Genomic DNA, 257714 nt, shown 5'->3' with positions numbered 1-257714 from the left:
AGGAAACTGACATATAGCTGGTGGATCCTAATTTGTCAATTTCAGATGGAAATTAAAACACAGAAATTTGATTGCGCAGCATCTGTTTTTCAGGCACAAAATGAGCACCTAAATATATAATATGGCAGGCATGGAGCATGCAATCATTACGGACCAGAAGTGCACTGCCCGCCATATTGGTAAAGGCAGAAAAAGAGGCGTCTAGGACCCACAACTGAAACATGCATTAGGCCCTTTGCATGTGCAAGTAGGGGACCAAACGAATGTTTGAAGCTCCCTTTGCAAAATTAAGCTGCCCTAAACGCAGCCGGCTCTGCGCTAATCAGTGGTCCTTAAAGGGCCACCAAAAGGTAAGTTTTTTAAATAAACTTATCCAAACGTGGAGCCGTGAGGTGCAGGTGTACTCCTTCTGACTTCACTGCAGTACCGAAGGCCGTTGCACTGCCCCGCTTGGCCCCCTCCCGATTGCCCCATCCCTCTCCCAATCGCTGCCCTCTTTCACAGGATCTACCTGAGGGATGATGCGGGTGGCATAGCGGCCCCAAATTGAAATCATCTTCACCGGCCAGCAGGTGGCTGCAGCTTGCTAATCTCATGTAAATGAGGCCCGGCATAACCCAATTTCTAGGCCAGGAAAGTAAATGTATTGAGGCTGTAGTAAATGATCTAGCATGTTTTATGCTTGAATGGGGACATAGAGCTAATTAAAGCATAAGGTGTGGGCTAAGTGCTTGAACTAGCTTGAGCTCTTCAATTCCAGCATTAAACCTGCTGGACCATTCACTATATAAATATTAGCACGTGGTTCAGATTGAGATATTGTCACAAAAGCAGAGCATCAAATAATAAAAGATGTGTGTTATAATTTTATAAGGCTTTACATAGAGTAAATGTGATTTAAAAATTGACTTCTGCTAGGCCATTTTAATCCATCAGTAACTTACGGTGTCTGATTGCTTCTGTAAATAAATCTTATCTTTACTTGTAAATAAATTTGACTGTTAGTTTTAGCTTGAAGTGAAATGTATTTACAATAATTTGGAGTGGACAGGATAGTATGGTGGGCATCCCATGTGGTCTCAACTGAAATATACTGTAGTTAAGGAGTAATTGTTAGTTCTACAATGGGTGGGCGACCCATTCTGCTCGATTATTGCCCAGATAGTGAAGGTGAAAATTACCCTCATAGTGCTTAACCCCTTCCCTCCTGAAGGTGCTGACACCTAATGGATACAGCTCTATATCACCAGCAGCCCTCTTGCTCAAATTGCCATTCCTCACTTGTAAATCTAGATAGTAAGTGAAGACAGGTTATTTAACAGTGGGGAGCAATGCAGCAAAGCCCGATCTCATCTTCATTTAACAGCCATACACTTGCACTTTTCAGCAGGTATTACCACACCATGATCTGAAACAGAACACCTGGCTTATTTTGTTCTCTCTTGCTAACCATGAAATGCTGAGACCAATTCCAATGGACCCATTGCTGACCTGGCTCAGATTAGCTAGCTCACCTGGATATGGATTTTCTTGATTTTACAGACTCAGTACCAGCCAAGTCAGGCAAATATTCATTGAGAATCAGGGAAGCCCAGAATATACTTTTAACACAGAGGTTTTGAAAGCCTGGAGTCAGTTTTATTATTTCATTCAAAATAATCGAATTACCAAAATGTAATATTTTCAGGAATAAGGTTTGCCTGGCAATAAAGATGAATTTGGCTAAAGATGCTATATTACAAACATACCCAACACATCTAACCAGTTTGTCCATATGTTTAGCATCTGGTCTGTCCTATTTATAAGGTACCATCTTACATTGTTTCATTGTCTGTTAATTTTTGTATGTTCCTGCAAAGTTTGTGCCTAACAAGGCGAGATATTTCTATGCTACAAATGATCGGCTATATTGTATGTTAGATGGAGGGAAAGCTCAATCTGAACTGCCCCAATGACCTGCCTTAACCCCAACATACTGGGAGCCTGAGGTTGTAGTACCTTTAATGAATTAAAAAACGTATTTTTGAGTCTTAGCCTCTATTATTCTCTCCTCTGCAGCCCACACCAACCTCAGACTAAAAGGTCAATTTTCTCCGAGTTCTCTGTCAATCCCTCTTTGTATTAAGCATTTGGACGATTTGCAAGAATAGCCTTTGGTATCCTGTCTGCAGCGTTAATTTCTCTTACCACCTCTTGGTGCTACCTCAAAATATTCCTTCTGAAGCAAGGGTGGATATCGACCTACATATTGGTCACACAACACAATGATATATAAATGCACTCGAACACCGGAATCATAGAATCATAAAATGGTTACATCACAGAAGGAGGTCATTTGATCCGCCAAGCCTGTGCCGGCTCTCTGCAAGAGCAATTCAGCTGGTCCCACTCCCCCGCCATTTCCCCATAGCCCTGCAAATTTTTTCCGGTCAAGTACTTGTTCAATTCCCTTTTAAAAGCCACAATTGAGTCTGCCTCCACCAGCTCCCCAGGCAGTGCATTCCAGATCATATCCACTCGCTGTGTTAAAAAGTTTTTCCTCATGTCGCACTTGGTTCTTTTGCCAATCACCTTAAATCTATGTCCTCTGGTTCTTGACCCTTCCGCAATGGGAACAGTTTCTCTCTATCTACTTTGTCTAAACCCTTCATGATTTTGAATATATCTATCAAATCTCCTCTCAAACTTCTCTGCTCTAAGGAGAACAACCCCAGCTTCTCAAGTCTATCCACATAACTGAAGTCCTTCAGCCCTGGAACCATTCTAGTAAATCTTTTTTGCATCCTCTCTAAGGCCTTGACATCCTTCCTAAAGTGCGGTGCCCAGAATTGGACACAATACTCCAGTTGTGGCCGAACCAGTGTTTTATAAAGGTTCATCATAACTTCCTTGCTTTTGTACTCTATGCACTTATTTATAAAGCCTAGGATCCTGTATGCTTTTTTAACCGCTTTCTCAACCTCTCCTATCACCTTCAACGATTTGTGCACATATACCCCCGGGTCTGTCAGTTCCTGCACCCCCTTTAAAATTGTACCCTTTAGTTTATAATTCCTCTCCTCGTTCTTCCGAACAAAATGTATCACTTCACACTTCTCTGCGTTAAATTTAATTTGCCACGTGTCCGCCCATTCCACCAGCCTGTCTATGTCCTATTGATGTCTATCACTATCCTCCTCACTGTTCACTACACATCCAAACTTTGTGTCATTTGCAAATTTTGAAATTGTGCCTTGTACACCCAAGTCCAAGTCACTAATATATATCAAGAAAAGCAGTGGTCCCAGTACCGACCCCTGGGGAACACCAGTGTGTGCCTCCCTCCAGTCCAAAAAACAACCATTCACCACTACTCTCTGTTTCCTGTCACTGAGCCAATTTCATATCCATGCTGCCACTGCCCCTATTTGTCTATGAGCTTCAACTTTGATGACAAGCCTATTATGTGGCACTTTATCAAACGCCTTTTGAAAGTCCATGTACACCACATTAACTGCATTGCCCTCATCAACCCTCTCTGTTACCTCATCAAAAAACTCAATCAAGTTAGTTAAACACGATTTGCCTTTAACAAATCAGTGCTGGCTTTCCTTAATTGATCCTTACTTGTATAAGTGACTGTTAATTTTGTCCCTGATTATTGTTTCTAAAAGTTTCCCCACCACTGAGGTTAAGCTGACAGGCCAGTTGTTGGTTGGTTTATCCTTACGCTTTTTTTGAACAATGGTTTCACATTTGTAATTCTCCAGTCCTCTGGCACCACCCCCTTATCTAAGGATGATTGGAAGGATAATTTTTTTGGCATACCAAAGTTGGTTTAAGAACATTAGATTTACCTCCAGTTACACAAGTTCAAATGCCATGTACAGTCAGTATTGTCTGAGTTCGCCAGTCTATTGTGCGTTGACAAGAAAAGGAGGATACTCCCTTACTGCATGTATCCTGGGTGACCCATAAAAGGACAACATTCATGGTACCTGTGGACATGTCCATGGTCTGTCCGGTCCTGCCTGTCCAACTAGTTTGACCTACATGCATATGGGAAGGAAGAAAATATGGGGAAAAGTGTGCAGTGGAAATCACAATGGAGAGGGAGGAAGAAGCTGCTGAAATACTGTTAAAAGTCTTCCACAGCTGGTAAAGAAAATAAAACTACTGTTCAAGCCAGCACGGCGATTGTCTACGAGATTATAGAGTCTACCCGAGGGATTCATTTTACCATCTGTCTGTAGTAAGCTCCCAAGTGACACTGGTCACTTCAGCGAAGTCTGTCTTCTGTTTTGCTCCTGAGGTTACAATGGTATTCATGATTGAAGAGTTCTCCAACCATGTGCTGATGCAAGTTTTACAGATTTCACCCAGAGGGAAGAGGGAACTTCTGAAAAAAGACTTGCATTTATATTTACATTTATATCACATCTCTCAGCAATATTTCACTTTCTTTCTGCACGTTCAGTAATTTCTCAAATTCCTTTAGCAATTACTATGAGATGATGAAACATTATATGCAGGAATAAGTTAAATTGAGTCTACCATCTGAAAACATGTTTATACATGTTGTGCTGCTAACATACATATTTACTGGAAGGCTCACAGAGTCTAGAGCATATTATTTTGATGACATAATTATTAAATGACTAATTTGTTGCTACACTTAAAATTCTGACGGTATTTATTTTGACTGCAATTACATCATGATGTTGTCTCACAACAAATCTGGTCTGATAAGGTTATTGAAAAGTTTTACAAATTAGTTTTGCTTTTCCTGTTTTCTCCACATTTCTTTTCTACGAGCAGTGACTCATGCTGGAATATGGTTCCATGGGTGCTAGCAGTAACATGCCCAAGGGGCCATTCTTTAGATAAAAGAGGAAAATTAATGAAAAAGAGTTAGTGAAAAAATTAAGTGGACGAAGAAACTGGAAATTCCACTTCTGTGAACTAAAACCACTCAAAGTACCTAAGTTATAATTATTGGTTGTCATGGGACTGAAAAGAGTTTTTTTTTTAGAAAAGTCTATAATTGTATTCCATGCAATATTTACATTTGCAACAAATGATTAAGTACTTCTGTAAGGTTATATTTATCATCTTTAAAATATACATCATTCATCAGCTTAATTACCTGCTCTATTCTTATGAATGTAACAATTTACTTATAGATATCAAAAATATGCTTCTAAGAGCAAGATTTGTAAGTGGATAAAAATTTAAATTATAGCAAGATTAGGTCAATTGTTGGGCATAACTTTCCAACTCATGGCCCTGTGAATATTTAGTTTTTGAACTCGGTGCTCATCAAAACAAGCAGCTCTTAAAATTATGCCGCTCAGCTCCAGCCTCTCTGTCATGACATTGTGACACAGCAGGTACTAACAGGCTGTAAAGAAACTTTCTTTTGGAAAAATACGCAAAATACTGTTACAAACTATTTAAAGGAACACTTCAGGATAAAGTTCCATTGTGGTGTTATCCTACAGCTGCTTGAAAGTGTGGATGTAGGGGGAGAACTTTCATTTTTTTCCCCTCCAATTCTCTTCCCTCCTCTTCTGAAGACACTGACTCATGTTATAGTGCTGTTCACAGATACTGACCATTCTCTAATACTTCACTCAAGTGGCCATTTTTCATGTGTGAAACATCGGGCAGGATTTTAACTGTGAAAAACGGATGGGGAGGGGGGGGCATTGAAAATTGCAACAATTTCAGACCTGCCCCCAACCCATCTCAAACCTCTCCATTTCCAGTTTTCGCCAGGGCAGGATGAAGGGCTGACAACCAACCCGCTCTCAGGAGGCCGGTTGATCACTAAAACCTTTCAAGGAGACCGAGGGGCCTCCATTTTGAAAGGTTTTGCGATTTCAACCCCTGGGTGCCGGAATTCCCAGGCCTTCAACTTCATGCCGTGTGAGAGGAGGCGAGAAGGCCCGAAACTGCAGGTAAGTGCCTTTCTGGCACAGCTTGTGGGCCCGGACGAGCGGGAGTTACTCCCCCAGACCCATCTGCCTACCTGCAGCGACCCCCCCCCCCACAATCGCGGACCCTCACTTACGATTGTAGACCTACCTGCTCCCCCTCAGTGACTCACCCTCCGGTGACTGACACCCGATCGACCCCGCAATGACCCGAGATCCCGCCCCCCCATGACTGACCCCTTGGTGACTGACCTCCAGTGATTGACCTCCAATGACTCACCTCCCCTCCGATGACTGAACCCCCATGCCCCCCAGTGCCCCCGTGCCCACTAATTCCCCTGTGCCCACCCATGTCCCAATGCACCCAATGCCTCCGAGCCCATCCCATGCCCATGCCCACCCAACCCCCCTCCCCCATCTGTACAATCTAAGACTTACCTGAAGACGTCCTCTTCCTTGCTCTCCTCCTGTCCGACCAGCCTGTCATTCAGGCCGGCCAGTCAGACAGGAAACCGACAAAAAAAAATAAAAGACATCCTTATGTCAAAATCGTAAGGACGTCCGGGAAACCCATACTTCCGGGTTTCCCTTTCCCGATTCTAACCCCCGCCCCCCCCCGCCCCCCCCGCCCCCTTCCCGGCTCCAGGTCAAAATCCTGGCCATAGGAACAGGAGTAGGCCATTTAGCCTTTTGAGCCTGTGCAACCATTCAATTAGATCAGGGCTGATCTTCACCTCAACTCCATTTACTCGTCTTTGGTGCAGATGCCTTGGTACCCTTACCTAACAAAAATCTATTGATCTTAGTCTTAAAAATTCCAATTGTCCTAGCATCCGCAGCCTTTTGGGGGAGTGAGATTTCAGATTTACACTGTGTGAAAAAGTGCTTCTTGATTTTATTCCTAAATGGCCGAGCTCTAATTTTAAGATTATGCCCTCTTGTTCTGGATTCCCACACCAGAGGAAATAGTTTCTCTGTATCCACCCTATCCGATCCCTTTATTATTTTAAACGCCTCAATTAGATCACCCCTCAACCTCCTGAACTCAAGGGAATACAAGCCAAATTTATGCAACCTGTCCTCATAGTTTAACCCTTTAAGTCCTGGTGTCATTCTGGTGAAACTGTGCTATACCCCTTCCAAGGTCAATATATCTTTCCTGAGGTTCGGTGTCCAGAACTGAATGCAGTACTCCAGATGGGGTCTGACCAAGGCTCTGTACAACTGAAGCATCACTTCCTCACTTCTGAATTCCTACCCCCTTGAGATTAGACAATGAGTGTTGACAGGTTAGTTGACTACTGAGGGACACCATAACCAACTCTGATATCTTTCTTCACCCGCTATGTCCACAAACGTATTTCACAATAGCACTGATTAGATATCAGTTAGGAGTGGGAACAGTAGCTGATTTTTCCGCTGTCTAGCCTAGAGGCACTGAGGGCAATTATGGCATCTGTATTGCCTCTGGCTGAGATCCGCTGACTCAACACAGATGTGGGATTGAAGCTAGGACTGTTCTGTTCTATAGGGTTCAATTCTATGCTGAGCAGTGCAATTACAATTCAATTGTTGGGGGAGACAGAGCAGTATTTTCAATATAAAGTACCTGGTTCTGCATTTTTTAGCTCAGATGTATCCTGACTGGCATCCAGAAGCAACCTTGATGCCTATCTAAAGATTTCCAGTGGAGTCACTCACTAATTTTCTTATGACACTTATTATTGAACATATCAAAATCAGCTCTTTCATGAAAGCATTTTAATAAAATAAGCAGTTTAATTTCTCCCTAAGATGTGGTTGCTATCCAATGCTACCATGGGGGCTGAGGTGGTTTGGTTGTAGATAGGCATGTAAGCTGCTTCTGGATGCTGGTTGGGATGTATTTCACATTATGGTGGTATGATATTAAATATAGATATAGTGCTTTTAGTTTTCATATATTATAGTATTTATGCATTATCAAGTTCCTTTCAATAAAAACTTAAGTTGGAAAAATTTTTATTTACAAATACTAATAATAATAGGTTAACAATACACGTTCATTGGGGAAGATCTGGTGGCAAACCGTAACTTAAAAAGAAACTACTCACGTGCAAGTTTGCACATGCACGGTTGCTTCTGTGTTGTTTCAATGCTATGAAATCCACACTGTAGACAGGACGCATGCAAAGCACCAGGCGCCTGGAGCAGCATTATAGAATCACTTGAAGTAATACAAATGTAGCAGAAAACTTTCTTGAACTCTCTTCCTCCAAAAAGCTGTTTAAGGCTAGGTCAATTGAAAATTTCAAAACTGAAATTGATAGATTTTTGTTAGGCAAGGGTATTAAGGGATATGGAACCAAGGCGGGTAAATGGAGTTAAGATACAGATCAGTCATGATCTAACTGACAGGCTTGAGGGGCTGAATGGTCTACTCCTGTTCCTATGTTCCTACTCAGCTGGTGTCATTCACCAGGGAGTGCTGCATTGCCAGCAAGCACCTTTATTGCAAGGATTGATCTTGGCTGTCATACCCCTGTGATAGAATAGCTTGCCAGCACTTACTGTCAAGGCTCAAACTTGAATAATGACACTTGGGTGAGGTATCAGAGGAGCTGTAGAACTGTACCCCAGGAAGGATTCAAGAGAGGAAGGGAAGAAAAATAGTCAGACAAAAAAAAAGAAATATGGCTGCACTTTTCAACATTAGTATGTGCTGTTCTAACCAATAACTTATGGAATCAAGATAAACAGTGTTTTATATTTATGTTAACAGCTCCCTTGGAAAAGTGACACAGAAGTCATCAACCATTTGATGATAAGTTGGAGACTTATCCAACTCTGCTGAGGTCTTGCTGCATAAGCACCAGAAAGACCTCAACAGAGCAAGACCTCAGCGAAGTGAAAGGTTCAACAGAGTGAGAAGTCAATTGCTTTGGGAGTTGAGAATAAGGGAGTTTGGTGCAGAGGGAGTTCCATTCACTTTTAGTTTTTTATCTGCTTATACCCTTGCAGTCTTCTGCGCTCTTTGTGTTTTTGCCTCTTTTTTTCTCGCACACAGGTAACTTGAACATTTCAAAATATCATGGTCACCTCCAGAGCTGAGCTTAGAGATGAGCGCCTCCAGTGTGAAATGAGTAGCATGTACACGTTTAAGGTAAGTTTGGGAAGAGACATAAGACATGAGTTTCCTTCACATGCTCTAAATGTGTAGAGATTCTGAGCGCTAAATTGGGCCATGTAGGCCCGTTGTTTCAGCGCTACATGGCCTCTCTGACATCCAAGATGGCGTCTTGGATGCGCACACGCGTTTCCAGCATGACGTGGGCCGGGCACCATCTTGGTATAGGAGTTAGCGCAGGCGCAGATAACGAACGCTGGAATCTTGTAAAGTAGGGAGAAAACGGCTTCAATCAGTGTGCAACGTTAATTTAAAGTGATAGACACCATTTTGGGATTTAACACTCAACTCAACGCACAGTCTTAACCCCAACCATCTGAACGTGTCTTAGAATGCCTTGAGGACCCCCTACTAGCGCTCTTTAAAGGGACCATGCAGGATTTACAGGTTAGTGGCTGGATTATTGCTTCTGGCTGCCCAGACACTTGTAACTTTTTTTGGAGGTCTTCTACACTTGAATACTAGGACTCAGGGACCTAGCTTAACATTTAGAGCCAGGACGTGCAGGAGTGAAGTTAGGAAATGCTTCTATATGCAAAGGATGGGAGACGTTTGGAACACTCTTCTGCAAATGGCAGTTGATGCTAGCTCACTTGTGAATGTTAAATCTGAGATTGATAGATTTCTGTGAACCAAGGGTATTACGGGAGATGGGGTTAAGGCGGGTATACGGAGCGAGGTCACAGGTCCACCATGATCTCATTGAATGGCGGAACAGGCTCGAGGGGCTAAATGCCACTGCCACTTGCTGCCTCTTGATATGCGCCACCTTCTCCTGCAAGAAAGCGGGACATGTGCCTGGGTGATGTGCTTGTCATGGTTGAATGCCTGCTAGTGTGTGTGGCCTGTGAGTTGTGGATGGACGGCTTGCAACAGTGGTAATGTGTAAGGGTGAGAGGAAGCATCTGATTGGAAGAGTTGAGTACTGGTGGAAAGAGTTTGTTGGTATATGGGTGATGGGGGGTGTGGTGCGTGGAGCTGTGGATGTGACTAGTGGTGCAGTTGGTATGAGACACCACTTGACAGTTGACCTCGCTCACCTTGACCTCTCATGTCAAAGCATTGAACTTCTTCCTGCACTGCATCCATGTTCATGATGCTGTGTGCCTGGCATTGACTTTGTCCCCCGCTGCCTTCCACTGCCTTTTGGATATATGTCTAGAGGGCATCTTGCCGCCCCCCACCCCCACCTCGGATATAGGATGTCCCTCCTTCTGTCCACCTCTTGCACCAAGGTCTCTAGAGCATGAGCAGAGAACCTTGGTGCATGCTCTCTCACAGGCTTGGTACCAACTCAGATCGGCAGATTGGTGAGGTCTGGCATTCAGATTGGAGGATGTGGGATTTAGTAGTGTGTAACCTTTATTCAATGTTTTAACATAACTCATCAGTGTGTAAACATAGGGATGGGATCTGCATCAGACTCCGTGCAGACAGTAGACTGTTATTTTCAGCAAATAACAGGTACCAGCTACCTTTAAGAGATTTCTAAGAAACATCCTCCCTATAAGAGATTGAGCTCCCCTTGGTGGTGGAAAGTGCAAATTGCATTGATTCCACATATAAGGCCTGGAATGGAACGCTGGTTGCAGGTGAGCTGAAATTTGCATCCTGCCTGTGCAGGGTCCATTGGGCGCGGGATAATAGCACATCATGCTACCTATGCCCAAAAATGGCCCCTATCCAATTTTTTCCCTGAGTCTTTTAAGCAGGAGATCCACAACTTGAAACAAGAAGTCGAGGACCTAAAATACCTAATGGATTTTGACGACTTCCCCAATCAGACAACTGGTAAGTCTGTTTCTCCACTCGATTTCACTTTTTGTAGTCTGGATTGTACTTTTGCCTCGGAGAACGGGTTTGCAGCTCTGACACAGGAGGAGATAGATTCCCACATGGAAGACAGTAGCAACATAGCCACGCCCGATAGCACAGCCCACATTACCACCAAAAGAAAATGCAGCAAGCAAAGCAGGATGGAAAGGTACAGGCAAAGAAAGAGAGATGGGTAAAACCAAAGGCTATAGTCATCGGAGACTCCATTGTCAGGCACACCAACTCCACGTTGCGTAGAGGTAAGGCTTTGTCCTGTGCAGTTTTCTGTTTTTTAGGAGCCAAAGTTAATGTTCTTCATGACAAAGTGAATGACCTCATGAAAGGTGAGAAAGATGGAACCATAGTGGCATTGCATATGGGAACAAATGATGTGATGGATGAAAAGACCTTTCTCTTGCAGGACAACTACAGGAAGTTGGTTCATGCACGAAAAGACAAGGGAGCAAAGATGGTCATCATCGGCATTCTTCCAGTGCTACAGGGTTCTGCAGAAAGGAATAGCAGAATCATTGTACCCAACCTGTGCTCGAGGAACTATGTAAGAGGGAAAGACTCACTTCTATAGACAACTGGGGAATTTTTCAGCGGCAAGGTAAGCTTTTTAGGAGGGACGGCCACCATCTTAATTTTCTGGGCGCACAGATGTTGGCCGAGAATTTTGTGGTTACCTTTGGGAAACATTTAAACTAGTTGAGCCAAGGGCTCAATAGATAAACCAATAGATAAACCAGCCAGTAGCGTTACTGGGGTAGGTAGCACTGATAGACTATCTAGATATTCTAGAGGTCAGGCACAGAAAAGGAATGGTTCCCAGAGTCAGCTAAATGATAGACCATGAAATGCTTCTATGCTAATGCAAGAGATCTGAGAAATAAACAACTGGAACTACAGTCTTATGCAGCATTAGAAAACCCAGATGCTATAAGTGTTACTGAGGCACGGCTAGATTTAAATGATCGTGCCGAATGCCATACCGCCGGGTATAACTGTTTTAGAAAAGATAGAATAGGTCAGAAGGGAGGAGGTGTAGCCTTATTTGTCAGAGACAATCTGCGTGCTGTGGCAAGAGATATTAGCACATCAGCAGTAGCTGAAACTGTGTAGTGCAGTGTTTTGGTTTGAATTGTTTCTACAGTTATATAAAAAGAAAAAGGGTGGCTAAGGCAAACGTAGGTCCCTTAGAGGATGAGACCGGGAAATTAATGGTGGGAAACATGGAGATGGCAAAAATGCTGAACAAATATTTTGTTTCAGTCTTTACGGTAGAGGACACTAAGAATATCCCAACACTGGACAAACAGGGGGCTCTGGGGGGGGAGGAGCTAAATACAATTAAAATCACTAAGGAATTGGTTCTCAGTAAATTAATGGGACTCAATGCGGATAAATCCCCTGGACCTGATGGCTTGCATCCTAGGGTCTTGAGGGAAGTGGCAGTAGGGATTGTGGTTGCTTTGGTAATAATTTTCCAAAATTCTCTGGACTCGGCAAAGGTCCCAGCAGATTGGAAAACTGCTAATGTAACACCCTTATTTAGAAAGGGTAGTAGGCAGAAGGCTGAAAATTATAGACCAGTTAGCCTAACATCTGTAGTGGGTAAAATTTTGGAGTCTATTATTAAGGAGACAGTAGCGGAACATTTGGATAAACATAATTTAATAGGACAAAGTCAGCATGGCTTTACGAAGGGGAAGTCATGTCTGACAAGTTTGCTTGAGTTCTTTGAGGACATAACGTACAGGGTGGATAGGGGGGAACCAGTGGACGTAGTGTATTTGGACTTCCAGAGGGCATTCGACAAGGTGCCACATAAAAGATTATTGCTCAAGATAAAGAATCACTGGATTGAGGATAATATTCTGGCATGGGTGGAGGATTGGTTATCTAACAGGAAGCAGAGAGTTGGGATAAATGGGTCATTCTCGGACTGGCAACCAGTAGCCAGTGGTGTTCCGCAGGGATTGGTGCTGGGTCCCCAACTCTTTACAATCTATATTAACGATTTGGAGGAGGGGACCGAGTGTAACATATCAAAGTTTGCAGATAATACAAAGATGGGAGGGAAAGTAGAGAGTGAGGAGGACATAAAAAACCTACAAGGGGATATAGACAGGCTGGGTGAGTGGGCGGAGATTTGGCAGATGCAATACAATATTGGAAAATGTGAGGTTATGCACTTTGGCACGAAAAATCAGAGAGCAAGTTATTATCTTAAAGGCGAGAAACTAGAAAGTACTGCAGTACAAAAGGATCTGGGGGTCCTAGTGCAAGAAAATCAAAAAGTTAGTATGCAGGTGCAGCAGGTGATCAAGAAGGCCAACGGAATGTTGGCATTTATTGCTAGGGGGACAGAATATAAAAACAGGGAGGTATTGCTGTAGTTATATAAGGTATTGGTGAGACTGCACTTGGAATACTGCATACAGTTTTGGTCTCCATACTTAAGAAAAGACATACTTGCTCTCGAGGCAGTACAAAGAAGGTTCACTCGGTTAATCCCGGGGATGAGGGGGCGGACATATGAGGAGAGGTTGAGTAGATTGGGACTCTATTCATTGGAGTTCAGAAGAATGAGAGGCGATCTTATTGAAACATATAAGATTGTGAAGGGGCTTGATCGGGTGGATGCGGTAAGGATGTTCTCAAGGATGGGTGAAACTAGAACTAGGGGGCATAATCTTAGAATAAGGGGCTGCTCTTTCAAAACTGAGATGAGGAGAAACTTCTTCACTCAGAGGGTGGTGGGTCTGTGGAATTTGCTGCCCCAGGAAGCTGTGGAAGCTACATCATTAAATAAATTTAAAACAGAAATAGACAGTTTCCTAGAAGTAAGGGGAATTAGGGGTTACGGGGAGCGGGCAGGAAATTGGACATGAATTTAGATTTGAGGTTAGGATCAGATCAGCCATGATCTTATTGAATGGCAGAGCAGGCTCGAGGGGCCGATTGGCCTACTCCTGCTCCTATTTCTTGTGTTCTTATGTTCTTATGAATTGTACCGGTTTTGCAGTGTGATGTTTACATTGAACTTTAAATTCTATGAAATAAAGTATATTTTGGAATTTTAAAAAAATGTTTGGATTCAATTAGTCCAAGCCAATGGCCTCAAGTTTATGATTGGCACTTGTTATAGACCTCCAGGACAGGCATCCCCAGCTGATGAGCAACTTTGTTCACAAATTGCTAAAGCTTCTAACCTGGGCCCAATTTGCATTACGGGAGCTTTCAACTTTCCTTGTATTAAATGGTCCGATGGTGAATCATCTAGTGTAGTGGGGAGATTAGCTGACACTTTTGTGGACACCATCAATGATTGTTTCCTTACACAGCATGTTGGTGATGCAACTAGGGATAAACAAATTCTAGAGCTTGTTTTTAGCAGTGACCCCTGTGCTTTATCAAACCTCCATGTGAGGGAACACCTGACCAGCTCTGATCATAACATCATTAGGTTTAATCTTATTGGCCAATCCAAGGCCACAGCCAATCTAATGCTGGTCCCAGATTTTTAAGAGGCAAATTCGATTGAAACATGAGGTATTGTACACATTTAAGGCATTTAACTCACAGGCGAACAGGGAAAAGTATTGCATGCAATTAAGGGAGACAAAAACAGCCAAGAGATCACTGGAAAAAAAGATGGTACATAATTGTGGTAGTAATAGCAAAAGCTTTTTCAGCTATGTCAGAAGACAGAAGACTTTTAAGGACCATATAGGGCCACTAAAGGCAGATTTAAACAGATTCTCAGGTTATGGCAGAGTTGCTAAATTACTATTTTGCAACAGTCTATACTCCTGTAGATGATGCTTATGTTCCAGATGAGGGGTGCTCAGTATTGAATAGTATTATTAATATTAGAATAGATAATTATGTCATGTTGGATAGATTAGGAAAGCTCAAAATTGACAGAGCTCTAGGTCCAGATAATATGCATTAAAGGATGATTGAAGAGATGGGACAGGTACTCTGTGAGCCCTTTGTCCGTATCTTCAATAGTTCAATAGAGTCAGGGATAGTTCCCTTTCGACTGGGAGCTAGCTCATGTAGTTCATATTTTCAAAAAAGGGGACACATCAGAGCCGGGAAACTACAGGCCTCTCCGCCTGGCCATCAATTATTGGGAAGATGCTAGAAGGAATCGTAAGGGATGCCCTTTATGTTCACTGGGAAAGGGAAGGGGCCATTATAAATTCATAACATGGCTTCTGAAAAAATAGGTTGTACCTAACAAATTTGATAGACTTCTTTGAGGAAGTGATTAGGGTAGAGGATGAGGGAAATCTGGTAGACATTGTCTACCTGGACTTTCAGAAAGCTTTTGATAAGGTACCTCGCACTAGGCTACTTCACAAGATAGAATCTTGTGGTATCATTAGAAATTTGAAATGCTGGGTTAGGAATTGGTTCCAATCTCTCAGACAAAAGGTTTTAACTAACGGATGTGGTTCACCTTGGAGACATGTTACTAGTTGTGTCCCCCAGGGGTTGGTCCTAGGCCCGCTACTCTTCATGGTTGTTATTAATGACCTGGTCAGTGGTGTTGGGTGTATAGTAAGTAAGTTTGCAGATGACACCAAAATCTGTGCAAGGGTTAAGATGATAGTGGAGTGCAATCAAATTCAAAAAGATTTAGATGTGCTCGGGGAATGGGCCACACAATGGCAAATGGCGTTTAATTCAGATAAATGTAGTGCATGTTGGTAGGGCCAATACAGAATATATATATCATTTGCAGGGAACAATATTGAAAGAGGTTGAGAGAGAAAAAGATCTTGGGGTGTTATTGTGCACAGGTCACTAAAGGTTTATGACCAATGTAGAAAAACTGTAGCTAAAGCTAATAGGGTATTTGGTTGTATTAATAGAACCATTAATATAAATCAAAGGACACCATTTGACATTATACAGGTCGCTGGTCAGACCGCATCTAGAGTACTGTGCCCAGTTTTGGTCCTCCCATATGATGGTGATATAGTGGCCTTGGAAAAGGTCCAGAGGAGAGCTACAAGGATGATTCCTAGCTTAAAGAACGTCAGCGATTCAGATAGACTCAAGGTCCTTGGTCTATTTACTTTAGAGTATTATAGACTTGGAGGTGACCTGATAGAGGTCTGTAAAATAATTAAAGGGTTGAATAGTGTCCCTATTGTTAGATTATTCCAATTAAACAGTTGGGGAGGACCAGAGGACACGAGTTTAAACCATGTAAGAGAAGGAATAGACTGGATGTTAGGTGGTGGTTCTTTTCTGAGAGAATTGTGAGCCTCTGGAATGCATTGCTGGAAGTTGTGATGGGTGCTGACTCTCTGCCTACCTTCAAGAGGGAGCTGGACTGGTTCCTGACTGGGGCAGAGATCGCATCATACCAGAAGGTAAATGTCTTTACAGATAACACTTGGTCCATGTGATCACCTGGAATGGTTTAAATCTCCTGAGGGGGTCAGAGAGGAATTTTCCAGAGTACCTTTTCCCTTATTAGCCCTGTTTTTTTTCTCTGTATTTTTGTCTTTCTCAAGAGATTATATGGCTGAAGGGGTGGGTGGGAGGTGGGGTTGGGAAGAAGTGTTGGCCATGATGCTCCAGCCATCATGGTGTGGTGCAGGCTTGATGGACCAGCTGGTCTTTTCCTGCCCGTCAACTTCTTACGTTTGTAAGTTAAACAAGTAGGAACAGGAGCCAGGTTATAGAAGACAGAATAGGAGGGATGATAAGCAAAGCGGTTACAAATTTTTATATACAGCACATTGCTGTAAGTTGAATGCCTGGATATCATTGAGGAGACTAAAAAATCCACTGGTCTTATTTGTATGTTTTTCATTTGTTACAAAAATCTAAAAGATGGAATCAAACATCCTGTAGGCGTGGATATACAATACAGGACAAATTCGACTTTTCAAGGGATCATAGAATCATAGAATCCTGCAGCACAGATGGAGGCCATTTGGTCTGTCGTGCCTGTGCTGGCTCTTTGAAAGAGCTGTCCAATTTAGTCCCATACCCTAACCTTTTCCCCATAATCCTGCAAAATAGCCCTCTTCAAATACATGTCCAATTGCCTTTAGAAAGTTCCTATGGCATCTGCTTCCACCACCCTTTCAGGTATTGTGTTCCAGATCTTAAAAACCCTCTGTATGAAAAAAATTCCCCTCATGCTGTTGAATAAATATTTTTAGCAAGTGTCAGTTTGGCTCAGTTGGTAACACTGCTGTCTTTTTGGTCAGAACTTTGTGGGTCGAGCCTTACTCCAGAATTTGAGCACATAATTTAGGCTGACGCTCCACTGCAGTACTGAGGGAATGCTGCAATGTCTGAGGTGCAGCTTTGGATGGAGCTTTAAATAGAGGTTCTGTTTACCTGTTTAGATAGCATTAAATATCCAATAACAGTATTTGAAGAAAAGCAAGGAGTACTCCCAGTGCTCTGGCTGACATTATTCCCTTAACAAATAGCATCAAAAACAAATTGACTGGTCATATGTCTTGATGCTTTTTGCGGGACTTTACTGGTGAAGAATGGCTGCCATATTTATTCATATAGTGACTGAATGCCAAAATGTGTTTTTTTGTGTGAAGTGCAAGATGATGACAATACTGACAAGACTGTATATAAATATAAGTATTTCTTTAAAAAGTGGATTTAAGTGAAATTCTGCTTTGGTTTTTCCCTTGCTGCTAGAATTCCAAAGGTGCACTGGGATGAATTGGGAAGAATTGACCTGCTGTGATGTAACACAAACCTTGCTACATCACAGAAGGTCAATTCCTCCTTTTGGGCAATTATTTTTGAGTGGACTTTAAAAAAAATAATAAATATGGTGTGCCGAGCTACACTGTTCCCAGGTTTAAGCTTTTATTTATAAATTTGCAAATCTCAGCCAGACTGTCAGTGTAGCACTGAGGTACTACAATTGCTGTGGCTCAGTGGTCGTACTCTTGCCTCTGAGTTAGGAGGTTGTGGGTTCAAGCCCCATTCCAGAGTCTTGAGCACAAAATCTAGCGAACACTCCCAGTGTAGTAGTGAGGGAATGTTGGAGGTGCTATCTTTCAGATGGGATGTTAAACCAAGGCCCCATCTGCCCTCTCAGGTGGACGTAAAAGATCCTATGGCACTATTTTGAAGAGCAGGGGAGTCCTCCTTGGTGTCCTGGTCAATATTTATCCCTCAACCAACATCACTAAGAAATTATGTCACATTGCTGTTCATAGGGTCTTGCTGTGCACAAACTGGCTGCCGCATTTCCTACATTACAACAGTGACTACACTTCAAAAGTACTTCACTGGCTATATAGTGCTTTGAGATGTCTTGAGGTTGTGAAAGGGGCTATATATAATTGCAAGGCTTTCTTTCTTTCAGTGTTCCTGAGTTGGGGAGGGAACAACATCAGCTCCTGATTGTCATCTAAAAACTTCTGTTATAAAGTGTGTGCGCATGCATGTGTGGACATCTGGTTTGGTGCAGTTGTAAAGCCCGCTGATTTGAATATAAATTGCCAGCCTCACTTTCCAGGTTCAAACATCAAGAATGCACATTTGCTGGTGCCTGTAGAAGTCCACAATAGTAAAAGTCAATCCCCAAAATGAGAACGATTCCGTTTCCCAGGCTTAATAACCCTCACTTGTCAATCTCAAAAATACACCAAAAAGAAAATATAGTTTAGTTCAGTTTTATATTTCATAGCGACTGGATTACTGCAGGAGCAACCAGAGAATTGTAAGAATGCCTAAAAAGTTAGACCTTTGATTACTCAATCAGTTGTCTGAAGTCTCACAAATTCATTTTACGTGGCATTTCCGTTAAAGATCAGTCCTTAATGTTTAAACAAGCAACCCCACAGCAGAATACAGATTTAGAAACAGGAATAAAAACAGAAAATGTCAGAAATAAACAGAAAGTAGGTAGCAACTAACCTGCTGCGTATTGTCTGCATTTTCTATTTTTATTTCAAATTTTCAGTAAAATTTGTTTCATGTTTGTAACTCTACAATTAGAAATAGAGATCCATTTGGAGAGGTCTATTCTTAGTGGAATGTTATAAGACTGTTGATCTGATCAACATTGGCTGCTGGAGTGAACAAAATGCTCTCGTGAAGTGAGTGAAATCCCTTTTCATTGATCAAGAAGACAAGGCTAGATGGAGATGAAAGTCTGAAAGCAGTAATCATCTGCATGACGGAAAGAACAGAAAACCAGCATGTTCAATGTTTTCAGATAAGGTTGTAAAATTTGATACAAAAAGAGGGGGTACACCTGAAGTTTTACAATAATTACATTCTGAAAATTCTGAGGGATAGAGTGATTACACTAGTGACTACAAGTTGGTATTGGTGAAATCAAATGCATGATTTGAGCCATGCAGATTAGAGGGTTTAATGTCCAATCTCTCATCTGCCCTTTGTAGTTGATCTAAGCTGTGGTAATATTGGGGTTGCTATAATTGTCCTTATTGCCCAGGCCTAGAGAGGTGAAAATTATCAGCCTGTACGTTTGCCCGTGATCACATGATGTGGATGTTGGGCGAGGACTGGATTAGGCTCTACTGCCACACCTCCAATGGTCAAATAGTGTTGGCTCACACATGAAGAATGGTCATAGATTGAGGTATCGGAGGGCTGCCAGTCTCTGTGGTACTGCACTCAAGCATGAGTTAGCATGGTGGGGAGGGGGGTGCGGTAGCACGTGGGGGAGTAAAGAAGCAACAAATGAAAAAAATGCACCACTTCTGGCATAAATCAAAACTGGGGTGAAACCATTACCTGAGGTAGGTCTAGTTAGCAAGGGTTCAACTCAGCATCAGTAATTTGTTTCTGTTCTACCAGACATCAGAGGTCAGGTTTTGTCAATTTCATGGCTGTTCTGACCTCCAACGTGCAGCATTAACCAGAGTATTATTCTCAACTTCAATAAATAAATGAGGAATGGGAGAGCAGAAAAAGCTGTCGGTGGGGATTAGGGATTTTTTTTTACTATCAGTGCTTCATATTCGGATTGGACTTTTCCTGTAGATTACACTTTTTTCTGTATTCTTCCTGTATTTGCTTTTGGGCTTTGGCTTTCCCTCCATATTTTCCAAAAAAACACATGAGCACAAATGCACCAAGAATAAAGTCTAGAAATAAAATTGAGGGCAATTTTAACCTAACCTGCCCATAGGGAAACTGACAGGGTTGTGTGAAATGCTGGTTTTACATCCCATCCGATTTTAATCCCCATTGAAGTCAATATGCAGTAATATTGGGCGGGGTGTAAAACTGGTGTTCCACCCGATCCTGTGGATTTCCCGCCTGGCGAGTTTGGTTAAAATTACCCCCAATTAAACTGTTTCAATACCTTTAAGTTTTCATGAGCTTGCAATTTTTAATAATGGTTATATTATTGATATTTAGAACCTTTTGTTTACTCCAAATTGCTTCACTCTTCCTAGTTCTTTACTTCTATTCTTTTCCAGATACAGTATGTTCTCCTCTGGTGTTTGTGTGTCTTCCTCTTCTGATGTTACTTCTTTCATTGTTCTCTGCTGTTTTTTTATTCTTCCTCTTTTGGTGATTCTCTCTCTCATTCCACTTTCCCTTCAGTGTTTGTACCCTTCTTGTTTCATGCACTTTATTTGCTTGACGTCTGTCAACTAATGTGTCAGCCTTTTTTTATTTGTTGTGGGTGACACTGGCAATGCACTTTTTATTGCCCATTCTCATTGCACTGAGCGTATTAAGAGTCAACCACATTGTTTGGGACTGGAGTCACATTTAGGCCAGACCAAGTCCTTTTCCTGAAGGATATTTGTGACCCAGTTGGGTTTTTATTGACAGCTTTCATGGTCATTTTTTCTGGTTCTAGCCTAAAAATTCAACCCAGTTTTTTAACTTGGTATGGTGGGATTTGAACTTACAACAGCTGGGTTGCTAGTCCAGTACCATAGCCACTAGACTACATACTGTATCTAGACTTCCTTGTTTTTCTTGCTCTTCCTGTCATAGACAAGATCAGGTGACCAACACTACTGAGTCCGGGAGTCGGAGCTATCCCTGTCACTATGAGATTAAACTGTTCTATTCCTATTTTTAGGATTACACTTACATAGAATTACATAGAATGTACAGCGCAGGAACAGGCCATTTGGCCCAACAGGTCCATGCTGGTGTTTATGCTGCACATGAGCCTCCTCCCATCCTTCTTCATCTAACCCTATCAACGTATCCTTCTATTCCTCTCTCCTTCTTGCGTTTATTTAGCTTCCCCTTAAATGCATCTATGCTAGTTGCCTCAACTCCTAGTGATGGAGAATTCCACATTCTAACCACTCTCTGGGTAAAGAAGTTTCTCCTGAATTCCCTATTGGATTTATTAGTGACCATCTTATGTTTTTTGGCCTCTAGTTCTGGTCTCCCCTGCAAGTGGAAACATCTTCTCTACGTCTACCCTATCAAACCCTTTCATAATCTTAAATACCTTAATCAGGTCACCCCTCAGTCTTCTCTTTTTTAGAGAAAGCCTGTTCAATCTTTTCTGATAGGTATAACCTCTCAGTTCTGGTATCATCCCAATGAATCTTTTTTGATCCTTCTTCAGTGCCTTCTTAACCTGCGTTGCTACTTTTAGTGATTTGTATATCTGTACCCCAGATCCCTCTGCTCCTCGGCCCCATTTAGATTCTTATTTTCCAAGGAGTACGTGGCCTTCTTATTCTTCCTACCAACATCACACTTAACTATATTGAAATTCAGTTGCCAATTGGGCAGGAGAAACTTCTTTACAGAGTTGTGTAGATGTGGAATTAATTTCTAGGGTCAGTGGTTGAGGCAGAAACTATGTCAACAATCAAGATTACATTCAATAGATGAATGAAGGAAAAGGAGTTGAAGAGATCTGAGAAAAGGGTGAGGTAATGTGATTGAACTATTTGCTTGTGAGGAGGGTAAATGCATATACAGCTGGTAGAATTGAAATATTAATAGCAAGATTAACAATGCTGAAATGAATTAATCTGCATATTTATTTTAATAAATGAGGAATATCTAAAGATTTAAAGATAAATTGTTTTTAAAACTTTGTTTTTTCTCTGAAACTTTCTGATCCACAGATTGGTCAATGATGAGTAATGCACAGTACTACATCATTAAAACCGCATTACCTAATCCGTTTTTTGGTAACACTATTTTTTCTCGTGTTGAATACTAACAAGAATCAGCATTAAAATATATAGAAGATAAAATGCTGTAGTTTCCGCACAGTCAGAGATGGACAGGGGGAAAAAATTGAGAACGTGTGACTTACACTTAAGATTCCCCTTTCAAAAAATGGGTGTTGTTTTTTTCCCTCTGATCTGCAGTGCAATTATGTCACGATTGACAGGCTGCCGGCGTGTGAATAATCTCAATTTTGCCAACTTTCAACCAGCTGGTAAATCAAATGGATCTTAAATTAAATTCTGCATTCTATTCTCACCTGGAGTTTTTTTTTGAGAGATAGGGAAGGAGTGCTGATTTGAACAATAACACCATTGAGCTGAGGTAAAGGGGGTGGGGTGGGGTAGTGGGAAGTGGAGGTGGTGCATTCTTGGTTGCTGCCTTTTGGTGAGGCGGAGACTCAAAGCTGGCGGGTGAACAGTTGCCCCTTTAAGGGGGTGATCATCTTTCACATTGTGTATGGGGTGGCCCAGCATGCAGTGCAGCCCAGCTCGGAGCCAGTCGCTCCAGCCCGACCTGTGATGGAAACATCGAACGTGAGCCCGGGGTGGAGGAGCGGCGCGCGCCGGGGCTAGAGGGTGTCCGAGCTCGGGAGCTGCAGCGGGGAGGCGAGGCGAGGCAAGGCAGAGCAGAGCAAGGCAGGGAGGGAGGAGGGGGATCCAGAGCTTTACGTTCTCCACTCCCCGCGACTCGCTGCAAACCTCGCAACAATGACTGCCAACAACACTGCCGGCTGCCGCTTTGCAGATTACTTCGTCATCTCTGGGCTGGACATCGAGACCGGTTTGGAGCCGGACGAGCTCTCGGGTGAGTGTCTTCTTTTTTTAAAATTCACAATGTAACCAAGTCGCTTCTGTGATTGGAGCCGAGGAAAGCGCAAACTTCAAACCTCCCAGCTCCTGGCGCATTGTACTAAAAAATACACTACCAGAAGCACCAGAAAAGTATTTCGGAATCTCAGTGAATAGATTTTACACATATAGTTAAGAAATAAAGCTTTGAATGATTCGGTAGCTCTTTCGGTCCAGGTAAAGCCAATTTTGTTGCCATCTACTGTTGCAGGAAGTGATGAGGCAGAGCTGCCTTTTGACAGTTCACAGTCCCTGGAAATGGAGTTTGCTTTGTGCACTCTTTATTTTACAGCAGATTATGAAATGTGCAGCATCACCTTATTTTGAGCCCTGTCATAGTTGGGCAAGTTTTCATTAGTGGAAATATATATTCGTGAGCAATTTAATTTATAGAAGTACTGTTATTTCAAAAGATGCAATTATATTCATGCCTATAGTCCTATAACTAGTGATACAACTGTAAACAAAGGCGCTGTGTTTAAGTAATGTACAGCATCATATTTATAGGTTGCGCTAATTCACATAACGTGTTTGCTTGTGACGTTACATTGATACGAAAACCATTTTTGTGTGGTTATCAGTTTCCTCTTGTGATCATATTAAATAGGTCATGTACTAACATTTTTAAGTGATCCACAGGGCTTCTGGTGACGGTATTTTAAGCTATGACCTAATTGTAAAAATTGTACAGTTTTGAACAAAGTCCTGCTCTTTATTGAAGTCTAGCTATTGGACGTATAATTGAGCCTGTCTTGCTCTCGCTGTACTACATTTCTGATACATAAACAAGTTACAGCAAATAGTTGCAGTCTCTAATTTCATGATTAATATTTTGCATGTGGAGTTAAACGTATTAAATAAACATCCTTCGATTTCAATACTAATTCAGAGTTGCAATTATTATGTGGTACACCGTGTTGTATTCTTTACTAGACGTTAAAGTTTAACAAGTACAGCAAATTTTCTTGACTATTAAGTTTTGCAAATATATATTTCAAAGAATGTCTTAAAATTAACGTACTGTTGCATTAATCCTACCTCCTGTGCATGAACCCTTCCAGCACTAAATTTCTCCTTTTTTATACTGCTTTGTCTTCAATCGCTGTTAGCTAAATTAAAATGCTCTTTAAATTTCTAGCACTACTTGTTTATAAATGAATATTACAACAATATGGAGGTATGCTATTTTCTGAATAAACTCAAACTTTTGTGAAAAAATGCTACTGTGGGCCTCAAAGGGTTAAGTGCTGCAATCTTATTAGAAAGTGTCTTTGTGTTGTACACTGTATTGTATGTGTGTGTTAATATGGTAATGCATTCAATTTTTTGGTATGTTTTGAAGATGTACATTTTATAAATCCAGTGAAGTAGTAGCACAGTTCTTTCTGTGCTCATGCATAGTGTTTAGTATGATAAAGTTCCATGAGGTATTAGTTATTGCATAATGAATGCAGTAATAGTTTTATTTTTGTGTTGGATTACACTGGCTTAAGCAATCTAGACAGTCTTGTAAACAATAGAGAGATCCTTAGAAAGGTTGGGGGGGGGGGGTGCTTGAATCGCCTGCATTCAAATTGTCCTTGGGGTCCTTCCACATCAGCTCCTCTCAAGCGAGGCTCTAAAAGGATGATGTCATCGTAACTGAAACTCTCTACAGGAAGACAGCAACTGCTGCATGTTTCTCTGGGGATGCAAAAGGGCCAATCCTGGCACAGGCTTTGGTATTTAGCTAATGCGGTTGTGGATGAACCGAGCATATTGCTGGAATACTAGTGCCCAAAGAATATGAATATTTTCTTAGTTAATGCATACATCTGTTCTTAATTTAAACTGGTTTGAATTAAATGCTTTAAAACGTGCACCAGTGTATTCCCTTTCCTGTGCAGCTCTATTGCCAGTTTATCTTGGTATGTATGAATGGTGAATGTAAATAAAATATGTACAGAATAACCAGGCCCCTATTTTCACCTGATTCAAAAAATTCTGCTAAGAAAATAATGGATAGACAGACGTTTTTACAAGCTTAGGTTCCCTTTGTCAGAATATTAATGAGTTTCCAAGGGGCATTCTTTTATAAGTTGTTTCCAGAGATTATAATTGCTATTCTAGTCATTTGCAAACAAATATCAACCACAGTTCTACAGTTACTTTTAATGTGGTGCATTTTGTGTTTAGAACAAATGTAAAGAGTTGCAGAACTCCTCCCATAACATTGGCAAATCTCCTATTTTAATGTATAGCAGCATAGGGTAGAAGCTGGCATATTATTCCAGGTTTCAGCTGTGGCTTAGTGACAGCACTCTTGCCTCTTAGTCAGAAGGTTGTGGGTTCAAATTGCATTCTAGGGATTTGAGCACACAATCTGCACTGACACAGGTAGATGTAAAAGATCCCATGGCACTATTTTGAAGGGCAGAGTAGTTCTCCCTGGTGTCCTGGCCAGATATTTACCTTAAACCAACACCACTATATTGCTGTCACATTGCTGTTTTTGCGACCTTGTTGTGCTGCATTTCCACCTATAAAGCACTTTTGTCTTTTCTGTGGCATTTTTTAATGTCCACTGTGTATCTGACATCAATCACCAAATTTAAGAATCTCTAAGCCAAGTTACTGATAAATCTAGAATTTTTGTTTGCTTAATATAGAGTGCGCACACTCTCCTCATAAGAATACACCTTGCTTATCTGTCCAGATAGTTTGGGTGCAAGTTGGCAGAGCCTTAGGGACCCACAAGTGTGCACAGATGCAAGGCACGAGTTTAATCAGGTGAAATCGTGCAGCTTATGGCACATACAACTGGTAAGCTAAGACCATCCTACTAGATATCGGTTCCATCTCCAAGACCGCCTACTTCCACCTCCGTAACATTGCCCGTCTCCGCCCCTGTCTCGGCTCATCTGCTGCTGGGGAACTCTCGTCCACATCTTTGTTACCTCTAGACTTGACTATTCAATTACTCTCCTGGCTGGCCATCTTCCACCCTCCATAAACTTGAGCTCATCCAAAACTGCTGCCCATATCCTAACTCGCACCAAGTCCTGTTCACCCATCACCCCTTGCTCGCTGACCATCATTGGCTCCCGGTCTGGGAACATCTGAATTTTAAAATTCTCATCCTTGTTTTCAAATTCCTACAACCCTCTGAGATCTCTGTGCTCCTCTAATTCTTGCCTGTTGTGCATCCCTGATTTTAATCGCTCCGCCATTGGCGGCTGTGCCTTCAGCTGCCTAGGCCCTAAGCTCTGGAATTCCCTCTCTAAATTTGTCTGCCTCTCCACCTCTCTCTCCTTTAAGACGCTCCTTAAAACCTACCTCTTTGACCAAGCTTTTGGTGTCAAATTTTGTTTGAGAATCGCTCCTGTGAAGTGCCTTGGGGCGTTTTGCTACGTTAAAAGTGCTATATAAATACAAGTTGTTGTTGTTGTTAGCTTGCAGGGTTATTTGGAGGTGAGTGGAAAGGTTGGACCCCTCTTTTTTTGAGGGCTCTCAGTTTCTTCACACACTTCATCGCTCTCTCCTCTCTGCGATCAGTTTCATGACTCTTTTCTGAACTGCCTCTTGGTCTGAATGTTTCTCTTGTGTCTTGGTGACCAAAACTGGATGTGGTTACAAATCTTACAATTCACTACTTGCCAACAATTTGGAACATGAGTTCCTTTGTGCTTATTTGCACTCCAGCACAGACTACTACCACCCAGTATGCATGTTACTTTGTTTTATAACTGCTGTGTATCATGATTGGTGGTAGTGCTAAAAATGTCAGGAATGAGACAACGGTGGACTCCTCTTTTCAGGGATCGGGCCATGTTTTATTGCCACTTGTTTTATATCTCCAAATTAAGAGTAACACAGCAGTGTTGATTTTTTTTTAACCTTTTTTTAATGTTCGTTAAGCTAGAAGGAAAGCTTTTTTTTTTAAGTGTTAAATAATATGCATGATATATTGGTAGTTAACTTCTGTCTAATTGGACTCTGCTATTTAATGAACCATGACCTCTTTGGAAATGTTTCCATCTTCGTTTACTTGACTGAATTTGGATCTGAGAAATTTAATAGTTAAGCATTAAGCTGTGTAAATGCATAAAATATTACTTAAATGGAAAGAAAATAATATGCGTGGAAAATGAAAGAGATCAGGGTGTCCTGATTTGACAATAAATTGAAGCTATCGCAACAATGCTCGGCAGCAGTGAGTAAAGTAAATGAGATATGAAAACACTCAGCAGGTAAGGCAACTCTTTTTCTCTCTCCACAGATCAATGTTGGGACGTATTAAAAGGTCAATGTTGAACCAAAATAGTGAGGTAATCCTGCCACTTTATAAATCATTGGTGCAGCTGCACTTAGAATACTGTGTAAAGTTCTGGTCTCCACAGTACAAAAAGGATATTGCAGTTATTGAAAGGATACATGAGAGCAACAAGAATGATTGAGGGGTTAGAGGGATTGGATTATGAGGAGCGATAATGTAAATTGGGCATGTTCTCACTGGAAAAGGGAAGGTTGAGAGGTGATATGATTGTTGTTTTTAGGATTCTAGAGGGACTAGATAATGTAGATCATGACAAGCTGTTTCACCTTATCCAGAATAATAGAACCAGAGGACATGGCCTGCGCTTGAAGGGGGAGATGGTGGAAGCAGTTAATATTGATTCATTCAAATGCAAATTAAATAGATTTCTTTGAGCAAATAGCATTTTGGGATACAGGATACAGTATAAGGGTAATTTGAGACATGACGTATGGTACGTGTAACATGCTTGGAAGGAAAAAGGTGACTTTGGAGTAAAATAAATGAGATATGAAAACACTCAGCAGGTAAGGCAACTCTTTCTCTTTCCACAGATGCTAATGTTTCAGGTCAATGTTGGGCTGTATTAAAAGGTCAATGTTGAGCCAAAATAATGAGGTAATCCTGCCACTTTCCCAAGATTCCCCAAGCTCTCCATCACTGGGGTTTTCTTCGTGTCATCTCTGGGTCTGTTGTTGACTAATTGATGGAGATTGATTGCTATGATTAGTCAACAACTAGGATTCAGGGTTTTTGGGAAAGGGGAAGAGAACCAAAAGAATGAGGTGGTCTTGAGGATTTTATCCCTGGTATGTTTTGTTTTGCTCATCAAGACAAGGTCGATTAATGTTGAGAAATGGAATCCTTTCCATATTTGGGCATTGGGCATCAAGCAGAATAAAACTATAGGCACTTTTATGTTGTTGTGCCAGTTTTGGGAGAGTGGATCTATGCTGGCCTTCCAGTGCTGCTATTGCACCATTTTACTGTTTTCACCTGCTACCGTATGTTGTTCAGAAGCAGAGCCGGCAAATCTAGTAGCAGTTCAAAAATAAATGGTGGATATTGCTGATGAACCATAGAAACATAGAAAATAGGAGCAAGAGTAGGCCATTCGGGCCTGCTCCGCCATTCAAAATGATCATGGCTGATCATCTGTCTCAGTACCCTGTTCCCGCTTTTTCCCCATATTCCTTTAGCATTAAGAAATATATCTATCTCCTTCTTGAATACATCTAATGACTGCCTTCTGTGGTGGAGAACTCCACAGGTTCACCACCCTCTGAGTGAAGAAATTTCTCCTCATGTCTGTTCTAAATGGCATACCCCGTATCCTGAGACTGTGACCTCTGGTTTTGGACTCCCCAGCCATCGGGTACATCCTCCCTGCATCTAGTCTGTCTAGTCCTGTTAGAATTTTATATGTTTCGATGAGATCACCTCTTATTCTTCCAAACTCTAGTGAATATTTTTTTTTTATTTGTTCACGGGATGTGGGCGTCGCTGGCAAGGCCGGCATTTATTGCCCATCCCGAGTTGCCCTCGAGAAGGTGGTGGTGAGCCGCCTTCTTGAACCGCTGCAGTCCGTGTGGTGACGGTTCTCCCACAGTGCTGTTAGGAAGGGAGTTCCAGGATTTTGACCCAGCGACAATGAAGGAACGGCGATATATTTCCAAGTCGGGATGGTGTGTGACTTGGAGGGGAACGTGCAGGTGGTGTTGTTCCCATGCGCCTGCTGCCCTTGTCCTTCTAGGTGGTAGAGGTCGCGGGTTTGGGAGGTGCTGTCGAAGAAGCCTTGGCGAGTTGCTGCAGTGCATCCTGTGGATGGTACACACTGCAGCCACAGTGCGCCGGTGGTGAAGGGAGTGAATGTTTAGGGTGGTGGATGGGGTGCCAATCAAGCGGGCTGCTTTATCTTGGATGGTGTCGAGCTTCTTGAGTGTTGTTGGAGCTGCACTCATCCAGGCAAGTGGAGAGTATTCCATCACACTCCTGACTTGTGCCTTGTAGATGGTGGAAAGGCTTTGGGGAGTCAGGAGGTGAGTCACTCGCCGCAGAATACCCAGCCTCTGACCTGCTCTCGTAGCCACAGTATTTATATGGCTGGTCCAGTTAAGTTTCTGGTCAATGGTGACCCCCAGGATGTTGATGGTGGGGGATTCGGCGATGGTAATGCCGTTGAATGTCAAGGGGAGGTGGTTAGACTCTCTCTTGTTGGAGATGGTCATTGCCTGGCACTTATCTGGCGCGAATGTTACTTGCCACTTATCAGCCCAAGCCTGGATGTTGTCCAGGTCTTGCTGCATGCAGGCTCGGACTGCTTCATTATCTGAGGGGTTGCGAATGGAACTGAACACTGTGCAGTCATCAGCGAACATCCCCATTTCTGACCTTATTATGGAGGGAAGGTCATTGATGAAGCAGCTGAAGATGGTTGGGCCTAGGACACTGCCCTGAGGAACTCCTGCAGCAATGCCCTGGGGCTGAGATGATTGGCCTCCAACAACCACTACCATCTTCCTTTGTGCTAGGTATGACTCCAGCCACTGGAGAGTTTTCCCCCTGATTCCCATTGACTTCAATTTTACTAGGGCTCCTTGGTGCCACACTCGGTCAAATGCTGCCTTGATGTCAAGGGCAGTCACTCTCACCTCACCTCTGGAATTCAGCTCTTTTGTCCATGTTTGGACCAAGGCTGTAATGAGGTCTGGAGCCGAGTGGTCCTGGCGGAACCCAAACTGAGCATCGGTGAGCAGGTTATTGGTGAGTAAGTGCCGCTTGATAGCACTGTCGACGACACCTTCCATCACTTTGCAGATGATTGAGAGTAGACTGATGGGGCGGTAATTGGCCGGATTGGATTTGTCCTGCTTTTTGTGGACAGGACATACCTGGGCAATTTTCCACATTGTCGGGTGGATGCCAGTGTTGTAGCTGTACTGGAACAGCTTGGCTAGAGGCGCAGCTAGTTCTGGAGCACAAGTTTTCAGCACTACAGCTGGGATGTTGTCGGGGCCCATAGCCTTTGCTGTATCCAGTGCACTCAGCCGTTTCTTGATATCCTGTGGAGTGAATCGAATTGGCCGAAGACTGGCTTCCGTGATGGTGGGGTTATCGGGAGGAGGCTGAGATGGATTATCCACTCGGCACTTCTGGCTGAAGATGGTTGCAAAAGCTTCAGCCTTGTCTTTTGCACTCACGTGCTGGACTCCGCCATCATTGAGAATGGGGATGTTTGCAGAGCCTCCTCCTCCCGTTAGTTGTTTAATTGTCCACCACCATTCACGACTGCAGAGCTTTGATCTGATCCGTTGGTTGTGGAATCGCTTAGCTCTGTCTATAGCATGTTGCTTCCGCTGTTTAGCATGCATGTAGTCCTGAGTTGTAGCTTCACCAGGTTGGCACCTCATTTTTAGGTACGCCTGGTGCTGCTCCTGGCATGCTCTTCTACACTCCTCATTGAACCAGGGTTGATCCCCTGGCTTGTTGGTAATGGTAGAGTGAGGAATATGCCGGGCCATGAGGTTACAGATTGTGCTGGAATACAATTCTGCTGCTGCTGATGGCCCACAGTGCCTCATGGATGCCCAGTTTTGAGCTGCTAGATCTGTTCTGAATCTATCCCATTTAGCACGGTGGTAGTGCCACACAACACGTTGGATGGTGTCCTCAGTGCGAAGACGGGATTTCATCTCCACGAGGACTGTGCGGTGGTCACTCCTACCAATACTGTCATGGACAGATGCATTTGCGACAGGTAGATTGGTGAGGACGAGGTCACGTAAGTTTTTCCCTCGTGTTGGTTCGCTCACCACCTGCCGCAGGCCCAGTCTCGCAGCTATGTCCTTCAGGACTCGGCCAGCTCGGTCAGTGGTGGTGCTACCGAGCCACTCTTGGTGATGGACATTGAAGTCCTCCACCCAGAGTACATTTTGTGCCCTTGCTGCCCTCAGTGCTTCCTCCAAGTGGTGTTCAACATGGAGGAGGACTGATTCATCAGCTGAGGGAGGACGGTAGGTGGTAATCAGCAGGAGGTTTCCTTGCCCATGTTTGACCTGATGCCATGAGATTTCATGGGGTCCAGAGTCAATGTTGAGGACTCCCAGGGCCACGCCCTCCTGACTGTATATCACTGTACCGCCACCTCTGGTGGGTCTGTCCTGCCGGTGGGACAGGACATACCCAGGGATGGTGATGGAAGAGTCTGGGACGTTGGCTGAAAGATATGATTCTGTGAGTATGGCTATGTCAGGCTGTTGCTTGACTAGTCTGTGGGACAGCTCTCCCAATTTTGGCACAAGTCCCCAGATGTTAGTAAGGAGGACCTTGCAGGGTCGACTGGGCTTGGTGTTTTGCCGTTGTCGTGTCTGGTGCCTTGTGGTCCGATGCCGGGTGGTCCGTCCGGTTTTATTCTTATTATGACTTTTCGTAGCGAGATTTTACAACTGAGTGGCTTGCTAGGCCATTTCAGAGGGCAATTAAGAATCAACCACATTGCTGTGGGTCTGGAGTCACATATAGGCCAGACCGGGTAAGGGCGGCAGGCTTCCTTCCCTAAAGGACATTAGTGAACCAGGGGTTTTTACGACAATCCGGTAGTTTCATGGCCATCATTACTGATACTAGTATTTTAATTCCACATTTTTTATTTAATTAATTGAATTTAAACTCGCCAGCTGCCGTGGCGGGATTTGAACTCATGACTCTGGATTTTAGTCCAGGCCTCTGGATTACTAGCCCAGTAACATAACCACTATGCTACCGTACCCACATAGGCCTAGTCAACCCAATCTCTCCTCATACATCAGTCCTGCCATCCCAGGAATCAGTCTGGTAAACCTTTGTTGCACTCCCTCCATGGCAAGGACATCCTTCCTCCAAATAAGGAGACGAAAACTGCACACAATACTCCAGATATGGTCTCACCAAGGCCCTGTATAACTGCAGTAAGACATCCCTGCTCCTATACTCAAATCCTCTTGCAATGAAGGCCAACATACCATTCGCCTTCCTAACTGCTTGCTACACCTGAATGCTCGCTTTCAAAAATCAGTTGGCCCTTTTTTATTTGCAAGCACTTTTTAAAACATCCTTCTCCACAACCAGAAAAGTACCAATAGTGCATTTTTCATTTTCAGCTGTCTACACAGCATCTCACATTGGAATTGCCAACTAGTGCTAAATTAGGGATAGTTTATAAACTATCAGTCTGGATCAGTGTCAAATCCAGGTTCTTGATGGAAAAAGAGATGTCCTTGAGACATTTTAATTGTGTGTTTAAAATTTTATTTTTGAATATTTTGGTAGTATGTTAATGCTTAGTAGATTGGATAGATTATCTTTATTTGATCTTGCATTAGGCAAGGAATGTGTTGCAGTTGATGTATCATGAGTTTTATTTTCGTGAATGACAAATTGGCAGATTTTGTTTTTCATCTATTCTACACTTAAATTTTGCTTCAACCACACAATTTGTGTACTTATGTAAAAAAATATCTATTTTGAGATTATCAGTTAGTTGCACTGTCACACATTCAAAAGTTCTGCCTTGGTTAGAAATCAGATCTGTTTGTTTCGACTAAGTATTCGGAATTGTTAACCAACACCAAAATTTCCATCGAGTTATCATTTCAGTTTATGGTCAGTGACTGGGCACTCCGTACTCCCGGTGCAATCAGTTTTCTACCAGAATACTTGTTCCTGCATGGCACTGCAATAAACTAGATAAAGATTCAGTTTAGTCAGTCCTGCCCCATCCTTTGTACAACTGATCAGAATAAGCCAATCTCCCTTTCACAGTAATGTTTTGTGATTGTTTGTTTTATTTATTTTCTTTGTTCTTCTTTACATGGTCAGAGCAGAGTTGAATAGATGACTGGGAAAACTTTTTTTAAAATTGAAGAATCTGTGAAGGGCCACAGCCCACAGTACAGGACACCTCCAACATTAGAAGAGTAGATGCATTAATCAAGAAGTAGTAGTTAGATGACCAAGCCTGTAGATTGTATGAGGAATGTAAGAAGGTCCATAGTTTTGAGGTCCTGGGAAAGATTATAGGAGATGGTGCCATTTCAATAGCTAAAGATGTAGGGAGGCGGAAGAACATTGAGTGCATTTAGAGCTTGAGGTGAAAGTTGAGAAACTATGACCATAGTAGTATTGATTTAAAGTAGATCAAAATTGGGAGCTAGAAGTGAGAAGGACAGTGTATTGTACAATATAATTTTGCTTGTCTCCTCTCCAGGAATTCAAGAGAGATGCTAAAAAGACACCAGAGTGTGTTGAATTGGCACAATTTTCAGTGGCAAAATCAAACTGATGAGCAAAACTTGGCTTATGTTTCTGCCAGACTTATGTCGTAGCCACTGACCTTGATCTGTTTTCTATCACAAAGTAATTTCATGACTCAACTGCAAACTAGTTGTTAAAATCTATGAACAGGACAAAGAGAGAAGGTCTCTCCACAGTCATAAATTACTTCTATCTAGCACATGTGTGTTGTACTCAATGGTCCACAATAACCAGCTTATACAGAACTGCTGTCAATACAAAGCTAGATGGCACAGATTTATCTGCCAGATAATTCCTTTGTCCACATTTGTAAAAAATGAATCATTCTTACAGTTTTCCCCCACCTCTTCTATATATTTTGATGAATTATTAGGAGAGGAATATCACTGCTGGGGAATGGAACTGCTACAAGCAGCATAAAGTCCTCACCCATCAAATACTCTGTACCGCAGAATTGTGAATCTTCTACTTCCCACACCAGCAATCTTTTGACCTTTGAAATTCCCAGTTCGTGTTGTAGGCAGTTTTGTTCGTATTTGGTGAGACTTGCCACTTGGGTTTAAAAATGGATTTATTTTAGTGGGCAAAAATAAGTGAAGCTCTGTTTTAAATGGATTTATGACCTTAATCATAAATCATATTAGCATTTCCCCAGTGATGGCTCTACTTGTGCAGTGGGCCTTCACGCACCTCTGTGGAACTGGGTTGAGACTGCCCAAACTCTTGATGGTGAAAGGCAGTTTGCTAAAGCACTGATACTGTGGCTCAAGAAACATCTTTAACATTGCATATCTTTCACTTGGTCGGTTCTGTTGCTTTGAGGTAATGCTGGATTAGGATAAAATTGATGAGGTTGCTGTTGTCATTGTCAGTACTGCTCAAGTTGAAGAAGGTATGGTAGAAAATGTATAGTTCTGAAGTTTTGGTAACTATTTATAAATTGGTTACTCCACTGAAAACAACTTTGTACCTTGTACGTGGTTATTTATCTTTGTTTTTGGGTTTCCAACGAAGAATCAATTATTCTGTAAAAGTTTAATTTGTACTTTTTTTTTGGTGATTTGACAAATGTATGGATGGCTGAAGTTGGTTTTATTTTCAAGTATCACTGCATTGTCTCCAGGTGACTCTCAAAACAAAGTTTTTTTTTTTGGATTAATATTGGTCCTACTTATGTTTCTAAGTTTTCTTGTGTTTAATTTTCTTTTTTGGAAAACTCCTTTCTCTTGACAAGTTATTCCTTATCTTTGTTTGCTGCTCGTAAGCTGACTCACACCTTTTTAACTTGATGCTGTGTCACACAATTTGCTTTAAGATCCGCTGACCTTCAGAGAATTCTCCTTTTATCCAGTACAAGAACCAGATAGTTGTGACTCAGTAACTTAGATAAGGCAAGGTTACTGGTTCACCAGTTGAAATGTTGTACAACAAATTGTTGTATTTTTGTTTCCCCTTGCATGTGTCAAATCTTTTCTCTTAAACAGGTCTTGCCAGGCCATAAAATAACATGGCTGAGATAGAGAACTTAGTGAAGTTGGGAGGAAATTTGAATCTATATTGGGGTCGATTATGGACCATAAAAGAATCTTGGGATGGGGCCGATTAGGGACCATAATGGAGATCTACTCATGGAGGTCGAGGGGATGGGCGAGGTACGAAATAAGTACTTTGCATCTGTCTTTACCAAGGAAGATGTTGTTCCAGAGTCTCAGTAAAGGAAGATATAGTTGAGATACTGGATGGGCTAAAAATTGATAAAGAAGAGGTACTAGAAAGGCAAGCTGTACTTAAAGTAGATAAGTCACCCGGTCCAGATGGGATGTATCCTAGGTTGCTGAGGGAAGTAAGGGTGGAATTTGTGGAGGTACTAACCATAATCTTCCAAACATCCGTAGATACAGGGGTGGTGCCAGAGGGCTGGAGAATTGCAAATGTTACACCCTTGTTCAAAAAAGGGTGTAAGGATAAATCCAGCAACTACAGGCCAGTCAGTTTAACCTCACTGGTGGGGAAACTTTTAGAAACGATAATCCAGGACAGAATTAACAGTCACTTGGACAAGTATGGATTGATTAGGGAAAGCCAGCACAGATTTGTTATAGGCAAATGGTGTTTAACTACCTGATAGAGTTTTTTTGATGAGGTAACGGAGAGTGTAGATGAGGGCAATGCAGTTGATGTTGTGTATATGGACTTTCAAAAGGCGTTTGATAAAGTGCCGCGTGGTAGGCTTATCATCAAGATTGCGGCCCATCGAATAAATGGGGCAGTAGTGACATGGATACAGAATTGGTTAAGTGACAGGAAACAGAGAGGAGTGGTCAACGGTGATTTCTCAGACTGGAGAAAGGTATACAGTGGTTTTCCCCAGGGGTCAGTACTGGGACCACTGCTTTTCTTGATATATATTAATGACTTGGAGTTGGGTGTACAGGGCACAGTTTCAAAATTTGCAGATGACACAAAACTTGGAAGGGTAGTAAACAGTGAGGAGGGTAGAGATGGACTTCGAGAGGATAGAGACAGGCTGGTGGCATGGGCAGACATGTGGCAGATGAAATTTAACGCATATAAATGTGAAGTGATATATTTTGGTAGGAAGAACAAGGAGAGGCAATATAAACTAGAGGGCACAACTCTTAAAAGGGGTACATGAACAGAGAGATCTGAGGGTATATGTGCACAAATCATTGAAGGTGGCAGGGCAGGTTGAGAAAGTGGTTAAAAAAGCATAAGGGATCCTGGGCTTTATAAATAGCGGCATAGAGTGCAAAAATACGAAGTCATGACGAACCTTTATCAAACACTGGTTCGGCCACAACTGGAGTATTGTCTCCCGTTCTGGGCACCGCACTTTAGGAAGAGAGGGTGCAGAAGTGATTTACTAGAATGATTCCAGGGATGAGGGACTTCAGTTATGTGGATAGACTGGAGAAGGCTGAGGTTGTTCTCCTCGGAACAGAGACGGTTGCGAGGAGATTTGATAGAGGTATTCAAAATCATGAAGGGTCTAGACCGTAGATAGAGAGAAACTGTTCCCATTGGCAGAAGGGTCAAGAACCAGAGGACATAGATTTAAGGTGACTGGCAAAAGAACCAAAGGTGACATGAGGAAAAACTTATTTACACAGTGAGTGGTTAGGATCTGGCATGCACTGCCCGAGGGGGTGGTGGAGGCAGATTCAATCATGGCCTTCAAAAAGGAACTGGATAAGTTCTTGAAAGGAAAACATTTGCAGGGCTATGGGGAAAGGCTGGGGGAGTGGGACTAGCTGGATTGCTCTAGCATAGAGCCGGCGTGGACTCGTTGGGCCGATTGGCCTCCTTCAGTGCTGTAACCTTTCTATGATTCTATATGTTCCTCCACTCATGTTCTTCTTGTGTACTCTTCCACTGCACAACTGTTGACTATTTCTTTAATGTATGCAAAGTTGGTATATAATTTCTCCCATCTGAGAGCATTATCATTACTAGCCTGCAAAGTGTGTAGACCACCAGATAGTTTAATTAGTGGACATAATTCAACAATGTGGGATATGATTTGTATTTATTCGCATTTGTTGTCGTCACAAAAGCCCAATAGGTCTTCATTGAGGCACATTGTCCCTGTCCAGTTTGAAAGCAGTAAAGAAGCACCCAACTATGATGTGGCAGTTGAATTCTGGTTGATGGTCTGTAGCATGGAGATGAGATGGTGATTTATAGGCATATCTGCTTTGCCCTCTTCATGCCAGAGTTGGTGAGGAAAAGTCAAAGGAATTCGGAAGGATTGACCATATTGGGTGGCTCGAAGAGAGCCACGCTGTTGATGGATAGAATAAATTAGAGTGAATTGGCAACATGAATTTGTCATGAAGTCTATTCACCAATTTTGCTGTTGCCTTTGAACGATATTATGAGGTGTTGTTATTAAAACTACTGCAATAGATTAAAGTCTGATTTATGGTTAGTGGTAGTGTTATTTTCTGTCTGACTTGAGATCCCACACTTAGTTTTAATGTATTCTGTTATCAATCCTGCAAACATCTCTACATGTTATATCATTTCATGAGACTTCTGGCCTGACCATGCATTGGTGAAACTCACCGAATCAAGGTAAAGTGAACTATAGGTACAGGCGACCTTGAACTTGTAAATCTCAGCTGGCTGAAAGTGAAACACGCCTGGTGCTCGAACTACCAGCCCACTCACCAGTTCTGGTTTTCATTCCTTCCTTTTTTTTGGATGGTGCATTAGTGTTGGAATGTTGGTTTTGGTTCAGAGTAAAAAATATGCGATTGCTTTGTAAGTTTGACATGATCTTAATTTTACAGTGCTAAATTCTGTGACCTGGAATAACATTGGATTTTTAAAAATTTACTTGGCCTAAGAGATTGTTGCAGCTGCCCAAATCAGTTGTTTTACATATTTTAACTTTTACTCGTTCATATTTATCGGTGTGAAATGGTTTTGAACACAAATAGAATTGAATAAAAACGTGTGTTAGTGAAATATTGATCTCTGGGAGCTTGATGGAGAATTTATTCATGAGTAAGTGAGCAGTAGTGACCAGGAATGTACCAGTTTTGATCTGTGGTCTGTTCAGTTAATTGATCTCTGCCTCAGTGGTTGTAGGCTGCTAGAATTAGTCTCAGAATCTAGGTTAGGGGGAGGAAGGAAATCAGATAGGTTTCTTAGTCTTAATTGGCAGGCAGTGATCTGCTGGAAGTGCTCGGCTGTGACCTAGATGAGGTACTAGAGTTTGACCGTCACCTGTGGGACGATTCTTCAACAAGGAATCAATAGTTTCTACAGGAGCCTGCGAAAATTGGAGAGAGGTTTTATTTTTAAAAAAGGGGAAAAATAAACTTTTGATTTCTTCATTGGGTTCCCCATTTGCCACCACCTCATAACAATACGTACATGTTTTGGGAATTTTTTTTTATTAATCAGTATTGTTCCTGGAAATTTATTTTCTCAACATGAGAGAATGAACCATAAAATGTGTGGGTATTTTCACGAGGTGGTGCTAATCACACAGGGCCTTTTCAGTAGAGGGAGTATTTACTTGTTCAGTTTCTACTTTTTTTTTCCCCCCCCCATGCTTGTCATTTTCTACCAAAAAATATATCAGAGAACAATACAAGGACGAATGGCAGAGGATGAAAGTGAGAATTTTAAACAATTAAAGAGAATGAAATATAACACATTTGGTCTGTGTTCTGCCTCTTCTCCACTTTGTTTAAGAGGGTTACACCTCTCCTCGTGGAAAAATGCTTAATTTAAAAATAACATTTAGTGGAAAACAGAGACCATTGTTAGTGAAGCACATAGATATGGGGAAGGAAGTGAGAAAGTAGGCTGCAATGCTGGAGAGTCTTTAAGAGCAAGTACAGGCGTGTTCACACTTCCTCCATACATTATAAATAGAGCACTGTTTTAAAAAAAACACTGGAACTCTATTGTACTATGCAGCATAATTCAAGTGTTGTGCTTAGAGTGCTATTTAAATAGGATGAGTTTTAAAAAATGTTCCTTAGCTAAATTTTATTTTATTCGTTCATGGGATGTAGGCATCGCTGGCAAGGCCAGCATTTATTGCCCATCCCTAATTGCCCTTGAGAAGGTGGTGGTGAGCCGCTTTCTTGAACCGCTGCAGTCCATGTGGTGAAGGTTCGCCCACAGTGCTGTTAGTTAGGGAGTTCCAGGATTTTGACTCAACGACGATGAAGGAACGGCGATATATTTTCAAGTCAGGATGGTGTGTGACTTGGAGGGGAACGTGCAGGTGGTGGTGTTCCCATGTGCTTGCTGCTCTTGTCCTTCTGGAAGGTAGAGGTCGTGGGTTTGGGAGGTGCTGTCAAAGAAGCCGTGGCGAGTTGCTGCAGTGCATCCTGTGGATGGTACACACTGCAGCCAGGGTGCGCCGGTGGTGAAGGGAGTGAATGTTTAGGGTGGTCGAAGGGGTGCCAATCAAGCGGGCTGCTTTGTCCTGGATGGTGTCGAGCTTCTTGAGTGTTGTTGGAGCTGTACTCATCCAGGCATGTGGAGAATATTCCATCACACTCCTGACTTGTGCCTTGTAGATGGTGGAAAGGCTTTGGGGAGTCAGGAGGTGAGTCACTCGCCACAGAATACCCAGCCTCTGACCTGCTCTTGTAGCCACAGTATTTATGTGGCTGGTCCAGTTAAGCTTCTGGTCAATGGTGATCCCCAGGCTGTTGATGGTGGGGGATTCGGCAAAGATAATGCCGTTGAATTTCAAAGGAAGGTGGCTATCTTCACACAAAATGGCTATTGAACCTGGGACCTTCATGGTTTGTATGGCTCATAACACTCACCACTTTTATCAGCTGAACCATTGGGAGATGATCTTGTTATTTTTATTGAAAGCGGGAACTGTCCAAGAAAATGATTCACTATTAGACTTTTCAAAATAATTATTTTTTTGTAAGAGTTATTTTAAGAATACTAAGATTCTGCTGATGGTTCGGGAATCCCTGGATAAATGCAGCGCATGGTGTGCTATTGAGCCATTCAGACCAATAAAGGTGCCGTTTTGTCCCCTTGCTTGTCCTGAGTTTATTTAAGCTGGATGTTGATGTTGGTGCTGCATTGACCTCAGTGTCCTGTTTGGGGGGAGCGGTGGAAGGAGGAAAGGAGAGGTCGGCAAGGGTTGATTGATCACTACCTGGTAACATCCTCACGTGTATGGGCGTCATGTGAGGACGCTATTGGACTCAGTTCCCCTGCCCTCCACAGTCAGTGTGTCTTAAACATATGAAGAGGTACGTGAGGGCTGCTGGTGCCTTTGGGACTGTATATTCCATCATGAGTCAATAGCTTCAGGATGGCACAAGATAAAATTGAGGAGGGGAACAAAAAAGCCAAGGCTACTTTTTCTAGACTACGTCTGTTATTTCTAGATTATTGCATGCGCGAGCTGTCCTGCAAATGGAAATCAGTGTTTTAGTGAAGAAAACCAAGTGTGCCGACATTAGACCTGCATTCTGCTAGAAAAGAATTTTCAGAGCTGGGGGAAGGCACAAATTAGCTAAGGATTTTTTGAAATAACAAATGAGCCAGAACTGTGAAACTGTTGGGTGGTGAGCTGTTTTGATAATGCCTTGCTGATCTTGAAATTGCAGCTGCAGCCTCCTGTTTATCTAGGCTTCAGTGCTGAGTGGTTGTGTCATTCCAGTTCAAAATGTAGTAATTTTGTACTGAGCAGCTGCTAATGGTGTCAGTGTGCTTCCTGTGCTCCAGACTTCGTCATGTGATGTTGATGCTACTGTTTTTTTTATTGTGCCAAGGAGACAACTCTGAGGGCCTCACAGCTTGTTCTTGGCCTAATGGGATATGTAGGAATTTTTTAAAAATTGGGCTGAAAAGAATGATTGACAATTCAATAAAATACTTAGTTAATATCTGGACATTAATCTTCAAGTCTTTTATTCTTTTTAATATTTTCAGTTTTAAAATTGGTACCACTGCCATTTCTATTAATGTCTACAATGAATGCATAGATTTTTGCACTGAAATACAGAAGTTTGAGGTAACTAGAGGACTTGGCTGGAATTGGTATTAGACTATTCTGTTGTACTGTAGGATATGGGCTTGCTCCCAGTCTTAGCCAGAGGCAATGTTGTTTGTTAAATTGGATGGGGAGAGGGGGGGATGGTGGAGAGAGAGGAGGGTAAGGAAAAGCATCGTAGGAGGTGTCATCCAGTGTGGCTGTTGTGCTCTTAAAAGCCAGTTACAAAGTGGCATCATTGGCAGAGATCTGGGAACAACTTATTTCCCACTCTTGGTGAGGATGCTGATTGGCACAGAGACTAAAAAGAAACCGTAATGGAGTGAATTGTTTTCTTCTTCTCCCTCTCTCTCATTTTTAATGCTTTACTACTAATAAACTAATTTGGCAGGGGGATGGACACCAGGATGCAGCATTGGAAAGGAGAAACAAGGAGAGACAGATAGCACTGGACTAAGAAATAGTAAGGTATTAGGTGGGATCAGACTAAGAGTGAATACAAGAAGGTCTAAGATAGGTCTTGGTCGGTCTTGAAGCATGGTAAATAAGGTGGGTAAGCTGCAGGCCCAAATAGCCATGATGATGTGGCGATAACAGAGACCTGGCTCAAAAAAGGGCAGAATTTGGGTACTAAATATTCCTGGATGCAAGGTGTCAAGGAAAGATAGGGTAGGAAAGAAAGGTGTGGGGGGGGGGGGGGGCGGTGGCAGTATTGATTAAAGAGAATATTGCAGTGTTGGAGAGAGAGCATGTCCTGGAGGGGCCAAGAACAGAATTTATTTGGTTAGAGTTAAGAAACAATATAGGTGCCATTACATTATTGGGTGAATACTGTAGGCCACCAACTAGTGGGAAGGAGACTGATGAACAAAGGGCAGAGAAGGGGAAGAATTTCTTAAGTGTGTCAGGAGAACTTTCTTGATCAGGATTTTTCCAGCCCAACGAGGAAGGAGGTGTTACTTGATCTGGTTCTGGGGAATGAGGTGGGTCAAGTGGAGCAAGTGTCAGTGGGGGGAACATTCAGGGAACAGTGATCATAGTATCATAAGGTTTAGATTAGCTGTGGAAAAGTACAAGGAGCAATCTAGAGTAAAAATACTTAATTGGAGGAGGACCAATTTCTGTGGGTTGAGAACGGATCTGGCCCGGGTAAACTGGAATCAAAGATTGGCAGGCAAAACTGTAATCGAGCAATGGCCGGCCTTTAAAGAGGAAATGGTTCGGGCACAGTTTAGGTACATTCTCACGAGGGGAAAAGGTAGGATAACCAAAGCCAGAGCGCTCTGGATGACGAAAGAGAGATGGAGCAAGATGAAACAGAAAAAGGGGGTGTATGACAGATGACTGGTTGATAATACAAGTTAGAACCAGGCTGAGTATAGAAAGCTCAGAGGAGAAGTTAAAAAGGAAGTAAGAGGGACAAAGAGAGAGTATGAGAATAGACTAGTAACTAACATAAAAGGGAACCTAAAAGTCTTCTATAGGCGTATAAATGGTAAACGGGTGGAAAGAGGAGGCGGAGGGCCGATTAGGGACCAAAATGGAGACCTACTCATGGAGGCAGAGGGCATGGCTGAGGTACTAAATGAGTACTTTGCATTTGTCTTTACCAAGGAAGAAGATGCTGCCAAAGTCACAGTAAAAGAGCAGGTAGTTGAGATACTGGATGGGGTAAAAATTGATAGAGGAGGTGCTAGAAAGGCTGGCTTTACTTAGAGTAGATAAGTCACCTGGTCCGAATGGGATGCATCCAAGGTTGCTGAGGGAAGTAAGGGTGGAAATTGCAGAGGTACTGGCCATAATCTGCCAATCATCCTTTGATATGGGAGTGGTGCCAGAGGACCGGAGAATTGCAAATGTTTTGCCCTTTTTCACAAAAGGGTGTAAGGATAAACCCAGCAACTGCAGGCCAGTCAGTTTAACCTCAGTTGTGGGGAAGCTTTTAGAAATAATAATCCGGGACAAAATTAGCAGTCACTTGGACAAGTGTGGATTAAAAAAGGAGAGCCAGCATGGATTTGTTAAAGGCAAATTGTATTTAACTAACCTGATAGAGTTTTTTGATGAGGTAACAGAGCAGGTCGATGAGTGCAATGCAGTTGATGTGTATATGGACTTCCAAAAGGCATTTTGATGAAGTGCCGTATAATAGGCTTGCCAGCAAGGTTGACGCCCATGGCAGCATGGATGCTGAATTGGCGAAGTGACAAGAAACAGAGAGTAGTGGTGAACGGTTGTTTTTTGGACTGGAGGAAGGTATACAATGGTGTTCCCCAGGAGTTGGTACAAGGACCATTGCTTTTCTTGATATATATTAATGACTTGGAGTTGGGTGTACAAGGCACAATTTCAAAATTTGCAGATGACACAAAACTTGGAAGTATAGTGAATGGTGAGGAGGATAGTGATAGACTTCAAGAGGATATAGACAGGCCAGTGGCATGGGCAGACATGTGGCAGATGGAATTTAACACGCAGAAGTGTGAAGTGATACGTTTTGGTGGGAAGAATGAGGAGAGGCAATATAAACTGAAGGGTTTGGAACTTATTTCTAAAGTGGGTGCTGTTGCAGAGAGCTGGCTCGGACTGAACGGGCCAAATAGCCGCCTCCTGTGCTGTAACCATTCTATGATTCTATACCCCGCCCTCCCTTATCTAAAAAGTAGTAAAATTGTTGGGGTGTTGGCCAATGGATAGCAATTAGGCATGAAATCCTTCATTGATTTTAAAAAAACTTCATTTCCCCTCCCCCCTCTTTTTTTCTGCTCTCTGTTGTCATTTGTATATAGCAATTCAGTGGAATTTATGAAAGATTGTTGTTCCGAACAGTGTATGGCTGAGATTAATTCACCTAAAGATCCTTCACCGATTCTTTTACTCACCACATAGGATGCTTTTGTTGGGTTACTTAGTGGAGGGTAGGTGATGCCAATTCTCTCTTGACTCTCCTCTATCCTCCCCACACAAAATGATTGACTGACTCTGTTACGTTTCCAGATAATGTTCTGATACCTCACCAAAGTGGCCATTCACATGTGTGAGTCTACAGTGTGTGTGTGTTAGCAGCTTATTCAGCTCTTAAGGGCTGAGTCTGATCCTGCGGTGTTTTCTGGCAAGAATCACTAGTGATCACGAGTGTTAATATTGACTGAATTTTCCTCCTCTATCTCTAGCCTAGAGGTGCTGAGACCAATTATCGTACTGCTATTGATGTGTGGCTGTGATCAGCACAGACAATGAATCAGGACTGTCGTCTCAAACTGTAACCTCATGTGAAATTTGGATCTCCATTTCCCATTCCGAGCAGATAAAGGCCCCGATATTTATGGGGAGGCCAGGGGTGGGGGGTGGAGGTTTACCGGCCAGAAAACCCAGAAGTACAGGTTTCCCGGAGATCCTGATTAACATTTTTTGAATCCATTTCCCAGCTGCAGGCTATCGGGCGGGTAGGCCTGTAGAATAGAATGGAGGGGAGGAGAGGTGGGGGGGTCGGAGAATTCGCAGGGGGTGGGGGGTCGGAGAGATCGTGTGGCGGGGGGCGGTGGGTAGTTGGAGAGTTCATGGCGGGGGAGGGGTGGAGGCGGAGAGTTCTTTTTGAGTGGGGGGGGGTTTGGCTGATTGGGGGGAGGGAAGCATTCCTGTTCCCCCCGGTCCACAAACAGTGCTGGAAAGGCAATTCCCTGTTGGATCCAACCGTTCTCGCCCCCCTTCAGCTGCCGGGTTCCCCCGAGGCCTGGGAAACCCGGCCAGTGTTAAATCTGGAACAGAGAAAATGTTAGGCACGCAGCCTCATTAAAATATTTAGATGAGGGACTTGCCTCCAGAAAGCAGGTAAGTCGCCTGCCCCCCCCCCCCGCCCAACCCACTTCCGTTAAAACCGTAAGTCGGTGGATTGGAGTTGGGTTTCCTATTTTTTTACTTTTTAACCCCCCACCCGCCTCACCTGCCCATCCTGGGGGGTTACAATTGTGGAAATGAAGTTAGCAACTTGACAGCTGCTTACACTGGGGACTTAAGTAGCAAGTGCAAATTTGCACCCACAGCATAACAGACTGAAGGTAGCACAGTAGCTATTGACAAAAGGCGTGCTTTCATCAGATAATTGTTTTTATAAAAGTCTAATGAAGGTTGGAACGGCCTTCAGAATAGTAGATTTAAAAAAAAAATTTGAATACCACAGTGGCTCATTTTTATTTAATTACAGGAAGCCTAGGTGGATAAGAATGAAATTTTAGTTCTGAATTCTGTTATTTAAAAACTTTTTTTCAGCCACAAGTAATTTAACTCTGTCAGAAATAGATGACAGTCTAGCAGAGAGGCGGACCACTCGAGTAAAAATACCAGTGTTCATTTTTAGATCTTCTTCTTCTGATGAGTGTATTTTAATGATAAGCTATTAGTCCATATGGTGATGCTGTGGGTAATCTAATTTAAGATGCTGTTGCTGTTGGAAGCAGCCTTGGTTGTTGCAGAGATGGCGAGATTGCAGAAAAAGTCCAGCTCAATGGTCAGAACCCTTTTCTCTGAGCAGCAAATTTTTTCTGTCCACACAAGACTCCTCCTTAGTAATCTTTTTCACTACAGTACAGTAGCAGCATTTCTGTAGCAATGGGAGGACCTTAATTTTTGTTAGCTTTTTTTCCCCCAAGATCACTATGGTGTTTTATGGTTACATTTATTTAATTTTTTAAAAAATGGCACTGCAAAATGACACAACTCATCTGCAAAACTGTTATTTATGACATGGAGCAGTTAAGTTGAAAATAGTTCCACAATTGTACGTACAATTAAGAATACACACTTCTTAATACAGTTTATTGATTTTGTGTCAAAACTGTTCTTAATTAAGAGTAATACAAAAAAGATAGATTTAATTTGTTGTTCTGGTAAATTGAAGAATTGGAATGTTGATTTACTCTGATGTTTTAGCTCTGTAAATCAATAATGAATCCTTGTAAAATGTCCTTCAGTGGATGGCCCAGTGTCTGTTGTGCCCACCGACTTGGTGGGCCTAGGGGCTATTTAGTAGCCTCTGACATTCACATTTTGACTTTCACTCATTTCAAGGCTGAGAAGAAGAGAAATTCAGTGTGGGCTTCACCTTGGGTTGTATTTCAGTACTTCCTCTGGCTGGCTGCAAGAGCGCCACTGATGGAGACTATTGAAGTGTCTACAGTTGTTCACCCCTGGAGTGTAGGGTGTGCATCTTTGGAGGCCAAAAACAGATTGGAGATTTTTAAAAAGTATGTACAGAAAAAGAAAGTAAGAAAAGTTCACTGTTAATTTGTGATGATTCAAATTTATAAAGTGCTTGTTTTAAAATTACTTGTGTTAGACTTGTTTTCTCATTTTAAAATGTTCCTTGTATTTTCAAGAGTTTATGTTCATACATGTGTGTAACATATACATATGAATGTAAACTCTTGAAATGTACATTTGTTATTATATACATGTGTTTGTTTACATGGTGCCTGTGGGAGCAGTACATAGATACATTCAAGGTTTTTTGATATGGCTGTGCTTGCATGAAAGCAATGTGTGTTTGCAGGTTGAAGGGGTCGATTTTCCAGTGAAGTACCGGGTGCGTTGGGGGCAGGAGGGCTCCGAAAATTGCGGAAATCCCAAGCGGGTTCGGAACCTGGCTCCAACCTGCAGACTTCCGGGTTCCCCTCTGATGTGCCTGGGTGCGCGCGCACCTCCCGAATGTGGAAGTCCCACGAGCAATTAAAGCTGGTGGGGTGATAGTTGAGAGACTTATGTAGATACTTGAAGTACTTAATTTTGTCCACATTAAGGCAGGGGTCTGACTTTTAAATGTCCTCAGCGTGTTTCCCGTGCTGTGGGAAACTCTCCATGTTTCAGCCAGCAGCCAGTTGGCCATTCAAATACTTGTTTGATAGATTGGGAGATAAGGTGAGTTCTTGAAGCAGGGCACTCAGTCCTTTCACACAAACTTTTGGCTGCGAGATCTTTGTGTTTTCACTGAAAGTTCTTCGTTTCCACTCACAATTCTTATGTTCACACATATTTAACAACTTTTTGTACCCCCTCAAACACACACCATCAGGATGGTGGGGAGGGCGGGGGGCACCATGGCTGCATTCACCACTACATCTGAGGATGAGCAACATCACCAGCCTCACCAGGCATGGCGTGCACTTTCGCCACTTGGAGCTCCACAACACAGTGCTGCGCCGCAGAGGGCAACAACAGAGAGACCGACGTCACGTGAGGCGCTACCCTCGCCACAGGGTCTACAGACTGAGGCTCAGCTTCTTGGACCTCTCTGAGGAGCAGTGCATATGGAGGCTCAGAGTCAGTCGCTAGGTATTCGCAGACATTTGTAGCCTCCTTCATGCCGAGCTGCTCCCGGCTGGGCTAAGCCGCATCTCATTACCCGTCGCTGTCAAAGTCACCACTGCCCTCAACTTCTTCGCCTCCAGATCATTCCAGGGTGTCACCGGGGACGTCACCGGGGTCTCTCAGTCGTCTGCACACAAGTGCATAAGGCAGGTCACCAACGACCTGTTTTGCTGAGCCTCGCAGTACGTCAGCTTCCCCATGGATGACCTCAGCCAGACGGAGAGGGCAGTGGGATTCCAATCTGTGGCTGGCTTCCCATGAGTGCAGGGTGTAATCGATTGCACCCAGATAGCAATGCGAGCACCTCCACACGAGCCAGGACTGTTCATCAACAGGAAGGGGTATCACTCCATCAACCCTCAGCTCATTTGTGACCACCGCAAAAGATTCCTTCACGTGTGCGCGAGATTCCCTGGCAGCTGCCACGATTCCTTCAACCGACGGAAATCCAATATCCCACCCCTCTTCCATGCACCAAACGCCCTTAAGGGCTGGCTCTTCCGGGACAAGGGATACCCCTGCATACGTGGCTCATGACACCTCTGAGGAACCCCATCACCGAGCACCAGTGTCGATATAATGACAGCCACATCGCCACCAGTTCCACAATTGAGCATGCTGTAGGGCTGCTCAAGATGTGATTTAGGTGCCTTGATCATTCTGGGGGAGCGCTTCAATATGCACCAGACAGAGTGGGACGCTTTATAGCCGTGTGTTGTACCCTGCACAACATGGCACAACAGAGAGGGGTGCCACTTGAGGATGCCACATCCACATCTGCCACCCACATTGAGGAGCAGGGAGCAGGGAGCACGGACCAGAGAAGCACTGATATATGAATGGTTCAGCCAATATCAGAACGTGTGAAGCGTCCAGTCATCACACCACCTGGCAGGAGCAGCGCCCACACCAGGCCGCCCATCCCTCCCTAACAAAACAGTCTTGCAACTACACATACACCCACTATAAAGTGACCCAATGGGTGGCATCAAGTCTCTCCTTTTTTATTCGTTCATGGGATGTGGGCGTCGTTGGCAAGGCCAGCATTTATTGCCCATCACTAATTGCCCTTGAGAAGGTGGTGGTGAGCCGCCTTTTTGAACCGCTGCAGTCTGTGTGGTGAAGGTTCTCCCACAGTGCTGATAGGTAGGGAGTTCCAGGATTTTGATCCAGTGACGACGAAGGAACGGCGATATATTTCCAATTCGGGATGGTGTGTGACTTGGAGGGGAACGTGCAGGTGGTGTTGTTCCCATATGCCTGCTGCCCTTGTCCTTCTAGGTGGTAGAGGTCATGGGTTTGGGAGGTGCTGTCGAAGAAGCCTTGGTGAGTTGCTGCAGTGCATCCTGTAGATGGTACACACTGTAGTCACGTGCGCTGGTGGTGAAGGGAGTGAATGTTTAGGGTGGTAGATGGGGTACCAATCAAGCGGGCTGCTTTGTCCTGGATGGTGTCGAGCTTCTTGAGTGTTGTTGGAGCTGCACTCATCCAGGCAAGTGGAGAGTATTCCATCACACTCCTGACTTGTGCCTTGTAGATGGTGGAAAGGCTTTGGGGAGTCAGGAGGTGAGTCACTCGCTGCAGAATACCCATCCTCTGACCTGGTCTTGTAGCCACAGTATTTATGTGGCTGGTCCAGTTAGGTTTCTGATTAATGGTGACCTCCAGGATGTTGATGGTGGGGGATTTGGTGATGGTAGTGCCGTTGAATGTCAAGGGGAGGTGGTTAGACCCTCTCTTGTTGGAAATGGTCATTGCCTGGCACTTGTCTGGCACGAATGTTACTTGCCACTTATCGGCCCAAGCCCGGACGTTGTCCAGGTCTTGGTGCATGCGGGCACGGACTGCTTCATTATCTGAGGGGTTGCGAATGGAACTGAACACTGTGCAGTCATCAGCGAACATCCCCATTTCTGACCTTATGATGGAGGGAAGGTCATTGATGAAGCAGCTGAAGATGGTTGGGCTTAGGACACTGCCCTGAGGAACTCCTGCATCAATGTCCTGGGGCTGAGATGATTGGCCTCCAACAATCACTACCATCTTCCTTTGTGCTAGGTATGACTCGAGCCACTGGAGAGTTTTCCCCCTGATTCCCATTGACTTCAATTTTACTAGGGCTCCTTGGTGCCACACTCTGTCAAATGCTATCTTGATGTCAAGGGCAGTCATTCTCACCTCACCTCTGAAATTCAGCTCTTTTTGTAGCGAGATTGTACAACTGAATGGCTTGCTAGGCCATTTCAGAGGGCAATTAAGAATCAACCACATTGCTGTGGGTCTGGAGTCACATATAGGCCAGACTGGGTAAGGATGGCTGGTTTCCTTCCCTAAAGGACATTAGTGAACCAGATGGATTTTTACGACAATCCGGTAGTTTCATGGCCACCATTACTGATACTAGCTTTTTTTTAATTCCAGATTTTATTTAATTGAATTTAAATTCCCCAATTGCCATGGTGGGATTTGAATTTATGACTCCAGATTGTTAGTCCAGACCTCTGGATTACTAGTCCAGTAACATAACCACTATGCTACCATACCTGGGCATGGTGAATCTCATGAAAGAGCCCTATCACAAAATCCAGTCAAGGAGGACAAGACGTGGCAGTAATGGTGACAATCATAACATTTAATGTCACTTTAACAAAAAGCAAATATAAATGAAAAACGTGACAGACTGCCAAACACCATTGTGCGTATCCTTCATGCTCACAAAACCTTCGCCTTTCCCTTCCAACTACTTCTCCGTGGTGCATCCCCTGCAGCTGTAGCAGAGGTAGTGGCAGGTTGTTCATGTTCATGTCCTGACTGCTTAGATGCTTTGGGCCTACGCCCTCTGGGTTTTGGAGCCCATGAGAGCCCCTCCAAAAGACTGCTCCACCTGCACCTGTGCAGGGGCAGGCTCGGCCACCTGGAGAAGAGGCAGCATTGCGGGTACTGATTGAGAGGGGGGCAACGGGTGAGACTTGGAAGCACTTTGAGTGGCGTCCCCACTTCCATGTCCCCTTTCACCATCATCCCTCCCCTGGGCCAGGGCCAAATCACTCCTACCAACTTGCTGGACAACAGTTTGGAGGACATGTGTGATGCCTTGTAAGGTCAGTGCTAGTGTACCTGTCTGCCTGTTTAAGGTGGCAGATTGTTGTTCACCCTGAGTCCGAACGGCCGTTGTCAGGGCCTGAATGGACTCATTTGTGAGCCATGCTTGAAGCTCAATGGAGGCTAGCCTTCTCTCCATTGCAGACATTCCCGCACTTGCCTGTGACACCATCTCAGACACTGGCTCACATCCCTGTGACAGTATCTCAGAGATTCCCTCCCGTACCTAGCCACTATTCCATTCATGCAGGAGTTGTACTCCTCCATCCTCTGTACTATTGTGGAGCGTGTGCATGGCACCTGCTCCAGTACCTCGCAAATGTGCTGCTGTCCCTTGATCATTCTCCTTTTAAAGATGGCCCCCGGCGTTCAGCATCTGCGTCCAAGTGAGCATAGCCGGGAGAGGAGTGCTCCTACCGATGTGGACACTCCACAGCTGCCCTACCACCAGTATCTGGACGTGCTCACTTGTGTGTCGTGACTCACCAGGTGCCAACCCAACTAATTGAGTACTAGGACCCACTGAGGTGTGAGTATCTGCGCTGGTGGATGGCTCGCTCATATGTGACGGTACGCCCTCAGAGGCCGTTAGGTCCTCTGAGGAATCGCCCACTGAGGTCACTTTGGTCGCTGAAGGCCCTGCAAGAGAACAGAAGGCAATATTAAGCATCATCACAGATGTCTCATGTTGCAATGAGCACAATGAGGTGTTGAAGATGGCAAGGCATGTTAACATCAATTCATGTTGTGTGCGATGAATGTTAAAGTTGTGTCACCAGACGTTTGTGGGGTGCCAGTCTTGCCGTCCTCGACTGACAGGCACTCAAGGGTGGGGCTGAGCTCCACCGCCATCTGCTCCGTGTCTGTGAGGACCATTATTTGTTGTGGCCCCCTTCCAGTCCTCACCCTCTCCCGTGCATTTTGCACTCTCTTCTTCTAGATGGGGAGAGAGTACAGACGTGTGAGTGAGTGATGGTGAAGTGGCCAACCAATGAATGCATTGCTTTGGGTGAGGCTGACCATGACAGATGATGAGTATGAGACAGAGCCATCACATTGGATGAGGATTGAGGTGAGTGGTAGTGGTGGAGTAACTAATGGGGAGGTGAGGATGTGCTGAGGAAATGCAGGTAAGTTGAGGATGAGCCTTAAGTGGGTGTGAGGAGTGATGTGATAGGGTAGTGTTGGCAGTGCAGAATGAGTTGGAGGGGGTGGGGGCGGTGACGTGGAAGATGGAGTGTAGGAGAATGAGTGAATGTACTCACTTTGGCTGACCTAGTGAGGTCATTGAAGCACTTCCTGCAATGGATCCAGGTGTGGGATATGTTGCTGCTGCTGGTGACCTCCTCTGCCACCTTGAGCCAGGCCTTCTTGGCAGAAGCAGGCCACTTTCTCCTGTCCGCCGGGTAAAACACATCCCTCCTCCTCCTCACCCCATCCAGTAGCACCTGGAGTGAAGCATCGTTAAACCTTGGAGCAGCCTTGCCCCTGTGCTGCTCCACTGTGGTGTGTGGGTGTTTGCTCCAGGAAAAGCCATTGGAGCAATGGCCCTTTTAAATAGAGCTCCTCCAGCTGTCAGCCTGTGATGCGGGTGCGCAGTCCGCCCGCTGCGCAGCTTTCAGACGGCAAAGCTGGAAGCCACGTTAAGTGGCACCAATTGAATTGCGATTGGTGGGAGACGCTGCCCCCGCTGCCATCCCTCCTCCATTCTAATATCGGGGCCAAAGTGATTTGTTGTTGATTTCTGGGACTCATTTGGGTTGGTTAGTTGAACAAAGTGGTCCTACCTACTAATGTCCTCTTGGCTGTATTGGAGGTTACTCTGTGCCTTGGACACACCTCTTCCTTTCTGTTCAAGCAGTTGTTTCTTCATTTCTTTCCCCCAGATAGAATGAACAAGATAACCTTAAACTCTATGTACACAATTGAACTGACAATATTCTGTATCTGGATATTGCAGCTGCTTTAATGTACATTTTTGTCACAGTTGCTTTATGTATTTTGTAGTTTTGGCAGGTCTCCTGAGGATGTGTGTTTTTTTGGCTCTCCACCCCCAAGCTCTGGGTTCTTTTTTCCCCTGAGTGTTCTGATGATTCAGGGCACTGTGTCAGTTGCGTATCACTCGCTGGATTAACTCAACATCACACAACATGGTGTAGTCAGTAATGAAAACAGAAAATGCAGGAAATATACAATATGTCTGCTAGCATCGCTGAAGAGAACATTTCTTGTGTGTGTGGACTCTTTGTGAAAACTGAATGATTAGTGAGCCCCCTTTTAATAGGACAGAACAATAGGTAGAAGGGAGTGGACGGGGGCAGAGGAAGGGAGAGTGATAATGGCCCCGATATTACCAGGGAGGCGGGAATGGCAGCAGGCGGGGGGGGGGTGGGCGCGACTGGGCACATGGGTAACCCGCCCAGTAAAATCCGTCCGTTCCCTACGCGATTGCGGGTAAATTGAAGCCACTTACTGTGGCTTCCAGGTTTCCTGTCATCAACCTGCGCCGAGGACGGACTGCGCACCCGCATCACAGGCTGTCAGCTAGAGGAGCCCTATTTAAAGGGGCAGTCCTCCAATGCTGCTCCTGGAGCAAACAACCAAAATTATAGAATGGAGCAGCCCAGGGGAAAGGCTGCTCCCAGATTTACTGATGCCTCACTCCAGGTCCTACTGGATGGGGTGAGGAGGTGGAGGGATATTTTCTACCTGGCAGACAGGAGGAAGTGGCCTGCCTCTGCCACCATGAAGGCCTGGCTCGAGGTGGCAGGGGAGGTCACCAGTAGCAGCAACGTCTCCCGCACCGGGATACAGTGCAGGAAGCGCTTCAATGACCTAACTAGGTCAGCCAAAGTGAGTACACTTACTCATTCTCCTACACTCCGTCTTCCACATCACTGCCCCCAACCCCCAACTCATTCTGCACTGCCAACACTACTCTATCACATCACTCCTCACACCCAATCAAACCTCAATTTACCTGCACTTACTCACCTCCCCAGTACTCATCCCACCACTACCACTCAACCCAATCCTCATACAATGTCATGGCTCTGTCTCATACTCGCCCTCTGATGTATCTCTTTCATGGTCAGCCTCACCCAAACCAATGCATTCAGCGGTTGGCCACGTCACTATCACTCACTCGCGCCTCTCTACTTTCTTCCCTTATTGGAGAAGAGAGCCCAGAATGCACGGGAGAGGGCGAGGACCGGAGCGGGGGCCACAACATCGGGTCGTCCTCACAGACGCGGAGCAGGAGGCTTTGGAACTGAGCCGCACCCTCAAGTGCCTGTCCATCGGGGACGCCGAGACTGCCACCCGACAAATAGCTGGTGAAAGAACTTTAACATTCAGCATACATAATAGCAATTGATGTTAACATGCCTTGCCATCTTCAGCACCTAAACATCTGACATCATGCTTAATATTGCCTTCTGTTCTCTTACAGGGCATTCAGCGACCGCTGTGACGGCGATTCCTCACAGGACCTGCTGGTCTCTGAGGGGGCACCGTCGCATCTGAGCAAGCCATCCACCAGCGCAGATACACACACCTCAGTAGGTCCCCGTCCTCACTTAGTTGGGGTCGTACATGGTGAGTCATCACACATGTGAGCATGAGCAGACACTGGTGGCAGGGGCAGCTGTGGAGAGTCAAAACTTTGTCTGAAGTGACAGAGTGCCCTGCTGCAATAAATGAGGTTTCCCCCCCCCCCCCCCCCCCCACCTGTCAAATAATCCTTTGCATCTCCCACTGGCTGCTGGCTGAAACACATCTGCTACAACACGGAGTGTTTCCCACAGCACGGGAAACACGCTGAGGATCCTTCAAAATTGCACCCCTGCCAAAATCTCCACTCAATGAGGTCTCTCAAGTACCTCAACTATCTACCTAGCTATCTAAAGCAGCATCCCGCCGGCTTTAATTGCCAGTGGGAGTCCTGCATTCGGGAGCTGCGCACGCACCCGAACGCGTCACTGGGGAACCTGGAAGTCAGCGGGTTGGAGCCGGGCTCCGAACCTGCTCCGGGATTCCACCATTTTAGGAGCCCTCCCCCGACCCCAATGCACCCGCTCGGCCATCCGAAAATCGGCCCCAATGGGTTGAATAGGTATTATTGAAAAGCTGGTGGAAGAGTTATGAAAACTATCTAAGGCAGTGAAAAGACATTAAAAGAACAAAAGGACATGGGATTGGCTAATGAGAGAAACTGGAAATCTGACATAAAACAGAAAATAATGGAAACATATAGCAGGTTATCAGTGCCTGCTGGTGCAGACTCCCTGTCTGAGCTATTCTGATGAACGGTCCACACCTGTTGTATTAACTTCGTTCTCCAAAAGACCTGCTGTGCATCCCTCATCTCTAAGAAAATGGAAGAGATAGTTAAGGTCTGAAGTGATTAAAGTTAATCCTCATCGCAGAGGACTGCAGAGTACTTAAGAGAAAGATGCTGCACCTGAAGCTTGCGTTGACCGTGGTTGGAACCGTGTAGGAGGCCTCAGGTGGCGATGTCTGAGTGGGATGGGAAGGGGGAATTGAAATGGCAAGCCACAGGGAGGTCAACATCACAATTGCAAACAGAATGGAAGTGTTTTGCATAGCAGTTAACCAATCTGAATTTGATTTATTTGATGTAGAGAAGACCATATTACGAATATTGTATATTATATTATATTGGAGGCAGTATGTGTAAATCATTGTTTCAATTGAAGGAATGTTTGAAGAAGTGAGTCAGTAGGGGTTGCACCTGCTATAATTGCATAGGAACATGTTGGAGAAAAATAACTGGAAGTCAAGTTGGTGGAAGAATGAAAAAGTGTATCTTGGAGGGAATGCTCCCTCTGGCAAGTGGAGAGGGGAGGTGAAGATGGGCTTGGTCGGATCACATAGGTGGTGGAAAATTATCTGGGATATGTGGAGGCAGAAGGTTAGGATGTAGGTTTACCTTGGTATGAAAGGAGGTGTGGGAAATGGGGTGGATAAGGCCGTGCCTTGGCTGAGGAAAACGAGGACATTTTAAAAGCTCCTGTGTCAAAAGTGGAGTTATCAGAGTAGATTATGACTGGGAAACTGGGAGAAAAGGATGGAATCTTTACAAGAGGCAGGATGAAAAGAAGCTGGGTAGGTATGGAAGCTTGGGGGCTTGTAATGTATATCTGTTGAATTCCCATTGCCAGAGATTTGGGGGGGAAGAGAGAGAGAGAGAGAGAGAGAGAAGTCTATGAAGGAATGGAAGGGTCAGAGATTGACTCTGTGAAGGTGAAAGATGGATGGAAATTGGAAGCATATAGTCAATAAAATTCTGAAGATTAAAGTGAAAACAGGAAGCAGCTGTAAACGAGTCATACATGTAATGCAGGGAAAGGTCTAGATGGATTGGAGCAAAGGGTGTTTCACATATTTTATTAAGAAACAGCCATAGCTGAGACCCATGCAGGTTCCCACAGTGACACCTTTTTGCTGGAAGAATTGAGTACAGGTCAGACAAGTTGTTCAGGGTGAGAACATATTCAGCCAAGCAGAGGAGATGATGGATGGGACTGGTTGGGTTGCAGTTCAAGGAAGAAGTGAAGGGCTCGTAGACCATCTTGATGAGGAATGGAAAGTGTAAAAGAACCAAACATCCATGGTTAAAGGAGGATTATAGGGACCAGAGGACCTGAAATTGTCAAAGTGTCAGAGGATGTCAGAAGAATAGTGGATCACGTGAGTACTGACTGAAAAAGGGCAGAAAGAATAGTCAAGAGAAGAGGAAATTAGTTCAGTGGGACAGGAGCAAGCTGAAATAATTGGTCTGTTGGGGCAGTCCCATTTGTATATCTTGGGGAGCATGTAAAAACAGTGTGGCGACCTACAAGTTTGAAGGCGGTGGAAGGGGGAAGATCTCTGGAAAACATGAGATCCATGGCGTCCTGGGAAATAATAGTTTGGGCGTTTAGTAGTCGGTACAGTCAGTAATCAGATACTGTAACTGATCACAAACATTTCTGTATTGTAAGATGATCATTAGAGCAGGATATTTAAATCATTCCTGTTCGTCTTTTGATTAAATTTTTTGTTCCCAAATCACAGAAGTTAAGTTACAATAACTTGCATGTCTCAAATATTAAAATACATGACCAAGTTTTGATGAAGTGTGAATCTGCTTTAAAATTCTCTTCCTTGTTTTCAAATCCCTCCATGGCCTCACCCCTCCCTATCTCTGTAACCTCCTACAGCTCTTTGAGATCTCTGCGCTCCCCCAAATCTGGCCTCTTGCACAACGCCGATTTTAACCGCTCCACCATTGGTGTCCGTGCCTTCAGCTGCCTAGGCCCTAAGCTCTGGAATTCCCTCCCTAAAACTCTCCGCCTTTCCACCTCTCTTTGCTCCTTTTAAGATGCTTCTTAAAATCTACCTCTTTGACTAAGCTTTTGATCACCTGTCCTGATATCTCCTTATGTAGCTCGGTATCAAATTTTGTCTGATTACGCTCCTGTGAAGTCATAGAATCATATCATAGAATCATAGAAGTTACAACATGGAAACAGGCCCTTCGGCCCAACATGTCCATGTCGCCCAGTTTATACCACTAAGCTAGTCCCAATTTCCTGCACTTGGCCCATATCCCTCTATACCCATCTTACCCATGTAACTGTCCAAATGCTTTTTAAAAGACAAAATTGTACCCGCCTCTACTACTGCCTCTGGCAGCTCGTTCCAGACACTCACCACCCTTTGAGTGAAAAAATTGCCCCTCTGGCCCCTTTTGTATCTCTCCCCTCTCACCTTAAATCTATGCCCCCTCGTTATAGACTCCCCTACCTTTGGGAAAAGATTTTGACTATCTACCTTATCTATGCCCCTCATTATTTTATAGACTTCTATAAGGTCACCCCTTAACCTCCTACTCTCCAGGGAAAAAAGTCCCAGTCTGTCTAACCTCTCCCTATAAGTCAAACCATCAAGTCCCGGTAGCATCCTAGTAAATCTTTTCTGCACTCTTTCTAGTTTAATAATATCCTTTCTATAATAGGGTGACCAGAACTGTACACAGTACTCCAAGTGTGGCCTCACCAATGCCCTGTACAACTTCAACAAGACATCCCAACTCCTGCATTCAATGTTCTGACCAATGAAACCAAGCATGCCGAATGCCTTCTTCACCACCCTATCCACCTGTGACTCCACTTTCAAGGAGCTATGAACCTGGACTCCTAGATCTCTTTGTTCTGTAACTCTCCCCAACGCCCTACCATTAACGGAGTAGGTCCTGGCCCGATTCGATCTACCAAAATGCATCACTTCACATTTATCTAAATTAAACTCCATCTGCCATTCGTCGGCCCACTGGCCCAATTTATCAAGATCCCGTTGCAATCCTAGATAACCTTCTTCACTGTCCACAATGCCACCAATCTTGGTGTCATCTGCAAACTTACTAACCATGCCTCCTAAATTCTCATCCAAATCATTAATATAAATAACAAATAACAGCGGACCCAGCTCCTGTGATGTGCTATGGGATGTTTTATTACGTTAAAGGCGCTATATAAATGTATGTTGTTGTTACTTATTTTTGTTGAGAAAAGAAGTTTTTTTTTCTGAATTGTTTGTGTTTATCTGTCAGTGGGGAAAATGCAGCACTTCTCTTGCGTATGCTAAACCGTTGCACATTCTGAGCCAGGCGTATAAGTGTCAGATGTGAGCAAAGAGCAGCTGTGTCCCAACAGCAAGAGTCATGCCTGTGTTTGAAATCTGAACCCAGATGGTGTATTCAGCCATCATTTGAAGGAATGTATCTCGTTCTTTGGGTCCCTTTGTCTTTCGTCGCTGTGTGTGTTGATTGTTGGACATGAAAATTTATGTGCGAGTCTAGGGCTGGGAGTGGTGTTGAAATACAATTCAGTCAGGGTTCCTGCTACAGATTACCATTCAGTAATCTCTGCTCGAAAGTACCTGTGCATGGACATCTTTTGGGAAAGAGATTGGGTTCTACTTTGATGTCCCAACAGTGAAGTAACTTGCCACAATTTAAAGTTCATGGATGAAGACTGGCCATTTGGATAAGGGCCAGAAGGGTGTCTAGCACATGTGGAGCTACCTCAGGAAGAGCTGGTGCTTTTAGGAAGGAGACCAATGGAGCAGGTGAAATAACAGCAAACTGTATTCTGTTGATTAGAGGCAGTATTTTTAATCTCCAGCAACCACAATAGGATTTATTAATTTATGCAAATAATGGCATCATAATGTAATTTATTCTACCTTTATACTTGCCAAATTGAATTGTTTACATGAAACTATGCTGGATTTTTTAAAATTGAGAAACCTCGGTAAAGCATCAAAATCTTCAGATACTACCAAGGTTTGCTGAATGTTATTGAGGGGTGAGTCGGGCCACTCGCATCACACCTGTATGGTTACAGACGAGAATGCAATAGGTACATATGCTGAACTCTGGCTTCGAGTTTTCCACTTTGCAAAATGGGATGCAGTCCATATTGTGTATGCTTCTGCCCTCTCGAATTTCCTCCTCATTTCTACTGAACTGTTGACTGGTGCTGAGATACAGTTCCATGGGTGCCAGTCACCATCCTGTACCTCACCTAAGTTGCCATTTTTTGGTAATGTAGTCGATCAAACCTAAATCTGATCTTATATTTACTGATCTTTGGGAGTCTTGTTGTTCTTATTGACTGAGATGTTCATCCTGCTTCTAACTCATTCTAAAGGACCATTAGGCAGTGCTCTTCACTCGAGTTTCAATTGTCCTATTAATAAATGGAACCCTTATTGGCTTTGTGCTGTCTGGCAGGATTTCCTGTGCACTGGTCTGAGAGTTCACTCTGTGAAAGCAGATCCTGTGAGGCAGAGCCTTTGCTGATTCAACACTGCAGGATATGTGCAGTACTTGTATCAATTGTGTATTGATTCAAAAATAATGCAAGATCAGAAATGTTCTAAATTCTTTGTTGTGTTCTGTGGCTGGAGATAGATATATTCCACTTGTTTTGCACTAAGTTCACCGTGTGTGTGAGAGAATGTTTGTTTCCTGTGACATTGCTCAACGTAAGTTGAAGGATATATAGTCTGTGCCTTACCTGTCCATCTTGTGCTCTAGTTCTTCTCCCTCATTGCGTTTACTGTCAGCTTATCTCAGTGTTAGCATTCTCCCCTCAGAGTCAAAGTTGGGGTTCAAGCACCACAGCAGGACTTGTGTTCATGATCTAGGTTGACGCTTAAGTGTTGTATGGAGGGAGTGCAGCATTGTCGGAGGGTTTATCTTTCAGATGAGATGTTAAACCAAAAAGATCTCATGGCACTTTGCGAAGAAGAGTAGGGAATTCTCTTGGTGTCTTGGCCAACATTCATCCTTCAGCCAACATCCCAAAACAGATCCACTGGTCATGCATACAAACATACGAATTAAGAGCAGGAGTAGGCCATTTGGCCCCTTGAGCCTGCTCCGCTATTTGATAAGATCATGGCTGATCTGATTGTGACCTCAACCCTACTTTCCTGTCTGTCTACCTACCTACCTTTGACTCCCTTATTAATCAGGAATCTATCTAACTCAGCCTTAAAAATATTCAATGACCCTGCCTCCACTGTCCTCTGGGGAAGGGAGTTCCACAGACTCGCAACCCTCTGAGAAAAAATTTCTCCTCATCTCCGCCTTAAATGGGAGACCCCTTATCTTTAAACTGTGTCCCCTAGTTCTAGTCTCTCCCATAAGGGGAAACAGCCTCTCAGCATCTACCCCTTCTAGTCCCCTCAGGATCTTTACATGTTTCAATAAGATCACCTCTCATTCTTCTAAACTCCAGTGTATACAGGCCCATTTTGTCCAGCCTTTCCTCATAAGATAACCCCCTCATCCCAGGAATCAGTCGAGTGAACCTTCTCTGAACTGCCTCCAAAGCAATTTTGTCCTTTCTTAAATAAGGAGACCAAAACTGCACACAGTATTCTAGATGTGGTCTCACCAGTGCCCTGTACAACTGCAGCAAAACATCTTTACTTTTATATTCCATTCCCCTTGCAATAAATTACAACATTCCATTTGCCTTCCTAATCACTTGCTGTACCTGCAAACTAACTTTTTCTGATTCATGTACTAGGACACCCAGATCCCTCTGTACCTCAGAGTTCTGCAATCTCTCTCCATTTAAATAATATACTGCTTTTCGATTCCTCCTGCCAAAGTGGATAAGTTCACATTTTCCCACATTATACTCCATCTGCCAAATTTTTGCCCACTCACTTAACCTATCTATATTCCTTTGCAGACTCCTTATGACCTCTTTGCTTCATGTGGGATCTTGCTGTGTGCAGATTGGCTGTTGTGTAAGCCTACAAAATGGTGACTACAGTTCAAAAGTAATTCATTGATTGTAAAGCACTTTGGAACATCCTGAGAATGTGAAAGGTGCTATGTGAATGCAAATTCTTCCTTTCATCTTTCTCTGTCTTGTTTATGTTTTCTGTCATTTTTATCTTGTTCTTTTTCTGCATTTCTCTCACGCTTTGCCCTTTGTGTCCTACTGTTTTGTGCTTTGGCTTGGATGGAAATTGTTTTTGGGTTACATGAAGGTGGGCAGGGAGGGGATTGGGCATGGAGACCATATTTTTGTGCTGTTGGTGGAGGGTTTGGGGGAGGATCGGGTTCAGAAGTTATACTCTCGTGCTGCAGGTAATGGTGGTGGGAAACAGATTCGTGGATGGGGATGCTTATTTTTCAGGTTGTAGGTGGATTAAGCCTGGAGGCTGAATTTTTGGGTGGCCGATGCAGAGCACTAGTGCTCAAGGACAGAAGGCGATCATGCCTAGGGAAGAAAAACAAAGGGAGTGGTATTGTGGAGCGTAGAGCCACTTATCTTGTTGATCCAAGTCTCAGGAGCTGGGAGGACTGAAAGGCGCATACGATATAAGTTTTATAGGAAAATTAAATCTTGCCAGCTTACACCTAACATCCAGGCATGACCGAAGTAGTCTGACATGGGCCCTTTGTGAGCACAAGATGCACATGTTATTTGCAAAGCTTTCTGTATATTACTACTATATCTCCCATGGCATGGGAGTAGTAAGTCAGAGGATTTGTTATTTTATAGCAATAGCAATGTTTATGCTACTTGGGGGACAACATCAGGGCCACTGATTTATAGTGACTGAATAATTTAAGTTCCATTTCTATAAAATAGCATTCTGGGATCTTTTTTACTGGTCCTTTGTCCATTGAATTCCACAACTGTCCATTATTCTGTGAAAAATACAAATGAAGCTTATTTTATTATAAATGTTGCTTTATATAAGTATTTTAATTTTTATCCCTTACTATTTTTATAATTGAGCATACACAGCAAGATGGTCTGTAAGATACACTAACTTAGAAGTATATATTAGATATTTAGTAGTACTGAGGAGGAGGAATGGAGTTAAGCTGCACTTTATTGGCAGTGCTATGCTTTGGTATCATTGGAGAGTAGTCCTCGGGTTTGGCGGTATTGCAGTGGGACACATTTGCAGTAAGTGCTTTACGGAGCTTGGCGTCACTGTGGATGGGGAGCCTGAGGTTTAGCACAAGTTGAGGTTGAATGTGAGGTTTGGTTCACTGATATTCTTGCTGTTTGTCAGTAGTGAGGGGAGTATCAAGGTATCGTCCTGACAGCACCGGATTGGGGGCGGGGTGGGGGTACGGGGGTGGAATTTCTTGTCTGGCAGCACCAGTTTGTGACTTCCTAAGGTCTCTTTGTAAACGTTGAATTTGGGGTTTGGTTCTTGTATGTGTATATATGCATGTGTGTCTTTCTATCGCATTTTATTTATCTGTCAAAACCCTTTGTCTGTGCCTGACAGCTGTTGCAATTCAATTCTTTATAATTTCTAAAAATGAACTAAACATAATTGATAACTGGAGGCTACTTTCTTCAAAATTCAACTGGTCTTTTTGAAAAATGGACTTAATTGCAATAAGGAACGGCAGAGTCTCTCCGCTTAATGCACTTTCTGAAGTTTGCAGTACACAAAGAAAAAAACCTACAACCAATGTGTAATCAGTAGTGTCTTTTTTCACACACCTGGGCTTTTTTTTTAAAAACACTCAATATAAACTTTACCAAAATAAAGTTGTTGCAATTTGTCCTCTAATTTTTCTTCAGATGATTTTTGAAAAACAACTGAGCAGAAACCAAAGAAAGATATTCCATCGGTACAGCTGTCTAGAGGACTGATGTATTCTGGGAAATTAGATTCACGTCACATGCTCAGACTGCACCACCCAAATTCATCTCACAGCATCGTAGCTCTGGGCAAACATATTGGGGTAAATTTTAACCCCACGAACGGGTGGGTGGAAGGTAAAAATCGTAAAAAAGTAAAACCCGACCCCCAACTCACCTCCAACCCGCTCACCTCCGGTTTTAACAGAGGCGGGTTGAGGTGCGGGCGACCAATCCGCTCTCGGGAGGCGGGCCGTTCGGTGAAATCCTTCAAGGAGGCTGCGGGCCTCCATGTTGACAGGTTTTTTTTTGTTTTTAACGCCTAGGGGCTGGGATTCCCGGGCCTTCTGCTTCACACCATGTAAGAGGAGGTGAGAAGGCCTGGAACAACAGGTAAGTGCCTTTATTGCACTACATATCGGCCAGGAGAGGCAGGCGTGTTTCCTCCAGGCCCAACAAGCCTAAATGTCGCAATCCTACACATGCGGTTGGCCAACCCACCCCCTCCTCCCCATGATCTCTGACCCTCCCCCTCCCCCCTGCCCCCAATCTAAGATTTACTTGTTGGCATCTGCTCCCTGGCTACTCTCCCATCCAACTGATGGCCAATTTGTCAATTTGGCTGGCCTGCGGGTGGGAATCCTACAAGAAAAAAAAATGGAAGGCGTCCTTGTGTCAAAATCGTAAGGATGTCCGGGAAACCCTTACTTTCAGATTTCCTGTCAGGAATTTCCCGGCTCCCTGTTAAAATTTACCCCATTTGAGTCCAAATCCAGATTTTTGGGAGAGACTGAGGCCTTCAAGTAAAAATGTTAATGAAGGTGTTAAAAGATACCCAAGACAATCAATAGATACATTTAATCATGAAATGTGTACTTTTTATTTAATTTTTTACTGTGACAACAGAGGGTGCAGGACATCTGCTTCACTGTACTCTTTTCTTTGCGGCTCTACTCTTAGGTTATAGGGCAACACCAAAGGCTTTCTGTTCCTATTCTTCTGACACCTCCCCCCTACCCTTGCCAGCGTCCTGTTTTGTTGCTTCTTCTCTATGATGCTGCCATTCTTTAGCCTCTGCTGGTTGGCCTCTTGCTACTTTTGTGCTGAAACTACTGTCCTCTATTCGATCATCTACACCTTCCCTGTGAACAGTCAGCAGCAGCAGTTTTCCCGACCTTGCGTCAATCTCACCACCCCATCCCTTCCTGAAGCACATTTTAACGTCCCAACTTGAATCACTCATTATGTGCTCAGCTTTGTCCATTTCCTTTTTCTTTCCCCATTCTCCAAACCAATCTTTTTGAACCTCCATCCCCATTACCCATTGGCATCAGCTCAAACCTTATATGCACAGTAAATCCTTTCCCTACAGCTGCTGACTGATTTTCACCAGGTAGTTTTGTTTTTAAAGAGTGATAATAATGTATTTGCTGAATGTACAAGTGGGCAAATAGATTCTAATTACTGATGGTGCTTTGATAACTGAAATGTCTGTGCAACCAGCAAAGATAAGTCAGTGGTCCCAAGGATAGGACACAGTGGCACAGTGTAGGGATGCAATTTTTATGGTTATGGGAGGCTTTGGGCCTATTTAAAGGGAGCAATTCGGTGGCAGTTTATTGTTAGAAGGCAGCACATGACTGGAGGCAGGAAGCGGATACAGGAAGCCACAACCCTGGGAGAAGCAGGCAGTGGAAAGGCCTGGGAGTAGGGTGCAGGTTCATAAAATGTTTAGAGAGGGCAGCAAAGCTGAGGCAGCAGGCAGGCTAAATGAACTCTGGTATGAATAGGGTGAAGGGGGTTTTGTGAAATGAATAAAGAGAAATTGATAAGTAAACTGTGGTAGGAACTCAGCAAAAGCAGTCTTGCAAAGAGCCTGGCCGTGGGAGAAATGACTGAGATAAAGGAGGGAAGTTGACAATGCTGGGGAATTCCCAGCACTGGCTTGGACTTCCCAGAAATGGACTGAAATCTGTGGGGCAAAGAGGGCTTCTCTGGCCCAGATTTCTTGGGGAACAGGCCTCCTTCCCACCATCACAGAAGCCAGTCTTCAGCCAATCGATTCACTCCACGTGATATCAAGAAACGGCTGAGTGCACTGGATACAACAAAGGCTATGAGCCCTGACAACGTCCTGGCTGTAGTGCTGAAGACTTGTGCTCCAGAACTAGCTGCGCCTCTAGCCAAACTGTTCCAGTACAGCTACAACACTGGCATCTACCCGACAATGTGGAAAATTGCTCAGGTATGCTCTGTCCACAAAAAGCAGGACAAATCCAATCCAGCCAATTACCACCCCATCAGTCTACTCTCAATCATCAGCAAAGTGATGGAAGGTGTCGTCGACAGTGCTATCAAGCGGCACTTACCCACCAATAACCTGCTCACCAATGCTCAGATTGGGTTCCGCCAGGACCACTCGGCTCCAGACCTCATTACAGCCTTGGTCCAAACATGGACAAAAGAGCTGAATTCCAGAGGTGAGGTGAGAGTGACAGCCCTTGAGCAACATTTGACCGAGTGTGGCACCAAGGAGCCCTCGTAAAATTGAAATCAGTGGGAATCAGGGGGAAAACTCTCCAGTGGCTGGAGTCATACTGGGCGCAAAGGAAGATGGCAGTGGTTGTTGGAGGCCAATCATCTCAACCCCAGGACATTGCTGCAGGAGTTCCTCAGGGCAGTGTCCTAGGCCCAACCATCTTCAGCTGCTTCATCAATGACCTTCCCTCCATCATAAGGTCAGAAATGGGGATGTTCGTTGACGATTGCACAGTGTTCAGTTCCATTCGCAACCCCTCAGATAATGAAGCAGTCCCTCCCCGCGTGCAGCAAGACCTGGACAACATCCAGGCTTGGGCTGATAAGTGGCAAGTAACATTTGTGCCAGACAAGTGCCAGGCAATTACCACCTCCAACAAGAGAGAGAGAGAGAGTCTAACCACCTCCCCTTGACATTTAACAGCATTACCATCACTGAATCCCCCACCATCATCATCCTGGGGGTCACCATTGACCAGAAACTTAACTGGACCAGCCATATAAATACTGTGCCTACAAGAGCAGGTCAGAGGCTGGGTATTCTGTGGCGGGTGACTGACCTCCTGACTCTCCAAAGCCTTTCCACCATCTACAAGGCACAAGTCAGGAGTGTGATGGAATACTCTCCACTTGCCTGGATGAGTGCAGCTCCAACAACACTCAAGAAGCTCGACACCATCCAGGACAAAGCACCCCATCCACCACCCTAAACATTCTCTCCCTTCACCACTGGCGCACAGTAGCTGCAGTGTGTACCATCCACAGGATGCACTGCAGCAACTCGCCAAGGCTTCTTCGACAGCACCTCCCAAACCCGCGACCTCCATCATCTGGAAGGACGAGGGCAGCAGGCACATGGGAACAACACCACCTGCACGTTCCCCTCCAAGTCGCACACCATCCTGACTTGGAAATACATCGCCGTTCCTTCATCGTCGCTGGGTTAGGGAACTCCCTACCTAACAACAGCACTGTGGGAGAACCTTCACCACACGGACTGGGGTGGTTCAAGAAGGCAGCTCACCACCACCTTCTCAAGGGCAATTAGGGATGGACACTAAATTCTGGCTTTGCCAGCAACACCCACATCCCATGAACAAATTAAAAAAAAAAAGGGCTGAAGCCAAGGAAGATCGTTCAGTGGCTGCAGGGCAAGAGGTAATGGCCTGGTAGCATGGCAGAGCAATGCAGTGGGTGTGGGGAAAGATGGAGGCAAGAAGTGGGTGCAGGAGCAGAATACTGTAAGCGTGAGAGGGAGAGATGCCATAAGTGGGTCAGAGAGATGGATGATATGCAAAAAATAAAATTTTTACACTATAAAAATATAGAGGAGGCAGTAAATCTAGAAGATGGATGGCATAGGTTGAAAGTTCAAGTTTTACATTTTTTAACTTCAATTTTTAAATAAAAATGTAAGCTGGAAAATAAAGCCTACCTGCAATATCACTAGAAGAATGGTTGTGGGAGATGTCAAGTACAAGAATAACAGTGCCAGCTATGGCTGGAGGAGTGCAAAGTTAGTATAATGCTAAGTATGGATAGTTTAGCTTATGATACAGGAAGTGGCTGTAACAACAAGCTGTGTATATATGCAAGACTTTTAATATATTATTTATAGATCACTTTTGGCATTGCTCATAGGTAATACATCTGTTCCCCAAACGTGTGCGTGAGTGCCTCTCTCCTCTTTCTTGTGAGATAGGCTGTGGTTAGCAGAGTTTTGGATGAGCTGAAATTTATGGAGGGTAGAGGATGGGAGGCCAACCGGGAGAGCATTGGAATAGTTGAAACTGGAAGTGACAAAGGCATGAAAGAGGGTTTCAGCAGCAAGTGGACTGAATTGGGGTGGAGGCAATATTACGGAGGTGGAAATATACAGTCTTTATGATAGAGGGAATATGGGATTGGAAACCAAGTATGGGATCGAGTAGGTCACAGCAATTGTGCACAGTCTGATCAGCCTGAGACAGTTGATGGGGAGTTGTGAGGGTACGAAGTTTATGGTAAGAGCCTTTAAATGTTATAAATCAACTCTGTAAATTTTTAGCTTGTTCAAAGGTGTAAGGTACTCTGGATATCTTTTAGATAAGCTGTGATACTGCATTGAAGGTTTACTCTTTGCGGTATCAAATTGGAAGTGGCGTGAGACTGCTTCCTTGAAGGATTCTTGTACTGCATCTCCTCAGATTCAAGTCAGGACCTGACTTAAGTTGTATTGCTACTTTGCCATATTGCAAAACACAAACTACTTTGTTGCAATGTAACTTCATCCTATGTTTAGCCCAAGAGCTTCTGTGCATTTCTCTGTGTTTAGAACAAAAGTTTTATTAATGAGAATATTCAATTGGGTGTGGGAAATATATCATCAGGTTTCACCAAATTTCTGTGATTACCACAGTATAACAACAAACAGGATTAGAATATCAAATTAAAGTAAGTGACACAATAACTCAAACGTAACTCCAAATTGTAAGTACATTTAAAAAAAAAAGTCAAACACTTCCAAGATTTCAGTGCAATGTCGGGTAAACCTGCAAATATGCAGAATTTCTCGGCTGTGCATTTCAGGTACTCTTGACTACACTTTGCCTTTGTTCCTTTCTGAGTGCAGTTGGTTCTGCTATCTAATGGTTGAATACAGTTAAGATGGTGCACTCTCAGTGATGCAATTTCTGCCTTCTTCCAGATCAGAGTGCAGTTGTGAGCCTATCAATGTGCTGCCTGGGTTAGACCAGGAGCTTATATCCAATTGCAATTCTCTCAGCCTATCTAAAGTCAAATTGGCTGCCCTGGCAGTGGCAGCTCCTCTGGTTTTGATTAAGCAATAAAAACAAAAGTAGATATTTTGGCTGAATGTTAGCAGTAGGATTGTTATCATAGTAGGTACAGCACAGGAGGAGGCCACTTAGCCCATCGTGCCCGTGCCGGCTCTTTGAAACAGCCATCTAACTAATGCCACTCCCCTGCTCTTTCCCCATAGCCCTGCAAATTTTCTCCCTTCAAGTGTCCACTCAATTCCCTCCTGAAAGCTACTATTCAATCTGCTTCCACCACCCTCCCAGGCAGTGCATTCCAGATCATTACAACTCACTGCGTAAAAAAACTGTTTCCTCGTGTCACCTCTGGCTCATTTGCCGATCACCTTAAATCTGTGTCCTCTGGTTACCGACCCTTCTGCCACTGGAAACAGTTTCTCCTTATCTACTGTATCAAAACCGTTAATGATCTTGAACATTATCTGGTCATTAATCACACCGCCGTTTGTGGGAGCCTGCTGTGCACAGACTGGCCACCGCGGCACCCAACACTGCAACAGTGACTACACCCCAAAAGCACCTAATCCTTTGAGAAGTGCCCCGGGACATCCTGAGGCCGTGAAAGGTGCTGTACAGTCTAAGTTCTTCCTTATATTATAACATATTGGCTTAAGGATGATATTGTTTGCGTCTTGGTACCAATACCCTGGCTAGGAGTCTGGATAACTTTTTGGGCTTAAAGGGAGTGCTGAAGGAATTTGAAACAAATGAACTAAGGGGAAAATAAGTTTGGGTAGATTTATAAAAGTGGTTCAGTTGACAAGTGTGCTGCCTGATGTCGAACCTGAGCTATTGCAACTAGGAAGGCCGTAGGCTTGAATTCCCGATCTGCTTTGAGTTGCCTGACCTCGGCTAGACAGAAAGAAAGACTTCCATTTATATATCACCTTTCAGGACCTCAGGACGGCTGAAAGCGCTCTATAGCCGATGAAGTACTTTTTTTTTTGAAGTGCAGTCACCGTTGCAAGGTAGGAAACGTTGAAACCAATCTGCATACAGCAAGATCCCACAAACAGCAATGAGATAAATGACCAGACGATCTGTTTTTAGTGATGTTGGTTGAGGGACAAACATCTGCCAGGACAACGGAGAGAATTCCCCCTCTCTTCCTCGAAACAGTACCATGGGATCCTCTTCGCCCACCCAAGAGGGCAGTAGGGGCCCCGGTCCAATGTCCCATCCAAAAGATTGCACTCCTGACAGTGCAGGGCTCCCCCAGCACCACACTGGAGTGTCAGCCCAGATTATGTACTCAAGTCTCAGTGCAGCAGTAGAGGTATTGTAATTGACCTCAGCTTTCCGATATGGGGCCTGGGGGAGGGGGAGGATAAAGCATGACAGCAAAGCAGACAGGCATCCCAACTCAGGTCTCGTCAGTGACTCTGCTGGAAAGTAGAAGTACTTGGATGTCAACTGAGGATAGGGCCATGCCTCAGTTGTGATGCTGTCCCCCTCCCCCTCCCCCACCCCCCACAAGCGAATAGTTTGGTGGCACTCTCGGTGGGGTGGGGGGGGGGGGGGAGGGGTGATTTTAATTTTGGATGATGGTACAAAAAAGGGCGATAATGAATTAGCCGCCCGTCATACGCCCCGCCTGAGTTTCCTTTTACGTTGAAGTCAACGGGAGGGAAAAAATCGGGCGTGACGTATGATGGACAGCCTTTGCCTGTTGAATACCGTCGCCCGAAGTTAAAATCACCCCCGCTGTCTTGAGCCCACATGTGAAATAGAACCGGCATCGGCAGGAGAGGAGAGAGAACTGAAAATAAAAAGACAGAGGAAAGAACAACGAGCTAAAAATAATTGCAATACAAATATGCCCATCTTTGCACCCACACAGATAACAGGCAGTTGATATTCATCACAGTAAGCTCATGCCAGACAAGTGACAGCTGTCCGATGATGCTGGGGGAAAAAAGAAGGAAACATTTTGAAAGGGGTAGATAGCAGTCACTTGCAGTCTTACTCTTAAATCCATCTTATTTAAAGGATTTCGTTCCAGGTTCTGAGGGACAACCTGATGCAACGACTGAATTATATTCTAGAATCATATAGCCCAGAAGGAGGCCATTCAGCCCATTGTGCCTGTTCCGGCTCTTTGAAAGTATCCAATTAGCCCTGCAAATTTTTCCTTTTCAGGTGTATATCTATTTCCCTTTTGAAAGTTACTATTGAATCCGCTTCCACCACCCTTTCAGGCAGTGCATTCCAGATCATTACAACTCGCTGAGTAAATAAATTTCTCCTCCTCCTCTGTCCCCCGGCTTTTTTTGGCAATTATCTTAAATCTGTGTCTTCTGGTTACGGACCCTCCTGCCAGTGGGAACAGTTTCTCCTCATCAACTCCATTGAAACTCCTCTTAATCTCGAACACCTGCACTAAATCTTCCCTCAACCTTCCTTCTCTGCTCTAGAAAAGAGAAGACTGAGGGGTGACCTGATAGAGGTCGTCAAGACCATGAAAGGGTTTGACAGGGTAGATGTAGAGAAGATGCTTCCACTTGCGGGGGGAAACCAGAACTAGGGGCCATAAATCTAAAAGGGAATTCAGAAGAAACTTCCTTAACCAGAGAGTGGTTAGAATGTGGAACTCGCTACCACAAGGAGTAGTTGAGGCGACTAGCATAGATGCATTTAAGGGGAAGCTAGATAAACACATGAGGGAGAAAGGAATAGAAGGGTATGCTCATAGGATTAATGAAGTAGGGAGGAGGCTCATGTGGAGCATAAACACAGGCATGGACCTGTTGGGCCGAATTGCCTGTTTCTGTACTGTACATACTGTGTAGGAGAACAACCTCCGCTTCTCTCATCTCTCCACATAACTGAATTCCCTCATCCCTGGTACCATTCTGGTAAATCTCCTCTGCACCCATTCTAAGGCCTTCACATTGTTCCTAAAATTGGACACATGCAATAATATTGAAGTGTTGTTATGTGTTCAGAGTAACAGCGGCCGTATTTACAAAATCCTCTGTTACTCTGATGACTGGAATTGTTTAGAAGCTTAATCGTGTCTTGGTTTTGAAACAGCCTTGTCAAATGAGAAAGAAATACCATTACCTCTGCCTTTCTAATTATGATAAATCAACACTTTGTGGAGATACAGGTGCTGAGGGTTTGCTAATCAACTGGTGTGGAAGAGGTGGTAGAGGATCATTGCTGAGGCTGTTATCAAGACAGGTAGCAAGTCTCGTAGTGCTATTACTGAGAACTGAACCAAATGCAAAACCATGTTATATACATTGTTAAGGTCTTACAGGGGTCTTAGAGATACAGTCTTGTGTGTTGTGTTCTGGAGAGTGAAGAGAAGAAGAAAAAGGGACAGAGACAGGAGGAAAGAAAGAATTCCTAAATGCACCAAAAGTGAAGCACTGGAGAGAGGCCTTCCTGGTCTCTGAGCACCGCAGCTATGTCATGAGGTGGTTCTGTGAAGAGATTTAATTGGTAGCTGATCTTTTCTCCTGCTGGAATGAAAGTGCTGCCTTTAAGGAGAAGCCGAATCTGACAGAAACCGTGAGAATTACTGAAGCAAAATTTTGACAGCACAACCCTTGTTAAAGAAAACATAGGATCATTCAACAAGCTCATGTCTGTGCAGATTGGAATCAGGCCTGAATAGATGAGCTGTGTAGGCCCACAGTAGAGTAACGTCATCAGCACTCTCGTGCTCCTTCTCCACTCCCCACACACAAGAACCAACGCAAGAGTACCAGCAGCATAATTCACAGTGGATTTACCCGAGTCAGATTCAGATCCATTGTTTCCCCTTCCCAACCCCAATTTCTCCGTTCCTCTTAGTTAGACATTGAATCATGCTGGTTAAAGCAGGAAAATCCCAGGTTCAGTCACCACTCTGATGAGTTATCTGATCTCATCTGGGGCGGAGGTTGGGAGACAACTGGCCATGTATATAAACTGTAGCCAAGATTTCCATTCTGCATTGCTAGCCAGTGCTCATGTGGATTTAGGGTGCAGAAAGGACCAGGCTTGGCTGTGATTAGGGTTGCCAACTGTGGTTGGACGTATTCCTGGAGGTTTCATCACACGACTTCCCACCTTTAACTGCCCCACACAGTTCAACAGCCTTTTTTCCCGAGCTCCAATATTTTTATAAGTAATAAACAAAAGTGTTCCAAGAAAATGAAAAAAAACTTTTTTAACACACCCATGATTTTTCCCCTGGGTGTTGCTCACAACAGTGTCCAGGAGATTAATTTTGAATTCCTGGAGATGTTGGCAACCCTAAGCCGTGTTGCCCCTTCGCAGCAACTTGGGTAAAGTACAGGAGGGGGTAACCTTTGGAACTGTACCCCCAGTAAAAAAAAAGTCTTCAGAAAAGGATAAGGGGAGAAAATTGGTGGGAAAATTGAGGGGTGGGGGGAAATGACTGCACTTGATAGAGCAAAGGATTGTTGTCCTTCGTCATTCACTGCACACTGATGACCGAGATCTTTTCAAGTTATAAAATACAGATATTCCAATAACATGGCCTGCAAGGAGTGCTGTATCGTGCATGCATTATCTAGTACATTACCAACTGTTAATTATCTACCCGTTCTGGGTCAGCAATTTTGAAGTGCACATTCTCAAGGCCTGACAATTAGGCTTCATGGGAAAGTGGCCTTTTGGCACCTTTCTGTGGTTTTAGATACTATCACGTCAGCATCCAGAGTATGCTTTTACATAAATGGACACAATAATACAAAATGTGAATGATTTCTCTCCTTCATAACACCTGTGCTTCATTTCGCATCAGCAGTGAAGTGTTGAAACTTCCAGTTTGTTAACTATTAAGCTACAAAGTCATTTCCCCCCACATTTTCTATTGACAATGTGCCCCCGATTAAAATTCAAACCTGTCACCAGGATGAAACAGTCGGCTGTCTGCCAGCCGATCGCTCTGTCCCAATTGCAATAATTAAGCACTAATGGATGCATGTCTTTGCTGTCCTACTAAGTTGAGGTTGCAATTGCTGATGGAAGGAAAAGACCAAAAGTTCAAACTGTCTTTCAAACATATCCTTCCCATTGGCAAAGAAAGGCTATTAAGATGACACCGTACACATTTTCAGTGTTTCATTCCCTGTACACTCTACCACTCGAGGGGCACTGCCTTCATGAAATATGTTGGCAAGCGAAGGTTTTTTCTTTGCTGGGAAGGAGTTTTTCATCACGGTGATGCCTTTTGCAATTGGAGCATTCTATTTTAACAAGATTCTCATGGCAAACTCTTTATTTCATGAAGGCGGTGCCTTTTTGAAGAAGAAAAACTTTTAGATAGAAGCCGGTGACAATGGGTCACTGTTGTTTTGTAGGCAAATGTGACCGTCAATTTGCCCACAGCAAGGATCTGCCAACAGCAAATAAATGAATGACCACTTGGATAGCTTTTGGTGCTTTGGTTGAGGGAAGAATGTCGGCCAGGACACCAGGAGAACTGCCTGCACTTCCTTGAATAGCACCATGCGTCTTTTTTAGATCCACCCGAGCAGGTAGATGGGGCCTTGGTTTAACGTCTCATCTGAAAGGGCAGAACTTCCAACAATGCAGCGCTCCACTGAAGTGTCAGCCTAGATTATGTACTCAAGTCTGAGAACCCACAACCTTTCTGGCCAACCCTTAATCATTCTTTTGCCAAAAGCACCATATTAAGGTCAACTAGCTTTTAATTGGCCACAGATGTCTACTGAAGTTAGAATTCAGCTGGTGGACACAGCCTTTGTTACTCCTTCATTTGAGATTCACAAAAACTAGCTTGAAGAGGTTAGATTGCTTTTTAAGTATTCTGAGAATCAAATGCATGTGAGTTGTAATGGAACTTTGGTGCCTTTTGATGTACATTGGAGTTATGGTTTTCTGAAATGTGCAGGACCCTTTTGATGAGTGAAAATTTCAGGTATGTAATATAATACTTGCTTTTGATCTTAGACTATTAGAGTATTGAAAGCTCAGACTGATTTGTATATTCGAATCTTTTGGGTGATTAGAATTCTGTGGCAACGGACTCCATCGTAATGTTTATTTTGATGGATCACAGACACAGTGACAATCTAATCCAGTTTGAAGTTTCAATATTCGCTTCAATTCTTGGTCCTCTGCCCCCATTTGTGCTCTTCCAGCTTCCTTCGATTCTTAAGGCTCTTTTATACTGGAGTGGTTTTAGTTTGGATTCCAGGAGATTTGCATTTATGAGCTGACTCCTGGCTAAATTTGGCTGCCTTTTCCCAGTGGCAAATTGTAGGTCCAGTTTTCTGTGAGTCTGCTGCTGGTGTGAGGAAGCTGGTTTTAGCAGTGTAAAAGCTGAGAGCCAGCTCATAGATGCTGGTTTCCCCGGATCAGAGTTTAAACAGTGCCAATTTAAACATGGCTTTTAATGCACAAGTGTCCAAGGATTTGAAAATATGTAATAGGATCGGAGACTCAAGTGATCAGGAGCAGGAACTCGTGTCTTTTTATTTTGTCCCTCCCTAACCGAGGGATGCTGAGCCCACTTGTAGTGCCTGTACCTGATTTAGATTAGCTAATTCAGCACAGACCAGAGATTAAACCTAGGACCATCTACTGTGTATTTTTGGACTATCAGTAAAGGCCATCCCTTCAATTCCTCAAGAAGCTTGCTGATCCTTAATCACTATCTTTTTGTGTTTGTCTTCCAACCACTTGTAAATGCATTTGAAATGTTATTGATCTGTATTGATACAAAGTTCTTTTAGTAGAATGCAAGTTACCGTAATGGTTAATATAATAGTCTGCCTGTTACAGGATAGTTTGAACACTATTGGAAGGAGTGTCCTCGATGGACTGAATGGTCAGGTTTTAAGTTATTTTTTTAAAAGAAAAATTCAAATAAAAATGAATGCCTGGCTTTGTACTGTTACAAACAATCTGACATGCATACTGCTGTTGGCCAACAGATTCTTTTTGAACGTTTTCTCCAGAGCAGTTAGCTTCATTATCTAGCTCAACAGTACAACCAACTCTTGTACTTTCAGGCGTATAAAATATTCATAGTACCATAATAGGTATAGCACAGGAGGGGGCCATTTGACCCATTAGTCCCATTCCCCTGCTCTTTCCCCATAGCCCTGTAAAATTTTTTCCCTTCAAGTATTTATCTAATTCCCTTTTGAAAGTTACTATTGAATCTGCTTCCTCCACCCTTTCAGGCAGTGCATTCCAGATCATTACAACTCGCTGTGTTTTTAAAAAAAAATTGTTTCCTCATGTCGCCTCTGGCTCTTTTGCCAATCTCCTGAAACCTGTGTCCTCTGGTTACCAACCCATCTGCCACTGGAAACAGTTTCTCCTTACTTACTCTATAAACACTGTTCATGATTTTGAACACCTCTGTCAAATCTCCCCTTAACCTTTTCTGTTCTAAGGAGTTTGAAATCCTGTAGTGATGCCCATTTGTTTCATTGGCAATAGAGATTCAGGTAACCAGAATATTTATGTTCTGTCAAAAATGTTGGGAGATAAAAATAGAAACTTGCAATCACTTTCCAAGACTTTATCCTTCATTTGCTTATAAAAATAAAGTTTTTTTGGGTGGGGGGATTTGGGTTAAATTGGATCTCGGTGTGCAGCTGTAATCTTAGCATGGTTTATTGGGGCCAGCATTGCGTAATGTCCAGATAATACTGGCATTCAGCAGTTCCAGCTCACAGATGATATGTTAATTTCTCCAGTGCTGCACTGATGCTGGCTAACAGTTGTGGTGGGATGGACTTGGCAGTGATGCCCCTTGTGGTTGCTTAGTGTGCTGGGGTCATCGGTTGAGCCCTGCATTCTATGTATTCAAATGTGAATAATACTCTACTTGACCTCCGGCTCTCCCCTCCTTATGGAAAAAGGAGTTATTATGATGTTTTATCATTCTACACATTTTGGGCTTTGTGTCTTTTTGCCTAGGGGTTGTCTGTCTGCAGAAATGAACTCCACTGGGGATAGATGATATGATTACATTTCCATCACAAAAGAATGTTGTAATGATATTTTAGCTTCAACTGGAGAATAAACCTTCTGACTGAGCATGTGCAAGTACCAGTACTTAATGCTGGGAATTGTTGTGTTTTTAAAAAAACTTCCTTTTTACTTGTCAGCCTTTCTCCTCTCCCCACCCCGAGGGCATTGAGTCCTTTTGTAGTTTGGCTCCATGGGTACCTACAGTACCTTGCTCAAGTGGTCGCACTTCATGTGTGAGTCCTGGCAGTGAGTGTTGGCAGGCCATTTGACTACATGATCATCCTGTCTTCACTTGGTGTCAACACAACCTCTCTCCCAGCAGAGTCAATCAAATGTGGCAACCATGCCTAATTTCTTTTTTCTCTGCTCAAGCCCGAGGCATCAAAGCCAATTTCAGCACCCACACTAGCTGAGATTAGCTTAATTAGTACAGACCAGGGATCGAATATGGGACCATCCTGCTCTGTATAACTAACTCAGCCATTGGAGGAGCTTAAAATACCATTTTTCGATTCAAGCTACTCCAATCTAAAGTCTGGCCTCTAGTTCTTGATTTATTTTACTTTTATTTTTCCTGTTCTTTTATGTTTTGTATAACTTCAGTGTACTTTCCCTGTTTGAGCGGATGGGCTCTGAATCTGATCTTTCAAATGTTGCTTTGAGTATCAGTCAACTTTATTTCTAATCAACTTTTTTTTAAGGATGTCACCAGTATGGTGGATGGAGGAGTGTCTATGGATGTGTATATATGGACTTCCAGAGGCATTTGATAAGGTTTCGCATAAGAGATTATTGGCAAAAATGAAAGCATACGGAATTGAAGGTAACCTTGTGATATTGGTTGGGATACATAGAGTAGGGATAAAGGAAACGTGCTCTGACTGGTGGGATGTGATATGTGTGTTCTCCAGGGATCTGCACTGGGGCTTTTTCACAATATAAATTAATGACTTGGATGAGGGAATAGAGAGTTGTATATCCAAGTTTGCTAACTGAGCACGGACTGAGGATCATACCTGGATGTTCCTGGCCGGTAAGGCTGAGTTATTCACTGGATAAATACTGCTCATCGATTTTTATTTATAAATTTACATGGTAAATGGGTTCTGAAGAGCAAACAGATGAACTCTTACAACTCATTTGTGATGAGTTAGCTTGGCTACAAGAGCATTTTAGTGATCCAAGTTTTGTGTTGCACTTTATCTGTCACAAATTGGTCTTGATCTGAATTTTTTTTCTTTATTTGATCAGCATTGAATTAGATTTTCAGTGCTGTGCACATTGGGTTTTTGGAGTATTCTCAAAGTCAACTCAAATGCTGCTTCAACCTCTTATTTGCAGAAATTAGCTTATCCTGTTCAGAGATTGTTAATTGTTTGTGAATGCAGTTTATTTTTCTGTAATAAGACTTCAAATCTTCATACATGTTATGATTATTGAATAGCCCAATGGGCATGTTTGATAAAATGAATATCCGTGGAGCAATTCAAAGAATTATTTTTTTGTATGGGGAAGTAAGGGAGACCTTCTACTTCCAAGAACATTTTGTTATGCTGTTTGAATATTTGGAAAGACTGACAAGACCCAGGTTTGTTACTATGTAAAGGATGTTCATTAATGCCAGTATTTAGGATGTGCTGACTTGTGTCAAATAAAACTTGCATGTAACTGGGAATGACAGTCCCTTTCCCTTGTTTGCTTCCCATGTCTTTTTGGCTTCTTGCCTCCTTTGCTGAGGAGTTTCACTGCTTCTCCCTGCTTCTTGACTCCTTATTATGCTTACAATAAGAAAGGTCTGGTTATCTGGTTGTTGCTTTCAGGTAGTAAGCATTGGAGGGCAAGTCAATCTACAGCACACACACCTTCCCTAAGAGCTGCTTTGGAGAAAGATCTCTGTTAGCTACTTTGTGCTGGGTAGGATTTTTTTTTGGAATTTAGCTTTCAAAAAAGCCATCACAAAATTATAGTTGAAATTTTCTTGTTTTCATTATTGAGAGACTGAGACTGGAAGACCTTTCCTGCAAACTCACAAGACCCAGATAATTTCTTCCCCCGCCCCCCCACCCCCCACCCAAACACACCTGGACCACTTCCTAAGAAGGTCAGAATGGGGTCGCTAACTCCTCCTTCCCAGTAGTAAACAAAAGGGTAACAAATTAATCTTGCAAGGTCTTTCAATATTGGACAGTACCGTTGCATTACCTGACCCAGGCCAACTCCAGAAACTGTAATTGAACTATCCCAACCCATTCCAGCGCATTGCCGAATGTATGGATAGCCATAACTACCCCAAATGTGCCTGTAAATACTGAGTGACAAAATTGTCAATGATTTTATAAAATATGTGTAGGTATTTTTTTAAATTAGAAAATTCTGATTTTGTTAGCTGCTTCATGCCTGTTGATTGTTGCACCCTACACTGCTCAAAGAAAATTAAAACTTGCTCCTATCTACATGCAAGCTGCCTTGTAGTGTGATACAGGGTTACTAGACATCATGGGGGTGATTTTAAACCCCAAAAACGGGTGGGTTGGGGGCGGGTGGGAGTTGAAAATAGTTGTTTTTTTGGGTCCCAACCGCAACATTTTTGGAATCGACGTTCCCAGTGGGAAGCCTATACTTTTACGCACCAACGTTAAACCCGGAAATAAAGCCGGGTTGCGGTCGCGACCCAAAAAACTATTTTCAACTCCCACTCGCCCCCAACCCACACGTTTCTGGGATTTAAAATCACCCATATTTGTGCAAATGCTAGCAAGACTTTTTTTGTAAACTGCTTTGGTAATTGTACTCAAACTAAACTGGGTAAAAACAAATAGTAAAGATAGCTGGTAGAATGGTTATTCTCAGAAAAGCATGGCCTATTTGTCATTGTCAAAAAGCAAATATCCAATTATGAATGGTGTAGCCTTTTTTGTCAGGCTACAGGGGAGAAATCTCTTGCTCCTGGTTTCAAAATAATTGAAATATAGGCCAAAATCCTCCTGTGTATAAGACTGGAGATCTGTGACCAGCCGTCTCTTCTACAACCAAAGAATGGCAAGTATTTATGACAAGAACATGAAGTCCTGTAACTTCACCTCAACATTCTGTGACAGGCTGTGAGATACTGCTCTCCTTGGCTCTACCAAGTGCAGAAATCCAGATAAATAGACTAATTTCCTATTTGTGTAAGTGCTGAAGTTGGTTTCTTCTCCACAGGAAATTGCTTACTGGAGGAGTTGCTAAAGTAGAAATGGCAATTGATTTATATATTTTTTTCCCTGGAAATGAAAATGCTTTACATAAGAACATAAGAAATAGGAGCAGCAGTAGGCCATATGGCCCCTCGAGCCTGCTCTGCCATTCATTAAGACCATGGCTGATCTTCGACCTCAACTCCACTTTCTCGCCCTATCCCCATATCCCTTGATTTCCGTAGTGTCCAAAAATCTATCAGTCTCAGTCTTGAATATACTCAACGACTGAGCATCCACAGCCCGCTGGGGTAGAGAATTCCAAAGAGTCACAACTCTAAGTGAAGAAATTTTTCCTCATCGCGGTCCTAAGTGGCCAACCCCTTATCTTGAGACTATGATCCCTAGTTCTAGACTCTCCAGCCAGGGGAAGCAGCCTCTCAGCATCTATCCTGTCAAGCCTTCTAAGAATTTTATGCGTTTCGATGAGATCACCTCTCTTCTAAACTCCAGAGAATATCGGCCCATTCTACTTAATCCCTCCTCACAGGACAATCCTCTCATCCCAGGAATCAATCTAGTGAACCTTCGTTGCACCCCCTCAAAGGCGAGTATATCTTTCCTTAGGTAGGGAGACTAAAATTGTACATTGTACTCCAGGTGTGGTCTCACCAGAGCTCTACATAATTGCAGCAAGACCTCCTTACTCATATACTCTAACCCCTATGCAAAAAAGGCTAATGTACCATTTGCCTTCCTAATTGCTTGCTGTACCTGCATTTTAACTTTCTGCGATTCGTGTACAAGGACACCCAAATCTCTCTGAATACCAACATTTCTTAGTCTCTCACCTTTTTAAAAAATATTCTGCTTTTCTATTCTTCCTTCCAAAGTGGATAATTTCACATTTCCCCACATTGTACTCCATCTGCCACTTTCTTGTCCACTCACTTAACCTGTCTAAATCCCTTTGCAACCTCTTTGCTTCTTCCTCACTGCTTACTTTCCCACCTAGCTTTGTATCGTCAGCCAACTTGGATACATTACACTCGGCCCCTCATCAAATCATTGTTATATTTTGTAAACAGCTGAGTCCCTAGCACTGATCCCTGCCGCACCCCACTAGTTACAACCTGCCAACCTGAAAATGACCCATTTATTTCTACTCTCTGCTTTCTGTCCGTTACCCAATCCTCAATCCATGCTAATCTATTACTCCCAATTCCATGAGCCCTAATGTGTAACAACCTCTGGTGTGGCACCTTACTGAATGCCGATTGATAATCCAAAAATACTTCATCCATTGGTTCCCCTTTATCTATTCTGCTAGTTACACCCTCAAAAAAAACCCTAATGGATTTGTCAAACATGATTTCCCTTTCATAAAACTGTGATTCTGCCTAATCATATTATGATTTTCTAAGTGTCCTGTTACCACTTCCTTAATAATGGATTCTAACATTTTCCCTCCTATTGATGTCAGGAACTGGCCGATAGTTCCCTGTTTTCTCCCTCCTTTTCTAGAATAGTGGGGTTACATTTGCTACCTTCCACTCCATGGGTGCTGTTCTAGAATCTAGGGAATTCTGGAAGATCAAAACCAATGCATCCACTATCTCTGCAGCCACCTCTTTTAGAAGCCGAAGATGTAAGCCATCAGGTCCGGGGAATTTGTCGGCTTTTAGTCCCATTAATTTCTCCAGTATTATTTCTTTACTAATCTTAATTACCTTAAGTTCCTTACTCTCATTTGACCCTTGGTTCCCAATTATTTCTGGTATTTTTTGTGTCTTCCACCTTGAAGACAGATACAAAATATTTGTTTAACGTCTCTGCCATTTCCTTATTTCCCATTAGAATTTCTCCTGTTTCTGAATCTAAGGAACCCACGTTTACTTTCGCTAATCTCTTCCTTTTTACATTCTTGTAGAAGCTCTTACAATCTGTTTTTATATTTCTTGCTAGTTTACTCATGTTCAATTTTCTCCCTCTTTATCAATTTCTTGGTCATCCTGTGCTGACTTTTAAAACCCTCCCAATCCTCAGGCTAACTACTCTTTTTGGCAACATTGTAAGACTCCTTTTTAATCAAATGCTATCCTTAACTTCTCTAGTTAGCCACGGTTGGATCACTTTTCCCGTGGGGTTTTTATTCCTCTAGGGAATGTATATTTGTTGAGAATTATGAATTATTTATTTAGATGTTCATTCCTTATCTACCGTCATATCTTTTAATCTAATTTCCCAATCTACTTCAGCCAACTCGCCCCTCATACCTACGTAATTGGTCTTGTTTAAATTTAAGACCCTAGCTTTGGACTTAACTACATCACTCTCAAATTCTATCATACTGTGATCACTCTACCCCAGAGGATCCATTTTTGTAAGATTATTAATTAACCCTGTCTCATTACACAATACTAGATCTAAAATAGCTTGTTCCCTCGTTGGTTCCTCGACATATTGTTCTAGAAAACTGCCTCTGATGCATTCCATAAACTTGTCCTCCAAACTATTGCCAATTTGGTTTGCTGAGTCTCTATGAAGATTAAAGTCCCCCACGATTATTGCATTATCCTTGTTACATGCTCCTCTAATTTCCTGATTTACACTCTATCTAGCACTATAACTACTGTTACGGGGTCTGTAACCTACTCCCACCAGTGTTTTCTGCCCCTTTGTTATTTCTTAGCTCCACCCATGCTGATTCTACATCCTGATTTTCTGAGCTAAGATCCTTTCTCACTACTGTCTTTATCTCATCCTTTTTATTATCAGGGCAACCCCCCTTTTCCATTTTGACTATCTTTTCTAAAAGTCAAGTACCCTGGAATATTTAGCTCTGAACCTTGGTGACCCTGCAACCATGTCTCAGTAATGGCTACTAGATCAAACCCATTAATCTCTATTTGTGCCTTTAATTCATCTCTCTTGTTACGAATGCTTCATGCATTCAGATACAAGTGCCTTTAATTTTAACTTTTTTTACTATTTTTCTCTGATATGACCTTTGTTACTGATGAAGTATTACTGTTAAACTCTGTCCCTTCCTGATACACTCTGCTTGTTTTTACCTAACTCGCTACTCTGCTCTACAGCCTTGATTTTTCTCTTTAGACCTATAAATTTACCCTTACCTGAACCCTCCCCCTGCTAATTAGTTTAAAGCCCTACCTACCGTCCTAGTTATTCGATTCGCCAGGATGCTGGTCCCAGCCCGGATTAAGTGGAGCCCGTTCTAACGGAACAGCTCCCTCTTTCCCCAGTACTGGTGCCAGAGCCCTGTGAATTGAGACCTCAATTAAAATATGAATCAAAATTGGAGTTCTTGCACCCATGTCCTGCATAACAGCCAGGCTTTCCACTCCTGATAATTATCTCTTGATCCCTGCTGGAAAATACGCTTGTGTGGATGACAGTGAAGATAGAATTAGTCCCTGCACAGTTGAATATCCTATAGACAAACACGTTCTAGGTTTGGACATGAAGACTGGCTGCTAGGGTGAGGGTTGTTAATACCTGGGTCACTGCCTTAAGGAGAGAAGGGAGAAAATAAATATGGCTTGCAAACTGTTGTTCATGTACTTCGTTTCCAACAATAATTGGAACCTCTTACATTTTTCGTTATGGTTTTGGGTCAGGATTTGGGTCTTTATTTTGCGGTCGACTCTCTTTGTCTTTCTGAGTTGTAAGTCAATCAGTGGCAAATGTCTTGTATTCGATGTATGCCAGGAAAGCAAATAATACTCAAGCAAAATTCTTAAATCAAGCGGGGCAACAACGGTCAATAAATCTGATGAATGCACTTAATGGACTTTTATTAAATTTCTGTTTGAAGTTCTGATTGTAAATGATTCTTGGGGAATTTTGGGTTCCTCAATATACTGCTCTCAATTTAGCCCTGCACAACATCATCTTTTATGGGTTTTGTGCCTTGTTCTTTCAGGTTTGGGAATTTCTTGTATTTAAAGAAGTTGTGAAGATAGCCGACTGCAATGCACTGGAAATTAGAAATGCAAACATATGAAGATCTCATTTATTTGCCTTCATAACAACAGTGATTGCACTGAAAATAAAGTAATTTGTTTGAAATGCTCCTCAGCCATGTGATGAGGTGCTATGTAAACACAGGTCTCTTCCTCTGTCTGCCGTTTGTTTGTAATGCTGCTTAGTTTTCTTTTTCTATCCTCCCAAGTTCTGCATCCTGAATTCCAGCCTGAATGATCTACGTGGTCTAAGCCACTGCTGCTGTGTGACCAGCTTGTGGGGAACATTTAAAGTACAAAACAAGGTGTAGATTATCCTTTCTCATTGGTTGCATACCTCCTCTCTGTTCAGTACTGTGAATGAGCAGCAGGTTAAGGTCATCAACTTGCTGTTTGGTAGAAGGAAATGTAAACTTCAGTTGAGGCAGGAAATAGAACCAGAATCTGGCAGCTCGAGGTATAGTTCACTAACCTATTTCTTTTTGTAAACAATTTTACAACACCAAGTTATAGTCCAGCAATTTTATTTTAAATTCACAAGCTTTCGGAGGCTACCCCCTTCCTCAGGTGAACGATGTGGAAATGTTCCTATTTCTTTTTGGCAAGCTGGAACGGGACTTACTTTATGAACTGTCTTTCTTGTCAGGATTTTTCTTGTGGATTGAACTTTTAAGAGGACATTTCCATGTTAGTGGCCATCTCTTTTGCTGAGAGAAACTGGCAACCCAAATAGGTATCTCTTTCTTTGTCAATTTATTTTCACTTCTTCTTCTGAAGACATTGACACCTTGCTGGGGTATAGTGTGATGGTGACCATTGTCCTCTGTTGCTTTGTCCAAATGGCATTCTTCCTGTATGAACCTTAATGGTGAGTGTCAGCAGGCTGTTCGGTCACGACGGGGAGCGTGAGAGACAGTGGTATTACCGCCTAACTCGGTCATGCTCTCACTTACATCCACATATGACCACCTCCAATAGGGGTCGTTCTCTTCGTTTGAATGGCCTGCCAACATTCACTGTCTAGACTCGTGCGTGAAAAATGTCCACTTGGGCAGGAGAAGCGTGGGTTGCTATTGCTTCAGGAACGATACCCCAGCATGAGTTAATATCTTTGGAAGAGATAAGGAGTAAAATTGTTTCAGAAAATCAGTGTGTGGAGAACTGTCTGCAGGGTAATGTGATATGGTTTGACTGAAAACAGGAGCAATCTGACATTCAATCTACTACTTGACTGTGGGGTGAACATCACAGTGTAGCCTAATCTTGCACCGAAACAGATGTCCACTTGCATATTTTACAGGTCAGAATAGGGAGTGGAGGGAGAAGCATGGCCACTCATGGGGAGGGAAGTGACAGTAGGAGGGGCTGATGATGGATGAAAGACCACCTCAGCGTTTGGGGGGCGGGGAATCAGGAATGGAGAGAGCCAACAGGACTAAGCATTGGGTGAGAGGCCTGATTTTTATAGGTGTTAATCTGTTCTCCATAGTATTATCACACTTCGAGACTGAGCTGGGAGGACTCAATTAGAGGTAATTATAATAAATAAATAAGATTAAGTGTGACCAGAAGTAACATGACAGAAATGGACAGTGTTACAGATAATAAATGTTACCCTTATAGGAGGTGCGTGTTAAGGCAAGACTATAGGCTGGATTTTGCTGTCAAAATAATGGTGAGGCTAATGGCGCTCGCCGTTATTTATGTGAAAATGCTGCAGCAACTTCAGTCGAGGGGCAGATGCGTGGTTAAATGCGGATATCCAAAGTTTGCTGTCTGAGATGTGCCATTCCGTCGTTAGCTTCGTGAAAATGGTATTTCGCTGCCTGATTCACCATTGAAATGTATTGAATGGCGTGAAGTTGCTGTATTTGCGCGGTAGATACGAACTAAACTCGGCACAGAAAGTTAAGCCTTGTCCATTTCAGTCTAAGTATCCTTTTAATGATGTGATAAATGTTAATGACTGACAGTCAACCCCTGTGGCACTGAAAATTAACTCTTACAAGTGTGGAGTCTCATTCCTTCAGGTTTTAATTGTTGGAGATTTTAAAAATGTAAAATTTTATTTTTTTTATCTTTTCCTTTCTGTTTCTTTTTTCCGTCTCTCTTAATCCAATCTTTCTTTCCCTCTATTTCTCTTTCTGTACCTGATTTGACATTGAATTCACCCACTCTAATTTCCACTTCTCAGTCCTTGTACTGTTAATTTCATAATCCTTCAATCTGTTTAAGGAGATACACAGTTACTTGCCCTGTTCACTCAGATCCCAGATGCCCTGTTTCCCACACTGTGACGTTATCAGCTCACACTTTCAGCAACTTACCACGCCAAAAGATTTAAAAACCTAACCGTGCAAGGCCATGTCTAACTAATGGCAGATGCCATTAGATACCCAGCCAGAGCAAATTATGGCCCTATATAAAAATGTCTTTAATTTGTTGGTACGGCAGTTTAATGTTGTTTTCTGTGTTGTTTTGGTGGGCTAGGCAGGACAAGATGGTCCATGTTGACTGTTTCCTCTGCAAAGACTAAAAGCTTATAGAGTGATGATCTCCAATTGATTGTCAGGAAGTAACTAGGGTCAGCATTCTATTTTTGAAAAATACAGTTTAAAAAATGTTACAGCTTTTAAATGAGGACAGTTTTGCTGTAGATTGTAAGTGTATTTTCAGAATATTGACATGCTTACACCAAGTTGACTGAAACCACAAATTAAAAGAATCCAGACTGTAAATGGACTGATGCATGCACAGCTGTGCGTGAATATTAGAATGTTGTGGCGACAGCACCTAATTTTCACAGTCCCGTCTTGGAAAAGGCAGCTGTAGCACCAGCAAGAAGTAATGGGCCAAATGCAATTCTTTTTGCGTATTTCCACGGTGAGAAGGCACATCTTATTTCACACTCCTCCGCATATATGAATAGTGATAGTTTTAAGTGGTAGATTTTCTCTGCCTCAGAAAGGAACAGATAATTTCTTTTGCACGTATCTTAAAAGGGCCAACTGAGCACATTGCCTTTCTTTCTTTTAATCAGTAATGCTGATGTACAAATAATTTAGAGATTGATCACTGGCAAATATTCTACAGTTTGGTCAATTTGCCAATGTAGGCTTAGCCCAGAGAGGTGGAAAATTGGTGTATTGCTCAACCCTGAGCTCAGCTTCTTCCCCCACATCTGATCTGTCACCAAGACTGGTTTCTTTCAAATCTGCAATATTGCCCAATTTCACATTTCTTTGACCAAGCTATAAGTCCCTAATCTCTACCTTCTAAGTTTAGTATCCATTTTCCTGACTCCTATTTGTGAAGTGCCTTAGGCTGTTTCTGCGTTAAAGGCACCTTTCAATGCAAGTTGTCATCGTCATCATTGTGCTGCTGAATTGATTAAAGGCTGTGACCTTCAGATCTCTTCATAAGTGTGCCCTGTCCCTCCCTTTTTTTGATGTCTTTCAGCCCTACATCCCTGTACGCACCCTCTAGTTTTCCTAAACTGCCCATGTCTCTTGTTTTCTATTCTACCATCGTCTGCTGCTGCTTCAGCCACCTTGCCATTCCCTTTGGGAAGTCCCTCCATCAGTATCTCCATCTTGCCACCTCCCTCCTTACCTTCAAAAAAAAACCTCCATAAGACCTCCCTCTTTGACTCTGCTTTTGCCCCTTCCTGACTCTTTTGCCAGACTCAGTTTCCAATGCCCTGTAAAACACTAAGGGAGAAAAATTCGATGAGGCCTATTATTGGGCGTAGGTAGCGTGATCCCCTATTAACGTACACCCAATGGCCCCTGCGCAGGCAGGAGGAGACTTTTTTGAGGCCTGAGGATATATCTGCAAGCTGCGTTGGAAATCAGCTTTGACACGAAGATTCAATGCAATTCGTACTTTCCACCAGCAGGGGGAGCCCCAATCTCTTAAAGGGAGGATGTCTCTTAAAATCTCTTAAAGACAGCTGGTACCTGTTAGTTGCTAAAAATAACAGTCTGCTTTCTGCACGGAGTCTGATCTGAGATCAGACATCGCACACGTAAAACATAGATGCGGGTCCCATTCCTATGTTTACACACTGATGAGTTATGTTAAAATATTGAATAAAGTTTGCGCACTACTAAATCCCACATCCTCCAATCTGCATGCAAGACCTCACCAATCTGCCGATCTAAGTTGGTACCAAGCCTGCGAGAGTGCGTGCACCAAGGTTCTCTACTGATGCACTAGAGGCCTTGGTGCAAGAGGTGGACAGAAGGAGGGACATCCTATATCCTTGGGGGGGTGGGTGGTGGTGGCGGCGGCAAGAGGCCCTCCAGACGTATGGCCAAAAGGCAGTGGGAGGCAGGGGGGGACAAAGTCAATGCCAGGCGCACAGCACCATGATCGTGGATGCAGTGCAGGAAGAAGTTCAATGCTTTGACATGAGAGGTCAAGGTGAGTGAGGTCAACTGTCAAGTGGCTTCTCCTACCAACTGCACCACTAGCCGCATCCACTGCTCCACGCACTACACCCCCCATCACCCACATACCAACAAACTCTTTCCATCGATACTCAATTCTTCCAATCAGATGCTTCCTCTCACCCTTACAAGTTACCAGTGTTGCAAGCTGCCCACCCACAACTCATGGGTCACACACACTGGCAGCTATTCATCCATGACAGGCACATCACCCAAACACACGTCCCGCTTTCTTGCAGGAGAAGGTGGCGCATAACAGGAGGCAACAAGTGACAGTGGCGTTGAGCCTGTCGTGCCTGTTCCGCCATTCAATGAGATCATGGTGGACCTGTGACGTAACTCCATATACCCGCCTTAGCCCCATATCCCTTAATACCCTTGGTTCACAGAAACCTATCAATCTCCGATTTAGAATTCACAGTTGAGCTCGCATCAACTGCCGTTTGCAGAAGAGCGTTCCAAACTTCTCCCATCCTTTGTGTGTAGAAGCATTTCCTAACTTCTCTCCTGCAAGTCCTGGCTCCAAACGTTAGGTTATGTCCCCACGTCCTAGTATTCAAGTCTAGGAGACCTCCAAAAACAGTTACAAATGTCTCAGTAGCCAGAAACAATAATCCAGCCACTAACCTGTAAATCCTGCATGGTCCCTTGAAATAGCACTGGCGGAGGGTCCTCCAGGCACTCTAAGACATGTTCAGATGGTCGAGGTTAAGACTGTTAGTTGAGTTGAGCGTTAGACACCATTTTGGCACTTATCACTTTAAATCAGTGTTGCACACTGATTGTTATCCATTTTCCCCTTCACATACTTCCAGCGTTTGGTATTTGTGCATGCGCTAACTCCTGTACCAAGATGGCGTCCGGCGCACGTCACGCTGGAAATGTGTCTGCACAGCCAAGACGCCATCTTGGATGTTCAAGAGGCTGCGTAGTGCCGAAACAACGGGCGCTACGCGGCCCAATTTAGCGCCCTAATTCTGTACGTAATGAATGCAATAGAAATGTAAGTTGTTGTTGCCTGCCTATCTTCTGTGCGCAACAATTTGGGAGGGTTTTGTTTTTGGGACCAGCCAGCTGGATTGCTTAGTCTTCCAGTGCTGTACTTTCCTATGGTCCTTTTGTAAGGGTCTTATAGGATATGAATTTGGATAATCTTAACCCAGCTCCTGGTAAGTGTGGGGCCATAGCACAAAACAACTTTTAATTTGGCATTAACTGGCAATGTTACTTAATAGTTACAAGGATGGCTGATGTGGGAAATTGGGAAATGTTACATTGGTGTAGTTGGAGATTTTTTCTGTGGTCGAGGTTAGAAACAACTTCACTCTGCGTCTAGCTGTATCTGTGCTATACCTGGGAGAAGTTAATGCTAACATCGAGTGAAGGAAATGGGAAAGAATTCAGAGTTGGAATTTCCTTTTCCTTGATCAGCATCATTTTGTTTTTGTTTTGAAAGTTAGTGTTGGAATTTTGATTGTTTGGAAAAATACAAGTTTTTTTGTTAATTGAGCCAAAGACCTAAAGAATGGTAATTTAAAAAAAAAAAATTTTCTTTCCCAACATCTGCTAGCAGTTCAAATGAGTGTAAACCTAAAATGAACAGCAAACAGTGGACAAATTTGTTGGTGTACTACACTTAAATATTGTAGTGATAAAGTCTTATTTTCTGATTGCTTTTGCTTGACTCAGTTTGTATGCATTTAGAAATATTAATTTGCTTGATCAAAATTTCCCAGTGACAACATTGCCACCTTGAATGTGCTTGAAAATGTTTATGCCCCAGCCTGTTATCGTGCTAAGTATGGTGTTTTGCACATTTATTTGAGCTAGGTGTACTTTGTGATCTTGTACATGTGGCCTCCCTTATTTTAGTGTAAAATAAAATACTTGAAATAAGCTTCAGGTAACCAGTAGTTTTCTCTTTTCGGCAGTGGCAGATCGGGCACCTGTTATATGCCCTGACCGATTTTCCTTTTCATTGATTTTGCTACCACCATGGCATATCTTTTTATCCAGACCAATATGATAGTTTATTTTGCAGGCTGTTCGTGATTTTTGGTGGATACTCTTCTGAATACAACAATATGTAACTTGCGAGTGAGGGGAAAGGCGCGATGCAATAATCATAGATGGACTTTGGATGGAGCCGCCTTGATGGCTTGAGAGACTTTTTCTCACACTGGACTTGGTTTATATTGTTATGCATTGTTTGGCATTGGGTTTTGAGACTTGAATGCATAATCTAGGCTGACACTTCACCGCAGTACTAAGGGAGTGCTGCACTGAGAGGCGCCGTCTTTCAGATGAGACTTAAACCGAGGCCTCTCCTGCCCTCTCGGGTGAACGTAAAAGATCCCACGGCAGTATTTTGAAGAAGAGCAGGGGTGTTCTCCCTGGTGTCCTGGCCAACATTTATCCTTCAACCAACACCTATAACAGATTATCTGGTTATTATCTCATTGCTGTCAGTGGGACCTTGCTGTGTGTAAGTCGGCTGCTGCGTTTCCTACATTGCAACAGTGACTACACTTCAAAAGTATTTCATTGTCTGCAAAGCACTTTGGGACATCCTGAGGCTGTGAAAGGTGCTATAATAACTGCAAGTCTTTCTTTTTCTTTGCTTTTTAATTTTGTTTTCACAATAATAGCCATTAATCAGTGCTATGTGCCAATCATTTTTTTTTATTCGTTTATGGGATGTGGGTGTTGCTGGCAAGGCCAGCATTTATTGCCCATCCCTAATTGCCCTTGAGAAAGTGGTGGTGAGCTGCCGCCTTGAACCGCTGCAGTCCATGTGGTGAAGGTTCTTCCACAGTGCTGTTAGGAAGGGAGTTCCAGGATTTTGACCCAGTGACTATGGGGAACGGCGACATATTTCCAAGTCGGGATGGTGTGTGACTTGGAGGGGAACGTGCAGGTGGTGGTATTCCCATGTGCCTGCTGCCCTTGTCCTTCTAGTTGGTGGAGGTCGCGGGTTTGGGAGGTGCTGTCGAAGAAGCCTTGGCGAGTTGCTGCAGTGCATCCTGTGGATGGTACACACTGCAGCCACTGTGCGCCGGTGGTGGCAGGAGTAAATGTTTACGGTGGTGGATGGGGAGCCAATGAAGCAGGCTGCTTTGTCCTAGATGCTGTCGAGCTTCTTAAGTGTTGTTGGAGCTGCACTCATCCAGGCAAGTGGAGAGTATTCCATCACACTCCTGACTTGTACCTTGTAGATGGTGAAAAGGCTTTGGGGAGTCAGGAGGTGAGTCACTTGCTGCAGAATAGAACATAAGAACATAAGAATACCCAGCCTCTGACCTGCTCTTGTAGCCACAATATTTATGTGGCTGGTCCAGTTAGGTTTCTGGTTAATGGTGACCCCCAGGATGTTGATGGTGGGGGATTTGGCGATGGTAGGGCCGTTAAATGTCAAGGGGAGGTGGTTAGATTCTCTCTTGTTGGAGATGGTCATTGTCTAGCACGAATGTTACTTGCCACTTATCAGCTCAAGCCTTGCTGCATGTGGGCATGGACTGCTTCATTATTTGAGGGGTTGTGAATGGAACTGAACACTGTGCAATCATCAGCAAACAAGCCATTTCTGACCTTATGATGGAGGGAAGGTCATTGATGAAGCAGCTGAAGATGGTTGGGCCTCGGACCCTGCCCTGAGGAACTCCTGCAGCAATGTCCTGTGGTCGAGATGATTGGCCTCCAACAACCACTACTATCTTTGTTTGTGCTAGGTATGACTCCAGCCACTGGAGAATTTTCCCCCTGATCCCCATTGACTTCAATTTTACTCGGGCTCCTTGATGCCACACTCGGTCAAATGCTGCCTTGATGTCAAGGGCAGACACTCTCACCTCACCTCTGGAATTCAGCTCTTTTGTCCATGTTTGGACCAAGGCTGTAATGAGGTCTGGAGCCGAGTGGCAGAACCCAAACTGAGCATCGGTGAGCAGGTTATTGGTGAGTAAGTGCCGCTTGATAGCACTAAATACGTAATTAATGCACTTCTATGGACTGGTTCACATAGTCCATTGAGTGAAATGATATTTGACCAAAATTGTTCATAAATGTGTTCTTTTCAAATTAGCTCTGGAACCCAAATGTTATTCTTGTGACTGCATTGATTTTTAAAATAATGATCCTATGGCACTGCTCAACAGATTCAGCTGTATGTTGAAAGCAGCAGTAAATTATTTTCCCAAAGAGCTGTTCAATCCACTGTATAATTGATGGGATTCTATCAGCATTGTAGAACAATAATGAATTCAGTGATGCACGTGATTACACAATAATACATTTCAGGAATTAGCAACATGATTTATAATGAATCATGGTTGCTGTATTCTGTTCACAAATGATGTGCACCGATCCTATTACATTTGTTAATGACATCATTTTTTTCTATTGTGTAATAAGGGTGTAAGATGGATATTCTAATACTGAAAGCAACTGATATCTGGAGTGACTATTTTGTCACGAACCAGTCTTGTAAGTAGGAACAATTTAAAGTTAAGAAAAGTGAAGGAGATCAGTAGCATGGTTAGTATGACTGAATGTGAATAGCTTCGATCACAATTTTTAATCAACATTTAAAACATTAAAAAAAATGTAACTGTATACTCTCTTTAAATAAGGTAATTCTCAAGTTGTAAGCAAACCACCTTCTATTTGTTATGAAGGTTGAAACTTCGCTGGCAACTATATTATTGCCATAATTCTTCCATGACAGAATGGTGTTCAGGTAGTTAAAATGGTCTTCACAAACAGGCAAAACTGAATACATTTTATTGTGGTGAAGTGGTTCAGTTCTCCATGATATGCATTTATTTTGAGGTAGTCAACGTGGGTACATTGATTTATTTTTGTTAATGTGTGCACCATCAAGTAATGCTTGACATTAATGTTACTGATTCACTTGCACAATCAGATATCTGTTATTATTTTCAAAACAATGTTGTGTGATTGCTTCAGGTTTACCTTTCTAACAACTTGTGCATGCCCATTCATCACAAGTAATTAGTTTGAGCCTCACCAGTTGTGTGGTATTGGACAAGTAAAAATGAGCTAAGTGAAGGATGTGAAAGTAACATTAAGAGTTTAGTCACGGTCTGTTCACTTGGCTCTGACATTTTGGTTTAGTTTTCAGGACACTTTTCAAAACCATGAGGTGAGTAGCAGAATATTGATTAATCAAAAATTGCAGAACCTATTAAACATTCACAATGATTTATTTTTATGGCAGTGTTTTTTGTGTGTATTTTCTGTGACTCCTTTTTTCTCTCCCTTCACCCTTACACAGTTGTGCATAAATGGGATTATAAACAGCATATTTTAAAACTGTTAAAATATTTACATGATCTTTATTTCTCCTATATCAAGCATTAATTAATATCATTTAGACAACTTGGTTAAGGTCATTGAGCCCTTTTCATTCTAACCTCTTCATTTAGCTTCATTTATCTCTTCAATAACTTCAGTTTTTTTTGTAACAAAATTAAATCTCAGTTACCAAGTAATTAGCTCTTACATTTTAAGCAATGGACATCTGGAGTAAAATATCTAAATTGCTTCATTTTTCAATCAGTTTGCTTTTTACTGAATGCCCCCACAAAAACGTGTGTAAAATATCATTACGATTAGTTGGCTCTGTGCTTTGGCGTACTAATCTACTGTGCTTTGGAATAGTAAATACGGTTTGTGCCTGGTATTCCCTGTATGTGATCTTTTCTTTTCTCTTGTCAATTTTCTATCCTCCTCGCCTAAAGGTTTTGAATCGTTGCTGGAGTATGCTGGCACAAACACCAGTTTTACTCCAGTACTTTGCTCAAGTGGCCATTCTTCAATTGTGAGTCTAAACAGTGAGCAGTTAGGCTGAGGTCATGAGATCTGTCTTGTGGTGGTAATCATTTTGTCAACTTTTTTGCTAGTTTTATTTTAACCATTGACGTTCCTTGATCTGAGCAGTAATATATACAGAGGATTATCTGTGCCTCTGACTGTGCAGCCGTAGTCATTCCATCAATACGCTGTAACTTATCACCACAACAACTTCAGCAAATGCTTATCTGATTCTCGCCAAACATAACTCCATTATCATTGGACTTTTTTTTGAAAATGGGGATGCTGAGAACTGTTGGTGTGTGGAATGCATTAACCCACTACTTCAATAACTATCAATAGTTTCACAAAATAATTTCCTTACAGCAGGCTGCAATTGGTCAAAAAAAGGGATGCTCTAAACTCATTCATGTTCTTCTAGTCAATAGTATGTGGAGCATTAAATTTGTCACCATCAATAAGAACGTATTCAACAGTATATTGTATTCTGTTCCCTCCAGCATTTTAGTGACCAGAATGTAATGTGAGAAAGCATGCAATAATAAAGGGTTGCTTTTCCAAAATACATACCGTCTGCCCTGTCTTCTATGCACCCATTTTTTAAACTCCTAAAGTACTAAGTTCAGCAAAAAAATTTCCCTGCTGCCCAAAATTTAATTGAGCAGAACTCCAGTATACCTATTTAACCTAACAACTTCCATTATTCAGTGGTTCCACTATCATAGAACAGTAATCATCACAGTGTGTGGAGTATTTGGTCATCTCTGCCTGTCTTTATAACCTTCAGCCTTGTTTATAGCAAGCACGTAACCTCCAATTTTCAGCAGTATGTCTCTTCTAGTGTTCTTCTTTCTTAGATTTGAATTGCTTTTGTAAACTGTTTATAAACCTTTCCACTTTAACAAATAATGGATTGTCCCTCTAGATTGGAGAATTGCAGATGTAACTCCATTATTTAAGAAAGGTGAGAGAAAGAAACCAGGAAATGATAAACCTGTTAGTCTAACATCTGTTGTGGGGAAGTTATTGGAATCTATAATTAAGGACAGTGTGATTGAGCACTTAGAGAAATTTGAGCTGATTAGAGAGAGCCAACATGGGTTTGTGAAGGGTAGATAATGTCTAACAAACCTAAATGTTTTGAGGAAGTAACTAAAGTAGTTGACAGGGGAATGTCTATGGATGTAGTTTATATGGACTTCCAGAATGCATTTCATAAGGTCCAACATAAGAGAGTGTTAGCTAAAATTAAAGCTCATGGAACTGAAGGCAAGTTATTGACCTGGTTAGGAGATTGGTTAGGCAGTAGAAGACAGAGAATAGGGATAATGGGTATGTACTCGAATTGGAAGGAAGTGACTACTGGTGTCACACAAGGATCTGTGCTGGGGCCTTAACCATTCACTATATTTATTAATGACTTAGATAACATAATAGACAGTCATATATCCAAGTTTGCCGCTGCCTCCAATCTTTGTGTTATAGTAAGTAGTGTAGATGGGAGCATAAAATTACAAAGAGATATTGATGAATTGTGAGTGGACAAAACTGTGGCAGATGGATTTCAACACAGGTAAGTGTAAGGTCATCCATTTTGGACCAAAAAAGGATAGATCCAAGTATTTTTTTTTAAATGGTGAAAAGCTAGGAATAGTGGAGATCCAGAGAGATTTAGGGGTCCATGTACTCAGATCACTAAAATGTAGTGGTCAGGTTCAAAAAATTCTTAAAGAAGCTAATAGAATGTTAGACTTTATATCTATTGGGCTAGAATATAAAGGGAGGAAGTTTTGCTACAGCTATACAAAGCCCTGGTTAGACTACATCTGGAGTACTGTGTACTGTTCTGGGCACTGCACCTTAGAAAGGATACATTGGCCTGGGAAGGAGTGCAGTGCAGATTCACCAGAATGTTACCAGGGCTCTGTGGGTTAAATTATGAGGAGAGATTAAATAAACTAGGCTTGTATTCCCCGGAATATAGAAGGTTAAGAGGTGATTTGATTAAGGTTTTTAGAATTTTGAAAGGAATTGATAGGGTAGATAGAAACTTTTTCCACTCGTGTGGGAGTCTAGGATCATTTATGTTTGAGAGGATAACTACCTTTTTTGGAAAATCATAAAATATTTATGATGAAGGGTTTTGACAAAGTAAATAAGGAGAAACTATTTCCAGTGGCAGAAGGGTTGGTCACCAGAGGACACAGATTTAAGGTATTTGGCAAAAGAACCAGAGGCGAGATGAGGAGAATTTTTTTATGCAGCGAGTTATGATTTGGAATGCATTGCTGGAAAGGGCAATGGAAACAGATTCAATAATAACTTTCAAAAGGGAATTGGATAAATACTTGTAGGGGAAAAATTTGTAGGGCTACGGGGAAAGGGCAGGGGAGTGGGACTAATTGGATAGCTCTTTCAAAGAGCCGGCATAGGCACGATGGGCCGAATGGCCTCATTCTGTGCTGTATTATTCTATGATTTCTAACCCTACATGTGCACTATGAGTGATATTTTTGCTTCTTTTCTTTTAAGGCCAATATTATCAATGTTTTGAGGTTTTGAAAAATAAATGCTTGTTTTGCATTATTTTTAGGAGTGAATGCAGAGATCTGATTTGTGGATCTTTGGCTCTAGTTTTCCTGTTTACAGAAATGAGTTTATACTGTGCTCTAAATGAATGGTCCAACTCAGAACCACAGTGACCCATCTATTACCTCAGCAAGCAACTTTGAAGTGTTGCTAAATCTTGTAGTTGAAGGCTGTAGCTACAGATACACTGTGTTCCTTAAAGTATTGACCTGCTTTAGTTTTCTGAAAATATAAATATTTCTTGAACATAGCACCACATCAAAATATTTTGGGTAAAGCTCTTGATTGGATAAGGTAAATAATTTGGATTACTGCATATTAAGTGGTCTTATACTAAATTACGTACTATAAATCCAGCACGGAACCTGATGTACATTAGGATGGAATAAGTATGGACAAGGCATGCTGGGAGTTTGCCAGTTTGGTTAATGGAAAAGAGGTGTTTGTATCAGTGACATCCCACTCTGTTATATGTGTTTATATCTTTACAGAAATGCGACTCCACTTTCCAGTGGAATTGTTGAAGTAATGACTCATGCAAGGATATGGCTCCACAGGTTCTGGCAGCCCTCTTGTACTTTGCTAACCAGTCAATCTCGGCAGACTGTTTAGTCATGGGGTCACGACATCCATTTTATTGGAAAAACGTTCTTTACTCCAAATCATTAACATTTACATTTTTAGAATTCTCTTAGGTTCCTTCTTTCTGTTTTGTGTTGTCAACCTGTTCCAAATCCCCACTGTTGTGCCTCAACTTCTATTCTGACTTAAGATTTAAATATTTGTTATGACCGTAACTGGACCATCCTTCATAACTCGTAGTTCTATAAACTGGAGTAAGGTGAGTTTATAGATATTAACATGTTTTATATGTGCATTAAAATAAAAACTGCAAATGCACTGAAAACATTCTGATGAATGGTTATAGACCCAAAATGTCAATAACCTGCCGGTTTTACAGTTACTGATTGACCTGCTCTATATTTTTAACACTTTCTGTTTTTATTGGAGATTTCTAGCATTTGCAGTATTTCCTTTTAGTTATATACGCACATTATCGATTGTTGCTTTTATCGAATAAACTAAGCATCCACAATATGCAAAAGTCCATAAAGGAACTCTTGTGTTAAACAGATTTTCCCATAACCAAATATCTTGCTAAATCTTCTGTTTATTATTAAAATGGATCTTGAATTTTAACCTCAATGTTTTTCACATGGTTGTTTTGCATAGTAGCTTTGGTTGCCTAGCTACCTTTTGAGGTAGGCCAAACTGCAGTTGCTTTACAATTGAAGATCAGCTTAGATTTGGGTCAATTTGATTTGACAGTTGACATGTGCTAAATATAAGACTAAGACTGCCTATGGGCTAAATGACATAATGATTTCTCAACTCAACAACTGGGCTGAAGTGTAACTCATTGGTCAACTCAGTTGTGGTATATGTTCAAAAATGATTAAGATAGCCGTTCATAATTTTAATTTTTATGTAAATCACTTTAATCATGCAGATTGAAAATGAAATATTCTTTTTCGATATAATTGTGGTGGCTTATCACATCCCCATTAAAATGGTACTGGATTTTTTTTCTGATCTGATTAAGTGTGGCCTGTTGGATGTCCTGTTCCACTTTAATTGCAGCATCATTATTTTTGTTAAAATCACTTATTCAAAGTTGCTTTTAAAAATCTCCTAAAATACCTATCGATTTACGATTTTGTAAACCTGCAATGTCCTTCATAATATTCCTTTTTAGAATCCCTCCATCTCTTCATCCTTTGAAACTCTCCTTAAAACGCCCTTCACTAACTAAGCTTTTTTGTCACCCCTCCTAATATCTCCTGTGGTTGATTTTTGTCTGATTATGCCTCTGTGAAGCACCATGGGATGCTTCATTTTATTGTTTTTCTACTTGCATTTATAGAGTGCCTTTATTGTGGCACCGCTCCTTCAGCACTGCAATGAAGCCTTGACCATGAGTGCCAGCGGGTTATTCAACTGCTGTGGGGAGGCCTCATAGTTGTTTTTGATACTGTCTTTGCGTGTTATCTGCATGTATCTTTCCAGCAGAGGTTGCCGGTTCACCATTAGGATTGGCAGTCTGACCAATTGTCCCCTCTCTAGCCCAGAGACACTGAGGCCAATCGTAATGCCTGTACTGTTGCCCAGTCTGAGATCATTGAACTCTGTTCAGAATAGTGTCTGAAACTGCAGCTGCATGTACTCAGAGCCACTGGGGAAACTCTTCTGTTTTTAATTGCAACATTAGTTATCGGTGATTCCACGAAGGTCAGTTGAAACCATAAGGAAAAAATTAGATCATCAGCGAAAGAGGGGAACAAGTTTTGTTCCTACAAATGACATGTATCACCAATAAATAATGCGTGCATTACAGAGAAAGTATTGTCAATTTAGTTTGTTGAAATATGCAACAAATAGAAGAAAAGAAAGAATTACGTTTATACCGCGCCTTTCACGACCCCAAGATGTCCCAAAGCATTTTACAGCCAATGAAGTACTTTTGAAGTGTAGTCACTGTTGTAATGTAGGAAACTAAGCAGCCAATTTATACACAGCAAGCTCCCACAAACAGCAATTAAATAAATGACTAGATCATCTGTTTTAGGTGCTGGTTGAGGGAGAAATGTTGGCCAGGAAACCGGGAGAACTTCCCTGCTCTTGGAATAGTGACATGGGATATATTATGCCCACCTGAAAGGACAGATGGGGCCTCAGTTTAACACCTCATCCGAAGGACGGCACCTCCAATAATGCAGCACTGCACAAAAGTGCCAGCCTACACCATGTGCTCAAGACTCGAGTGGGGTTTGAAGCAAGAAACTTCTGACTCAGAGGCGAGAGTGCTATCACTGAGCCAAAGCTGACACCTATATAATGATTGTTGTGATTATTCAGTGTTTCTCTTTCTTAATCCACTCCCTCCTCAGTTTTATCCCTTCTTTTCCTAAAGGTGGTGACCTCTGCTTGGGTATACCTCCATGGGTGCAAAGTACAGCTCTCGAGCACCTGTTTTTCATGTATGAGCCTGGAGTTTGAGTATTGATAAGCTGTTCGACTACAGCACAGCTGAGCGTGATTCAGTCCTCACTCGACAACCTTTCCAGCAAGCACTGCTTCTTTGTAAAAACGTTGTAAGATGCATGCACTCTTAAACTACATTACAATTAAAACAGCCGAATCGTAACCCTCCAGAGCAGATGGTCACAGATTAGTTTCTACCCATCAGAGGTTTTCTAATCAGTTTTGTGACATTTGTAACTTCACATCATTGTGAAGTATAGCTCTGTTACTGTTCATTACAATTGGATGTTGGGGACTATTTTATTTGGTATTACATGGCAGGGAAACGAAGTTGTAATTAAGTTCTCAGAATCTTTATAATATACATATTAAGACAAACAGGAAAGGAAAAAAAAGTTCACCGTACAGTTGAGCGGTGGTTTTCAAATTGGGCTTCCTGGATTCTCGGTAATCTACTGTGAGAGTTCCTGTATTTTGATGGGCCATAATTTGCTGTGGCTAGGCATCTAACAGCATCTGCCGTTAGTTAGGTTTTTACATTTTTTGAGTACCAAGTTGCTGGAAGTGTGAGCTGATAACGTCATAGTGAGGGAAACAGGGCAAGAAACTGTGTATCTCCTTAATCAGACTGAAGCATTGTGAAATTAACAGCGCAAGGACTGAGAAGGAAGTGGAAATTAGAGTGGGTGAAATCAATGTCAAATCAGTTACTGAAAGAAATAAAGAGAGAAAGATTGGATTAAGAGAGAGAGAAAAAAGAGACAGAAAGGAAAAGTAAATTTTTTTTTAAAAAGTACATTTTTAAAATCTCCAACAACAATTAAAACCTGAAGGAATGAGACTCCACACTTGTAATAGTTAATTTTTGGGGCCAGAGAGGTTGATTGGCAGCAATTAACACTTAGCACGTTGTTAAAAGGGTACCTAGACTGGAATGGACAAGTTTTAATATTCTGTGGCAAGTTTAGTTTGTATCTGCCGCACAAGTACAGCAACTTCACGCCATTCAATGCATTTCAATAATGAGGTCGACCGTGAGATGCCATTTTCGTGAAGCTAATGGCGGAGTGGTGCAACTCGGACAAGACCTTTTGGATATTTGAGTTTAACCGCGCATCTGCTCCTTGCCTGAAGTTGCCGTAGCATTTGTGCATAAATAACGGCAAGTGCTATTAGCCTCACCGTGATTTTGACGGCAAAATCTGGGCTGATATGTTTAAGTATTGTCTGCACTATTTAAGCTCCAGATGTTTTAATGTTTAATGCAAATGTATCATTTTTAATTTTGCTTCAGTTACAATGATGTTAGCTTCACCATTCAGCAGCACATGTATTGTAGTTACAGCCATTTCTTTTCATAGTTCACCAGCTTTGCATTTTCAATTTATCTTTATCACCTATTTTGCTTCATGATAACTCCAGCTCTTTTATTAACACTCCTGTATCACCGTCCACAAGGCATTTCAGAATCATATTTTTAGATTCATATTTTAAATGTATTACAGGGGTGAATTTCCATGTAACCTCTGCCCAACTTCGCGGGAAAACTTGGAAGAACAGTTTAAGAGCCATTTATTTTTCTGGGGTTCCTCGACTCTGCTAAAGTTGTAGTGGATGAGCGGGAGAAGCCCCACAGAAATTCACCCCCCAATATCTTTAACTGCAAATGTACACTGCTTATGAATGAAATGTTCTTGTTATATTGAAAAGTGAGACATTATTTGAGATGGCATATTGTAATGGATCCAACCACTTCTAATATGATCATACATCAGACTGCAACTGTTTGACATTTAAATCATTATTGTTTCATTTAATCAAAATAGCTTGTCTTCATTGAACACTAATCATACATTTTTAGCTCGATACCTGCCCCCTTTCTCGAATCCAAAACTGATCCCCTTAATTCAGCTCTGATGTATGAGTATGCATGTTGCCATCCTCTATCCAAGCTCTTCCTCCCGTTTCTGTCTGGGTGTATCAGACCCTTTTATGTCATTACTCCCATGGCTTCATAATGCTGCCTGAATGTTATAATTACTTCCCAGATATTAACTCTGTGCTTCAACAGAAGAAGTAATCTCGCAGGTTCTCCTGCTGACTATATCGTCTTAGTCATAAATTCACACTTCATAAGCTCAAATTCACAAAAGAAAACGCTACTTCTGTCAGAATGCCCACCCTGCTTGTGTAGATCTTATTTATCCATGGTATCATGTAGTTAGCACAGGCCGCTGTTGGACTATAGTCTGTGATGTTGTGTGACTAAAGTGGACCAATCAACAATGTTACAGGCTCAATACAGTATTGGGTGCACTGACATGCAATGTTATACACACCAACTCAAGATTAATAGTACAGATAAACTGATTTTTAAAAAAAAAGCTTAAAGTATCTAACTATTCATTTCATGATAATGTATAAAGTATTGGAGCATTTTTAAACTATTTAATGGTTGCTCAGTCCCCCCTTCTAAAGGTCTATTATTATTTGCAAAACTCAGGCTCTTACTTGAATCACTGGTATGCCTTTTACCGACTACAGTATTTAGTTTATTTCTTCTGCATGTTATCCTTAAATTTCTTCGTGCTTCCTGTGGACTTCCCCTTAAGAGGCTTCAGGTAGCCTTGCACCAGCCACAACATATTTACTTGTGAATTTCTAACTCTTCCTTTTTCTGGCAAGAAAACAGCAGATCAGACTTTAGTCTCATCTCTTTGTAACCTTTCTTCAGTATGTTCACATTGCTTCAAGGGATTATTAGGACCCGAGCAAACACTGAAGTATTATCCAGTCTAAACCTGTAAATACATAATAGTATTATTTATTAATGGTGTGACCTCAGTCCTTGGCAATAGTTCACAAAATAAATGTGGTCCTTCAAGCCTAGGTACTAAACACTCCTCTTTTTATTTGCGACAATGGTGTGGAACATCAAATAGCAATTATTTAAAGTTCTATATTCCTGCAATATTGATGTAACCTGCAGTGGGTTATTGGGGAAATAATGCTGCTCTCTCTTCTACTGGCAGCTGGTTGCAATATTTCCATTGAGTGAATTGAAGTAATATAAACTACAGGAGTAAAACCCGAATGATTAAGGAATATTTGAACCCACATATGAAATTGCTATGTTGTAATTCTCAGATATCGTGATATCTGCAAGAGTTTTGACAAGTGTTTATATGTATACAGTTCCAGCAGCAACAGTAATAACAATAACTTGCATTTATATAGCGCCTTCAACATAGCAAAATGCCCCAAGGTGCTTCACAGGAGCGTTATCAAATAAAATTTGACACTGAGCCACAAAAGGAGATATTGGGACAGGCTTGGTCAAAGAGGTAGGTTTTAAGGAGCATCTTAAAGGAGGAGAGAGAGGTGGAAAGGTTTAGGGAGGAAATTCCAAAGTTTAGGACCTAGGCAGCTGAAGGCACGGCTGCCAATGGTGGAGTGATTAAAATCGGGGATGCACAAAAGGCAAGAATTGGAGGAGTGCAGAGATCTTGGAGGGTTGTAGGGCTGGAGGAGGTTACAGAGAAAGGAAAGGGCGAGGCCATGGAGGGATTTGAAAACAAGGATGAGAATTTTATAATTGGGATGTTGCCAGAACAGGAGCCAATGTCGCTCAGCGAACACAGGAGTGATGGGTGAATGGGACTTGGTGTGAATTAGCATATGGATAGCAGAGTTTTGGATGAGCTCAAGTTCATGGAGGGTGGAAGATGGCAGGCTGGCCAGGAGAGCATTAGAATAGTCCAGTCTAGAGGTAACAAAGGCACGAACGAGGGTTTCAGCAGCAAATGAACTGAGGCAGGGACGGAGATGGGCGATTGTACGGAGGTAGAAGTAGGCGGTCTTGGTGATGGAGCTGATATGTGGTCGGAAGCTCATCTCGGGGTGAAGTAGGATGCCAAGGTTGCGAACGGTCTGATTCAGTATAAGACAGTGGCCAGGGAGAGGGATGGAGTCAGTGGCTAGGGAACGGGGTTTATAGCAGGGACTGAAGACAATGGCTACGGTCTTCCCAATATTTATTTGCAGGAAATTTTTGCTCACCAAGTCAGATAAGCAGTGTGACAAATCAGAGACAGTGGAGGGGTTAAGAGAGGTGGTGGTGAGGTAGAGCTGGGTGACGTCAGCGTACATGTGGAACCTGACGTTGCGTTTTTGGATGATATCGCCGAGGGGCAGCATGCGGATGAGAAAAGGATGTCACGGAGCGGCTGCAGGGCATTCTGGAGGGGGAGGGTGAACAGCCAGTAGTCGTGGTCCATATTGGTACCAACGACATAGGTAAAAAAAGGGATGGGGTCCTGCAAGGTGAATTTAAGGAGTTAGGAGATAAATTAAAAAGCAGGACTTCAAAGGTAGTGATCTCAGGATTACTACCAGTGCCACGTGCTAGTGAGTATAGGAACAGGAGAATAGACCGGATGAATGCGTGGCTGCAGGGATGGTGTAGGAGGGAGGAATTTAGATTCCTGAGACATTGGGACCGGTTCTGGGGAAGGTGGGACCCGTACAAGCGTGACGGGTTACACCCGAGCAGGACCGGGACCAATGTCCTCGCATGGGTGTTTGCTCGTGCTGTTGGGGAAGGTTTAAACTAGAGTGGCAGGGGGATGGGAACCTGAGCAGGGACTCAGAAGGGAATAAAGTTGAGAGCAGCGAGAGAGGGGAAATCTACAATACAAATAGTACAAACAGTTGTTCAAGAACAAGTGAAAGGGAAAAGCGTAGAGCAGCGCAAAGAAAGTGTACTTTAGGCACGACAGATAAAATGAAAACTAGAAGGCATAAGGCGATTAACCCAGCATCAAAGCTGTGGCAGGGGGTTGGGAACCTGAGCAGGGAGACAGAGGAAAGCGTGTCAGGAAGGGACAGAAGGTATGGAGTAAAAGGTGAAGTGTTAAAAAAGGAAAAAGCAGGAACTAAGCGTCACAAAACATATTTGAAAGTTCTTTATCTGAATGCACGTAGCATTCGTAACAAAATGGACGAGTTAACGGCACAAATAACAACGTATGGGTATGATCTTGTGGCCATTACAGAAACATGGCTGCAGGGTGACAACGACTGGGAATTAAATATGCCAGGGTATTTAACAATCAGGAAGGACAGGCAGGAAGGAAGGGGAGGTAGGGTGGCTATGTTAATAAGGGAAGGAATCACTGTAATACAGAGAAAAGATATTGGGACAAAGGATCAGGATAATGAAACAGTTTGGGTAGAGATAAGGCATAATAAGGGGAAAAAAACACTCGTGGGCGTAGTATATTGGCCTCCTAATAGTTGCAACTCTGCTGGAAGAAGTATTAATCAGGATATAGTCGGGGCATGTAATAAGGGAACAGCTATAATTATGGGGGATTTTAACTATCATGTTAACTGGACAAATCAAATTGGGCAGGGCAGCCTTGAGGAAGAGTTTATTGAGTGTATTAGGGATGGATTTCTTGAGCAGTATGTAACTGATCCTACAAGGGGGCAAGCAACCTTGGACCTGGTCCTGTGTAATGAGCCAGGATTAATTAATAATGTCCTAGTTAAGGATCCCCTTGGAATGAGTGACCATAACATGGTTACATTCCATATCCAATTAGAGGGTGAGAAGGTTGGTTCTCAAACAAGCGTACTGAGCTTGAATAAAGGAGACTATGATGGTATGAGGGCAGAATTGATTAAAGTGGACTGGGAAAATAGATTAAAGGGTAAGACGGTACATGAGCAGAGGTGTTCATTGAAGGAGTTATTTTACAACTTTCAAAAAAAATATATTCCACTGACAAAAAAGGTGTAAAAGAAATGACAGCCATCCGTGGCTAAGTAAAGAAATTAAGGATAGTATCCGACTAAAAACAAGGACATATAAGGTAGCCAAACTTAGTGGGAGGATAGAGGATTGGGAAGTCTTCAAAAGACAGCAAAAAGTAACTAAAGGATTGATTAAGAAAGGGAAGATAGATTATGAAAATAAATTAGCAAAAAATATAAAAACAGATAGCAAGAGTTTCTATAGTTATATAAAAAGAAAAAGGGTGGCTAAGGCAAACGTAGGTCCTTTAGAGGATGAGACCGGGAAATTAATGGTGGGAAACATGGAGATGGCAAAAATGCTGAACAAATATTTTGTTTCAGTCTTTACGGTAGAGGACACTAAGAATATCTCAACACCAGACAAACAGGGGGCTCTAGTGGGGGGAGGAGCTAAATACGATTAAAATCACTAAGGAATTGGTACTCAGTAAATTAATGGGACTCAAGGCGGACAAATCCCCTGGACCTAATGGCTTACATCCTAGGGTCTTGAGGGAAGTGGCAGTCGGGATTGTGGATGCTTTGGTAATAATTTTCCAAAATTCTCTGGACTCGGCAAAGGTCCCGGCAGATTGGAAAACTGCTAATGTAACACCCTTATTTAAAAAGGGTAGTAGGCAGAAGGCTGGAAATTATAGACCAGTTAGCCTAACATCTGTAGTGGGTAAAATTTTGGAGTCTATTATTAAGGAGACAGTAGCGGAACATTTGGATAAACATAATTTAATAGGACAAAGTCAGCATGGCTTTACGAAGGGGAAGTCATGTCTGACAAGTTTGCTTGAGTTCTTTGAGGATATAACGTATAGGGTGGATAAAGGGGTACCAGTGGATGTAGTGTATTTAGACTTCCAGAAGGCATTCGACAAGGTGCCACATAAAAGATTATTGCTCATGATAAAGAATCACTGGATTGGGGGTAATATTCTGGCACGGGTGGAGGATTGGTTATCTAACAGGAAGCAGAGAGTTGGGATAAATGGTTCATTCTCGGACTGGCAGCCAGTAGTGTTCCGCAGGGGTCGGTGCTGGGTCCCCAACTCTTTACAATCTATATTAACGATTTGGAGGAGGGGACCGAGTGTAACATATCAAAGTTTGCAGATAATACAAAGATGGGAGGGAAAGTGGAGAGTGAGGAGGACATAAAAAACCTACAAGGGGATATAGACAGGCTGGGTGAGTGGGCAGAGATTTGGCAGATGCAATACAATATTGGAAAATGTGAGGTTATGCACTTTGGCAGGAAAAATCGGAGAGCAAGTTATTATCTTAATGGCGAGAAACTGGAAAGTACTGCAGTACAAAGGGATCTGGGGGTCCTAGTGCAAGAAAATCAAAAGGTTAGTATGCAGGTGCAGCAGGTGATCAAGAAAGCCAACGGAATGTTGGCTTTTATTGCTCGGGGGATAGAATATAAAAACAGGGAGGTATTGCTGCAGTTATATAAGGTATTGGTGAGACCGCACCTCGAATACTGCATACAGTTTTGGTCTCCATACTTAAGAAAAGACATACTTGCTCTCGAGGCAGTACAAAGAAGGTTCACTCGGTTAATCCCGGGGATGAGGGGGCGGACATATGAGGAGAGGTTGAGTAGATTGGGACTCTACTCATTGGAGTTCAGAAGAATGAGAGGCGATCTTATTGAAACATATAAGATTGTGAAGGGGCTTGATCGGGTGGATGTGGTAAGGATGTTCCCAAGGATGGGTGAAACTAGAACTAGGGGGCATAATCTTAGAATAAGGGGCTGCTCTTTCAAAACTGAGATGAGGAGAAACTTCTTCACTCAGATGGTAGTAGGTCTGTGGAATTTGCTGCCCCAGGAAGCTGTGGAAGCTACATCATTAAATAAATTTAAAACAGAAATAGTCAGTTTCCTAGAAGTAAAGGGAATTAGGGGTTACGGGGAGCGGGCAGGAAATTGGACATGAATTTAGATTTGAGGTTAGGATCAGATCAGCCATGATCTTGTTGAATGGCGGAGCAGGCTCGAGGGGCCGATTGGCCTACTCCTGCTCCTATTTCTTATGTTCTTATGTTCTAAATAGGTGGGGGCCAAGGATAGATCCTTGAGTGACTCCAGAGGTAGCGGAGTGGGAAGAGAAGCCATTGCAGGTGATTCCATAGCTACGACAGGATAGATTAGAATGGAATCAGACGAGTGCAGTCCCACCCAGCTGGATGACAGAGGGGAGGCATTGGAGGAGGATGGTGTGGTCAACCGTGTCAAAGGCTATAGACGGGTTGAGAAGGATGAGGAGGGATAGTTTACCACGGTCACATAAGATGTCATTTGTGACTTTGATGAGGGCTATTTCGGTACTGTGGCAGGGGTGGAAACCTGATTGGAGGGATTCAAACATGAGATGCGAGAGAGATGAGCACGGATTTGGAAGGCGACAGCACATTGAAGGACCTCAGAGATGGGGCGGTAGTTTGCAAGGACAGTGGTCAAGGGTGTTTTTTTTGAGGAGTGGGGTGATGATGGCAGATATGATGGGGAGGGGGACAGTACCTGAGGAGAGGGAACCGTTAACAATATCAGCTAACATGGCGACCAGGAAGAGAAGTTTGGTGGTCAGCACTTTGGTGGGAATAGGGTAGAGGGAGCAGGAGGTGGGTCTCATGGTCAATAGGGGCTCGGAGGGGGCATGAGGGGAGATAGGAGAGAAACTAGAGAAAGATGTGAGTTCAGGGGTAGGACGGGGGGAACCGTAGGGGAAGTTTGGCTTGGTGGGCTCGGGGAAGGGAAGGAAACGGCAGAGGCAGCTGAACGGATGGTCTCAATCTTAGTGACAAAGAAGTCTTTGAGCTCCTTGCACCTGTTGTGGGAGGTGAGGGTGGAGGAGGCAGGGGAGGGGGGTTTAAGAAGATGGTTTGTATTGGAGAAGAGAAGCCGGGGGTTATCTTCGCATCCTGGAATAGAGAGCAGTTTTGGCAGAGGAGAGCAGGACCCGATAGTGCTTTATATGGTCCAGCCAGATCTGGTGATGAATGGCTAAACCAGTTATCCGCCATAAATGTTCAAGTCTGCTTCCCTTGGACTTAAGGAAGTGGAGATGAGGGCCATACCAGGGGAAAGGCCAGGGTGAGAGAAAGTAATGGTTTTAGTGGGGACAAGGGCATCAAAGGTGGTGGTGAAGGTGTGATTGAGCAGATCGGTAGCTGCAGAAATGTCGTGGTGAATGGAGGGCCAAAGGCTAGACAATTGGAAATTTGAAAGTGCCGTTGTAAGTGACTTAGGGGGGAGTTTTTTCCAGGGACGGACACAGAAGGAAGTGAGGTTGGGAGGGAGAAAGGACAAGCGGGATACAAGGAAATTATCAGAGATGGCCTGATCTGTGATTGATATGTTGGGAGTAGAGAGACTACATGTGATGGCAAGGTTTGAGGGGATTTAGTAGGTGAGTTTATATGGAGGGAGAGATTAAGGGAGGATAGGAGGGCAGTGAACTCAGAAGAGAGAGGGCATGATGAGTTGAGATGGAGGATGAGAAGTTGGTCGGTGCAGAGGCTGAGGGAGAAAAGCCGTGAAGATATCTCGGTGAGAAACTTGGCGTGGTACTTGAGTGGTGGTAGAGAATGAGGATTTTAAGGAGAGAGGTGAGCGGGTTGGAACTAGGTGAGATGCTCAAAGGAGGAGAAGGTGCCAGAGGAGTCGGGGGACAGACTAAGGTGTGATTTGGTGATCAGGGCCACACCGCCACCATGGTGGTCTGGGCGGGGCATGTGGTGGAAGATATAGCCAGGTGGGGAGGCTTCATTAAGGGGGAAGGTATCATTACCCATCAGCCAGGTTACCATCAATGCCATGAGGTTGATGGAATCATCCACAGTAAGGTCATGGATGGCAAGGGCCTTGTTCACAAGTGAATGGACATTCTGGAGGGAGATGCGGAGAGGGACGGTGATAGCTGATCAGTTGGCAGAGCCCACAGGGTCAGCGCAGGGAGGGGTGAGTGGGAAGGGAAGCCTATTGGCAAGATTAGCCCACAGCGGGCACGCTGGGCGGGAGAGTCGGCGAGAAAGTAAGAGGCAGTGACGAATGCCTTGATGGGCCCTTCGGAGGATGCCAAGAGAGAGATGGAGGGAATTGTTGGCTTATCTAAGAGGGAGTCAAGCCTGGGATGGTGGCAGGAGAGTCGGATGGACGAGGAGTGCTGAAGGATTGGGGTAGGGATTTGGTTGGGGGACGGGGGGGGGGGGAATGCAGAGTACCCAAGAGGGGAGAAACGAAAGGAGGCATGATGTCAGGAGGGACCATAAGACCATGAGATAGGAGCAGGAGTAGGCCATTCGGCCCCTCGAGCCTGCTCCGCCATTCAGTGAGATCATGGCAGATCTGATTTTTACCTCCACTCCACTGTCCCGCCTTTTCCCCATATCCTTTGACTCCCTTGCTGATCAAAAATTTGTCCAACTCAGCCTTGAATGCATTCAATGACTCAGCCTCCACAGCTTTTTGGGGTAAAGAATTCCAAAGATTCATGACCCTCTGGGAGAAGAAATTCCTCCTCATTTCCGTCTTAAACGGGCGACCCCTTATTCTGAGACTATGCCCCCTCGTTTTAGATTCCCCCATGAGGGGTAACATCCTCTCAGCATCTACCCTATGGAGTCCCCTCAGAATCTTGTATGTTTCAATAAGGTCTCCTCTCATTCTTCTAAACTCCAATGAGTATAGACCCAACCTGTTTAATCTTTCCTCATAAGACAACCCTTCCATACCCGGAATCAACCTAGTGAACCTCCTCTGAACTGCCCCCAATGCAAGTATATCCTTCCTTAAATAAGGGCATCAGAACTGTACGTAGTACTCCAGGTGTGGTCTCACCAGCACCCTGTACAGTTGTAGCATGACTTCCCTGCTTTTATACTCCATCCCCCGAGAAATAAAGGCCAATATTCCGTTTGCCTTCCGGATTACCTGCTGCACCTGTATGTTGACTTTTTGTGTTTCATGTACGAGGGCACCCAGATCCCTCTGAACTGCAGCATTTTGTAGTATTTCTCCATTCAAATAATATTTTGCTTTTTTATTTTTCCTCCCAAAGTGGATGACTTCACATTTTCACACATTATATTCCATCTGCCAAATTTTTGCCCATTCACTTAATCTGTCAATATCCCTTTGCAGACACTTTGTATCCTCATCGCAACTTGCTTTTCTACCTATCTTTGTATCATCAGCAAATTTGGCCACAAGACACTCTGTTCCTTCATCCAGGTCATTGATATATATTGTAAATAGTTGAGGCCCCAGCACTGATCCCTGCGGCACCCCACTAGTTACAGATTGCCTTTTTGAAAATGACCCTTTTATCCTGACCCTTTGTTTTCTGATAGTTAGCCAATCATCTATCCATGCCAGTATATTACCCCCAACAACATGAGCTCTTATCTTATGCAGTAATCTTTTATGTGGCACCTTATTGAATGCCTTTTGGAAAACCAAATATACTGCATCCATTGGTTCCCCTTTATCCACCCTGCCTGTTGCTTCCTCAAAGAACTCTAATAAATTTGTCAGACGTGATTTCCCCTTCATAAAACCATGTTGACTTTCCTTGATTGTATTATGAGTCTCCAAATGTCCTGCTACTACTTCCTTAATAATGGATTCTAGCATTTTCCCAATGACAGATGTTAGGCTAACTGGTCTATAGTTACCTGCTTTCTGCCTCACTCCCTTCTTGAATAGGGATGTTACGTTTGAGGTTTTCCAATCTGCTGGGACCTTTCCAGAATCTAGTGAATTCTGGAAGATTACAACCAATGCATCCACTATCTCTGTAGCCACTTCCTTTAAGACCCTCGGATGCAAGCCATCAGGACCAGGGGACTTGTCAGCCTTTAGATCCATTAGTTTACCAAGTACTTTTTCTCTAGTGATAGTGATTGTTTTTAGTTCCTCCCTCCCCTCTGCCCCTTGATTTTCTACTATTATTGGTATGTTATTAGTGTCTTCTACTGTGAAGACAGATACAAAATATCTGTTCGATTCCTCTGCCATTTCCTTGTTTTCCATTATTATTTCCCTAGTCTCATCCTCTAAAGGGACCAATGTTTACTTTAGCTACCCTCTTCCTTTTTATATACTAGTAGAAGCTTTTACTGTCAGTTTTTATATTTCTTGCTAGTTTACTCTCATAATTTATTTTCTCCCTCATTACTATTCTTTTAGTCATCCTTTGCTGGTTTTTAAAGTTTTCCCAATCTTCGGTCTAACCAGTAATCTTTGCCATGTTGTATGCTTTTTCTTTTAACCTGATACCATCCTTTACTTCCTTAGTTAGCCATGGTTGGTTTACCCTTTTTGTGGAGTCTTTCCTCCTCACAGGGATCTATTTTTGTTGCGAGTCATAAAATATCTTTTTAAATGTTTGCCACTGCTTATCCACCATCATACCATCTAATCTGTTTACCCAGTCCACTTTAGCCAATTCCGCCCTCATTCCTTTATAATTGCCCTTATTTAAGTTTAATACAGTAGTTTCAGACCTAAGATCCTCGCTCTCAGAATTTCACATCCAGTTTATCATGTTATGATCACTGCTTCCCAAGGGATTCTTTACTTTGCTTTCATTAATTAATCCTGTTTCATTACCCATTACCAGATCCAAAAAGTCCTGTTCCTTGGTTGGTTCCCCGACGTATTGGTCTAAGAAACAGTCTATGAGCTCGTCCTCAGGGCTATTTTTGCCAATTTGACTTGTCCAATCTATGTGTAAGTTAAAATCGCCCGTGATTATTGCATGATCTTTTTTACAATCCTCCGCGATTTCCTGATTTATATTTTGCCCGACAGTGTAGCTACTGCTAGGGGCCTATATACTACTCTCACCAGTGATATTTTTTTCCCTTGCTATTTCTTACCTCCATCCAAATTGATTCAACATCTTGATCTTCTGAGCCAAGATCATTTCTCACTATTATACCAATTTCATCCTTTATTATCAGAGCTACCCCACCATCTTTACCTTTTTTCCGAAATATTAAATAACCCTCAATATTTAGCTCGCAAACTTGGTCACCTTGCAACCATGTCTGTAATAGCATGTGGGAGTTTGTGGAGACCAGCGAAATCCCAAGCAACTACATTTGCAGTAAGTGTCTGCAGCTTGAGGAACTTTGGCTCAGAGTTATTGAGCTGGAGTCCGAGCTGCTGACATTGCGATGCATTAGGGAGGGAGAAGAGTTATCTGGACACTTTGATTCAGGAGGCAGTCACACCCCTTAGGTTAGGTATTAGTTTGGATTTGGCAGTGGTCAGGGGCAGGAGAATGTGACTGCGAGTCAGGCAGTTATGGAGACCCAGGATGCAGTGATGGGAGCCTCAGCCTTTGACCTTGTCCAACAGGTACGAAGTACTTGCTACCTGTGTGGATGAGAACAAAGACTGCAGGGAGGATGGGCAAACTGACCATGGCACCGTGCGACAGGAGGCCATTCAAGTGGGGGGAGTAAAAAGGAATGTGGTAGTGATGGGGGATAGTATAGTCAGAGGGACAGACACTGTTCTCTGCAGCCGCGACCGGCAGTCCTGAAAGCTGTGTTGCCTGCCTGGTGCCAGGGTTAAGGACATCTCCTCGCAGCTGGAAAAGAACTTGAAGCATGAGGGGGAGGATCCAGGTGTCGTGGTCCATGTAGGGACCAATGACATAGGTAGAACTAGGAATGAGGTTCTGCTGAGGGAGTTTGAGGATCTAGGGTCCAAATTAATGAGCAGAGCCTCAAAGGTAATAATCTCTGTATTACTACGAGCAAATTGGCATAGGGACAAACAGATCAGAGAATTAAATGCGTGGCTCAAAGAGTGGTGTGGGAGACAGGGGTTTCAATTCATGGGCCACTGGCACCAGTACTGGGGAAAGAGGGAGCTGTTCCGTTTTTAAAAATTTTTTTATTCGTTCACGGGATGTGGGCTTCGCTGGCAAGGCCGGCATTTATTGCCCATCCCTAATTGCCCTCGAGAAGGTGGTGGTGAGCCGCCTTCTTGAACCGCTGCAGTCCGTGTGGTGACGGTTCTCCCACAGTGCTGTTAGGAAGGGAGTTCCAGGATTTTGACCCAGCGACAATGAAGGAACGGCGATATATTTCCAAGTCGGGATGGTGTGTGACTTGGAGGGGAACGTGCAGGTGGTGTTGTTCCCATGCGCCTGCTGCCCTTGTCCTTCTAGGTGGTAGAGGTCGCGGGTTTGGGAGGTGCTGTCGAAGAAGCCTTGGCGAGTTGCTGCAGTGCATCCTGTGGATGGTGCACACTGCAGCCACAGTGCGCCGGTGGTGAAGGGAGTGAGTGTTTAGGGTGGTGGATGGGGTGCCAATCAAGCGGGCTGCTTTATCTTGGATGGTGTCGAGCTTCTTGAGTGTTGTTGGAGCTGCACTCATCCAGGCAAGTGGAGAGTATTCCATCACCGTTGGGACGGGCTCCACCTAAACTGGGCTGGGACCAGTGTCCTGGCGAATTGAATAAACAGTCTGGTTTAAGTGGAGCCTGTCCCAATGGAACAGCTTGCTCTTTTCCCAGCACTGGTGTCAGTACCTCATGAATAGAAACCCCTGTGTACTGGCGAATCAAATAACCAGGGCTATAGATTGGGCTTTAAACTAAAAAGGGTGGGGGGTGTTGAGGCTTCAAGTAAGGTGAAATTTATGAAGCTAAAGAGAAATTCAAGGCTCTAGAGCAGTGTAGTGATTTGGGTGAAGATGAGCAGAGTGTGACAAGAAGGGACAGAGAGTTTAAATTAATGGCACAAATAAAGATAAATGGGTTTGATCTAGGTGACCATGGTTGGGAACTAAATATTCCAGGGTACTTGACTTCGAGGTCATAGAAAGGTCACATCACGGAAGGAGGCCATTTGGCCCATTTAAGTCCGCACTGGCTCTGTGCAATTTTAGAATTGTGCCCTCTATGTAATCCAGCGAGTCCCCCCCCACCCCAGCCCTATCCCTGTAGCCCTGCAAATTTTTTCCTTTCAAGTACTCATCCTGTTACCTTTTGAAGGCCATGATTGAATCTGCCTCCGCCACCCACTCGGGCAGATCCTAACCACTCGTTGTGTAAAAAAGTTTTTCTTCATATCAACTTTGGTTCTTTTACCAATCACCTTAAATCTGTGTCCTCGGGTTCTTGACCCTTCTGCTAATGGGAACAGTTTCTCTCTATCTGCTCTGCCTGGACCCTTCATGATTTTGAATATCTCTATCAAATCTCCTCGCAACCTTCTCTGTTCCAAAGAGAACAACTCCAGCTTCTCCAGTCTATCCATGTAACTGAAGTCCCTCATCCCTTGAATCATTCTAGTAAATCTCTTCTGCACCCTCTCTAAGGCCTTCACATCCTTCCTGAAGTGCAGTGCCCAGAACTGGTCACAATGCTCCATTGTGACCGAACCAGTGTTTTATAAAGGTTCATCATGATTTCCATACTTTTGTACTCTCTGCCTCTATTTAAAAAGCCCAGGATCCCGTATGCTTTTTAAACTGCTTTCTCAACCTGCCCTGCCACCTTCAACAATTTGTGTACGTATACCCCCAGATCTCTCTGTTCCTGTACCCCTTTTAGAATTGTGCCCTCTAGTTTTCGAAAGGACAGACAAAATGGAAAAGGGCAGGGTGGTGGGTAGCCCTGAAAATAAAGGATAGCATAAAGACAGTAGTGAGAAAGGATCTTGGCTCGGAAGGTCAGTAAGTAGAATCAGTATGGGTGGAGATAAGAAATAACAAGGGGCAGAAAACACTGGTGGGAGTAGTTTATAGACCCCCTAACAGTCGTTATACTGTTGGACAGAGTATTAATCAAGAAATAAGAGGAGCTTGTAACAAAGGTAATGCAATAATTGTGGGGGACTTTAATCTTCATTTCGACTGGGCAATTCAAATTGGCAAAAGTAGCTTGGAGGACGAGTTCATGGGATGCATTTGAGACAATTTCCCAGAATAGTAAGTCGTGGAACAAGCTATTTTAGATGTTGTCTTGTGTAATATGACAAGGTTAATTAGTAATCTCATTGTAAGGGGTCCTCTGTGGAAGAGTGATCATAATATGATTGAATTTCACGTTGAATTCGAGAGTGACGTACTTAAGTCCAAAACTAGACTCTTACACTTAAACAAAGCCAATTACATAGGTATGAGGGTCGAGTTGGCTAAGGTAGATTGGGAAATTAAATTAAAAGATGTGACGGTAGATAAGCAATGGCGGTCATTTAAAGAAATATTTCATAATTCTCAATGACTGTACGTTCCATTGAGAAATAGAAACTCCACAGGAAAAGTGATCCTTCCGTGGCTAACTAAGGAATCTAAGGATAGTATTAGGTTAAAAGAAGAGGCTTATAATGTTGCTAAGAAGAGTAGTAAGCCTGAGGATTGGGAGAGTTTTAGAAACCAGCAAAGGATGATCAAAAATTGGTAAAGAGGGAGAAAATAGAATGAGAGTAAACTAGCAAGAAATATAAAAACAGATTGTAAGACCTTCTACAAGTATGTAAAAAGGAAGAGATTAATGAAAGCAAACGTGGGTCCCTTAGAGGCTGAGACAGGAGAAATTATAATGGTGAATAAGGAAATGGCAGAGATGTTAGACATATATTTTGTATCTGTCTTCACAGTAGAAGACATAAAAAAACCCAAAAATAGTGGGGAACCAAGGGGCTAATGAGAGTGAGGAACTTAAAATAATTAATATTAGTAAAGAAAAAGTACTGGAGAAATTAATCGGACTAAAAGCCGACAAATCCCCTGGACCTGATGGCCTATATCCTAGGGTTCTAAAAGAGGTGGCTGCAGAGATAGTGGATGCATTGGTTTTGATCTTCCAAAATTCCTTAGATTCTAGAATGGTCCCCATGGATTGGAAGGTAGCAAATGTAACACCAAGAGAAAGGAGGGAGAAAGAAAACAGGGAATTACAGGCCAGTTAGCCTGACCTCAGTCATCGGGAAAATGCTGGAATCCATTATTAAGGACGTAGTAATAGGGCACTTGGAAAATCATAATATGGTTAGGCAGAGTCAACATGGTTTTATAAAAGGGAAATCATGTTTGATAAATTTATTGGAGTTTTTTGAGGCTGTAACAAGCAGGGTAGATAAAGGGGAACCAGTGGATGTGGTATATTTGGATTTTCAAAAGACAGTTGATAAGGTGCCACACAAAAGATTGTTCCACAAGATAAGGACTCATGGGGTTGGGGGTAATATATTAGCATGGATAGAGGATTAGTTAGCGCACAGTAAACAGAGAAAAGGGATAAACTGGTCATTTTCAGGTTGGCAGGCTGTAACTAGTGGGGTGCCCCAGGGATTGGTGCTTGGGCCTCAGCTATTTACAATCTATATTAATGACTTGGATGAAGGGACCGAGTGTGATGTATCTAAGTTTGCTGACGATACAAAGCTAGGTGGGAAAGTAAGCTCCGAGGAGGACACAGAGTCTGCGAAGGGATAGAGACAGGCTAAGTGAGTGGGCAAGAAGATGGCAGATGGAGTATAATGTGGGGAAATGTGAGGTTATTCACTTTGGTAGGAAGAATAGAAAAACAGAATATTTTTTAATTGGTGAGAAACTATTAAATGTTGGTGTTCAGAGGGATTTGGGTGTCCTTGTACATGAAACACAGAAAGTTAACATGTAGGTTTAGCAAGCGATTAGGAAGATAAATGGTATGTTGACCTTTATTGCCAGGGGGTTGGAGTACAAGAGTAAGGAGGTCTTGCTGCAATTGTACAGAGCTTTGGTAAGACCACACCTGGAGTACTATGTACAGTTTTGGTCTCCTTACCTAAGGAAGGATATACTTGCCTTAGAGGTGGTGCAACGAAGGTTCACTCGATTGATTCCTGGGATGAAAGGGTTCACCTTTGAGCAGGGATTACGTAGAAAGGGCCTATACTCTCTGGAGTTTAGAAGAATGAGAGGTGATCTCATTGAAACATATAAGATTCTGAGAGGGCTTGACAGGATAGATGCTGAGAGGTTGTTTCCTCTGGCTGGAGAATCTGGAACTAGGAGGCATAATCGCAGGATAAGGGGTCGGCCATTTAGGACTGAGATGAGGAGGAATTTCTTCACTCAGAGGGTTGTGAATCTTTGGAATTCTCTAGCCCAGAGGGCTGTGGATGATCAGTCATTGAGTATATTCAAGACGGAGATCGATAGATTTTTGGACACTATGGGAATCAAGTGATATGGGGATCGGGCGGGAAAGTGGAGTTGAGATCGAAGATCAGCCATGATCTTGTTGAATGGTGAAACAGGCACAAGAATGACCTATTCCTGCACCTATTTCTAATGTTCTTAGTAACACTGTTGCAAAGAGGCAGCTAATGAATTTAATAGTCTGTAAAACAGATTTTTCAAAAAAAGCTTGAAAAAGGCGTAATGGGCTATATTTAATTGTGAACCAGGCTGTAAAAAGACATGAGAAAGACAAAAGATAAAATAAAACATGCTCCAAAATGGAAAGGAACACTGTGCAATGCAAATAGGAGCAATTGGAAGGAAAATTGGTAAGATATCTTAAGTTTTAAATGTTTAAATGGTAAATTTTATGAATTTATACTTATAATGTGCCAAATTCACCCACTGGGAACACTGATTTGCAAGATTTACTCTTCAGTTATCTGAGGAATATTTTGAGAGTGAAAGCTCGAACGAAGCACTAAATTTGTAAGGTGCAGACAAATTTGGGAATTCGGGGGCGAGTTTAGCTGCCAAGAAGGTTTGGGTTGTCAGAAACCCTAAATTTATTTTATTTGAAACAAATATACAGTAAAGGAAGTAGGTTTATGCACATTTATAAAATCTTATTTATATTATTTAAGGAGCAGCCTTTAACTGCAATGTACCTTCTTTGCTCAATGATGGAACATTTCTTATTCCTTTGCAGAGCAGGCGATTGAACTGACTGATTCTGCTTTTATTTGTCTCTGACCTCATGTTTCCCACATACAATATTATTCAATGCTATCTCGATAGATTTAGGTTTATCACTGAGAATCAGAGGATACACTTTTTTATAACAAGGGTACTAATTTGGGCAAGCCAATCAACCAAGTGTGACAGCTGAAGTGTGATGCTTACAGGAAGTGCAAGCTGTATAGAAAACTTTTAATCTAGAATTAGTGGATTTCCCATTGCATTGCTCATGGTAAATCGAATAATATATTGTCTTTTTACTGACCAGAGTATTCTACTGCTGTTAAGTTGGAGTTTAAGTTGGCCTGTCCTTTTAAGGCCAGGAAGTTTAATTGCTAATCGCAAATACAGGCTGAGGTCACTCACAGTTTAATTCTTCGGTCAGAGAAATTTTCAGATTGAAATGTGCTTGTCAGTTTCAGATTTTCCAGCATTTTAAAATAGTTTCAAAAATTTTTATGGACTTCTAGATAGATTGGAAAACTAAACTGATCCCTGCAGCAACCCCACAGGAAAGTGCAGCCCTGTTGACTCCTTTACCCTCCACGCTATGCCATGCCACTCACTACCTGCCACCCAAAAGGAAGGAAGAAAAGAAATCATACTTGGGGAAAAAAAACATACAGAAACAGTCATTTGACACAGTAGACAGAATGGGATTGAATTTCCGTGAGGGTGCTCCTGATTGTCTGCTGTAACTTTGACGGAAGATCTGCGGAAACCCCAGAGAAATGGCATAAATGGTGCATCTCAGGGGTTTACATGGATATTCCACTGTAGTTAGAACAGACGACTGGGAGAAGCCCTGCGGATATTCAACCTCAATGTCTGTAGCCTCTCGAGTGGCTGCACCAAGTGCACATCGAATAATATTAAAAAAAGGAAAGCCGGGACTGTGATTTGCAGTCTGAAAAGCAGTTCAACTCTGACCTCACCTAATATTTACTCAACAGTAATTAGACCGTTTCCGTTTTTATTTTTCATTCCCCAAAGTAACATGTCCTGCCCAATTGCATTGTAAATCTTAGTCATGAAATGCACTTCACAATGTGTGAATTGTGTGCCCTGAGGAATGATTTTTAAATGAGAACATAGGAGGTTTGCATTTAATCAAAAATATTAACACTCAATTCATTCTTGTTTTTGGCACAAGGCTCAGCAGATCACTAAAACTTCTAAAATTTTGTCCATTTAGCCCGTTACCATTTATTTTATTTGGTGATCTGCTTCATAACTGTGCTTCTCTGACTCCAGCCTCGTCTTTTTCTCCCCTCCCCATACCGCATATTGGTCACTGTGCCTTCAGCCGTCTAGGTCCTAAGCTCTGGAATTTCCTCCCATATCCCTCCACCTCCCTATCCTCCTTTTAAGAAACTCATCAAAACCCACCTCTTTGATCAAACTTTTAGCCACCCCATCTAATACCTCTTCCTTGGGCTTAACGTCCATTTTTGTCTCATTACACTTCTGGCAAGCACTTTGGAATGTTTTTCGACATTAAAGGCACAATATAAGTGTTAGTTGTTGAGAAAGAGTATATGAAGCCTCCATATGGTGATCTTGGGCAATGTATTATGGTTAAGAAGATGGATGGATGGTTTGTTCCAGGGCCTTTGCCAGTGCTGGTCTGATTATGCCGTTAGTTAGTCTGTATTATTCTAGTTCAGAGAAGGCTGAACCATGGACATTTCTTTCCTATAGGGAGGGACCTGACCCCCTTCTTTCAGTGCCCCTCCAGAACATCGTGACTGAGATGGAGAACTCGGCTTCATCTGGGTGGAGCCTGCTGATTTGGAGCAGTGCATTGGTGCTCAACATGAGCTGTACCACAGTGCCATTTCTTAATTGATTAATTATTAAAAATTACAAGGAGGCAGATGTTGGACATTGTTATTGGGGAGGGAGAGGAATGAGGAAATGAGATCCTTATGCCATCAATTTATTGAGCTCTTAAAATTGTTGTAGCAGAGATCCAGATAAGTATCCTGCAGTTTTTAAGTTATTGTTGCTTGATCTTTGCTTATTCCTGGAGTGCTATCTCTTTAGTTTGCTGGAATCTGAATGATTTGTATTTTTGTTTAACGAAGTAGGTCTTTTTTCGAGGTCTTGCAGTTTTGGAGCAAATGCTGCTTTAATTGTGGGGTCGCTGACTTTTTAATGTAAATAATTTTTGTGCAACTTTTAGTTTTTTGTTTTAATCATTATCATCTGTGAAGATACTTTTAATAACAGAAGGGGAAGAAATTTGTTTGTTATAAAATGTGTTTTTTTTTCACCTTTGGGTGTTGGGTTCAAATTTAGCCCAAGATAGGATACAGACTTTATGAAGATTCCAAATATCCAATTTCAAAAAAAAACATTTCAGCAAAATACTCTCTTTGTATGACTGCATGAGTGAGTGATTGAATTTGAGGTTCTTCTCATTAATCTCTCCAAAAATGATTTTAAAACTGTAGGTTTGTATTTGGAGTGTATTCTGATATTCAGCTGCAATGCTTTAAGAGTAGACTGGATTACAAAATGTAAATATTATACAGGTTATGGAAAAGTATGCTCATTATTTTTCATCAAAGCAGCCATGCACTATTTGTACTGGTCTAGTAACCTTACACCACTGGATTGATATTTATGTATTCATTTCTTTTCTCTTGTTAAATGTACCAGGAACAAATCAATTTGTAATTAATTGTTATTTTATTTGTTATATAGCTTTATGCCAGTTGTTACAGGCTTCTAAAGGCAGAGATGGTGCTGGCCGTGTCAGTTCAAGTACAGACGAAGGTAAAATCCCTTCTGATGGTCCTATGTCATCCTTGTGACTCTAGTGACCTTTTGATCTTTTAACTTTCCAGTTCCTTCCTTTCACAGCAATGTTGCTTAGCAGGTGACGGGACTTTCAGATTGTATTTTGGGCTCATCGCCTGGGTACAGCTCTTGGAACAGGCTTTTTTTTTATTTTGTGGTGTTTTCATGAAGCTCTTCCTCCTTCTGAAAAGATGCAGTCTCTCTTTTGTGTGCCTTTCTCTTTATCTAATGCAAAAAGCACAGCAAGCTTTCAGAACTGATTCTGTTAAACAAAGACTGTAGTTAGCAGTGCTTGTAGCTTTCTTTCGATTTGCTGCTGTACAGTGCAGTAATGGCTAAAAGTAACAGTTTCCCCCAATTGAAGCATATTAATAACCTCAAACTTTGCCATTATTGTTTATTTGTTAACCTCTTGGGATTTCAGAGGGATTGTGTACAAGCTGGCTTATATTCAAAAAATAAATATTTTCAGACTCGCAAAAAGAAAAATTTCCTGATTAGTAGAACACAAATATTGACACAAAAATTGATAACTATTAAAACAGTTGGTGACTTGTGCAATGATCTTTTTATACCATTTTTTTCTAATTGAAACAATCCCAAAAAAATGAAACTGCATAATTTTTAACTTGGAATTATGAATGGTCAGCACTGCATTTTTTAAAGCTACGTTATGCACATTTAAAGCCGGATAAATTTTGGCTTTAAGTAATACTTTATAGTGTTTGTTGTGTAAGAATCTTTGTGCATTCTTAACAACTTTTATGACCAGTACTTTATGAATTCTCGCTTTCCTTTTGTAGGGTGACTTATTGTGATTCAATCTGTCCTTTCTTGGATTTTGGTCACTGCTGTGCTGTTGTGCTTATGTCTAGGATGGAAAACTTATATCAGTCCGTATGTTTGTTTTCTTTGTTTCAGGTGAAAACTATGAGCAGAGTCCACTGCGAAGAACTTTTAAATCTAAAGTGTTGGCTCACTATCCGGAGAATGTGGAATGGAACCCTTTTGATCAGGATGCTGTTGGGATGGTTAGTATGCGTAAGAGGTTCTGAGAAACTGGTCTAAATCCAATCAAACAAGGAAGCCTTTTTTTTTTCTCTGGAAAATTAATAGATCTACTTGTTTTTACATCCTCAACCCTGGGTGGCAATCATGGGACAAGTTCATATGGTGAGCTTCAGATCTCGGCCATACCTTCAACTGAAAGCTTGAGCTGAGGGCAGATGCTTCTTCATTCAGAAAGAAGAAAAAAATGGAAAGTGAGACACCTCGGGCCACAATTAAGCATCTCCTTTTCCTCCCAATAGAAGTCTGAAAGCCAAGTCATCGGTTATTGTAATTGGGCAATAGGTATGGCCCAGGGGACGCAAATCGGGAGAGGAAGATGAATTGAATTGCCCCTCAGGAAGTTGTTCTTCACACGGTGATCAGCACGTGGAATGGACTTCTATATAAGAGTAGCGGACGTGAAAGTCTTGGAGTCATTTAAGAAACAATCAGATGCAGCAATGGGAGGAGAATAGAGTCTTTATAGATGGATGAGTTATGACAGGCCAAATGGGCTGCCTCATTTGCAAATATCTTATGAAGTTGTGTTGGGTATCCTCTGTAGCCCCTGTCTATTTTAAATGCTCATTTGTAACATCTCTTATGATTTCTTCCATTAACTTCCCTACCACTGAGGTGAGACTCACTGATCTGAAGTTCCAAGGATTTGATTAAGCTTTGGGGCACTTGACAGTACAGCATATTAGGACACCAATGGCTGGCAGCACCATAGAGTGGTGTACCACTGGCTCAAAGGAGCTTCTCTTAGCCATGCTCTGTAGGTACCTCTGGAAAAGTATGACATTGGAAGACGACCAGGGGACTGTATAGGATAATATAGCTTAAAACAAAAAGCCAGCTTTTTGCTGCTTCTGAGTAGGAAAACACCCTTATTATAAGTTATGGAATGTATGATGGCCTTTACTGTGGTGCTGTCCTGCTGAAGCAGGTGGATGATACCATGGCTCACAAAAGAGGTGAAAAGGCAGAAGAAAAATAAGACAATTCTTCTCCCATGTTTAGGGCAGATATTGAGCAATAACTATCTACCAGCTTCATTTCGGTTTAGTCCTTCACGTAGTCGTGATGTGGACATTTCAGATTCAGTGTACAGTTAACTCAAATTAATTCAAAGTCTTTTTTGCTCAACACATTATCCAGTAATTTGAATTAAACAATTTAAATCAACAGCATGGCAGGCAGTTTGTACTTTAAAAAAAAATTGAATTAACAGGTAATTCAAACTAAATTACTTGAATTAAAAGGAGTAGACTGATCTCAAAAATAAAAATGATTTTTTTTACTTTATTAAATACTGTTTTAAAAAAAATGGATTGTTCTCTCTTGGTGACTCCTTTACCAGCAACATTGCTAATGTCTGAATTGAGTACCTTCCTGAACCAGGTGAAGTCATATTGATGGATAGTTTCTCTAATTTTGGAAATTGTTTGAAAAATCATTAAATATTTTCCTCCCCCACCCTCTTAAAACCTTATGGGAAAAGCACAGGTGAGTATTGTATGAATGAATCAGACAATTCATTTTTAAACTGCACCATGTTACAATCCTGTACAACAGAATAAGCTGTGGGGTAGCTGGTGTGACCTTTAGCTACCATACTGTTGAAGATAAATGGATAAGAAACCACCTAAAGTTAAGTTTCGAGAATAAGGACTGTTGACAAGATTTCCCCTTTGATAAAATAAAACGCAGGAATTCCTGTTCAGCGCAAAACCAAACAGCTACAAAGAGTTGAGATTCATTTCCCTTCAGTCAATTTCTGTGAATCTGAAGGCCGATTTGTGAGAATTGACGTGGAAAAGTTACTGATCTCAACTGACTGAAGGAATTGAATCAACACTTAGCATAATTGGCCAAGATATAATCTTTCACATGGGGTGCCACAGTGGTCTTGTGATTTAATTCTCTCACACTGCTGGGTTTCATAACTCGTTTCATAACAGCGAACACCATGTTGTAATCCCAAAGGCATTGACATCTGCCCAAAGCAAAACAGTGCCTTCATTGCAGAAAATGTTTTTTTAGTGTAGAGCAACAGCTATAAGATGCTAGTAGGTCAACAGATATACTGATCTACTCTCTACCTAGAGAGTGGTGAGTATGTGAAACTCGCTGCCACATGGAGTGGCTGAGGCGAATAGCATAGATGTATTTAAGGGGAATACATGAGGGAGAAAGGAATAGAAGGATATGGCGATAGGGTGAGATGAAGTAAGGTGGGAGGAGGCTCATGTGAAGCATAAACACCGGTATAGACCTGTTGAGCGAATAACCTGTTTCTGTACTGTAAATTCTATGTAAAATATAGGAAAAAAATCAAGAATATTCAATACATTGCTCATGTCCCAGGCCACAAATATGACGACTGAATGGACCCGTTGGGATCCCTCCGTGGATTCTCAAGAAAGTTTGAAAGCCTAAGTTTCAAAGTCATGTGTTTTTCACTGTTGTGTATACAATCTAACTCTTGTATTTTTTGTTCAAGCTCTGCATGCCCAAAGGGCTTTCCTTTAAAACACAGTCTGACAACCGAGATCCACAATTCCATTCGTTTATCATCACCCGCGAAGATGGTTCTCGCACCTATGGATTTGCCCTCACGTTTTATGAAGAGGTGGCTAGTAAACAGATCTGCAGTGCAATGCAAACGTTGTATCACATGCATAACGCAGAACAATACGACATCCTTCATACCTCGTCTACGATCTGCATAAACTCATCGGAGAGTAACTCTGATAATTGTAGTGACATACCTACTGGCATGACAAAACTACAGCGTTTTAATTCGTACGATATTAGCAGGGACACGCTCTATGTCTCGAAATGCATTTGCTTGATTGCACCCATGCCTTTCATGCAAGCCTGTAAGAAGGTGCTTGAGCAACTCCATCAAGCTGTGACTTCTCTTCAACCTCCTCCACTACCATTGGAAAGTTATGTTTACAACATACTGTATGAGGTGCCACTGCCACCAGCAGGGAGGTCTTTAAAATTTCTGGGTGTATATGGCCCAATTGTTTGTCAAAGGCCAAGCACCAATGAGTTACCGCTTTTTGACTTTCCAATTAATGAGATGTTTGAGCTACTGGGTCTGGAAAATGTGCTACAACTCTTCACCTGTGCTTTGCTGGAGATTCAAATCCTCCTGTATTCCCAACGTAAGTCCAACATTTATGAATTAATTTTACATTTTATAGCAGCACTAGTGACGACGAGTACACCTGCAAGAGATTACGATGTTAATGACCTAATCATCGGGTTCAGATCACATCCTGAGTGGAAAGTAGCGTAAATGTTAAAATAGAGAAGGAAAATACAGAATCAAAAACAGTTGTTTGAGAAGAGCAAACTATAGAGGGATTTAAGAGGACTTAATCTAGATAAATTGGAGGGAAAATTAACTGGTGAAACTGGGAAATATTGATGTGCGAGATTGTTATGGTACAATACAGTCCAGTCCAGGAACATTCCAATGAGGAAAAATAGAGCTGCGTCTAAGTTATAGTTATATGAATGAGTAGTTAGATTAGGCCGAAAATTACTTAAAACAGAAACATGAAAAAGATGAAGCTCATGACACAAAAAAAAAGTTGGGAGAAATACTGTAACCTACAAATGGAAGCAAAGAGGGGTAAAAGAGAGCTAAAGGGGAACATGAGAAAAAAAACATGCAGCCAACATAAAGGGAAACAGCAAAGGTATTTACAAACCTAAGGGCTGGGGGGAGGAGAGAATCACTGAGGAGGATAAGGACTGGCAGAGTTGCTTGATGAATACTTTAATATTTACAGAGGAGATTGAAGGAAGTTGTCAGAAACTTGTGAATGAGGACATGGAAGGGCAACCAGTAGGTATATGGATTAATAAGCAAATTGTTCTTGAGGCTGAGCGTCCTTAAAATTGAGGTGTCCAGATTATATTTACCTCAAAATATTGAAGGTGCTTTGTGAGGAAGTGGTCAAGGGGACTAACCATGATTTTTCAAATTTCATTTAAGAGGAGCTGTGCCAAAGGACTGGAGGATGGCAAATGGTTACACCTTTATTCAAAAAGGGGAAAGGAGAAGCAAGACTACAGTTAATCTGTTAGCCTTAGACTAGTCGTTGGTAAATCACTTAAGATCATAAGTAGAGATAAAATAAATGAATACAAACAAGGGAATGGCTTGATAGATATGGTTATCATTGATTTGTTAGAGGTAGGTCATGTATGACTAACCTGAATTTTTTTCCAGAAAATATAGGTGGGCTTCAATAGATATTGTTTATCAAATGCTTTCTGGAAGTTCACACAAAGTGCCGCAGAAGAATTTGGTTGAGAAAATTAGAGCCAAGTCATAAAAGGGAATTTGGTGGCGTGGCTCAGAAAAATGACTGAAAGGCAAACTACGTAAAAACTATGTTTCTCTGAATTACTAGTGGGGAGCTCTAGGGATCAAAGTTATTTTTCATCTATCTATAATTTACTGCATATAAACTTTTTGGCTGCCATTTTCCTTACTAACTGAAATTTCCAAATTCTAAAATATGATTTTAAACAAGATAAAAATATCTTAAACATAGATATTTCACAGTAACATGATTAAATTACCCATTGAATTGCTTTTGGTTCCCTTTAATACTTCATTAAAGTTTTTACTTGGAGGCCTCAACCTCTCCTAAAAGCCTAGACTTGGACCTGATATTTTTGTCCAGAGCTTTGACTCTGAGTTGAAGGCAGATCCTGCAGTCTGAGCATGTGCAGTGTGCACAGTTTTGCAGGATGCATCGGTCGCATTTAATTAGCCCACAGTTGAAATGATTCTTTTCAACTTGTAGCAGTACCTGATTAGCTGTGTTTTTAGAATTATTTGAAGAAAAGCTGGAGGACTAATTTCAAAAGATTTATTCAGATCAAGCTTGTATTGTAATTTTTTTTTGAAACAGAGAGGCTCATGGGGTAGAAATTAGTCTTGGCTCTTAGCACAAAATAGGCGATATTGCATCGACTGCCTGTTATATCCCTCACCAGATAGTCAGTTCCATGAAGTCAGGACTAAGACAAATTTCTACAACTTGTGTGTGTATGAAAAAATATTTAACATGACAGAATGTATTGATTACACACCTATTACAGCTTTTGTTTGTTTTAATTCTCAACAATTTATTATTTAATTTCCTTAGTGAAAAAGTTAAATTGTGTCTCTGGCCATAACAGTTTGTATGTTTTTGAAAATGATTTGAATATAAACAGGACAATGAATTTGAGCAGATTTTCAACTAAGCTTTTAAATAAAAACTATTCATCTTTTACTTCAGAAAATATGTCAAGAGAAGGTCTTTCCTCATTCTAATTTCATTCCCCCCCCCCCACATGAACAAATTAATTGAATTTTGAAAGCTTCTTGGGCAAACAGAGAGGTTCTGATTAGCATCAGCTATGTTTTGTTGATGGCTAGAAAGAAAATTTCTAAAAAAGAACATTCCTGATCGCTGTGCGGTAGAGTGGGAGAGAGTTAGAGAGAGATATGCCTTAAGGAACAAAATGCTGAATTCAATATCATCTGTTTTTTTAAAATAAAACTAACCAACCAGTGCTGCCAAACCTGCCCCCCTCTCCCTTGCTATGCTTGTTCTCACCTTTCCTCTCACTGCTGACAGACCCCAGGAATCCACCATGAAGCCAAACTCCTCATTCGACCACCTCATCCCCAATTATGGAATACCTCAGCAGTTGATTGGGGGCTGGCATACGTTCTCAGCAGGTTGGTGGGGTGGTAGGTGGGCCGGTTTAGTGTCTTGGGGAGGAGGTTGGGTGGGTGTCAGGAAATGGACTCCATTAAGCCAAGAGCAGAGGGTTATAAAATGGCAAGTGGGTGCCTGCTGACATTGGTACTGCTGTTAATATGGGGTCACAGTGAGAACAGGTACAGGTTACTAATGATTTCTGTGCTGGGGAGGGGGGACGATTGGTCAGTCCAGCAGGAGGGGGTTATGAGTGCACTTAAAATTGTGGGTCTCCACAGTATTTCAATGTTAAAATTTCCTTTCTTTACATTGCTTACCTTTGTTACCTTTACCACTGGAAGCTCAGAAACTTTGTTTGTTCCACAGTGATGCCTGGTGGCCAGAGTCTGCAACTGCATGCAGACTCATAAATTGTCAATTTAAAATAGTAGCTACTGTGTTACTGGTTAAGGTGTTACCGGTGTTCTGGTGTCACTGATGTTGGGTAAAATTCTTAAACTGAAAAGTACTACTGCAGCACCACCTATAGGTGCAATAGGCATTGCAGGTGAATCTAATGTAAAATTGCCATTAAGATCATTAACATAGGGGTTTCCACACATTTTGAAACAGAATGTTATAACCCAACTATCATTTTTAATATGTAATAGATATATTCTTGTGTTTGGCATGCATAACATGTCTTGTGTTTGCCTTGCCTTTCCTGTCAACACGAACATACAAACATACGAAAATGACAGACAAAAAAAACAGCTGATCCACCAAGCCTGTCCCATACTGTCATGGTGCAATTGATGCACGCTATGATCCCCATCTGCACCCTCCCCCCACCAGCTACTAGCCACTCAGTCTCATGGGAGTGGCAAAAATAAGAGAAAATACCCTAGGTCACTTTGAGGGGGAAAAACTGAGAGAATTTCCTTTCTGACCCCCAAAGTTGATCCAACAAGTTGCAGGAAACCTTTGCGAATGTGAGACACATCCCCAATACCCCACATATCTTTTATACACCGTGATGTGAGCCACAGTTAGGAACTTGTCCCTTTTGAACATTTGCAGCAAATCCACACTCAGTGCAGGAGCTGACAACTTGTTTCATAGGTCAACGGCTGCCTGTGCAAAGAAATACCTCCTGATATCTAACCTAGGTCTATGCTTATGTAACTTATACTCATGCCTCCTGGCCCTCCCTAACCTATCTGTCTCAAATAGCATATTCATTTGGATGGAATCCTTTCATTATTTTAAAGACCTTGACCTTATTTCGTGTATCACAGTTTTTCATGTTGCTCTTTTTATGTCAACATGTATACTGGGAAAAAACTATTTTAACATTTGCCTGTCTGCTATAATTACTGGCTTCTGGAAATTAATGGCACTGTGACATGAGTCAGCCAAGTCAGTCCACTATTCGGCTTTTTCAAATGATTTCAGGGATTCTTGAACCTAAGTCTTTTTCTACCCAACTTGTCGGGCAACTGGGGACCCCGACTCCCCACCTGACTAGTTTGAAGCCGCCCAGTTCCACTTTTGGGCCTCGGGGGCTGTAGCCTACCCACTCTCCACCCGCCCTGTTCGCTTTCCTTGGTATTAATAACTCTGGGCTGGAGCCCAGCACTTGGGCTTACAAAGCCCATTTTGTGGCAAGCTGGATTGATGTTTGGGTTGTCCCGTCCTCACCGATTGCATAATCTCGTTAGGTTTGAAACCCGACTACTACCATCACCTTGGATTTTGTATCTCTTTTCCTTCCCCCCCCCCCCCCCCACCCCACCCCCCACAAACATTGCGACCTCTGATCAGCTGTGAAGAGGCATAATGTTAGACAAGCATGTAGCAAAGGCAAAGTCATTTAATGGGGGATTTTAACTTTCGTTTAGATTGGGATAAGCAGACGAGCTCATGTTAGAAAGGTAGCAAATTTCTTGAGTGTCCAGGCCAGCCTACTGCAACAATATGTCGTGCAACCAACAAGGGGGCAGGCCATATTAGATTTACGAATGAATAATGAGCCAGATTTAGTTAACAGCCTGACGATGCGTGAACTATTATATAATAGCAATCATAATCTGATTGAGTTCAATGTTGTGTTTGAAAGAGACAAACCTGTATCAGCTACTAAGATTCTAAATTTAGGTAAGGCCGACTTCAACGGGATGAGACAGAGACTGTCCACAGTAAACTGGGCAAATCTGTTAATAGGTAAAATGACAGAAGATCAGTGGAAGGTCTTCAAAAAAGAATTTAACGTGATACAGAATCAGTTTATACCCCTAAGGAGCAAGAGCTCTACTTGCCAAAAAAAACAGCTATGGATGACAAAAGAGGTAAGGGACAACATAAAATTAAAAGAAAAAGCATACAAAAATGTAAAAAATAGCACAGATCCTGGCGACGGGGAGAGATACCAAGAACAGCAAAGGTGACAAAACAGATAGTAAGAGCCACAAAAAGGGAGTTTGAAAAGAAACGTGCAAGGGATATCAAAATCAACATAAAAATTTCTTTAAATTATATTAATAAAAAGAGGGTGGTCAAGAGCAACATGGGCCCCTCAAAAACTGATAGTGGTGAAATTGTAAATGAAAATAAGGAAATGGCGGACGTGTTAAATAATTACTTTGCGTCAGTATCTACAGTAGAGGAAGAGGATAGCATGCCGGAAACTCTAAGGAAACTAATTTTGAATCAGGGAAGGGGACTCACCATAATTAACGTTAGCAAATTAACAGTAATGAAGAAAATAATGGCATTAAAGAGTGACAAATCCCCAGGACCAGATGGTTTCCATCGGAGGGTTTTAAAGGAAGCAGGTGAGAACATTCTAGAAGCCCTAACTACAATCTTCCAAAGTTCTCTCGATTCAGGAACTGTCCCTCTAGATTGGAAAATTGCACATGTCGCTCTGCTATTTAAGAAAGGTGAGAGAGGGCAACCAAGGAATTATAGACCAGTTAGCCTAACATTTGTTGTCGTGAAATTACTAGAGTCTATAATTTAAGGATAGAGTGACTGAACACCTTGAAAATGTTCAGTGAACGTCCCCTTTTCTGACCTTATGGTGGGGAGGTCATTGATGAAGCAGCTGAAGATGGCTGGGCCAAGGACACTGCCCTGAGGAACTCCTGCAGCAATGTCCTGGGGCTGAGATGACTGGCTCCAACAACCACTACCATCTTCCTTTGTGCTAAGTATGACTCCAGCCACTGGAGAGTTTTCCCCCTGATTTCCATTGACTTCAATTTTACTAGGGCCGTCATTCTCACCTCACCTCTGGAATTCAGCTCTTTTGTCCATATTTGGACCAAGGCTGTAATGCGGTCTGGAGCTGAGTGGTCCTAGCGGAACCCAAACTGAGTAGGTTATTGGTGAGTAAGTGCCACTTGATAGCACTGTCGTCGACACCTTCCATCACTTTGCTGATGATTGAGAGTAGGCTGATGGGGCGGTAATTGGCTGGATTGGATTTGTCCTGCCTTTTGTGGACAGGACACGGAGAAAGTGCAGGGGAATGGGACTAATTGGATAGCTCTTTCAAAGAGCAGGCACAGGCACAATTGGCTGAATGGCCTCCTCCTGTGCTGTACCTGCTATGGTACTATGTTAAAATCCAAGTCATAGTATATATCCGTCATTTTCCATTTCTAGTCATATCTTTATTTTATCCAACATTGCTTTTATTCCCAACATCATCTAAAATATTGCAAGGGGTTTTGGAGTCCTGACAAATATGTCAAGGAACCAGACTGATCCTTAAACTCTTTCCCTAAACTCCCCAATAAGGAACCATCTGGGATTTTCCGACCAGCCTAGGTTTGGCTCGCCGAACTGTCTTACATCACCCAGTTTGGATTGAATACAAGTTCATCTTACCAACGCTCAATTAAGATATCTACATGGTTTTAATAAGTTTCAGTCCCTTGGATTCTCCAGCATTCAGTTTAACCCCTGACACCATTCCTTTTAAGCTGAAACTCCATTTTGAGAGCCCATTTCAGGCAATTTACAGAGCATTTTCCTTACGATATATCAGCACAGTAATACATTCTCCATTGCACACATAATCCTCTCATTATCAAGCAACACACAATGTACAAATGTAAACACAATTGTGGAAATAGTCTGAAAATGCCACAATATTCTGTGATTAAAAACACAATTTCACGAATTCAATTGTGATAAATAGCTCTTGTAATATATTGTATATAACATTGGACTCACGACAAGCATTACCATAGGAACTAAATAAATAATCTGGACTTGGAAATAAATTGGTGAATATCCATGTTTACTGAACTGGAAAAAATAGCAAACTGCCAGGAAGAATGTAGGAGACTAAAAGGGGAACATAAACAGACTAACAGATTGGACAGTGAAGTGGCAAATACAGGTTAATATAGAAAAACATGAAGTAATACATTTTGGAAGCAAGAATGGAAAATACATTTAAATTTGTTGATGTAGTGGAGGAGCAAAGGGATCCAGGCGTGCAGATAAGTAAACAGGTTTTAGAAAAAAAGGCATTGAAGAAAACGCGATTTTGAAGTCTATATCGAGAGAGTGTGCAAACAGGATACAATGACTGTACAAACAGTGGTTAGGCCACATTTTGAATACAGTGTACGGTTTTGAGCTCCTGACTGTAGGAGGAATGTAATAACGCTGGGGAAAGCGTAACACAGATTTATAAGCATGCTAGGAATGTGCAGTCCGAGTGGAGCAAATATTCTCTCAAACCGAGACGATGGGGGGGAATTTGAAAGTGGTGCTCAAAATGATAAAAGGAATTACACTCATGCTGACTAATTGGACTGTCATCTTATAGGGGCCTTGGTATTAACAGCCTTGATTCTGTCACAAAATTGTGAGTTGAAGCCCTATTTTGGGACTTAAGTACATAATCTTGGCTGACACTGCAATACTGAAGGAGTACTGTATTGTTAAAGGTGCCATCTTTTGGATTAGATGTTAAACTGAGGCCCCTTCTGTCTGTTCAGGTGAATGTAAAAGATGCCATGCCACTTTATCGAAAGGAATGCTCCTGGTGACGTGGCCCAACACTCATCCCTCAACCAGCACCACCAAAACAGACTAACTGGTCATTCATGTCACTTGGTATTTGTGGGACCTTGCTGTGGGAAAATTGGCTGCTGTGTTTGCCTACAAAACAGTGACTGCACTTCAAAAAGTAATTGATTGGCCGTAAAGTGCTTTGGGACATCCTGGGGACATGAAAGGTGCTATATAAAAACAAGTTTGTTCTCTCATCCGTCTTTCTTTAACTCTTGTCAGCATAGATCTGTGGTGGATACATTGGGGAGGATTTTAACTGTGAAAAACGGGTGGGTTGGGACAGGGTGGGGGGGGGCATTGAAAATTGCAACAATTTCAGACCAACGTCCAACCCGCCCATTTCCAGTTTTCACCAGGGCGGGATGAGGGGCAGGCAACCAACCTGCTCCCAGGAGGCGATTGGTCACTAAAACCTTTCAAGGAGACTGTGGTGTCCATTTTTTCAGGTGGTTGGGATTCCCGAGCAATCTCCTTCACGCCACGTGAGAGGAGGAGTGAAGGCCTGAAACAGCAGGTAAGTGCCTTTCTGGCACAGCTAGTGGGCCTGGAGGAGCAGGAGTGCTTCCCCCAGGCCCAACAAGCCTACCTGCAGCGACCACCCCACCCCCCCCCGTCCCCCCCGCCAAACAATCACGCACCCCCCCCCCCCCCCCCAATGATCGCGGACCACCGCAATGACCCCTGATCCCGACCCCCCCCACCCTTGGTGACTGACCCCTGGTGACTGATGCCCGATTGTCCCCCCCCATGGCCCCCAATTCCCCATGATTGACCCCTGATCGGCCCCTGATTTCCCCCCCCCCCCCATGACTGACTGACTGACTGACTGACTGACTTTCCCCAGTGACTGACCTCCGATAACTGACTTCTCTCCCCTCCCCCCTCATGACCCCCCCCCCCCCCCCAATCCTTACAATGTAAGACTTGCCTTTTCACATCCTCTTCCTTGCTCTGCTCCTGTCCGACCAAGACCAGCCTGTCAGTCAGGCCGGCCTGTTGGATGGCAAACCGACAAAAAAAATGTCCTTGCGTCAAAATTGTAAGGACGTCCGGGAAACCCATACTTCTGGGTTACCCATCCATGATTTGACCCCCGCCTCCTTCTCGGCTCTGAGTCAAAATCCTGGTCCTTATAACAGAAGTGGGGGGTTGGGGCAGGAGGTCAGGAGAAAATCCAAGAAATTAGGAAAGGGATGCAGGGGATCTCCCCTGCCACATCTGGAAGGGATTAGGAGACAGTTCTCCTGTTACGTGTTGGCCTGTTCTTCCTAATCCCTTGAGGTAAGTAATTAGTACACACTTCTGTTACATTTGAACAATTTCTTTACTGGGGGGAATAGGCACAAATGTTAATCTTGGCTGACACCACAGTACTGCAAATATTAATAAAGCAACCAACACTTTTGATTCCGATGATGTGGCTTGTTCATCAGGACATTGCAAATCTCCACGACCCCATTTGTTTCTGGTGAGCATAGATGGTGGTCGTTCCTCTTGTGATTTGATGTTGATTACAAAGATGAAAGAAGTGTACCTAGTGGAGGCGGACAGATTACATGACAACCAATATTAAAGCATTCAAGCAGCATCTTCATTGAGTTGTCAGTAGTTTAAATACAAACGGATGCCTCATGGGAAGCCACAGACAAATATAAATACCCATGATAGATTTTTAAGAAAAATTTGAAATGTTTTCCTCCCCTTCACAATTTTAACCTAACAAAGAAGGTTACTGCTTTATTGATGGTACTTGATGGCTTTTTATATTGTGTATAATTTTCAATGATTTTCTGATCATTGATGTCCTTATTAACTGTTGGGGAGGTAATAATTAAGGTATTTCCATTATTACATGAAATACTGTCTCTACTGTATAATTAAAGCAGCCCAGTGGACATTGGAATAGTAACTGCTTCATGTTTTGTATGAGAACCTGGAAAGTTCTTTTTTGTGTCGGTATTTGTTTTTAAAATGAACTTGACTTTGTTTTATTTCCTTGAGGTGACAGGGAAATGATTTCAACGAGGAGCCTTTTTGTTCTTTGTTCACTCCCCACTCACCTGCACCAGTGTTAAGCCCAATCAAATACCACATAGACTTGGAACATGTTGAGTTCCTGTTTTCCATGTAGAATCAGTGATGCCAGTCTCAGAGGCCCTTTTCCCACAGGAGCTTTAGCACAACTCCTTGTGGCCAATTACAGAACAGAACTGGCAGAAGTCTGGAAGTCCCCTTCTTGTTTCAGAGATGGCGCATGGCATGGTATACAGAGAAAGATGAAACTGAATTTTCTTCTTATCTCCCAATGTAATTGAGCAAAAATTCTAAGACATCAATTCAAATCACAATCTGCATTCAATCTTCACCTTCAGTTCCATTTTTGACTCCTGACCAATTTCTTTCTTAGCTTGAGATGGAACCCACCCAGTGTTTCTCTCCTTCCAATTGTAAGGAAGAAGGACTGGGGCGTGGGTTTCATAGTGGGTTACAGAACTTGGCTTTCATTTTGGGGACTCAAGATTATTGATATTAAAGCTTGTAAGTGCAATGGCTTTGGGCAGCCTTGATCCATTTTCTAATGGGTGTAAATTAATAGCTCAAAAGGGAGGTACTATCAAATTAGGAATAGCTGGTGCGAGACATGGAAAGAAGCACTGAGATAATTAGAGTAGAGGATTGTTCAGAGTTAAAAATAATTTTGGTACAGTAGAGGGAGTTTTTTTTTACTGTAGATGTAGTTGTGTCACATCTGATCTGGTGGTAGGGTTGATGTTGATACTTGGTGCCAAAGAAGAGCATTGATGTCATTCACTGCAATCCCATAATTTAACAATTTATAAAAGAAGCAACTATTTGGTAATCAGTGCCCTAATTTAGTGAAGGAAAATTAACAGTGAACAAAATAAAAGTGAGAAGTAGATATAAAAACTGAAAATGGCTGAAATAATGAAAAAAAATCCTGACAATAACATTTTCATTTTATTAAATATCTCACAATTCACAGATAACATTATATTGCTCAACTTAATTGTGGAGTTATTAAAGATAAAATCTTTGAAATGAAATTAGGTTATAAATTCCTTCTGATTAATTCATTATGCTGAGTTATCTCAAATTTTAAATTGATGCCAGGTGACAACTGCAATACAGATTTACCAGGTACTCAATCAGTTATTGACCACTGCTAGTTGAATCTATTCTACACTCTCATCATTTATCTTAGTCGGTTATCTCTGACGTTTTCCTAAATGAAGTTTTCATTGTTGGTGCCTCAGTTGCCTGTATCGTAATTTTTAGTTGAGTATTTTCAATTGATAAGCACTGAGGTAGGTGGAAAAGCAAGTTGCGATGAGGACGCAAAGGGATATTGACTTGTTAAGTGAATGGGCAAAAATTTGGCAGATGGAATATAATGTGCGAAAATGTGAAGTCGCCACTTTGGGAGGAAAAATAAAAAAGCAAAATATTATTTGAATGGAAAAATACTACAAAATGCTGCGGTACAGAGGGATCTGGGTGTCCTCGTACATGAAACACAAAAAGTCAACATACAGGTGCAGCAGGTAATCCAGAAGGCAAACGGAATGTTGGCCTTTATTTCTAGGGGGATGGACTATAAAAGCAGGAAAGTCATGCTGCAACTGTACAGGGTGCTGGTGAGAATAAATCTGGAGCACTGAGTACAGTTCTGGTGCCCTTATTTGAGGAAGGACATACTTGCATTGGAGGCAGTTCAGAGAAGGTTCACTAGGTTGATTCCGGGTATGGTAGGGTTGTCTTCTGAGGAAATATTGAATAGGTTGGGTCTATACTCATTGGAGTTTAGAAGAATGAGAGGAGACCTTATTGAAACATACAAGATTCTGAGGGGACTCCATAGGGTAGATGCTGAGAGGATGTTTACCCCTCATGGGGAATCTAAAACGAGGGGGCATAGTCACAGAATAAGGGGTCGCCCATTTAAGACGGAAATGAGGAGGAATTTCTTCTCCCAGAGGGTCGTGAATCTTTGGAATTCTTTACCCCAAAAAGCTGTGGAGGCTGAGTCATTGAATACATTCAAGGCTGAGTTAGACAAATTTTTGATCAGCAAGGGAGTCAAAGGATATGGGGAAAAGGCGGGACAGTGGAATTGAGGTAAAAATCAGATCAGCCATGATCTCATTAAATGGCGGAGCAGGCTCGAGGGGCTGAATGGCCTACTCCTGCTCCTATCTCTTATGGTTATTGTCGTATAAAAAGTTTGAATGCTGAAAACTTATAAATCTTCAGTAGTTCTTGAACGTTAGAATTTGTAGTGTTGTTTTAATTATTTGCCACATGAATTCCTTATTTAAATAGTATCAGTCCTCCTTCATGAAAATTACGATTTTGGAAGAAACTGAGGAATCTATTTTGTTTTTGAAACCAAAGATGGCCACCAACTCTCAAGGCAAATCAAATCTAATGTCATCTTCCTGAGACCAGAAGCTCTAGTTAATTGCTGAGCTGGGTTCTTCATCTGTGATAGTGTTGAGTTGAAAATCACAGCTCCTGCTATTCAGTCTGCTCTTCAGTAACATATGTGTTGACACTTTTATTAAACTTTGCCCTGATTTGTTGGTGCTGAATCGTTTTGCACACTGGGATTACTTTTCAAGGTTGCTGTTTAATCTGGAATGAAGTATGTGAAATATGAACACTTAGGTGCTGACCTGAATATTCCTAAAGCACAAATATACTAAGTGAGCTGAGATCCCTGGTCAAAGGACTGCATGTATCTGTAGTCTTGGCTCTTTATACATCATTTAGTGGTCTACAGTATCCTACATTGGAAAATTCTGAGAGTCTCATTACCTGTGGCTGGATTGGCATCTGAAAGAGAAAGATGGGTTACAATTTTGGGTGCGCTCTTACAAAACACAGTTTCTGGTGCTGTGTCACCTAATTATTTGAATTAAATAAAGTAAATAACCCAGCAAAGTGGGAATTTAGTGCTTAAAAACTCTATTAGATTATTCGTCTAAAGCAACTTGAACCATGGAATAGACGTGGATGCATTTGAATGTGAATCTGGGTGCTCAGTGCATCGGGGGAGGTTCTTGTTTTTCTGCTAGTTATTGGCTTGGTTCACTTTTCTTGACAGTACAATATCAATCTAAGATTGACAGGTGGGATGCAGAGGAGACTTGGGAGTTTTCCAGCAGGAATGGTCAGCAAGAACCCAAATCAGCCTTCCCAATAATACCATCATGTTGTCTCCCAGAGGCAGTTGGTGTACAGTATGATTCGACATAATAACATATGTAAAGTAACTTTTTGATTTATTAGTCTTGAAATTGTGTACATTGATACTTTTTTTAAGAAAGTGGTGACTTTTCTAGGCTAAATTGCTCCTCTAACAAATAAAATGCTGTAAATTCTTTTTTTATATTAGAGGCTCCATCTTGATGGTATAAAAACAATCTGGCTGCAGTGATTTAAAAAAAAATTGGTCATTCATCTCGTTGTTGTTTCTAGGATCTTGCTGTGTGCGAAATGGCTTTATGTGTTTATCTGCATAACAGTGGGCACGTCAACGTAATTCATGTAAAGTGCTTTGGGATGTTTCTGAATGATGATAAGGTGCTTTATAAATATAAGTCATTCCTTATTTATATGATAGTAGGTGGCTCAGTGCAGTAATTGCATGGGGAGGGGGCTCTGATATAAATTGTAGTGTTGAAGACTGTCATTTTTAATATTCAAACATTGAGATCTTGTATCTCTGCTAGAGTTATATAAATAATAAACTGGTAAATTGTCCACGGTCAGTTGATGAATGTAAGTAATTTTATGGAGTTAGGAGGAAGACTTCAGAAACTCGCTCCACAGAAACACTGAGTGGCCACAGCTACGTTATGATGGTTGACATGGCAAAATTGAATGGGACATGTTAACACAAAACTGTGATCAAAAATCGTGACAACAGGAAGTAAGATTTGTGGACAGGAAGCGTATGCCCGATACAAGATTTTTAATCATTGCAAAGCAGTAATCTTATCCAGGAATTCAGATGATGCATAGTTTTTTTTATTTCAGCCTATATCTGAACCAAATATTACGTTACAGCTTTGAAATCATTCCTACGTGCATTTTTTCTAACGTAATCAAGTATACCATGGAGCTTACAATAGTGTTTCCTGCTTGTTTGTGTGTGACAGCTTCCACATTTCATGATTGGATTAAAAATTGTGATTCAATTACTGGACGTTCGTCAGGATGTACAGTATTATAAAAATTGGTCTTGATGTTTCAGAAGAATTTTCTGAGCTATTTATAAGGTTTGTAATGGGTCATAAGAGCAGAAATTGCTATTCATTGTATATTTTCTTAGTCTCGCAGAAGCAACAAATATCACCAAGTGACAGATGGTGAGTGTGGGATAACTTATCTTCATAGCTAATGCTTTTGATCGTGGCGTTTCCAGGTCAATTATATTATCTGGAAAATTGAGTTGACAGTTACTGCATGGACTTAAAAATAACACTTACATGGTTGTGTGTGTTTTTATAAACAGATTACCAGCGACTGATGTCAGTAGCAGAAAGTATCACTGCAATACTCTTCCCCTGTCAGTGGCAGCATGTGTATGTCCCTATCCTCCCTGCATCGCTCCTTCATTTTTTAGATGCTCCAGTTCCTTACTTGATGGGTTTACATTCCAATGGGCAGGATGACCGGTCCAAATTGGAGCTACCGCAGGAGGTAAGTCTCTCTTAATTTACATAACTCCAAATATGTAATATCTGTAACTAGCGAGAAAAAGATTGTCTGGTTCTCTGTTCTAGAGTCTTTTTCTTCATGGAATAATTAGCTGATTACAGTAGTATAGTGGCTATGTAACTGGATTAGTAATTCAGAGGCCCGGACTAACAATCCAGAGAACATGACTTTAAATTCCACCATGGCAGTTTGAGAATTTGAATTCAGTTTAAAAAATCTAGAAATAAAAATTCAGTAAAAGTGACCATAAAGCAGTCAGATTGTCATAAATCCCACCTGGTGCACTAATGTCCTTTTATAGGGAAGGACACCTGCCATCCTTACCCGGTGTGACTCCAGTCCCACACCAATGTGGTTGATTCTTAATTGGTCTCTGAAGTGGCCTGGCAAGCCACTCGGTTGTATAAACCACTACAAAGACTAGACTGCAGTGGTTCAAGAAGAATACACTTCTTCACTAGATCTTGACATGATACTTGAACCCTCAAGCTCCCCTTTCTTAGGAGGGAGAACCAGTCCCCACACTCACATAAACATACTTTCTGCCAACCAGTAATCAGATGGCATTGATGGCAGCTGTGGAGGATCAGTCCTTACTCCAGACCATCTTGTTCTCCAAGTCATCCCGATCTCTTAACTAAAGAAGGATGCCTGGAAAGAGGACATAAATTGGAAAAATTGAGGGGGAGGGAAAAGAGTAAAAAATAAACCCCTGGTTTGCACTTCAGGATTACTTGTACTGTAAGTGTGATGAAACTTTCAATCTTGTGAAACCAGAGAAATTAGGAGAACTGTTACACACAGTCTCTCATTTGTTTTTCGTATAGGGAACCAACAAGATTTATTGGACTCATGGGAACCCCTCAAAACCAGATTAAATTCCATAATCTGATTGGATTATTAAACCTTTGATGAAAATCCAACATTGCAGCATTGTACCATTCCTAACCCTGGAATGTGCAGTATAGTCTTTGGGTGGAAGGGTATGGCAATGCTCTTTCTTTAGTTCAGTCAAATCCAATAAGAACTGCAGAGATAAAACCCTGCATCTTTTATAAAAGGTTGCAATTGTGCACCAATACACAGTGTCTCATGATTTGATTTTTAAAAACTCCCATCTTCTTTACCTGGTAAAATCTGACACTGGGCTCTAGTCCTTGGCATCTGGAAAGCAGAACTGTGGGATTGCTTTCAGTCGTTCTTCTGCTTCACGTACTTGTTTTGTTGGCCTTTCTAGCTGTGGAAGAGAAGCAAAATCGAGTCATGTAACTTGGACATCGTTAACAATCCTAATAGTAACACTCACCGTCAAACTGTAACTGTACCTTTATATAACAGTATGTAATGTAACAACACCACATCATAACAGTACCTCACATAGCATAGACAATCCTTAGCCTATGTGTCCAATGGAACAATGTTGGATGTTAACAGTGCACAGTGCATCATTGTTAGATTGCAACAGTATCTTACAATTCCAATACATGAAAGTCTTTAGCATAACTGTCCATAATATAACAATTCCAATACTGTAACACAGTATAATGCAACCTGGGGCGAAATCACTTCAGAAGGACTGGTACATTTTTTGTCACATCTAATACTTTGGCCATGAAAATATCTTATACTCATTATTTACACAGTTTACATCATCGTATCATAGTAGGTACAGCACAGAAGGAGGCCAGTCACCCCAATCGTGCCTGGGTCGGCTCTTTGAAAGAGCTATCCAATTAGTCCCATTTCCCTGCTCTTTCCCCATAGCCCTGTAATTTTTTTCCCTTCATGTATTTATCCAATTCCCTTTTGAAAGTAACTATTGAATCTGCTTCCTCCACCCTTTCAGGCAGTGCATTCCAGATCATTACAACTCGCTGCGTAAAAAATAAATGTTTCCTCATGTCGCCTCTGGCTCTTTTGCTGATCGCCTTAAATCTGTGTCCTCTGGTTACTGACCCTTCTACCACTGGAAACAGTTTCTCCTTATTTACGCTGTCTAAACCCTTCATGATATTGAACACCTTGATCAAATCTCCTCTCAACCTTCTCTGTTCTAAGGAGAACAACCCCAGCTTCTCCAGTCTCTCCACATAACTGAAGTCCCTCATCCCTGGCACCATTCTAGTAAATCTCTTCTGCACCCCCTCTAAGGCCTTGACATCCTTCCTAAAGTGTGGTGTCCAGAATTGAACACAGCTCCAGCTGAGGCCTAACCAGTGTTTTATAAAGGTTTAGCAAAACTTCCTTGCTTTTGTATTCTCTGCCTCTATTAATAAAGATGTGGAGATGCCGGTGATGGGGGTTGACAATTGTAAACAATTTTACAACACCAAGTTATAGTCCAGCAATTTTATTTTAAATTCACAAGCTTTCGGAGGCTACCTCCTTCCTCAGGTGAACGATGTGGAAACAGTTCCACATCGTTCACCTGAGGAAGGAGGTAGCCTCCGAAAGCTTGTGAATTTAAAATAAAATTGCTGGACTATAACTTGGTGTTGTAAAATCTATTAATAAAGCCCAGGATCCCATATGCTTTTTAACAGCCTTCTCAACTTGTCCTGCCATCGTCAAAGATTTGTTTATGTCCACCCCCAGGTGTCTTTGTTCCTGCACCCCCTTTAAAATTGTACTATTTAGTTTATATTGCCTCTCCTCATTCTTCCTACCAAAATGCATCACTTCACACTTCTCTGCGTTAAATTTCATCTGCTATGTGTGTGCCTATTTCACCAGTCTGTCTATGTCCTCTTGAAGTCTGTTACTATCCTTCACATTATTTACTACATTTCTGAGTTTTGTCATCTGCAAACTTTGAAATTATACCCTCTATACTCAAGTCCAGGTCACAAATATATATAGATAAAAATTCCGATTATTTCTATGCATCTTACAGTAATGTTTATGGTAATTGACAGGTATGAGTGCACCATCTTTGTTTAGGTTTTTCAGTTTTTTTTAGTAAACTAATCCTCTATTGCATGTAACTATTTTTATGAACGCATCATTAATAAAATTCACAAGATGTAGGAATGTTCCAACTTCCTGGTGACTTTTAAGACTAAGGAAGAGATAATTGGATATGATTATAGTGCTCCCTTTCTATCAGCCCACCACCCTCAAACTTAAGGAAGTTCTTTAATGAGCCACCTGTGTCCCAGCACTAAACCAACTTGGGGAAGATGAAATCTGAGGTGACATCAAACTTATGGCCCATTCTCGTGTGACAACTTGCAAAACCATAGTCTCTTAATCACTGGATGACTGAGGTACCTTTTGTTAATTGTATAGTGCCCTTTAACTAAAACGCAATAGTGCTGATAACTTAATACGCAATTGTATGCACTTGCAAACCATTATATGAACTGGAGTGTGCCATAAGTGCGTCATCAATGTGTACCTGCTAATTTCTAATTTAAATAACACATGCACAGCTGACCTATTGCACGTAAAATTGGAAGAAGTAGTAAAAGCTTTTAGTGTGGAAATATTATACCGTTTTGCTGATGCAACATTTTTATAACATTAATTAGATAAATAAAGCTGGATTGTGGTTACTTGAACTGTGAAGTTTATTTACTGAATTGTAAGAGTGCAATGTGGAAGAAGAAAAGACTTGCTCGCTGCTTCAAGCTAAAACAACAGAAATCTGGTCCTTGTCAATTTCTTGCATTTGCCAGTGACTCACTGTTTATATCTTATCCCTCCAAGGGAAAGATCTTACAGGGGTGTTTAATGTTCATTGGCCAAAAGAATTAAATAGCTCAGCAAATTTTATATTATCTTGTTATTAAGCATTGACCATGTTCACAGTACAACAGATTTAAAGGTATGTTAAAATTTTGCAGGGCCAATGGAATAATTTGTTGTCAGAGTGCTTGTTTTTAAACAGTATTGCATCTCTCTGCTGCCTTTTTCTTTTGCAAACTATGGCTGTGTTTTGGCATGTACTTCAGAATATTTCTCCTTAAAGGGAAACATTTGCCGACACAACAGTCACTAAATTTAAATAACACAAAATTCAATGTGTGAAGTGCTTTAAGATAAAATGTTATATAAACAAAGTTTTTTTTTAGATGTCATGTTGGGATAGATACAAGGAATGATGTATACTTACCCCAATATGACTCCTTTTGGAACTGGCATGTGTCCATTTTAGCAGAGAATTGGTGGTAATGTTTACAGTCTAATTTTCTAAAGCAGAGACTAATCAGTGGATTGCTTTAGAAAATGTTCAGCAGGGAGTGGGGAGTTAGAGGGCAGGGAGAGAAATATAAAAGGAACTTTGATGATGCATCACCTACGTGACAGTGAAGGGCCCCAAATCATTTTTAATCTATTGATATCCTGATACCTTTTTGCATAACGCTTTTTTTCTCCTGGCCTTTCCCGTCTGGTCCGTTTCTTGCATATAGTTGTTTTTTAAATATATCTATTTATATTTAACCTGCCACAGCCTGTCCTTAACGCAAGAAAGTCTGCATCCTGCTGTTCCCGGCAACTGGAGATCAGTGCAAAGTTTGTTTTTGGACATGTGAGGGCATGCTATTTGTTCATTAATACAGCCCGACTGTTGAGACTCTGACTGCTGTAGTTGCCCACATTCCTCTTCGTGTGGCTATCCAATTCTGCAACACAATCCCTGTCCAGTACCCACCGCAAGACAGCGTGATTAGTGCAGGAAGAAAGAAGACAAGAAATGAACTAGAGACAGGTTCAGAGAATAAAGCAAAAGGTAATATTATTAAAGGAGCAGAGGAAAGATCTGTAGTGTAGAGGGACTGAAATAGGAAAATGTGGCAGCAGAGTCAGTTTTTCTGTTTTTAAAAACAAAAGGGGAAAATTGTAGCAGAGAAAATACTGCAGGAAAAATCTGCAGAGACAGAATAGAACTGTAGGAGAGGAGAGATGAGTCAAGAGGGAAGGGAGTGAACAAGTCATGGCAAAAATTAAAAATGGGAGCAAGCGAAGGAAAGAAGAAATGCAAGGAAGAAGAAAGAAGCGAGTTGGAAATAGCAGATTGGTGATAAAGTAAAGGAAACTGTACCGAAATTATGTGATGCATTTGATTAAAATAAAAATGGCGACAGATTGGTGAAGCACCTGCCTGCTGGTTCTCTGCTGAAGCCATCAACCTGATTGCACAGTTTAATCCTCCGTGTTTAATTCCCTTCATGGATTCGCCTCTCCCTTTCTCTGTAACCTCCTCCAGGCCCACAACCGCCCCCCTCCATCCCCACGAACTCTCTCTGTAATTGTAACTCTGGCCTCTTCCACCCCACCATTGGTGGCCATGCCTCCAGCCCCCGAGGCCCCACGCTCTGCAATTCCCTCCATAAATCCCTCTGTGCTTCCTCCTCCTGTTGAGATTTTCATTATAACCCACCTCTTCGACCAAGCGTTTGGTCACCCTCCTATTATGGAGCCTTTGGCTCGGTGTTCATTTTTTTGGATTATGCCTTAAAAGGCATTAGATCAATGCAATTTGTTCTTCTGTCCTGAGATTATGCTGTACTGTAGGGTGTTCCTTGCACTGCTGAAACTAGAACTATTGATATTCATTCATTCATTAGGATTGTTGTCTGACTGTTGGTCGAAACGATGATTGGAATGTAGACTCTCAACAAAAGAGTCGAAAGATCGACAATAAAATTTAGTATATAATTTGCTTCCCGGTTTTACAGTTGCCAGTTTTGATTCAGTTATAAGTCACAGCATTGTACTGAACGTATATAAAAGTATGTATTAAGATGCAACTTATCCATTGGATTTTGTGTAACCTTCGAGGAGAATTAACTAGGGACTGAATTCAGGTTAAATGTATTTTACGAATTATTTATTTGTGTCAGAAGTACGAATGCTTTATTCTTACTGAATAAGAGTTTAGTTTGTTACTTCAACAGGTTTTTGTTAATTACAGAGTGCTGGGGGTTGGGGAAATGCACGAGAATAACTTCAGACACCTGCAAACAATGAAATTGGCAGGAAAATGCTCGATGAATTTGAAGCAGCAAATGGATTTTCACTCACTTCTGAAAACTTGTTTAAATTCCAGCAATAGCTCCTGTGCCAAGTGGCACATATGGAAGGAAAGTTAGACTGTTGGCAGTTGTTCAGAATGGCGTTTCTTTGTTTGGCATGAAGCTCTTCACCATATTAAGATTTCGGTCGTGGTAATTCCAGGAGAATAGTCACCTATCTTTTGAGGAATTTATAATAGCTGCTGTTCTCTGCATAAGCTTAGATGTTATTACAAAGAAAGATTGTTTGGTGTTTCAATTCATGCAGCAAGAAGAAGGAAAATGTGAGAATGTTTGTACACATGGATAGGAATGTTCAAACAACTGTGGGAAAATAGCAGAAATTTGTACTGAAAGAAACACTACTTGAGTGCCAGACATTTTTGATCAGGGTTCAGGGTGCAATGGCATTGTGTTTGGCCCAGGCAAAAATGTTTTAGTAGCTAACACCTTGTTGCATCCTTTTCTGTACTAGGAAACAAATATGTCTTTTTTTTGTAGGGGTGGGGGTTAAGAATTGATTTTTGCTTTTGTAAAGTGAAAAAGTAATTGGCTTATTCAGAAAGTTACACTTGCTACTTAAATACAAGAGTAACTGTACTTGTATTCTGTAGTTGACAGTTTTCAGTAGATCCTGGGGACCCAATGGGGTTAGGCACGTAACTGTGATGCCAAAGAAGTCTCTTTGCCATTGTTAAAGCGGCAGAGGAAGATTATGGACTTTTGGTCCCATTATGTTTGGATGGTCTACTATTTTTCAGCAGATGTCATTCATAGGTCTGCGGTTGTAGGCTATGGAAATGTAGGATGCAACTCCTTCTAGTTTCCTCTCTTTCCCAGATGGTGCACTAGCTGAAAAACAAATAAAATGTAGCAAATATGGTCAAGTAGGTTGAAGTGCCCAATACAGCTGTGATTCACAATCTTTGGATCATGGTGGCTGCTAGAGCTGTTAAACATTGACGTGAAATTTTCTTTATTCCTAATCCAGTTTTCTCCCTTTATTCCTCCTCATTAAGGTAATGAGGCATGTTAGTGTAGAGTTGTAGTTTACTTAACTTGCCATTTTTCATATGAGCCTGAATGATGAATATTTTGGCTGACCATATAATTCTATCTGAACCTGATCCTGTTCTTATCCAACATTCTCATATGTATGCTTCCAGCAGGGTTGCTGGGTCATGAAAGAAATGGAAATTCTGGCTGATTTGAGCTAGAGGTCCATTGCTGACTAACTCAACACAGTCGAGAAACCAACCATAAGACCTTACTGATCTGTTCCTTTTTCTACACTGGGTGAGGGACTGATGGTAGATTTTTGTTGCATAATGCGAGTAGCATTATAAATGTTTGCATTTCTGACAGAAGGGCAACATTAAATCTTTCTAAATATATGTTTAATTTTTTCAGGCAAATCTCTGCTTTGTGGACATAGACAACCATTTTATTGAACTGCCAGAAGACTTGCCACAGTTTCCAAATAAACTGGAATTCATTCAAGAAATCTCTGAGATCCTAATGGCATTTGAGATTCCACCTGAAGGGAACCTGCACTGCAGTGAAAGTGCCTCTAAGCTGAAGAATTTTAAAGGGAGCGATAAAAAGAATGGAAACGTAGCCGGATCAGCGCTGAACACATATGAATTGCTAAAGGAAAATGCGACCATGGCAAGGTTGCAGGCCCTTGCCAAAAGGACTGGTGTCAGTTTAGAGAAGGTTAGTTTTTAATTTATTTAGGGTTATATGGCACAATTTGAGATTGTCTCCGAATGATGACTGTGAAGATCATTGTAGTTCCGGGGGAGGCATTAAAAATGCTCCATAGGAACAGGATTAGGCCATTCAGCCCCTCGTGCCTGCTCCGCCATTTGATAAGATCATGGCTGATCTGTGATCTAACTCCATATACCTGCCTTTGGCCCATATCCCTTAATACCTTTGGTTGCCAAAAAGCTATCTATCTCAGATTTAAATTTAGCAATTGAGCTAGTATCAATTGCCGTTTACGGAAGAGAGTTCCAAACTTCTACAACCCTTTGAATTGCTAAAATACCTCATCTTCTGATACATTCATCTGAAAAATATAATAATAAATCTTTGATAGGTAAATGCGTCAGTTCTTTTTTCTTCAACTTGAAAACTATTTTTAATTCCCCCCTTAACCGACAATCAGAGTGGAAAACGATTTTGAGAGATGGGGGAAGAGAGGATTCACATATGTCTTTTTAAAAAAAAATTACTGTCAGAAGAGAATTTCATTAAAGCCATTGAGAAAAAGGTGTGGTGGCAATAGGCATACATTTTTGTTTGAAGTTTTTTTTTGCCATACAAATTTATGGATCCCACCAGTGTCTATACTAGTGAGCGCTCTGCTTTTTGGGATGTACTATTTAGTTCAAGTCAATCAATGTCATGAAATTTGTAGTTACAAACAAGTCAGATCACCCAACTTTAAGATTTTTATTTTTTCTCCCTGCCCCTACCCATTTGGCTGCTGTTTGTGAGTATGAAATGGTGTATTGAAGAAACCTAGTGTTCGCTATAATTTGTAGCTTTTTTAATCAAATCAACTTGCGTATTTGATGTTGGTGGATGATTAGCTTTGATGTCCTCCACAAGCCATGAAAACTTTACTCTGACTTAATGTGATTGCAACAGATCTAACATCTGTTGGATTTCAAATTTGAAAATTTAATTTTGCAGCTGGCGAGCATTGTAGTAAGTTCAATATTTTTGATCGCTGCTCTGACTGTGCACAGGTTGGCCATTTGAAATACACAATTCACTGGCTCAAATAATGTAAATTTTTATAAATAAGTCTTTGAACAAAAAGTAAAATGTTGCAGATGCTGGAAATCTGAAATAAAAAACAGATATTGCTTTTAAAAAAAAACACTCAGCAGGTCAATCAGCATCTGCGGAGAGAGCAGATGAGTTAACATTTCACGCGTGGACCCTTTGTTAGATTGAAGGCTCCATACCTGAAACATTAATTTGTCTGTTTTCTCCAGAGGTGCAGAATATCTTTGAGTTTCTTCTCCAAAGTCGTAATATGTAAATAGGCATTTAAAAAGTTAATAGGATTGTTGGTTTTGTATCTGGAGACTGTCTGTCTAGTATGATATATGTATTATTGTACCAAGCCTACCATCTGTGATGGTTGTCTCAACAGATTATCAGACTGTTGTTTTTGGGTATTATGCAAGATATTCTACCCTGGCTTGGCATCATCAACCTTGTATCCAATATTTTTTTAAATTCATTCATGGGATGTGGGCATCGCTGACAAGGCCAGCAATTATTGCCCATTCCCTAATTACCCTTGAGAAGGTGGTGGTGGTGGGCTGCCTTCTTGAACCGCTGCAGTCCGTGTGGTGAAGGTTCTCCCACAGTGCTGTTAGGTAGGGAGTTCCAGGATTTTGACCCAGCGACGGTGAAGGAACGGCGATATATTTCCAAGTCTATGATTCTAAGTCAGTATGGTGTGTAACTTGTGATACGTTCTTGAGTATGTCTTTACTGCCCATTATCGATGTAACCAATAGTGAGACCCAGGGATTGAACAGAGAACTGTTGCCACTGCATGCCAGCCTATTGGAATGTAGCATGGGCTGTCATGAGATTATCCTCCCATCAGTGGATGGAATAAAAATACGCTCTATCAGACCATGACTCAGGCTATAAATCCTGATGTGAAAAATTCTCGTGGTTAGGGCTATAAAATAGAATTCAATAAATAGGCAAACTTTATGGAAGCTGTTCTTAGAACTCATAAGACCTTGAATCTTGATACATTTGGGGATTTTGGTACAGAAGTGCAGCTGTGGCCCTTATAGGGTTTAAGGTCTGTAGATTAACTTCTTGGCTAAAAAAGTTTGGTTTTGAGCAGGATGTGGCTTTAACTGTGATCCTCCAAACCAGTGTTTATAAAAGAAAAAATTAAGGCATGTCAAAGTTAAAAGCATATGATTGATGTTGTTGAGATCTGGACTCCATCATGAAATTGGACAAAATTAAATGGAGTCATTAATAAAATCCCCAAAACTGTTCTTTGAAGAAAAAAATAAAGGCGAACATGAAAATTTCAAAATCAAAGCTTGGTCAATTAATTTCCACTATAGCGATTCTACCATACTTGTTCATGTGAAAATCACCTCAATATTTTGTAAAAATTCTATTTTTTTTATTTATAGTCTTTCAAGAAAATGATGTAAGGTACAACTTGATTTGTTTATTTATCTATATAGACTGAGATTTAGTTGATTTTAACCTAACAGACCATGCAGCTTTAATATATTCTGGCCTCAAACTGCAGCTAGCCAATTACGGTGGGCTAGATAACTGGGAAAAAAAATCAATGATTTATCTTATCTTTTATTGTAAAGGAGGTTGGGGAAATTAATCTTTAAATTTATCACCAGGTTGTTTTGCCAGCAGTATTGACCACCGTTAAATTTATTTCTTCTGTAGTTACCTTGGAAGCTTTAATTTGGTAATTTACTCAAATCATGACATTTAAGAGTGATTACACACATCGACTGGAGGGAGAAGACAGATTTTTTTTAATTGCTCATCAAAACTTAACACTTCATGAGGGCACGTTTGTTCTGCTGTTTAGTTGTGAGCCTCCAGACCTTGAGAAGGATTTTGATATATGCAGTAACTAATAGTTTTTTTTTCAGGTGTATGTCCTGCTTCAGGTCATCTCATTACACTAGATAGAAAGAATTTGTAATTTGCAGATGACACAAAACAGTTTGTGGAAAAATCATTGCACTGTTGTGTGTAAGCGCACAGTATTTTTAAGTTGTTTTAAATAGGAGGTTTACTTATTTGTAATAAATTTAGAATTTTGCAGAAAGTGGTACATACAATGGGTTTATCACCTTCTAGTTGGAGCCCTCTTTCATCCACTTTCTCTACACTTGTATTCCAATTATTAATCCATTTTCTTTTCTCCATTGTGCTGCTAAATTGTGCACTCTCTTTCCACCTGCCTCCCTCTTCCCCCCCCCCCCCACACTCCTCCGATCCCAAACCTTGGAGATGTGGAGCTCTTTTGTACTCTTAGCCCACATGTTGGTCTGTACTGAACCTTTTGTTCCCCTTGAACTGCTTTTTGCAAAGACTGTTTTTGCACTGGTCTGTGTCTGTTTTCTATACAAACACTCACATTTTGTGTGGAATTTTACATTTGTGTTTGAAACAATTTGAGACAAAAAATAATGTGAAGTAATCTTGTGCCTATTGTTTTGATTATATGATCTTCCTGTTGCCCAAAACTCTTCTGTTTTGTTGTAAGATGAGTGGAAATTACAGGCTCCAAACACCTGATATTTAACCTTCTGAAGTTATTGTTAAAGCCGATGAATCTATTTCTCTTCTCCCTCATGATGAATTCCAAAGTTTGGTTGAACCTGATTTTAAAAAGGACATTAACAGTCAGTGGCAGCATACTGCAGTTCTACTGTGATGAACACAGCCACTTTCTATTTATCGGTACTCGGTCTTCTTTGTATCAACAGTTAGCATCAATATAGCGTGCACTTCCAGTCACAAACAAGTAGCTGAATGAAGTGTAATGGGAGAGGAGGCATTGATGATGCTGCTAATGGTCCATACCACATCCTTTTAGCATTATACTTTGTGAAGACAATTGTGTTTATTATTTAAATGTTTAATTTCCTTCCAAAATTGTGTTGCTAATGAAAACTAAAAAAAAACAGATTTACTTACAACTGATTTCAATTGATGTTTTTTAACCCAAATGTAGGAAAATAAAATAAAACTTAAATCAGATGGTTTAACATATAAATGCAAGACTCCCACCCCAAGACATCAGCGAACAGAACAGTATCACCAGGATACTGGTGGCGACTGAGGAAGATGAGAGAGTTTGGATGAAGCATGCTTTCTTGAGGAACTCTTGTTTTGGTATAAGGAGATGGGCAATTATTGGCAAATAACTGCTTTAGAGAGTTCATGAAAAGCTTTTTGACAGCAAATGAAGAAATTCTGTCTCATAATAGTAAGGTATATTTCTTGATAGAACAGAATTGCTATTAACTAGCTCCTTTCACTTTAGTCAATGCCTAAACTTTTTGTGCCCCCAAAATATTGCTGTACATTTTTTAACATACGTACAGTAGCATAGTGGTTATGTTACTGGACTAATAACCCAGAGTCATGAGTTCAAATCCTGCCATGCTATAGACAGAGCTAAGTGATTCCACAACCAACGGATCAGATCAAAGCTCTGCTGTCCTGCCACATCCAGTCGTGAATGGTGGTGGACAATTAAACAACTAACGGGAGGAGGAGGCTCCGTGAACATCCCCATCCTCAATCGTGGCGGAGTCCAGCACGTGAGTGAAAAAGACGAGGCTGAAGCGTTTGCAACCATCTTCAGCCACAAGTGCCGAATGGATGATCCATCTCTGCCTCCTCCCAATATCCCCACCATCACAGAAGCCAGTCTTCAGCCAATTCGATTCACTCCATGTGATATCAAGAAACAGCTGAGTGCACTGGATACAGCAAAGGCTATGGGCCCGGACAACATCCCGGCTGTAGTGCTAAAGACTTGTGCTCCAGAACTAGCCGCGCCTCTAGCCAAACTGTTCCAGTACAGCTACGACACTGGCATCTACCCGACAATGTGGAAAATTGCCCAGGTATGTCCTGTCCACAAAAGCAGGACAAATCCAATCCGGCCAATCACCGCCCCATCAGTCTACTCTCAATCATCAGCAAAGTGATGGATGGTGTCGTCGAAAGTGCTATCAAGCAGCACTTATTCACCAATAACCTGTTCACCGATGCTCAGTTTGGGTTCCGCCAGGACCACTCGGCTCCAGACCTCATTCCAGCCTTGTTCCAAACATGGACAAAAGAGCTGAATTCCAGAGGTGAGGTGAAAGTGACTGCCCTTGACATCAAGGCAGCATTTGACTGAGTATGGCACCAAGGAGCCCTAGTAAAATTGAAGTCACTGGGAATCGGGGGAAAACTCTCCAGTGGCTGGAGTCATACCTAGCACAAAGGAAGATGGTAATGGTTGTTGGAGGCCAATCAACTCAGCCCCAGGACATTGCTGCAGGACTTCCTCAGGGCAGTGTCCTTGGCCCAACCATCTTCAGCTGCTTTATCAATGGCCTTCCCTCCATCATATGGTCAGAAATGGGGATGTTCGCTGATGATTGCACAGTGTTCAGTTCCATTTGCAACCCCTCAGATAATGAAGCAGTCTGAGCCCGCATGCAGCAAGACCTGGATGACATCCAGGCTTGGGCTGATAAGTGGCAAGTAACATTCGCGCCAGACAAGTGCCAGGCAATGACCATCTCCAACAAGAGAGAGTCTAACCACCTTCCCTTGAAATTCAACGGCATTATCTTCGCCGAATCCCCCACCATCAACAGCCTGGGGATCACCGTTGACCAGAATCTTAATTGGACCAGCCACATAAATACTGTGTCTACAAGAGCAAGTCAGAGGCTGGGTATTCTGTAGCGAGTGACTCACCTCCTGATTCCCCAAAGCCTTTCCTCCATCTACAAGGCACAAGTCAGGAGTGTGATGGAATACTCTCCACTTGCCTGGATGAGTGCAGCTCCAACAACACTCAAGAAGCTCGACACCATCCAGGACAAAGCAGCCCGCTTGATTGGCACCCCAACCACCACCGTAAACATTCACTCCCTTCACCACCGGCGCACTGTGGCTGCAGTGTGTACCATCCACAGGATGCACTGCAGCAACTCGCCAAGGCTTCTTCAACAGCACCTCCCAAATCTGCGACCTCTACCACCTAGAAGGACAAGAGCAGCAGGCACATGGGAACAACACCACCTGCACGTTCTCCTCCAAGTCACACACCATCCCGACTTGGAAATATATCGCCGTTTGTTCATGGCTGGGTCAAAATCCTGGAACTCCCTACCTAACAGCACTGTGGGAGAACCTTCACCACACGGACTGCAGCAGTTCAAGGCGGCGGCTCACCACCACCTTTTCAGGAGCAATTAGGGATGGGCAATAAATGCTGGCCTTGCCTGCAACGCCCACATCACATGAACGAATAAAATAAAAGACCATTATTAGTGCCCTTTTTTCTCAAATTTTAGCCTATAGGTAACTTTCTAATGTCATCATCTGGATGGCAAAAGTCTACTGGGAAAGTCCCTTTTCCAAAGTTTGTTTTCCTCCATTGTCTCAGTTGGAACATGTGCTGCTTAGTGTAGAAGTAAAGTCATACAGACCACTACGACCACAGGCACGACCCCAGTGTGTGCTGCGTCAGTGGATCATGGCTGGGGCAATAGTGGGAGTGCTATAGTTGACCTTAGTGTCCTTTGGTTAGGGAGAGGAAAATTAACAGTTTCTGCTCTTTATTGCTGTTCAGTGACCCCTCTTAAAAGTGTGCGTGCATTTCTGAAGACAGAAGTCAGCTTGGCCTTGATTCCTTCCTTCCCCCTCACACAGTTGAACCAGCCACTGCTGATGAGTGAGGCACCAGAGGATGATTGGTGCCCATGAAGCTGTCTCTTGGAATAAGCTGGCCCCTTTGGGATCATGGGGGGAGGGGGGAGAAGAGAGAGACAAAGATTTTGGAGAACAAAAAAGCAGTTAGGATGTGGAATTTGGAGTCTGGACTTTCACTTTAATGGAAGTGTCTAATTCTATGAGCAAGCCATTGTTCAGATCGATTTTTGAGCCTATGAATTTTTGCTTTTAAAACTTAGCAATTTCATTTTATTTGTATGTGCCCTCTCCATTCCAAATCTTTTATCAGGGCTCAAGTTTAACTACTCGGTAATTTATCAAAAAGTTCTTGTTGTTTTCTTACAGGTACATATTTTATCCTGCCATCTAATCAATAAGAAAATTCATCACAATCAGGGGCTGTAAATTGTATTCAGTGCAGGTGTTTGGACATGAAGGGGTTGAACTCCTATTGCGCTGGAAGACTACCAGTTACCATTATGAATATGCTTTTCTTAATTCTAGCCCACTGCACTTGCTAATTGATTGCAAAGCATTAGACTCCGCGTGGCTTCTTCTGTGGTACAGATTTGCTATCATGTTAGAATTAATTCTTCGTTCTGACTATACTTCACAGGAGCTTTAATGCAACAGTCTTGGATTGAATAAAATGGATTTTTCAGCTGCTGTTATTTCATAAAATAGTCTGGATCATGTTTCATCTCATTCCTTCCCTGTTAACTTGATTTAGTCCTGTTATTGCTTATTTTACTAAGTTCAAAGTGGATAGAATACTCCTTTTTTTGTATTAGAAGGATAAACTGATCGGGTTAGATGAAGTAGGGTGGGAGAAGGCTCGTGTGGACCATAAACACCGGCACAGACCAGTTGGACTGAATGGCCTGTTTATGTGCTATGAATTCTATGTAGTTCTATGTAAAAGTCATGAGCTCTTTTTTTGGATACAAGTTATTGCTTAATGTGATCGCAACAATATGTAGATAACTTTGTTCTACATTGGTTTGGATAGTTGTGTGATGCCCTGATCACTGTTATGAAATAGACTTTGGCTAAAGGTTTAATCCAGGTTGAATGTTTGGCCTCATTGGGAGCCTTTTTTTTCCACCAGATGTAATATGGTTGTAAATCATACATAATGTTCTGAAGAATCAGAAATTCTACAGTGTGTTCTTTAAATGAACAGCAATCTTTCAGCAAATGTATAATCAGGTTCAAGAGCTCAATATCTTGAGCAGTGGGGCCGATGCAGCTTGAGGGACCCCCCCCCCCCATCCCTCACAGTGCGGTAAACTGTAGAGAACGATTGACCTGTTGCCTGCTTTGTTGTTGCAGTCCGAAGTGAGGGAGGACACTGGCAGTAACAAAGATTTAAAGGTTCATTGTTATGAGGAAGAACTGAAGATTCATCGGCTTAACATCCAGATCAGGGAAATCTTTGCCAATCGCTTTACTCAGATGTTTGCAGATTATGAGGTGTTTGTAATTCAGCCAAATCAGGACAAGGAATCCTGGTTCAGCAACCGGGAACAGATGCAGAACTTTGATAAAGTGAGTTAAACACTAAAGATACATTGTTTGCTGCTTGTTAAATATCTCTAAGTGGAGCTTGAAGGAATACATACAAGTGTGTGGTTATTGAAGATGTCTTGGTGTTGAATCTTTTTCAGATTTTCTTTATCTTCCAATTGTCCTCCTGTTTTTCCGGTCCTTTTGCCTCTTCTTCTGAAGGCGGTGTCTCATGTTGACAAATAATTCCATGGCAGGAACCTTTAAATAAGACTTGTAAAAAGATTTTTTTTTTGTATCTTTTAAGCTTTTTTTTTGTTAACGTGTACTCCCCCCACCCCACCGCCCCACCCATTTATCAACACTCAGTTGCTTTGTGCCAGCTGTTTTGACACACCCATTTTTTTAAACATCTGCAATATTACTTATGCTTTTTGGAAGAAGTGGAAGGTTGCCAACCAGGTACGACTACAGCAGTAGTACCCTCACATCTGTGTTTACAGGTAGAGGCACACCTACCTGGATTTATCAGAGGAACTCTACCTGTAAATGCTCTGAATCACCAGGAAAGCACTGACAGCTGTGCCATCTACTGCAAGAATACCTACAGCTAGCATTCACCATGGAGCGCCACTGCCAGTAGCAGTAATGGTCAGCTGTGCCTCCTTTCAAGCATGTTGCAGTCATGGAGAAGATGCCGTGGTGAGAAATTGAGCTGCCCTCCTCACTCATGCAGCAGTTCTTCACCAATCTTCAAACAGGGGGGTCTTCAGTGTCGCACGGCTCTATCCATGGCCAAAGACCTAGTTTCCTTCCCCCACATTTATTGTACCAACCACTGTGTTTTTGAGCTGTTTTTGTCACCCAAACAGCCCTTGCAAAGACTGAAATATACACAGTGCCTTTAATTTTATCCATTGTCAATTGTAAGCAGTTCTTCCCTGCCTCTCCCTGGTGCAGTATTGCCAGGCCCTCCCCAGTTAGAAGCTCTCCCACATGAGGTAAATGAAGCTGTGCCTGGAAAGTGATAACATGTCAGCATATTAATGGTAGGAGGGGCCTGGAGGGGTGCTCATTGCATGTCACCCAACTCGTGCCTGATTGGAGGCCTGAAAGGAAAATTTATTGTAAAAGGAAGAACTTGCATTTATGTAGCATATTTAACAGTCAGTGAAGTACCTTTTAAGTGTCTGTTAACCACCTTATCAGCCAAATACATTTATTATATATTAAATTCAGTACATGAAGTGCACATTTCATCAAAAACTTTCATATAATGCTCCCTTATAGTGCCTATGGTACCAGTTATACCTGTAGCTGGCACTGTGATGAGTTTTCAATGCTAAGGATGTCACAACTTGCCTGTTCCACACAGTAGGTGTTATTTTATGTAGAGGTTAAAAAAGAAACTTCACCAATTATAGAATAGCAGCCTTGGCTCAGGGGTAGCACTCCCCCCTCTGAGTCAGAAGGTTGTGGGTTCAAGCCCTACTTCAGCAACTTCACATAATCAAGGTTGACGCCTCAGTGTGGTACTGATTGAGTGCTACACTATTGGAGGTCCTGTCTTTTGGATGAGACATTAAACCAAGGCTCAATCTACCCCTTGTGATGCTTCTGTCTCCTTCCTTTCTTCACTGGCCTGTGGCGTACTCCTGCTGTTGCCACATATCGTGGCCAAGTTCCCATCCCTGCTAAGACACCTGATCTGCATCCCACTCCTCCCACTGACCTACTTTTCATTTTGGCTCTCCTCTTTCCCACCACCCCCCCCTCCCCAATTATTCCCCTGCACGCTGACCCTGCTTGACCTGAATACTGCACTTTACCTTGACTCCCTGTGTGCAACACTAAGGGAGATCGACTAGGTTATCATTAAAACTGCTGGGAAAAAGTTCCAGTTACAGCAGCTAACAGTGCCCAAAATGGTGATTTTGTTGTAGTATTCCAGGAACGAATGCTACTCACAACAATGAGGTAACCCCTTTAAGCATACAGACTGTGCATGGACATATTATAGCGTGGCAACTCCCGACAAAGTTTAGATCATCAGTATAAAAAGTCGGATAGCCGGGGGGTGAAGGATAGAATACTAGAGCCTGGTCTTCAGTTGCTTCCAAGCCTTTATTCAGAGATCCCCCTTATATATCGGCCACCCCCCAGATAAGCGCTCTCCTATAAATGGATACAAGAGAGTCTGCAATTGATACCCACCACCTGAATACAATTATCACTAATTGATATAAATCACATGGATACAATTAATAATCAGGCCGTCATCACTTGAAGGATAAACATTTTCTTTCATCCCTAATTGGCTGTACGTTGTTGAATCGTTCTTGGTGTATTCTTTTTCCACAGGCCTCTTTCCTTTCAGACCAGCCTGAGCCTTACCTGCCATTCCTGTCCAGATTCCTTGAAACGCAAATGTTTGCTTCGTTCATTGACAATAAGATAATGTGCCATGATGAAGATGACAAAGACCAAATCTTAAGAGTATTTGACACCCGAGTTGACAAAATCCGAACTTTGAATGTTAGAACGCCAACGCTCCGTACGTCAATGTATCAGAAGTGTACTACCATAGCTGCAGCAGGTAAGGGTGCCATGAGATGTCCAATCTTTGAACTATATTCTACTTAATTTTTATTTTTCAGTTGGCCTTTGTCAGTTTCGATTTCACTTAAACACAAGAGTATCTGGATCAAAAAGACATTTGTGTGTAAGCATGTCTGCATATGATCAGTTCTCAGATGGAACATGATCATAGAATCATAGAAAGGTTACAGCATGGAAGGGGGCCATTCGGCCCATCGAGTCTGTGCCGGCTCTATGCAAGAGCAATCCACCTCGTCCCACTCCCCCGCCCTATCCCCGTAGCCCTGCAAATTTTTTTCCATGTAAGGACTTACCCAGTTCCCTTTTGAAGGCCATGATTGAGTCTGCCTCCACTACCCCCTTGGGCAGTGCATTCCAGATCCTAACCGCTCGCTGTGTAAAAAGGTTTTTCCTCCTGTCACCTTTGGTTCTTTTGCCAATCACCTTAAATCTATATCCTCTGGTTCTTGACCCTTCTGCCAATGGGAACAGTTTCTCTCTATCTACTCTGTCTAGACCCTTCATGATTTTGAATACCTCCGTCAAATCTCCTTGCAACCTTTTCTGTTCCAAAGAGAACAACCCCAACTTCTCCACTCTATCCATGTAACTAAAGTCCCTCATCCCTGGAATCATTCTAGTAAATCTCTTCTGCACCCTCTCCAAGGCCTTCACATCTTTCCTAAAGTGCGGTGCCCAGAACTGGACACAATACTCCAGTTGTGGCCAAACCAGTGTTTTATAAAGGTTCATCATGATTTCCATACTTTTGTACTCTATGCCTCTATTTATAAAGCCCAGGATCCCATATGCTTTTTTAACTGCTTTCTCAACCTGCCCTGCCACCTTTAACGATTTGTGCACATATATCCCCAGATCCCTCTGTTCCTGTATCTCTTTTACAATTGTGCCCTCTAGTTTATATTGCCTCTCCTCGTTCTTCCTACCGAAATGTGTCACTCCATATTTTTCTGCATTAAATTTCATCTGCCACGCATCCATGCCACCAGCCTGTCTATATCCTCTTGAAGTCTATCACTTTCCTCCTCACTGTTTACTACCCTTCCAAGTTTTGTGTCATCTGCAAATTTTGAAATTGTGCCCTGTACACCCAAGTCCAAGTCATTAATATATATCAAGAAAAGCAGTGGTCCCAGCACTGACCCCTGGGGAACACCACTGTATACCTCCCCTCCAGTCCGAAAAACAACCGTTCACCACTACTCCTGTCACTTAGCCAGTTCTGTATCCATGTTGCAACTGCCCCTTTTATTCCATGGGCCGCAATCTTGATGTTAAGCCTACCATGCGACACTTTATCAAATGCATTTTGAAAGTCCATATACACCACATCAACTGCATTGCCCTCATTTACCCTTTCTGTTACCTCATCAAAAAACTCTATCAGGTTAGTTAAACACCATTTGTCTTTAACAAATCCGTGCTGGCTTTCCCTAATCAATTCACACTCGTCCAAGTGACTGTTAATTCTGTCCCGGATTATCGTTTCTAAAAGTTTCCCCATCACTGAGGTTAAACTGACTGGCCTGTAGTTGCTGGGTTATCCTTACACCCTTTTTTGAACAAGAGTGTAACATTTGCAATTCTCTAGTCCTCTGGCACCACCCCTGTATGTTTGGAAGATTATGGCCAGTACCTCTGCAATTTCCACCCTTACTTCCCTCAGCGACCTAGGATGCATCCCATCCAGACCGGGTGACTTATCTACTTTAAGTACAGCTAGCCTTTCTAGTACCTCTTCTTTATCAATTTTTAGCCCATCCAGTATCTCAACTATATCTTCCTTTACTGAGACTCTGGCAGCATCTTCCTTTAGAAAAGGCAGATGCAGAGTACTCATTTGTTACCTCGGCCATCCCCTCTGCCTTCATGAGTCAATCTCCTTTATGGTCGCTGATCGGCCCCACCCCTCCTCTTACTACCCGTTTATTGTCTACATGCCTGTAGAAGACTTTTGGATTCCTTTTTATGTTGGCCATCAGTCTATTCTCATACTCTCTCTTTGCCCCTCTTATTTCCTTTTTCACTTCCCCTCCGAACTTTCTATATTCTGCCTGATTCTCACTTGTTATCATGTCTCTGATGTAGGATATGTTGTCGAAAGCAGAGAAAACAGACATCCATCTTCTTTAGCTCTACATGCACTTACTGTGAGGTGAGCACAGATAAATCCATATCTACCCAAAGATAAATTCCACTATGGAAAGGTACTGAGTGGAGGCAAACACTCATAGAAACATATAAGATTCTGAGGGGGCTTGACAGGGTAGATGCTGAGAGGTTGTTTCCCCTGGCTGGAGAGTCGAGAACTAGGGGGGCATAGTCCCAGGATAAGGGGTGAGCCATTTAAGACTGAGATGAGGAGGAATTTCTTCACTGAGGGTTGTGAATCTTTGGAATTCTCTACCGCAGAGGGCTGTGGATGCTCAGTCAGTGAGTATATTCAAGGCGGAGATAGACAGATTTTTGGACTCTAGGGGAATCATGGGATATGGGGATCGGCGGGAAAGTGGAGTTGAGGTCAAAGATCAGCCAAAATTTTTGAATGGTGGAGCAGGCTCGAGGGGCCTTGTGACCTACTCCTGCTCCTATTTATGTTGCTATATTTTTTTAAAATATTACTTTTTTTTCCCTTCAAATTTTCTGCTTGGTAAGCTGAGGGATGTTGGTCCAGAGGAATGGAGCACTATCCATTTTCTGCACCACTGTTTGCCTCAAGCACACTCAGGTCACATGTCATGGTTATATGCACAATAAACCTCCTACTCTGCTCCAACAATATGGGGGGAATTTTAACCTCTAAGAACAGTTGAGTTGGGGGCGGGTGGGAAGTTAAAATAAATGATTTTTGCAGCGCGACCGCAACCCAGCTCCAATGCGGCCACTTCTGGGTTTAATGGAGGCGCGTTCGGCTGCGTGTGATTAACCTGCTTGCCGGAGGCTGGTTGCTAAATAGTGCGGGGCGGGTACTTATCGGAGCAATTTACCTGATTATGAGATGTAAATTAGGTGATTTTTAAATTGATTTTAACAGACCTTCGAATTTAACGTCTCCAGCGCGGGTTTCCCCGGGCTTGTGAAACGGAGGCGAGATTGAGCCGCAGTTCATGGGGCTCTTTGAAGTTCTGACTGCCTGATGTCAATAAAAGCTCGGTGATTACAGCTGGTGTCTCAGTTCCCTCTGGTAAACGTTTGGCAGAAAGTTCTTGTGTTCATACAGCTTTTTCAGAACTTTGGAAGCTTTCAAACAGACAAGATCAGGATGGGGGAGGGGGGGGGCAGATGTATTCGTAAGGACACCAAAAGAGGAAGACAATCACCATCCATGACAGTGACCTCGTGGGATCGTGGTGGGATCTGCAGGTGCACAAGAGAGAGGTGCACAACATAGATCTGGAGAATAGCAGAGTGGAGAGCAGCAGAGGGGCTGAGGTCGCAGGAGGCACTACCCACATGGGAGGGTCTCATTTCCCATGTCAGCTATCATTTGGCATTCCTGAGCATGGGAGCGCTTTGAGTGGAATTCCCACTTCCATGTCCCCTTTCGCCATCATCCCTCTCCTGGGCCAGCGCCACATCACTCCCACCATTCTGTTAGAGAGCAGCTTGGTGCATATCATTGACGCGTTGTAAGGCCATGGATAAGGTATCTGTCATCCTGTTTAAGGCGGCAGACATCTACTGCACGGCCGTGGTCACGGCCTGCATAGATTCATTTGACCATCATGTATTGACATTCTTCATGAAGCAAATGAAAGGCCAACTTCACACTTGGGACGCAATAATGAGTAAGATGTGGAAGTGGTGCTAATCAATAATATATATGCCGATATTAAAAAAGGAAACTTCACAACATAACACTTTTTCAAACGCCCATGTGCATACCCTTGGTGAATTACAATTGCTTGAACTACGCTTGCTACCGCTTCTACGTGGTGCATCCCCTGTGGCTTCAGCAGAGGTAGAGGCAGCCTGCTCAGATCCCTGCCCTGAATGTTGAGATGCTTTTGGCCTATGACCTCTGAGTTTTGGAGCTTGTGAAGGCCTCACCAGAGACTGCTCCAGCTGGACCCGTGCAGGAGCAGACTCTGCCATCAGGAGAAGAGGCAGCATGTCGGGTACTGGTTGGGGGGGGGAGGTGGGGAGGGGGGCAACGGGTGAGTCGTGGGAGCGCTCTGAGTGGAGTTCCCACTTCCATCATCCCTCTCCTGGACCAACGCCATATCACTCCTACCACTCTGCTGGAGAGCAGCTTGTTGAAGATTAGGGACACATTGTAAGGCCACAGATAAGGATCTGTCATTCTGTTTAAGGCGGCAGACATCTCCTGCATGGCCGTGGTTATGGCCTAGATAGACTTACTTGAGAGCTGTGCTTGAAGCTCCACAGAGGCAACCACTCTCTCCATGGCAGACATTCTTGCAATTACCTGGGACGCCACCATCATCTGTGCTATTGTGGCACATTTGCCAAAACCTCGTAAAGTTGCAGCAGTACCTCAATCATTCTCATTCTCAACGATGGGCCCTGAGGTTCAGCATTTGTGTCCAGCTGAGCAAAGCTGGGAGAGGAGTGCACCCTCCGACGCAGTCTCTCCACAGCTGCCCCTGCCCCTGCCACCAGTGTCTGCTCGTGCTCACTTATGAATTGTCAATCACCAGGTGAAAACACAACTAACTACAACAGGACCCACCAAAATGCAAGTATTTGTGCTGGTACATGCCTGTATGTCCTGCGATAGTGCACCCTCAGAAGGAATGAGGTCCTCCGAGGAATCGTTGTCATGCGTCTCCAGAGAATCTTGTATGTGTGAAGGCCCTGGAAGGCAAAGGAAAGCGACATGAATGAGTCCTGGCAAAATAACAATCTTGTCAATCTCCATACTCGGGCTTCATAGCTCAGTCGTTGATGAAATAAAATGATCACGTGTGAAAGATGTTTTATATTCTGTCACCAGGCATCTGCGAGTTCCCAGTCTCTCCATCTCGATTGAGAGGGACGCAGGTGTGCCCCTTATCTCCATCGCGTCCTCCTCTGCATCTGTCAGCTGCACTATTTGTGGCGGGCCACCTCCAGTCCTCTCCATCTCCCTTGCGTTTTGCGCTTTCTTCTCTTACAAGAGGCGAAAGGACAGACTTGTGAGTGACTGATGAATCACATATTCACTCGATGGAGGCAGTGCATTGGGTGAGGGTGACTATCAGACAGATGCATCACATTGCATGAGGATTGGGGTGAGTGGCAGTAGTGGATGGATACATGGGGAGGTGAGGAAGTGCATAGAAAGTGAAGGATGGGTGCTGCTGAAACTTAAGTGTGTGTGAGGAGTGATGTGATGCTTGGCAAGACAGAGTGAGAGGGGGAGTGTTGTACACCATAGGATGTAGATCAATCAGCAACTGTACTCACTTTTCCAGACTTGGTTAGGTCATTAAAGCACTTCCTGCACTGCATCCATGAACAGGCCACAATGCTCCTGCTGCTTGTCTCCTCAGCCACCTCCAGCCACGCTGCCTTGGTAACAGAAGCAGGTTTCTTCCACCCATTGCTGTGGAAAATGATGTCCCTCCTGTTCCTCATTATACCCAGCAGTATTTCAAGGGTAGCATCAGTGAATCTGGATGCTGGCCCTACTCTTTATGAATCCATGCTTAAATTCGTTCTGGCTCCTCCAAATTCCATTTTTGCATTGGCCCTTTAAATAGTGGACTTCAGATCGCGTCATGCGGGTGCGCATCACGTCTGCTGCTCAGCTTGGAGACGCGAAACTGGAAGAAAAAAATCAAGTTGAGATCGCAGAATCCGACCCGCTAACTTTACTTCCGGGTTTTGTGTCCGCAAATCTCTCTCTTTTCCGCCACCCCCCCCAACCCGGGCTTTTTTCCCGGCTGCGAGTAAATATAAGGGCTTATATCTCAGAAGTGTAACAATGTAAATGTTCTCGCTTCCCACGTCAGCCATCATTTGGCATTTCTGAGCAAGACTGACAGTGTTGAACTAGCGGTGGGCCCCACCAACTTACCTGGGCAACAAATACAGCCTTACCATCGGTGCTCACATACTGACAACAAATGTTTTTTAAAAATTGCCCAATTGTCATTTCACATCGGACCTTTGAGAAAAACATTCATTATGGACAGAGAAAACTTTTTGACGAACGCCAGGCAGATACTTTTGTAGTCGCACTTGCACTTCAGCAAAAGTTAGCATTGGTGGTAACCTTTTGAAGCAGAATTGTTAAAAGGCCTCTCTTTGTGTTGCAAAATGAGCAAACTACTTAATTGCTGGCAACATTTGACCTAGAAAAACTGTTTTAGAACATCTCTCTGGTGGGTTTTGAGTGAAGTATTTAATTTTTTTTCATTTAAATGACTTAGTCTTTTTTATACTTGTATTTTGTTCCATTGGCAGTATGGTAGCTCCAATTGGAGCTTACAATGCATTGTGCTGTGATGTGTGGGACACAAGTTTTGTATTTAGACTCTTCAGATATGGCAAATTTACAATCTTGGCCTTGTGAAAGGAAGTACACAGCAGAGTCTAATCTTTACGCAATAGGGAGAGGGAAGAATTCATCCACTATTGCTTACTGCTGCTGGCCAAGTTAAGACTGGAATTTGTAGGGACCCAGGAGCAGGGCACATGATCATCCCTTCAATCAGACTGATATAGCAAGGGATAACACAGCAGAAACCAAAATAAGGGGGTTTAAATATATTTAAAATGTTCAAAATAATAATTATTTAAAAATTACTTGTCTAAACGCAAAGTTTACAAGCTTAACAGAAGCTTGAGTCATGGTACTCATCAACAATATTTAACTGTATTCTCAAGTCTCTTCCATATTGATAGGTTAAAGTTAGTGCTCATATCAGTCCTTTTACCAAATCACTATATATTTAATTATATAAATTTAAGCATCCATGAGGACGTACTGACGCAGGGGAACTCGAAGATGCAGATTTGTCAACTAATGTAAATATCTTTGTTTTGGGTTCAAGGGTCCAGTGTTGAAAACTTTGTGGACCTTAAATCAAGGCTGAGTACGATCCTAAACATGTAAACAAATTAATTAGACGCCAGGAATTATAACAGTTACAACAAAACAAGTTTGTCTTTAAATGAATTGCTGTTTTATTGGGTAATCAGAGTGTTGGCTGATGAAAAGGCTTGAACTGCCATTGATTTCTAATCAAATACTGTTGTTTTTAACCTGGTGTACAGCTATGAAGAATGAGAAAAAGTGTGTGTTGCAGCCAGTGAACTGAAGGCATGGATTTATTTAACTGATTATTTTTTTTCATGTAATCCTCATGCCAATTGTATTATGAATTGAACAGGGTGAACTCTAGACCTTCATTAGGTCACATTTTTCTTCCCCTCGTCCTCTTTCCCCACACCCTTCACAGTCAGGCTAACTGTTCAATTGAAGTAAATTATGTAGAAATTATTCACCTTGCTATTTGGACGATCAAGCTGATGGCGTTTTAATCCTTTATTTGTTTGCCATTTGCAGATGCACTATTTAAAAAGAGGTTTGAAAATATTGACATAATAGCACCAGTACCTCACGTTGTTGGAATGGAAAACTGCAAAGCTCATCTTAGTAAATACAGTCATTTCTTTTGCATTAGGGTGTGGTGGTACTAAAGCTCCATTTTATCTATCCAGCTTTTCTACTTTTTAAATGATCATGGATTTGTTGAAATTGTACAAACAATAGAGTGCTGTATTCTGGCTCCTCAGACTCCATTTACATTATCAGTTTGAATTCAAATTTAAAGAAGGATTTAGGGCAGATGTTAAATAGTTTAAAAATTCTGCTATAGTTTAAATTTGGATTGACAAACGTTGGTCAAGAGCTGGGGGTGGTGGGGTGGAGAGGTGATTTCAGCACAGTTTTGAGTGGCTTGTGCTAACGGAGGAAACAAAAATAGTTTGTTTTGCAGTGAATGCAGCAGACGTGAGCTGCAAAAGCATTCACAAGTTTGTGTTATAGGCGTTTCATGATGTCACAGTGCTGTACCTGTACTCGAATGTAGTACAGGATGTGAGTCAGTTCATTGTTAGTTCAACTTGACATCACCACCAGTCTGCAGAGAAATAATCTTAAAAATCGATTCTGGTTGTCCTGAAAAAATTTGATTGTGTGAATGGGGACTGAGTAGCCATGATGCGCTTGACTTTTTCGATAATTGAGCAGTGTTTATTTTATTGGACTATTTAAGCTGCATTTTCCAACCTAGCTCAGCTTCAATCTAAACTGTATCGATCAATTTACGCAAAGTTCTCCGTAATTCCTAAAATGCCATGTCACAGTAGGTCTGTTTGTGTGAAAAATGACAAGCGGGCCTGTGGCACTCTCAGAGGGAGGGTAAATCTGTGGTTTCCTAAGAGCCTCCAAATGGCTGAATCAAAAGTAGCAAAAGTCTGGGAACAGTTTGCTTTTTTTATTGTATATTTGGAAGTACCATGCAAAATTTGGCAACAAGAAGAATTAATTGGGGGCAGGTGGTTGGAATGTGGTGACAAGTGCTCCAAACTAAATTTGTCTATTAAAATTATAAAATTGTTTAATGAATAATATATATATATATACATAAATAAATAAATAAATAAATAAATATACATACAAGATGGTGGTGTAGGCTTATCTTCAAATTGGGTGCTATTAAATTGCAGCCTGCATGGACCTAAAAATGAAAACTGCACATTTTGGAGATGGGTGATTAAACAAAGCTTTGCACCAAACATCGGTCCTTCAATTCTTTCTTATTGATTGGATTTCCTGTGCTCATCTACTGTTCATTTTCTTTTGTGCCTTGGGCAAACTGATATCTCTCCCCCTCCCCCTATCCCCTTCAGTTTTCTTCCCTTATCCCTCCTTTCCTGAGATGCTGATCATTCGTCTGATGCTCTCTGATCCTGTCCCCAGGTGACCATTTTCCTGCTGTCTGGCTGTGGAGGCCCTCACTGTTGAACCCAGTTACCTGCCCTCACCTGATGTCCATATATCTGCATTTTCCAGCAACGGTCACTGGATAGAAATAAAGAATTTGCAATTATATGATGTCTTATCACATTTCAGAATTGCCATTTGAAGTGCAGCCAAACGCAACAACCGTTTTGTGCACAGCTGAATCCTACAAACAGCAATGAGATTAATTCATTTAATTCTGGTGGCAATGTTTGAGAGAAGAACATTGGCCAAAGCACCAGAAGAACTTCCTGCTCTTTAAAAAGTGCAAAGGATCTTTTAACATCCACCTAAACCACTGGAAGCAGTTTCAAGCCTCATCTAAATGATAGCATTTCTGACAAGGCAGCAGTTCCTCAGTACTGAACTCAAAGGGGCAATTTTAACCTAATTCGCCTGTCAGGAAACTGACTGGACCGGGTGCAACACTGGTTTTACACCCCATCTGATTTTACTCCACATTGAAAGTAATATTGTGCAGGGTGTAAATCCGGTGTTCCACCCGATCCTGTGGGCTACCCACCCAGCAAGTTGGGTTAAAATTACCCCCTCTGGTGTCAGCCTAATTTATGTGCTGGAGTGGGGCTTGAACTCACAAATGTCTGACTCAGGTGCAAGATTGCTACCAGCTGAGCCAAACTGACACGTGAGGCTCAGGTGTTGTAATCTTGGCTGGTTCTTCCCCCCCCCCCCCCCCCCCATCTCCTCTCTCTTCCCCCTCTTTTCCTCCTTTCCTTCCCTCTTCTATTCATCCCCCTCCTCCTCTCTTGCCACCTTACTCCTCACACTGCCTTCCCTCTTCCTTTCCTCTCACCTTCTTTCCTCCTTCCTTTGCTTTTCCTATTACTTGCTCCGCCTCTCAATCCATCCCTTTGCTTCCCGTGGCACTAGGATCAAATGTAGCATCCCCACTGCTGTACTGCGACTAAGATCAAATAATCCTCATACCAAGATTGAATCTGTGATCATCCTAGTCTCTATGAATCAGTACCTCATCAGGCAGTACATTTACCCACTGAGGAGCCTCAAATTTTTCAAAAACATTTTCCATAGGAAACGACTTTGGGGCATTAACGTTCCAGCTTTGCCTGTTGTAACACTTCTTGAAGGGGTGTCATATAAAAAGGTCTTAAGGAAATAATACACAAGTGACACAATTCTGGAATTCACTTCAGCTCTGCATGGATAATCTGCTCTTAATAATTTGCTTTGCTGTATCGAAATTGCAAAAAAATTATTGTGCTGAATTTTGAACTAATAAAATCTGGTGAGAATATGATTGCATGGTATTTGTGTTGGGACTTTACATATAGTTGCATCGCTTGTGCTATGATTCAGTAAAATCCTGCAGGCCTTTGAAGGGGTTAATTTTCTGCTCTTGCCCACTGGGCACAAAAAAGTGTTTTTCAAATTTTTTTTTGTGCTAGCATAATAATTCATTTACGTTGTCCTCAATCATCAAAATGACTCGTGTTCTACAGAAAAGGCAATTGAGCTGAGACTTGCAAAAATTGACCACACTGCAGTACACCCTCACCTGCTGGATATGAAGATTGGTCAGGGAAAGTATGAATCTGGATTCTTTCCCAAACTGCAGTCAGACGTGCTTTCCTCTTCACCAGCCAGTAACAAGTAAGTAACTCTGGTGTCTCCCAGTGTACACAGGCTGCTCAGTTATATTGTTATACTGTTTTATTTACAGTGCACCCCTCCTCTGATCCAGTTCAATTTGACAGGAAAAATTGTCTTGCAGGAACACCAACATAAGATCCTAAAGTGATCGGAGTGTTCATTTGAAAGATATACCATTTTGTCTATTGTCCGTTGATCCATCTATCCAGTTTTGTGCTTCACCATTTCTACGTCACATCTGATGTCCAAAATATGCACCACCCTTGCACTTGATTCACTCAGATTCTATCTTCATAAAACAACATTTGCAACTGAACAGATAGGCAACATATCAATCGAATATGGGAAAGACAGGTAGATATACATCCAATGGAAAAATACTAAGGATGTCTGAAAACAACCAATCCTGAACGACCAGCCAGCAAAACCCACTGTGAACAGATAAACTAAATGTGTGGAAGGATGAGTTAGGTGGGCCTACCTGATCTGTACTGATCTTTATGGTCAAAGGAAAAGAAAAGACAAATCAATTAAATCACTTACGTATTTTACGTAACGTTTTTTCGCCGCCATTTTGGTATGTCTGCTGGCCAATTAACATATACAATTTATAGCAAAGCGAAACAAGTAAAAATATAAATAATTTGCAAAAAAATAAAAGTTCAGTTTATCCAGAAATCTGCCCACTCTGACAGGAAATGTGTTTGTTAAATTTATCAGGTGTCTGGGGCTTGGCTTTGGCTCTGAGGCCACTGGCAGGTCCACTTCATGCTTTCCAGTAACCCTGATGTGGCCTTGAGGTATGCCACAGGATGTTTGCTATTTATGTTTCAAAGTAAAAACCAGTGCCCACCTTCCCAGAGTCTATGGGCAGTCATCCTGTAAAGTGACCTAAGTATATGTGCACCTGAACTGTGAATGTTATTGAATTATTAGACTGTGGGGGGTGGGTATGGTAGTAACCAGCAAAGTAAATGTGTGATTGTGTATGTTGTTGCACTGTTAAAATGTGTTTAATCTCATTAAGGTGGGTGAAGCGGAGTGCCCCAGCCCAGTGGAGACGAAAGGATAGACAAAAGCAGCACACAGAGCACCTGCACCTGGACAATGATCAGAGAGAGGTTAGTAATTTCATATGCAGTCCTTAGATTTTCTAACAATATCTGGCCATTTAAAAAAAACCAAATTAATACTTCAGACTGTTTGCTATCGTGTAGTGTATACCTGCTGCTCTAATCAACAAAGGAGGTTGATTGTTGAGCTTCTGATTGCTTGTGGTTTTTGCAGCAGTATTAAATGATAGGGCATAAAACAAACCTGAATAGTCACTCCTTGCATAGACTCTGAGGGATTCGATTTGCACCATATGCTATTTTTAGTACACTGGTTAATGTACTTGCAAGGAATTTCTCCCTTGCCCCCCTCTCATGTTGGCAGTATTCCAAGTAAATTTATGCATTCCTTTACTTTGAGCACAAAGGGACATGATCCTCACATTGAAGGGTCTTGCAAGACATTTACAGCATAATAATATTGAGTGTGCAATTGTATGTTAATTCAGTCATGTCCAAACTAACTTAAAAATGTACAGTAGACCATTAGATTAGTGAAAAATTCAGAGAACTGTGTATGCTGGAGAATTCTACGTTAAACAATATTAATTCAGCACAGAAACAGATTTACAACATGGTAAAATAATACAGGGCACGCTGGGAGGCACTATCAATTTGTGCAAGTGGCATTCCATTCTACTCTTAGCCGCAGAGCCGTCTTGGAAACAACAGAGCTGTGCATTTTGAGGAAAAAAGATTATAGGTTTAAAAAGCTTACCATGAGTTAGTTTCCCAATTAAGGGGCATCATCTTCACTCCAGACCGAGGTGTAGGTACGGAAACATGACGCACCTTTTCCTATCCTCTGGGGCTGGTGGGTTGTTGGGACCGAGGCTGGATATCATGGTTCAACACCTTGCCTTTGAAAAGTAGTCAAGATGGTGGCTCCTATTGGGAGACCGCCAGCACGTGATGATGAATTTAAAAAATATTTACATCTAAATATTTATTTCTTAAAAAAATGTTACAGTGCAGGAAGATCCCAAGTTTGATTACCAGCTGAGTTAGCTGATTTCTATCAGACAGTGGTGGTTTTGGGGAGGGGGGAAGACAGTTGGCCTCAGTGGCTCTGACTCTATGGGAGGGAAAATTCTGCCAGAGTTCCCGTTTGTGATTGCTGTCCAGCAATAGCTAGTGGAAGAGCACAGGTGTGATTGTTGAGGGAGGACAGGATTAAACTCCAGTGTGATGCTCCTTGGTTACTTTGCCAACACTCACTGTAGAGACACGCACATGAATAATGGCCATTTTGGTAAGTGCTGTCAGGCACCCAGCATCTTTGGAACCATGCTCCCTGAAAGGTGTCAATAGTCAAAAATGGAAGGAAGAAAAGGGAATTAGTGAGATAACAAGATGAGAAATGCGCATGGGACAACCTTTTTTTTGGGCTTTATTGTGTCACATGGCGATATAAGAACACCTCTTAGAGTGCAGTAATGGGAAAGTCCTCCATATTTAAAAATCTTATTATCCTAAATAGCAGCCAGTGTATTGTTTTTATTTGAAGAATCCTTTTTCTGATTTCAGTTCCACTTTTTCTTATTATACAACTTTTTCTGTTTTTGTTCCTTTCTATGATGACTTACTTTCATGTTCTATTTCTGTCTATCTGTTTGTCTGTATAAGGTCGAATATTGGTCTGTATTGCTTTATTTATTATTTTCTTTTTGTTACTCTGGTTGTCTGTTTGTCTGTGTCTCACTCGCACGATTCCTGTCTCGTCAGTATGTGGATTGTCTGTCGCCTGAACTGGAGATCGTATTGTATTTCAACTTGGACAGGCATAACCAGACTGCTAGGACCTCTCTAAAATCTGTGTCTGAGTTTTATCTGGTACGTTGCAGGGGCTCACCTGCTCCTCAATCAAGTAGCACCTTTGTGTGTGTTCCTGGTCACTGCATACATCCTTTGCATCCTTCAAAACTCTGGCAAACCCATCAACTGTAATGTTCACTGAGTTGACCTCAATGGCTGTTTGTATGTTGCACTTTTACCTTGTACATAAGCCTTTGGAAGAGTTGCAGAAGAACTACCGCTGTGTGCTATTCTCCAGCGTTTATATTGCCATTTGCTTCTGCTCTTATGTAGGTCATTAGAAGATGACTTGCACAGAGGTTGATGGAGATGCACTGTTGCTCGTGTAAAAAATGTTTTATATTGGACTCCGTGAGCCTCCAAATATTGCTGTTGGCTTGGGAGTTGATGCTGAGCTCCTTCCATGTTACAAAATGCTTGTTAGTATGTGGCACAGCGGGGCAAGCTTGATGGACCAGTTGGTCTTTTCCTCCCCATCATTTTTGTATATAAGCACTAAACTGGGTGCATTTAGTGGGGCAAAGGAGGATGCAAGGCATGGATGGCAGATTCTAAAACCTCGTGGGGAAAAAATAGGGAACATGGCATACACATGGGATTAGGACTACAGCTCATGTGGAGCATAAACACCAACACGGACTGGTTGGGTCAAACGGCCTGTTTCTGTGGTGTAATTTCTCGGAATTCTATGAAGTTCAGTGTTGAGGATGTGTCGACAATGAGAGTACTGTATGTGCAGTCAACAGAATTCTGGTGAGGTAAAAGAGCCTCAAGGTGAGAAATAATGGTGCTGAGAAATGGAACTTTTCTCCATGTGACAACTCACGTGGTTGTTCATGGCAACGATTGTTTCCTTGCAGTGGTCCAGTTTACATTGCCTGTTTAACATAACAAATCTATGAAATAAGTAAACCCAATCTTCGTCTTTTACTGAACAGAATCCAATTTTTTTTCATATTTCAAAATGTACTTTATTCATAAAATTTGTAAGGGTACATACAATGCAATTCAAGTCATGCTTCAAACAATACACTACAGGTCATACAATTTGCAATGGTACATACAGTACAATTCGACGGTCCCGGTACAATCAATACAGTTACGCACCATACCTTGTACACACAGTTAATGGTGTACAACACAAGGTGGGGTGGCCTTTCCCCATTGAGCCTTTGCGTAGATCGCACCTTTCCTCTGTGTGTCCCAAAGCACGTACTCCTGCACCTTGGAGTGTGGCAGTCGGCAACACTCAGTCGTGGACAGCTCCTTCAGCTGGAAGACCAGCAGGTTTCGAGCGGACCGAATGGCCTCCTTCACTGAGTTGATGGTCTTCCAGCCACAGGTGATATCTGTTTTGGTGTGCGTCCTGGGGAACAGTCTGTAGAGCCCAGCATCCTGTGTTACCCAACTGTTTGGGATGAACCTGGAAAGATACCAACGCAGCTCTCTCCACACCCTTTGCGTAAAGGGGCAGCCCATCAGGAGGTGGACGACGGTCTCCTCCCCGCCACAGCCTCGAGGGCAGCTCGCGGTGGCGCTGAGGTTCCGTGCGTGTTAGAAGGACCGCACTGGGGGGGCCTTTCTGACCACCATCCAGGCTACATCTTGGTGCCTGTTGGTCAGTTCGGGCAACGAGAGGTTCTGTCAAATGGCATCGACCGTCTGGTCGGGAAGAAACCGATTGAGTCCACCCTGTCAGTTCCTTGCAGGACTCTGAGAACGTTTCGTGACGACCACTGTCTGATGGTCTTGTGGTCGAAGGGGTTCCTCCTCAGAATCCAAGCCCGGGTGTCCGAGTTGAAAGGGCAGAATCCTGAAAACAGTGTGCCTCTAGTTTCTAGGGGAGATGTGGAGCAGTCCTCTGCTGAGATAAAATTGAAAAAGTGCATGTGCCTGTTTAATTTCAGAGAGGTTCTTTCACTTGCATGTTTTTTTCCCTGGCAAATAAATGGCAAATTATCAGCAATACCTGGTAACTAAATTGAGATTTTTATTTGAAAAAAAATTTAAATCAACCAAAATTAGCATGTTTAACATAAACTGAGTTCAGGTGAGTTGAATTTTTAGTATTTCTGGATCTTGCACTAAAGCCGACTGTGCACTACCTCCACAACAAAGAAAGAAATAGATTTTAATGCTGTAGTGTCCTACAGTTTCTGTATAATTACATTCTTGATTTGTGTGAAGGAGCTAAAAAAAAGTTAACCTGGAGGGAGGGAAGAAGGAGTTTCAGTATAATTTGTTGTGAAGGTATTTAACTAATTGTATGGAATTGAATATCAAAAAGGCAATGAGTAGCTGAGACCAGGAAGGTTCCAGCCTTTTGGTACCTTTCTTAAGTGGCTATTCTTCATGTGTGAGCCTAGACAGTGAGTGTTGGTAGGCTATTTGACTGCAGAAGGCATCACAGCCCAACCGGATCCTGTGAACTTTCCCGCGTGACTGGATTGTGATTAGGAGTGAGAAGCATGTCTTTTTTTATCCCCCCACCCCCTCCCTTACACGCACATGCACGCACACACACACACACACACACACACTGCCCATCCCAGGGGCACTGAAGACAATTATAGCACCCTAACTGCCACTGCTAACTCAATGTAGACCATTAATTAAACATGAAATATTCTGGTCTGTGATGCCTGATTAGGTCTTTGGATACGTTTGATGTCTTTTTTAAAAAAATTATTAGTAATCTTTGCAACTCACATGATTTGGTGGTTAAATCTAGCGGAGAAAAGCATAAACAGATCTCTCAAAAGTTTGTGACAAATTAAACTGTCAAAGTTTTACAAACGCATTGTATCACTAGTCTAGATATTGAGTTTAAATTAAAAATGAGATTATAAAATACCTAGAGTTTCACCTTAAGATCAATGTAAACATTTTCCAAACAAAATTAGCAATGCGTTTGTTTTTTGTGAAATGTTTATGGAATTGTTTATGGTGTCCTTTAAGAATATTTATCCATGTGACACTGAATTTAGATCCAAAGGTTTGATTTTCTGCTGCTACTGGGTGCTTGGGGGCAAGAAATGAAGAAGCAAACTCAAACCATTCAAGGCTCGGACACGCACGCAATCCTTTTTCAACTGTGTGACCAGCAGGCGTGGTTGACTTGACTATTTCTCTGATTTTCTTTTAATTTAGTACTTTTTAAATAATGAATGAAATAGAGCAGGATCTCACAATCCAGCAAATCCACATGCTTTAAACACCACAGCTATCCTGTTGGACAGGGCTGCAGTTAATGCAGAGAAAACCAAAGTAACAAGCTGAGGCGAGTTGTTACACTTTTTAACCCAGGGAACTTGCACATGTTAAAAGCAGAGTCAAGTTCCTTCTGTGCCCAGTAGTATACTGTACCCCAACTTTGCTCCCGTACTTCATCAGTGTGAAATTTTCCATTTCCTGAACTGGCTCTCCTTGGCTTTCTTAATAAGTTTGCCAATTTGTGCTGTTTTGCAGGCAGTTTGTCTTTTACTTTGTCGTTGCTGTGGTGCCCCAAACCCATTGGGAATTGGGGGTCAAAGAGAGAAGAGACTTCAATTCCATTAGCCTCGGCTGGATCTGAAGCTAGGCCCCAGAGATTAAAAGGAGAGCTTCTTGCATTCATTTTATTTTTACAGACAGTTCAGATCCCATGTTGTTTCAGGATTTAGGATCTGATGGGGACAGGATTTTAAAACAGATTTTTAGCAGTTCCACAAAATACAAAACCCACTGTGAAGACACAAGAGAGCCCAGTGTTTTTTATGCATATAGTTGCATAACTGAAAGTGCTTGTTCTGCCCTGTGTATATTGTCAGTGCATGTGTTCTAATGATATTTGGGAAAATGGGTCAGTGTGCACATTGACGCATTTGAAATGGCAGTATATATGTGGAAGAGTCCAACTGTAATATTAAAGGTTACTGCAGAATTTGTTCTGGTATTTCTCTTCAGTAGGAGATTAAAATTCCCTGTCACTATATATCTGAAGGTTTTTTTTGATTTAAAACAGCATTCTGGTACATATTCATTGCTGTTAACTGACTTGAACATTATGAAGTGTATTATGAAAAGTATTTGCATTTCTGGTTTTACCATAACTTTAAACTTAGTTTTTCTCCAGTTTATCATACTCATTGATTTTTTTTAAATTTAAACCCACCTCTCAACAATATAGAATCCCATTCAAACCTACTTGAGTGTTGATTTTGAATGCGAATTGATTGTACATGCACTTAATGGTGACGTGGCCCATACTGACGTTCATGCTTCTGTTTCTCCGATTGCAGAAGTATATACAGGAAGCTCGGAATCTCGGAACGGGCATGCGACAGCCTAAGCTGTCCAACCTTTCTCCATCAGTAATTGCACAGACCAACTGGAAGTTTGTTGAGGGTCTGTTGAAGGAATGTCGTAATAAGGTAATGGTGCTTTTCTATGTAATTTTCTCCCCTTCCCTCCTGAAAACACGGACTGTTACTGGAGGTATGGTACCTCACGCACCAGAAACCTTTTAGAAGCTCGCCCAAGTGCCATTTTTCATGCCTAAGTCTAGTTCAGATTGCTATCAGATTATTTTAGCGTGTTGGTTATTGTAGCCAAGCTCAATCCTGTCCACACATACATGCATCTTTCAGCAGCAGTCACTGGATAGCAAACAGGAGCAGAAAGTGTGGCTGTCTTTTTTTATGTCCTTCCCCTTTCTCAACCCAGGAACACTGAGGCCAGTTGTAGCCAAAACCCAAACTGTTTGCCTTGCTGAGATCAGCTAACTTCGCACAGGTCAGGGATCAAACCTGGGATCTTTCCAGTCTGTATAATTTTGTACTATACCAGGTGCCGATTTGCTCACAAAGCCATTGAGAAGTTTTCACTTTTTTTCTAAAAGAAGGCCAGTATTATAACCTTGAGTCATTGGCCTGTAAATTGCTCTGAGTGGCAAATGAACAGTGCTCACCGCTCCATAGATTTATACTAACCCACTAACTAACTTTACTGCGGGCACTTCCTCTAATAGGAAGCTGAGAAGATCCCAGCGTTAGTTCCAGCGAAGCTTCCATGGAAGAAGCGAGAGGATCGATCTCTCCCCTCGACCAATCAGATTGCAGCAGAATTACAATGTAAAAACCAGGAAGTGAAAGCTACGTCAATAAAATCATTAGTTAGTTTCCAGTGGGGCATAAGAGCAAGTTGGCGTTGGTCTAGTGATTCTGTTGATTACAGCCGGCGATAACCCATTTAAGGTGAACCTGACAGAACGGCAGATCCAGATTTCTGCATTTGTCTGCGCATGTGTGAACACTGGAACTTGCTCTTTTATTTGGCCATTAACAACAGTGAACGCTGTTGATCTCACCGTTATTTTTAAAGCGATTTTCGGCCTGTTGTGTCTATTTTTGGATGTGCCCATCAATCCACACATTTCTCTGTTGCAGACTAAGCGCATGTTGGTGGAGAAAATGGGGCGAGAAGCAGTAGAACTGGGTCACGGTGAGGTGACTATCACAGGAGTGGAGGAGAATACACTAATTGCCAGCCTCTGCGATTTGTTGGAGAGAATATGGAGTCATGGCCTCCAGGTCAAACAAGTGAGTAACCAAGGCACATTTCCCAGATTTAGAAATATTTAATTTCCTCCACCATTCATGAATGAGGCCTGTTTCTAAGTGAAAGGAAAATACTTTAAAGCATGTAAGGGAGTCATTTTTGTGTGAAATATATGCAGATTTTCTGTGGCATTGCTTATGGTGAATCAAAGGATGCACTGATTTATAGCAATAGATGTGTTTAGACCATGTAGGGGATAACATCAGGATTGCTGATTTAAAGTAGTTGAAGAAGGCATATTCTATTTTTGTTGTGTGGTATTTTGTAATTTTAACTGATGCTTTGGATTGATTTCCACAACTCTCCATTATTCTGTGAAAGCCCTAAATGAGTGGCGTACACATATTTGTTCCTTTACCTGTGTATTTAATTTTTGTCCAGTACTAATTTTAAGGCTGAGAATAGACAGCAAGAAAATGTGCAAGATTTCCCAGTTGGAGTTAGACATCTGCGCTGGGAACTTCCTCAGGTGTAGTCCCGATCGGCCGCTGTAACCGTGGTAAAAGATGAGCGGAAATGAAGTTTCTGCGGAAATCGTGGCGGCCGATCAGGAGAACTCCCGAGGAAATTGTTGGCGCTGATGTTTAACAGGTTTAGTTGTACCAGACATGGTCCAATGGTTTGGTAGCACTAGAGACCAATCTGGGTTTTGGGAGCATGGAAGAATGATCCTGGGCCTTAGCAGAACTGTAGAGGTCTTGGACAGCACAGTAATGGAGCTGCTGGAGTTTGTTTCTTTTTTCTTTTTCTTTTCTTCCTTCCTTCCTTCCTTCCTTCCTTTCTCTCTCTCTCATTCTCATTTTCTCTCTCTCTCATTCGTTCTCTCTCTCTCTCTCTCTCTCTCTCTTGCACTCCTAGATTCTAAGATTCTAAAATGGTCCCAGTGGATTGAAAGGTAGCAAATGTAACCCCGTTGTTCAAGAAAGGAGGGAAGAGAGAAAACAGGGAACTATAGGCCAGTTAGCCTGACATCAGTCATTGGGAAAATGCTGGAATCCATTTTTCAGGAACTGGTAACAGGGCACTTAGAAAATCATAATCTGAATAGGCAGAGTAAACATGGTTTTATGAAAGGGAAATTGTGTTTGACAAATTTATTAGTTTTTTGAGGATGTAACTAGCAGGGTAGATAAAGGGGCACCATTGGATGTAGTATATTTGGATTTTCAAAAGGCATTCGATAAGGTGCCACATAAAAGGTTGTTACACAAGATAAGGGCTTATGGGGTTGGGGGTAATATAATATTAGCATGGATAGAGGATTGGTTAATAGACAGAAAACAGAGAGTAGGGACAAACTGGTCATTTTCAGGTTGGCAGACTGTAACTAGTGGAGTTTTGCAAGGATCAGTGTTTGGGCCTCAGCTATTTACAATCTATATTAATGACTTAGGTGAAGGGACCGAGTGTAATGTATCCAAGTTTGCTGACGATACAAAGCTAGGTGGGAAAGTAAGCAGTGAGGAGGACGCAAAGAGTCTGCAAAAGGATATAGACAGGCTAAATGAGTGCGCAAGAAGGTGACAGATGGAGTATAATTGTGGGGAAATGTGAGGTTATTCAGTTTGGAAGGAAGAATAGAAAAACAGAATATTTTTTAAATGGTGAGAAACTATTAAATGTTGGTGTTGAGAGAGACTTGGGTGTCCTTGTACAAGAAACACAAAAAGTTAGCATGCAGGTACAGCAAGCAATTAGGAAGGCAAATGGCATGTTGGCTTTTATTGCAAAGGGGTTGGAGTACAAGAGTAAGGAAGTCTTACTACAATTGTACGGGGCTTTGGTGAGACCTCACCTGGAGTACTGTGTACAGTTTTGGTCTCCTTATCTAAGGAAGGATATACTTGCCTTAGAGGCGGTGCAACGAAGGTTCATTAGATTAATTCCTGGGATGAGAGGGTTGTCCTCTGAGGAGAGGTTGAGTAGAATGGGCCTATACTCTCTGGAGTTTAGAAGAATGAGAGGTGATCTCATAGAAACATATAAGATTCTGAGGGGGCTTGACAGGGTAGATGCTGAGAGGTTGTTTCCCCTGGCTGGAGAGTCTAAAACTAGTGGGCATAGTCTCAGGATAAGGGATCAGCCATTTAAGACTGAGATGAGGAGGAATTTCTTCACTCAGAGGGTTGTTAATCATTGAAATTCTCTACCGCAGAGGGCTGTGGATGCTCAATCGTTGGATATGCTCAAGGCTGAGATCAATAGATTTTTGGACTCCAGGGGATCAAGGGAAATGGGGATCGGTCAGGAAAGTGGGGTTGAGGTCGAAGATGAGCCATGATCTTATTGAATGGTGGAGCAAGCTTGAAGTGCCATATGGCCAAGTCCTGCTCCTATTTTTTATGTTCTTAGGTTGTTAAGTTCGCCCGCCCTCCCTCCTTTTCTCGCTCTCGTGCTCTCCTTTTCTTTCTCTCTCTTTTCTGAATCGGTAAGTTGGTAAGGATCTTGGGTTGTTTTCCCAAATTATTTAAATCCAGCTGTAAGATCTGTTTGTGTTATTAGGTTCCTATTGATTGGCATGAACAGCAGCCAATCAATGCAAGCCACTCCCCTCCTTACCTTGGTTTAAAAATTCAGTTTTAAAATAGGTTATTTTCTGGGCCTTGCCACCCCAGGGACACAAAGGCCAATTGTATTAACATTGCCACTGCCCTGGTTAGGAATAGCTAACTCAACCTGATCTGGGGATGGTATCTTTCTGGTCTGTGTGTCTCAGTTGCACACTAGGAAGTGGACTTAAAAACTGATGCACCAGAAAAGCTTCACGTTGTCTTTTTAACCACTGTATTTTCGACATATTGACGGCCGGGGGTCCTGTCATTCAGATGTTTGCTTCATAGTAGTTATGGTACATATAAAAAATTTTGTGCTTGACTAATACTGGTCTTTTAAGTCTCATTCAACCAAGAAGTTCAGCTTCAAGGAGTAGAAAGGATTCAGTCACCAGTCACCTCACTGATGTTTCCTGGAGACAAATTCACCAGTAAAGTCATCATAGCCAATTCTTTCCAAACAGATATCTTAAATTCTGCTTTTTTGACTGGGACAATTCAAAATATGTCTTCTCAGGAAAAAGGTTTATTAAAAGATTGATTTTTACAGTCGTTCTTCGTATTTTTACATCGAATCCAGCTTTAGAACCTTCCTTCCTCCCCTTCCCCCCCGCCCCCCTCCCCCCCCCCCCCGCCCCTGGTGACGCTCCCCATTAACTTACCCCATGAACTGTTTTATTTCATTATGGTACAGATCTTTAAAATTGTCAGATGGTTTTTGAATTTTTAAATAATTTTCCATCTAAACTATAAACTATTTTAATATATTTTAACAGTGATCTAGTATATCACTGATGCCCTTGCCACTGACCTCCACTTGACTCCATGTCCACAACAGAATGATTTAAAAATCCTCATCTCTCTCTGTGGCTTCACTCCACCTTTCTTCTGTAACCCTTCTGCAGCCCCATGTCCCAGCTAAGATCCTCCAATCTTCCAGTTCTGGTCTGCTGTGGTTTCTTCATCCTCCACCTCCCCTTCGCCCACCCCCCACCGGCTTCACTGTCTGTAGCTAAGCTTTCAGTGATTTGTGCCCCTTGCCTTTTGCCTTGCTATATCTCTGTCCACTTTCAAAAGTTTCTTCAAAACATAGCCTTTTGATCATGTCTTGAGCTATTTCCTGCTCTGTATCCCCCACCTACCTCTCTGAAAGAGATTTGTTTTGTTGCATGAAAGTCACTGCATAAATGTCATGTGTTATATCGTGTCTATTTTATTTTCTGTTGCTAGGGTAAATCAGCACTTTGGTCTCACCTGTTACATTACCAAGAAAGTAAGGAGAAAAAAGAAGCTGTATTAGGAGGCACCAGCAGCTCAGGTAGGGAATTTTCAATCTCTGAATGCATATTAATAGAAATTTTCCAAGTGGTGATCTCATGTGGAATAAACTTCCAGATAAATTAGTGGAGTCAAAAACTCTGGCATAATTTAAGAAGCAATTGGATGCTACAATGGGGTGATATTAGGATCTCTCTGGATGGATCAATTAAGATGGGCCAAATGGCCTTCCATATCCGTAATTATCTTGTGAACACCTGAAAGAGAAAGGTGTTTTAGGTGATGAAAGGTTGCAGCTGAGATGTTAACTTTTTTCCTCCGGGTGAGGACAGCTGGCTTTCTACCCTAAAGGACATTAGTGAAGCAGTTGGGTTTTAATGAAAATCCAACAGCTTCATGGCCACTTTTACTAATACCAGCATTTTATTTCCAGATTTTTTTTTAAACAGATCAAATTCTCAAACTGCCATGGTGGGATTTGAATTTGTGTTCTCTGGATTATTAGTCCAGGCCTCTGGATCATCAGTCCAGTAACAACCACTAGACTACTGTAGCCCATTATAACACTACCATATCCCATTGCAGTACATCAGTGTGGTTGGTACCAACTGATAAAGGATGTGTGGTGCTCCTAATTGCTGAAGAAATAGAGCAGTAAATGTGTTAAAATTTGAAATGATTTCACATTTTGTTGTCTCCTTAGGAATCATCCAAGATCAAGAGAGGAGGAAATTTGATGGTCCTGCCATGCCTCCTTTAAAGATCTCACTGACCCAGGATATGAGGTGAGTTCATTATCCTAACCTGCTTGTTGCTTGGTCCAAAAGTACTTTGTGATAAAATTAAAGAATCATAGAATCATGCAGCACAGAAGGAGGCCATTCAGCCCATCATGTCTGTGCTGACTCCTTGAAAGAGCTATCCAGTTAATCTCACTCCTCTGCTCCTTCCCCATCACCCTGCAAATTTGTCCTTATTACAATGCCAGTTGTTCAGATCCATAGGATTGGTGTTACAAACATATAAAAATGACAGACAGGAAAAGACCAGCTGGTTCATCAAGTCTGTCCCATACCGTCATGGTGCAACTTAACAGCATCACCCCTCTCCCCACCCACCAGCCACCACATAATATCCTGGGAGAGGCAAAAAACAGAGATCGAAACCCTAGACCAATTTTCACGGAATCATAGAATGATATAGTGTAGAATGAGGCCATTTGGCTCATCGTACCTGTGCAGGCTCTTTGAAAGGGCTATCCAATTAGTCCCACTCCCATGCTCTTTCTCCATAGCTCTGCAAAATTTTCCCCTTCAAGTATTTATTCAATTCCCTTTTGGAAGTTATTATTAAATCTGCTTCCACCACCCTTTCAGGCAGTGTATTCCAGATCATAACAACTCGTTGCTTAAAAAAATTTCCTCATGTCACCTCTGGTTCTCTTGTCAATTACCTTAAATCTGTCCTATGGTTCCTGACCCTTCAGCCCCTGGAAACAGTTTCTCCTTATTTACTCTATCGAAACCCTTAATGATTTTGCATACCTCAATCAAATCTCCCCTTTAACCTTCTCTGTTCTAAGGAGAACAACCTCAATTTCTCCAGTCTCTCCCCATAACTGAAGTCTTTCTTCCCTGGTACCATTCTAGCAAATCTCCTTTGCACCCTCTAAGGCCTTGACATCTTTCCTAATGGTGCAGTGGTCCCAACACCAACCCCTGGGGGACACCACTGTACGCTTCTCTCCTGTCTGAAAAACAATCGTTCACCACTAATCTCTGTTTTCTGTCCCTTGGCTAATTTCGTATCCATACAGTCACTGCTCCTTTAATCCCATGGGCTTCAATTTTGCTAACAAGTCTATTATGTGGTACCCTTGGGGGAAAAGAATCTGGGAAATTTCTCTCTGATCCCTGAAGGCAATTATACAAGTTCTAGGAGACCACAGTGACCGAGAGACATATCTCCCAATATCCCACCTACCCTTTTCTACATTATGATATGAGCCACAGTTAGGAGCTCATTCAGCTCCTTTTTGAACACTTGCAGTGAATCCACACATTGAATGAACCGGCAACTTGTTCCAAAGGTTGATAACCCTCTGAAAAAAGAAAAACCTCTTGATATCTAACCTGGTTCTATGCTTACATAACTTAAACACATGTCCCCGGTCCTCCCTCATCTACCTAACTTGAATAGCCTATCGACATGGACTGAATCTAATCCTTTACCGATTTTAAAGTCCTCAATCAAATCTCCTCAAAGTCTACGCTCTTCTAGAGTAAAAAGCCCCAGCTCTCTCAGCCTATTGGATAACTGGTTTAGCCATTCATCGCCAGATCTGGCTGGACCACATAAAGCACTATCGGGTCCTGCTGTCCTCTGCCAAAACTGCTCACTATTCCAGGATTGTCCTGGATCATTCCTGGAATGCAAAGATAACCCTCGGCTTCTCTTCTCCACTACAAACCATCTTCTTAAACCCCTCTCCCCTGCCCTCTCCACCCTCACCTCCAACAGAGAGTGCGAGGAGCTCATTGACGACTTTGTCACTATGATTGAGACCATCCGTTCAGCTGCCTCTGCCGCTTCCCTCCCTTCCCCTAGCCCACCAAGCCAACCTTCCTCTACGGTTCCCCCCTGCCCTAGCCCTGCACTTGCATCTTTTTCTACTTTCTCTACTATCTCCCCTCATGCCCTCTCCGAGCCCTTCTTGTCCAGGAGACCCTTCTCTTGCTCCCTTAACCCTATTCCCACTAAACTGCTGACCATCCAACTTCTCTTCCTGAACCCCATGTTAGCTGATATTGTTAACGATTCCCTCTCCTGTACTGTCCATCTCCCCTTCAAATCTGCCGCCATCCACACCCCCTCCTCAAAAAACCCACCCGCGATCCCTCTGTCCTTGCCCCATCTCTAACCTCCCTTTTCTCTCCAAAGTCCTTGAACGTGTTGTCACCTCCCAAATCCATGCCCATCTTTCCCACAACTCCATGTTTGAACCCGTCCAATCAGGTTTCAGCCCCAGCCACAGTACTGAATCGGCCCTTATCAAAGTCACAAATTACATCCTACGTGACTGTGACTATGGTAAACTATCCCTCCTCTTCCTTCTCAACCTGCCTGCAGCCTTTGACACGGTTGACCACACCATCCTCCTCCAGCACCTCCCCTCCTTCGTCCAGCTGGGTGGGACTGTGCTCGCCTGGTTCCATTCTTATCTATCCAGTCATAGCCAGAGAATCACCTGCAATGGCTTCTCTTCCCACTCCTGCACCGTTACCTCTGGAGTCTCCCAAGGATCTATCCTTGGCCCCCTCCTATTTCTCATCTACATGCTGCTCCTCAGCGACATTATCCAAAAACATGACATCAGATTCCACATGTACACTGATGACACCCGGCTCTACCTCACAACCACCTCTCTAATCTCCTCTACTGTGTCTCATTTGTCACACTGTTTGTCCGACATCCAGTACTGGATGAGCAAAAATTTTCTCCAACTAAATATTGGGAACACTGAAGCCATTGTCTTCGGTCCCCACCACAAACTCCGTTCCCTAGCCACCGACTCCATCCCTCTCCTTGGCCACTCTGAGGCTGAACCAGACTGTTTGCAACCTTGGCGTCCTATTTGACCCTGAGATGAGCTTCCGACCACATATCCGCTTCATCACCAAGACTGCCTACTTCCACCTCCAAAACATCATCCATCTCCACCTCTGCCTCAGCCCATCTGCTGCTGAAACCCTCATTCATGCCTTTGTTACCTCAAGACTGTTCTATTCCAATGCCCATATCCTGATTTGCACCAAGTCCCGTTCTCCCATCACCCCTGTGCTCGCTGATTTACATTGGCTCCTGGTCCGGGAAAGCCTCGATTTTTAAAAAATTCTCATCCTTGTTTTCAAATCCCTCCATGGCCTCGCCCCTCCCTATCTCTGTAACCTCCTGCAGCCCTACAACCCTCTGAGATCTCTGCGCTCCTCCAATTCTTGCCTCTTGCGCATCCCCGATTTTAATCGCTCCACCATTGGTGGCCGTGTCTTCAGCTACCTAGGCTGGAATTCCTTCCCTAAACCTCTCCGCCTCTCTACCCCTCTCCTCCTTTAAGACGCTCCTTAAAACCTACCTCTTCGACCAAGCTTTTGGTCACCTGTCCTAATACCTCCTTATGTGGCTCGGTGTTAAATTTTGTTTGTGAAACGCCTTGGGATGTTTTACTACATTAAATGCTAGTTGTTGTATTGTGGTAGCTGAGCGTCTGTAAACTAGGTATCAAATTTGTGACTCTCTTCTGAACCTTTTCCAGGACCTCTATATCACTCACAATGTGAGGGGACCAAAGCTAGAATTAACTTATATTGCACAATAATCTCAAACACAAACATTTTTCTTGAACCTTCACTGCTCTATTAGAATTTCAGTCCTGCAGTGACAAATGCCAGTTGAAAACAATAATGTGCCCCGAACAGATCTGTACCAGGAGGTGCTAGTTCCCAGGATTGCTTCTGTGATCCTATGGACGTTGAGTTACCAATCTGTGTATATTGTGTTCAAGGCCACTAGTTGTTTTTTTACAGAAAAATGGGTGGAATTGGAAAAAGTGATCCCCAAATGACCAGCGAAATCACGTGTAATAAAAATGGAATTTGACTTATTCAGTCAGACTTTGAGGTCTTTAAAATAATGAAGAGACTAGGTTCTATACAAGTGGATAGGTTATTTGATCTAGATAGGCAGGGGATCACTCGGGGCATCAGTAAAAATTGTGAAAACAGAGTTAGGTTAGGTGCTAGGAAGTACAGTACTTTTTGCAGAGAGTCGCTGAGCTCTGGAATAAATTGTCAGTACGTGCGATAACTGTGAGTGGAAGACGTCTGAAGTTATAGAAACTAGGTGGGTTAACTGGGACTAGTGATATGTCACCTTGGTCTCCTGGAGCTTGCTTCAGGCATTTGGGAATCAGAGAGGAATTTCCAAGAGTTATTTTCTTAAATTGACCTAAGGTTGTCTCTTTCTTTTGCATCTCCCAGGAGATTGCCTGACTGCAGGTGGGGGGGGGGGGGGGGATGGGATTGCTGATGCATATAGGTTGCACCACCTCGAGATGGGTCAGGCTTGATGGACCTCTCCTTTTTTCTATATTTACAGACTAAGTAAACTCATGGGCCTGACCATTTTTTGTATCAGTGTTGCATCAGATAAGAAAGCTATACAGTGCCATCTGCTGGGCAATTATACAGATAAGCTGGAATTTGAGGAACAGACGCAGTAGCAAGGTTATTTTTGCAATTACTTTACCTTGCTGCTCAATACACAAGAAATTAATTTAAACGTAATACCAGAACTGTAATTTTTTTTAAAATGTGATTTCCCCCGCTGTCCGGTTATGAAATTTTCTGTTTATCACGGTTCAGATGCACAGCTTAAAGCTTCATTGTTTGGAAATAGTTTCTGTGAATTCCATGAAATTATTAGTTATTGCAGCCATTAAACTTTCTTACTGTAATTTATCACTTATACATTTTGTTTTTCTGACAAGTTCCAGATAATGAATCCCCTTATTTTTTTTCCTCCACCGGGCACCCTTGGCTCAGTGGGTAGCACTCTCACCTCTGAGTCTGAAGGTTGTGGGTTCAAGTCCCGTTCCAGGAGCTTGAGTGTAAAATCCAGGCTGACGCTCTAGTGCAGTACTGAGGGAGTGCTGTACTGTCAGAGGTGGCGCTTTTCAGATGAGACGTTAAACCAAGGCCCCAACTGCCCTCTCAGGTGAATGTAAAAGATCCCCTGGCATTATTTCAAAGAAGCTGGCACAGGCACAATGGGCCAAATTGCCTCTTTCTGTGCTGCACCATTCTAAGAGCAGGGGAGTCCTGGTCAATATTTACCCTCAACCAACACCTAAAAACAGATTTTCTGGGCATTATAACATTGCTGTTCATGAGACCTGCTGTGCACTAATTGGCTGCCACATTTCCTACATTACAACAGTGACTACATTTCAAAAGTACTTCATTGGCTGTAAAGCACTTTATGATGTCCTGAGGTTATGAAAGGCGCTATATAAATGCAAGTCTCTCTTCCTTTTCTTTCCCTTTCTCTCCGGTAGTTGTTGATTCATACTGTGGTTCCACAGCTGCCAGTACCTTGCTCAAATGGCCATTCTTCATATGTGAGCCAAGACTGTGAATGTCTGCAAGCTATTTGCCAGTGAAGAGCAGCCGAGCCCAATCCTGTTCTTGCTTCTTATGTGCATACATGCACTTCAAGTAGCAGTCCCTGGATTGTAATCGGAAGTGGAAATGCTCCCGCCCTCTCCCCTGCCCCATGCCCACGGTGCCACGGCAATTGTAACACCTGTACTACTGCCCCGTATCGGGTCAATGAGCTCAGACCAAAAATCGAATCTGGGAACTTCCTCACCTGTACGGCTCGGAAGCAGCAGCTAGTGCGTTTTACACAGTGTCCTTTGTGCTTTTAAAGTATGCCCTTACCTTCTTTTACAGAACACCCGTAATTGGCTTGTTTTTTCACAAAAGTAGAAAATGCACTTTTGGTTTATAGACGCTCCTTTTTGTCAAAGTCACTTAATGAGTCACTCATATTACCATTTTAAGGGTACAAATAGTACTGTAAAGGAGGGTTCTAATGGTCCATATACATTATACAATGCAATTGATCAAAATGTTATCCTGTAGATCACCACAATATCATTTCATTTTAGTTCCTATAATAAATGTAGGTTAAACTTATAATTAACCCTACATTTTGCTAGGATTTGCCTATGAAAGTCAGTGTATCATTTGTAGGACTTATCCATAGGAGCAGTTAATTGTGTAACTAATTATTGTGAACCTGACACTGGGTTACAGAAAATGACTTGCTGATTTGATGCTATTCTATGAATGAAAAACAATACTAATGTAGTAATGTCAGTTAGGCACATGCAGACTTGAGTTGCGCTGACTCCAACTGAGCACTTCTCTGGCATCATCTTGACCTGAAATGTCAGTCGTCATCTTAGATTTGTTTCTTACACAGGAGGCTGATTATGGGCAAGTACTTTGAGTGGAAAGTATACCTTCTATTATAATGTAACACTGTAAATTGCAACATTTTAAAAATTAGGTTGATGGTGAAAAAGTGAAACCAATTGCACACCGTTTAAATAAACTGTTTGGAGTGACATATAAAAAATGGTTATGTATATTTTTAAAGCAAAAACGAGCCTGAATGGACACTTTTCAAAAATATGTTTGGATGGTAGTTTTGTAAATTTTCGGCCAACTTAGAATTTAATTTAGTTAATTTGTTTTGTTGCTGCATTAGTTTCCTGAACTATTCTGTAATCTCAACACTGCTAGCAGTGTTTCATGGATGTGGCTGAGACACATTTATCTTTAAGCATAAAGTTAAGTAAAGATAGTTGAACAGCATTGAACACACGAGTCCGAGCCGATATCCCTGGGGCTTTAAGACAGGAACAGACTTCATGACATATCAAAAGCTATCAAGTGAGGCATGAAATGGGTTTGTGTGAAGTCATTTTTAGTCTCTGAAATTCAGTCGCTGTGTTTGTTTGGTGGGCATTGTTGGCATTTCCACATGCTTTGCTTTTGATCTTCCACACCAGTGAAAGTGAAAACAATATCACACACTGACATCCCCAAACAGACAGACAAATAGAAATGCCATAAAATGATGATTTGTGTTGTTTGAAATGTTCTGGAATGATTTCAAAATGAAAGTCATGAAAATATGAACGTTGTATTAAGATGGTGTTATGTTTTACATTTTGCTTTCATACAAGAGAAAAGTAATAATATATTTCCATTGGTGTGATTGAATCAAAGGCCAGTCTAAACATACAGATAATTTTAATTAAAACTTCTAGTGGATTTCAAGTGAGATTTACAGACATTTTTATTTTAAATTCTCTCCAAACTTTCTCTACCATAGAATCATAGAATGGTTACAGCACAGGAGGCCATTTAGACCATCGGGCCCGTGACAGCTCTTTGTAAGAGAAATCTTGTTAGTCCCATTCCCCCAAGTACCAGTTTTTCTTCTTTTTGCCATCCACCCTGAAAGCATCGAGTCCTCACCAGAGTCAAGTTCAACACTTTGCCCAAGTGGCCATTATTCACATGTGAGCCTCGACAGAGTTTTTAGCGGATGGGGAGCCACATCACAGCTGAGCCAAATCCTGTCCTCAACCAACACCCATACATATGCATGTCCACTGGCAGTTGCTGGGTCAGGAATGGGAACTCTAGATGATGTGTTTTTTTTTCCCTTTTCACTGCTAACCTCTGCACTGGGGTGATTCTATGTTTAGTGCCCCTGCAGCTGCTGTGGCTGTGAACAGTAAACTCACCAAAAACCAGAGATCAAACCTGCAATTTTCCTGATTTGTATGGCGCAGCTATGGAATGGTTAAGCTCAGAGCCATCAGGGAGAGCAAAATAGTTTGCAGCAATTGAAGCCCAGGTCTGTTAGTCCGTGCACAGAACATCTGCATGTGTGAGTTTTTTTCTCTCCAATTTTTCCCCTATTTTCCTCTTTTGTCACTCCCTTACTCAGGTTTAATCTGTTTAGGAATCCTGCTTGCACCTAACTGGACAAACACCTTATCACAGAAAATTTGAGGCATGTATGCAATTTGAATAGTTGAACACTTGTAAACTAGACAATGAGATGGGTATTTCTGAAATATTAACATCTAAATAAACCATTTAAATTGCTTAGTTGCCACCAAATGTACTTATCTAAGATTACAACAATCTCCACATGTACATAACAAATACTAGATTGCTACCTGTTTTGGAAAGCTTGGATCAGGGCATTTAATACATCTTATTTTGTGGGTTTGCTATTCTGCAACTTGTATCCCTTTTTACTGTGCAGGGCTGTCTCCAATGGCAAGTGTACTGTTGAGGGCAACCCAGTAGTACAAAAGCAGAGGCAGTACCAACAGAAGCACTGAAACCCTCATTGGGAGGTGGCTTCACTACATCCCTGAGGGAAAATGTCAGTGACAGTAAACAGCTGCTGCCAGCACCATTTGTGTTCATTCCTTCATTTTAATTCTGGTTGCTTTTGTCATTGATAGCTTATTAAAACTTTGTCACTGCATCAGGAAAATTGATAGCCAGAATAAGAACATTGTGAATGCAACTTTGCAGTAGCTATGCACACACATGATTATTGTTTGAATATAAGAACATAATAAATAAGAGCAGGAGTAGGCCATACAGCCCCTTGAGCCTGCTCTGCCATTCAATAAGATCGTGGCTGATCTTCTACCCCAACCTTTTTTTCATATATATATTAATGACTTGGACTTGGGTGTACACGGCACAATTTCAAAATTTGCAGATGACACAAAACTTGAAAGTGCAGTCAACAGTGAGGAGGATAGTAATAGACTTCAAGAGGACAGACAGGCTGGTGGAATGGGCGAAGACATGGCAGATGAAATTTAACGCAGAGAAGTGCAAAGTGATACATTTTGGCAGTAAGAATTAAGAGAGGCAATATAAACTAAATGGTACAATTCTAAAGGGGTGCAGGAACCATTTTTGAAGGTGGCAGGAGAGGTTGAGGAAGTGGTTAAAAAAGCATGTGGGATCCTGGGCTTTATAAATAGAGGCATAGAGTACAAAAGCTAGGAAGTTATGTTGAACTGTTATAAAACATCGGTTCAGCCGCAACTGGAGTAGTGTCTAATTCTGGGCACTGCACTTTAAGAAGGATGTGAAGGCCTTGGAGAGGGTGCAGAAAAGATTTACTAGAATGGTTCCATGGATGAGGGACTTCAGTTACGTGGATAGAGTGAAGAAGCTGGGGCTGTTCTCCTTAGAGCAGAGAAGGTTGAGTGGAGATTTGATAGAAGTGTTCAAAATCATGAAGGGTTTAGATAAAGTAAATAAAGAGAAACTGTTCCCATTGGCAGATGGGTCGAGAACCAGTGGACACGAATTTAAGGTGATTGGCAAAAGAATCAAAGGCGTCATGAGGAAAAACTTCTTTACGTAGCGAGTAGTTATGATCTGGAATGCACTGTCTGAAAGGGTGGTGGAAGCAGATTCAGTCGTGGCTTTCAAAAAGGAATTGGATAAATACATGAAGGGAAAAATTTGCAGGGCTATGGGGGAATGGGACTAACTGGATTGCTCTTACAAAGAGCCAGCATGGGTTTGATGGGCCGAATGGCGGCCTCCTGTGCTGCAACCATTCTATGTCTCTAACTCCACTTTCCTGCCCTGTCCCCATACACTTTGATTCCCTTAATGTCCAAAAATCTATTGATTTTAATCTTGAATATACTCAATGACTGAGCAGCCACAGCCCTCTAGGGTAGAGAATTCCAAAGAGTCACAACCTTCCTATGAGTGAAGAAATTTTTCCTCATCTCAGTCCTAAATGACCAACCCCTTATCTTAAGACTATGACCCCTAGTTCTAGACTCTCCAGCCAGGGGAAACAACCTCTCAGTATCTACCCTGTCAAGCCCCCTAAGAATTATATACGTTTCAATGTGATCACCTCTCATTCTTCTAAACTCCAGAGAATATAGGCCCATTTTACTCAATCTCTCCTCATAGGACAATCCTTTCATCCCAGGAATCAATCTAGTGAACCTTCGTTGCACCCCCTCTAAGGCAAGTATATCCTTCCTTAGGTAAGGAGACCAAAACTGTACACAGTACTCCAGGTTTGATCTCACCAGAGCCCTATATAATTTCAGCAAGACCTCCTTACTCTTATACTCCAACCCACTTGCAATAAAGGCTAACGTACCATTTGCCTTCCTGATTGCTTGCTGTTCCTGCATGTTAACTTTCTGTGATTCATGTGCAAGGATACCCAATTCCCTCTGAATACCAACATTTCTTAGAATATTTTTTAAAAGGTGAGACACTGCTTTTCTATTCTTCCTACCAAAATGGATAATTTCACATTTCCCCACGTTATACTCTATCTGCCACCGTCTTGCCCACTCACTTAACCTGTCTATATCCCTTTGCAGCCTCTTTGCATCCTCCCCTCAGTTTACTTTCCCACCTAGCTTTGTATCATCAGCAAACTTGGATACATTACACTCGGTCCCCTCATCTAAGTCATTGTTATATATTGTAAACAGCTGAAGCCCAAGCACTAATCCTTGCGGCACCCCACTAGTTGCAACCCACCAACCTGAAATTTTCTGGTGTTTGGAAAGAATGAAACTTGCAGCATACCACCCCATAGTTTCCTTTGGCCCAGAACTCTTCTGATCAGATTCACCTTGCATCTATCCCTGTTCCTGGACATTTTATTTTTGCAGGACGAAGAACAGCCTATGCAAAGGCATGTAAGGGTGAAGTGCTCGAACACTTATAATTACACTGGAGAAAGCTAGTAGTTTTGCAGAAGTCTTGAAACATTTCTTCTACTCAAGAGATGTCCTCTTTTGTCTCAGCCTGCATCATGGCCTTGAGCAGGTAGTACTCTTCATTTATCTTGTATTAATTTTTTTGTCACCTAGGGAAACAGTATGAATAAGATTCGATGAAGCTGAAGGGCCAATTGAGGAACAACATTTTTTCAAAAAACAATTCTCAATTAAATGAAACTGTTGCCTAAATAGTTAATAGACTGTCTCAAGGAGAAGTGCTGAGCCCTTCCCAAGCTTTACACAATCATCCCTTTCAAGATTTGTCATGATTTTTCCTTTCCATGCCTCCACAGAACATATTATCAAGTCGACTCTCTAGATTTTTCTTCAAAGAATGTGTGATTTCAGAGCTCTCCTTAGAGATAAATTTTTTCAAGTTTTGAAGACTTGCAGCAAATTATGTCAAGTATACATAATAGGGTGAAAATGAACAGACTTCCTTTTCTGCTTTTATTCATAATATTGTCAAATTATCTTTGATGTTTTTTCCTTCACCTTAAATGTAAAATGAAATTCTGATTGAAAATCTCTTCAGAATTGCATCAGTGGTTGGATTTAGGGAGCACCATCCTGTTGGCACATGTCTTGGTGCTGTTTGAAATTCTGTTCCATACAAGTCAAAGACCACTTTCAATTCTTGCAAGTCGTCAAACAGGAAAAAATAGCTGTACCTACAGCATGTTTGATTTCAGTCCTAGCTCAATTTTGCAGTTTCCTTCTTTGCAGTTTTGTGTATTATATACAATGAGCAGTGTTAATAGGCTGTCTCAAGGAGAAGTGATAAGCATCACCATTGATGGGGTCACCATTGACCAGAAACTTAACTGGACCCGCCATATAAGTACTGTGGCTACAAGTCAGAGGCTGGGTATTCTGCGGCGAGTGACTCATCTCCTGACTCCCCAAAGCCTTTCCACCATCTACAAGGCGCAAGTTAGGAGCGTGATGGAATACTCTCCACTTGCCTGGATGAGTGCAGCTCCAGCAACACTCAAGAAGCTCAACACCATTCAGGACAAAGCAGCCCACTTGATTGGCACCCCCTCCACCACCCTAAACATTCACTCCCTTCACCACCGGCGCACTGTGGCTGCAGTGTGCACCATCCACAGGATGCACTGCAGCAACTCGCCAAGGCTTCTTCGACAGCACCTCCCAAACCCGCGACCTCTACCACCTAGAAGGACAAGAGCAGCAGGCACATGGGAACAACACCACCTCCACGTTCCCCTCCAAGTCACACACCATCCCGACTTGGAAATATATCACCGTTCCTTCATCGTCGCTGGGTCAAAATCCTGGAGCTCCCTTCCTAACAGCACTATGGGAGAACCTTCACCACACGGACTGCAGCGGTTCAAGAAGGCGGCTCACCACCACCTTCTCAAGGGCAATTTGGGATGGGCAATAAATGCCGGCCTCGCCAGCGACGCCCACATCCCATGAACGAATAAAAAAAAAAGCAGTGTGGAACATACACAGCGGGTATCTTGCTGTAAGTCTCTCAAGCTTCACCAATGCAATGCAGTAATATGGTTTTCCATTGAAGGAATCTCTTGAAAAACCTCTTAAATCCCATTTTTAATCAGGATGTCCTGATATTAAACAACGCCACTGAGAACAGCAGCATGACACACAAGACTTCTTAACTGTCAAAATCAGCTCTTTTTCTGGTTCTATTGAACCACCCCAAAGCTGACTTGCAGCACATTGTATTGTAGAAACCTGAAGGGCCTTCCAAGCTCAAACATTATCAAGTATGGTCGAACCATTGAAAATGAATCTGTTGGATAAAACGATTGCCATGCCCTCATCTCCCAGAGTACAGCTTTCGTGCAATATCTGATTTGCTACACACTTGAATGGTTAGGTCAAGCCTGCATTGAAGTGCACCTGTCATCAGACAGGCTGTGTTGCACAGCATGAAACACTTCAGCTCCTTCAGCAGCAGTCAATTCCAGCTTGATTCCTTTGGATGTAGTTCATCTGTTCTACTTTGTGAGGAGATGATTTTGCTTCACTTGTCTCACAGCTGTCTTATGTCAGTCACCAGTTAAATCATTCCTTCCACCATGGGACATCTAGTCTGCAGAATTCTTTGTGTTCATCTTCATGACATTTGTCTCTCCAGTCAATCATTTCACACACAGTTACTAGGCTGTTCTCCAGAAATTCTGCTGCAGCAGACATATTTGGGGATCAATGACAAAAAATAATGTAATCTTGTTTAAAATTTGAAATGAAGATTGAAATATTCTACTAAGGGTGCTGTATTCATTTTAAAAATTATTTTAATATGAATCATTGTCACTTTGAATCTCTGTCTCTTGCATTGTTATATCGAGTTCACACTTGTGTGGCAGTGCTAACATTGCAATTGATGGAAAAGATGACAGATCACATATGCGTATTTAAACCCACAGAATGGAATTAATTTGCTCCCTGTCCTGCCACTGTATTTTCTTTTGATAACACCTGTCCACAAAGTAAGGGGAGATGTAAAGATAGCAAATTCATAAACTGAATAATAAAAAAATCTATGAAATAAAGAATGGTTCAAATAATTTTGCTGGTGAGTAGTTGAGAACATATACACCAAGAAGATATGACTGTTCCCTGATTTCTAGGAATGTTAGATAAATAGAATACAGCTAAATACCAAATTATGCCTGATTAAGGAGTTTAACAATTGAATTATTTTTTTTAAATGTCATTGATTTTGGAGAATTAGCAACACTGTAATCAAAGAATCATACAACAACAACTTGCATTTATATAGCACCTTTAATGTAGTAAAATGATCCAAGGTGCTTCACAGGAGCATTATCAAACAAAACTTGACATCAAGCCACATAAGATAATATTCGGACAGGTGACCAAAATCTTGATCAAAGAGGGGGTGTCTTAAAGGAGGAGATAGCGGTAGAGAAGTGGAAGGGTTTAGGGAGTGAATTCCAGAGCTTAGGACCAAGGCAGCTGAAGGCACGGCTGCCAATGGTGGAGCAGTTAAAATCGGGAATGTGTAGAAGGAGACCATTTTGCCCATGATGCCTGTGCTGGTTCTTAGAAAGGGCTATCCAATTAGCCCCACTCCCCTGCACTTTCCCCATAACCATGGAAAGTTTTTCTTTTTAAGTATATATCCAATTCCCTTTGGAAAGTTACTATTGAATCTGCTTCAGGCAGTGCATTCCAGATGAGAACAACTTGCTGCGTAAAAATATTTTGCCTCATCTGCCCCTGGTTCTTTTGCCAATTATCTTACATCTATGTCCGCTGGTTACTGACCCTCCTGCCTGTGGAAACTATCTATCAAAACCCCTCATAATTTTGAACATCTCATTTAAATTTCTCCTTAACCTTCTCTGCTCGAAGGAGAACAATCCGAGCTTCTCCAGTCTCTCCACGTAACTGAAGTCCTTCATCCCTGATATCATTCTACTAAATCTCCTCTGCACCCTCTCCAAGGCCTTGACATCCTTCCTAAAGGGCGGTGCACAGAATTGGAAACAATACTCCAGATGAGGTCTAACCAGTGATTTATAAAGGTTAAGCATAACTTCCTTGTTTTTTGTACTTTATGCCTTTATTTATAAAGCTAAGGATCCCATATGCTTTTTTAACAGGTGCAACAACTTGTCCAGTCATCTCAAAGATATGTGTGTGAACTCTGTTCCTGTATTCACTTTAAAGTTGTAATTAAATGCTACTTTTTCCTGGAAAAACCTGGACATTTGCTTATTTGGCATTCATGTCCTTGCATTTAAACAGCACCATGTCATATCATTGAAACATCTCAAATCACTTCACACATGCAGTGGCAGTTATGAAGGAAAAGCTGTATTTCTTGTTATTTATTACTGTGCTTTGGAGCTATTCAGTACTGTCTAGTTTTTGAATTCTCAGCAACCAAATCTTTTTTTTAAATGTTATGAATTGCAACAACAGTGACCATATAATGTCCAGTTTATGCTGAGCCCTGGTACAATAATCTGGGCTCGGTTATATTACTCTGCACGGGGAGGTTGAATGGAGGTCATACCATTTTTTGCTTTTGCTTCTGGTTTCTGTAGCTCTCCAGTGCCTCAATCAAGTGGCCATTTTTCATGTGTGAGCATTGGCAATGAGTACCTGCAGGCTGCTCAACTGTGGACAATGTTTCTGCCCTAAGCTGCTGTTGAATGTTACAACTGGCCTCAAGTTATCCAGGATAATGAGTGAAAAATCCTGATCTTTATCCAGTGATCCTTGCTGGAAATTGCATGTATGGACAGTGGGCAAGGACACTATCAGGCTCGGCTGTACTGTTCCTACGGTTAAATAGCTTGCTAACATTCACTGTCTGGGTTTATATGTTTAGAATGGCCACTTGGGAGTGCTAATGTCTGTGGAGCCATTAACAGCAAATGTCCTTCCTTGCAGGAGAAAAGGAAGAAAATTGGGGTAGGGCAATAGTGCAGTGAAAATCTGCCAGGATTCCTGCTCGTGTCTGCAATCCACCAACCTGTGCACATGTGTAGATGTTGGGTGGGGGCAAGATCAGATACCCCTTGTTGTGCAATAAGTTGCTGGACTCTGTATCCAGGTTCACACATGAATATTAGGCATTTGGTACAGGAGGGTGGACATCATCTGTGAAACTGTTCCCCAGCAGGGAATCAACACCTTCAGGAGGTGAGGGGAGAAGATATACAGAAGGAAGAATGTTCGTATTACTAATAGTTGCTGGCTCAGTGTTATTGCTCTGGCACCATTTCAGTACCTTGATTTTAATAAGTCAGTCTGACAATGAAAAGTGGGAAGTGCATTAAGTTGGAAAGGGAAAAAAAATACATTTACCACAGAGATTTTCCATTATTTCCAACCCAGTTAACATTAGCCCTGCAGTGATGTAAATAATGAATGCCTGAGTCCATTTGTCTAGATGCAAGGCTTTCCATTTCAGGGGTATCCTGCTGTTAAGCACTTACTGCACACATATGGAAACTTTGCAGAACTGTTGGCGGTGTCATTGATGGGGAGGGAGTGTTTATTTTCTTTTGATTGTGTCGGTCAGATGACTTGCATTTTAGCTCTTTCCCCAATGGACAAAGTTGATTAAATTGCAGATTACCTTTCAGTATGGGTTTTCTTTGTGAGGGACAGGAGGAGAGAAGGAAGTGGTACAGGTGCTAAGAGCTGAAGGAGACAAACTTCTAGTGAAGGACGATGGAATAGCAAAAATTTTCCAATGTAAATGTGGTGGATGGTATTCCACTATTACTATATAAATAAATTATCTTGAATGTGGAATTGAGGGAACAATATCAAAATTTGTTGAATAAAAATTGGGGGATGTGGCAAATTGTGACGAGGATAGATGAAGACTGCAGGAGGATGTAGAAAGAGCAACAGAGTGGACAGATAGATGGCAGATGCAATTCCATGTAGGGTTACATTTTGGAAGTAACAATAGGGGCAGGGAGTACTCTTAAACGGTAAAATTTTAAATTGAGCAGAGGGACGTTGATGCCTGAGATCATTACAACTACAAGTACATATTGCCATAAAAAGTCAAATGGAATCCTTTTGCCTAGAATACAAAAGGAAGGAGGTATAACAAGATCTTAGACCACAGTTGGAGGATTGTTTTTTAGGCACCCCATTATAGGAAGGTTTCAAAGCAATTTAAGAGGTGCAGTGTGTATTCACTAGGATGTTACCAGGGATGAAGGGTTCCAATTATGAAAAGAGATTTGAAAAATTAGGGTTTTCTTCACTAGACCTGAAAAGGTTGAAGAGTGGCCTGATAAAATGCTCGAGATTATGGAGGTTTATGATGGAGTAAATAGTGATAGATTGCTTCCACTGGTCATTGAGATGGTGACGAGAAAGTAAACATTGGAAACATACTGCAAATTGAAACATGAAACATTGAACAATCAACAGTCCAGATATAAACAGTTTTTAAATTTGAAATTTTGAAAAGCACTTTTTGCAAAATAGAAAAGTTTTATACGCTGGTTTCCATGCAGATGTAAATTTGCAGTACCTTGACAGTCTAATTGTGCATGTTTGTACAGTAATTGCACTATTTAATGTGCTACAGTGTTTAATGCTGATTGAGGGGAAAGGTGATTCTGATTGAATTGAAATCACGGTAGAAGAGTTAGTTGACTATTTTGAACGTGTAAGATGCAATAAATAGCAAGTTATTGGTACTGATATGTTTACAGTTTAATCACTGGGGGATAATGAGCCCAATGCCATAATTTACAAAGGATAGAATAATGGAAATTATTGCATCGAAAGAGACCATTCAGCACATTGTGCCTGTACTGATGAATACATATCTTGGAATTGTCTCAATGAGCATTCTTGGTTTAATAGGTTGTTGATTTCTTTAAAACTAGAATCTTCTCATTGTTGTACCTGATAATAAATTAATTACAAAATTGTCAATTCCCTTCAATTAGTTTGTGGCTTTTGTTTACAAGGGTTGCAGTGGCTTTAAATTTGCAGCGATGTTGCCATGTTTGTTATTTTTGGAAACAATTTTGCAACACCAAGTTATAGTCCAGCAATTTTATTTTAAATTCACAAGCTTTCGGAGATTTTCTCCTTCCTCAGGCAAATGTTTCAAGAGCTCTTGAAACATTTGCCTGAGGAAGGAGAAAATCTCCGAAAGCTTGTGAATTTAAAATAAAATTGCTGGACTATAACTTGGTGTTGCAAAATTGTTTACAATTGTCAACCCCAGTCCATCACCGGCATCTCCACATCATGTTATTTTTGGTACACTGGAAGAACATTTTTATATCTGTCATCAGTCTGCATATTGGATCCCCCTTTTCCCCTTTAACTGACCTATTTTGCAGAGCCTACAGTATGTGTTCCTGGCAGAACACCACAGAACAGCTAGATATCACAAAACTGGGGCTATTATGGCAAGCAGGGATGGAATACATTGCTTTACTATCTGAATCTTTTTTTCTATTCCAGGCACATCCAGAACATTGGTGAGATCAAAACTGATGTGGGCAAAGCCCGAGCTTGGGTGAGACTCTCCATGGAGAAGAAACTGCTGTCCAGGCACCTCAAGCAGCTCCTCTCAGACCATGAGTTAACAAAGTGAGGAGTACAATATACTGTTCCTGTAACTACCCAGGGCCATCTTTAATGTGTAAACCATTGTAAACTATTAACTAAAAAAGACTAGTATGGCCAATAAAATGTCTAAACTTGTATAGTATGTATAAGTGATTGCCGAATTTCTAAGGTACACGAGTCAACTTGATACCACTATTATTTACTCTACGGCTGATAGCACAACATAAGATGTGTTCAAATGGGCAAGAATTAAATTGTAGTTTCAAGAGGGTATCAAGACAGGAAGAAAAAAAGATTTTTTGCAATTCAGAATCCAGCCGCTATAATTGAAATGGTATTTGAAACTTGAAATTGCCATCGCAGGGTTTTAAAGGAAGTAGATGAGAACATTGCAGATGCCCTAACTACAATCTTTCAAAGTTCTCTCGATTCAGGAACCGTTCCTTTAGATTGAAAAATTGCACGTCACTCCGCTATTTAAGAAAGGTGAGAGGGAAACCAATGAATTATAGACCAGTTAGTCTAACATCTGTTGTTGGGAAATTACTAGAGTCTATAATTAAGGATAGAGTAACTGAACACCTTGAAAATTTTCAGCTGATCAGAGAGAGGAAGCATAGATTTGTAAAGGATAGGTCATGCCCACTGAATCTGATTGAATTTTTTGAAGAGGTGACTGAAGTAGTGTTCAAGGGAATGTCAATGGATGTTGTTCATATGGACTGCCAGAAGGCATTCGATAAAGTCCTTCATAAGAGACTGTCAGCTAAAATTGAAGCTCATGGAATTGAGGACAAATTATTGACCTGGTTAGGAAATTGGCTGAGCGGCAGGAGACAGAGTAGGGATAATGGGCAGTCACTCAAATTGGCAGGAAGTGACTAGTGGTGTCCCACCAGGGATCTGTGTTGGGGTGTCAACTATCCACTGTATTTATTAATGATTGAGAAGACAGGATAAAGAGCCACATATCCAAGTTTGCCGATGACACAAAGATAGGCAGCATTGTAAGCAGTGTAGATGGAAGCATAAAATTACAGAGAGATATTAATAGATTAAGTGAATGGGCAAAACTGTGGCAAATGGGTTTCAGTGTAGGCAAGTGTGAGGTCATCCACTTTGGACCTAAAAAGGATAGATCAGAGTACTTTCTAAATGGTGAAAAGCTCGAAACAGTGGAGGTCCAAAGAGACTTAGGGGTCCATGTATGTAGATCATTAAAATGTCATGGATAGGTACAGAAAATAATCAGAAAGGCTAATGAAATGCTGGCCTTTATATCTAGAGGACTAGAATACAAGGGGGTAGAAGTTACGCCACAGCTATACAAAGCCCTGGTTAGACCGCACCTGGAATACTGGGTTCGGTTCTGGGCACCACACCTGAGGAAGGATATATTGGCCTTGGAGGGAGTGCAGCGTAGATTTACTAGAATGATACCTGGACTCCAAGGGTTAAATTACGAGGAGAGATTACATAAACTAGGGGTGTATTCCGTGGAATTTAGAAGGTTAAGGGGTGATTTGATCAAAGTTTTCAAGATATTAAGGGGAACTGATAGGGTAGATAGAGAGAAACTATTTCTGCTGGTTGGGGAGTCCAGGACAAGGGGACATGGCCTAAAAATTAGAGCCAGGAATTTCAGGAGTGAAGTCAGGAAACATTTCTACACACAAAGGGTGGTAGAAGTTTGGAACTCTCTTCTGCAAATGGCAGTCGATGCTAACTCAATTGTTAATTTTAAATCTGAGATGATAGATTTTTGTTAACCAAAGGTATTAAGGGATGTGGAGCTAAGGTGGATTTTTTTTTTATTCGTTCATGGGATGAGGGCGTCGCTGGCGAGGCCAGCATTTATTGCCCATCCCTAATTGCCCTTGAGAAAGTGGTAGTGAGCCACCTTCTTGAACTGCTGCAGCCCGTGTGGTGAAGGTTCTCCCACAGTGCTGTTAGGAAGGGAGTTCTAGGATTTTGACCCAGTGACAATGAAGGAACGGCGATATATTTCCAAGTTGGGATGGTGTGTGACTTGGAGGGGAACGTGCAGGTGGTGGTGTTCCCATGTGCCTGCTGCCCTTGACCTACGTGGTAGAGGTTGCGGGTTTGGGAGGCGCTGTTGAAGAAACCTTGGCTAATTGTTGCAGATCATCCTGTGGATGGTACACACTGCAGCCACGGTGCGCTGGTGGTGAAGGGAGTGAATGTTTAGGATGGTGGATGGAGTGCCAATCAAGCGGGCTGCTTTGTCCTGGATGATGTCGAGCTTCTTGAGTGTTGTTGGAGCTGCACTCACCCAGGCAAGTGGAGAGTATTCCATCACACTCCTGACTTGTGCCTTGTAGATGGTGGAAAGGCTTTGGGGAGTCAGGAGGTGAGTCACTCGCCGCAGAATGCCCAGCCTCTGACCTGCTCTTGTAGCCACAGTATTTATGTGGCTGGTCCAGTTAAGTTTCTGGTCAATGGTGACCCCCAGGATGTTGATGGTGGGTGATTTGGCGATGGTAATGCCGTTGAATGTCAAGGGGAGGTGGTTAGACTCTCTCTTGTTGGAGATGGTCATTGCCTGGCACTTGTCTGGTGAAAATGTTAGTTGCCACTTATCAGCCCAAGCCTGGATGTCATCCAGGTCTTGCTGCATGCGGGCTCGGACTGTTTCATTATCTGAGGGGTTGCGAATGGAACTGAACACCGTGCAATCATTAGCGAATATCCCCATTTCTGACCTTATGATGGAAGGAACATCATTGATGAAGCAGCTGAAGATGGTTGGGCCTAGGACACTGCCCAACCATATGGAGTTAGGTGACTGAACAGCCATTAGCTCATTGAATGGTGGAACAGGCTCGAGGGGCTAAATGGCTTACTCATGTTCCTATATGTAATGGGGAACTTGCGCTCTGATATTTGATTTTTGTTTCTAAGTTAAATTACAGTATAAAACCCATTTAAACTCTGATTAAATCCTCCAATATTTCCTATTTTAAACCCACACATCAGGGACATACATAAAATGAAATCGTCTTTCTTCAGTTAATAGCCAGGTTGAAGACATGGTTAACAAAAGGAGACTGTTATAGACTGTGAGGACAGGATAAAGGTGGTGGTGGTATGCTATACGAGATAAGGATGATTACATACAATAATGTTGCAATAATGTTGAATTCAGTCAACCCAGTATGAACTGGAAATGTACAGAGGGAAGTGAGGTAATGGGATCAGAACTAGTGAAAGTGGGGGGGTCATTTTCATCTGGACCTATTTCCAACGAGGGAACTGGTCTGGCCCATATGTGACTCCAGACCCACAGCAATGTGGTTGATTCTTAATCGCCCTCTGGAATGGCCTAGCAAGCTACTCAGTTGTACAATCTCGCCACAGAAAGTCACAATAAGAATAAAACCAGACGAACCACCTGGCATCGGACCATTAGGCACCGGACACGACAAAGGCAAACCAAGCCCAGTCGACCCTGCAAGGTCCTCCTCACTAACCTCTGGGGACTTGTGTCAAAATTGGGAGAGCTGTCCCACAGACTAGTCAAGCAACAGCCTGACATAGCCATACTCACAGAATCATACCTTTCAGCCAACGTCCCAGATTCTTCCATCACCAACCCTGGGTATGTCCTGTCCCACCGGCAGGACAGACCCATTAGAGGTGATGGTACAGTGGTATACAGTCAGGAGGGAGTGGCCCTGAGTGTCCTCAACATTGACTCTGGACCACATGAAATTTCATGGCATCAGGTCAAACATGGGCAAGGAAACCTCCTGCTGATTACCACCTACCGCCCTCCCTCAGCTGATTAATCAGTCCTCCTCCATGTTGAGCCCCACTTGGAGGAAGCACTGAGGGTAGCAAGGGCACAGAATGTACTCTGGGTGGGGGACTTCAATGTCCATCACCAAAAGTGGCTCGGTAGCACCACTACTGACCGAGCTGGCCGAGTCCTGAAGGACACAGCAGCCAGGCTGGGCCTGCGGCAGGTGGTGAGCGAACACGAGGGAAAAACATACTTGACCTCATCCTCACCAATCTACCTGTCGCAGATACATCTGTCCATGACAGTATTGGTAGGAGTGACCGCCGCACAATCCTTGTGGAGATGAAGTCCCGTCTTCACACTGAGGACACCATCCAACGTGTTGTATGGCACTACCACCGTGCTAATTGGGATAGATTCGGAACACATCGAGCAGCTCAAAACTGGGCATCCATGAGGCGCTGTGGGCCTTCTGCAGCAGCAGAATTGTATTCCAGCACAATCTCTAACCTCATGGCCCAGCATATTCCTCACTCTACCATTACCAACAAGTCAGGAGATCAACCCTGGTACAATGAGGAGTGTAGAAGAGCACGCCAGGAGCAGCACCAGGCATACTGAAAAATGAAGTGCCAACCTGGTGAAGCTACCACACAGGACTACATGCATGCTAAACAGCGGAAGCAACATGCTATAGACAGAGCTAAGCGATTTCACAACCAATGGATCAGATCAAAGCTCTGCAGTCCTGCCACATCCAGTCATGAATTGTGGTGGACAATTAAACAACTAATGGGAGGAGGAGGCTCCGTGAACTTCCCCATTCTCAATGATGGCAGAGTCCAGCACGTGAGTGCAAAAGACAAGGCTGAAGCGTTTGCAGCCATCTTCAGCCAGAAGTGCTGAGTGGATGATCCATCTTGGCCTCCTCCCGATATCCCCACCATCACAGAAGCCAGTCTTCAGCCAATTCGATTCACTCCATGTGATATCAAGAAACAGCTGAGTGCACTGGATACAGCAAAGGCTATGGGCCCTGACAACATCCCGGCTGTAATGCTGCAGACTTGTGCTCCAGAACTAGCCGCGCCTCGAGCCAAGCTGTTCCAGTACAGCTGCAACACTGGCGTCTACCCGACAACGTGGAAAATTGCCCAGGTATGTCCTGTCCACATAAAGCAGGACAAATCCAATCTGGCCAATTATCGCCCCATCAGTCTACTCTCAATCATCAGCAAAGTGATGGAAGGTGTCGTCAACAGTGCTATCAAGCGGCACTTACTCACCAATAACCTGCCCACCAATGCTCGGTTTGGGTTCTGCCAGGACCACTCTGCCCCAGACCTCATTCCAGCCTTGTTCCAAACATGGACAAAAGAGCTGAATTCCAGAGGTGAGGTGAGAGTGACTGCCCTTGACATCAAGGCAGCATTTGACCGAGTGTGGCACCAAGGACCCCGAGTAAAATTGAAGTCACTGGGAATCGGGGGAAAAACTCTCCGGTAGCTGGAGTCATACCTAGCACAAAGGAAGATAGTAGTGGTTGTTGGAGCCAATCATCTCGACCCCAGGACCTTGCTGCAGGAGTTCCTCAGGGCAGTGTCCTAGGCCCAACCATCTTTAGCTGCTTCGTCAATGACCTTCATTCCATCATAAGGTCAGAAATAGGGATGTTGGCTGATGATTTCGCCGGTCCTTCATTGTCGCTGGGTCAAAATCCTGAAACTCCCTACCTAACAGCATTGTGGGAGTACCTTCACTACGTGGACTGCAGCAGTTCAAGAAGGCGGCTCACCACCACTTCCTCGAGGGCAATTAGGGATGGGCAATAAATGCTGGCCTTGCCAGCGATGCCCATATCCCATGAACGAATAAAAAGGATCCAATTAATAACCAGTACATTTCTGGCCCAACTAGGAAGGAGGCATTGCTGGACTTGGTTCGAGGGAATGAGGCGGGCCAAGTGGAGCAAGTGTTAGTGGGGGAGCAGCGATCATATTATCATAAGGTTTAGAATAGCTATGGAAAAGGATACAGACCACTCTAAAGTAAAAATACTCAATTGGAGGAGGGCCAATTTCAGTGGGATGAGAACAGATCTGGCCCAGGTAAATTGGAATCAAAGATTGGCAGGCAAAACTGTAATTCAACAGTGGGCGGCCTTTAAAGAGGAGATGGTTCGGGTACAGTCTAGGTACATTTGCAAGAGGGGGAAAGGTAGGGCAACTAAAGCCAGAGCTCCCTGGATGACAGAAGAGATAGAGAGTGAGATGAAGCAGATAAAAGGGGCGTATGACAGATAACAGGTTGATAATACAAGTGAGAACCAGGCTGAATATAGAAAGTTCAGAGGGGAAGTAAAAAGGGAAATAAGAGGGGCAAAGAGAGAATATCAGAATAGACTGGTGGCTAACATAAAAGGGAATCCAAAAGTCTACTATAGACATGTAAACTGTAAACGGGTAGTAAGAGGAGGGGTGGTGTTGATCAGGGACCATAAAGGAGATCTACTCATGGAGGCAGAGCGCATGGCCGAGGTACTAAATGAGTACTTTGTATCTGCCTTTACCAAGGAAGAAGATGCTGCCAGAGTCTCAGTAAAGGAAGATATAGTTGAGATAGTGGATGGGCTAAAAATTGATGAAGAGGAGGTACTAGAAAGGCTAGCTGTACTTAAAGTAGATAAGTCACCCGGTCCAGATGGGTTGTATCCTAGGTTGCTGAGGGAAGTAAGGGTGGAAATTGCAGAGGTACTGGCCATAATCTTCCAATCCTCCTTAGATATGGGGGTGGTGCCAGAGTACTGGAGAATTTCAGATATTACACCCTTGTTCAAAAAAAGGTGTAAGGATAAACCCAGCAACTACAGGCCAGTCAGTTTAACCTCAGTGGTGGGGAAACTTTTAGAAACGATAATCTGGAACAGAATTAACAGTCACTTGGATGAGTGTGGATTGATTAAGGAAAGCCAGCACGGATTTGTTAAAGGCAAATGGTGTTTAACTAACCTGATAGAGTTTTTTGATGAGGTAGCAGAGAGGGTCGATGAGGGCAATGCAGTTGATCTGGTGTATATGGACTTTCAAAATGTGTTTGATGAAGAGCCGCATGGTAGGCTTATCATCAAGATTGCGGCCCATGGAATAAAGGGGGCAGTAGCAACATGGATACAGAATTGGCTAAGTGACAGGAGTAGTGGTGAATGGTTGTTTGTCGGACTGGAGGGAGGCGTACAGTGGTGTTCTCCAGGGGTCGGTGCTGGGACCACTGCTTTTCTTTATATATTAATGACTTGGACTTGGATGTACAGGGCACAATTTCAAAATTTGCAGATGACACAAAACTTGGAAGGGTAGTGAACAGTGAGGAGGATAGTGATAGACTTCAAAAGGATATAGACACTCTGCTGGCATGGGCGGACATGTGGCAGATGAAATTTAACTCAGAAAAATGCGAGGTGATGCATTTCGGTAGGAAAAATGAGGAGATGCAATATAAACTAGAGAGCACAACTCTAAAAGGGGTACAGGAACAGAGAGATCTGGGGGTATATGTACACTAATTGTTGAAGGTGGCAGGACAGGTTGAGAAAGCGGTTAAGAAAACATACGGGACCCTGGGCTTTATAAATAGAGGTGTAGAGTTCAAAAGTATGGAAGTCATGATGAACCTTTATAAAACACTGGTTTGGGCACAACTGGTGTATTGTGTCCAGTTCTGGGCCCGCACTTTAGGAAGGATCTGAAGGCCTTAGAGAGGGTGCAGAAGAGATTTACTAGAATGATTCCAGGGATGAGGGACTTTAGTTACGTGGATAAACTGAAGAAGCTCGGGTTGTTCTCCTTGGAACAGAGAAGGTTGCAAGAAGATTTGATGGAGGTATTCAAAATCATGAAGGGCCTAGATAGAGAGAGTAACTGTTCCCATTGGCAGAAGGGTCAAAAACCAGAGGGCATAGATTTGAGGTGATTGGCAAAAGAACCAAAGGTGACATGAGGAAAAACCTTTTTACACAGTGAGTGGTTAGGATCTGGAATGCACTGCCCGAGAGAGTGGTGGAGGCAGATTCAATCATGGCCTTCAAAAGGGAACTGGATAAGTACTTGAAGGGTAAAAATTTGCAGGGCTACGGGGATAGGGTGGGGGAGTGGGACTCGCTGGATTGGTCTTGCATAGAGCCGGCCTAAAGGCCTCCTTCCTGCTGTCACCTTTCTATGATTCTATGAAAATAATTTGCATTTACATAATGCTTTGTGTCCTCAGGACATCTCAAAATGCTTCACATCTAATAAATTACTTTTGAAGTTCAGTTACTGTTATGTAGGAAAATACAGCAGCTTTTGTGGGAAAGCCCCACAAACACGCAACAAATGAGATTAAATTACAGTTAATCTGGCTAAGACATCGGGAGAATCCCCTGCTCTTCTTTAACAGTGCCATGGGAGCTTCTATGTCTATCTGAACAAGTAGCAGGGGACTTAATTAACGTCTCATGCAAAAGGCAGCACGTCTTATAGTGTAGCAACTCTTCAGTACTGCACTGAGTTCCTCAGGGCAGTGTCCTAGGCCCAACCATCTTCAGCTGCTTCATTAATGACCTTCCCTCCATCATAAGGTCAGAAATGGGGATGTTCGCTGATGATTGCACAGTGTTCAGTTCCATTCGCAACCCCTCAAATAATGAAGCAGTCCGAGCCCGCATGCAGCAAGACCTGGACAACATCCAGGCTTGGGCTCATAAGTGGCAAGTAACATTTGCGCCAGACAAGTGCCAGGCAATGACCATCTCCAACAAGAAAGAGTCGAACCACCTCCCCATGACATTCAATGGCATTACCATCGCCGAATCCCCCACCATCAACAGCCTGGGGGTCACCATTGACCAGAAACTTAACTGGACCAGCCATATAAATACTTTGGCTACAAGAGCAGGTCAGAGGCTGGGTATTCTGCGGCGAGTGACTCACCTCCTGACTCCCCAAAGCCTTTCCACCATCTACAAGGCACAAGTCAGGAGTGTGATGGAATACTCTCCACTTGCCTGGATGAGTGCAGCTCCAACAACACTCAAGAAGCTCGACACCATCCAGGACAAAGCAGCCCACTTGATTGGCACCCCATCCACCACCCTAAACATTCACTCCCTTCACCACCGGTGCACTGTGGCTGCAGTGTGTACCATCCACAGGATGCACTGCAGCAACTCGCCAAGGCTTCTTCGACAGCACCTCCCAAACCCGCGACCTCTACCACCTAGAAGGACAAGAGCAGCAGGCACATGGGAACAACACCACCTGCACATTACCCTCCAAGTCACACACCATCCCGACTTGGAAATATATCGCCGTTCCTTCATCATCGCTGGGTCAAAATCCTGGAACTCCCTACCTAAGCACTGTGGAAGAATCTTCACCAGACGGACTGCAGCGGTTCAAGAAGGCGGCTCACCACCACCTTCTCAAGGGCAGTTAGGGATGGGCAATAAATGCCGGCCTCGCCAGCGACGCCCACATCCCGTGAACGAATTTTTTTTAAAAGCCTAGATTATGTTTTAAGCCTTGGATAAATTAATTCCTTGTCTCCTTTTCCTTGTGATTTCCCCACTTAGTCCCTGTTTCCCGAAAGTTGTGACTCGTTTTTACTCCGTACAGCACATGTATCAAACCAGAGACCTTCAAGATCTATATGGCACAGCTGCTTGTTAGATAAACTTGTTGAGCCATTGTGACTCCTGGTAGTACATGTTAGTTATATTGTCATTCTATCCACGCCTTGCTGTGATGTTGTTTGATTGTGTAGATTTCTATTTGTTAGAAAGTGTTTTGTTTTGAGGATTCCATTCATGGAAAACTCTGGAAAATCCAGTGTATCTATTTGTATTAGGATTGTTTTTTCTAAGTTCGTTAAGCAAGCTGGTGTCCTGTGAAGTTGAACTGGGACTTATCTTGTTTTCTTGAATTAATCTGGTTGGCCTGCTTATAGAAATACATTGCCAGAATACATCAATAATTTTAGACCCATTTAACAAAGAGTAGAAACTACTGGCCTGAGTAACCCAAAATGTCATTGTGAAGCCAATCAAATTATCAGAGCTATTAAAACCACAATTGCAGAGATTAGATTGGGCCAGAACAGTCTGCACACTGGAGAAGTGTGAGAATTGGCCAGAAACAGGCCTGCGGTGTAGAAAAATACCATGTATGCATGTGCTAGTATGTTCAGCCAGGCATGTGCAGACAGTATTTGCCAGTTTGTGATTTGATCACCAGACTGGCTCAGAATTCCACTTCCACAGCTTTTGTTCTGTCTATTAACTAGGGTTCAGCTCTATATTATAACTGCTGTTACGGTAGGTATTATCGTCATAAGAATCAGTATTGGTGATTACAGTAAAAGAAAGCTGATATTTAACATGAATCAAAAATCTAAATCGTAAATGCAACACTAATTTAATTGTATCACATCACCTCAGTCCTAGCTGGATTGTGCTTAGTAAGCTTATCACAAAGTCATGTTGAATGTCCAAGATTACAATATGGATTCAGCAAGATCAAGTTTACAATCTGTATTCATTGCATCATTGGTGGATTTCTTGAGTTACGGCTGTGCCTTTGTGACGTTAGCATAAAATCAAACGATCTCTTCTTTGAGTAGTGGGCTACTATGGTATGCGACAGTCCTCTCTTCCTCTTGGATACTCTGGCTTTTTTTCTGGTGTGCCGTAGTGAGTTGTCATCGGTGGTTGTCGCCTTCTGTCATTGTCTTCTTCCTAGCTTTCGTTGAACCTTGCACATATTATAATCATCCTATTTGTGCTTTGAAGCTTTCCTGTGGGAAGGAAAAATAGGAGTTCTTCATGGACTGTTCCTGAGCATCTAGCTATAGAGCATAATAAGCAGAGGTCCACGAGCCTTGCCTTTTCTCCTTACTCCATTCTTGCATCCCTTTGGGGGTCGCGAGCAAATTATTGATGTGCTCAATGAATTGGTGTTACTGAAGGCCTGCCTGCTTGGAAAAATACATTTCCACTTTTTTTGCTTTACTTTTGATATTTGAGACTACTGTGGTAATTTAAATTAGAGAAACTACTTTTTCATCAAGCTTTAATCATTAGTTCTATTTCTTTGTCATGAATTTTATTCATCAACTTAAATTGGGAAAAGGTTATAGGGTTACATGTTGAAAATCAAATATAAGATTATGCAAGGCAGGGATTGAGTAAAAAAAAAATCCTCTTTAACCACTATAAAGAATATATTTTTTTCAACAAAAATACTATTTGGTTTAAATAACAGTTGTGGGTTATCCCTTTGATGGAATATAGAGAACAGTGTAATACCCAATTTCTGTCACTTCGCCATTTTATAACCCGCTGAAAGTTTCTAGTTGCAAAAACCAAGGACTGATTGGATCTTTCTTTTGTGTCGCTGGACTTTGAATATTTCTGTTACATCCTGATATAATAATATAGTTGAAAAGAATATCTATTCTTCATTTGTTCAATCATTTGTTTAAACTACCAGGCAATTGTAAAATCCAGCAAGTTTTTTCTTCAGCTAACTTTTAATGTCAGTTCTGGAATCAGAGTGAATACTAAACCTGCATTGGATTGTTCCCTGAATTAATCCATGTGTAAACTAGAATCCAGTTACTACTTTTTACTACTATGGATCAAAGTTTGATTTCATCGTATTCTGAAAAAGGCATGATGGCTTTTAAAGGTTCAAAGTTAATAACACTTTGCACTCATATTTAGTTCACACTGTTATCCAAATACCCATCATTCAGCAAAAATGTAGGAGAACTACGCCTGACGTATTTAGCCTGGTGTTGCTTTCGATGTCCATATATTTATGCTTCGGGTGCAGCATGCTATTTAATCCTTTATCAAGTGTCAGCTTAGCTAGGTTGGTTGCACTCATGCCCGAGTATGAAAATTGTGGGTTCAAATCACATTCCAAAACTTAAGCGCACAATCTAAGCTGATCCTTCAGTGCTGTGTTATTGGAGGTCTTGTTTTTTGGTTGAGACTTTAAACTGAGGCCCAGTTTGCCTGATCAGGTAGATGTAAAAGATCCCATGGCAGTACTGGTAGAAGAGCAGAGACTTCTTTCAAAACTGAGATGAGGAGAAACTTCTTCACTCAGAGGGTGGTAGGTCTGTGAAATTTGCTGCCCCAGGAAGCTGTGGAAGCTACATCATTAGATAAATTTAAAACAGAAATAGACAGTTTTCTAGAAGTAAAGGGAATTAGGGGTTATGGGGAGCGTGCAGGAAATTGGACATGAAGCTGAGTTCGGATCGGTCAATGCCCTGTGGGTGGCGGAGAGGGCCCAGGGGCTGTGTGGCCGGGTCCTGCTCCTACTTCTTGTGTTCTTTAGATTTGTGGTTGGGATCAGATCAGCCATGATCTTATTGAATGGCGGAGCAGGCTTGAGGGGCCGATTGGCCTACTCCTGCTCCTATTTCTTATGTTCTTATGTTCTTCCAGTGTTCTCGCTAATATTCTTCCCTCAACCAATACCACCAAAAACCTTACTGTGGTCAAATTGTCTGCCACATTTGCTTATATAACAATTGTGACTATATTTCAAGAATAATCCTTTTGTTGTGAAGTGCGTGGGGATGTCCTGCAGTTAAGGTGCTATATAAATGCAAGTTTGTTCATTCGTTTTATGTATGTTTGTAACATTAGTTGAAAAGTCTTTGTTTTGAAAAGCCAATTTTTAAAATGTGAGGAAAGTAGTCATCACAGTGGTAGGAGATGTGTTGTTCTGGAGAAGTGTTTTTCAGAGGTCATTTTTGAGGTGTATTTTCAGTACTGTGTTGAGGGTCCAGCAGAATCAGTGACCTGTTCCACGCTGAACATGGCACTACTGTTGGATACATAAAAGGATGTACTTTCTAACTGTGACCTTTTTAAAGTAGAAAGGAATGCAGATATTCTAAAACTTTGTAAGTATATAACAAATGGAGTAAGTGAAATTTAAAGAAGAACAAATTTCAATTTGTTTTTATCTACTGAACAGACATTGCCTAGATGAAGGTGGCATGAGCTTGGTTTTACCCATTCCACCACTCACTCAAGATGCACACATACAAAGGCAGTCAAGGGAAAAAACAAGTCAAAAAAATGAAATGTTTATTGTATTTCAGTTAAGCTTTATAATTTTGTGTCTTTCACGCTAAAGTCTTAATGAAGAGCAATTTAACTCATTTTGCACTTCAGTTGCAAATTAGTATTGTTAGAAACTGTATGATTATAGTACAAGGAACTGAAAAGACTTGAAATTATCTAGTAAAAAGCAGCATCTGATATTCGACATGGGATTAATAAAGATAGCCCAAAGCTGCATTTTAATCTGAACTTCTTTATTTAATACATTTGGCTTTTGAAGCCAGAATTTAGATCATCAGATCTCTTGAATTTTAAGATCTGAAGAGCCCATTGTGTAATCAGAGTATGAGATGACACATGTTTAAAATCTGTTGAGCCTTATGCAAGTGACAGGAGATTAAAGGGTACCCATGGTGTCTTCTAATAGCAGAAGTGTTCTTGGCTTAAAAACATTGTGATAGCAACACATTTAACCTTGTACGGTAATTGATTTCAGGATGGTGTTAGAAAGAAGAAAGAACTTACACTTACATTGCGTCTTTCACTACCTCAGGATACAAAATTGGATTGACTACAGAAGACAGAGGGTGGTTGTAGAGGGTTGTTTTTCAAACTGGAGGCCTGTGACCAGCGGTGTGCCTCAGGGATCGGTGCTGGGTCCGCTGTTATTTGTTATTTATATTAATGATTTGGATGAGAATTTAGGAGGCATGGTTAGTAAGTTTGCAGATGATACCAAGATTGGTGGCATTGTGGACAGTGAAGAAGGTTATCTAGGATTGCAACGGGATCTTGATAAATTGGGCCAGTGGGCCGATGAATGGCAGATGGAGTTTAATTTAGATAAATGTGGGGTGATGCATTTTGGTAGATCGAATCGGGCCAGGACCTACTCCGTTAATGGTAGGGCGTTGGGGAGAGTTATAGAACAAAGAGATCTAGGAGTCCAGGTTCATAGCTCCTTGAAAGTGGAGTCACAGGTGGATAGGGTGGTGAAGAAGGCATTCAGCATGCTTGGTTTCATTGGTCAGAACATTGAATACAGGAGTTGGGATGTCTTGTTGAAGTTGTACAAGACATTAGTAAGGCCACACTTGGAATACTGTGTACAGTTCTGGTCACCCTATTATAGAAAGGATATTAATAAACTAGAAAGAGTGCAGAAAAGATTTACTAGGATGCTACCGGGACTAGATGGTTTGACTTATAGGGAGAGGTTGGATAGGCTGAGACTTTTTTCCGTTGAGAGTAGGAGGTTTCGGGGTGATCTTATAGAAGTCTATAAAATAATGAGGGGCATAGATAAGATAGATAGTCAAAATCTTTTCCCAAAGGTAGGGGAGTCTATAACGAGGGGGCATAGATTTAAGGTGAGAGGGGAGAGATACAAAAGGGTCCAGAGGGGCAATTTTTTCACTCAAAGGGTGGTGAGTGTCTGGAACGAGCTGCCAGAGGCAGTAGTAGAGGCGGGTACAATTTTGTCTTTTAAAAAGCATTTGGACAGTTACATGGGTAAGATGGGTATAGAGGGATATGGGCCAAATGCAGGCAATTGGGACTAGCTTGGTGGTATAAACTGGGCGACATGGACGTGTTGGGCCGAAGGGCCTGTTTCCATGTTATAAACTTCTATGATTCTATGTCCCGTAGTCAATTAATCACTTTTGAAATGAATCACTGTTAATTAGGCAAACGCAGCAGCCACTTTGCACATGACCATGTCCCACAAACAGCAAGTCAGATAAATGAATTAATTTGTTTTGATGGTGGCATTGATTGAGAAATAAATGTTGACGAGGATACTGGGAGAACTCCCCTTTCATTTTCAAATAGTGCCATGGGATCTTTTGCTTTCATCATAACAGGTTTAAGGTGTCAGCGAAGAAAGATGACATCAACAGTGCAGCACTTCCTACATACTGAAGTGGTGGGACTTGAAACCTCAACCCTCTGACTCCGAAGTGAGAGTGCCACCACGAGTCTAACGAATACTTATAAATATGATTACCTTTATTTATCAAATGCCAAGACAGAGAAAAGTAAAAGTTTTTAAAATGCAATAACAGCATTGTAGTGGAGCATGTACTTTTCTCAAATTGATAAGCTGTAAAGGATTCTCTCTCAGCCATTCAGCCCATCCACAGTGCAGCAACATATATACACTCATCAATAATTACTTATTCTGGAGCTTTTTTTTTAATAAGCATTGATTTATAGTGACCTGAAATAGTTATGAACTTGCATTCCCTGTTTAAAAGAAAACAGCTTCAGAACCTTTTATTGTTTGCTTCTGCAACCGATTACCAAGTCATCTGTGTTGATTTGAACAATTATTTACTATCATATGACCATTTGTTTAATGTTGAACAATACTGCAGCTTCTGTAAAATTTAAAACCACGGAAGCATACTTCTGTCGGAATTATATTTTGTTTTTTTTATCAGATTTCATATATCACATAAATGTTGCTAATACGGGACGTGTTTAAATTGCAGCTTTTTAAAAAATGTTTTTGTTCTTGGGATGTGGGTGACACTGACAAGGCTGCATTTATTGCCCATCCCTAGTTACCTTTAAAAATGTGGTGGTGGGCCTTCTCTTTGAATCGCTGCAGTCAATAGATACTGCTCCCACAATAGTGTTTGCTGTCATCACATTTGGGAATCATGAATATATCTTATTTTCTCCTTTTTATTTTCTGTCTTGCAATGTCTGATCTTCACTTTGACTGTAGCTCAAAAAAAAGTCTTCAAATATTTTTTTAAATATACATGGTAGTTGCTAATGTTGCCTGAATTACCTTAGATTGCTGTCATTTTAAAGTGGGCCAGCCTGACTGACTCTGATTATATTGAATAATCCATGATGCAAGCTGCTCCATTTTATTTATTCATAGTGTGCAGTGGTTCAAGGGAACTGGGTCATGTCTGCCTTATTAGCTTTGTGATTGTTGTGATAGGCTGGTGCTAAAGGACAGGGAGGAAAAATCCTATCGGAATGTGCATTTTACATTCTGTGGTAGAGATTGAAGACTGAGCTTTCAAAAACACTGTTACCTGCCTGCCTGCTACCATTCTGGTTGTACAAACAAAGTAGCAAAAGCAGAACGTATAAATTGATGGTGTCTGTGCTACAGCATATTACTCCATCTGTGAATCTTTTTAGTTAAGGGCACTTTCTTGCCCACATTTTTCTCCCCTCCCATTCCTTCCTGCTCTCCTGAAGACAGTGGCAGAAGGGGCACAAGAATACAGACAGCCACCACCCCGCCCCCACTCCCCCCCCCCCCCCCCCCCCCCCACCTGGCCCTGTGCTATTTCCAATTAACCATTTATTATGTGCAAACCTAGGCAGTAAACATTGTTACAGTTTTGGCATTTCCCCCAATACTTGCCCCCATGTTCAGAGCTAGACTCAAGTTTCCTTGTGAACTGAAACTTGTGTCCTTATTTAGTGTATTGTACAGGGTTAGCATGTGCAAGTTTAACAATTAACACCTCATTGCTGTAAATGGTTTATTGGAGTATATGTGGAATTCCGAGTAACACACTGCCAGACCAGTGCATTATAGGCTAAAACCACTTGGTCAGAATGATTTACAAATGAATTATAGAAAAGCAAAAGACTTAGCGATACTAAAACGGTAAAATACTTAACAATAATAGAACTAGAATCTGTTTACAAGGGATTAACGTGAGCTACTTCTTAGTCTATTGGCAGCCAACACTGGATAGAAGAGTCTTGATTTTTTTTCTTTGATAGACCTTCAAGATGAGATGTTGCTCATGGATGACATAAGTTCCAATTTGCCCATTGAATTTGCGGCTCTTTTATGTTTCTCGAAGTAGCGTCTTTCATCCCAGCATCTGCCACCTTTCTGGCAATTCGAGATGAAATTAACCCTGCTTCTTAAACTTTTGCCCTATTTTAATAGGTGTCTTGAGTATTGCATTGCTGTGTTATATTGAAAATTGCACAATATACACCTCAGCAATAATTGCTGTTCATTGTGTTGTCTACAGATTCATGGAACTTGTTTTACTGTGCATGGTTATGATGCTAAAGACATTTCAACCTATGAAATAATTTAACATTTTAAATGGGAGTCCCTTTATTTTAAGCTATACAATATAGATAATGTTCTGTAATTCATTATCACTGGGTCAAAATCTTGGAGTCCCCTACCTGACAATTGTGGGAGCACCATCAGCACAAGAATTGCAGCAGATCAGGCAGAGGCCCATCACCACCTTCTCACAGCAAATTGGGATGGAGAATAAACGTGGCTTCGCCAGCATCATCCACAACCTGTGAACAAATAAAGAGAACAAAATTAGACATTTGTTTAATCCCGTACACTGCTGGGCACAGAAGGGAATTTAAAAAAATTACTTTGGGTTTCTCCAGCCGTTAAACATTAACCCGCCTTTCTCTTTCAGGTGCTTGTATTTCCAGCATTTTTTGTTTTTATTTTTTTTATATCTTAACTATTAACCTATTATCTCAATAACTTAAGTTTTTAAAAAGTATCAAATTTACACTTGGTAATTAACTTTGATACATCAGTTTCATTTGAAAGTTGTTTTGCTGGGAACACTTGAGTGCTGTCTGTCCTTCCATAAGCAATTACTCACCTTATTGTGTATCAATGACTCCTTGTACATTACTACCACATTTATTTGGATATAAGATCTTTATTTTAAAAAAAATACTTTTCACAATAACTAGCGTTTTATTGGGTTTGGCACATATAGAAACATGCTGACGCAATGTCAACATATGGTCAAACATATTTAAATGACCTTTCTCAATTATTTCCTTAACTGAAGATATTCTTGCTTGAATGTAATTTTTGTTTTTATTTCAGAAAACTCTATAAACGCTATGCCTTCCTTCGCTGCGACGATGAAAAAGAACAATTTCTTTACCACCTCCTTTCATTCAATGCAGTGGATTACTTCTGCTTTACTAATGTGTTTACAACAATCAGTAAGTAGCTGCTGTGCTAAAAATGACTCAGCCATTAATAGGAACTTTTAGGACTTAATAGTAATTGCAACTACAGAGTATCTTTAAACTTTTCTATCAATAAATTTATTTGATATTTATTTACTTGATGCACTTTCATTTTGTGATTCATACATTAGTAATAGTGAAAATTTGCATTTAAATTTGGGGGGGTGGGAAATCACACTTTCTATTGAATTTTGACAAATACCTTACAAAAATTATAGTCAAATGTAGATTTGTAATCAATTATTAAAACCATGTTGTATTTCTCACTTTGTACCTAGGGGTTTCACAATGAATTCAGTTCTACTTAACAATGGACCTTTTTCAACAGAAAATTCAATACTGATTATTTGTTTGTACACGAAACATCTAGATATTAAAATCTCAGAAATTTGCAAATTAAAGCTATAATTTTATAGTTTAATAATTTATTTTAATCTTTGCATCAAAAGAGAAAATTAAATTTACCATATTAAAAAGAAAAGGAAAATACTGCAGATGCTGGAAATCTGAAACAAAAACAGAAAATGCTGGAAACACTCAGCAGATCAGACAGCATCTGTGGAGCGGCCAGACAAGTTGATGTTTTGTCAAAACTGGAAGATATTAATGAGATGAGGCATTTGGGGAGTTCTTATTTACTTGGAGTTACTATTGATGAGATGTACTAACTTCCAATCCATTTTATAGCAAAGTACCATTAATTTTCTAGTTTTGGTCAACTCTTAATGAATCCATTGAATCTTATGCAAGATGATCCTGTAACTTGATTGCATTTATTTTTAATCTTGAGACCTTTCTGGCCTGTTTCACTCAGCCCTGCACTATGTACGATACAATGCATTTACCAACTGTGGCACAATGTAAATGTGTGGGTCTCTTCTGTGTAACCTGATTGATAGTCTACAGTTGGCTTGGTTTCTGATGCTGCTAATATAAAGTGCTGTGCTTTAATTCCCAAGTTGGATATTTTTTAAAAAAGTAACATAGGTGCTGCCATGACTGGCAAATTAATGGTGGCACTTATGATCCTATTCAGAAGTGAAATTGTATAGAACTAAATGGACTCTTAGAATACACACCTGATGGTAATGTACTGTTTAATTAACATTCCACGATAACATCAAATTTCTGAATTTTGAATGTCCACTGCATGATGAAGCACCGAATCATTTTAAAAGAAAATTCTTTCCATCTTCCTTAACTTTGTGACTATTATTTAGTGAAATTGTTTCCTATCTATTTCAGGCATTTTGCACACTGAACCTTTTTTTCTAAAATTATTTTCTAAATATACTTTGAAATATTAAAAGTAAAAGCAAAATGGGTGAGATAGGAAAGGTCTATTGAGGTTATGAAAGGGTGACAAATATGTTGAAGTCCATGAAGTTATTTTTTAAAAAAAACTCAAGGTGTGTAATAAATGATATCTATCAATAAGATAGAAGAGAAAAGATTTCTGCACACTCTTTGTACTATACTGTTAAGGGTGTTGCATGCAGTAGGTTATATATAAATTATGTATTTTGTATCAACAGTGATTCCATACCATGTGTTGGTCATTCCCAGTAAGAAGTTAGGTGGCTCCATGTTTACGGCTAATCCCTGGATCTGTATATCAGGAGAGCTGGGAGAGACGGGCATCTTACAAATACCCAAAAGTATGCTTGAAATGACATTTGAGGTCAGTAGAAGATATAACTATATAATTGGTTGATTTGTTCTCTAAAATTTCTATTTCGTGTTCTTCAATGCAAAGTTTGGTGTCCAACTTTACTTAAATTTTTATTGTTGAGACATGTAAAATGTTCAGAAAATGTCTGTCATTTGCCCCATTTTTAAAATTTTTGCCATGCCATGTATTATTTCCCAGCTGACAAGACAGGTGCATGATGCATTTCTTAGCTCTCTGTCTTTGCAACTAAACTCAAGTAGGTGTATGAGAATTTTGTAGATTGTTTTGTCGGAATCAGGATTTAGGTTTAAATTTGTTTCTCAGTGTTTTAATCTATGATGCCTGATTTAGCTCTTAAGTTGTTCTACATAAACCAACTCAAAAACTCATTCAAACTTTCACTCAACCCAAAGATATCAAAGATATTACACTTCTATATAGTTGAGGTTTTTAAATTCATTCTTGGGATGTGGGTGTCGCTAGCAATGCTGGCATTTATTGCCCATCCTTACTTGCCCGTGAGAAGATGGTGGTGGGTTTTCTTCTTGAACCACTGCAGTCGGTGTGGTGAAGTTGCCCCCACAATGCTGTTAGTTAAGGAGTTCTAGGATTTTGACCCAGCGATGATGAAGGAACGACAGTAAATATCCAAATCAGGACGCTGTGTGACTTGAAGGGAAATTTGGAGGTGATGATGTTCCCATGCACCTGCTGCCCTTGTCCTTCTATGTAGTGGAGGTCGGCGGTTTGGGAGGTGGTGTTGAAGAAATTTTGGCGAGTTACTGCAGTGCATCCTGTAGATCGTACACGCTGCAGCCATGGTACGTTGGTGGTGGAGGGAGTGGATGGTGTTGGATGGACTGCCAATCAAGCAGACTGCTTTTTCTTGGATGGTGTTGAGCTTCTTGACTGCATCTGTCCAGGCAAATGGAGAATATTCCATCACACACCTGACTTGTGCTTTGTCGGTGGTGGAGAGGCTTTGGGGAGTGAGGTGGTGAGCCACTCATTGCAGAATATCCATCCTCTGACCAGCTCTAGTAGCCATGCCATTTAAATGGCTTGTCCAGTTGAGTTTCTGGTCCATTGTGTGCCCCCCCACCCAGGATGTTGATGGTGGGGAACTCGGCGATGGTAATACTATTGAATGTCAAGGGATTAGGCATTCTCTTGCTGGGAATAGTCTTTGCCTGGCACTTGTGTGGTGCGAATGTTACTGGCCACTTATCAGCCCAAGCTTGAATGTTGTCTCGATCTTGCTTTGCGTTGACTTATTATGAGACATGGTAAATGTTCAGAAAATGTCTTTACCATCTACCCCAGATTTGCCCATGCCACATACGATTTCCCAACTGAAAGGATAGGTGGATGACTTATTTCCTAGCACTCTGTCTTTGTAACTAATCTCAAATAGGTGTATGAGCGTGCCATGGATTGGTTTGTAGGAATAATCGATTACGGTTTAAATTTGTTTCTCAGATTTTTAATCTGTGATGCCTAATTTAGGTCTTAAGGTTAAGACAATTATCAACTTAAGTCAGAAAAAAATTATTTTAAATTTACAATAACACTAATATTAACTTATGCTCAGATTAACATAGCACAACTCAGTTTGAAAGTGCAGTGTCATTCCCTTGGTTGTGCTTAACTTAATACAGCACATCAATAAGCAGTTTTGCAGAATACAGTACATGTTTGGCAAAGTTAGCTCTTAAATCTTCATATTGTAAGCCAACAGGTAGTGGTCATACTCTATGTAAGTCTGTATCTTGGTCAACATTAATATTAAAATATAATTTTTCTGATCCGATAGCTTTTCAACTGCTGTGTGTAAACAGTTCCAGCTTTCTCTGCAATGAGCTGCTTCTGGCCCCCTGGATATGCTTTCAGCAAGTCTGCAGTCTTCCTTCTTGGATTATCTTCCTCTTTTAATTTTCAGTTAACACCTTACATAGAGTTACATACAATTTATATCACTGAAACAGGCCATTCGGCCCAACAGGTCCATGCGGTGATTATGCTCCACACGAGCCTCCTCCCTCCTTACTTCATCTAACCCTATCAGCATATCCTTCTATTCCTTTCTCCCTCGTGTTTATCTAGCTTCCCCTTAAATGCACCTATGCTAGTCGCCTCAATTACTCCTTGTGGTAGCGAATTCCACATTCCAAACGCTCTCTGGATAAAGAAGTTTCTCCTGAATTCTCTATTGGATTTATTAGTGACTATCTTATATTAATGGCCCCTAGTTCTGATCTCCCTTGCAAGTGGAAACATCTTCTTTAAGTCTACCCTATCAAAGCCGTTCATAATCTTAAAGGCCTCTATCAGTTCACCCCTCAGCCTTTTTTCTAGAGAAAAGAGCCCCAGCCTGCTCACTTTTTCCTGATAGGTATAACCTCTCAATTCTAGTATCATCCTAGTAAATGTTTTTTGCACCTTCTTTAGTGCCTCTATATCCTTCTTATAATATGGAGACCAGAACTGTTCACCGTACTCCTAGTGTGGTCCAACCAAGGTTCTGTACAAGTTTAACATAACTTCTCTGCTTTTCAATTCTATCTCTCTAGAAATGAACCCCAGTGCTTGGTTTGATTTCTTCGGCCTTATTAACTTGTATTTGTGTATCTGTACCCCCAGGTCTGTCTGCTGCTCTACCCCATTTAGATTCTTATTATCCAAGCAAATGTGGCCCTCTTATTCTTCCTACCTAAATGTAATACCTCACACTTATCTATATTGAAATTCATTTGCCAATTACACACCCATGCTGCAAGTTTATTAATGTCTACCTGTATTTTGTCACAGTCCTCTTCAGCATTAACTATACCCCCTGATTTGGTGTTGTCTGTAAATTTTGAAATTGTATTTCTGATTCCCGAGTCCAAATCGTTTATGTAAATGGAGAACAACAATGGTCCCAGCACCGAGCCTTGTGGAACACCACTTCCCACCTTTTGCCAGTCTGATTAACTGCCTTTAACCCCTACAATCTTCTGTTTTGTAGCCAGCTTGCTATCCATTCTGCTACTTGTACCCTGACCCCACATGCTCTGACCTCAAACATGAGTATTATGTGGTACCTTATCAAAGGCTTTTTGAAAATCCAAATATATTACTGCATTACACTTATCTACCCTTTTTGTTACTTCATCAAAGAATTCAATAAGGTTGGTCAAACATGACCTTCCCTTTTGAAATCAATGCTGACTTTTTAATCATATTTTCGGTTTCTAGATGTATTTCTATTACATCTTTGAGTAAAGATTCCATTATCTTTCCTACCAGCGACGTTAAGCTAATTGGTCTATAGTTCCTTGGACTGGTCCTATGTCCTTTTTTAAATATGGGAATCACATTAGCTGTCTGCCAGTCCTCTGGCACTATTCCCTTTTCTAATGAATTTTGCATTCAATTGTATTGTAATACTATACTTCTCTGTCATAACCACTGTCAGAATGTGTTATACGTGCAAATTGAAATAATGCAACACTCCTTTTCAGGATGCAATTATCCTATTTATCTTATCAATATTAAATATTAATACTAAAATATTACCTTGAGCAATCTGGCCCACTTAGTTACCCTTCACCAATGTTGAAGCTGTACTAGAACAATATGAACACCCTGCCCAACTATCTTTAACACTTAGCATTGAAATTGAGCACTTTAAAATGTTTACTGTCAAAAACCTGGGCTCCAAATGTCTGCTGTTAATGAATAGGATGTACAAAGAAATGTTCCTGTATGATGTACTGTTGCTTATTGGGAAGTCCGTGAACATCAACAATTCGATCAATGGTTAGGTTGTGCCAAAATATTTGCAAAGAAAGTTCCCTTGTAATATTAGGTTAGTAACAGCTTTTCCTACACGTTTGGCTTATATTTTTCCTAGCCCTCCCTCCCCCTCCCCCCTCACAACTACAACTGGAGGAAACGACTCACATCCACCTTGTACTTCACCAGGACACCCAGCACCAGGTATAGGCAGCCACATAGCCCATAGTTGTGGGGAGCCATCTAGCTTCTGGTAAATGTTGTAACAGGAACAGCTTTAATCCACTTGGGCCTTAGTAAAAGTTGTAAAGTGATGTATTAAAACTTATGCCCAACTTTTGTAGGTGGTTGTGGAGTTTTGAATGACATCATCCCATTGTGGAGGAAAGTGGACAGTAAACATTGGTGCTACAAGCTGAAGCAATGCAGTCTTAATTCAGCCTTGGCTCAATGGTAGCACTCTCACCCTGAGTCGAATGGTTGCGGAGTCCCGTTCCACACTCGAGTACGTAATCTAGGCTGGCATTTCGGTGTGGTAATGAGGGACTGCTGCACTGTTAAAGGTGCTGTCTTTCGGATGAGTCAATAAACCAAGGCCCCATCTGCCCTTTAAGGAGAAACAATTGGCACTTTCTCTCACCACTCCAGGGTCAACTGTAGTATTCCTACCACTGCCCTATCTGAGATGAATAACTGAGCACAGCTCTACTCAGTGTTGTTATAACATGGACCAATACTTTTCATGTTTATATGAACAGCGATGCCATCATTTTGCTTGAAATTTATCTAAACACCAGTGGTGTGATGTTGGAAGAAATCTATAAATTCCAATAAATGCTTTTTCTGTATTATTGCCAAAATGAGTTGTTTTCTTTCTTGACGTAACAACAAATCTCATCAAATATTTTTCCGCTATTTCTTCATATCTCTAGTGTCAGAACTTGGGAAAGCTTACAACTGTGCTGATTGGCCACGATAACTCAGGGTTGTATGCCAAATGGCTGGTGGACTGCATCGTGGTTAGGAATGAAATAACTGGTCATGCATACAAGTAAGTCATTTTGAATGTTAAGAAGTAGGGAGGTTTCAGGAGCTTCCTTTAAGACTATAGCTGTTGCAGAATGCAAGAAAACAAGACTGTTCAGTCCATCCAAGTCCATTCCATCCACATACCAAGCACAATCTGCTCTACCTAGCCCACTTCCTTCGGGGGTCGGGGGGGGGGGGGTGCTGAGAGAGGGGGGAGGGGGGGAGAAGATTTTTGCCAAGCTTTCCTCCTGGCTGCCGAGAGCAAATTGAACAAAACTCCAAAATATTAATCCAATCTGATATCCTTAAAATATCTCCTGGAGCAGTAGCTTGCATTGACATGACGTGCTCATGGTCCCAACAGCTCAAGGACCGTTATGTTCCTCACAGCATTTGCTCTTTTCCTTCTGTGATGAGTTTAAGAGACTATGCATGTGTAATGTGCTTGAGACCATTTTGATTATGATTGGAATTTTATGATTGTATTTTCTAACTCTGTGACATCTTGCTGATGTTGGTGCTGAATGACCCAATGGGCTGCATTTTCAGAGGAATTGATGTGAATCTTTGATCACTGACAGTAACAATTCCGGTTGAAATTTTTTGCAGCTGCTCAAAAAAATTGACAACACATAATCAGTATTACACGTTGGAGCTGCCTTAATATCAATTTCACGGAAGCAAAAAAAAAGTAGATTTTAAGGCATCTTATTTTGAAATATCTTGACTGGAAAAAAGAAACTATTGATAATGATTTTGTGCCTCTAGGTATGGCTAGATGCTTTAGAAATGACGTGAACTTACAACACATTCTAGAGACATCTAGTAGCAATGAGAGACAAATTCATTAACGTGATCTCCACTCACCAGAAAGGAGTTGTCAAAAACTTGTATTTTCTTCTTTCCGTTTGCAAATCAGTGTCTTGTTGCTCAGATTTGAATTTTTTGTACTGAGTTTCTGTGTGGTGGATGACTGATTTTGCACACACCAATTTCAACTAAAGTGGGAAATCATGGTATAATGATAATGAGCTGGAACTTGCTCAGAGCAGCGTGGCAACATTCATAGCAGCTCCTGCGAATTATAAGTACGAATTTACTTACTGCGGGCTTCGTGGCATAAACTTGCGTGATTTGGAAGTTTTCAAAAAATGCGCAACATCAACCCAGCCTCTGAACAGCGTGGGTTGATTCACATGGGAAATGTCTGTGAGAATGGAAGACTTGCCCACAAAATCTGTCAGGAAGAGAAGTCACGCCCACAAGCAGGCAAGCAGACTTCATTTATTTAAAGTAATATTCTACGTTGTAAACAAACATGTTATTTTTTTAAATAAAAAGCCAAAGAAGTAATTTAATTAAATCAAAGAGAAAAGTGAAAAGTTTTTTAAAAAATTTTAATGACCAAAATAAGGAGTGATATGAGACTCCACAGTTTTAAAATTTAATTTTTAGTAGTTTGGCAGTCATTAAGGGTCATCACGCTTTCAAGTGGTAGTGAAGACCTGGTATTTTTCAGCTTACCTTTTGGTGGCACAAGTAGTTACGTTCCAGCTGGGCAGATGGGCAAGTTTACAAATTTTCAGTGATTTCAATGATTATGGTGTGCGATTCACCTTTAATTCGCAGCTGTCAAATCTCTGGCGAACCAATAGGAGCAAGTTCACAATTTCCGGGTTTTAGTGCGCACGTGCAAATCCAGGAACTTGCTCCTTCGATTCGCCATCGGAGACAGAGGACACCATTGAGGAGCCCCGTTGTTTGGTGAGCAATTTTTGGGCCGTTATTGATAGGAAAATGACTGGATGTACAAAGTATAAATGCGCATCAGCGGGTGCAGAAGGGAAAACGTAAGCAAAGTGAGCCAAAAATATAGAGTTAGAGTCAGCAAATCCACACAGAAGGATGTCTGTTCCTCCATCACCCTCATGTTTCTTCAGATAAATAAATTAGTTGGGGTTTTTTAGCATCATGGGTGGATCAGTTTTGCTTTGAAGTTGTTTTTTAGACCTTATTCCAACAGTTCTCATTGACGACCATCATTCAACAATTTGTCCAATAAATTGAAATGGGAAACTGCATGACATGGGCACAGTGACTGATAATACTGCCAATTTATGGATTCATGAGACATAAAAACAACTGTGATCGATGACTGCTTATGTGTAAATGCACATAACACAATAAAATATTAGTGTGTTCAATACAAAATTAGTCTTTGCAGAACCAGGCACATACAGCCTTTGTATATTCTCTACTATTGGGGATGGGGGGATGGTTGAGAAAAAGGAGAGAGAGCCCTTAATAAGCAACCATTCGTATCCTATTGTGATAGAAGAAAGGGGAAGGAACATTGCTCTTATATTATCCCGGACTGAAATTATAATGTTTCACTTTAGATTTTAAATGGTGTTTTATATCGAACAGTTGGTCTGGGGTTCCCCTGAGAACTCAGTTGGTAAAGCCATTGCATGGCAGAGTTCCTGCTCCTGATAACTATTCTGTTATCCCTGCTGGAAGTGCATGTGTAGATATCAGGAGAGATAAGGCTCTGTTTTAATAGCCCCCACAGCCAATAGTCCACTAAAGTGCATTGACCATGAAGAAATGGCCACTTAGTTAAGGTACCTGTGAGCCACTACCACTCTTGGAACTGAATGCCTTTAAGAGGCGGGACAAAGGGAGAAAATCAAAGGAGGAAAAATAAAGAATGACTTATATGTATTTATTTGTCAGTTCCGCAACATAATGGAGTCAACTATATTTATTGTGTTGCCAGGTTCCCATGTGGTAGGTGGCTAGGAAAGGGGGTAGATGATGGGAGTCTGGAAAGGATCCTGGTTGGCGAACTAGCATCAGCCACTCAAGAAACCGATGAGCGTCACTGTCGAACACCCCCAATGCAGCAATCTCCGAGTATGATCAGGAGATTTGTCAACATAACTCCTACCAGTAGACCAAGTAAGTAAACATGGGGTTTTCAATAGGATGAATTTGAAATTAAACCACAGTAAAAGGAATAATAATTTTTAATCCTCAACTGGGTATGTGCTTTAAGCAGCAGAACTCTTTGTTTATTAGGACTATTAGAAGTTTGGAGATAAAAATGCTTTCCATCATAGGATAAAATTTGCATGTTGCCATTAGTGCTGTGGAATCGACCGTGCAGTATAATTGAAGTGGATTCCCCAGCACCATAAGCCTTGGGTATTATAGAATTACATCTTGGGAATCCAATGTTGGTTTGGGCAGGAGTCACTGAGTTAAGGCAGAACCCTTTCACAGTTGCTGGTCTATTTCTTACATCTAGCAATAGCAGTTCAATGGCATCATTGGCAGAAACCAAGGAGTATCTCCTGTATATCCTTTTGACTGGGAAACATCTTTGTTTGGGAAGGGGAAACTAATCTGATTAAGTCGGGTGGGGGAATGGAGAAATATTTTTTAAAAATAGGTTCCTGTAATAGGTTTTGAATGATGTGGAGATGCCGGTGATGGACTGGGGTTGACAAATGTAAAGAATCTTACAATACCAGGTTATAGTCCAACAATTTTATTTGAAAATCACAAGCTTTCGGAGGCTTCCACCTTCGTCAAATGAATGTGGAAATCCTTGTATGTTTCGCATTTATATTCAGAGAACAATACCTGGTGATTACAGATAATTTTTCCAACTGCCCGTTGTCAAGGCAATCAAAGTGTTCAGACAGAGTGATGTTACCTACAGGACCACCGAATATACAAACGGCCAGAACACAAAACAGAGAGAGAGAGGGAGAAACATCCGAAAGGAAGAGAAAGACAGAAAATGACCCGTTGTATTAAAAACAGATAACTTTTATTCGCTGGTGGGGTTGCGTATAGCGTGACATGAACCCAAGATCCCGGTTGAGGCCGTCCTCATGGGTGCGGAACTTGGCTATCAATTTCTGCTCGACGATTTTGCGTTGTCGTGTGTCTCGAAGGCCGCCTTGGAGTACGCTTACCCGAAGATCTGTGGCTGAATGTCCTTGACTGCTGAAGTGTTCCCCAACTGGGAGGGAACCCTCCTGTCTGGTGATTGTTGCGCGGTGTCCGTTCATCCGTTGTCGCAGTGTCTGCACGGTCTCGCCAATGTACCGTGCTCCAGGGCATCCTTTCCTGCAACGTATGAGGTAGACAACGTTGGCCGAGTCACAGGAGTATGAACCATGCACCTGGTGGGTGGTATCCTCTCGTGTGATGGTGGTATCTGTGTCGATGATCTGGCATGTCTTGCAGAGGTTGCCGTGGCAGGGTTGTGAGGTGTCGTGAACGCTGTTCTCCTGAAAGCTGGGTAATTTGCTGCGAACGATGGTCTGTTTGAGGTTGGGTGGCTGTTGAAAGGTGAGTAGTGGAGGTGTGGGGATGGCCTTAGCGAGGTGTTCGTCATCATCAATGACATGTTGAAGGCTGCGGAGAACATGGCGTAGTTTCTCCACTCCGGGGAAGTACTGGACGACAAAGGGTACTCTGTTGGCTGCGTCCTGTGTTAGTCTTCTGAGGAGGTCTATGCGATTTTTCGCTGTGGCCCGTCGGAACTGTCGATCGACGAGTCGAGCGTCATATCCCGTTCTTACTAGGGCGTCTTTCAGCGTCTGTAGGTGTCCATGGCGTTCCTCCTCATCTGAGCAGATCCTGTGTATTCGCAGGGCCTGTCCATAGGGGATGGCCTCTTTGATGTGGTTAGGGTGGAAGCTGGAAAAGTGGAGCATCGTGAGGTTGTCCGTGGGCTTGCGGTAGAGTGAGGTGCTGAGGTGCCCATCTTTGATGGAGATTCGTGTGTCCAAGAAAGAAACCGATTCTGAGGAGTAGTCCATGGTGAGCTTGATGGTGGGATGGAACTTGTTGATGTTATCGTGTAGTCTCTTTAGTGATTCTTTGCCGTGGGTCCATAGAAAGAAAATGTCGTCGATGTATCTGGTGTATAGCGTTGGTTGGAGGTCCTGTGCAGTGAAGAAGTCCTGCTCGAACTTGTGCATGAAAATGTTGGCGTATTGGGGTGCGAATTTGGTCCCCATGGCTGTTCCGTGTGTTTGGGTAAACAACTGGTTATCGAAGGTGAAGATATTGTGATCCAGGATGAAGCGGATGAGTTGTAGGATGGCGTCTGGAGATTGGCGGCTGTTGGTGTTGAGTACTGAGGCTGTTGCAGCGATGCCGTCATCGTGGGGGATACTGGTGTAGAGTGACGAGACGTCCATCGTGGTGAGAAGTGTTCCTGGTTCAACTGGTCCGTGGGTGCTGAGTTTTTGTAGGAAGTCTGTAGTGTCGCGACAGAAGCTGGGGGTTCCCTGTACGATGGGTTTCAGGATGCCCTCGACGTATCCAGAGAGGTTCTCACACAGGGTTCCGTTGCCTGATACGATAGGACGTCCGGGTGTGTTGGCTTTGTGTATCTTTGGGAGGCAGTAGAAGTCTCCCACGCTGGGAGTACGTGGGATGAGAGCTCGTAGGATGCTTTGAAGGTCTGGATCGAAGGTCTTGATCAGTTTGTTGAGCTGGTGGGTGTGTTCTTTGGTCGGATCTGCGGGTAACTGTCTGTAGTGTTCCTGGTTGTCCAGTTGTCGGTATGCTTCTTTGCAATAGTCCGTTCTGTTCTGTATGACGATGGCTCCTCCTTTGTCGGCTGGTTTGATGACTATGTTGCGGTTGGTCTCGAGAGCGTTGATAGCGTTGCGTTGTGCTTGGGTGACATTCTGGACTGTCTTGTGAGTGCGGCTGATGAATCTGGCATTGACGCATTTCCTGACAGCTTGAGCATACATATCAAGCTTAGGGCAGTGACCCTCCGGAGGAGTCCAGTTTGACTCTTTCTTCTTCGGTTGCTGTACCGCGGATCCCTCTGTCTGCTGTTCCGGATCGTTGATTGTCTCATTGTGTTCGCTGCTGAAATCTTGGGATTTGTGGAAGAATTCCCGGAGCCTCATTCTCCTGATGAATTCCTCTGTGTCCGCCGCGAGACCAATGGGGTCCATTTTGGTAGTGGGGCAGAAATTGAGCCCTCGGCTGAGAACTTCGATTTCGTCTGGTTGAAGGGTGTGGTCAGACAAACTGACGATAGACTTCCCTGTGGTTGCAACCGTGGTACCAGGGGAAGCTTGGTTGATGCTGGTGGTGATGCCGAGTTTCTCAAGCTTCCTGCTCTTGGTTTTCATGTAGGCAGCGTAGTTCCTACAAAGGACAGGCCCTGCGAATACACAGGATCTGCTCAGACGAGGAGGATCGCGATGGACACCTACAGACGCTGAAAGACCCCCTCGTAAGAACGGGATATGACGCTCGACTCGTCGATCGACAGTTCCGACGGGCCACAGCGAAAAATCACATAGACCTCCTCAGAAGACTAACACGGGATGCAACCAAAAGAGTACCCTTCGTCGTCCAGTACTTCCCCGGAACGGAGAAACTACGCCATGTTCTCCGCAGCCTTCAACATGTCATTGATGACGACGAACACCTTGCTAAGGCCATCCCCACACCTCCACTACTCGCCTTTAAATAGCCACCCAACCTCAAACAGACCATCGTTCGCAGCAAATGACCCAGCTTTCAGGAGAACTGTGTCCACGACACCACACAACCCTGTCACGGCAACCTCTGCAAGACATGCCAGATCATCGACACAGATACCACCATCACACAAGAGGACACCACCCACCAGGTACATGGTTCATACTCCTGTGACTCGGCCAACGTTGTCTACCTCATACGTTGCAGGAAAGGATGCCCTGGAGCATGGTACATTGGCGAGACCGTGCAGACACTGCGACAATGGATGAACGGACACCGCGCAACAATCGCCAGACAGGAGGGTTCCCTCCCAGTCGGGGAACACTTCAGCAGTCAAGGACATTCAGCCACCGATCTTCGGGTAAGCGTACTCCAAGGCGGCCTTCGAGACACACGACAACGCAAAATCGTCGAGCAGAAATTGATAGCCAAGTTCCGCACCCATGAGGACGGCCTCAACCGAGATCTTGGGTTCATGTCACGCTATCCGTAACCCCACCAGCGAATAAAAGTTATCTGTTTTTAATACAATGGGTCATTTTTTGTCTTTCTCTTCCTTTCGGATGTTTCTCCCTCTCTCTCTCTGTTTTGTGTTCTGGCCGTTTGTATATTCGGTGGTCCTGTAGGTAACACCTCTCTGTCTGAACACTTTGATTGCCTTGACAACGGGCAGTTGGAAAAATTATCTGTAATCACCAGGTATTGTTCTCTGAATATAAATGCGAAACGTTTAAGGATTTCCACATTCACCTGACGAAGGAGGAAGCCTCCGAAAGCTTGTGATTTTCAAATAAAATTGTTGGACTATAACCTGGTGTTGTAAGATTCTTTAGGTTTTGAATGGTTAGAAGAAGATTAAATATAATTTTTGAGCAACATATTATCATTGATAAAAGTCATGTTGGTCGGGCTGCAAACCTGCACTACCTGGTGTCCTTCCACTTACTAAATTTGTCTCCCTTTAGTAGTTGATCATCTTAGCACACTACTCTGTAATCAATCACATTTGAAAATTCAGCAGAGAATAAGCAGAACATATTCTGAAGGGATTCCTTTATTGTCACAGAACTAAACACCGGCCAGATACAAGAGTCTGTTGGTGAAGCTATCAATGGGATCGTCAAACACTTTCACAAGCCTGAGAAGGAGGTAAGAAACTGGTGTTTAAATAAACAAATGAAAAAACATTATTTACAGAATAATGGAAGTTTGGTTAAAAACTCACTTTATTGAAATTTTCTTTCAGAAGTAGATTTTTATTGCAGATAGATTACAAATCAAAATGTTGAAAGTAATTAAGTTTTCATTGTGATGGCATTTGTTTAAATTGAGAGCCATGTTGATGATGACTTTGAGATATATAAACTTTCGTTCTGTGCTACTTGATCCCACGTTGAGGTTGAGTATTGAAGTCAGGCTGCTGATGCCACATGACCTAACTTCATCCCATATTATTAAGTACTATCGTACCACACAAAATGTGATCAACTTGACAGATGATTATGGAAAATCCCACTCGAGACAATAGGCAGCACATATCCCAAATGCTGTCAGATTCTCATTTACAGGTTCACGAATTGCACTCGGTCATTTCCTATAATCCGCCACTGCCAATCGGTTAGTGCATTGATCTTAATGTAAGCATTCCAAGCCACGCTGTCTTTAAAAATATACATCAATGTATCTGTTTTTTATGTGATTGTAATGTAGAGGGGCAGCCTGACATTACTGCTTTGTGGGGAAAATGGACTTGTGTCAGCTTTAGAACAAGTATTCCACCATGGATTTAAGTCACCTCGACTCTTCAAAAATGTTTTCATTTGGGATTTTTTGGGTAAGTATGATATTCATAGTTTATTTAAAGAAAACTAGTGGCTGTTTTGCAATATATCATTTTTTTATTTTTAATGGGTACGTGAGACTATAAGAATCTGATGTGGTAACAATTTGTCATGGAACATTTTCTGCAAAAGTATTCCGAGGGAGACCTTTGTGAATTGGATCCATTTAAGTAGAATAGCATTCAGTGCCATACTTGTGCTTGACCTCTGATTGCTTGATGCAATTTTTTTTATTTTTTGGCCACAGGTGGGTGATTGTACTAAAGGAAAACCCAAATGTCTGGCCACTGAGCCAGTGTTGGGAAGTACAGAATCCAGAGTTGTTTTAAACTATTTAAATTGTAGACTTAGAAGCATAATAGGCATAAAAATTATGTGGGGCTAAGGAGTAGTTACCAGTCCATTTGCATGATAATGTCAGGTAGCCACAGTTGCACCATTCATATTTTATTTTATTCAGAAAAAGCATACGTATACTTTGAGAGCTTGGAACATACCGAAATGACCCAAGAGGAGAATTGGCAAACCAGGGCCAAGAATTTTTGCAAGTTTGTTACTGCTATCAATAGTGCCCCCAGGAACATTGGAAAGGATGGGAAGTTTCAGCTACTGGTGTGTCTGGGAGCAAGGTAATAAAATTGCTTATACTTTTATGTATAGGTGAAAGCAAATTAATATTGCAATCTACTTGATCTTGACTAGAATCATCGGTTTATATATTTTTAAAAACTAGCTAAATTATATTTTTGTTTTGAACAAACTAATATAATACGGTTTATGGTGGGGGTTGAAGATGATGACTTTGGTTTTCATAGCACAGAGGCAATGGAAGGGTCGAACGATGTTGTAGAAAGGTAGAGCTAGAGCTGTGCGTCACAAGCGTATCTGTGGAAGTTGACTCCAAGTCTGCAGATAATGTTGCCGAGGGAAAACATGTAGATAAGGAACAGGAGGGAACCAAGGGTGGATCCTTGGGCAACTCCCGGAGGCGAGGTTGTGAGGTAGGAAGAGAAGCCAATGCTGGAGATGCTCTGGTTATAATTGGATTGGTAAGGGCTCAACCAAACAAGGGTAGTCTCATGGAGCTGGACAACAGAGAATGAATGAACAATAGATAACTAGTTTACAGCATAAATGTACAGGAGTTGATGCTGAGCCATACACAAATGGACGAATGTGAAGTTTCACGTTTTTTGCATAGAAATTCCCATAGGCGAAATTCATATACGAATGCTTCATGTAGTCGCACTGCACTCCTGTGTACGCTATTGTTACCAGGTGTTTTTAAAAAATGATTTAGTATAGTTAACTTTATTTGCGTTAACCATACACAAACCCAAAGAAGCAAAATGAAAGGCTTTGAGAAGCTTTTTGCACTTTTTTTACTTAGCTGTTCCCATAGTAAGGGAAGTGACACAAAAAAACTTCATAGATATAATTGTTGAGGAGAGCAAAATGCTAACAAGATGCCTGCAATTTCTGACTCTGACTGCTTTGTTCAGGCAACACAGTTGCTCCAATGGTTGTCCTCTATTACACAAGGTAACCTGAGTCTCCGAGGACGGTTGTACCAGTCGGAGAATAAGAACTCTATGAAACATTTAAATTCCCTTTAATTATTTCAGAAAGAATTGTTCAAAACATATTACTAATTTAAATGTTAGTGCCATACTAATCTTCTATTTCTCTCATAGGCTGATCAGATGCATATATGGCACTTGCTTTTGTTTTTTAATACAAGCCAGTCTACATTTCAGCCAAACTGAATGTGATCTTTTCGTTCCAGCTTGTACCCATTTGATATTTTGTTTAAAATCCCAGTACTCTTGTTTTTTCCAGTTTTGTCTCAAGTTTCCCACAATTGAATAAATGGATTGTTCCATCACCTTGTCTTTGTTTTTAACCTGACAGGGATCATCTCTTGCATCACTGGATTGCGCTGCTTGCTGACTGCCCCATCATCGCTCAGATGTATGAAGAAATAGCGCTGATTAAAGACCACACCCTGGTTAACTCCTTAATCCGAGTGCTCCAAACCTTGCAGGAATTTAATATCACACTTGAGACATCGCTGGTCAAAGGAATTGACATTTAAAGCCAGTCATCAGCACACAAGGGAAAATTTTGACATTACAAAAAAAAAATTACCTGCAATATTGGGATTCAGCAACTTGTTTTGAAGTTGCAGGAACTATTTGCCATATAGTATGTGCAGTGAGCCTTTTTTGAACCTATACCTGAGATCACATCAGGCTATTGTAAGGTTTGAAAGAATGTGCATACACTCCGATTTTTAATGTTTACTGTCAACCATCGGTATGTTTTCTTGGTTGTACAGTGCTGCGCAGCCTATTCAAGAACGATGCTTGTTTCAAACTTTTTTTTTCTAAAGGAAGAAAAAGCAGTATTAAGTTTGATTTATTTTGCTGCAGATGGCCAATACTTGCACTGTTATCTTGCAGTTTAAATAGTGTCTGAATTTTTAAAAAGTGTACATAAAGCCAGTGCACTGAATTGTGCACAGCATTTACATTGTAGCTGCTACAAAATGTGTATATATATATACATATGTTTGTAAGAATATAAATGTATGTGTGTGTGTAATATATATAATATACATACATACACATAGACAGTATTCTTGTAAATTTAATTGAGGAAGAGGTAGTATTTTTTCAGATGTTCTTGGGTAAGGGTTGAAGATAAGAGATTGAGATTGTTTTAAGAAAATATGCTCATTTGTAACTCTTTTCGATTTAAAAAAAAATTGATACTCCTCCTTCCGCTCCCCTTCTTGGTTGCTTTTCATTTACCTTCTATAACATGAAAGTTGAGATTTGGTTGCCCATAATTAAACATGTTCCCTTGGCACCTAAGTTCCTTTGAAGTCTTTATGGGAAATATTGCCTTTAAATAGAATTTGTTTAATGTGGTTAAGGTTCAAGAACAAAATGTATTGCGAAAAGTCATACATTGACAACACAAATTTTTATGTGTGCATGCATGACTGTTAGTGTTTAATACATTTTCTCATTGGCTGCTGCTTCCTATTGTAATGCCATCTGTAGTCCAGGGAACAGAGGAGGAATTTCCACCCACAGAATTATCACCCTTGTATTTAATGCTTACTCTCTTTTGTGTACATTGGTCAGATTTTAACATTTCAGAACATGCTAAGTGTCTTTTCTTGGTAGTTTTGGATTTCCCTTTAGCTATGTATTTTGGCTTATGTTTTATTTACAACCAATATACAAATGTACTACAAAGACTGTTGATGCTTTGTCCGCATTCTTTTTTTACTATATGGCAAAAAAAAGGCAAAAATGAATGTTCATTTAAAAGCTTTCTGATTTCATCTGATGTAGAAATAAATCATGGCATCCAACTATGATTCAGGTGAAGTTGCTGAACTTCTCGTCGGTTCACACAGTTCCAAATTATTTTTCTGTAAACTGGGTTGCATCCACATTCTCCCCAACATTCCCTTTACATTATTTTTATTATGGTGACACTTCCCTGAGATTTTGCACTGGGTCTGAACCTCAGTAGTATTTACCAGCGTTTCCCAGATGAGCTTGCCGATAACTCCACTCACTATACCTTGAAACATATTTGTAAAATAAATTAAATATAAACAAGCCTCTAGTTTTATATGCAAGGTAGCAAAATGACTTATAAGCCATGATTTAGCCTTACCTGAGAAATTGGTAAGCTTCCGCTACCAGGAGCATTTATCAGCCAAGAATTAGTAGTGAGGAACACCACAACTTCTGCCTTTTTGGGTGCTTTAGCAGTCAGGGCTTAGTGGTGTGGAATTGAGAGAGCTCCGTCTCCACATACTGCTACTGGCTGGGAATTGGTGGCAAGCAGGTGCTGTTAGCAAACTGGGGATTGCTGGTATTCCTGAAGAATGGAGACGTCCAGCTACGTCTGTTGATAGCCTAAACAGAAATCCTTTTTTCTCTCTCTCCTTTGTTCCTTTTAGAAGTCTGGCACTAACACTGCTGCAGAGCATAGCTGCTGCCAGTGATTTCTGCCATTATTCCTCCTTGTGGATGTCAGCAGTGGGTTTCCATGCATTAATTACATTCCAAAATCCGATGACTTTGTTGAATAGAGCTGAAAGAGATGAATCATTATGATTGAGTTGCATGAAGAACCGTTTGTTTTCAAGTTATGCTATGAGCAATTGCAGTGTTCAGTAAACCATGAACTTCAATCAAATGGCACTCATTACACTTACTGAAACAAAACTATTATCATGCTGCAGTCATAATACTGTTATAATATGCAATTTTCTATAGTTTTGAAGAAAAGTCTGTGTACATTAATGTGGAAAAACATTACATCCATTCAAAATAATGATCAGAGTGTAATTGAAATGCTTAAAGTTGTTTATAAGAAGAATGATTGATTTTTAGCACATATTAATGATTGTACTAGTGTAGGTTATTGTTACAGTCAGCAGTTCCTATATAGTTTCTGGAATACAATTAGCCAGACACTGCTAATAAGGTGAGGGTGGCAGAGTGGGGTGGAGGTTGAGAGTGGGGCGGATGGGGGGGGAACGGTGTTAGACTCACTGTACCTTGGTTTGACCCTGCATGGAGTTTAAACTCAGTGTGGTGTCAAACTCGACGTAAGTAGTACTCAATAGGTCACTTGTACGTCATCGACACTTTTTAACTTACCTGCATTTAACTTAAACTGTCAGAGCTTTCAAAACATTTAACTGTTGGGAAAGTAAGCATGTATCTGAGAGTTCTATCCTAGGAAGCAGAATTAATGTTTCAGCCAGTCAGTATAAACTGGGTGCTGCCTGGCTGAAACCTGAACTGCAATTGCTGGTCTCAGTCCAATAGTTGTAGTCCAAATGCACCCAAAGGTAGCAGCGCTAGGTAGACATACTGGCCTCTCTTCATCCGTACTGTTTTGATGGTTTTATACGGTGTGTAGCCGTTGTGTCACAAGTGTACAATAGAACTTCTCGAATACTTTGAATTTTAAATTCAGGTTTATTATAAATGAGGTTGACATCTATGTATGATAGCAGTTTTCAGAAATTTTACTTATCAAAAATAGTGCACATTCAGTTAATGTATTTAACAGGCTTCCCTCTTCTTCAATTGTATTGAAACTCACTTGGATACACAGTACAGGAATGCACATCAACTGATTACCCAATAATCTGCATTTCAATAACTAAAACTAATCTCTTACCTTAAAATGATCCGATTCTTCATTGATATTTCACAAGAGATGTTACAAATTTTGGTTAGTTAATACTGAACAATGTTTACTAAAGATATTGGAATAAATTCACCCATCTCATCCCTAACTATCTAAAATAGTACATTCACTTCAACACTACATTTTCTCAGTTTTTGTGTTTGTAGGATGAAATTAAATTGCAAATAAAAAGTTGCATGGTATATTCCAATGTAGATGACGTGGACCGTTCTGTGCCCCATCTGAATCAGGGAGATTTTCCCATCTGATTTTTTTTTTCCAGAATGTTTTTGTTTTTTATGAACATTTCCCTCCAGAAATATGATTTTAAAACTATTTTAGTTAATATATGTATATCTATCTATAATAAAAGCATTGTGTATAGCACACTTTCTGTACACATTCACCTTATTTCCTTGTCATGATTTTTCAATCACACTTGCTGTCAACATGTTTGGCATTAACAATTTTGGTGTCAACACTTCACTGTCACCCTTTGTTGATTGGCTCAAAGTAAAACAGCAGCAAATCAGAAGAGCTGGGGAACATACAAATCAAAAGGAAGGAAGGCAGCTAGAAAATGATCAGTTAGAATCTGCTAAAGACTTATGAAAACAACCAATCTTGAATGATCAATCAGAACAACCTACCGTTTTAAAAGAAATTGTGAACCTTATATTAAGGTTATTTGATGGGGTTAGATGAAGTGGGGTGGGAGAAGGTTTGTGTGGAGTATAAACACTGGCATGGACCCATTGGGCCAAATAGTCTGTTTCTGTGCAGTACATTCTATGTAACCCATCAAATCATTCAAAACACTTTCAAAAATTTTGACCCATTTTTTCACAATAACTGAAATTTCTATGTCCAAAATATGGTTTTAAACAAAGTAAAAACATAAAAAGTACATATTTAACAATAACAAATGTATCCACTAAATTGCCCTTTTGTGTATTGTAACACTTTCCCTTAAGTTTCCAAAAAAGTGGGCTTGGACTTATTATTTTTACCAGAGCTTTGACTTTGTCGGTTGAAGGCAGACCCTGCAGTCTGAGCATGTGTGTTTGTGCAATTTCCCAGGATGTATCAGTAGCATTTAGCCATCCCAACTGCAGGAATGTTTCTCAAAATTATTTAAAGAAAAGCCAGAGGGCAAATTTCTGGAAGTGTTTGACAGCAAGGCTAGCCGTTCTTAGAAGATATTATTTCAAAGCCCCAACCCTCCCACCCAGTTTCTAAGATGTAAATGTGCCTGAATTTTTATTTAAATGAAAAATAAATGTTATTAAGGCAACCATTTTTTTTACCGTCTTGGAGGCAAAGACATCGATATTGGAATCTGTAAACTACATTATACAACTGTGACAGTTATTTATCAAAAGAAAACAGTGTGTATTTTCTGGGAACCAATCACAAAACACTCCATATTTGTGGAGATCTCTTTGAAACTTACAATCCAATGCTGCCAGACCAAGTGCCCTGCCCCCATGTTGTCATATTAATGTTTTCCCACCAACTGCTAATGGACTCCAGAAATCTGAGTGAACTAAAACCCAATTTCCCCTTCACAATGGTGCCAAACCCCAGGACTCCTACCCCATACTGCAGGATTCCCACCTACAGTTCTGTCAAAGTCCAGAGCCATCCTTTCATTCTACCAAAGCCCAGGACCACCTAGAAGTGCTGCTAAATTGCATTCATACCTGCACCCTGAGTATCAGTTACCTACTTCCAACTCTTGCATCTTGCATAACATACTACTGTCGATCCTCAGCTTTAAAATGGTAACGGATAAAAACTAATACATAGGCAAAAGGCTAGAATAACAAAGACTACTCTTTTTTTAGTTTTCAGTGTTCCAGAACTTGAACCCTAAGCACCATAAAAATCCTCAAAATACCATATAATAAAAATGGAATTTGACTTTTTTGTTCACCATAAATTAATGGTCGTGACAATACATTATGCATCGCATGTTATAATACCCTATTATAAAACAGCATATTCTCTGACTCACAATGAGCAATTCCATGGAAGATCTGACAGTAATATACAAACTTTACAAATACATATGATTCTTGACCATCACACTTAAGACGTCACACACTAATGTAAATTTCTCTGTCACACTTGGGAGGGGGGAAACAAAGAATAAAAGGACTCTCCACGGTTACACAATACCAAACCAGAATGCCTGCAACCATTTAATTATTGTCTTTTAGAACTCGCACAGTTGGACTTCATAGCCTTAAAAGGTCATACACTTTAGAATGCAATATACTTTACATGTACAATGTTTCTGTCCTTATAAAACAGTACATCCTCCTACTAGGAGCAGTGCCACAGGAGATTTGCTATTAATATATTTAAAAACAATATGTCTAGAGTGCAGACATCCTATTCTGTTACAGATGCAAAACAATCTTAAAATGATGGGTGCTTCTGAGCTGCAGCTAAAAACTGGCCACTTTCCCATCTGCAAAGTTCCTTCATCAATCAAGTAAAAGATGAGTGATTTCAGATTGTGTTTATTTGTATCAATTAGACTTTATGGCCTAAAAGGACAGGCTTATTTAAACACTGCTTCATATTATCATCTAAACATCACAACTGTGCTCCAGAACCCAGAATACCTGTAATCAGATAATAATGTGTACTTGTTTTTTTCCTTGCCAGCTTTCTTCCCTCATGGGTCCATAATGTAATGATGGTGGCTGTGCGAAGCATCACAACTGATTATAATCTTACACAAACACACACACATACACACACAATCCATATCTCTCTAGCTCTCTCTTTCTGCAGAGGCTACTGGATAGTAATCAGGAGAGAGAATTCGGACCTATATTCTCCCTAACCCAGGGGTACTGAGGCCAAGCTAATAGCTCTTACTGCCGTCCTGGCTACGATTTGCTAACTCAGCACAGATCGGAGATTGTCCCTGGGACTTTTCTGGTCTGAATGCCTGATTCTTGCTGAAAACTCACTGATCCATTAGGTCATATTAATATATATTGCAATTAAAGAATGGCAATAGGATATATTGAAAAATTAAAATTTTTTTAAATAACTACAAGTCTGAAAATATTCAAAATTGCAGCAGCATACTTTTCTGCTCATTTTAACTTCAGTTTGTAATCATTGTGGGAAACAATGCAAGTTCAGATATTCCATTATTTTGTACCCTTTTGCATGACATAAACTAAAGCACTTTGTCCCTTTACTAAAAATGACATTTTTAAATTAATTTTTTCATATAAATTTGTTGCAGTCCTTGTACTATCAAAATGTCCTGATGAACACGATATGAAATTTGATGAAACAGCTGTATCCTGTGGAAAAACTTGACGCAGAATTAAATTTTGTGACCAAGGGGAATATTGCTGTCGTTTTCTAAGCTGTATTTTAATGCCACATAATTACTTGTACAAGGTGAGCTGTCTAATCCAATTGTTCATTATATTTTATGTATACTTCATTTATTTTTTGATATTGGTTTTAAATGTTTACTCTGCATATACGTAGGATGCAGCATGAGCTACAAGTTTTATTTATTTTTTAAAAATCAAAATGATTACCTTTCCACCTAAGGTTATAAATTTGGTTATTTTTATGTATTTTAAGCCTTTCCCGTTCAATGTAGGGTATCAGCAACCAAACATTTACATAACCTGTTTGTCCATTGCCTGTTTAAAGTGACAGTAAGGCCAAAACATCGATTTTATTGTTTTAGTGTAAAAGCACATAAACTGAACACAGCGCAGAGCACAATCCAGTTTGTATCATGAATCTCCCAGTTACTATTGGAAAGAGGGGAGGGGGACTGTTGGATTGTATTAATAGAAAAGCAGCAGCACACAAAATATTTTAACATTCAATTCAAAAGTGTGTCCAATAATTTTGCTTGGAAAATCAAAGCTCAAATATATACTTTATTGCAGAGAAATGGACTTTTACAAATTGACGTAAAGAGAGAAAGGAAAGATTGACCAGTATCATTTCTACAAATACATAGATATTAATATTAAGGGAAATAATGTTTGAAGTATAACAAAAGAGACAATACTGGCGCCTACACCATTAGTTTTTTTAAATACTGAATAATGTTTCATTTCAATTAGTTCATTGACCTGAGTTTTTATTTCCAGTGGCATTGTATTCCAAAGTGCTGTGAAGGTACTGTATGTCATAAAATGGATTTGCATGAGCCTTTATTGAAATGCAGATTTGAGAGCTCATTAAGACATCAGACGTGTCATTTTGGATTGCATTATTGCCTCAGTTTGCAGAAGTTCATTGTGTTTTTCTGTAATAAAATATATATTTGAGCATTGATTTTTCCCATCAAAGGCACAATCATACATCTCCATTTACTCACTCCATTCCCATCACATTCCTACGGGACATTCAGCTCAAGGTGACATCACTATGCCAATTGTTGAATTCAATCAAAATTCCTGATAATCTGATGTTTAAAATGACAACTCTACACGTAACCCTTCTCCTCCCACTACCCCCCGCCCCCCGCTACCCCAGAGATTTATAAAGCATAAGTTTTGTAGCCTGAGGTTGGTAGTGCCCTTGCATAGAACTTTGTTACTGGGTCACAGTAAAGCTACTTTTATATTGGTACTTGTTCAATGCTGATTCTGGAAGATTGCCAGCCAAGAACTGGCTCCTGGGATTTATATTAAAGAAAACGTCTCCTTTATCCCAGTGAAATCTTTTACCCAGTTTATTCTTGGGCCTATGTTTCTGCAACTGGGAGAAGGAAGTCGGATTTGGAGGTGTAAATTTACAGACAACAGTCTCCTGAATCAGATCTAATCATGCACCAGTATAAAAGCAGCTTACAATGAGTATGTTTGGATACGCTGAGCGAAGTTACAAGGGTTATAAGATGCCATTACGGACAGGGAACAGCTCTCCTGAAGAAGCAAAAAGATGTGAAATAGCTCTATCTGTGTGAAGCTTCTACTAAGCTGCCCTTTAGTTACGTTCTAGAAGTGATATTTTTCTCTCACCATTTCTCTCCTCTCTGCTTCCCTCAAAGATTTTGACTTATTGCTGGGGTACGATGCCAAGGGCTCAAAACCTCCAGAAACCTCTTCATATTGGCCATTATTCTATTGAGAGTCCCAACAGTGATCATGGACAGGACATTCAACTACAGGGTCATCACAGCTGAGCCTGTTCCAGTTACCGTATAGCAAACATGACTGGGAGACTGGCTGATGTTTTCCCCCTTTCTCTAACTCGAGGACCCTGAGCCCTTACCAACTGGCATTCCAGTTGAGACCGGCTAACTAAGCCACTTGCTGAGCCAGCTAGTGATTACTTTGAAGCACAATACTGTACATTTGGGGAAGGTGGAAGAGAGGTAAGAGTTAAAAGTAAGGCCAATGCCAGAGCAAGCAAGCAACAAACTAACTATTCAGTCTAGCTTGTCCTGTGATTTCTGTGATATCATCAAGTTGCCAGAAACAAAGTACACTGGGGAAAATGCTGAGGTACAGCTCTAAAGTGTTCCCCTTCATTATACTGCTGACTTTTTAAACAAAATTATCTGTTTCAGGGCCAAACTACTGCTGTGAAATTCTATTGTAAAAGATCCACTGTTAATAATGAGGATAGCTTCTGTGAAATCTGGAGTTTGAGGATGGCTTTGATGTGCCTGGCCAGGAAAGGGTGGTAAAGAAGTTTTAATTTGGAATAGAAGTTTCAATTAGCAATGTTTCTGGACTAGAGGGAGGGAAAGTGGGCTGGCGGTGGGGGGGGAGGTCAGAATCATCTAGTGACCCCTGCTGTAAAGTCCATATGTGTTGGTTTTGGGTGATGACCAAATTGATTTTGGCTGTGATGCTTCGAAAGTTGAATAGCCTGTCTAGGATCAAGTATGGATAAGTACCTCACCCAAATGGCCATGTCCCAATGTGAGTTGGTACCTTCAGGACAGTGGAGGGAAGAAAGGAGAATACATTTATCTTGTAGAATGTTGCTGATATAAGTGCATTAGTGACTATTACTATACCTGTTGCAATAGTAGCATATTTGAAGTTCTCACGTTAAATGCACATAGCACTAAATTCATATAATTCTAAATGGTTGTATTATTGAATTAAGTTATATAATGCATCTATAAAACAGATCATTTTTCCATTCTTTAGTGACAGAAACTAAATTAAGGCTACAATTTAATTTTGCTAATTGTAGCTGGAACAGTTGTGTTTTTTTAACATATAAATATAGGTGAATATTTTGTGTTTTCCTGTTATAAGCTCCTTAGTGGTTAATATTCTTATGAAGAATGCTTTTTAACAAATTGCACAATATCAGAAGATAGTATAAAAAGGTTTAATTGTACACAAATACTACATCTCCTTTATAGACAAAAGATTAATTACATTGCATATATTTTAAATATATTTTGACAGAGCAAAATATAATGCAGTGTATGTTTTTTTTTCCTTAAATCTGTGAAGTTATTGACATGAAAATATGGCCAGTTAAGTTTAAAAACTAATAGTTCTTTCTCCTGGTGTTCCTCAAGCGGAGGCAGCTGAATTTAACACAAACCAGAATTAATTATTCAACCGAGGTTTTGGTGGGTGAGTGTATATGTGTGTCATAACTAACTGTTAATTGTGTACAGTGTATTTAAATTGTATTAATAATGAAGACATGTTGATAGTGATAAGTCTGTATTTATAAGTGTATTGTATATTTTTACATGATGAATTTGCTCCTGTGAGTAGATAATGACTAATAATTGTACGGGGATGGGGTTTATAGAAGGAATAGTTTGTTTATATCTGTTTAACTGCCCTGGATATCCTGTAAACTAAACCTAGATCTGTACTATATAGATGGCCTCGTGGTGTTGTATTTCAGACTGTCCTTATAAATAAACTGTAAATGTTTGATAATTATCTTCTGCCTGTCTCTGTGTTGCATTTATATTGTGCCTTTAATGTAGAATACTCCTTTTCCCATCTTTTGTTTTAACATGTAATGTTAGAAGTAAGGAGTTTCATGCTTATACATCAGCCAATTACAATTCAGAAATTGGGTCATGTAACCACTTTGATTATAGTTGGGTGAATAAACATCAGTTGGCCAAAAGCTTGTACCAGCGCAGAGCTTGTTGAGAGTTGGGTGAATCTGCTAAACAGAGTTGCTTGCTAAGCAGAGTGATGACAGGAATTTGGTGCAGAGGGGGAACGGAGGTGCTAAGTAATTTAAACTAAGGGGCAACAGTAAATATATAAATAATCAGACTTTTTCTTTCTGTCTCTTTTATCTCAGTCTTTTAATCTTACCTTCTCTTTATTTCGCTTTCTCTATCTCATTTTAAATTACATTTACTCACCTTATCAGACACTTCCTAGTTTTTAGTCTGCGCGGTTTATGAATGAGTTTCACTTCCTGGTTCTCACAGCATGGCTTGCTTCAAGCTGATTGGCTGAGGGGACATAGAGATCCTTCCCCACTCACACAGCAGTGTTTTGAACTCGAACTTCAAGGAAGTTGCCGCCAAAAAGAACCCAGTAACTTAGTGGGTGAGTTTAAATCTATTGAGCGGTGAGCATTGTTGGTTTGCCACTCAGAACAATTTACAGGCCAATAAATAAATAATAAATAGGAGCAACAGGATATTAAACCTAAAACATAAGTGACACACACACATATATATATATATATATATAATGCAAGTAGATAGACTTTTAAGCAAAGTAATGGGACAGCTGAGACCCATTGCCTGCAATTCCTGTGTCATGTGTGAATTCCAGGATGCTTCATGTGTCCTGGATAATCATGTGTGCAGGAAGTGCCTCCAATTGTTTGAGCTGAGGGTTCCTGAGCTTGAGCGGCTGGAGTCACTGCAGAGCATATGGGAGGCTGAGAATTTCCTGGAGCACACGTTCCAGGTGATGGTCACCCCGCAGCTACAGAGAGCTCAAGTGGGTGGCCATCCGGCAGGGTGGGAAGAGACAGGCTGTGCAGGAATCCTCCAGGAGTGTGGCACTCTCAAACTGGTTTTCAGTGCTGAATACTGGTGAGGGGGACGATACCTCAGGAGAATGCAGTCTCGTGCACATCCACGGCACTGTGCGGCAAATGACTGCACAGGAAGGCACAGCAACATGTAGAAATGCAGTGGTCATAGGGAACTCGGTGGGGGATAGACAGGCGTTTCTGCAACCGTCGACATGAGTCTCGGATGGTGTGTTGCCTCCCTGGTGCCAGGGTAAAGGACATCACTGAACGGGTGCAGAATATTTGCGGGGGAAGAGGAACAGTCAGACGTCATGGTCCACATTGGAACCGATGACATAGGAAGGAAAAGGTTTGAGGTCCGACAGACAGAGTTTCAGGAGCTAGGGAGGAAGTTAAAGAGCAGGACCTCAAAGGTAGTAATCTCTGGATTACTCCCAGTGCCACGTGCCAGTGAGTATAGGAGCAGTAAGATAAGGATAACAGGTTAACGCGTGGCTGGAGAAATGGTGCAGGAGGGAGGGCTTCAGATCCCTGGGGCATTGGGGCCAGTTCTGGGGCAGGTGGGACCTGTGCAAGATGAACATGTTGCACCTCAATAGGGCCGGAACCAATGTCCTCGCAGGGAGATTAAATGGTGTTGTGGGGGAGGGTTTAAACTAATTTGGCAGGGGGAAGGGCATCAGGATGAAGCTTTAAAGACAACAAACAAGGTGCACGGAGAACTAGGAGAGACAAACAGCATTAGAATAAAGACTGGTTAAGAAATGGGAGAGATTAGACGGGGGAGAAATGCGAGGCAGACAAAGATGGGTTTGGAGTGCATGTGCGTAAATGTAGGGAGCAATGGTAAATAAGGTTGGTGAGCTACAGGCACAAGTAGTCACGTGGGATTATGATATAGTGGCAATAACTGAGACCTGGCTCAAACAAAGGGAGGAATGGGCACTTAATATTCCTGGCTACAATGTATTCAGAAAAGATAGAGAAGGAAAAAAAGGATGGGGGGAGGTGGCAGTATTGATCAAAGATACTGTTACAGCACTGGAAAGGGATAATGTACTTGGTTCAAAGACAGAATCTATTTGGTTAGAATGAAGGAACAATATAGGAGCTATTATGCTGCTGGGTGTATATGATAGACAATCAAATAGAGGGAAGGCGATAAAGGAGCAAATTTGCAGGTAAATTACAAAAAGATGCAACAACTTTAGAGTTGTGATAATGGAGGACTTCAATTATCCTACTATAAACTGGGAAAATAACAGCGTCAAGTGCAGAGTTGGGGAGGAATTTCTGAAATTAGTAGAAGAGAGCGAGAGTGGGAGGCGATAAAGCCCGAGAGTAGAGAGAGGGCGGGAGGTGATAAAGCCCGAGGGGAGAGAGAGGGCGGGAGGTGATAAAGGCCGAGGGGAGAGCGAGAGTGGGAGGCGATAAAGCCCGAGAGTAGAGCAAGAGCGGGAGGAGATAGAGCCCGAGAGTAGAGAGAGGGCGGGAGGAGATAGAGCCCGAGAGTAGAGAGAGGGCGGGAGGAGATAGAGCCCGAGAGTAGAGAGAGGGCGGGAGGAGATAGAGCCCGAGAGTAGAGAGAGGGCGGGAGGAGATAGAGCCCGAGAGTAGAGCAAGAACGGGAGGGGATAAAGCCCGAGAGTAGAGAGAGGGCGGGAGGTGATAGAGCCCGAGAGTAGAGCAAGAACGGGAGGAGATAGAGCCCGAGAGTAGAGAGAGGGCGGGAGGTGATAAAGCCCGAGGGGAGAGTGAGGGCGGGAGGTGATAAAGCCCGAGAGTAGAGCAAGAGCGGGAGGAGATAGAGCCCGAGAGTAGAGAGAGGGCGGGAGGTGATAAAGCCCGAGGGGAGAGAGAGGGCGGGAGGAGATAGAGCCCGAGAGTAGAGAGAGGGGGCGGGAGGTGATAAAGCCCGAGGGGAGAGTGAGGGCGGGAGGTGATAAAGCCCGAGGGGGGAGAGAGGGCGGGAGGTGATAAAGCCCGAGGGGAGAGTGAGGGCGGGAGGTGATAAAGCCCGAGGGGAGAGTGAGGGCGGGAGGTGATAAAGCCCGAGGGGAGAGAGGGGGCGGGAGGTGATAAAGCCCGAGGGGAGAGTGAGGGCGGGAGGTGATAAAGCCCGAGGGGAGAGAGAGGGCGGGAGGTGATAAAGCCCGAGGGGAGAGAGAGGGCGGGAGGTGATAAAGCCCGAGGGGAGAGAGAGGGCGGGAGGTGATAAAGCCCGAGGGGAGAGAGAGGGCGGGAGGTGATAAAGCCCGAGGGGAGAGAGAGGGCGGGAGGTGATAAAGCCCGAGGGGAGAGAGAGGGCGGGAGGTGATAAAGCCCGAGGGGAGAGTGAGGGCGGGAGGTGATAAAGCCCGAGGGGAGAGAGAGGGCGGGAGGTGATAAAGCCCGAGGGGAGAGAGGGCGGGAGGTGATAAAGCCCGAGGGGAGAGAGAGGGCGGGAGGTGATAAAGCCCGAGGGGAGAGAGAGGGCGGGAGGTGATAAAGCCCGAGGGGAGAGAGAGGGTGGGAGGTGATAAAGCCCGAGGGGAGAGAGGGGGCGGGAGGCGATAAAGCCCGAGGGGGGAGAGAGGGCGGGAGGTGATAAAGCCCGAGGGGAGAGAGGGGGCGGGAGGTGATAAAGCCCGAGGGGGGAGAGAGGGCGGGAGGTGATAAAGCCCGAGGGGAGAGTGAGGGCGGGAGGTGATAAAGCCCGAGGGGGGAGAGAGGGCGGGAGGCGATAAAGCCCGAGGGGGGAGAGAGGGCGGGAGGCGATAAAGCCCGAGGGGAGAGTGAGGGCGGGAGGCGATAAAGCCCGAGGGGAGAGAGAGGGCGGGAGGTGATAAAGCCCGAGGGGAGAGAGGGGGCGGGAGGTGATAAAGCCCGAGGGGAGAGAGGGGGCGGGAGGTGATAAAGCCCGAGGGGAGAGAGAGGGCGGGAGGTGATAAAGCCCGAGGGGAGAGAGAGGGCGGGAGGTGATAAAGCCCGAGGGGAGAGTGAGGGCGGGAGGTGATAAAGCCCGAGGGGAGAGAGAGGGCGGGAGGTGATAAAGCCCGAGGGGAGAGAGAGGGCGGGAGGTGATAAAGCCCGAGGGGAGAGAGAGGGCGGGAGGTGATAAAGCCCGAGGGGAGAGAGAGGGCGGGAGGTGATAAAGCCCGAGGGGAGAGAGAGGGCGGGAGGTGATAAAGCCCGAGGGGAGAGAGAGGGCGGGAGGTGATAAAGCCCGAGGGGAGAGAGAGGGCGGGAGGTGATAAAGCCCGAGGGGAGAGAGAGGGCGGGAGGTGATAAAGCCCGAGGGGAGAGAGAGGGCGGGAGGTGATAAAGCCCGAGGGGAGAGAGAGGGCGGGAGGGGATAAAGCCCGAGGGGAGAGAGAGGGCGGGAGGTGATAAAGCCCGAGGGGGGAGAGAGGGCGGGAGGTGATAAAGCCCGAGGGGGGAGAGAGGGCGGGAGGTGATAAAGCCCGAGGGGAGAGTGAGGGCGGGAGGTGATAAAGCCCGAGGGGAGAGTGAGGGCGGGAGGTGATAAAGCACGAGGGGGGAGAGAGGGCGGGAGGTGATAAAGCCCGAGGGGAGAGTGAGGGCGGTAGGTGATAAAGCCCGAGGGGAGAGAGAGGGCGGGAGGTGATAAAGCCCGAGGGGGGAGAGAGGGCGGGAGGTGATAAAGCCCGAGGGGAGAGAGGGGGCGGGAGGTGATAAAGCCCGAGGGGAGAGAGGGGGCGGGAGGTGATAAAGCCCGAGGGGAGAGAGAGGGCGGGAGGTGATAAAGCCCGAGGGGAGAGAGAGGGCGGGAGGTGATAAAGCCCGAGGGGAGAGTGAGGGCGGGAGGTGATAAAGCCCGAGGGGAGAGAGAGGGCGGGAGGTGATAAAGCCCGAGGGGAGAGAGAGGGCGGGAGGTGATAAAGCCCGAGGGGAGAGAGAGGGCGGGAGGTGATAAAGCCCGAGGGGAGAGAGAGGGCGGGAGGTGATAAAGCCCGAGGGGAGAGAGAGGGCGGGAGGTGATAAAGCCCGAGGGGAGAGAGAGGGCGGGAGGTGATAAAGCCCGAGGGGAGAGAGAGGGCGGGAGGTGATAAAGCCCGAGGGGAGAGAGGGGGCGGGAGGGGATAAAGCCCGAGAGTAGAGAGGGAGCGGGAGGTGATAAAGCCCGAGGGGAGAGAGGGGGCGGGAGGTGATAAAGCCCGAGGGGGGAGTGAGGGCGGGAGGTGATAAAGCCCGAGAGTAGAGAGGGAGCGGGAGGTGATAAAGCCCGAGGGGAGAGAGGGGGCGGGAGGTGATAAAGCCCGAGGGGAGAGAGGGGGCGGGAGGTGATAGAGCCCGAGGGGAGAGAGAGGGCGGGACACAGTCGGAGTCAACTCACCACAGGCAGAAATTGAAAGAATGTCATCACAGGACAGCAAGTAGGTGATTGGTTGGTGAGTATTACTTTTTTTTTCTGTAAGTGAGGGCAGGGGTTTAACTAAGAATTTAAATCAATAACTTTAACCAAATAAATTAATTAGTTAATAAAACTAAGACTGGCTGGAGATTAAAAACGCTATAAAGTATATAAATAAATTCTGTTTGTGCAAGTGATGGCAGGGCAGGTGATGTGTCGTAACTGTGGCATGTGGGAGTTAGTGGTAACGAGCGAGAGCCCGAGCGACCACATCTGCAGTAAGTGTCTGCAACTCAAGGAACTTCGGCTCAGAGTTATTGAGCTGGAGTCCGAGCTGCAGACATTGCGATGCTTCAGGGAGTGGGAGATTTACCTGGACACTTTGATCCAGGAGGCAGTCACACCCCTTAGGTTAGGTAGTAGTTTAGATTCGTTCAGTGTTCAGGAAGAGGAAGGTGTGACTGCGACTCAGGCAGGGATGGGGACCCAGGATCCAGTGATAGAGGAGCCTCAGCCTTTGACCTTGTCCAACAGGTATGAGGTACTTGCTACCTGTGTGGATGAGAACCAGGACTGCAGGAAGGATGGGCAAACTGACCCTGGCATTGTGGTATAGGAGGCCTTTCAAGTAGGGGGAGTAAAAAGGAATGTGGTAGTGGTAGGGGATAGTATAGTCAGGGAGACAGACACTGTTCTCTGTAGCTGCGACCGATGAGTCCCGAAGATTGTATTGCCTGCCCAAAGATTGTATTGCCTGGTGCCAGGGTTAAGGACATCTCCTCGCAGCTGGAGAAGAACTTGGAGCATAAGGGGAAGAATCCAGTTGCTGTGGTCCACGTAGGAACCAACAGCATAGATAGAACTAGGAATGAGGTTCTGCTCAGACAGTTTGAGGAGCTCGGGTCTAAATTAATAAGCAGAACCTCAAAGGTAATAATCTCTGGATTACTACCTGGGACACGTGCAAATTGGCATAGGGTCAAACAGATTGGAGAGTTAAACGTGTGGCTTAAAGAGTGGTGTGGGAGGAAGGGGTTTCTATTCATGGGGCACTGGGGAAAGAGGGAGCTGTTCTGATGGGGCGGGCTCCACTTAAACTGAGCTGGGACCAGTGTCCTGGTGAATTGAATAATTAGGGCTGTAGATAGGGCTTTAAACTAAAAAGGTGGAGGGGGAGGGGTCAGGTGAGGGGAAATTTAGAAATCTAATGAGAAAAGTTAAGACAACAGAACAGAGCGGTGACTTGGGTGAAGATAAGCAGTGTGCGGCAGGAAGGGACAGAGAGTTTATCAATAGTAGTGCAACAACAAATAAGGTCAAAGCAGAAAAAAAAGGTAAGAAGACAAAATTAAAGGCTCATTATCAGAATGCACAGAGCATTTGTAACAAGATAGGTGAATTAGTTGCACAAATAGAGATAAATGGATTTGACCTAATAGCCATTACAGAGATATGGTTGCAAAATGACCAAGGTTGGGAACTAAATATTCCAGGGTACATGACATTTAAAAAAGACAGGCAGAATGGAAAAGGAGGGGGTGTAGCCCTAATAATAAAGGATGACATAAGGACAGTGGTGAGAAAGGATCTTGGCTTGGAAGATCAGGAAGTAGAATCAGTATGGGTGGAAATTAGAAATAACAAGGGGCAGAAAAGCAAATAACAATCGCGCGAGACAAGTGCCAGGCAATGACCATCTCCAACAAGACAGAGTCTAACCACCTCCCCTTGACATTCAATGGCATTACCAACGCCGAATCCCCCACCATCAACATCCTGGGGGTCACCATTGACCAGAAACTTAACTGGACCAGCCATATAAATACTGTGGCTACAAGAGCAGGTCAGAGGCTGGGTATTCTGCGGCGAGTGACTCACCTCCTGACTCCCCAAAGCCTTTCCACCATCTACAAGGCACAAGTCAGGAGTGTGATGGAATACTCTCCACTTGCCTGGATGAGTGCAGCTCCAACAACACTCAAGAAGCTCGACACCATCCAGGACAAAGCAGCCCGCTTTACTGGCACCCCATCCACCACCCTAAACATTCACTCCCTTCACCACCGGCGCTCTGTGGCTGCAGTATGTACCATCTACAGAATGCACTGCAGCAACTCGCCAAGGCTTCTTCGACAGCACCTCCCAAACCCGCGATCTCTACCACCGAGAAGGACAAGGGCAGCAGGCACATGGGAACAACACCACCTGCACGTTCCCCTCCAAGTCACACACCATCCCGACTTGGAAATATATCGCCGTTCCTTCATCGTCGCTGGGTCAAAATCCTGGAACTCCCTTCCTAACGGCACTGTGGGGGAACCTTCACCACATGGATTGCAGCGGTTCAAGAAGGCGGCTCACCACCACCTTCTCAAGGGCAATTAGGGATGGGAAATAAATGCTGGCCTCGCCAGCGACGCCCACATCCCATGAACGAATAAAAAAAACACTGGTGGGAGTAGTTTAAAGGCCCTCTAATAATAGCAATACCGTTGGACAGATTATTAACCATGAAATAATGGGAGCTTGTATCAAAGGAAATGCAGTCATCATGGGGGACTTTAATCTGCATATAGAATGGACAAATCAGATTGGCAAAGGTAGTTTGGAAGACAGTTGAGACAGTTTCCTAGAGCCAATGCATCAGAGAACCAACCAGGGAACAGGCTATTTTAGATCTTGTATTATGTAATCAGATAGGGTTAATTAGTAATCTCACACTGAAGGATCCTCTTGGGAAGAGTGATCATGATATGATAGAATTTCACATTGAGTTTGAAAGTAACGTACTTAAGTCAGAAACTAGAGTCTTAAACTTCAATAAAGCCAATTACATAGGTATGAGGGGCGAGTTGTCAAAGCTAGATTGGGAAATTAAATTGAAGGGTTTGACAGTTGAAAAGCAATGGCAAATATTTCAATATTCTCATCAAATATACATTCCATTGAGAAATAAAAATTCCATGGGAAAAGTGATTCACCCATGGCTAACTAAAGAAGTTAAGGAGAGTATTAGATTGAAAGAAGAGGTCTATAATGTTGCCACGAAGAGTAATAAGCCGAGGGATTGGGAGAGTTTCAGAAACCAACAAAGGACAACCAAAAATTGATGATAAGGGAGAAAATAGAATACGAAAGTAAACTATCAAGAAATATAAAAATGGATTGTAAGAGCTTCTACAAGTATATAAAAAGGAAGAGAGTAGCAAAAGTAAATATTGGTCCCTTAGAGGCTGAGACAGGAGAAATCATAATGGGGAATCAAAAAATGGCAGATGCGTTAAACAAATATTTTGTAACAGTATTCAAAGTAGAAGATGCAAAAAGCATACCAAAAATAGTGGGGAACCAAGGGGTAAATGAGAGTGAGGAACTTAAAGCAATTAATATCACTAGAGAAAAAGTACTGGACAAACTAATCGGACTAAAAACCAACAAATCCCCTGGACCTGATGGCCTACACCCTAGGGTTCTAAAAGAGGTGGCTGCAGAGATGGTGGATGCATTGGTTATGATCTTCCAAAATTCTCGAGATTCTGGAACGATCTCAGTGGACTGGAAGGTAGCAAATGTTACCCCACTATTCAAGAAGGAGAAAACAGGGAACGACAGGCCAGTTAGCTTGACATCGGTTGTCGGACAAATGCTGGAATCCATTATTAAGGAAGTGGTAACAGGGCACTTAGAAAATCATAATATCATTAGACAGTGTCAACATGGTTTTATGAAAGTGAAATTGTGTTTGACAAATTTATTAGAGTTTTTTGAGGATATATATAGGGTAGATAAAGGGGAACAATTGGATGTAGTACATTTGGATTTTCAAAAGGCATTCGATAAGGTGCCACATAACAGGTTGTTACACATGGTAAGGGCTCATGGGGTTGGGGGTAATATATTAGCATGGATTGAGGATTGGTTAAAGGACAGAAAACAGAGAGTAGGGATAATCGGGTTATTCTCAGGTTGCAGGCTGTCACTATTGGGGTGCCGCAAGGATCAGTGCTTGGGCCTCAGTTATTTACAATCTATATTAATGACTTAGATGAGGGGGCTGAGTGTAATGTATCCAAGTTTGCTGCTGATACAAAGCTAGGTGGGAAAGTAAGTTCCGATGAGGACACAAAGGGTCAATTTTCAGATGGCTGAGCGGGTGTGTTCGTGGCAGGGGGGCTCCTAAAATTGGGGATTCCCGGAGCAGGTCCGGAGCCCGGCTCCAACCCGCCCACTTCCGGCTTCCCCAATGATGCGAATCGGTGCGCGCGCAGCCCCCGCATGCGGGATTCCAACGGCAATCAAAGCCAGCGGGATCCCAAGTAAGATCATTATCTGGGTACTTGAGGTTGTTTACAGACCTCATTAGTTGGAGATTTTAGGAGGATTCGGATTTTGGACTACCCAGAGCGTGTTTCCCATGCTGGGGGAAACACTCCCTGTTTAAATAAATGTGTTGCAGCCAGCAGCCAGTGGCAGCTGCAAAGGTGCGGGGTAAACCCTCATTCATTGCAGCAGGGCATTCTGTCACCTCAGACAAAGTTTTGCCTGCCACACCGTTGTCTCCACACTCCAAATTATTAAATCACACCCTAAACTCTGCTGTTCAAACACATTTACCTACTATGTGGACCCCCTCACACTCACACCGTCAGGATGGGAGCGGGGGGTTCCATTGCTGCATTCATCACTCCATTGGAGGACGAGCAACATCACCGGCCTCACCAGGCATGCTGTCCATCTCCGCCACATGGAGCTACACAACACAGTGTGCGCAACAGGCACCTGCACAAAGTAGTCATGCAACTACACATACACCCACTGTAGGGTGACCCAATGGATGGCATCAAGGGTGTTTTTTTTTATTCGTTCATGGGATGTGGGCATCGCTGGCGAGGCCGGCATTTATTATCCATCCCTAAATGCCCTTGAGAAGGTGGTGGTGAGCCGCCTTCTTGAACCGTTGCAGTCCGTGTGGTGAAGGTTCTCCCACAGTGCTGTTCCAGGATTTTGACCCAGCGACGACGAAAGAACGGCGATATATTTCCAAGTCGGGATGGTGTGTGACGTGGAGGGGAACGTGCAGGTGGTGGTGTTCCCATGCGCCTGCTGCTCTTGTCCTTCTAGGTGGTAGAGGTCGCGGGTTTGGGAGGTGCTGTCAAAGAAGCCTTGGCGAGTTGCTGCAGTGCATCCTGTGGATGGTACGCACTGCAGCCACAGTGCGCCGGTGGTGAAGGGAGTGAATGTTTAGGGTGGTGGATGGGGTGCCAATCAAGCGAGCTGCTTTGTCCTGGATGGTGTCGAGTTTCTTGAGTGTTGTTGGAGCTGCCCTCATCCAGGCAAGTGGAGAGTATTCCATCACACTCCTGACTTGTGCCTTGTAGATGGTGGAAAGGCTTTGGGGAGTCAGGAGGTGAGTCACTCGCTGCAGAATACCCAACCTCTGACCTTCTCTTGTAGCCACAGTATGTGTATGGCTGGTCCAGTTAAGTTTCTGGTCAATGGTGACCCCCAGGATGTTGATGGTGAGGGATTCGGCGATGGTAATGCCGTTGAATGTCAAGGGGAGGTAATTAGACTCTGTCTTGTTGGAGATGGTCATTGCCTGGCACTTGTCTGGCGCGAATGTTACTTGCCACTTATCAGCCCAAGCCTGGATGTTGTCCAGGTCTTGCTGCATGCGGGCTTGGACTGCTTCATTATCTGAGGGGTTGCGAATGGAACTGAACACTGTGCAATCATCAGCGAACATCCCCATTTCTGACCTTATGATGGAGGGAAGGTCAATGATGAAGCAGCTAAAGGTGGTTGGGCCTAGGACACTGCCCTGAGGAACTCCTGCAGCAATGCCCTGTGGCTGGGATGATTGGCCTCCAACAACCACTACCATCTTCCTTTGTGCTATGTATGACTCCAGCCACTGGAGAGTTCTCCCCCTGATTCCCTTTGACTTCAATTTTACTAGGGCTCCTTGGTGCCACACTCGGTCAAATGCTGCCTTGATGTCAAGGGCAGTTACTCTCACCTCACCTCACCTCTGGAATTCAGCTCTTTTGTCCATGTTTGGACCAAGGCTGTAATGAGGTCTGGAGCCGAGTGGTCCTGGCGGAACCCAAACTGAGCATCGGTGAGCAGGTTATTGGTAAGTAAGTGCCGCTTGATAACACTGTTGACGACACCTTCCATCACTTTGCTGATGATTGAGAGTAGACTGATGGGGCGGTAATTGGCCGGATTGGATTTGTCCTGCTTCTTGTGGACAGGACATACCTGGGCAATTTTCCACATTGTCGGGTAGATGCCAGTGTTGTAGCTGTACTGTAACAGTTTGGCTAGAGGCGTGGCTAGTTCTGGAACACAAGTCTTCACCACTACAGCCGGGATGTTGTCGGGGCCCATAGCCTTTTCTGTATCCAGTGCACTCAGCCGTTTCTTGATATCACGTGGAGTGAATCGAATTGACTGAAGACTGGCTTCTGTGATGGTGGGAATATCGGGTGGAGGCTAAGATGGATCATCTACTCGGCACTTCTGGCTGAAGATGGTTACAAACGCTTCAGCCTTGTCTTTTGCACTCACGTGCTAGACTTCGCCATCATTGAGGATGGGGATGTTTGCAGAGCCTCCTCCTCCCATTAGTTGTTTAATTGTCCACCACCATTCACGACTGGATGTGGCAGGACTGCAGAGCTTTGATCTGATCCGTTGGTTGTGAAATCATTTAGCTCTGTCTATAGCATGTTGCTTCCGCTGTCTAGCATGCATGTCGTCCTGAGTTGTAGCTTCACCAGGTTGGCACCTCATTTTTAGGTACACCTGGTGCTGCTCCTGGCATGCTCTTCTACACTCCTCATTGAACCAGGGTTGATCCCCTGGCTTGTTGGTAATGGTAGAGTGAGGAATATGCTGGGCCATGAGGTTACAGATTGTGTTGGAATACAATTCTGCTGCTGCCGATGGCCCACAGCGCCTCATGGATGCCCAGTTTTGAGCTGCTAGATCTGTTCTGAATCTATCCCATTTAGCAGGTGGTAGTGCCACACAACACGTCGGATGGTGTCCTCAGTGCGAAGGGACTTCGACTCCATGAGGACTGTGCGGTGGTCACTCCTATCAATACTGTCATGGACAGATGCATCTGCGACAGGTAGATTGGTGAGAACGAGGTCAAGTGAGTTTTTCCCTTGTGTTGGTTCGCTCACCACCTGCCGCAGGCCCAGTCTGGCAGCTATGTCCTTCAGGACTCGGCCAGCTCGGTCAGTCGTGGTGCTTCCGAGCCACTCTTGGTGATGGCCATAGTTGTAAAGAGTGAGGAAGTTAGTAACAGACTTCAGGAGGATGTAGACAGATTGGTGAAATGGGCAGACACATGGCAGATGAAATTTAACGTTGAGAAGTGTGAAGTGATTCATCTTGGTGTGAAGAATGAGGTGAGGCAATATCAACTAAATGGTACAATTTTAAAGGGGGTGCAGGAACAGAGAGACCGGGGGGTGCACCAATACACAAGTATTTGAAGGTGGCAGAACAAGTTGAAAAGATTGTTAAAAAGACATACGGGATCCTTGGCTTTATAAATTGAGGCTTAGAGTGTGAAATCAAAGAAGTTATGCTAAATCTTTATGGAACACCGGTTAGGCCCCAGCTGGAGTATTTTGGTCAATTCTGGGCACCACACTTTAGAAAGGGTGCAGAAGAGATTTACTAGAATGGTACCAGGAATGAAAGACTTCAGTTATGTGGAGAGACTAGAGAATTTGGGGTTGTTCTCCTTGGAGCAGAGGAGGTTAAGAGGAGATTTGATAGAGGTGTTCAAAATCATGAATGGTTTTGATAGAGTAAATAAGGAGAAACTGTTTCTAGTTGCAGAAGAGTCGGTAACCAGAGGACACAGATTTAAGGTAATTGGCAAAAGAACCAGAGGTGACATGAGGAAGAAAATCGTTTATGCAGCGAGTTGT

The 257714-nt window shown here is 42.4% G+C and overlaps 1 protein-coding gene across 6 annotated transcripts; it reads left to right on the top strand.

Moving 5' to 3' along the window:
* The first annotated feature begins 22511 nt into the window (after window positions 1–22511).
* LOC137327957 (DENN domain-containing protein 5A-like) lies at window positions 22512–244336 on the top strand. Of its 6 annotated transcripts, none has more exons than XM_067993967.1 (24): window positions 22512–22911; window positions 120579–120650; window positions 121596–121705; window positions 124231–124903; window positions 139083–139270; window positions 146716–147021; window positions 155143–155358; window positions 157678–157912; window positions 168394–168544; window positions 169572–169665; window positions 171382–171489; window positions 175752–175883; window positions 176898–177050; window positions 180852–180939; window positions 181603–181684; window positions 199324–199452; window positions 217180–217301; window positions 218864–219009; window positions 223710–223828; window positions 226586–226767; window positions 231404–231486; window positions 232048–232171; window positions 232639–232807; window positions 234090–244336. In XM_067993967.1, the coding sequence occupies exons 1-24, from the start codon at window positions 22815–22817 to the stop codon at window positions 234271–234273; spliced, it is 3963 nt and encodes a 1320-aa protein (XP_067850068.1). In that variant the 5' UTR covers window positions 22512–22814; the 3' UTR covers window positions 234274–244336. The 6 variants fall into 6 exon arrangements, with proteins under 6 accessions (XP_067850068.1, XP_067850062.1, XP_067850063.1 ...); XM_067993961.1 differs by lacking the exon at window positions 171382–171489 and adding an exon at window positions 165452–165541; XM_067993962.1 differs by lacking the exons at window positions 120579–120650; window positions 171382–171489 and adding an exon at window positions 165452–165541.
* The last annotated feature ends 13378 nt before the right edge of the window (window positions 244337–257714 follow it).

The sequence above is a fragment of the Heptranchias perlo genome, chromosome 12, assembly GCF_035084215.1.
Source record: "Heptranchias perlo isolate sHepPer1 chromosome 12, sHepPer1.hap1, whole genome shotgun sequence".
NCBI classification, from domain to species: Eukaryota; Metazoa; Chordata; class Chondrichthyes; order Hexanchiformes; family Hexanchidae; genus Heptranchias; species Heptranchias perlo.
The sequence above is the reverse complement of the archived record's forward strand: the minus strand, read 5'-3'. Positions and strand labels throughout refer to the sequence as shown.

Bases quoted from the DNA above. Each gene is read 5' to 3' on its own strand.
- LOC137327957 (XM_067993967.1), top strand. From the start codon at position 22,815: ATGACTGCCAACAACACTGCCGGCTGCCGCTTTGCAGATTACTTCGTC. The intron at 124,904-139,082 runs GTAAGTCCAACA...TTTTATAAACAG, and splicing joins AATCCTCCTGTATTCCCAAC to ATTACCAGCGACTGATGTCA. The intron at 232,808-234,089 runs GTAATAAAATTG...TTAACCTGACAG, and splicing joins CTGGTGTGTCTGGGAGCAAG to GGATCATCTCTTGCATCACT.